The sequence below is a fragment of the Harmonia axyridis genome, chromosome 7 (assembly GCF_914767665.1).
Source record: "Harmonia axyridis chromosome 7, icHarAxyr1.1, whole genome shotgun sequence".
Taxonomy (NCBI): Eukaryota; Metazoa; Arthropoda; class Insecta; order Coleoptera; family Coccinellidae; genus Harmonia; species Harmonia axyridis.
Window position 1 is genome coordinate 6,693,923 of NC_059507.1, and position 288,358 is coordinate 6,982,280.

Here is a 288,358-nt window from a genome sequence, read left to right on the forward strand (position 1 = left end):
GCATCTTCGAAAACCTTCTCTCTTCCACCGCCATGCTGTCAAAATTACCGTTCTTGAATCGTTGAAAGCACTCTGGGCACGTTCTTTCACTTATAGCGGCCTCACCATAGAAATTTGAGAGCATTCGATGGGCCTCAGCTGCAGATTTCTTCATATTGAATCAGAAAATTGAAATCTCCCACAAATGACGAGAATTTGGCTCGTTCGTTCATAATGAAGGATTCTGATGCTTCTAATACGGTTCTGTTGTACTTCAAAACGCTGAAGCGAAATGCCTGCAAACCGTACAATGACAAGCGGCAAATGACGATTAATTTCAGATAATTTCACCAGAAGATGAAAGCAACTTTTTCCGCCTCCCATCTCATTCTATCTTCGTTCAGTAAGAATTAATGAATAATTCTATTCCTGAACAAATCCTGAATGTACGAGTTACAGAAATGCAACGATATCCTAATTTATTTGTGAAACTATTTTTCTCTCAACATCTGTTTCAGACAGTTGGACCTAGAAATTAATTATTCATTTGCTTTCATACCAACGCTCGATTTCATTCTGGACAGGAGAGGTATGGATGAAGTTGACGCTTTGATACAGAAGGCAGATCAGGAGATTCAAGACTGAGTGGTGAAAAAGGGGTTCACGAAGCGAGATTTGTAGAGATTCATTGATTGATATCAGACAGAGTCGAAAACTGTTGGTCTATGAAATGTGATGTTGAGGTAATGGTGCCTCAGGGCTCTGTCCTTGGGCCGCAATTTTTTTTGACTTTAAAGATTATATAATCCTTGGTTTAATAATTAGTTTGGACGATAATGATTCCATAGCAGTAATTTCATTTTTATACAGAGTCTCTCAAGTTTGAGTGGGACGTTTGGTCTATTTTGAAACTGGAAATTGGGATTATGATATCATTCGATATTCTGCTGCTAAGCTGAAACATTTTTGGAACCTAAATAACTCCATTTATGCAGGAGATAATAATAATTCGTTTGAAAATATTTATTTTACCAGAAATATAGAAAATAAAAATCCAAGGAGGAAAAGAAAAACCTAATTTAAAGTGTAGTAGAAAGAAATCCATTTCTTTTCATGAAAAACAAAGCTCTACTTATTATAGTTAGAATGGTACAATTTGGGTCAAAAATGCACCGTTTTGTTCCATAACTTGCCATCGCACCTATTAGCAAAACAAACTAACAGTCGATTTTCACTAGCCTCTGTTGAAGCGAATTTTTCGCCAGCAGCGTTGTTCGCAATGAACAGAAACATGATAATCACTTGGTGTCAGGTCCGGACTATAATATGGATGCATAAGAACTTCCCAACTAAGCTTCCGGAGCTTCTGGCGAGTTACTATCTATGTATGTGGCCTGGAATTGTCCTGATGGTACACAATTCCTCTTCTATTGGCCAAAGCTGGCCGCTTCTGGGCGATTGCTCCCTTCAGACGGTCCAATTATTGACAGTACAGTTCCGAGTCAACAGCTCATAGTAGATAATTCCCTGACAATCCGACCAAACACACAGCAAAACCTTCCTGGCCTTCAATCCTACCTTGACTACCGTTTCCGCCGGCTCACCACGGTTCTACCACGACCGTTTTCGCTTGACGTTGTCGTAAGTGATCCACTTCTCATCAGCAGCCAACAACCGCTCCAAAAATGGGTCGATTTTGTTCCGATTCAGCCACGATTCACATAATGAAGTTTTCCATGAAGTTTTTTGCGTTAACTCGTGTGTACCCATACATCGAACTTCTTCTTGAGACCATCCTTACACTCTTACACAGATAGTTCTATAAAGTTTTTGGTGCAATCTTCAGCATTTAGGCAATTGAAACAGGGCTTACATGACGGTCAGACTCGACAATGTCCATTATTTTCGACAATTGGTCTTCCAGTGCCTGATCTTTAACATCCAAATTACCCTGAATCGACGAAACAAGAATTTCGTGTGATTTGCCGTTGCAATATTAGGACTTTGAACACTTATTAAATTTTCAGACACCTGGCTTGCATTTTAGCCTTTATAGAAGATAAACTGTAAAATATATATTTACGCTTTACTTGTCTCCATCTTTGACGCGCGATCGAACTAAACTTAGTCAACTTAACATAAAGCTGTCAGGAAAGTTTTTGTAGTACGTAATATCATCTTCCTAACGCCTTCTAGTGGAGTCCGATCGGACTTATAAAGGGTGATTTTTTTAGAGCTATAGAACTTTAAATTGCAATAAAACAACGATGGATTATTCGATTGACATGAATTTTATTTATCCGCAAGATAATCTTGTGGCATTACATATTAAATATGATTTCTGGCATATGACCGCCACGGCTGGCTCGGATGTAGTCCAATCTGGACGTCCAATTTTCGATGACTTTTTCCAACATTTGTGGTCGTATATCGGCAATAACACGGCGAATGTTGTCTTCCAAATGGTCAAGAATTTGTGGCTTATCCGCATAGACCAATGACTTTACATAGCCCCACAGAAAGTAGTCTAGAGGTGTTAAATCACAAGATCTTGGAGGCCAATTCACAGGTCCAAAACGTGAAATTAGACGGTCACCAAACGTGTCTTTCAATAAATCGATTGTGGCACGAGCTGTGTGACATGTTGCGCCGTCTTGTTGGAACCACAGCTCCTGGACATCATGGTTGTTCAATTCAGGAATGAAAAAGTTAGTAATCATGGCTCTATACCGATCACCATTGACTGTAACGTTCTGGCCATCATCGTTTTTGAAGAAGTACGGACCAATGATTCCACCAGCCCATAAAGCGCACCAAACAGTCAGTTTTTCTGGATGTAACGGTGTTTCGACATACACTTGAGGATTAGCTTCACTCCAAATGCGGCAGTTCTGTTTGTTGACGTAGTCATTCAACCAGCAGTGCGCTTCATCGCTAAACAAAATGAAACGGACGTAGTGCGCGATACGTATTCCGCACAGAACCATTATTTTCGAAATGAAATTGCACTATTTGCAAGCGTTGTTCAGGCGTGAGTCTATTCATGATGAATTGCCAAACCAAAGTGAGAATAAATCACTTGACAGCTGTTAAATCGGTGGCCATCTTGAACAGTAATGTCAACTTATATACCTCGAAAAAAACACCCGTTATTACGCGAGATACAGATAACTAAAGCCAACTATTGGAAAATTAATTTTACTATACCTCATACTATTTTCGAAAGAGAACACCCAAACAATCTACATTTCAGTCTCAATTCCTCTATAAGTCTTTCACACTAATGGAATGTTTTCAAGAAACACCATCCATCTAATAACTGCATCCTATTTCACCGCACAAGAGCATCCAGTGTGAATCGAAGCAGAAACTTAAATGAATCGCATAACTGATTCTCCGTTTAATGCCTAGTCTTCAAAATCGAACGACATCTCCAACGAAACAAAGTACAATACTTCAGAAGCCACCAAAGAAATTCCTCCAGACTCTCGCGAACTGAATATCAATTTTTTTCTCTCTCTCAAGCTGAAAACCGCAGATGGGCTTTTCTCACGGAGTTTGTAGCCCTCACAAGCCAGGGTTTTTATTTTCAGCGTGAGCTATTCCGCTATGTAAGTAAATGAAAAATGGAATGCGGAAAAATAAGTCTTTTCGAAACCGTAAATAATGGCAACGAAGAGTTATGTGTTTATCTGGGAAAATTTCGCTGGGAAATCGTGTAGGAAATTCCTGTTGGGAATAATTTAATTTTAAACATGTGGATCTATGTCGAAAATGGCTGAATGTTTCACTAAACGGTGGTTAAATATTAGTGCCTTTTGTGGCGTTTGACCACGTATTGTTTTAGAATTATTGTAGTCCAGTCAATATGTGCTCACAAAGGGGGTAGTTTTGACTTTTACGATCATATGTTATGTTTTTTGGAATGCTGAATCCCAATCTGTAGTTTTCTACCAGAAAAGTACGGAAAATAAGGTATATTTGGACGAATAGACAAAATTCCAGGACGAGCGTAAGCGAGTCTTGGAATTCTGTGAGTCAAAAAAAAACATTTTCGGTCGTGTTGCGTACAATATTTTTTCGACAACCGTATAGAATAACACTATCACTGCTGCTTTCTGCTTTATTGCGATTGCGATCAAAAAACATGCAAATTTTTGACAACTAATTTCATATGAACTGCCAGCCGTTATCTCGGTTGCTATGGTAATGATCAACTGCATTTATTAAAAATATACCTACCAAGATTTTCATATTCACAATGAAACGAACGACGTGATTCTTTTCCGGCCTAGTCCGGAAAGTACGTACTTTCCGGACAAGGCAGGGAAATGCTACTTTCTCAGAGAAAAAGCGTCCGGGAAGTGATCACTTCCCGGACGGTTGCCGAAAAAAATTTTTTTTGGCGGTTTTTTGCTTATAACTCGGAAAATATCAATTTTGAATCTGATATTTTTCACCAAAATTTGTGCTGGAACATTGAACGAATTCAAAAAAAATTTAAACTATTATGTTATTATATTTTCGAAAAGGGACAAAAGAGATTTCATTTAGATCGCGAGATTTGTATGGATTGTGGTGTCAAGGATCTTATGTTCTATACTTGAAACTCACTCTGCAGAATAATAAAATACAATACATGCACTGTGTCCGTAAAGTATGGAACAAATTCATTTTTAGCTAAACAGACCATTTTAAGAAATAATCCTGAAACACGTTGAATTTTATTTTAATTAACCGTATTTTAGAATAATAATCTAATATACAGGATGAATAACCTTCGAGTAATGACGTCACCGTAATTTTTTTCAAATGGAACACCCCCATTTTGTCTCAATTTTCCGATTACTCTAGCTGAGCTGATTCCAAAAATGTATCACATGTTGATTCCAATTGGTACAAGTGGACAAAAATCTCGACAAAAATACAATAGTTTTGTGTGTGCTCATAAAGTAACGCGTAACATTCTTTATTAGTTCAATTAGCAATATTAGCAAAAAAACTTATTGTCTAGCTGCAATTGGTTTGAATGTGACACCCTGTAGTTCGTTATATTTTTAGATTAATAAAAATGTGCTGTTTCCAAACATGTTTGGTACTTGAAGTCTAGCAGACAGAATATGGAAGAAAATATTTCTTATTTTTATACATATTTATTGATCTAAAAATGTAACAAACTACAGGGTGTTACATTCAAACCAACTGCCGCTAGACAATAAGAATTTTTGATAATATTGTTTATAAAACTAATGAATAATGTTAGGCGTTACTTTATAAGCACACACAAAACTATTGTATTTTTGTCCACCTTGTAGCAATTGGAATCAACATGTGATACATTTTTGGAATCAGCTCAGCTAGAGTAATCGGAAAATTGAGACAAAATGTGGGTGTTCCATTGAAGAAAATGACGGTGACGTCATTACTCGAAAGTAATTCACCCTGTATATTAGATTATTATTTTAAAATACGATCAATTAAAATAAAAAATTGACGTGTTTCAGTATTATTTCTTAAAATGGTCTGTTTAGCTAAAAATGAATTTGTTGCGTACTTTACGGACACAATGTATAATTGTAAATAGGTGAATTCAACATGTGATTCGATTCTAGGGAGAAAACCACAACGCACTATATCAAATAAAGAATGAAGCAATGTCAGAAAGGTCACACATCGAATTCAATTCATATTATTCAATAGGAAAACCAAGAGTTCCCAAAATTGGACGTCAACATAGAAAGATAGGGTAGTCAAAGAAGAGCCTATGAGGTTTTATTCATGTCAGTCCAGAGATTCGGAATATTATACAGATTTCCGTCATCCGCTGCGTATGACAGACATGGTCAAATTGGGTGGAGAACAGGCATAAATCAGTGTCTCACGGGAAATGGAAGAAACGTGTGAGAAAAGATAAGATTTATCATATCAAAAACAGGGTTGAACCTCAGCTGCTTCCTTAGAGAAACTTCCAGGATGGTTATTGGCAAACATTATTCTGTTTGGAGTTCTCGAATCATCGTGGCACCTAAAGTAAACAAATCTTCACCTTATACAGGGTATTTCGTGAATAAATGTGCATGCTTCTGGTGTGAATTATTTGGATCATCTGAATCAGGCTTGAAAATTGCTCTGAGTCTATTCGTTTATCAGCTACATAGAATTTTATCTATTTTGTAAAAAACTTTCAACTGCAGATAACTTTTCGAAACTTTCTTATAGGTACAAAATATCAACGAAGGTTGTAATTCTTTAGTGGCTCACAAAACATAGTTCTGGAGGAAAGAAGCGGGCACCCTTCCAGAAACAATTCACCCAGTAGATTTGCATTCTAAGTAAGTATATCACATGATGAAAACTTTAAATTGGAATATTTATGCCAATTCAAGTTAATTCCCTTGTGGAGGAATAGTGCTATGAGAGAAAAACTTGAACTTTAACACCTGTATCTCAAAAACAAAGCGTTTGCGGACTCATGTTAAGGGACTTTATTTCTTGAAATGAACCGAGGAATTTCTCATTTTCATTTGTACCTCCAATTTAGGAACACCCTGTAAATATTGTCAATTCGAAACAGATGTCTTCACAAATAAATTGCAATTTGAATGAGATACAATAAATTGTAGAACACATCCCAGACAATTTTTCGATGCGAATTACTTTGTTCAGTTCTTTGATAACAGCAGTATTGTAATTTTGTGACGAGTATGATACAAAAAACCTAAAACAACAGGTAAGTGTATACCGATGACCAATGCAAATATCACAGATGGAAAATAAGGAGCGATGCCGAGAAAGCGGATAGATAACGGAAAATCCTAAACCTCAGACAAAGACGAGCTAGTGGTGCAATAAAATAATCATCTTGAAAGCGATAATAAACTCATAAACCGTAAAGGGGTCCGATTTTTTACAGACGTGTCGATTTCAAAGGAAGGTGAAATGATTATTGGTTCATTTTATGAAAAAATTCTCGTTCTTCGTCTTTGCGAGATTTCTAAAATTTTATATTTTGTAATTACCCCAGTACCCACACCATTTCTACGCCCTTGTGGAATCCCCTCACTAGACAACGAAGTATTTTTAAAAGAGAACAACTAATTTATTATTTGCAATCAAAAATGCATTCGGAGTAATTACCTATGTATTATGTATCAATCGAAACTGAATTATTCAACTGAAAATTATTAATTCGAATATTTGGCAGCAATTGAACAGCTGCAAAACGAAATGAATCAGAGCAAATGCATTATTTTCTCTGGGGCAATGGATTGTCGGTAAATTTCGCGGTTTATTTTTTTTTACTGGAATTTCCATTAGTGAAAAACCAGAATTCATTATTTCGATACCTCATGAAAAGTTCGTTATTTGTAGGCTGGATCCATCTCAGGTTTCATTTAACCTCAGATTTTAGTTCCATTATTTCAAACATGGTAATTAATGAATTTTTGTTGTCGAATCTCCAAATATTATGATCTGTAATTCAAAACCTTCGTTACGTGAATACACCATTTAACATCAATATACACCAATTTCATCGAAAATTCAAAGCTATCATTATTATTATTTTAATTGGGGTCGTTGTGGCTCGGTAAGCCTTCCGGGAACTGCGACCATGTAGATCCTTTGTTTTCTACCCTACACATTCATGGAAATCCAAAGAGGTCGTCAATGGCTTTGATACAACTGACAACCTCTTTAGGGGCCTTGGCCGTTACCTAACGGGTATCCAGGACCGGCTTCCCCATATGAATGGTTCTTAGGCCAGCCAGCTCTGGACACTTGCATACCATGTGTACAGCTGTTTCTGCTTCTGATCCACAGAGCCTTCTAATCACATCTGCTGACTTTCCCATACGGTACAAATGATGTTTGTACCGACAGTGCCTCCTCAGCAGCTCCACCATCACCCGAAGCTCAGCTCTTGACAGTTTCAAGAGCTTTCTGGCATAGGTAGGCGAAATCATCACGAATTTCTTGGCCTGAGTAAGTCTAGCAGTATTTGTCTAGTGGGTAATCCTGTTATTCAACTCCCATTACTGGACCGCTGCCTCATATTTGTCTTTTCCTAGCCCATAGAAAGGCTCAGGTCCAGCAAGTGTTAACCTTGATGCACTTTTTGCAAGTTCATCAGTTTTTTCGTTTCCTTCAACACCACAGTGCCCTGGTACCCATAATAGAGTCACTTTATTGCCTCTGGCCAGTTGATTAAGGTATTACGGCACTTCCAGGCCAACCGAGACCCCTGGCAGCACGATTCTAGGGATCTCAGCGTGGTTTGGCTTTCCGTGGTTATGTAGACATGCGCCCTCTTGAGGTTCATTTTAAGACACTCTTGAGCACATTCGTAAACAGCCAGTATCTCGGTCTGTAAAATAGAGGACTCACTTCCTAGGGCTTTAGAGATCCTCAGTTTAGGTCCATACACCCCAATGCCAGTACCTCTCTTTGATTTTGATCCATCGATGAACCATATGGATGACTTTTTGTCCAAACGATTTATGAAACTTATTGCACTAGGACGGTCAGTTTTTACCGTTTCGAAATCGAAGATTTTTGGCACCTTAGGGATTAGAAAAAAAGGATTGCTTTATTCTTCATCTTTTCGTTGTTTTCTTCTAAGCAATTAGATAATTTAGGCTGAGTCGTCGAGAATTATGATTGAGACCTATCCTTAAATATCAGATTGGACAACATGCGTAAAAATGAATCGCCCATTTATCAGACGTATCCCTATATCGTTTAAATTGGAAATCGCCATAATATCGAAAAACCCAGCAAACTGCAATAATTCCATATTGAAAAGTAATCCTCTCCCCGAACAATTGGATTCGAACGATCTAGGTTATTTTTTGCGGGGACCAACTATGCAGGTTCAACATGTGATATGGGAAAATCGAGGATGAACAACATACGAAACTTATCACTTCAGGACTGTGATTGATTCATTGAATTCTTTGAATAGAGGATGTTAAATACACGGTGGCCATTTGAAAACGAAACAGACGAGATTACAGACGAAATGAAGTTTTTCGATAGAAATGCTTGGACAGGTCGATTTCTGTTTCGAGGGGGACAACTTAAGATGTAGGTTACGGACGCATAGCGCTTCAACCCTTGCTACTACAACCCTCACCCCCAAACTTTGAATAGGGAAGATGGGGTGAGTGATATCTCATTTGAAAGGTATTTTTATACTGATTTCAGCACAGTAATTGTTTTTTCATTTTATGCATTAGTTCTCGAAATATTCTTAACTAAATATTTGAAAATGAAGTGGTGTTTTCATGGCACTTGTAGTGTTTTGTGAAAAATCGACATTTTGAGCTTCAAAACAACCATGACTGTGGCTTCCTTCCTAACTAACTAACGCATGAATATTTCGAGAACTAATGCATAAAATGAAAAAACAATTACTGTGCTGAAATCAGTATAAAAATACCTTTAAATTGAGGTATCACTCACCCCATCTTCCCTATTCAAAAATTGGGGGTGGGGGTTGTAGCAGCAAGGGTTGAAGCGCTATGCGTCCGTAACCTACATCTTAAGTTGTCCCCCTCGAAACAGAAATCGACCTGTCCGAGCATTTCTATCGAAAAACTTTATTTCGTCTGTAATCTCGTCTGTTTCGTTTTCAAATGGCCACCCTGTATACAGGATGTTTCACGCATAACGAACTGTACTGGCTTTCACAGCAGATGCCAGACATTTCGGGAAGTCTGAATCAGTGTTCGATATATGTTTCGAAAATACAGGCTGTTTCATGAATTGTTCATAGCGTCAGTAAGTAATGAGAAAGTTATGAAAAGTTTTCTTTTCACGCCATTTTCCAATTTCCTCTTATAGCTTGAAGACAGCTGAACTTTTCGTTTCGTCAAATCAGTTCTTTCAAAAATGGAGCCCAAAAATGTGCCAAAAGAGGGAGTCATAGATCCCCTCACTACACTATGAATTTGAGACACCCAATACATCGACAACACAGCAAAGGGTTAACAACACAATCTTTAGAAATTCCCCTGTTTTGCATGCGTTTTCGAGCTGGATACAGCTGGCATACCCAATACGTCATACGTGACGTCATGTCATTGCCAACATAAATACCCTATAGAAACGTAAGATGTATTTTCCCCCGGAAAACACACTTTACCACGTGAATTTCCAAAACGACACACCGACTGAATAAAGAATTCGGCTTACAGAATTCTGGAAGCTGTAATTTCATTGGGAGTGAATGTCGAACCACCCAACCGAATATAGGCGATATATCGGCCAACTTTCTAGCCGTTTTATCCCATAACAAATGGCTACACTGCTTACAAGCGGGGCAGAGTTGTTCGATATGTTTTTCGATTTCAGAGAGGAGGCCAGATTAAATTATGTGGCATGAATTCGAATAATTAATCGGGTACTCAGCTATTTGTTTCATGACTGAATTTGTATACCCATTGAATTGCAAGGGGGTTTGTCTATACACTATGTCCGTAAAGTATGGAACAAATTCATTTTTAGCTTAACAGACCATTTTAAGAAATAATCCTGAAACACGTCGATTTTTGATTTTAATTTACCGTATTTTAAAATAATAATCTGATATACAGGGTGTATTACTTTCGAGTAATGACGTCACCGCCATTTTTTTAAATGGAACACTCCCATTTTGTTGCCATTTTCCGATTACTCTAGTTGAGCTGATTCCAAAAATGTATCACATGTTGATTCCAATTGGCACAGGCTGAACAAAAATACAATAGATTTGTGTGTGCTCATAAAGTAACGCGTAACATTCTTTATCAGTTAAATTAACAATATTATTAAAAATACTTATTGTCTAGCGGCGATTGGTTTGAATGTAACACCTTATAGTTTATTATATTTTTAGATTGATAAAAATGAGCTGTTTCCAAACATGTTTGGTACTTGTGGTCTAGCAGACAGAATATGAAAGAAATTATTTCTTATTGTTATACATTTTTATTAATCTAAAAATGTAACAATCTGCAGGGTAATACATTAAAAACAATTGCCGCTGGTCAATAAGTATTTTAGATATTGTTAATTTAACTAATGAAGAATATTACGCGTTACTTTATGAGCAAACACAAAACTATTGTATTTTTGTCCACCCTGTACCAATTGGAATCAACATTTTTGGAATCAGCCCAGCTAGAGTAATCGGAAAAATGAGACAAAATGGTGGTGTTTTATTTAAAAAAAATACGGTGACGTCATTACTCGAAAGTAATTCACCCTGTATATTAGATTATTATTTTAAAATACGGTAAACTAAAATAAAAAATCGACGTGTTTCAGAATTATTTCTTAAAATGGTCTGTTCAGCTGAAAATGAATTTGTTCCATGCTTTACGCACACAGTGTATACCTATAGAATTGCAAGGTGGTTTGTCTATATAATTATTTCCCGGAATACGGCAGGATTCTTCCGTCAAATGATCAAAGAGTTTTGATGATACATCGGAATCCAAATATTGGATATATGCCGGCTTTGCTAGTAGGATATGTAGTTTAGTAATTGCTTTGATTCATTAGGTAAACATAGCAAGCCGTGAATACGTCTCCGATCGTTGCTCCAATAATTTCATCCTATATAGAGATATACGTTGTTATACGTACCTATGAAAATAAATTCCATTTTTTTATGCGTTCATAAAATGATAAAGATATCATTCATCAAACAAGCCTATTAAAAATACTGCCATACTTCGTATTCACATTTTATGCAGCATAAAATACCGAATATACATAACTCAAATTATTCCTAAGCAACAATATTACTTTTCCAGCCTTCATCAAGATTCATCGAATTGGACTATCCAAATGATGGTAAAATGATTTTCAAATATAATTGAATTCAGTTTTTGTACATTAAACTATTTTATTAGCAGAATAATACTCAAAATATTTTGATAGTCTGATCTATTAACTTTATGGGTAATGCTGAGGAATAATTTGAGTTATAGTCGATATTCAATGCTACGTAAAATGTGAATATGAAGTATGCAGGATTTTTAATAGGCTTGTTTGATAAAATTTTCATTGTATACATAGGCGTACAACTTTGCTACCGCAATTTTTTCTGAAATTCGAGGCTTTATTGTGAAAAATTGGTTAAACCTTTAGGATTCAAAATATTGGCAGCATACGAATCCCGCGTTGAAAAAACTGGTCATATTTTCAAGCGATCCACGAATCGATACAATTTTAAACTTCTTCATAAGACCGAAAGTGCTGGTCAGAAAAGCCGTGTGCCATTTCAACGTTTCCAAGTAGTCTTGACCATTTTCGCAACATGGGGTCGAGCATTGTAATGCTGTAAAATAACTTTATCTACTCCTATTGAATTATATATTCATTATTCAACTGCTTTTGTGCATTTAATAATATCTATTAACAAACATCGTGAGTTATAATAACTCACTGCTATAACTCACTATAATAAATCGAAAATATGGATCTGTGCTTCTATACTTCTTTGCTTCTATTCGATTGGCCGAAAGGGAACATTCCATTATTGTTATTGAGGGGTGGAATGTCCGCGGGAATGTCACTTTAATAATTTTGACGTTTTCAAATTAAGTTGATATCTAATTATTGTGAATGTTTTGCTGAAAACGATTAATTCAGATAGTGAAGATGAAATATTATATAGGTATACATTTCCAAAAGACAAACAGCTAATGTTACCATACAGAATTACTTGCCCGAAAAAAATATAAAGGAGTTTGTAGCAGTAAGGTCATTAAGTCGTCGTTTACAGGGAATGTTTTTTGGTATATTTTAATGCATTTTTATAGGCAACTATTAAGGGTTTTCAATATAGTTCTATGTCTGTACTCTGTACTGGACTCGAGCTAGCCGAAGCTAGTACGATTGTGATTAGTGACACTAAGTTTCCATCTCTCTTGTAGTCGGGATCGAGCACATATGTTTATTTCCCGTTCCTTCTGTCTATATTCTAAGTCTGTATTTTTTTCTTGGTATTTATTGATATAGTCGTAGATAAAGTATAGTATTCAACTTGCGGTAATGGTCATAACTCACTTGATGAATTACAGCACTCGCCTGCGGCTCGTGCTGCAAACTTCATCTGCGTGAGTTATGACCTACATTACCGCTCGTTGAATAATATACTATTATCATGTATCTCGTTGTATCGCGGCCGTTTTTCTTTCAATGCTAGGGTCAACTGCATTAATTGCATTCGATAACGATCGAATGTGATTGTTTCAGTCGGTTTCAACAACTACGCCGAGCTGGTCCCACCAAATACTGAGCATGACATTGGAACCTTGAATATTCGGTATGGCCGTCGACGTGAAAGCATGGCCAGGATAACCTTCTTTCTGGACTTGCGATTATCGTTATGAACCAATTTTTTGTCTTCAGTCACAATGCGATGCAGAAACTCTTCAGGCTTTGCCCTGCCAGCAGCTGTTCACAAGAAAACAACTGCCGTTCAACATATCTCGCAATTCCCTTATTTCTGAATCATTCCCATGACTTTCAGTCGCTTTGAAATGGCTTCTTGCGTAAGTCCCAATGATCCTGCCAATTGTTGTTGCGTTTGACATGAAGTAATGCCTCCAATACTGCATCTTCGAAAACCTTCTATCCTCCGCCACCTGGTCTTCGACGTCAAAACACCGTTCTTGAAGCGTTGAAACCACTCTCAACACGTTTTTTCGTTGATGAGTATTTGAGAGCATTCGATGAGCTTCAGCCGCAGATACCTTCATATCAAAGCAGAAAATTCAAACCTCCCGCAAATATCGGGAATTTGGCTGACATGTTCAATGGAGAATAACTTTATGATACAGACACAAATTGACTAATATTTCGATGGCGTTATGTTTACAAATACCTAAGTTTATTGTATGATATCTACGATCAATTTATTTCGACTACCATTTACCGCTACAGCCATCTATTGGAAAACGGTGGAAGCAAAGTTTCAATTACGAGAGTATCTTGAAAATCTGTTAAAGCGTTCAAAAGTTATACTGATAGAATATTTGTGATGAAATATATTAAACGCCCTGTGTCTCATAAATGAAAAGACTTGAAATAATTTTCAACAATGATCGTCAACATCAAAACAATTATTCAGGAAACATCCTGTATATTTTGCTGGAATACCATTTGGCTATCTATCGGGTACCGAATCAATAAAGAAGTTTTTTCGTTTAATTAACATTCCCTGTGGAGCTTTCGATAGTTTATTTGAGCATGATAAATTTAAAGGGTTATTAAATTAATTCACTCTACAGATTTGCATTATATAGTCAGTTATGTAAAGAAATTGCTTACACTAATCACATCATCGAAGTTAGTGATGTTAGGTCGAGCGTACCTCTACCCCGAGTTTATGTCAATATTAATTGTAGAATATTAAATATATACGATCGAACATTTCTCTAATGAAACGATAGCTATTAATTGAGTCTGATAATAAATACATATACAGCGAAACCATTCAAGTGGCCACCGTATTCATGAGAAAATATTATTTCTCCTGAAAAGTTGCATGGCCTAGAATATATTATTGTCTTTAAAGTGTCACGCAACTTTATGTCTTGTCACAAACTTGGAAGTGATTTCTGTTCAGAAAACCGAATTTACTATAGTTATATTTGCAAAAATCAACGAGACAAAAAAATGATATCAGATTGTTGTCTCTGATATCAATCATTAATAATCACGAGAAAGATAATAATGTGTCCAATAGGCTTCATAAACATTTTTCGACTCAATATCACTTAGGCGATTTGTAACTATTTCAATATAATTGAATACAAAAAATTGTAAGTAGCTGGTGTATATTGAATAATTGACCAAATGTAACACCAAAGAACAATGCTTCTAATAGTATCTCACATCTTGATTACTCAGAGTTGTGGTGATTATAACGGATAACGTTTTGTATAGTTTGACAATGGAGAATAAATGAGAGTTTTCAGTGGCCTATATCGTCAAAACTAGTCTATAGAAAAACTTTTGCCTATTGAATTTTTTGGTTGAAATGACCTTGATAAAGTATGCGGTTTCCTCTCCATCGACCTCAGCTTGAATAACCAATACAAAATCACATTTTTCCCCACTAAAATGTTATTTCGATCATTTCTAAACGATTCACAAGAGAAAACATACGAATAACATTTGTTATTCGAATGTAGGTCGGCTCGAATGCATTCCACAAATTGGATACTCCGTAAAAATAATAGAAACGCAGCCACCATGAATAAATAAAATAGCAATTGATTTTCCTAAAGCAATTATGGTGATGGAATAGCAAAATAACTATTCATTCAGTAGAACAACAATCAGTTTCGAAAATGTATTGTAGTTGAATCTTGGATAATTGTACCCTATAGCTCAACAGCTTCTACTACATACCTATGGCAGGTAACTATGGACAATTGAAATTCAGTTGATGAGAAATATAGGTACAACCAATTTTGCAGATATTCTTTCTTGGGTTTCTTTGATTCTCTCTTGAGCTTATTCTCCTTTAATTCATCTAAAGTGTTTTTCAAGAAAATGTTTAATTTTGATATTAAAAAAAGAGAGGATGGTATGACATTAACTATGTGAAATGATATTAGTTATATAGCAAAAACTCATGAAATTTTCCATGACTAATTCGCAAATTTGCAGATGAATATCCTTGATACCTTCACGAATTCCATCTTCGAGGCCTCAAATCAATTGTGAAGCCCTGGCATAAACCTTGTCTTTCACGTGACTCCAAAGAAAAAAATCTAAAAGTGTTGAATCCAACGAAAACGGTGGCTAATTGGGACTTTTCTTGCAAAATTGTCGAATGAAGAAAATACAAAAAGAAAAAGAAGTACGATTTCCAAGTGTGTAATATCATACGATATTAATCAACTATCTGGTTAATGTATCAACAAAAATGCCATCACCATAACCATTGTCAAACAGAAGATTTCAATGCTATTTCATAGGGATCACAATCGAAAGTGAACCAAGGAGAATGCATGTCATCAAGGGAGAGTAGCGATATACCGGTATACTTTCGATTGTGATTTCTATGAAATAGCGTGGAAATCTACTGTTTGACAATGGTTATGTTGATGGCATTTTTGTTGATATATTAACCAGATAGTTAATCGATATCGTATGATATTACACACTTGGAAATCGTACTTCTTTTTCTTTTTGTATTTTCTTCATTCATTACCAAGTGCAGGTGTTAGCCAATTATATATTATTTATTAAATTGCCAAATGTCAAAAGATGACAGCTCCCCAGATAGCGGCCTATTCGAAATTAATCCTCTTATGGGACACCCCTATACTTTACTTTATCGAAACGATATCAACGGTAACTGTCGATTCCTATCTTTACAACTCATTGATTGTATGTTTGAATAACACCAACTTCGTGAACCTGAGTTAGGATCTCGATTGCAATATTGGCAAACCCCCATTGAAACTTTTTTATTTCTTTTCGCTACTAGAGGGGCTAGTAAACTTCTTTTCCTGAGCCTGAAGTGTTTGATATATTATTGAGATGGAGACAACTTCCGGCTTTAGTGGCAATTGAAGGAAATTGACCTGAAATATAGGGAAACATGGTTAAGGATGAAACTCTATTTTTGTTTTCTACCAGATGATTTTGTGATTGCATTTATAAGTTCAAGTTTGGACTGAAGTGATGTACATTTCATTTATTTTATTCAGTGAGAAAAATCAGCGTCCATTGAAATTCATTTTTGTCTGAAAGTAGTTGAAACCGATCAAAAAATATGAAAACTATTCCCTGGAGATATTTCAGAAGAATAAATTATTATACTGCAATACAAAGGGCTTGAATAGTAGTTACATTTAGAATATTCGAATAAATAATGGTTTATCGTTGGTATATAACGGGTGTTCGAGGTATATAACTTTAAATTCGCATTACTATTCAAGATGGTCACCGATTCAACAGCTGTCAAGTGATTTATTCTCAGTTTGGTTTGGCAATTCATCATGAATAGACTCACGCCTGAACAACGCTTGCAAATAGTGCAATTTTATTTTGAAAATAATGGTTCTGTGCGGAATACGTATCAAGCACTACGTCCATTTTATTTTGTTTAGCGATGAAGCGCACTTCTGGTTGAATGCCTATGTGAACAAACAAAACAGCCGCATTTGAAGTGAAGCTAATCCTCAAGTGTATGTCGAAACACCGTTACATCCAGAAAAACTGCCTGTTTGGTGCGCATTATGGACTGGTGGAATCATTGGTCCGTACTTCTTCAAAAACGATGATGGCCAGAACGTTACAGTCAATGGTGATCGGTATAGAGCCATGATTACTAACTTTTTCATTCCTGAATTGAACAACCATGATGTCCAGGAGCTGTGGTTCCAACAAGACGGCGCAACATGTCACACAGCTCGTGCCACAATCGATTTATTGAAAGACACGTTTGGTGACCGCCTAATTTCACGGTTTGGACCTGTGAATTGGCCTCCAAGATCTTGTGATTTAACACCGCTAGACTACTTTCTGTGGGGCTATGTAAAGTCATTGGTCTATGCGGATAAGCCACAAACCCTTTACCATTTGGAAGACAAATTCGCCGTGTTATTGCCGATATACGGCCACAAAAGTTGGAAAAAGTCATCGAAAATTGGAAGTCCAGATTGGACTACGTCCGAGTCAGCCGTGGCGGTCATATGCCAGAAATCATTTTTGAAATGTAATGCCACAAGATTATCTTGCGGATAAATGAAATTCATGTCAATCCATCATTGTTTTATTTCATTTGAAGTTCTATAGCTCTAAAAAACAACCTTTATTTATATATCAAATTAATCTCACGGCATTCAGACAATTATTCGATTCTGGAAAAAGTACCTCCCTGAGCAGGACTCGAACTCCCAAAGGCAAGAGTGTCGGACTAGTAATTCGGAGGTTGTGGGTTCGAGTCCCGCTCGGGGAAGTACTTTCTTCAGAATTGAAAAATTGTCTGAATGACGTGAGATGAATTCAATATTTAGAATATTGAAGGAAAAATTAACTAATATAAATGCGAAAATTTCAGTTCAAAAAAAAATTGCTTCTAGAGATAGGACCTTCTCTTTTTTTTTTTTAAGTTCCTTCATTAGCAGCTACACTGGAGAGTTGACGAGAGCTCCTTCAGAAAATGTCAATCCAAAATCGATACCCCCTATGTGACAATCAGTCCAGAAAATGCAAAATCAATACATCAAAGTTCCCGATGGCCTGGTCGGGTTCACGTAAAGCGATACTATTTCAAGCTGAAAGGTTCTATCCGGCACAAATGACCCGAGAGTTCAGAGTTAGGAAAGAAAGCTAAACAGCGTACCGTATATATTACTTACGAGCTCACGTATAAAAACTCCATCTGTTCTTGTTCTGCAAGAAATAAAATACTGCAGGGCATTATTTCCCTCTGCCCAGAGCATACAAATAAGTGCTCCGCTGAAAACAATGGTGATCTATTGCAGAATTTCAGACGGATCTGAGGGAGGGTATTAAGTACCTACTGAAATGGCTAATGTTCTCGAATTATCTCCGTGATTACAGAACATGCGTCACAATGGATGCTCAAACTGGATATTCTGTATATAATGATACAATATGAGAGAAAATTTGCTATTTAAAACAGCTGCATATACATTCAAAATGATGATATAATGATAATATTCACTTGAATTGATAACAGCAGCATTCTCTTTCTGTAAAGTCAATTTCTATTGATATGGTCTTAGAAGTTCCCTTCTGAATGTATTATTAAAACTATAACATTAATACCGAAGAGAATAAAAGAAGAGTATAGAACATCTGGAGAAGAAATTTTTGTCCAAAAAGTAGAATAGGAATTGCTTAATTCCATAATACTTCACTCTGCAAGTATTAAATAACAAAATTGAAATAATAATTCACGGAATAAAGAATCAATTATATTCCAACCGTTAAGGCACTTATTTGAATTATTAGAAGGATAGAGCTCGCTATTGTCTGATCCTATTATTTGAGATTCTGGAGAGTTTAGGGATAGGAATAGATAGCAATTCATAAAACACCATAAACATACATGAAGGAGTTCGACAGGGTTGTGTTCTGTCCCCAATGTTGTTCAATGTTTATTCTGAGTATATTTTGTTCGTTTGGTGGATAGAGTTGAGCAGTTTATAATGAAAGGACGAGTAGAGGTAAAATGATCAATCAGCAGAAATCAATTGTCTTGGTTGAGAAATATCAGAACATGGAGGGGCTAAATTTTGAAGAACTACCCAAAACCATCTAAACAGGTGATTATTAGAAGTTATCGAACTGCTATCCACCACGAACCGAGTACATTCTCTGTTTTTGTATATGGGTTTTCATACTCTCTTTATTTGGAATTTTATTATTTTATTCTATTCCAAACAAGGGTTCTTCTTCCAGTTTCTTCGAATTTAATGTTTCTTCCTTTGATATTCTTGTAGCTTTTATCAATTTGATCCTATAGTGTTTATTCCATGTTTGTTGGACAAGCTATGATTTTCCTGTGTCTCCTAATTTAGCTTGTTTCAGGTCCGCTTTCATGTTCAATTCAAATATCCAGTCTGGTTTTTTAATCATTTCAGACGAATGAAGTCAATATAAAAGCTCCATTCATTACTTTCTGTTTCAATTCGTACACAATTATTCGAATTATGTACAATCAGTTGGTCTGTAACGAACTATACACAGAACAATACCTAAATCTATTATGATTTCTATATAGATATACATAAACATGAGCAGAGTACATCGAAATGCTCACAATACATAATCAGATTTCTGATAAAATGGTTCATTCAAATCAACTTGAAATTGTGTTCTCGTATATATTACTGTGCTAATTCAGTTATTCAACTGCTACTTTAGCCACTGCTGTACAAATATACCTAATGATCGAATGCAACATGATAACTGGATACATACATATATAGATATCCAAATGCGTTCCGCTAAGGGGTTTAGGTAATGCATTTATATTATTGACAGTCATTACTGGTTATAATGGGAGGTTATTGAATTAAGATGTTTCTGCGAGAATTATGGTATTCTGCTTATGAAATATAGAATCATGAATATGGCTGAAACGTGGGGTAATTATTCGATAATGAATTTAGAAAATTTCAGATATTCCCGTTGTAAAACATAGTTTCGGAATTTCTCTTCGAATAGAGATTCCAATACGAAAATTTGTATACCTCATCATGATTAAGCCCCTTTCCAACCTACTGAACCCACTGGTTGGGTATAGAGTAGGAAGTTTTGAGAGGTGGTAACCAACATATCGAATCTCTGACTTGAGTTGCCTGTGTATAAACTAACCTTCAAGAGACAATGATATTGCTGTCACCATTCCCAGTTATTTTTGTTGTCACAACATCACGATACAGACACAGAATGTGAATATTCCTTATTAAGATTTTCAATATACGATATCAAGAAATTTTATAATTTAATAATTGCATAAACAACAATTCTGTTAACTGTACCAATATTTGTTAATTGCTCACACTTGTATCGCCAAACCTCTATCTTCTAAAAGGTGAATATCATATCTTCTTTGTATCTTTATGGTTGAATTTTTTGTAGTGGTTGAAGATGGACATTTTTTTGGATTGCATTTCATTTTGAGCTAATTTGACCAGGATGAATTCGATTCTATTGAGGAAACACTAGAGTCCTTCAATGCTTCTCTAACTTTCCAATAACTCCTCTGTAGAAAGATTTCTCTTTGCTTTCGGAATAGACTTCAACCTGGGCAATGACTTCTTTATTAAAGTCAAATTTCTTTCCCTGAAGCATTCTTTCGAGGCTGTAAAAAGCCAGTAATGACTGGGAGCCAGATCTGGAGAAACAAATTCCTAAAACTCTCAACCTTCTTTTTTTGTATGCCTATGATTGTTATTAGGATCTTTTCCAAGCTGAAATGGTTCATTGCGAATCAATCTTGTCTATTTTGCACAATGTTCTTAGACAAAAAAGCTGCATTGGGCTTTATTTCGAAGTTTTTGGAGATTATCAATTCAATCGGCGAAATGAATATCTTTTTATATCATGAGGCAGATACCCCTTTGCAGATAGCTGTTTACTTCTTGGAGCAGTAACCTCAATCTTCACGAATGAAGTCACTTCCAACCTTCAATAGTTTCTGTACAGACTCAACTCCATATTCCAAAAATTTGGCACGCATGTTTTGAAGATTGGTACTAACGAGAAAAGGAAATGGTTTGGGAGTGGCGGTGTCATCTGTGAGACTTATTATTCAGCTTCTCATTGATGACATCGATACTGAATACTTGGGATTCTTTTTCTCGAGACAAAAGTCTCTTCTGCTTGGAGAGCAAATAAGAAGAAGACTTTCTCATCGTTGAATTTGTTTTTACGGTTCAAAACAACACTTTAGAATGATTTTTGTGAGACAAATTGAATAAGCAGGCTCAGAAGTACAAGAGATAGTCTTAATAAGGTTGAATGATTACGCTTAAAGCTTCCGCAGCTTCTTGTTTTGGAGAAATTTCTTCCAATCAGTAGGTTTCAGTAAGCTGTTTCATGCAATTCGCTTCTAAAATGAACGAAATTAATCGAATTAATTTTCCATTGAAGGATTGAAAATGATTTCGTACAGTTTATGACGCGAGAAATATGTGTTCCAAATTGAAAATCCCGAGTTCTGAACAGTAAAGAATAACAGAAAACAAGAAATTTCACTTTCTCCACCAATAATAACCCTAAGCAATAATTCCCCTACATTTCCTTGTTCCCTTCAGAGCCAACTCCCAGTAACTCAATCAGTGTGAAGGTTACTTCTTCTGCGATCAATGGCGTCGAGAGGAAGGAACATCTGGATGTGGAAAATTCGAATGGTGCAAAGCTCCACGCGCTTGCTGATTGCCGCCAATAAAGCGCATTTTCAATTTCGATCTCGGTGTGAACTCCGTGATGGAAACATCCGGAATACTTCTTTTTGGCCCCAGACCATAGACGCAGGTGTTGTCCCAACTCAACTCGAGGCTATTTCGGAGCTGTTATTTGTTTTTCGCCGGAGTTCCTGCCGAAACTAATGCCTGCTTCATAAATACCAACCGAAAATCCGCTCTCCACGTGCCAATATGAGAGCTGCTCGGCAGTTTGACAGGCGATTATTGCTACTCGGATTTTATGCTACTCTTCCCTAATAAATAAGCTGTGCTAGAAAGGAATTATGAGGATTTGTTGGGAGTTTGATTGGTTTTCGAGCGACGCCAGTTCATTCCTGTTGATTTCTATTTTGATTCATGTACGTTCGATATAGTGGAAAATTTGTTTTAGCAAATATTAATTTTGCAGACACATATCAATCAGCAATGTATTACTTTTCCTGCCTAGGCAGCAAAATGATTATTTTCAATGGTGATAAAACATTCGACAATATCTGAAAATCAATAAGAGTAAGTACTTTTAAGTCGCTATCTCTGTCCATAATATGAATTTATCCAATATTTTTCCAAAAAACTGTCAGCTATTTCATAAGTTGTCAAACTATGATTATTATAGACATATACAGTTCCATAGCAACTAAGATGTCTAAAAACCTGGAGAATGGACTGATTAGATTTTGTTTTGCCGATTTTGAGAATATAAGTTAAGTTTCGTTATGTCCACTGTAGGTAGCGCTGTTAACAATTGATGATAGATTCTTTTTATTTATTCTTTATGAGTTTTGTGACATTCTGTACCTATGTATCTTTCATTATCTATAGTTGTGACCTGTGCAAGCAATTCTTGAGATCAATAAACTCAATCTATATTTCAAATATTTGAATTCATTTTAGTAAACGTTTCGTGTTTTGTTTCACGACTTTGCACGATCATACTCGATTACACATCGCTTTTGAATGGCCAGGATCGATTTTAATTAATGTATGACATTGCGGCGCCGCCACGAAAAGAACTAATATTCTCAATTTGGTCGAATGTCATTGCATTCAAAAATTGACGAGTGCATACACCATGTTTTTTGGACATCTTAATAGCAACCAACCAAACTGTCATTTGATATCAATTTGAATGAATTTTCAAGACGTAAAGACCGAGCATAGAGTAATAAACATAGATAGGGTAAGTATACGCAAGTTTTACATGTCTCTAACATGGTTAGATTACCTACATTGTCAGATTGTGATATATTTTCATATCCACAATTTCACTATATCATTATAAATGTTTATTATATTGAATGAAAAATATTTGTTCGGGTGATTCCCGATTAAATATACAAATTTGAAGATTTAGAATCCAATATTTTCCTAATTGTCGAATTTATAACGAGCAGAAGATTTAATATTTTCTGTATCTACCTGCTGAAATCCAAGGTTTGGCAACTTTTGCTCTCCTAGTGTTATCGGTTGACTCACGTCGTTTAGCTCGCTTGAAGTTTGTTTTCTGAATTTCTGATATATTTAGGTATTTATTTCAATATATTTTGCGTTAATATGAAACGTTGATTCCTTATGGGACATAAGAATTGCGTTCTTTGTGGAGAAACTCGCGAATTTAATGAAATTTCATATCACTGATATGTTTTCATTTCCGCTCGCCTCATGTCAAATTTGATAGTTCATATTGGGGACAAATTTGCTTACTGAAAGTTACGTATGCTCCTCTATCTAAGTTTATTACTCTGAGAAACCGAGTCAAAGCAATATTCAAACGATCATTATCATTACTTATTGAAAAACAAAAATAACAGGTAATCCCCGAAAAATAAGGTGCCCAATTTATGGCTGGAATCCACAGTATGTAAATCGTTCATAGTAAATTGCCAATTTCCAGTTAAAAATTCCATCGGTGCCAGAGAAGCCCAGGATAGCTTCGGATGCTCAACATACGGCCTTTAAAAATCATTATGAGGGAACTCGAGGCTTTGAGGCCATCGATGGGGAACTGAGGTGGAGGGGGTTGCTTGACTGCCACTAACAGAACCCAGCTTTGGAAATGGTAATTTATGGAAGATTGAAGGCATATCGAAACCTCATCAAGAGCCTCTGGAATCTGGATAGAACCCGGGAATATTTTCCACGATAAAACTGATTCATTGTTACCTGATAGACTGTGCGGTCGATTGGTGTTGATGACTCATTCCATAGATACAGGGTGTCCGATGATCATTTGAAAATTCATTAAATATTAGTTGCATAATAAAAAAAATCTTTTATTTTCGGATGAAAAACAAGGCTCTAATTACCATAGTTACAATGATTCGATTCAGCTCAAATATCGGGTGTTTTTTTCGAGGTATATAACTTTAAGTTGGCATTACTGTTCAAGATGGCGATTGATTCAACAGCTGTCAAGTGATTTATTCTCAGTTTGGTTTGGCAATTCATCATGAATAGATTCACGCTTGAACAACACTTGCAAATAGTGAAATTTTATTTCGAAAATAATGGTTCTGTGCGGAATAAGTATCGCGCGAATTTTGTTTAGCGATGAAGCGCAATTCTGGTTGAATGGCTACGTCAACAAACAAAACTGCTGCATTTAGAGTGAAGCTAATCCTCAAGTGAATGTCAAAACACCGTTACATAAAAAAAAATGACTGGTGCGCTTTATGGGCTGGTGGAATCATTGGTCCGTACTTCTTCAAAAACGATGATGGCCAGAACGTTACAGTCAATGGTGATCGGTATAGAGCCATGATTACAAACTTTTTCATTCCTGAATTGAACAACCATGATGTCCAGGAGCTGTGGTTCCAACAAGACAGCGCAACATGTCACACAGCTCGTGCCACAATCGATTTATTGAAAGACACATTTGGTGACCGCCTAATTTCACGTTTTGGACCTGTGAATTGGCCTCCAAGATCTTGTGATTTAACACCGTTAGACTACTTTCTGTGGGGCTATGAAGAGTCATTGGTCTATGCGGATAAGCCACAAACCCTTGACCATTTGGAAGACAACATTCGCCGTGTTATTGCCGATATACGGCCTCGAATGTTGGAAAAAGTCATCGAAAATTGGACGTCCAGATTGGACTACATCCGAGCCAGCCGTGCCGGTCGCATGCCAGAAATCATATTTAAAATGTAATGCCACAAGATTATCTTGCGGATAAATAAAATTCATGTCAATCGAATAATCCATCGTTGTTTTATTGCAATTTAAAGTTTTTTAGCTCTAAAAAAAACACCCTTTACTTGATCTTTTCGCCATTTTCGACAATTGCCCTTTCAGTGCGTAGTGCACCTTTGACATCGAAATTACCTGAATCGACGAGAACAAAATTGCGCGTGATTGGCTGTTACAGTAACAGAACCACAAACACTTTTTGCATTTTCAGCCGTATTGTCTGCATCAAAAAAACTGTGAAATATAACGTTTTTTCTATTTGACGCGCGCTCAAACTGAACTGAGTTCACTAATCACAAAACTATCAGAAAAGTTTTTTGTACTAGGAAATCTGATCTTTCTAACGCAATCTAGTGAAAACTCATCGGACTTATACAACGCGATATACAGATTAATTGAAGCCTTCTATTGGGGAAATAATGGTTTCATTTCGACTACACCTAATTCAAAATATTTCAATGTTAGGGTCGGTGCCCCTGAATACATCGTATTCAGAGACACGACACGTGTAACCTGAAATTATCTTGGTTGCAGGATATGCATTATCAGTGTAAATATACTTTCTCAGCAAAGTTATCACCTCTAAACGTGTCCCCACTGCAGTGGTAGAATCTGATAAAGGTTCTAGGGATAAGAATGGTGATGAAAAAATCAATAAGTATCGTTTTTGATAATTCGTGTCAGTAAACAAGTTGAACAGTTTCGGCTCCCAGCTGAGGTACGAGACTTCGACGGCTGAGACTTTGAAAATATAAAATGGCAAAAATTTAACGAACGATTAAATTGAGGGTGGAATTCTGGTCAACTTTTAGGTGGACTTGAGATGAGCCAAACGCTTATAGTGGAGTGAGTTCGTAGTAGACTTAGAGTATTGCTTAGGGACTCAGATTGAGAGCATAAAGAACTTTTACATCTGCCGGAAACGATTTTGTTTGTTCGTTTTATTTTTAGTGTTGGATAGAAACCTTTCAGAATATCGAAAAGTTCATAATGGAGTTATGAAGTTCGAAAGAACTCAAATCACTATAATCGAATCATAGAATTAACACATCCATTCATTTTGTTAACCTCGTTTTCAATGATTTGAGATATTCTAGAGAAAATAATAATGTAGTGTTTTTTTAAGATACCCTCAAACCCTCACCTAGAGAACTTCAACGTATTCATTTCCTCCATATACTGGACACTCACTATTTCTCTAAAATTCATCACATCCTTAATGGCAGTTACAAACCAATCCAAGGGCCAACTACGCAGATCATCCATTCAAATTTGCTTACGTCTATCTGATCTCTTATCGAAAAGACAGATGATATACGAGCAGAAAAAACGTGAAGTGACTCAAAATCTCTATGGGAAGAAGAATGAGCGATAGATAATTCCAAGTGCAACCTTCACAAAAGAATAATCTCTCCGAATGTTGTATTAAAATGTATGAGATTTGATATATTGCGGTAGATATCTGTGTAGAAACAAAAGCCGGATTCAGCGTTCCTCAGTAGTTAGAAAACGATTTACCCTCAGGATGCTCCAAAAAACACACGCCTGGATAAGGCTTTGTGTAATGGCGTTTCAATATCCCTGACTATGCTAGTTTTATGTGTTTGTTTTGTCCCTACGCTAGTGGCTAGGCTGGACGAACCTTGAAAGCTGTTCAGATGCATCAATGTTGCTTCCGTATACAACCGTATGTAGTTTCATATACTTCCAAGAATATTTTCATATTAGGATACGTTGTTCGGAATAAAGTTTGACCATATCAGGAGACATCAATATCTATCTACACGTATTTTATTATTTTTACGTCAACTACTCATAGCCAACATATTTGGACATATTCTCCTTCAGAACGATAGTTTTTTAACGCGATTCACACTTCTTTAACACTGCAAATTGTAACGAGTGTTTTTTTCGGGGTCCAAAACGTGAAATTAGGCGGTCACTAAACGTGTCTTTCAATAAATCGATTGTGACACGAGCTGTGTGACATGTTGCGCCGTCTTGTTGGAATCACAGCTCCTGGACATCATGGTTGTTCAATTCAGGAATGAAAAAGTTAGTAATCATAGCTCTATACCGATCACCATTGACTGTAACGTTCTGGTCATCATCGTTTTTGGAGAAGTACGGACCAATGATTCCACCAGCCCATAAAGCGCACCAAACAGTCAGTTTTTCTGGATGTAACGGTGTTTCGACATACACTTGAAGATGAGTTCACTCCAAATGCGGTAGTTTTGTTCGTTGACGTAGCCATTCAACATTTAGCGCTTCATCGCTAAACAGAATAAAATGGACGTAGTTCGCGATACTTATTCCGCACAGAATCATTATTTTCGAAATAAAATTGCACTATTTGCAAGCGTTGTTCAGGCGTGAGTCTACTCATGATGAATTGCCAAACCAAACTGAGAATAAATCACTTGACAGCTGTTGAATCGGTAGCCATCTTGAACAGTAATGCCAACTTAAAGTTATATACCTCGAAAAAAAACTCCCGTTATAAATACTTTATATTATGATTTCAGCCGCCTTGCCTGCATTATCGCTTTTATCAAGAAAAAAACTGTGAAATATAATGTATTTTCTTTTTGACGCACTCTCAATCTGAAGCGAGTCCACTAATCACAAAACTATCAGATGAGTTTTTGTAGTACGAAATCCAATCTTTCTAACGCAATCTAGTGAAACACTACCGGACTTATACAACGCGAGGTACAGATAATTGAAGCCATCTATTGGAAAAATAATGGATTCATTCAGACAACTCAAAGGTTCTTCTCCCGAATTTATAATTCAACTCTCCGAAATGTGATTGTTCGAATAGAAAAACCATTTCTCCAAAGAACAGAAATAATTTTACCTTATTCATTTCAATATAGGTCTGTCTATGTTACTAATATTTACGTGTATTATAATTCAATTTCATTATAGTTCGAAGTATGAGAGAAGCTATTCGACATACTGTACAAATATACCATATATAAACTCGATGAAGAAAGAATAATATTTCTCCAGGGAATAATGTTCCGGTAACAGAGCACTGCCGATCGATAATGCTTGAGTTGCAGAAAAAATTCATGAAACAGCTTTTGAATTATTCAGCTGAATTTTTCATAGTAGGATTTAACCGGTACAAAGGAAACAAGTAGTTAAATATTGGGATAGGAAGAATACCTCCTAGGTTCTCTACATTTTTGTTGAAGGTTGTTTAAATATCATTCACATAAAATACGATAATTCCTCAAAACGATTCATTCAACTTTTACGCTGATGTAAACTGCTTATATGATGATATTTCTGGAATGAAAATTTCAAAGCATTATATCTAATAGATAGAAACTGATTTTATGAATGCAATCGATTCGATAGAGTAACTACCTCCATAAATAAAATAGATTGTAGTCATTATTGAAGGATACTTATTAATTTTTCAGTTGAATGGGCCACTTGATCTATGCATATATTCCGAATGAACTGAATATATATTCCAATGGAATGCAAGCTAAAAGTATTGGCCATCAAATCGAAGTATCAAACGGAGTGATCATTACAAATCAGTCAGAATTGAAAGATTAATAATAAATACTACTATGTATGTGTTGGATTATTGTTTTTTGAGGATAATCATGTTGTAAGTAACTTCAAGGAAGATTTTGTGAAACAGAATAATGCTGCCGATGATTTCATTCACTTTATTACCCCCAAAGACATTATTGAATTTCTTTTCAAATAGGATGGAAATTATTTTATTGTCTTGAGTTATTTTCCTGAATTATCTTAAGTACTTACTTCATATTCTTTACTGTTGTACATTTTCATCGTGTTGTAAACTTAACTTATTCTTCGAATTGACTTTTTTCTCCTTATATGGTTATGCTCATTAGTTCATATTTCAACTATTCTGGGCTCCTATGAGAACTTTCAGAACCTGAGTTATGTGTTATGTTATTTCTTCTTCGAGCATAGTTTGTTGACTCAACATGAAATAATGGTGAAGTCTTGCAACTAACGTCATTTCTAATACGATGATCTACAGCTGAATTCTGAGTTTCCTAAAAGAGTAGTACCATATTGTACACTTCAGCGCTATCAAGTGAGTATAATAACTGTGAAATAACTGTTAATAAGTTAACAATTTCTTTATGTTCGAATTGTATCATTTCTGGGAACAAATGTATATGAGAGCGTTGTGACTGAATATGAATCTTCAGGAACCTTTCAGAAATATTCTTTCTTATGCGCTTCTCGTACCAATATTATTTCAGGGTTAAACATTATCCTCAACTAGATTATTGAACTGATTATATATAAAATACGACACAAAGAAAACTCTTTCAAAATTCCCTGCTAGTATTAATCTTTCTGAATACAAAAATTCCAGTCTTTGTCATTACTGCTCTTCCATCAAGAAGTTGTCCCAAAAATTCCAATAGTAATTCCTAATTTTTTACGAGTGTTTGTGAAAGACGATAAGATGTCCCAGAGAGTAAACCACCCTCATTGCACAAGTTTCTGGAGACTGGGAGCCAGAATTAAACGGCAGAAAGTGTTCCACGAGAGGCAAAAAAGGGGGAATCATGTGACAATGCATCTAAGTTGAGGGTAGATAAGGAGGTTTTAAGGTTTAGAGCGAAGCTGGGACCATAACGTCCGTAGGGCAATATATTCAACATCTCCGGAGCTGCAATTTCTCTTCCTTGCGGCTTTCGAGATAATGGTAATGTAATCTTGGGACAAATATAATTCTCAACATAAATCTAGGACATGTTCGTTGTTAGTCTACTTGTTTTCGGTTATTATATCCGAATGGCAATGCATACGGAAGTGGTAAATCAATTTGGGGTCTGGATGTCACCTTATCTTCATACGAGTTATGATACAGTGAAAGTTATTGGTGTACTTACATATGCATATACAACAGCAGCTTCTGCGAAATAGGTGGGAGGATGCTACTGGCAATTAATGAGAAGTAGAACTTTTTTTTTATAATTATATATAACCTTCCCCTAAGCACTATGACGAACCTATGTAGGTAACTGTAGCAAGCGGAAGGGATCGATTATTATTATCAATCGATAATAAGTTAGTAGGATTCCACTACAAATTGGGTTAATATGAAGTATGGAACAAATTCATTTTTAGCTAAACAGACCATTTTAAGAAATAATCCTGAAACACGTCGATTTTTTATTCAATTTACCGTACCGTGTAGGTATTACTTTCGAGTAATTTTTTCATTTTTTTTAAATGATACACCTCCATTTTGTCTCAATTTTCCTATTACCCTAGCTGAGCTAGATTCCAATTGGTACAGGGTGGACAATAAAATAGTTTTGTGCGTGCTCATAAAGTAACGCGTAACATTCTTTATTCATTAAATTAATAATATTATCAAAAATATTTATTGCCTAGCGGCAATTTACATTTTTAGATTAATAAAAATGTATAAAAATAAGAAATAATTTCTTTCATATTCTGTTTGCTAGACCACAAGTTACAAATATGTTTGGAAACGGCTCATTTTTATTAATCCAAAAATGTAACAAACAACAGGGTGTTACATTCAAACTTATTGCCGCTAGACAATAAGTATTTTTGATAATATTGTTGATTTAACTAGTAGAGAATGTTACGCGTTATTTATGGGCTCACACAAAACTATTGTATTTTTGTCCACCCTGTACCAATTGGAATCAACATGTGATACATTTTTGGAATCAGCTCAGCTCGAGTAATCGGAAAATTGAGACAAAATGGGGGTGTTCTATGAAAAAATGACGGTGACGTCATTATTCGAAAGTAATTCACCCTATATATTAGATTATTATTTCAAAATACGCTAAATTGAAATAAAAAATCGACGTGTTTCAGGATTATTTCTCAAAATGGTCAGTTTAGCTGAAAATGAATTTGTTCCATACTTCACGGACACAGTGTAAATCTGTGTAAATCTGGATCATTACTATAATTTGTTGTTTCCTGAGGATTACTAGAGAATTATATGAATTTTTTTTGAGATCGGTAGATATGTAGATTTACTTTGGAAATTATTATATCATATGATGAAAACTAGGTATTTGAATATTTATGCCAAACTTCAGTTGAAGGTGATATGTGAAAAATACCTAAAAAAATCACACTTTAACACCCTGTGTATCGAATATACAGTGTTTGCTTGACCATATTTAAGGGAATTTTTTTATTGAAATGAACCGCGAATCACTTCCATTTGTATCTCCAATGTAGGAGGAATGTATGAAAAACTCCTCACATAAAGTATTTGCTGTTCAAGTAGAAAATGTGAAAATTCGGGAAAATATTGGCTCGGCGTCAGGAGCACTCTATAAACCCTACTTAGTATTCTCATTTGACATCTTACTGCAAATATTTCATTTCGAACGAATTCATATTTTTTAAATGGTCATGAAAACAAAAATTGAAAAGGTTGGTAGTTTGTTTCCAATTTTTTTGTCTCGTGAACTATTTTCCCTTAAAAATCAACAGAGCAGAAAGAATTCATCAATACACCCCGTCCCTCATGGGTCAAAAGCATTCAAATAATAGGATAGATTCCGTACATCCCTATTTGAAAAGCTGAATAATAGAGCTCTTCCTTGCTTACCTAACATCTTCAGTATCCTCATTAATCTTCCCTGTAATACAATTGGAATATTTTTATCTCCCTTCCGCTTCTTTCTCGACCGATATATGTTTCCGCATTACTTTTCCTTTCTCGAGGCCTGAATTCTTTATCACCGATCTCCAGGCCTGGAGAAGGATACGTTCATCAATCTAGTTGATGACTTCAGTTTAATGAGATACAAAAGAAGAAATATCTCAGTCTCTACTATTTCATCAGTGTTTTATATTGTTTCATATCGAGAATGAATGAATGAGTGTCTGCTAGGAAGTCAGAACTGTTCACTGAAATATATATGGAGGAAAATATTATGGTCAAGCAGTTGAAAGCGCAATTCATCCAATGTGACCATGGCTTCCATCGATTTGTGAAAAGGGGCATTGTCTTGGTGGAAGGAAATTTTTTTTTTTTTTTAATATGAGGCCATTTTCACTTGATTTATGCTCTTGATACATCGAATAACGTTTGGTAATATTCACTCTAGAGGAAGCTAACTTTATCAAGATATTCAATGGATAATATACCATGCACGTCCCAAAATCATTACATATGCCATAATTTTGTCATCTGATATATGAGATTTTTGTAGCTTTCACCAATTGCTTTACATTCAGCTGACGAGATCTTTGACTCAAGAGTTTAGTAATGAATAAATTTTCCATCCACCACCACACATCGACGCAAGGAATCATATACACTGCGCAGAAAAATTAACGCACATTCCGAAAATCTCAATTTTAATGAAAGTTAACTCTACATTGACTTTATAACTTATTTTTTATGTTCTCTCGGGAAGGTTTTGAACGAAACAAGACACGTTAAATGGAAGAAAAATTCAAGATTTCACCGAATCTTATGTGAAAGAAGAGAAATAAACAATTTTCAGAATACTGGAATGCTGATAAGTGATTTAATACTTGGTATTTCCACCCCTTGCGTTAATTACAGCTCGGCAACGACGGTTCATACTCAAAATGAGTGATCTTGAAATGTTCTGATCTAATCCTTCCCAGATTTCTCTGAGTTGGATTCCTAAGTCATTAAGAGTAGTTGGATGATTTTCTGAACTTCTCAGCCTTCTATTGAGGTTGTTCCAAACCTGCTCAATCTGATTGAGATCTGGACTTCTTGCTGGCCATTCCATTCGAGAGACTTCAACCTCTTCAAGGTACTCCTGAACGATGCGCGCACAATGGGGTCTGGCATTATCGTCCATAAAAATAAAATTTTCACCAATGTATGGAAAAAATGGCACTACATGCTCTTCAAGAATATTCCTTATATACCTATCAGCATTCATAGCTCCATTATCAACGATCACTCTCGCAAAATCTAAACGCGCCCTTCGATGGGCTGTGGTAAGAGCTGGGCCTCTTGCCGCGACACGAGGCCTTAAATCATATTCTCTGAGGCGATTTCTTATTGTCTCAGTGCTAATTTGCACCCCATGAGTTTGCTCAAGCTGATTTTGAAGGAGACGAGCGGTTGCAAACGAAGAAACTCTCAAGTAACGTTCTTGAATGGCAGTTGTTACCCGTGGTCTACCCTGTCTTGGTCTTCGGACAGTCATACTTGTCTCCCTGAATCGCTGCAACATTCTGGACACACTTGTATGGGAAACTCCAAACCTTTCTGCAATTCTTGTGTATGTCCACCCTTCTTCTCGCAAAACTACCGCTTGGGCACATTCCTCTTGGGTCAAATTGCGTGTTTCGCGTTGCATAGCGATCGAGTGTAGAAAATCAAACGAAAGAAAAACTATTGATCACTAAAATTGATCGAGAACAACTGATTTCAGAATGGAGCCAATGCATTCAAAATCTGATAATCTCATCTTTTTTTATTCCTGCTGAGAAAAAACATCTGTATTGAAGAAAAACGTTGAAAGTGGATAACATATGCATGCATAATTCTGATAAAAATGATTATTATTGAGAACACCTTCAGCTGTAGAATAAATTTGAGATTTCCATAATGTGTGATAATTATTTTGCGCAGTATATACTCCAGCTCTAAACAATTTATGGAATTCAAGAATTTCTAAACGTTGTTGAAGCAATGTTTATGTATATTGGAAAATCTCACATAAACAAAGTATTAACGACACAAACTATATAAATTGCAAGGTTATGTGAGCGTTCTCAAAATGGATACAGTTGGCTTCTGGAATTCGTCATCATTGACGTCATGCAATTTCTGAAATGAATAAACTATGGGTAGGATCAACTTTCTTTTCCTTTATTTCTCTGCAATAAAGAATATAATAGTAATTCCTATATATAAGCTGTAGTGTGCAATTTTTCCGAATAAATCCCTTCAATTTTTTCCATAGAAGAATGGAGAGGACCCTATTCACAGAAGAAACTGATCGTCTGAAGGTGGTCTTAGGGTGAGCACCTTTCATTTCCCAACGGCCGTTCTAGAACCCTGGGTATCCTAACCCTATTAAAGTGAGATTTCCTCTGGAATGGAACACATGAAGTAGACTAAGGGAATGGAATGACCTCCACACTACTCATCCAAGATATTAAATCAATACCTACCAAGAAGGACGTTCCAGAACATTTTTTATGGAATTTCTTATTGTGGATGAGATGCAGAATCTATATTGAGAGATATTTACGACTAAGAAATGAAAATTCATTGTGTATTTCACCTATATTTTTTTTGAGATCGGTGAATGATTACTGAGTTAAATTGATATTCATTTTTGAATTTATATGAGATTTCTAAAATTTTGAATAGAACATATATATTCTTCTTCTTTATGTGCCGTCTCCTTTAAGAAGGTTGGCTATCATCATGGCGATTTTTATCTTCATAGACATATACATAGAACGTATAAATAAAAAAAGACATGACAATAGTTTTCACTTGGTTGAAATGAGAAATGGTTTTTGTGTAGAATTCAATTTATTCTTTAAAATTACATGGTACTACACAACTTTTCTACTCAGTTACAATTGGCACTACAATAGTTAACATTGTGTCTGTTGGGAGATACCTACTTAAATGATGATTCACATTTTATATTTACACGTAATTTTTACGAACCTATTTTATGTCCACTATTTCCGATTGGACAATTGAGTAGGTCTTTGGATGTAGTGCTGCTAATATTCACTATAATCAACAACCTTATTGTTCTATTCTAATTGATAGAACGCTATAAAATGACACTAGATGACGCTACAGATGTGTAGAATGCAATATCTACTACTGAGTACTTTTCCCGGAGAAAAGTATATTATATTTGAAATGAAAACATTTCAATTTTTGTATGTACACACTCAAAAACACTTTTGACTTTTTACATCTCAATTTCATATGAAATAAATTGAATGAGTTCATTACGTACCTTTTCCTATAATGGAATGTTATTAATGTGTTAAAAAAATTGTGATCTAATTCTCATTTCGTTCTTATTCTCAGTTTGTTCATTTATCTCTCTGAAATACATTATTCCAGTGGCAAATACAAAACCAATAGATATTTACATATTTACAACGACACCACACATTTGCAAAAAAAATGTTTGAGAACAGGAAACGTGCAAAGTGGCATGGTGATAGTGTACCTCTACACCTATAACTGTACATAAATTCTTAGTAGTTATATAACAGACTTATAAAATATATTAGCCATTGATACAATGACGTTGAAAATTAGGGTGACCTAATTGCTAATTTATATTCTTATGTTATGTTTATGAATTTATTTGAAATTCATCGAAACACTCTCCATATATATGATTTTAAACTACAAATAATTATTTTTGATATCTTTTGAGCTTTCAAAGAAATATGAAGATTATAAATTCACCATCGAGGTATCACTCTCTTTTACATGGAATCTTTTTTCCTTTCAACCATTTAGGTAAAAGTGTTGTCAGTTTCATAAATATTTAATCTTGGAATTGACAAAATCTTCTTCCAAACAGTGTTAAACACAACAAAAAGGTGGGCTAATATGTATCCTCATCCTCTAATATTATTTCCAATCTAACACAATTATGTGCCTTCGAGAGGGAACATCACCACGTGACATTCTCGTGATTTGTCAATATTTCCAGAACGATTCAATGATCAGTAGAAGTTAGGAATATTGCAATAATTCCTACGTTCGTAAAAAGGTAATATTTTACGAGTATTTTTGTATATTTGCACGAAATAAGTGTTTTGCCAAATTAATTTTTTTCATTCGCAAATTAAAAATATTAAAATGTAGATAATCTTCAAAAAAATTATGCAAATACCCATCAGTGTGATTTGTGAGAAGAAATATCTCTAATTTCGTTTTGAACTGAGCAGTCACTTGGTGGTGTTCCTCTTTAAGATTCAATTCTTATGGAAGCATAAACAGCCTTAACAGAACCACATTCAGTTAAAATCGGATTAAAATGGCAGATGGCTTTTAAAAGTGTTTGAGGACGCACAGATCAACCTAAAGCAATTTTTGAATTGGTGAGCAACAATTTTTTTCAAACTGAAAGTTTTCACAAACCTTCCTCTACTTTAACTAGATTTGAAAGCAATGAAGATTTTATGGACAAAATTGTAGTGACCCCAACCCTAAGCACATTCTAGAGAGAATTTCAGATCAGTCAATTGAAACTCTAATACTTCTCCAGAATCAATCAAAATTAATTGTTTCTTTCCCTTTTCAAGTTCAAATTGGCGCTTATCATAATCAAAATGGCATAAATCGAAATCAAATTGGCAACTTCAATGCCAAACTTGAAAAGCAACTGTCAATAGTCAATGTCATATTCACACTAGTCGACTTCGAATTGAAATTGAACTGTTTATCAATTGAGACTATTAACGAGTGTTAAATCATCATTCAAAAAATTATATCTTGCATATCAAATGCAGCAGGAATAAATCTTTGGGTATGTGCAATGAATTTCGAAGAATTAGCTATTTTGCCATTATACACAACATGTCTCTTAAAATTTGCAGTAGCACTATTCTTTGAAGCGTCTTTTTCGAATAATGTATTGTGTTTTCTTGAGAATTATCATCTTGCTAGTGACAAATCAATTTTATAAATCAATAAAGTTTATTGTCATTTTGAAGTCGTCTGGTGTGATAACTGTCAGTTTGCTTCTGATTGTTACCAGTTTGAAACTGTCATTTTGATTATGATCAGAGCCAATTCGAACTTGAAAAAAGTTTCAGATTCTCGACTGTTCAAGAGTCCCATGAAAACCTTCAAGATTTGGCACACACCGATCTCCGCGACAGATGTTAAACGGCGGTAGGTTCACCGCCGTAACCCTCATCCGGACTGGGAGTAAGAACATTTCCACCCTCATTTCCCAAGGAAGCATCCCCTTCCCCCTTATCGTTCCCCAAATCAACCTCTTCATCAGTCTGAGCACTGGCACAACGTTTTTCCACCTTCGCCATCACCACATGCACATCGTCCGTACGACAACAAGATTCCATCTTGGGCGGCACAGCCGACTCGCTCCTAAAGCTCTCCGGCGGCGAAGACGAAGATAACGAGTCGTATTTATCAATCCGTACCGGATATCCGTCGGCCGTGTACCGAATGTCCGCGTGGAAGTGATCGTAAGACGTCGCCTGAGTCGATCGCGATAAAAACTCAGCCTCGCGCGAGTACCGCGCCGCTGGATTAGCCGCCGAGTGGTACTTGATCCTGCTGTTGGGCAGGGTGCGATAAAAATTCTCGTTAACCCTGCGTGGCATCCTCGGCAGCCCGAAATCGCTGGGATATCCGTCTGAATCGAGCGCGTGACGATTCGCCTCTTCGCCAAAGTCCTCGGCGGGATCCGCCGAACGCAGGTTAAGACTGGCGTGATCGCTCCCGGAGAACCTGCGGATATGGCCGTCTTCCCCGTCCCCGTTCTCCCTGTATCCCATCATCTGGGCCCCGTTTATAACGTCGGGGTTCTGTTTCAGCTGGTACCTTACGGGGAACGGCGGGCTGTGCACGGGTTGCAGCGGTATCTGCCGATGTATCGGCTTACGCTGTGCGTGTATTGTTACGTTATCGGCTGCACGTATTGTACAAGGCGTATTATTTACCGTCGCCGAGTACATCGTCGATATCTCCATGGGATCGGGTATGGTTTTCACCGTATTATTCGGATCGACCGGGCTGCTGTGAGTCTCCGTCTTCACCTTCTGTCTCCGTCGGCGCTTTCGCAAACACTTCAGTATCAGCAGTAAGGCGATTAAGACGACCAGAGATACGGCGGCAGCGATGCCGATCACGATCGCCATCAGATATTCGAACTTCAACGACACGATTATCACTATCGGTTCCTTCTTCAGTATCACCCTGATCGTGAAGTTGGCCTGCGATCTACCGGCCGCGTTTTCAGCGTTGCATATAAACGTACCGTTATCATTCACGTTAGTGTTGAACAAATACAACTCGCTCTTTTTATTCTCGACGCCTTCTTCCACGAAGTACACCAGGTGGAGTCCCGGCGCCACCAAAGAATTATTCTGCAAGATTTGACCATGAAACCACCAGGAAACCTTAGCCTCAGGTATCGCCTTGATGTTGCACACCAACGACACATTCTTCCCTTCGCTCAGCTCCAGGAAAAAAGTAGTTGGGGAGATATCAGGGAGACACGCCAAATCAGAACTCTTCACAGTTTTTATAACACGTCCTTCCAATCTAGGCGGGCCGTTACAAACGGGTTCAACAGACAGCGGCACTCTGAGTCTCTCCAACCACGTGTGAAAATCAGCGATATGGCAGTCGCATTCCCAGGGGTTGTTGTACAGATCGACGCCTTTAAGAGTGTCTGGCAGCGTTCGTTCTCCCTTCAAATGCGTCAGCTTATTCCCGTCTAAATGCAGCCATTCGAGACTGTGAAGTCCGTCGAACGCTCTCTCGTGTATGTCTTCCAGGCCGCAGTCGCTGAGCTCCAGAGTGGTCAGATAAGACAATTGGCTGAAAGCGTGACTCTCCAATTTTCCTATACGGTTCAGTTTCATACTCAATCGCATCAAAGACGGGATGTCTTCGAATATGGCGGTTGGAATAGCCCCGAGTTGGTTTTCCGACAAGTCCAATTCGACCAGATTCGTTAAATCTTTGAACGCGTGGTCCTCTATTGTCGAGATGGAGCAGCGGGACAGATATATGCGCTGGAGATTCACCATTTTCTTGCTAACGAACAGTTCGGCTTTGAGTTGTACGAGTTTATTGCCGGAAAAATCCAAGACTTGAGTGGCGGGGTCCAGATGGTCCGGAACTTCTTCGAGACCTCTGGAGATGCACTCGACCGTCTGTTTGCCATTTTTCCATTTGCATGTGCAGAATTTCGGACAGTCCGGGTCGCAGTTTATTCTGTTGAAGTGGGTCGTTAGTATTATCGGTAGGAACAAGAGGCGAAGGAGGTCCATCGTATGTTGTCTCTTATATAGATTTGCAGGTCAGGTTAGGATATTCCCTGTAACAAAGAAAGCAGTATTAATGACAAGAAAAATTGTGAAGAAGATTTCACGAATTGTTAGGCTTCAAGGGTGCAATTAAAGGGTTAATATAAAAAAAAATCAAGCTTTATTTGAAAGTTTATGTTGACCGCGTCATAAAAAAAAAGGTGAATGACTAATTTTTTGGTCCAATTTTTTTATCCATTTTGATGAATCGATTGAAGCAAGAGTAGAGTGGTAAGGAAATGGTAAGTTCTGGCTATGTTCAATATGCACGTGCAAAGATACACGTAATAGTTCAAACTAAGTTATACAAGGAGTTTGGAGAGTTCCCTAATTGGATAATCCAGAAGATGGCGTATTTTGGATTAAGTATAGGGAGTTCGAATTTACCAGCCATGTAATGCCGCTATACGATTAATCTTAAATCCTTGTTATGGTTTTCAAGACGCTACAATCTCATCGAATTTTGTCGCAAAGTATTCGAGTACACATGCTTTCAAAATAATACAATAATACACTCGCAAAGACAAGATTTAGAATTGTTTTTCGTAGACCAAGATCTATGATGTCATTGTTTGAGCAAAATGAGAACAAATGCTACGAAATGAAAATCGGGGTTCAGAAATGACTAAGTCATCTTTACAAAAATAGAAGTGACAATAAGCTACCTTCCATAGCATGTGAAACACACCTCAACTTTCCTAACATGTCATTCAATAAGCCTGATACATATGTCACAGCTAGTACCCTACCACTTTATTTTCTTAGGAGAGGGCTTCAAAAGATGCATGTCTCAATTGAATTGAATATGTCATTCACATTGATAATAGTAATATGAAACCCATAATCAATGTGGATTTCGTGTATCATTAGAAACCAAAGGGATAAATGCTACAGATATTGAACAGATATTTTATTCGTAGTTTCATGTTTGGAATCAAAAGAATAGTGAATATTTCGGGTTGCAGTCGCTCCTCTCTCTTTTACAATACATTTCAACGAAACAATGCGTGAATCGTATCTTGAACAATAGAACGAGAACAATTCTTCATCGAAATACATTTCTCCTGATTGTTACAGAACAATATACCAATATTCTCATCATAATAATTACGGGTTGCTTTGATAAAACGTAGACACATGGCAGAATTTGAATGAGCCACATTTTGGAATTCTATCAAGCAAGTACCAGTTTTGTTTACTGGTTCTGGAGATGGAGCCATTCTTCGTTAATCCCCAAACTTATTCAAGAACTTCCCAATCTTGTAGAACATTCAAGTCCCAGAACTCGTTCTCCTGAATGAGCTCGAAGCGGAACAACTTCGAAATTACATTTCACGAGGTGAAAATTTGCATATTCATCAATATCGATTAATTATAAAAGTTTGGTTGTAGACGGGAGTCGACTCGATTGATTCTTGGGGAACTTGGGATTAGTTGTTGACTGCTCTTATGACACCACAATATCTATGAGTAAATGTTACTATCCACTATCAATAAAGTCAAGAATATCCAGTGAAAGAGTTCTCCTTGGAATCGATCATACAGAAAAGTTTACATTTAATTTCTAGTCTGTTTATTACTCTATGAATCAGACTGAATTATGTATTTCTTCATGTCAATAACGATATTCCTTCAAAACGTGTAGAAAATATAGATTTCTAAGCCTAAAGGAAAGAACTCAATAATCTGAGTACTCACTGCCTTTAAAATGTTTAAACTAAAGGGTGTTTTTTCAGAGCTATATAACTTTAAATTGCAATAAAACAACGATGAATTATTCGAATGACTTGAATTTTATTTATCCGCAAGATAATCTTGTGGCATAACATTTTAAATATGATTTCTGGCATATGACCGCCACGGCTGGCTCGGATGTAGTCCAATCTGGTCGTCCAATTTTCTATTACTTTTTCCAACATATATCGACAATAACACGGTGAATGTTGTCTTCCAAATGGTCAAGGGTTTGTGGCTTATCCGCATAGACCAATTAGTTTACATAGCCCCACAGAAAGTAGTCTAGCGGTGTTAAATCACAAGATCTTGGAGGCCAATTCACAGGTCCAAAACGTGAAATTAGGCGGTCACCAAACGTGTCTTTCAATAAATCTATTGTGGCACGAGCTGTGTGACATGTTGCGCCATCTTGTTGAAACCACAGCTCATGGACATCATGGTTGTTCAATTCAGGAATGAAAAAGTTAGTAATCATGGCTCTATACCGATCACCATTGACTGTAACGTTCTGAACATCATCGTTTTTGAAGAAGTACGGATCAATGATTCCACCAGCCCATAAAGCGCACCAAACAGTCAGTTTTTCTGGATGTAACGGTGTTTTGACATACACTTGAGGATTAGCTTTACTCCAAATGCGTCAGTTTTGTTTGTTGACGTAGCCATTCAACCATAAGTGCGCTTCATCTCTAAACAAAATAAAATGGACGTAGTGCGCGATACGTATTCCGCACAAAATCATTATTTTCGAAATGAAATTGCACTATTTGCAAGCGTTGTTCAGGATTGAGTCTATTCATGATAAATTGCCAAACCAAACTGAGAATAAATCACTTTACAGCTGTTAAATCGGTCGCCATTCCGAACAGTAATGCCAAATTAAAGTTATATACCTCGAAAAAAAAAACACCCTATATATAAAACGCTTTGAAGGGTTATATGAAGTGACAACCTATAAAATTTGAACGAAATCAGACTACTGATTTTCAAGTAATGGATATCAGAATTCAAGTCAATTGCCAAGAATCACTTCGTATCTCCGAAACTAACAATCTTAGGATACCTAATAAGCTACTCTTCTGAAAGGTCTGGACAACCTGCATTCACCACCTAGCTCATGTTACACTCTGCATAACCCGATAATCCAAAATGCCTTCGTCCTCCAATATCTCCGAGGATTATCGACCTAAATGAGTGTTTATGAATTCAGAAATCGTCTCCGAAGTATGAGGGTATATTCCGAAATGCAAGTCCTCAACGATTCCAAAAATTCACCGAACATTTCCGTCCGTTCCTCGAATGTAAAAAAAGAAAACTCGGGTAGGCTGTTCAAACAGCAGCAGCAGCCTTTGACTTTTGCATATTCAGTTGACGTAACGTTGAACGTGCTCTGGTTCCTCATAAACAATAAAAATATCTATTTGCAGACTCCATGACTCCCGGTGGAAATGCTGGGAATCGGAGTCGGTCCTAGCTCAGATGAAATGCTGAAAAAGTTCTGGTCTTGTTTGCATTCCGAAGTGGACCCCTACCCTTCCCTCGAGACTGCTCTGATTCACAAATAAAATGAATTTTGCGAAAAATTTCCCAGCATTCTGCTTGAATCTTTCGACGCCTTAAACGAACCCTTGCCATGAATTCTGCTGCATTGTTTCCGACTTCCTGCTATATCCTTATTGCGACTAAGCATTCTCGTTCCTGCCTCGTATCGATTTGTCCGTTTCTGGAGAGAAAATACGCAAGAAGTTTTCACTGAATCGCAATCCGTAATTTGGATAGTTTTCATACCTAAATTACATCGCGAAATCTGTTAATTTTTTCAATTTCTCTCTAGTGTTTATTACTGCTTTTGAGCCTTGTTTATGTGTTCAGTCTTAGTTGTGAAGCTGGTGAAAATCTTTTAAGAGGTCTGCCAGGAGGTCTTTCTGAGTTTGGTTCTTGATATTTACCTCATTTTGTCCATATGTTCTCACTCATTCTGTCTACGTGGACTTTCCAACATCGTCTCCTCATTCTACCAATTCTGCGTCACATCCTGTATCTGGAGTTCTTCTCTTATGGCCTCCCTCCTAATCTGATCTCTTAATGTCACCCCTCAATGGATCTCAGTATTCTCATTTCAGTTTGTTTTATGTTTCTTTGTGTCTGCTCTTGTTCCTACAGCATATGTTAGTATAGGTCTCACCACTCTCTTATATATTCTGACTTTACTTTCAATTCTTCGCATATGTATCATAGCGAGTAGACGTATACATCTCACCGCTCCGATAAGTTTTAATTAATGTTTAAAAAATCTGTGAAAAAACTTTTGAAAACAAACAGAAAAATTGTTCTTTCTAGAGAGACTAGAGCTGAAATAAAAGACGTCGTCAAAGAAACTATTATGGCCGTATTAGATAGTTATTTGGAGAAATTAACAGAAAAAGTTCTGGAGAAAATCAGGGAAAATATGCAGAGTGAATCTGAGGAAATTAAATTGAAACTGGAAGAAACTGAAACCAAATTGGAACAGCTGCAACAGGAAAATAAGAAGGCGAATGTAATAGTTTTTGGAGTTCCTGAAATACAAAATTCGAATCCGACAGAGAATATCACTACAATATGTAAAGATAAGAATATAAACATCGCAGAACGTGCAATATTAACATGCCATCGTCTAGGAAAAAAAAACTGAAAACAAAACAAGACCCATACTAATTAAATTCACGGATGAATTTTATCGTAACCAATTTATATATTCCCGTAAACAATTCCTAGGTACAAATATTGTAGTGAAGGAGGATTTAACGAAAAAACGAATCGAATTGCTCAAGTATGCTACTATGAAAGTTGGAAACAAAAACGTTTGGACAATTGGCGGTGTCATAAAGGCAAAGACTAAAAGTGGTATAATATCAGTGAATAAAAAAGAGGTTATCGATAATATTACTCAGAGTGTTCTGCCCAGAGGGTAATTAACAATATTGGTTTATTTTTCATGAAACTTAAAAGTACAGTTTGTATTGTAGCTTGTCGGAGGGTAAATTATTTGATTCCCAATCGCATATTTATATAATTAATTAATTGATACTTTTCCTTTTGTTTTACTTTATAATTATATTTTGAATATCATTCATTTCAATACACATAGTGAGAGAAAAGAATTACATTGATAAGAAGATTTTTTCATCATAAAAGCAGTTTCTCCTCCTCCTTGGTTTTTTTTGTTGTTGTTGTTTTTTCTCTGTAGTATAGGAAAAAATCTTTTGTTTTGAGAAAGAAGAATAGTTCATCATGAGTAATGGTAGGTTATGGCAGTATACAAGCTATTTGCTTAGACTGCTAAACCTGCTTATTCTTGTATTTATTTCGATATGTATGTATTTTTGGATGAATAAATTGAAATTGAAATTGAAATTGAATGGACATATTGTAGTAGTTCCTTCAGACTATGTTTGTCAGATATCCGGTAATTCTTGAGGCTTTTTTGACTTGCACTCGGATTCCTCTTTGACTAGTTAATTCTACATCCAAATAACTGCTGCTGTATGAGTTTTAATTTGCAAATCGTTTTCAATTTCTTTACTTTCATTGTTCTCTGTCCTCCTTGCATCTCTTTAAGGCTTTGTATGATCTTGTCTATGTTCAGGTGGGGCTCAGACTGTTTATTCTTGTAATTTTTGGGATTTCTGCTGTGCATCTTTGTTGTGTTCTCATTCTTGTTTTTTTGTTCTTGTTAATTCCTACTATGGCCTGTATATTATCTTCTGGAATGGACTTCCCTCGCAGTATCTCTATGATATTACCGAGACGTACTCTATCAAATGCTTTTCCTTAGATCCACCTCACCGATAAACAGTGCTTTATCGAAATCGATTGACTTTTTAGTCATCTACCTGAGGATGAAAATTGCATCAACGGTCGATCTATCCTCCTGAAGCCCTGATCTTCCTCGCTTATATCAACTTCATCTATTTTTTTTTGTTGTCAAGATTTTAGTGAATAGTTTGCTGGCACTGTTCAGCACTGAATTAATTCAGCAATTTCTTGTGTCGTTCCTGTTTCCGTTTTTGTAGATTAGTATGGTAATGCTGTTTTTCCAATGTTCCGCCGTGTTATATCGGTTCCTTAAAATATTCCTCTTATTTTGAGGCGAATCCTTTCATTCTGTCATACCTTGCGTAACTAAATCGTGTAGGAATATTGATAACTATTTCAGCGCTATATACAGGGTGCTCCACGAAGAACGTTGATTGAAATATTTCAAACAACAACTTGGGATTAACACTTGAAACAGTTTTCCCAAAAAAAAAGGTTTCTGGAAAAGCTGAAATTTCCACTCTCGACGAGTTAGGATGAAAATCGTCTGGATGCTAGCATGGCAAATATGCTTAATATGTATCCATATTTACAGCTCCTAGACAACCCCCATCTATCTCCGCAGAACCTTTGAAATACCAAAGATTTATGTGCTGCACATTGTTCACTTCTCAGGCCCAGATGTTTCGGTTTCAGTCAACACAAATTAACATTCTGCTGATGTAGGAATGAGGATAATGACTTTAGTCGGTTTGGAGGGAAATTCCCGGTTGAAATATTTCAATTATCGTCACAAATTATGCTTCCGTTCGAAAAGAATTTTCTCAACTGGAATTGAGGGTCTGGTCTGGTGTTTTAATCTTGAGACTGGCATCCGGGAAATTTTTATCTTTCTGTATTGATATTACAAAGTGTGTAACTGTGGTTCTTTTTTTCACTCTCTATAAATATTTATTCATTTGTTGATGGGGCACTCATAATTTGATCCTTATTTAGTTCAGAAAAAATAATTCAATTTTACCGAAAATATTGACCGATCTCGTTAATATGTTGATAAAAATGAAATGATATGCATTTTCCTGCTCAATAACGAATAGAGGATATCAGAATTTCAAGAATATCATAATGACTCAAGCATCGATAATGAATACAGGGTGTCCCAAATTCAATGCTCACTGCAAACATCTCGAGAACTAGGCTTAGGACTTCTTTCGAAAAAACAAGATATCAGAAAGCATTTATTTGAAAGTTTGATTCGTTCTCGAAATACAGGGCGTTTCCAAAAAATAATTTCGCTATATTTTGGTTTCTGTTCGAGATTCGAGAAATTCTAAAACATTTTTTCAAGAAGTTTTATGATTTAAATGATACTCATAACGAATAATGAAAAAATAATTACTGTTTCAGAAATATAGAGGAAAGTTGTCATTTTTCAAATAAAAAAATTTAACAGTGTTTAATTCGGAGACCTTGGTGTCCACAAAATATTTTGATTTCCTAGGTTATCGTAGATAGGTACCTGGTTGATTTACCATTTGAAACTAAGACTCTTGTTGATGTTCATAGTTTGACGAGGAATTCATTTATAATGTTATTATATTTTTGAAAAAGGAAAAAAAAAGGATTTTATTTGTTACTGGAACTTTTATCGTTTACATTTAAAAAAACAAAAGTTTGTGTTATAACTTCAGAACTAATTGCAATAAAAATGATTATACTAATGGATCATACTGAAGAAAGTGCCTTTGGAATATATTTGGTTCAAGTTTATAGCACCAGTAATAAAAAAGTTATGGGAACTTTCAATTTCACGTCATTTTCCAATTTTCTCTAATAGCATGGAAACAGTTGAATTTATGAGGTTGCGGTTCCCACCAAATTAATTCTCTCAAAGATTGAGCCCGAAAATGAGCCAACCATTTTTTCTAGCTCAAAGAGAATCTGAGATCTCCTCACTAACCAACGAATTTGGGACACCAGATACAATAATTATTTCAAAAACTTCCCTCTAAATGGATCCCTCAGTATTTTTCATGAGAACAACTAATTTAATATGTGCAATCCAAAATTCATCGGCAGTAATAATCTATATTTTTCAATCTAGACTGAATAATTCACTCGAAAATCATTAATTTGAATATTTGGTAGCAATTAAAAAGCTACAAAATGAATTGAATAGAATGAATAGAAAATAAAGGCCCTAGGTGTGAACCTTGAGGCACCCCGGGATTACTGTAAAATGTGTGAACACCACTGATTGTCACAACTTGAGACCTTTTAGTAATTCAACAGGAGAGCAATCTTAGTGGCTACAGATGACATCAACTTGAGTTTATTGGTTTATATCTAGTTGAAGATACATAAAATTGAGAGATCAATTCCAACGTTTCTTCCGTACAGTGCATCCCATTTTGGGTGAGACAGCCAGGTTTCTCGCTTGTTATTTAAGATAGAGCCTTGCGGTTTTCACGTTCCTGTCCTACTTTTTCGTGAAACTCAAGTTGGTCTAATCAGATTCTGCATAACTGTTTCCGTTCAAAAGATACAGGGTGATTTTGGAAATTGATACTTTTCGGACCCCTTCTTTATCTCCGAAGTTATTAGAAATAACGCTGAGGTAAAAACTACGTCTGAATCAGAATTCTGCGTAGAATCCAGTGGCGTACTCAATATTTTTTTTCGGGGTATGGTTTTGAAGATTCAACACAAACTTATGTTTTTTTAATGGAACACCATGTGTATCATTACTTCGTTGAATTCGCTATTTTTTTCCCTTCAAAATGATATATGACACTATGTAGGTAGGATGTTCAGAAATGTTAAAAAAACACTAAAACATCAAATAATGATGATTTTTTGTTAATGGGCAATGGATTTCCCATAGAAAAGAAGAATCAATAATGATAACAATAATTTATAGCGATGACAGCTAGATCAGATTGGTTTTTTCCCTCCAATGCCTACTTGATAAAACAATGCTCCCAAATGCATAGTAGCCATAATAACAACAAGGATGTTTGTGTCATCAATGACCTACTCCTTTTAAAAATCGAAAGTAATAATCCTCTTATTGGAACATAGAAAATGCATGGCCCATTTACAAAAAATCATCATTATTTGACGTTTTAGTGTTTTTTTAATATTTCTGAACATCCTACCTACATAGTATCATATATCATTTTGAAGGGAAAAAAATTACGAATTCAACGAAGTAATGATATATAGGGTGTTCCATTAAAAAAACTATAGGTTTGTGTTGAATCTTCAAAACCATACCCCGAAAAAAATATTGAGTACGCCACTGGATTCTACGCAGAATTCTGATTCAGACGTAGTTTTCAGCTCAGCATTATTTCTAATAATTTCGGAGATAAAGGAGGGGTCCGAAAAGTATCAATTTCCAAAATCACCCTGTATCTTTTGAACGGAAACAGTTATGCAGAATCTGATTAGACCAACTTGAGTTTCACGAAAAAGTAGGACAGGAACGTGAAAACCGCAAGGCTCTATCTTAAATAACAAGCGAGAAACCTGGCTGTCTCACCCAAAATGGGATGCACTGTACAAAAAACCGTGTTGTTGCTCGATGTCAACGTATGATGGAAACGAATAATACACAAAGAACAAAAGCAATCCACGTCGTCCGTTCCTTTATCGGGAAAGCAGTTTTCAGCGTCTGACTCCGAAAGCGCTCCCTCTATCAATCAATCAGCATAACTGGAAACGCAACCAATCCCCTAAAATGAACCTTCAAAATTTTCAGCCTGCCTCACCGCAAGAAGAAGAAGGGTCCAGAGTCCAGATATATCCAATCATTCGAGTGTTTCCAAATTCCGAGAGGCATTTCGCTTATATCCCCCCCCCGCAACGAATTGATCCGAAGGATTCGAGTAGAAAACATCTCCCCGGGTGCGCAAAAACGAATGAGAAGAGTATGTGTTTATCATGCGTAAAAGTCCGATCGCAATGGGGCAAGATAAATCTGAATAAAGATGAGGCGGAAGAGAGGCCGTCCGACAAAATGGAAAGGGCGTGAAAGCTTTCTCCCACCGTAACTTTCGATTATTGTCGGTTTTTTCAATGAGACCTAACAAGAAACGGATGTTACCGATAATAAGGGTTTTTATCAATCGGGAGGAAGCTGGAATGTTAGGAATAAGAATGGTGTATTCGGGGGTTTTCCTTTTCAGGTTGCCAATGTGTTTAGGTAGAAGACTTTTGAAAAAGTTTTGTCATTTATTGTTTCGGAGTCATGAATGAATCTTTATTTTATATATCAAGTAATGATTTTTCGAATGAACATAATTAAGATAAATATTGAAATGACAAACAATTTTCCATTCCGGAAAAATTACTTCCTTGATCGAGAATCGAACCCGCAACCTCTGAATCACTATTCCAGCGCTCTCCAAATGAGCTACCGAGAAAGCTTAGAGTTCCGAAACACCTTCTTGGACAAAAGAAGAATAGATTCTTGATGTGAATGTGAATTAGATTCCTTCCAACATTACCTTCCCACTTACATTTGATTCTAGCGATTCATCAAGACAAGTAGCTTCACATTTCAACCAACTACTTGACTTGAAAATCAAGCTCGTGAAAAATTACATACTTGAGATTGACTTGACTGGATTTTAGATATTTATTGCTTGACTTGATATCAAGCTACTCAATATTATATGAGCTTGATATGCAGGCGTCGCACGGCATATATTTCTGCAATCTAGTGCGCGCTTAGACTGAATAAGGGGATTCCTCGAGCGCCGAGAAACTGAAGCATTCGCCAGTGTGACTTCATTAGTAGTTTTCTCACATTTCTATGAAATCTATTGGTAGATTCTGGTAATTTCAGGAATATCTTTTCAAACTTGGCCAAAATGACCAAGGATTTTTTATCAACGCCAGCATTTTCAGCTCCTGTTGAGAGACAATTTTCCAGTGCTGCTCTTACAGTTACAAAAACCCGCACTAGGTTTGGCGACAAATCTATAAGATGCCTCATGTGTCTTATATCCTGGATGGAGAATTGACCATATTCACCGTCGCCATATTGTTGTGCGACAATACCAACTACCCAGTGTTCCCAACGGAGAAATATTGAGTTTACTAGAAAAATACCGCTAATATAAAAAATACTATCAGCCATAGAGATTATTCTTCCACTGACTACTTCCAAAAATGGAACGAAGCCTTCATGTATACACTCGGCCGCAGTTAATTTGTTCATAAAACCACCTTTCACTAATGTTTTTATTTCCAAAAGGTGAAATTTTTGCGAAATATTGTCCCAAACAAGCCTATCTGGCGTAGCACCCAGAAAAGGTACACATAAACTTCACTTATAAACTTTATATTGTGGAATTTTTCTAGTAAACTCAATATTTCATTGTTGGGAACACTGGGTGGTTGGTATTGTCGCACAACAATATGGCGACGGTGAATATGGTCAATTATGAAATCAAACAAAGCCTGCAGTATTAAGAAACTTAATTTTTTTATTTTTCATTTAATTTATGTTTTATTTCGAAAAACTTGATTTTTTCGTTTCTTTCATACAATGAGTTCAATAAATGAAAGTGTTTTTTGCAAGGTTCCTTCTCATCTCATCATTCTATTATTGTTGTAACACTACACAATGAAACTATTGAAAATCAAGTAGCTTAATATGATTCAAGTACTTGATAAATAATTACTTGACTTGAGATTGAAAAACTATTTGACTTAACCATGACTTGCAGTCAAGTCAAGTTCAAGCCAAGTATCTTGAAAATCAAGCCAAGCCGTGAATCCCCAGTTGGAACATTTAGCTTCCTCGGTAGATTATTGGTGAAAGCGCTGGACTAGTGATTAGGAGGTTGCGGGTTCAATTCTCGCTCGAGATCTTTTTTCCGGAATCAAAAATTGTCTGTCATGCCATTTTATATATTTTCTTTATTATATATTCAATTGTCCTGAGAGATCACCATAATAACGGAAATTTCTAATGAAAATCGAGCGTTCCGGGTTTTTCGTACAGATCCAATTATTTTTTCGTAATTTTTTTAATCGCTCTTTTCAGTGATAAATAGTATTATAATTTTTTCTGCTGGGACGTGAAAACCCATAAAGTTTTGGATTATACTGCTTCTCCTCGAAACCATTCTTCTCTGGCTTTTATTGACATCAATCCCTTGATGGTTGGAGAGAAACTGCGGTCTCTGAATGTTTCGTCGTCACCTGGTCCGGATGGTTTTTCTGCCAGGTTGCTCAAAGAGTGTTCTCAGTCTCTTAGTCTACCCATATCCAAAATTTTCTCAGTATCTTTGACCTCTGGTATACTGCCGAAATCATGGAAGAGTGCACTTGTATCACCGATACATAAAAAAGGCGACAAGCAAGATCCGAATAATTTCAGGCCAATAAGCCTCACTTCCATTCTATGTAAGATTCTGGAAAGGTTAATATACGACAGGATGCTTTCGTTTTTTTTGGAACATAACATCATACCAGATACCCAGCATGGTTGCATCAGGGGAAGATCAGTTATCACCTGCCTCCTCAACTGTCTCAACAAGTGGACCCATTCTTTGGATAATAGACTTCCGGTAGATGTTGTCTATCTGGATTTCGCAAAGGCCTTCGATAGGGTACCAATAAATAGGCTTCTGTACAAGCTGGAGCACTTTGGAATCCGGGGATTGATCTTGAAGTGGATTGAGAGCTTCTTGACTGACAGATCGTTTGTGGTAAAAGTTGGTGCGGCCAGATCGGAACCAAGATGCGTGCTCAGTGGCGTTCCTCAGGGCTCAGTTCTGGGACCGTTGCTGTTTCTGGTGTATGTGAGCGATCTAGCTGTTGAGTTCAAGTCGGACAGTGCTTCATTTGCCGATGATATTAAGTTTTTCAATTGCCCTCTCAACAACTATAAAACCCTGCAGGAAGACATGGACAGGGTCGTTTGTTGGTGCGACAAATGGTTGATTCCCCTAAACCCTTCAAAGTGTCGAATACTACATTTGGGTAAAAACAATCCAGGTTTGACTTATTTCATTGACGGCGTTGAAGTTGTTGGATGTTCATCTCATGTGGACCTGGGTGTGGTGATTTCAAGTGATCTTTCGTGGACTGAACATGTATTGCACATCACAAAGAAGGTCAAACGTCTTATATATGTTGTCCAGAACGTTTTTCGTGGCAATAATGTGGCGGCTATCTCCCAGATATATAAAAGTTATATTCGACCAATACTTGAATTTGCCGGTCCGGTTTGGCATCCGTGGTTGACGGGTGATGCTGCATTGCTGGAGAACTTACAGCGTCGTGTCACACGCATTCCCTTTGGATGGAATCGCCCTTGTTATCAGGAACGGCTACGGATGATGGGTCTTTCTTCCTTTGCTGATCGTCGTTTGAGGGGAGACCTGATAGTTACATATCGAGCATTGCACGGCTTATTCGGCGTCGATATGTCCCACCTGTATGAATTGAATTCGAATCAACTTCGTGGACATGGATACAAGTTGAATAGAGAAGTATTTCGAACGAGGTGCCGAGAGAATTTCCTTTGTAATCGGGTGTTTAACCATTGGAACGGCCTGCCCAGTGAAATTGTAGAAGCAGTATCAGTCAATGCGTTCAAGAATAAATTTGACATCTGGAAAAGTAATTGAAGTGTATACATTGTTAGGTTTTTGGTTGTTGATAATATCATTTTTGAAGCCTTTTGTAAATTTCACTTATCTCTGTTTTTTTTTCTCTTTCTCTACAGTTGTATTATGGATAATTTTCAGTTAGAGTTTATAGGTTGAATGTACCTCAACTCTGTAATTTTGTTTAATAATAATAATAATACACATATTTATCTTTTCCTTGACCGATTTCATTCAAAGGTTCATTTATTATTCAATATAATAAATTACATTATGTATGAGTGGATATATTCATTGTCACCTGTGCGTTGAATGACATTTATGAATACATCGGAGCCAATATTGTATGAGATTGCTAACAATTTCGCGTGGAAGTTTGTGTGATGTGCGTGATATAACGAGGTATCTGTCATGAATTCCTTCCATACTATATCGATTTCCTCTCAAACTGACCAGAAACGGTTCATTGAATTTCCCGAGGCCTATGGAACGCACAATTCCCATCATTCAGCATCTCCTCGCCAATCGGAATGAATGACAGCTGACTGTATCATTCGGAGGGGCTTAAAGAAGAATTTAAACGAACTGGAAATTCCATTTCGGAATTTTTGTTCGGTACTAGGGCTTTTCCATGTTTTTCCGACTGTCAATCGATCAATCACGGCCCAAATGTTAACCAATAATTCTGTGGTCATGGGAATCGCTTAGCCTATTGAACCCGGACAAACTGAGGAAAACACTTCAAATTTTACACGACTACTGTTTCTAATGGCTCTTTGGGTAGCGTTTCCAATACAATAGAAAATGCAATAAGAATATCGACAAAAAAAAGTACCCAATAAATCCAATGAACAAAACCGACGCAGTTGAAGTTTTAGAGGAACGTGCTGCTCAGAACCATAGGAAATAAAACAATACATTGAACAGAAATATGGGAAAAGAACATCAGTGATTACAGATTCAATCGGGTTGAGAATTCGCGTATAAAGAATAGGCATCCCAAGCTTCATGAATGATTCAATGAAATGTCTAGAACAATGAAAAATTCAAGATAGAAAAACAAAAACAATAGATCCAACAATAGATTGAAATTTTATTTTGTGTTTATAGGAGCATCCAGTAGTTTTTTGTGTTGATAGAGGAGTCATCTCCATTGAAAATTCAACAGAAATATCGATGAAACTCTGACTTCTAGTCTCTTGGGTTGGCCGGTGAGGTCAAGTAGCGATATCTACTCGGTCTCTGCTGAATTGTTTCTGTACAATATTAGGCCAATTGTCTCCGATCTGATGCACAGATGGCGGTACTAGTATTATATCCATATGATTTTTAGTTAGTACCAACCTTCAAACAATACGTAATTTGACAGCAGTCGGACTATTAGTTTGTAAGATATTGCTACTCTTGTTATTTGAAAAAATATGGGAAAAAAAGAATTTCGTGTGCTCACAAAATATTGCTTTCTGAAGGGAAAAAACAGATGAAGCAAAATCTTGACTTGATGAAGAGTTTTCGGGATCTGCACCAGGAAAATCAATCAACAATGATTGGTATGCTAAGTTTAAACGTGGTGAAATGAGCACCAAAGACAGCAAGCGCAGTGGACGCCCAATAGAGGCTGTCACTGAAGAAAAAATAAAAAAAGTTCACTAAATAATTTTGAATGACCTTAAAGTGAAGTTGATCGAGATAGCAAACATTGTGAAGATATCATCTGAACGTGTAGGTACGTCATATCATTTACGAATATTTGTACATGAGAAAGCTGTGTGCAAAATGGGTAACGCGCGAGCTCACAACCGATCAAAAGCAATAACGTGTTAATGATTCTGAGCAGTGTTTGAAGCTCTTTAAGTGCAATAAACCTGAATCTTTGCGTCGATATGTGACAATGGATGAAACATGGCTCCATCCACTCCGGAGTCCAATCGACAGTCAGTTGAGTGTACTGCACACGTTGAACAAAGCGAGGAACAACACAACAGTCAGCTGACAAGGTTACGGGATGCGCAAGGTATAATATTCAATGATTACCTCCAAGAGGGTCAGATCATCAACAGCGATTGTTATGTAGCGTATGAAGGATGAAATCGTTAAAAAACAGCCCCATTTGAGAAAAAAAATGTACTGTTTCATTAAGACAATGCGCCGTGTCACAAATCAATGAAAACAATGGCAAAATTGCATAAATTGGGTTTCGAATTGCTTCTGCATCCACCGTATTCTCCAGATCTGGCCCCCAGCGACTTTTTCCTGATCTCAGACCTCAAAAGAATGCTCAATGAAAAGAATTTCAGCACCAATGAAGAAGTAATCGCCGGAACTGAGGCCTATTCTGAAGCGAAAGACAAATCGCACTACAAAAATGTTATCGAAAAGTTGGAAGATCGCTATAATCTCTCTATCGCCCTCGAAAGCAACTATGTTGGATAATAAAATCGAATTTTTCCAAAAAAATGTGTTTTACTATGGTAGACCGGGGACTTTTCAATTGGCCTGTTATATAAATGATTTCACTCAAATGTAATACGATATTATTCTGCTACAATAAATGGAATTATATACCAGAAAAATAAGAGACAACTAACAAGAACTCAGCAGTATTTGAATGTTTGTTTATACCTCAATTGCGCTATTGAAGAGCCCTGAATATTGAAAAATTCGTTACTTCAAATCTGAATGATTTAAAACTTTGGAATGAAAAACATTAAATTCATTTTAACAAAAGCATCACATTGATTCTTTGAAGACAAATCTTTCAAATATGAATTTTTCATGATTGGAGTTTTGGCCCCAAAAATATCATGGATCGCTATCAAGATATCAAAAGCGCTCATACCCTACTAGAAAAGCTCTGGATGGCAGGCGATGGACTGACAGATTTTTTTTATTCGATTTCTGGATTCTATATATTGAGAAACTTTATTCTTTGGAATCTTCAGAAGAAAAGTTTTTCTTCTGAAGATCAATATATCAAACTTGAAGAATGTTGACTCTTCCTAACCTTGAGCGCAGCACCGACTCCGTCCCTGACAGCTCAGTCTCTGCCTTACCCAAACTCCCGGCATAATGAATTGGATCGTTTCGGCCCTGTCAAGCGCACTGTTTAACACCAAACACGGTCGCCAACCGAAATTTTCAACAATGGGCCGAAATTATTAGGGCATGTTCGATTGACTATCGCGCCAGCCATACGACGTGAGTTATGGCCAGAAGGTCCGCCGTTTCGACGACTTTCACGAAGTCAGGAAGTCCATATTCAATTTGGCGAATGGATTTTAACGTTCGATATGCCGGGCCGCCCGGAATAATGGAATTTGTTTTGGGGAAGGGGTTGCGAGTCGGTCAGAGATTAATTGTATTGGTGAAGAGGGTGGTGTTGGGCATATAAATAAGGCGCCCATTAAGGGAGCGTTTATGCGGAATGGTGATGACCGGTATTTAGAGGCGACGGACTGATCACCATAATTTTCGTCGCTGACCAGCCAACGTCTAGTGGTTGAAGGAGGCTTGGAGGGCAGTTTTGCCCGTTTGAGTTGAGTTTACTTATTTCTGTGTCGGTTTGAGTTGAGAGGTTTTCATTCAGAAACATACTCAGTTTCATTCCATCCTTTTTATTCATATATTCTAAATTATTCATTTCTTCATCTAGTTATCTATTCATTTATTCATTTTTTATTCGTTGATTAATTATATATAATTATTCATTCCTTTATATATTCATCCATTTACTTTTTATATAAAAATCAATTCATTTATTCATTCATTTATTGAGTTAATCAATTCAATCATTCATTCATCCATTCATTCATTTATTTACCTATTCATCAATTCATTTATGCATTCATTCAAAAAATTTCATTGCTTAATTTTTCTTCATTTATTTATTTATATATTCATTTAATGATTCATTTATTTCTTGTTTGTTCATTCATACAGTTATAAAATAATTATTCAATCAGTTATTCATTTATTCAATCATTATTTATCTATTCATTCATTCATTTTTCAATTTATTCATCCATTCATTCAATGATTCATTCAGTCATTTATTTATTAATTAATGTTATCATTGATTTTTTCAATCATTCATTTATTTCATCGATCATTGATGTATGCATTCATTCGTTTATATATTTATGTATTATTCACTAATCAATTATATTTTTCTACTCAATTACTTTTTTTATATGAATTGATTCATTCATTCGTTCATTCATTCATTGATTTCATTGATTCAATTATTTATTATTCATTCGTTTATTTATTCACCAATTCATTCATTTATTCATTCAAATATATCCATTCCTTTTGTTTGCATTTATTCATTCAATAATTTTTGAGTGATAAATTTTTGATCATTCATTCATTTCTTGTTTGTTTATTCATTCATTCATTCAGTTATCTACTCATTATTCAATCGGTTATGCATTTATCTATTCATTATTCATTTATTGATTCATCCTTTCATTAAATCATTCATTTATGCAATTATCCAAGTATGCATTCATTTATTCATACATTTATGTATTCTCTGATTAATTACGTTTTTTCTCTCATATTTATTTATTCAGGTTTTTCATGAATCGATTCATTCATCTATTCACTGATTTATTTTCATTCATTTATCTATTCATCCAGTTATTCCCTCTCTTATTTAAATGGGCGCAAACTCCAATTGTTTTTTGGGCTTTGTTTCGGAGTTCATGAAAAAAGATAGCTATGAGGTATTGCATTACTCTCACGGAAGCCTTGCTGAACCTTTACGAAAATTTGTAGCTGAAATTTTCGCAGTCATATCCCCGGTTTTTAGATATGTAATTCGAGGTTTCATAGGAAGTTTCTAACACCAACGTCTCGTTCTCTTACGCATAGGTTGTTTTTGAATATCACATCAACCTTTATTAGAAGTGAATGCACAAGTACTTTTTTATCTTCAACTTCAGTTCTTTCAAATCATTACACTAGCCAAGAACCGTATAGTTTCTACCTACTGTCTTAAGACTGAATATCTATTTTCAAATGAACAGCATAACCAAAATGTAATAATCAATTTTTCAATATGGATATAATTTTGCGAGTCCAATGCTCACATACACAGTTCTGAAGCAAATCCAATACTAAAATAATTTTTTTTCCAAACACCAGAGTTTAAACCCCTCCCATGTGTATTTTTGTACTTTTAAATTCGAACAAATAGCTATTCTAAACCTTCATTTCAAACTGACAACTGTACTGACATAAAATGGAATGATGGAGTAGAATGCTGGTGATGGTGTTCGAAATGCAACGTTGATTTTCACCGATTCAATTTGATGTAACGTTGCTTCACACCACTCCATTTGGAACAATGCTATTAAATGTCCAGCATGAAAAGTAGGAATATTCGAAGAGCAGCAGGGCTTTCACCAGTACAGATCTACCCTTGCAATATATATGTGTCTGGTAGACTAGACAAGCATTTAAAAGAACAAGGCTAAAAGACATTAGGAAAACACCCTGAACCACCATAACTTGGAAGAAAGACATTAAAATATCAAGACAACAACGAAAATAAAGTTGAACAGATCAAATAACAATTAACAAGAGAGATAAAGTTCGGATCTGGAAAACGTCAGGATGAACAAGATAAATTGAAACGAATAATTCTTGGATACGGGATACAACAACGATTAAGAGGTGCCAAGAGAATTCCGTAAATGCAGTATAAAATGAACGGCGACCATCATTTTATGAAATCCGGAACATTCCAGAACAGTGCAAATCATCCCCAATCGAGGATAAGAGAAATGAATATGGCCATATTCGAAACTCCATACTAAAACCCTTCCGACCCAATTGTCAACGAAAGGAACGGTTGAAATGAACAGAGCTAATGTAATTCGACAACAACAAACTGTTTGCGTTCTATTGCTTAATTGGGAGAGAGTCTGCTTCTCATTATCAATCATATCACGTACTTCGGATATTGTCAACAGCAGCAAGATTTGTCCTGTTGTGTGTGCTGTAGAGATGATTAAATGTTGAAACACCATTCATATCTAGTTGCCCAGGTACAATAGGCTAGATGACAGTATTGAAGAATCGAAGAACTATAATGGCTCTAGAGACTATTATATATTGTGAATGGATTCTAAAAAATGATATGAGGTGTAGTAAAAAATCCATTAATTTTGCATGAAAAACAAAGCTTTAATTACCATAGTTAAAATTATCCGATTTAGGTCAAATATGCGCCGTTTCGTTCGATAACTTGTTGCCATTTTGAAGGTTCTAATAATTAAGTCTCTCCTATAGAAGCCCTGATCCCTATTGACAAAACTTGACACAGTTGATTTTCACAAGCCTCTGTTGAAGCGAACTTTTCACCATCCAAATTGTTCGCCATGTACAGGAACATATGGTAATCAATTGGTGCCAGGTCCGGACTGTAAGGTGGATGCATAAAAACTTCCAAACCAAGCTCCTGGAACTTATGGCGAATCACTATTGAAGTGTGTGCCATAGCGTTATCCTGATAGAACACAATTCCTCTCCTCTTGGCTAAAGCTGGCCACTTCTAGCCGATTGCTTTCTTCAGTCGGTCCAATTGTTGACAGCACAGTTTCGAGTCAACAGTTGTGCTATAGGGAAGCAGCTCATAGCAGATAGTGATCCACTTTTCATAACCAGGCTTGTATTTTTGCCTTCATCGAAGAAAAACTGTAAAATGTAGCGTATTTTCTCTTTGATTCTCTAGATTCATATTTGACATGTGCTCAATCTGAACTGAGTCAACTAATCACAAAACTGCTACATTAGTTTTTATAGTACGAAACCTCATCTTTATGCATATTGATTGATATCCTGACGCCATATAGTGGAACCCGATCGGACTTATACAACTCAAAATACAGATAACTAAAGACATCTAGGCATTGGAAAAATAATGGATTTCTTTCTACTACACCTAATAATTGTTTCCATTGAAACTTGGAGAAAAATTAGATTCTCAATAAAATAAAATTGAAAAATACAACAATCTGCTATGTTATCTGAAACACCAATCAACCTCTTCAGTTTTCAATCGAAAATTCAAGTTCAATCCTGAATGACCTCTAATGAAATTTTTTTAGCTATCCCAGAGAAGATACGGCCGTTGAGAAATTCCAGCAAACCGAAGAATGTTCCAACCCTGCTTTCAAACTCAATTAATTCTACAATAGCAGTAAACAGTTAACATTTGGTGGAATGAAACATTGGACGCTACAAGGCTGCTTGATGTTAGTTGAACTGAATTGCGAATTTCAATGAGTAAATGTTAACTAATTTGAATAAACGCTCACATCATGGAGAAATATACGATGTAGGTTCCCATTAGTTTTCTAGTTTTTAATTCATTTGCATAACCTGGACCCAAGTCGGCACTGTAAATTGCTTGGTCATTTGTAGAGAATTAAATGGAGAGAGGACAAATAGTAATGAGACTGCGTTTGTTAAATACGTATTTACGCAATTCCGATGATCTAAAAAATATAGAGCAACCTAGAGTGGATGATATAAGCAACGAAATTATGAGATACGGATGAAAAGACAGTGCTATGGAGATAAAGAAAGTATTTTATGACATTTTACAGAAACTTCTTTAGGCGCTCGTTCATTCCTGCGCCAACTGCTCCCTTGGAGACCACCGTTCTTTATATAAAGATATGTTGTCTTCAAGAGCACTATTGGTGCATATATGACGAGAACAGAATCATTATTTTCTATATTCTGCTCGAATATTCTTTGTTTGTGTTGACACTATCAACATCCAGCAAGCTATGCAAACAATCCAAACAGCTGCAATAAAGGTTATATTGGAAGAGTCTCCCTTACATCTACATGCGAAAGAATGAAGCCTGCTGGAAACAATAAAAATATCTAGTAACAAGAACCTCAGACCTGAAAACTGGATTGGACATACGAGGATTAACCTCTTGGCAAAACCATCGGACGTGATGCCAACTATCTTTCATTTCTTTGAAACAGTCATTGGTGATCGTTTCATTGCAATAAATTTCGTAAATAGTCTGGATGAAGACCTCCATATGGTATACAGATGGAACGAAATCAGAGAGAAGCACAGGCATTGGGGTATACTGTCTATACGTGCGCTCAAGGGCGTCTGAAAAGGAACCTCATGGAGGTGCATATTTTAATCACTACAGGCCACGCTGAGATCTTGGTATCACAGTCAGTAAAGCAACTGGCCAGAGGGAATAAAGTAACCGCTATGGGGACAAGAGAATTGTGTCTTAAAGAAAATGAAAGAGCCGACGAACTTACAAAAAATGCATCAAGGTTAACACTTTGACCCTCAGCCTTTTTCTGCTTGGAAGGACCAATATAAGGCAGCTTTCTAACAAAGGAAGTTTGACAATAGAATGAGCTAAGAAATTTGTGGTGCTTCACAAACCTATACCAAAAAGCTCTTGCAGCTGCCACTAGCTGAACTTCAGGTAATGAGGAGGCAGGACTGCTGGTAGGCCACTTCGTTGCAAAAATCTTTTGTACCTCATGGGGAGTTAGCAGATGAGATTTGCAGGCCCAGTGGAACAGCAGGTAGAGACAGCTGAACACATTGTGTGCAAATGTCCGATGTTGACTAGTCTAGGAACCATTAATATGCGAAAGTCAGTCCTAGATAAGATATAACAGCTACTGCTCCTAAGGAGTTTGTTGGTTTCGTTAACATTATTGATGGTTTGTATGAATGGGTAGGGTCATGAACTGTCATGTGGTCGCAGTGCCCGGAAGGCTGAGTGAGCCACAAAGAGCCTACAAGACCTGCTTCATGCATATTCGCACCTTTGCCGGAGCTAAAACATTACAACTTACGATAAATACTGAGAAGCAGAACACCAGGAGGAGATCAAACGTGCAGCAGTAGTAAAACTCTATGACAGATGGATAGGATCAAGAAGAAGACATTGGAGCATAATGGACCGAATACCAGAAGACCTCCGAGTTGGCCGCCTAAGAGATGGTACTAAAGTTGGGCGGCAAGTTCAACTAAGCATCGATAGCACCGATGACAAGCCCTAACTAAAGAAGAAGACGAACGATAAACCGCATGAAATTCTCTACCTAATAAAACCGTTTTACATCAGATCCACAAAATAATACGGGTGTTTCATTTCCATTTCAAATGGGATCCTCTTATTGGCCAAACCCGTTATAAACACGCAATATTTGGAGTCGAACGTGTATGCAAATTGAAATATTCAAATATGTCCTTTGATCCGAACCGCTACGTTCCGCATGTACGGTCCTTCAGGACCTTCCTTCCAATTTTTCCGGTCGGATTGGAAAATGCGAAATGGTTGTTTACAGAGTCCAGACAAAAGCTGCCCGATAAGTTAATAGTGCGGGATACGCCGTATATACGGCCATGGCCGGATCAATACGATACCTATCGGACCGTGTGTACTCCTCCACTGGCACTGAGATGTTTATTCAACGCGGAGGGAGGGACATCCCAAATTATTGTGTTGGAGGATTGGACCCGGAATCTCTTTTCCGCATTTCAGACGTCTTCGGCCAACTCAATTTCCCGACCTGAGTGGATTTTTTCGCGACAAGGTCTTTGGATGCGGAAAAAAGGTGCAGAGGTGCTGTAATAAAAAAAATGCTGTAATAAGAAAAAAAAAAGCAGAGGTGCTGTAATAAGAGGTGTCTTCGAAGCATTCCTCCGGTGACCGGAAAAATTCTCATTGAGATGGGTGAGGCTAGAATTTTTCTCCTTGGATGATTTCAGGAGGATCTGTTTGAATTTTTTTTCGCTAAAACATAGATCGTATAGCAAGGAATAAATGATTGAAATTTGGAGAAAAAAACGAAGGGTTTACAATTCTTTTTAATGAATTTGTTAATAATGTCTTTGTCCTCCACGATTATCTACACACTCCCCAACACACTCTTCTGATGCAATAAGATGGTCTATTTCTTCTTGAGGGATACTATCCCAAGCTACCTGTACTTCATGTCTCAGAGCTGCCAAAGTCCGTGGCGGCTGGGGTAAATTTCCAAGCCTTCTAACCATGATGTCCCAAATATGCACTGTGGGCGAAAGATCGGGGGATCTGGGCGCTCATGGCAAAAGATCCACATAGATCGCTTCGAAAAACTTCAAACTAACTCTGGCAACATGAGGTGGGGCATTATCTTGCTGAAATATTGAATTCTCGAGCCGGTTAAAGTAAGGGAGAACATATGGCTTCACTATTTCTTGAAGGTAACGCAGCGCTGTAATGTGATTTTGAATAACAACTAAAGGTGACCTACTTGCATGTGCAAAAGCACCCCATACTATAACGCTTACTGTCCAGTGTACATGACGCTCAACATCAGACTGAGGTTCGCATCTTTCTCCCCGACGTCATCTAACCCTTCTACGGCCATCATGTGCACCCAAAGAGAATTGAGATTGATGAGAAAAAATGACCTGATGTCATTTCACATTCCAATGTTGACGTTCTCTGCACCACTGTAACCGTTGCCGGCGATGCTCAACCGTCGAAGGTAACACAGGATGGGGTCGATAATGCTGCAGTCCAAAAGACCTTATCCGGCGGTAAACCGTTCGGACAGTTACAGGATGGTCTTGTTCTCCTAACCACTCATCAGCCAAAGATCGAGTTGTCGCAAATCGATCTCTAATGGCCATAAGTCTTAGACGTCGATTTTAAACTTCATTTGTGCCCCTTCGACGTCCGGTGCCTACTCTTCTTCGATTTTGGGCATTATCAAAACACGCTTGACAACATCCCATAACAGAAGTTGGATTTCTGTTCGTACGGTTAGCGATTTTTCGAAATGACAACCCCGCCTCCCGTAGACCAATAATTCGACCTCTTTCAAAGTCACTTAGCTGTCGATAAATTCCGCATACACTAGCTCTAGGCGTTTTAAAAATAACTTCACATCGACTTTGGATATCCTCGAACTGCTGGTTTGTTGAAATATTAAAAAAACCTGCAAAAATCTTCTACAATATATAAGTAACAAAAATTGTTCACATGAAAAGACCTTCACGATATTTTTCTCAAAATTCAGTAATTTACTCCTTACTATACTAAGTTTCTTGGTGTTGCTGTTTCGTGGCCAGTTAGTATGTTTGATGTCTAACAGACAATTTTTTCAATTCCGGAAAAAGTACCTCCTCGAGCGGGACTCGAACCCGCCACCTCCGAATTACTTGTCCAGTGCTCTAACCAACTGAGCCACCGAGGAAGTTGAAAATACAATTCAGAAATAATCTTGAACTTGGAACGATCAGGTAGGCTTTACTAAAAAATTCAATTAACGGAATCAAATCTATATATATTGAGTTATTGGGTATAGGTGACCAAATATATTCCAGTAAATTACTCTTTATTTCTATTCAGTAATGACGACGTTTCGGCTATTGTTTGTAGCCATTCTCAAGTCATTATGAAACAAGTATTTCTAAAACAGAGTAAGCATAATGACTTGAGAATGGCTACAAACAATAGCCGAAACGTCGTCATTACTGAATAGAAATAAAGAGTAATTTACTGGAATATATTTGGTCACTTATACCCAATAACTCAATATATATTATCCTAAATAAGGTGCAGAACTTGCTCAAGGAATCAAATCTACTCTATTCAATATCAATTTAAAAAAACCTCTACCAAAACATCTTTTCCTTAATGGGGTAACTCCAGTATTCGAAATTATCCCATATCGACTTAACTTATACGATTGCCAGAAGTTTCCAGACCCATAGAGGGTCATTTAGCGGTAGTATATCCTGAATTGGTATCAGAAACGGAATCTTCGTTTAACCCTCCTTAAATCATCATAATATTGGCAGCTTCCGTTTCTTAATACTGCCAACTATAACCTCACTTCGGATATACCGAATATATAATATAATTTCAGTATGTGGACTTTCCTGGGGTCAATTCTACGCAATCTCCAAGTTATATCGGCTCTATTTATGGAACCTTCCTGCCTCAAATTTTGTTTAATAACTAATATCACGAGTCCTAATGGTCTATTACTTTAGTGAAAAATAGTGTGGGACATAATTGTGTTTGAGCTTGGAATATTAATAAACGAGCAGAACCTTAACAGTTCAAACCCTTTCGGATTCAAAATTCGATAAATACAGAAATCCAGACGAATTGGTATAGCGATCTATTCGGAGAATGAGCCCTCAAAAACAGGAATCTGAAACGAAGAGAATATCGATATTTCCGCAGAATATCTATTGACATCTCGTTTCTCAGCATAGCGATACCGCCAGATTCTACGAAGATCGGTTTCTGTATAAATGATAGGGATGAAGTGTATCCATTCAAGTGGAATTAGATAAGCCAGTCCTCTTTAATTAAAAGGATGGAGAAACTGAGTCTCGTATCGTCTGTGAGTGTGATGTTCATTGGAAAAACATCTTCGAGGAAGATCTTGCTTTTATATAATTAGAATATATAATTCTGGATACTTGCTTTGTGCATTTGTTATTATAGATTTCTGAGGATTTTTCAGTGGAAATTTCTTTTCAACGGTTTCTTGGATCCCTTCAAAAGAGGAATATGCTGACTTGAAATTTTGCTCTAATGAAGAAGTGATTGCTGAAGTTGAAGAAAAGACAAATCTTCTACAAGTATTTCTCCAATTCTGTGGTTATTCCGTTCATTCTTCCACATCTTGTAGAACAAAATCGTGCGAGAATATATCAGAAACGCACAGTTTTCATGGTTATATTTTATTATTCTATGTTGGTACTCCGAACTTTCCGCCACGGCTTTATCTGTCAATTCATCAATTTGCCTTAAAGAAATCAGTTCTGCCCACCAACATTTTTCAATGCAAAAATCACTAAATTATATTTATGGAAATATTTCATTAATTTCAATGAAAATGCAATGAAAATAATGTATAATACTCGTACAGAAGGCTCATTCTACCACTCGTTCATTCGAAAACTCACCACTTCGTGGCTCGTTTTTGAATTTTGAACTCGTGGAAGAATATCAATGCCTTCTGCACTTGTATTATAAATAACTATTCTAGTATCACTCTTGAAGGTAACGAATTCAAAAAAAAGTATTGTGACTGATTAGGTTAGTATTTTCACTGGTTACTTAGGCTCGAGGATTATAGAGTTAAGTGTTTTATTGGATTGTTTCGTTTGTTAGACACCCATATCATATCAGCAACGATGCTTTATGATATTTGTAGTATTTTCTCGTTGAGATTATTCGATCGTGGATAACTAAGAGAAAATTTCCTTTTCCGGATAAATTTAACCTGATGTTATCCTATAGTTAGATGCTGCAATGTCAACATGCGCCAGGTTTATTTATCTGCTATCAAATGTTTTCTATGCGGATTCTTTTCCCCATATTTTTCCAGTTTTTCTTGTCTGGCATTGAATATGATCTTAATGCAGTTGTAGAGGTGAAGATTCGCAACACAATGTTTGTTATATCTCTGAGTTACTTGGTTTTTGAAGTATGTTCGTAGGCTTTCTTTTTATCCATGAACAAGTTCAATGATGTTCTGCCTCCTTTATTCCTAGGCAGTGTTGTCTTCTCAATGTTAATTGGAGCTTATTCGTTCTTGTTATCGAAGTTCTCATTTTGCATTCCAGGTTTTCGGTATCTGTTCTGCTTCATGGAAATAAACAGAAAGAGCATGTTTGGATTGGCAAGCATATGTATGATCGCGCTTGTTATGATCTTGCTGTTGAAGTTTGTACCTGAAACTATTCGACTAGACTGACATGTAGACAACAGAAATTGTGAATTCCATCAGGGCCTGAGGGAATTTCCAATTAGTTCTTCAGACAGAACTGCATTGTGTGGCATTTTTTCTCTCTCACGCTTCAACTTTCTTCGTATCCAGTTCGCTTGGGAATACAGCATCAGCATCATACTAGTTTAGTGATGTTGATAATACTATATTTGACACGACAGAATTAAAATATAGAGCAAAACTGATAAATCAGTGAAAAAATTTTGAAAATCCATCAATAAATGACTGAGAAATAGATTATTTAAATTTACGTATTTTAGCGCGGAACGTTTTTGGTCTGTGACGTCACGGCTCTTGCCTGTGATCGTTACACCATAAATTACGTTCAAATACTTAGCCGCGCCAAGGCTCTCGCGCCGTTTGTAGTTGTACAGTGTAGTTTCAACTCGAGTTTTGTTTTTATCTCACCATAATGGAAGAAGGCTTCGTGAAAGGACAAAAAGACAATTTGCCTAAAAAAGACATATTCGCAGTGATGGAGTTTTTTTCTTCAAATCCATCTTATGTCAGTGCAGAAATAAAAGGAGTTAAACTTTTCAAGTAACTATCTACTTTTGAGTTTGCTTCATCATGGTTCAACTTATAACGATGATTTATTTAAAAAACGTTTCATAAACAGTTTGTAGTTGAGTACTGGTTGTTGAAGTCTATCAATGGCAAAACATATTTATGTGAGGAGTAAAAAGTAAAAAGAGAAAAAAGTAATTTATATGTATGTATATAGTAAGTTATTTCAGCCATCGTGTAACGAACAAAACACGACACGAACGGCACGAGTGATTGTACACCAATGAATTTGTAAGCACTCTGCGAATACCAGTCGTCTAGTGTGTGACGTCACGACACTTACACGTACTATGAAATTATTCTTCCAAGCGCAACTTCAAAGTCCCATAACTTTTTCATTTCTAGAGATATTTCAATGATTCTTCCACATTTTTGTTTCATTTAACTTTCCTTAACAAAAAAATTAAAACTAGTCCATTGATCTGTTCATTTTCAGTATCTTCGGCGCCAGGATAACTAGATTTAGCTGATATTAGATCATTCATAATTCTTCAAAATTTTTATTCGGAGTTTGCAAAAACCATAATATAATAATCATCATTCATATTTTATGAACTCTACCTTCTAAGAGTGAGCTCAAGAAATTTTCAAGGACAGAAATGCGGAGAGATCCTTTCACTCTAGCTATGACGCAGGAACACAGCTTTCTCACACGCTTAAACCCTCCCTCAGCCTCATTATGCCCTAGATCTATCCTTAGCATGTTTCCCCTGTCTAATGACCGTAGAATTGCATGACCTACTACGGTTCAATCTCTAGCAACGCCTCCTGCATCGAATCCAAGCACAAAATTCAGGTCTTCCAATTTTGCAGCCCTCTCTTCAGCTTTTATCGATGTGGGGGGTGAATTGAAATCCTTCTCCCCCTTTCGCACCAGGTGGAATTGGCATTTCATTCCTTCAAATGCGTATTCAACAAGTATTCATTTTTTTCTAGTGGCGTCATAATCTGATATCTATCTCGAGGATGCTTTTTTCGAGATTGAATACTTGAGACGTAGGAAATGTTTTACGGATTTGGGAGTTGAAATAATTGAATAAATAATTTTAGCGCTCGTTCAATGAACGAGGAATGGGAATAGTCTCAAACAAGCTACTTGACTCAAGCTTAAGTAGCTTGAGCTTGACTTGAAATCAACTCAAGTTCAAGTCAATTAGTAATTTTTCAATGTCAAGTCAAGTATTTTTAAGTACTCGATTTTACATTGAAAAAATACTGATTGACTTGAACTTGAGTTGATTTCAAGTCAAACTCAAGCTACTTGAGTCAAGTAGCTCGAATATCAAGCCAAGTCGTGAATCCTAAACATTCAAAGTGTTTTTGAATTGAAGTTACAGGAAATGAGAGAATAGAGATTACTGATTTTAAGAAAAAAAGTTCTAAGACGCTTGGTTTTCAATATACGGGATGTTTCTTGTAGTCCTTCTTTTTTGTGATGATTGTTTATCGAATCTATGTTAATCTTCGCTACTGATTGGGTGAATGAGTATCAAAACTCAAAATTAATTTATTCCTCATGGTTTACTAACTGGATCTTTGTAATAAGTAGGATTCTTTCTTGAAATCGTTAGCAGATACAAAAACTACAAAAAAAGAAAAGGTGTAGTACTGGACCAGTGGTCCACCAAAAAAAAGTTCTGAAGGAAAGAAGCGGGCACTGTTTCAGAAGAAATATCACCCTGTAGAATTGCATTCAAGATTTTCACATTACATGATGAGAACTTCAAATTGGTATATCTATGATTCAAGTTGAAAATCTTGAGGAGGGAAGGCGCTAAAGGAATAAAACTAAAAAAAATTGAAATTCAATACCTTGTATCTCGAAAACAAAGCGTTTGCAGAGCCATGTTTATGGGACTATTTTCTCAAACTTGATGGCACATTATTGAGCTGTTTTTTCGACAAAGAACGAAACTGATAACCAATGGAGAATATAGATGTAGGATCCAGTCATTGTTCCCTGCAAATAATTGACATGGTCAACAGGATGCTTGGAGACCTATTAGTTTCTTCAAATGTCGATGGCATGACGGTTTCAATAAATTTTCAGGGAACGAATGGCTATTGTATATAACATAGAAAGGAAGTGTTAATTCTTCGGGGTGTCGAAGATTTGTCATGTCGGTTGTAAATCTTAAAAGATTTACTGGGGATTGGGTACCGGATGTCACATCTGCGTATCGAGTGCCAGCCCTTCGAGAATATTCGATTTCCAGGAATCCGCGAAGAGCTTTGCGGGCGAGACGGCAAAACTTTTATTGGAGTAGGGATTGGTACTTGGTACTTTCCCCCGATATCGGAGTGGCGCTAAGGGTGTGGCCAAGCCGGAAGAAGGGAAGTCGATAGCCAGGAAGGTCAGTATGTTCCATTAGGTAGACAGTTCAAGGTAAGTCCAAGTCGAGTCAAGAATAAGTTCGGTCGGCAACTTAAGACGTACGACGTAAAGACGGTTCGCGGACTAGAATAAGACGAGTCGCGAATGAGTTAAAGACGAAGACGTGATATACGAAGACGTTTCGAGTAATAAACACTCTAATTGAAGACGAAATTCAGTACCATAGTGAGAAACTTGTAATTAAGACGTAATTGAGATCTTCTCAATACTGAGTTTGTACTGTAAGTGTGGCTTTGTAAATATATGTAAATAATTAAAAGTGTCTAATTATTACAAACCCGAACAAAGTCACGGAGAAGAAGTGGAAAGGCCAGGTAATCGAATCATACCTCTAAATGATCGATTAACCAAGCCTTAATAGATATTTCATAAATTTGTATCTACAATGTAGGAACCCTTTGAACTTTCAAGGGGGTGGCATAGAATGAAAATTAAAGCATTCCTGACTGAAATATGCTTTACTCACACCTGAGGAAAATTCACATTGTGAACAAATCCAAATTCTCAATTCAGTCGATAAAATTCCAGATGGAATTTGGCTTCTTCATGGACCCAGACTATCTCATATTTACGATTCTGCTGAACAATGAGCGACTGGCAACTGTTGAGACTTGATACGTGTAGAAAATATAATCAATATCCCAATTTACGATACAGCCAGACCGAAACCTCTCGCAAAATATTCCAAGGAAATTCTCACGCCAACAATATGGCCAACACCTTCAAACTCTCTGGAGTGAATGCCGGTCGGCATACCAAAATTTCCAGTCATGGAGGTGGTGTATCGTCGAAATGAAGCAACTCCACACGAGGAGATTTAATTCCCAAGACGCCCCCAATCTCCAGTGTGTTTGTTATCGAGTCTTTCAGTGGATATTTCCAACTCTGCTTTAAATTCTCATCGAAGAGAGAACGTATCTACTGACAACAAATTTCAATTTGTCCCAGCTTCTGCCCTCACAGCGGCTTTGGAGTTCGGTGGAGCTAGAGCTGCACTTCAATTGAGGAATATATAAAGTTTTTTTTCGGAGGAGTGTACAGTGAACGTTGATTAGGTAACAAGTACAGAATCATGAGTGAAACGTGATATGCCTGTGGGATAGAGTGTGTATGCATGTGGATTATCCAATTGGGTTTTTCATTTATTCATTTTGAATTTAATCAGGTACAAAAGTTCAATATGTACAGGGTCCTTTGAATCCGATGTTTGATGATGCGATCTCCAGAATTACAGAAGTTAGAGAAGAATTTTAGCACACTTTCGAGCTTTTTTTCGATTTCGAAGAAATTAACTGAAAATCACATGTGGATGTTTGCTATCATTTTCGAGATGTTTTTTTTTCGAGGTATATAACTTTAAGTTGGCTTCTCTATTCAAGATGGATATCGATTTAACAGCTGTCAAGTGATTTATTCTCAGTTTGGTTTGGCAATTCTTCATGAATAGACTCACGCCTAAACAACGCTTGCAAATAGTGCAATTTTATTTCGAAAATAATGGTTCTGTGCGGAATACGTATCGTGCACTACGTCCATTATTTTGTTCAACGATGAAGCGCACTTCTGGTTGAATGGCTACGTCAACAAACAAAACTGCCGCATTTGGAGTGAAGCTAATCCTCAAGTGTATGTCAAAAAATAGTATATATGTATAGAAAAACTGACTGTTTGGTGCGCTTTATGGGCTGGTGGAATCATTGGTCCGTACTTTTTCAAAAACGATGATGGCCAGAACGTTACAGTCAATGGTGATCGGTATAGAGCCATGATCACTAAATTTTTCATTCCTGAATTGAAAAACCATGATGTCCAGGAGCTGTGGTTCCAACAAGACGGCGCAGCATGTCACACAGCTCGTGCCACAATCGATTTATTGAAAGACACGTTTGGTGACCGCCTAATTTCACGTTTTGTACCTGTGAATTGGCCTCCAAGATCTTGTGATTTAACACCGCTAGACTACTTTCTGTGGGGCTATGTAAAGTCATTGGTCTATGCGGATGAGCCACAAACCATTGACCATTTGGAAGACAACAATCGCCGTGTTATTGCCGATATACGGCCACAAATGTTGGAAAAAGTCATCGAAAATTGGACGTCCAGATTGGACTACATCCGAGCCAGCCGTGGCGGTCATATACCAGAAATCATATTCAAAATGTAATGCCACAAGATTATCTTGCGGATCAAAGAAATTCATGTCAATCGAATAATCCATCGTTGTTTTATTGCAATTTAAAGTTCTATAGCTCTAAAAAAACACCCTTAAGTTATTGATGAAGTATAAGTGAAGTATATGAATAAAGTAAAAACCGAGTCAACAAAACCTTCGACAATTTCAGTCAATTCCATCCCAGCAGAACTGAGAACATCAATATTTCAGCTCGAAAACCATAAGCTTCATCTCATCCAATCCGCAAAGTAGTCAGTCCTCTCGAACCTGATCCTCAAGATCGGATCAATCCTAAGAGGAGTGTATTCCAATATCCACAAATAATGCAGAGCATCATCATTAGCTCCGTATTCGACTGTTGTTCCCTGATGCGTCTATCCCTCTAAAACAACAATAGAGACGACTCAATACACGAGCATCGTCGTTATAGTCCGGAAATAAAAACGAAGACAATGAATCACAGCTTGATGCTTTTTATCTGAAGACCGCATGGCCGCTAATGAATATTACTTTGAACCGGGGCCATTCGGGAGTCAGAAGAGAGATTGGAAGTCAGATGAATATTCCCCCTCTCTGTTCTCTATGAGCGCCGCACTGTCTGCATGATTCGGTTACGTCCAACTGAGCTCGTCCATTTGAATAAACATCGGCTGGCCCAGTTTCTGGGCTATAAAAATTGCACTTTACAATCTGTATGGTGGTATCTAAATGTTCTCGAATAGATCTACGATTTTACGTATGCGCCATTGCCTCGAGGTATGGAGTGTTTCGGGTGACAAACAGTAGTAGGCGATGCATATTTCTGATAACTCCCCAGTGAGAATTTTGGAAAGATTCAAGACTGTAATAGGGTGAGATTAATCTTGAATTATGGGTCTGGACGGCTCTGAATCATACTAAGTTTTTGACTTTGAATTGAAGGAAGGAATTGAGGAAGGGGCACTAAGGCACCTTCTGTTCAACTCTGCAAAGCAGTGTCAATGGTTGAATATGTAATATTTGTAGGAATACTTTGCCTTTTGATCAGCATTTCATAAAAATTTCGATACACACAGATCTAATAGTTCAAAATGCGAGTGACGAAGGAGTATGCTTACAAGCCCTTATCCTAACTACCAAGAGAAAGTTGTTTGAAGCATTTTTGTATCATCGAAAAATATTGAGGGTTTCAAATTTGTAGACTTCATCATGTCTCTAGTTGTATTGCCACTTGTATTGTATGGTCGGCTCAAACGCATTATCTGCATTCGATAACAATAGCCTGTAATTGTCCCAGTTGCTTTCAACAACTCATAATTCACTACTCCGAATTGGTCCCACCAAATACTGAGCATGACCTTGGAAGCGAGAATATTCGGTTTGACCGTCGACGTAGAAGCATGGCCGGGATATCCCCATGATTTTCTGCGCTTGGGATTATCGTAATGAACCCATTTTCCGTCCAGTCACAATGCGATGTAGATATCCTTTCCGTCTTTGCCTAGCAAGCAGCTGTTCACAGGCAAACAAACGCCGTTCAACATCTTTCGACCTCAACTCGTACGACACCCAATTTCCTTGTTTCTGAATCTTTCCCATGCATTTCAGGCGTTTTGAAATGGCGTTGTCGAAATGTTGCGTCACTCCCAATGATCCTGTCAATTCTTGTTGGGTTTGACAAGAGTCTTGATGAAGTATGCCACCAATTCTGCATCTCCGAGGACCTTCGCAGAAAATTAAAACCGTCTGCAATTGAGGAAAATTTGACTCGTAAGCTAACATGTTGAATCGAGAATAACTTCATGATGCAGACATATCGACTAATATTTCGATGGCGTTATGTTTACAAATACCTAAGCTTATTGTATGACTTCTATGATCTATTTATTTCGATTACTACGTACTGCTACAGTCATCTATTGCAAAACGACGGAAGCAAAGTTGTACAGCTAATATATTGAAATAGGACCTCAGGATTTCTATCATCCATGATTCTTTATTGAATATTGAGCAGGATAATGATTCAAGTAGCCTATTCGTATAAATAACCTACGTAGTGTTCCAAGACTTTCTTCCCATTTTTTCCATTTCTGCCTAATCCAAAGGAATACGATGGGAATGTCCAAAATTTTCAGCTCCAGAATTAGCCAAGAGAGAAGGTAATCTTCAACCTGCTACTTAAAGCAGTTTTCAATATCCCTCTTGGCTGATTCTGGAACAGAAATATCTGGACGTGAAAAGTCATGGAGGCTGGAAATTTACTTCCGTCGCTTTATTGAAACTTCTAGTGAAAACAAAAGATGAAAGATTTAAACGATTCTAGGAGATAACAAGAATATCTTCTTAATAATTGGAAATTTTGCTGCAATATCTGAAGGTTTTTTTTGTAGGTAATTTCATGAACACTATACTATACCATTGTTGAAAGAGTGAAGCATACAATATCAGATCCACAAACAGAAAGCCACAATTTCTCTAAATTCAACAAGGAAGGACCTACTCGTCATTTTAACATTTGTGACAAAAAATCTCAATGAAATGAATACAGAGTAAAAAAGTACAAAAATATATTCTTCGGATAGGGAAGCAATCTTGTGGATACGAATAGAGTCGTAAATAAGATTAGACATTATCAGCTTTGAAGAAATGCTGGATCAACAGTCCAGGACGCAAAATCAGAATAGACGGAGGGACGCCAACTCAAGAAGGAAAGGGGAGGAAGTCGATCCGCAAGGAAATAATGGTTACAAAAGGGTATTCAGAGGAATTCGCGGAAGCAGTTATACTATTTCCATATGATCGCTTGGATGCCTTAAAGTCTCCCCGGTGCATGATTTCTTATTCTCATTGGCGAATCATACCCCTTATATCTCATTTTCCAGGAACTCCACAATACACCAAAAGCATAAACCGATATTTTTTTATTTTTCAGCCGATTCCAAGGATCCTATTATACCCATTCACGGAGACATCCAGAACGTCTTCAATGCCTTCCCACCGGCCTCTCGCAGATTGAATATACAAAACAAAACAATGCACAGGAATCCGTATTGTTCCCGACTGCTAGAATATCGATGGGGAGAGCTTTCAGCGGTCGATTCCTTCCCACTCTCCGAGCAGTTCTGAAAGCTTCCGCAGTTTTCGAAAAGTGGAAATCCCAGCTGACAAAAGAGTCCTCCCGAAGAATGACGAAGTGCAGGATGCCATCAGGTTTTCAAAAGCGGTAAACCGAGTCGTTGACCCCGAATATGGGCGTGCTTTGCTGTAATTAAAGTCTCTCTCTGAATATGTAGCCGAAGAGCTTTCGAGCTAGGCCGCAGATGTCTGGTTAGAGCGATAAGAGTTGCACTACAGACCTTAATTGCTCCTACTCCTATTATTATTCTTTGCCCCCAATGTTTTCAACCGAACTTCACTGCGCCAACTTGGAGATACAAAATGTTCGAGTATGTCCCCGAATTGGGATAAAAAATCCTTGAAAAGTTTTTTTGCTGCAGCTCTATACGAGATTATGAATTTACTAATTTCAATTACGGAATCCTTTCCTCTGTTACTTCGTGAGTTAGACGCTCATTGTGTTATAATTTATACAGTGAATATTGTCAATATGACTAGATGATTAATATTCCATTTCTTTCACAAATAAGTTTATAATTCCTCTTCCGATTTTTGTGATAGAATCAACGTGAAATGAGCATCTGAATGGTGTTTTTTAGAGCTTAAGAACTTTAAGTTGCAATAAAACAAACGATGCGATGGATTATTCGATTGACATGAATTTTAATTATCCGCAAGATAATCTTGTGGCATTACATTTTAAATATGATTTCTGGCATATGACCGCCACGGCTGGCTCGGGTATAGTCCAATCTGGACGTCCAATTTTCGATGACTTTTTCCAACATTTGTGGACGTATATCGGCAATAACACGGCGAATGTTGTCTTCCAAATGGTCAAGGGTTTGTGGCTTATCCGCATAGACCAATGACTTCACATAGCCCCACAGAAAGTAGTCTAGCGGTGTTAAATCACAAGATCTTGGAGGCCAATTCACAGGTCCAAAACGTGAAATTAGGCGGTCACCAAACGTGTCTTTCAATAAATCGATTGTGGCACGAGCTGTGTGACATGTTGCGCCGTCTTGTTGAAACCACAGCTCCTGGACATCATGGTTGTTCAATTCAGGAATGAAAAAGTTAGCAATCATGGCTCTATAGCGATCACCAATGACTGTAACGTTCTAACGTTATTTGAAGAAGTAGGGACCAATGATTCCACCAGCCCATAAAGCGCACCAAACAGTCAGTTTTTCTGGATGTAACGGTGTATCGACATACACTTGAGGATTAGCTTCACTCCAAATGCGACAGTTCCGTTTGTTGACGTAGCCATTCAACCAGAAGTGCGCTTCATCGCTAAACAAAATAAAATGGACGTAGTGCGCGATACGTATTCCGCACAGAACCAATATTTTCGAAATAAAATTGCACTATTTGCAAGCGTTTTTCAGGCGTAAGTCTATTCAAGATAAATTGCCAAACCAAATTTAGAATAAATCACTTGACATCTGTTAAATCGGTCACCATCTTGAACAGTAATCCCAATTTAAAGTAATATACCTCGAAAAAAACACCCGTTATAAATTGTGCATAACTGTGCTCGCATATTTTTCCGGGTCTACTGGATGTAGAAGATACATTAGGCATCAAATAAGTATCAGAAACCTTAAGCATATTCCACCTTTCAAGACAATTGCTTGGAGCAAAGAAATGACGACTTCAGTTGTCTGAGATCGATAGTTATTAACTCTCAGGATGATTAAAACGTATTTTGCATTTTCCCGTTATTTTTCCTGATTTGGATGAATGATCAACCTAATAATGATGAAAAAGTGGTCAAATTCAAGACTCTTTATCCAACCGAAGATGCTCAAATCAACGTCAACCTCTTGGTGGGATCTCAGGATCTACAAGATGATCTCGACGGTATTGAAGTTTGATTTTAGATATTTATTGCTTGACTTGATATCAAGCTACTTGATATTACTTGAGCTTGATATGCACGCGTCGCACGGCATATAATTCTGCAATCTCGTGCGCGCTTAGACTTAATAAGGGGATTCCTGAGCGCCGAAAAACTGAAGCATTCGCCATTGTGACTTTATTAGTAGTTTTCTCCCATTTCTTTGAATCTATTTTGGTAGTTTCAGAATAGTTATTTATAATACAAGTGCAGAAGGCATTGATATTCTTCCACGAGTTCAAAATTCAAGAACGAGCCACGAAGTGGCGAGTTTTGGAATGAACGAGTGGTAGAAGGAGCCTTCTGTACGAGTATTATACATTATTTTCTCTAATTCATTGCATTTTCATTGAAATTAATGAAATATTTCCATAAATATAATTTAGTGATTTTTGCATTGAAAAATGTTGGTTGGCAGAACTGATTTCTTTAAGGCAAATTGATGAATTGACAGATAAAGCCGTAGCGGAAAGTTCGGAGTGCCAACATAGAATAATAAAATGTAACCATGAAAACTGTGCGTTTCTGATATATTCTCGCACGATTTTGTTCTACAAGATGTGGAAGAATGAACGAAATAACCACAGAATTAGAGAAATATCTTTCCAAACATGGCCAAAACGCTCAAGGATTTTGTATCAACGCCAGCATGTTCAGCTCCTGTTGAAGGACAATTTTCCAGAGCTGGTCTTACAGTTAAAAAAACCACAAATGGATTAGGCGACAAATCTATAAGATGCCTCATGTGTCTTAGATCCTGAATGGACAATTATGAAATCAAACAAAGCCTGGAGGTTTCTCAATATTGAGAAACTCCATTTTTGTAATATTGTTCATTTTGTTACAATTTTTTCAATGAATAAAATTGTTTTTTGCAAGATTCCTTCTCATTTATTCATTTTTTTATTGATGTGGCACTACACAATAGAATTGCTAAAAATCAAGTAACTTGATATGATTCAAATACTTGATAAATAAATACTCGACTTGACTCAAGATTGAAAAACTACTACTTGACTTGAGCTCGACTTGAAATCAAGTCAAGCTCAAACCAAGTAGCTTAAAAACAAGCCAAGCCGTGAATCTTCAGGTGCAATAGGCTTATAAATCAATAAGAGCTCAATAGCTTCTGCTTTTCTCCTCAATATTTAAGTTTTTGAATTACATAAGAATTAAATATTAAATGATCATTTAATCATCTCTTGGAAATTAAAATTTCACTTTTCATCTGGGTACTCCGCTTGTTCATTGAATTATTTCTTAGTCCTGGCGTGAGTTTTTCCTCATTATCGCCGGTTCCTAGAAGAAGTTCGAAATTTAACAACAATGCGATGCCTCCTTCATCACTGAAGTGCATAAATGCCCTCTAATTACATCCTGGCGGAAATTAAAGATATAAATTTTAATGGCCGAGTTCGCTCCACTTTATATTTCTTCACATAAGTAGGAGACGCGTCTCGTTCTAGCAAAAAGATTATAATCGCAAAGTTGGGGTTTTTAATTAAATTTATCCCACTGGCTCCGTAATAATTTTAATAAGTGGAAATTTGCGTTGTTATGCAAACCATGTGATATGCAGAGGTTGCTGCTGCTGGTATTCAATTTCCATTGTGGCACATTCCGTTGTGGTGGTGATGCCAATATTAACAACTTAGCGTTCCGACTGTTTGCTGTTCCTAGATGAAAGTGGAAAATAGTTATGAAATATTTTTCAGTATTTTTTTTGTCAAGCAAAGTTACATGGCCTTTCATTATTTGATACCTGAGGTTGTATTTGATGGTCAGGGAATATTTGCTCTGTGACATGGAACAATGAGGATATTACTGACGTGACCCTTGGATATCGCAGAATTGTATATATCCATGGGAGCAATTAACACATGAATGAAGAAGTAACTACTAAAAACCGGACTTCACGTTTATTTTTTTTTTCGATAATCTGCTTGAATTTTGTATAATCCTGAATACTCAAAAATTCTTTGAATTTTTGCAGTTTTAGTTAGCCTTCAACTGCGTCCTCTCAATGTTATTCTTCTCTGGTGAAGTGACGTGTCTTTCTCTTCTTCTTCTTATTCAGGTGTCATCTTCTTTCAGACGGTTGGTTATCAAAATGGCTACCTTCATCTTCGGCACTGCAGCCCTAAACAACTCAACAGAAGTGCACTTGTGCCATTGTCTCAAGTTGTTTAACCAGGAGATTCTCCTTTATTCGATGTTCCTTCTTCGCAATATCTTTCCCTGTATAACTATCTTTAATGAGGTTTATTTCTCCCCTCTCAGCACATGACTCAGATACTGCAACTTTCCAATCCTTACCTTGTTCAGTATTTCCCTCTCTTTACCCATTCTCTTGAGCGCTCTGTATTTGGCACTTTGTCTCCTCCAGGTGATTACTCATATCCTGCTTCATTGTCCAAGCTTCCATTCAATAGAGGAGCACAGGGATTACATGAAATTTTCAACAACCTGATCCTTATTGAGTCCTTCTCTAGGGGGTAGCAATATGACAATAAAAAGTACTTGTGTAACTTCTAATTACTGCACAGTCTCTGTGCCAGGCGATATTCGACTTAAAACGCTCTTCGCAAGAAAGAATCATCTCAAGACCAAATGAAAATACTGGTGTCGCAGCCTGTATTGTTGAAGAAAACCCAGGTCTATTGATTCTCGGTCGATCTTGGAGATAAGGCATTCCACAAATGATATTACACTTTATTTTACAGAAACATTAAGGTCTTGAGGCTCATGTTTCCTGGCCGTGTCATTTTTCGAATAGGTGATCACAATTGGCTTCCAAGATCTTGTGATTTTCAGGTGTGTGAATAAGTCTTTCCCGTTTTTTTTCAAATTTTGAGCCTTTATTGTGAAAAACTGGTTACAAATGAATTATTGAAAGTATTGGCCTTCGCTAGCTACAACTTTTACCCATCTTTCTGGCAACATACGAATCCCGTTGCGAAAAAATTCGACCGGTTTGGCCTCTATCCAGTCATCCACCCATTTTTTGGCTTCCTCGTAGGAATGGAAGTGCTGGTCAGCCAGGCCATGCGTCATCGATCTGAAGAGATGGTAATCAGACGGAGCAATGTCTGGACTATACGGCGGGTGGGGTAGGACTTCCCATTTGAGCGTTTCTAAGTATGTTTTCACCGGCTGTGCAACATGTGGGCGAGCATTGTCATGTTGCAAAATAACTTTGTCGTGCCTGTCGGAGTATTGTGGCCGTTTTTCTCGCAGTGCGCGGCTCAAACGCATCAACTGTCGTCGATAGACCTCGCCTGTGATCCTTTCATTCGGTTTCAGAAGCTCATAGTAAACCACACCTAGCTGGTCCCACCATATACAGAGCATGAGCTTGGCGCCATGAATATTTGGCTTGGCCGTCGATGATGATGCATGGCCGGGTAGTCCCCATGATTTTCTTCGCTTCTGATTATCGTAACGGATCCACTTTTCATCGCCAGTCACGATACGATGCAGAAAACCCTTTCTTTTATGTCGCTGAAGCAGCTGTTCGCAAGTGAAAAAACGCCGTTCGACGTCTCTCAGCTTCAGTTCGTACGGCACCCAATTTCCTTGCTTTTGGATCATTCCCATGGCTTTCAAACGCTTGGAAATGGTTGTTCGGTCAACTCCCAATGCATATCATCAAGCAAAGTCGCCAATTCTTGATCTTCAAAGATTTGCGGCCGCCCGGAACGCTCCTTGTCTTCCACGTCGAAATCGCCACTTTTGAAGCGTCGAAACCATCCGCGAACACTTGACTCATCGACACAACCTTCTCCATAAGCTTCCTGAAGCAACCGATGCGCCTCGGCAGCAGATTTCTTCAAATTGAACCAATAAAGTGAAACTTCCCGCAAATGACGTCGACTCGGCTCAAATTTCGACATTTTCACGATTTCAAAAATTTATGATGCGAAAAATTTCAACTAATGTGTTAGTGTGGAATTGTTGACAGATGAATAAGCTTTGATTATGACATATGTAACCATTAAATACTCGCACAGTATTGGTGGCGCCATCTCTTACAAAAAACGGGAAAGACTTATTCACACACCTTATAAGTCTAATTCTTTGGGGCCTTGTGAAAGATAGGGTCTCTGCCAAGGCTCCACAATCGATTTAAGACCTCAAATATGGAATTCGTGAAGTTATCGAGGAAAAACAATTATGAAATGTCAAAACTTTTTCTATGAAAAAATCTAAACTTTTATTGGAAACTCTCAAACTATTCCTTAATTAATATTGGACGTTATTCTCATTATGCCTACCAACTGGCTCATTCCAAATTGCTGGGAATTTAATCGGAACGAATGAAAAAAAAATCTCGATAGAAAACACGAAAAAAAAATTCTCAATTTTCCACAGAAATTAAAACGTGTTCTACGTCCCACAATGAACTTCCTGTCGTTGATAGTGAATTCACTGAATTGGAAAAGTGAATCGGGTTCGGGACTCAAGTTGATATATCCCCAAACGAACCTATTTAACTAGAAACAATTCGACGTTAACCTAACAGAGCCTCCACCGTTGAGCACGTGTCTTTGACAACTAGGTTATTACGTTTCTGATTTAAGTGCAGGGCTAGCAGCAGGTTACCGGCTCAGAACAAACAATAAATTCCAGTGCAAAATCCGCGCTTTGTGCTTTGTGGCTCTCAAGCCTGCTCCCGTATAATAAACTCTGTTACAAGAATATGTCCAGCGGTTAACAATCCAATAGCTACTGCCTATTAGGAGGACCTCGAGATGTCAACAGCTGTATAATTAGCAGGGGGAGATTTATATACTACTTGTTACGTTTAGCCGTTGCCGTATAGTCTCAACAAACTCCAAACTTTAACCTATATGCTTTATTATTCCATATTTCAACGCAAAATATCATGAAAACAACTATAAAGAAAAAGTAGAGTTTGATGGATATACAGTGAATACATTTGTTCCGAAATTTTAATAAAAATTTCAAAAATATTGAAAATATTTACTAGTGACGCGAGCTTCAGTCCGTTCATACGCCAATTTCGTCCTTGAAGACCACAGAACAGTATATATGTATATGTGGTCTACAGGGGTTCAATTGGGGCTCCGAAGCTCCCGACTCCAGCCGAGTGTTCTCATTTTTTTTATATTGCATCCAAATCAGTGGAAACTGTGTGATTGATTTTGGGATGAAACAAATTTTTGTTTCACGATTTCAAAACTTTCACTCGCAAAATGCTATTGAGATTTTGCTGAACAACTTTGTTTTCCTGTCTATTTGTCTGTCTATCTAGTGTCTATATATCTATCAGTTGATATATCAGTCTATCTATTAAGTCTATCTATCAATAAATCTGTGTGTCAGTATTTCTGTCTGTGGGTCTATATGTCTGTCTGTGTGTTCGCACATAATTATAACAGCCACAACTCCTAGAATTCTAATACTTTAATGAAATTTGGTATGACCGTAGATAGTCCAACACAGATTTCAGCAAGAAGCATAGTACAACACTTATTTGTAAGATTTTTTTAGTCTGTTGACTTATTTTGCTCTGAAGGTATGAAATTTGCAGTGTTTATTTGGAAATAATTACCCAGCTGCTACGACACTTACCTAATAATCTGTCAAAATTAGCCAACTTTGTGGGATATTGAGATATCCTTTCCGAAATAGACAAGGAACTTCCACTGTAGAGACGTTTTGCATGATGACTCGAAGGAGTTGAAATTTCTTTGTCAGAAACTGAAAAAGAAAATCAGTATTTCAATAAAAAGTCTTGATATAGGTTTTCATTAGGTAATGAAAACCTATATTTAAGTGAGTGTTTATGTCGAGTAGTCAAAACAAAGAAAGGTCTGAAGTGAAATTAACAGATTTTGACCTTTCACCCATTCATACTCCAACGGCAACCCATATAGAGTTTTTGTAATCTCCAAAGTTGGATTTGGGGAATGAAGTAGCGCTTAAAAACTCCTGACATCTCGTCAGTGTTTTCCTACTTTTTTTTCAGATATCCTGCTTGAATATCATATGGTCTTTATGACGCTATCAACACCAAATTCTGTAGAAAGGCTGGAATTGTCTTTTTATATTATCATATACAAAGATCATACAAATTATCAACTCGTTAGGATCCATTGTCATAATATTGCTTAAGTGTTTTTTATATTATTATTTATTTATCGAATTATCTACAAATACCGTATAGACCATAATGACATATGAAGTTAGAACTACAGACAAAATAATGAATGAAAAAACAAAAACATGAATTTTCTACATTGGGTTGAACACGAATTTTGTGTTTCTGATGGGGCGGTTCTGCATACCGAAAGGTGGCGTTGCTGGCTTCTCTTCACCCTCTACCGAGGCATCGATGGGTTCATAAAGAATCCTTGAATTTGTGCAGAGTCACCTCTTCAAGATGGTGTGAGAGGGTGTGTCTTGGGCAGAGATTGCTGGATAGCCCAATTGAAGAGTCCACCAGCGATCTTGGGACGAGTAATCTCTAGAGAGTGGGTGCATCTACGTTATGTGGCTCCAGAAAGCCTCGCCAAAAACGCAATGTGATCATTTTAATATTTTGCAATGAGCTTGTTATTGGTATCTGTTAATTAGCATTCCGTTTGAGATAATTTCTGTCCCAGAATTATAAAATATAGAAAATGTGATGAAATCTTTCATTCTGTTTGGAAAAGAAGCGCCCAAAAAGCATAAAACCAAACATTACATTTCACAATTACCTATAAGTACGCAACAACCTCAAAACGCCGTAGTTTTAATCCCGATACCATTAAAATCCGCCACAAAACACCAAACCTAAAAAAACCGAATCCCATTCGAGAAATTTTAATCCCAATACGCAGAGTCGTTAAAGTCGATTGCAGCTTGAAAAACCCCGAACAAATCCCAACTCCCCAGACTGGCATATTCCTCGTTCGAAAACATCTCAATTGTCGTCGAGCCAGCACAGCACACTGCGAAATATCAGAAAATTATGCAATACCTTCGGTTTTTTTCTCTCCCCGTTAGTTTCACACACAACAAGCCGTTCAGTATTCGTGACAACATCTCCATTCCGGCAAGAGTCTGTGCTCCACCCCCTCATCCCCTCCTCCGACAAGGGGATGCAGCTTGGAGGGCTATTTAAATGCAGTTCGACGCCGTTATGAATACAGATATACCATTATCGAGTTACAGTGGGAAGTTTCAGATGTGAAAATGGGGAATAAAACTGGTAGTTGAATAGATTTGGTTGGAAATGTGTTCATTTGAGGGGGGAGTATTCGGAAAATATCCGTGTGTGAATTCGAAACCAGCCAGAACATGTCTCTTCCGGATTTGCTATGCGGGAATATTTTAAATTATGCTCTGGTGAATTGATGAATGATAGATAATAACACCTGACTTACACCTATTACATAATTTACCGAATTTTGCTTTTGGAGCTATTTGACCATCGAATTTGATACATTTGCATTACGTTATTAAACTCACTACAAAACTCAAAACTCATTAAGTAGGAAACGCATATATGAGATATACCCTTATCGAGCTAATCAGAGATTGAATTTGCCTCTAAAAATCGTTATATATCCTGAATTATTCGTCACAGACACCTCAAATGCAAACGTTTTTCAAACTTCAAGTTAATCTCTAGAACATACTGAGGTTTTAAGGGCGTTGCTCACGTCCAGGAGGAGTAGCAGCCTCGGGAATATTATTCAATTTTTTTTGAAAATTTCAGATTTTTACCTATAATTTTTGTAATAATGTACTGATCGCCAAACTGCAAGCATTTTCCTGGACTACATAGTCCAATCAATCAATAAAATGATATAATATTTCATTTTTCCAATTTTCTAAGGTATGGAAAATTTTACAAAAATTTTTCAGGTGAGACCGAAATTCAGTTAATTGGAGATCGTCAATTCTGGCACCGCTCACCGATTCTCCGTAAAGCTCATGGTTTCGAGGAAATTTGAATTCGAAATTTGTGAAAAAATTCCCTGCAAAAATCTCCTGAATTATTCATTACAGACTCCTCTACTCGATATGTACCGATTCTAACAACTAAAAAAAAAAGCTCTTGGTACTAAAATTACAGACGTTGTGATGAAATCATCAGACAACGACCACCCAAAAAGTTTGGATAATATCTGAAGAAGACTTTTTAATTTCTCAACCCAAATTCCTACATCAAACAAACAATATAAGAACTTCGAAAGTATAAAATCTTCTCGTTGGCAAGCTCGTTTAACTCGAGCTCGAATTACAGTTGGAATACTACACAAGTTTCCCTTAACTCTCGAGGGTACGTTATATCAGATACAAATCTACGAAATTGACTTAGGTCACGAAAGGAGTCTCCTAATTCCCTTATAAGATTACTAAGCTGCAGTGAACCGTTTGATCCAACATGAATATCTTCATGGCAAAGTCTCTTCTGGAATTTTAATCCACTTTTCAGTTTCATTGGGTTCTAATGTTTTGTGAAGGAGAACTTTCAATTTTATCTGATATTTTTGGTGATGAATCATGAGATTCTCATGATAAAATGCTGCCTTGTTGAGAATTCAAGAAGTCTGATGTTGCACCATATGTTCGTAGTCTCCGTCCCTCCAAAATCATATCTGTTGCAATTGTGACTATTCCAGACAAAAAACCCACAGGAAAAGATAATTTGCGGTTACATCTAATATTGATATTAAGCTTGTGACATTATTTGAGGAATATTCAACCTTGCGGCCATATCATACTGCTAACTGAAAACTCTTTATATCCTACAAAAAAGTAATTGGACAGTTAGGACTTTTGGTTTTCACTTCCTTTCCGAAATACCTAAGAATATTGCTAGATATATTAATCTCGAAATTCCAAGCTAGAACATTGGCTCGTTAGCAACATTTCTTGTCATGACTATTGGAAATTTCGTAGATCTGCAAGAACTGATATTGAAGTAAGGTGTTCAGACGACAAAAATTGCAATGGCGCAGTAGGTCCTCAGAGTAATAAACATAGATATAAGCAGCATATGTCATCTTCAGTAAGCAAATTTTGTCCCCAACATGAACTATCAAATTTAACATGAACTATCAAATTTGACATGAAGAACGCGGAAATGAAAACATATGAGTGATACGATATTTCACCAAATTCGCGAGTTTCTCCACAAAGAACGCACTTCCTATGTCCCATAGTGAATCAACGTCTCATATTAACTCAAGTTTATATTGAGATGTATTCCTAAATATATCAGAAATTCAGAAAACAAACTTCAAGCGCGTAAAACGACGTGAAAAAACGGATGACACTAGGAGAGCAATTGTTGCCAAACCTTGGATTTCAGATGGCAGATGCAGAAAATAATAAATATTCCGCGTACTATAAATTCGACAATTAGGAAAAATATCGGATTCCAAATATTCAAATTTGCATATTTAATTGAGAATCACTCAAATTAATTTATTTCATTCAATATAATATACATTCATAATGATATAGTAAAATTGTGGATTTCAAAATATATCACAATCTGACAACGTAATATAACCAAGTTGGGGACATGTAGAAATTGCGTATACTCCTTCTACCTATGTTTATTACTCTATTAAGTCATCACATTGTAGGGAAATTATCGGTTCCCTCGAAAATATTCGAGTTAAGTTAAATTTCGATCCAAAATGCTAAAAACGGTGTAAAAATTTGGAATGATCAAAGCCACACCCCTAAGGAGCCTGTAGAAAGGCTTTGCTAACGCTCGAATGGAAAACGGCCTGAATGCCCATAAAAATCGGCATTTCAGGGCGAATAATTTCATTTGAGTTCAATCCAGTGTACAACTACAAAATATGTGCAACACTTGCACCGACAACGAGAAGAGTAAAGATTTTCACATCTGTTCCCGAGACCAGCGAAAAAGTACCTACGACAGAGCCCGCAACGACCCAAGTGTCCAGCGTCCCTCAAAACGATTAGATCTAATTATCATCTTCTTCACACATTTTTAGTTGGTTGAAAATAAATTGAATAAGTGTTTTTATCCCGTTCTTTTATTTCCTCAATTTGTCCTTGGTCGTGAACTACTTTAGTCACAGTATAAGGACCACAACCCCCAACATAATATACAGATAGTAACAATTTTTTTCATTTCTTGTAATCAATAGGGGGGTCATGTTCCCAATAACACCCCCTCGTTACGCCTATGTAAGCATTTTGTCTTTCTGAAAACACATTTCGATGACGAAAAGAAATTCCATAAAAATGCTATTGAAATTTTGATCACCTCGAAAGGAAATGAGGTTTGGTAATCGGATGAATAATTGAAATTCCACCAGAACTGTAACACAGATATCTGAAAACTCTAATACAGATATCATCATATTATTCCACATCATGAAATTCAGCAGACCGAATTTATTGCCGGGAGCAGGCCAATTTCGGCTCACTTTCTTCCCAGGCTACAGGGTAAATTGCTGTAATAATTTCGGTATCAAAGAAATTGTGGAAATAATGAGTTCATCGTGCTTTGTGACTGAAAATCTAAGTTCCGCCAATTTGCTGTTATATGAAGTAATCCTCAATTGCAAGTGGAATGCAGGGAAGGGAGAATTCGTGCTAGAGTGATTGCTCCATGAGATATTCTGGCACGAATTATCTAGAAACTATTCGCAATCGTAGAGTTTGAAGCTTATACAGGGTGATCTAACGGGTGTTTTTTTTTTCGAGGTATATAACTTTGAGTTGGCATTACTGTTCAAGATGGCGACCGATTTAACAGCTGTCAAGTGATTTATTCTCAGTTTGGTTTGGCAATTCATCATAAATAGTCTCACGCTTGAACAACGCTTGCAAATAGTGCAATTTTATTTCGAAAATAATGGTTCTGTGCTGAATACTTATCGCGCACTACGTCCATTTTATTTTGTTTAGCGATGAAGCGCACTTCTGGTTGAATGGCTACCTCGACAAACAAAACTGCCGCATTTGGAGTGAAGCTAATCCTCAAGTGTATGTCGAAACACCGTTACATCCAGAAAAACTGACTGTTTGGTGCGCCTTATGGGCTGGTGGAATCATTGGTCCGTACTTCTTCAAAAACGATGATGGCCAGAACGTTACAGTCAATGGTGATTGGTATAGAGCCATGATTATTAACTTTTTCATTCCTGAATTGAACAACCATGATATCCAGGAGCTGATGTCCAACAAGACGGCGCAACATGTCACACAGCTCGTGCCACAATTGATTTATTGAAAGACACGTTTGGTGACCGCCTAATTTCACGTTTTGGACCTGTGAATTGGCCTTCAATTGGCCGCTAGACTACTTGATGTGGGGCTATGTAAAGTCATTGGTCTATGCGGATAAGCCACAAACCCTTGACCATTTGGAAGACTACATTTGCCGTGTTATTGGCGATATACGGCCACAAATGTTGGAAAGAGTAATCGAAAATTGGACGTTCAGATTGGACTACATCCGAGCCAGCCGTGGCGGTCATATGCCAGAAATCATATTCTAAATGTAATGCCACAAGATTATCTTGCAGGTAAATAAAATTCATGTCAATCGAAGAATCCATCGTTGTTTTATTGCAATTTAAAGTTCTATAGCCCAAAAAAAAACCCTTCACAAGCACAATGCAGGCACCTGAATTGTTGGAAAATTATTACAAATTGATTTAAAATGTACGGGTTTTTTGTAAACCTCTATATCCTCAATAAGAAGATATGATCAGATTACTGATATACAAGTTATAGTGTGTTCAAATTATAGATAGCCATAAAAGCTATTAGATGTTTCTTCCGTCGTTTTGCAATAGATCGTAGATGTCATAAAGCTATTCTCGATTGAACATGTCATCTTACGAGCCAAATTCTCGTAATTTGTGGGAGGTTTTAATTTTCTGCTTCAATAAGAAGATATCTGCGGCTGACGCTCATCGAATGCTCCCAAACACCTATAGTGAGGTCGCTATTACAGAAAGTACTTGCTGAGAGTGGTTTCAACGCTTCGAGAATGGTGATTTCAATGTCGAAGACCAAGTGGAATAGAGAAAGTTATCGAAAATGCAGAATTGAAGGCATTACTAGATCAAGACTCGTGTCAAACGCAACAAGAATTGGCAGGATCATAGGGAGTGACGCAACAAGCCATTTCAAAACGCCTGGAAGTTATGGGAATGATTCAGAAACAAGAAAATTGGGTGTCGTACGAGTTGAAGCCGAGATATATTGAACGGCATTTGTTTGCTTGTGAACAGCTGCTTGCAAGGCAAAGACGGAAGGGATTTTTGCATCGCAATGTGACTGAAGTCGAAAAATGGGTTCATTACGTTAATCCCAAGCCTAAAAAATCGTGGAGATATCCCGGCCATGCTTCCACGACGACGGCCAAACCGAATATTCACGGCTTCAAGGTCATGTTCAGTATTTGGTGGGACCAGCTCGGCGTAGTGTATTATTAGTTGTTAGAACCGACTGAGACAATCACTGGAGATCATTATTGAACGCAATTAATGCGGTTGAGCTGGGCATTGAGAAATAAACGGCTGCAATACAACGAGAGACATGATAAAGTGATTTTACAACTGACAATGCTCGACGCCATGTTGCGAAAGTGGTCCAGACATTTATTTTTAACATCAAAGGCGAAATAATATAATAACAACATTCTTGAATGGCACTCTATCCAACAAGTCTCTCTGCTTTAAAGCGACATTAAGCCAAGTATCGTCAGCGACAAAGTTGATATGGGTAACTTTGTTCCTTTTTGATCATTTATTATTGCCACGGTGTTTCGTGAGGTGATCTCTTGAACATTTTCTAGAAAAGCTGTGCTAGGATAAATGATCAAAAAGGAAGTTACCCATATCAACTTTGTGTAGCCGACGATCCTGCTCCAAAGCAGAGACTTGGCGATATTCAAGACTACTGTCATTATGTTCTTTTGTCTTCAATTTTCCAGTTTTTTCTTATTTAGCAGGCAAGAAAATAGTATATTGTGCAACAAGTGGGGAAAGTCCAACTTTTCTCGCGAGCGTGGAAGTTTGTGGCACGAGCCTGAAAGGCGAGTGCCGCAAACACACGAGCGAGAAAAGGACTTTCTCCACATGTTGCACACCATACTTTTCCTACAACTGCACAAATTTCAAGAATTCAAGTAATGGACTTGATTCAAACCAAAATGGCCTTCGTTGACAGTATGTGCTAATTTATTGCGTTTCCGTAGAAACGACTCAAAAGCCCAATTTCATTGGTCTACCATGCTAGGTGTGGAAAAAATGCCGTGGGGAATAATATTTCTCTAATTCTGTGGTTATTCCGTTCATTCTTCCACATCTTGTAGAACAAAATCGTGCGAGAATATATCAGAAACGCACAGTTTTCATAGTTATATTTTATTATTCTATGTTGGTACTCCGAACTTTCCGCTACGGCTTTATCTGTCAATTCATCAAATTGTCTTAAAGAAATCAGTTCTGCCAAGCAACATTTTTCAATGCAAAAATCACTAAATTATATTTATGGAAATATTTCATTAATTTCAATGAAAATGCAATGAATTAGAGAATAGTTATTTATAATACAAGTGCAGAAGGCATTGATATTCTTCCACGAGTTCAAAATTCAAAAACGAGCCACGAAGTGGCGAGTTTTGGAATGAACGAGTGGTAGAATGAGCCTTCTGTACGAGTATTATACATTATTTTCTCTAATTCATTGCATTTTCATTGAAATTAATGAAATATTTCCATAAATATATTTTAGTGATTTTTGCATTGAAAAATGTTGGTTGGCGGAACTGATTTCTTTAAGGCAAATTGATGAATTGACAGATAAAGCCGTGGCGGAAAGTTCAGAGTACCAACATAGAATAATAAAATATAACCATGAAAACTGTGCGTTTCTGATATATTCTCGCACGATTTTGTTCTACAAGATGTGGAAGAATGAACGGAATAACCACAGAATTAGAGAAAATAATGTATAATACTCGTACAGAAGGCTCATTCTACCACTCGTTCATTCCAAAACTCGCCACTTCGTGGCTCGTTTTTGAATTTTGAACTCGTGGAAGAATATCAATGCCTTCTGCACTTGTATTATAAATAACTATTCCCACAGTATGAGCAATACATAGTTTTGAAATTGAGTGAGCTATGAAGTAATCGCTTCTTTCCATAGCAGTTGTAGGAAAACATGTTTTCTTTTTCGTTTTTGTGAAAATTCGGGATTCTTATCACAGTTGTTTTGTCCTATTGAAGCAATCTTGTGTTTTGCTATACTCATATATCCCGAAGAACTGCATATCAATGGTTTCGCTTAGATACTCTTGGTAAAACTCATTACATGCAAATTTCATCGAAGATATTAACATACCATAACAATAATATAGATAATGAACGTAGTCAGCAGCAATGTTATTTCCCATAACGTGTTATTATATCTTTGTAATAACTCTAGGCGTAACGCAACACACCATGCTAATTTCCTTCTACAACTCCTGTGGTAGTTAAACGAAGAACTGAACTGTGAACTAATCGAGCCAGCACTGAATATTTCAGCACCGAGACTTAATGTGAATAGGAAAGAGTCTGATTAAATTTAAAAGAATCCGTTCAAAGCCATGTTTTACTGTTCGGTTTTGATTCTCCGTATTTCATAAACATAAAAGCTCTATAAACGTTTGATGGAGCAGTTTATTTTGGTATAGGTTTTCTTTCCAGGGAAATAAGTCCGTTTTCTTCCCTCCATGAAAGAAGTTCTGGTGGTTTCGATATAAGAAAGAACCACGCTACGCATCAAAGGAAAATTAGCTTTCGATGAATTTGCTCGAATTTTTAATCTTTTATAACTCGTGTAGCTGCTCAAATATCTTTATTGCATCACCGTTCTAAAGTTAGATTATTCACGGCGTTGAAAATGAATTTTCTAAAATTTCAAATGGCAATTCTGAAGAAACTTTTCATAAAGCTGATTTAAGTCTACTATAGAGAAAAATTATTTTTGCAAGGACAAAAGATATACAGGATGAATTTTTCCAATAAATTGAGCGTTAGAATTTCATTCATTCTCAGGTATTTCGTGGGTGTATTTTTTGAGACTCAGTTCATCAATTGCGATTGTTGATGTTAACATCTCTTGACTTAAGCTGACTTATCTATTATGTATCTATGTATCAAACTTCGTGCCTCAATTCCAGAATAGTCGATTACCAATTCTATATGTGGCGAAAAAAAGCAATTAGACAATATTGTCTGTGTCTAGACGAAATTGTCGTCACAATACTTTAATAATTGTACCTGCATTAGAGCAACAATGGTCTTTAGTGGTACTTGTGCATAAAATTTTCTCAATCATAGGATTCTCAGAAAGATATTTGGCGAGTCTGTCTCGAGCCAATATTTAGGTGCGCCCTCTCCCGGGGGTATTGTGTTTCGTCCCGAGATCGCTGGTGGACTCATCGGTTAGGCTATCCAGCGATCTCTGCCTAAGACACACCTTCCCACACCATTGGGTGAGAAGTGAATCAGTTGCTTCGCGTCGACCCCTTTAAATACGCCGGGGCCGATGTTTTGTGGCGCATTACCACCATAGCGCCATCTCTGAGCAAACCGAGTCACTACACACCCCCTCACCAGTAACGAAGACCCTCCTGAGGAGGAGGTACGTAGGTGGTCCCAGGGGGGAGAGAGCGCTTGCGTGCTGTGATGACGAAAAAACGAGGCTCGGCGTGCCATCGGCTCTAGTGTCCGATGGACACCCCAGTAGCCGTATCGTTGAGCGGGGCAGTGAGTCGCCTCTGCGCTCCAACGCCGCAGCTTTCCGTCATCACGTCGGGGTCACCAATTTGGCGAGTCTGTCTCGAGCCAATATTTAGGAGCGCCCTCTCCCGGGGGTATTGTGTTTCGTCCCGAGATCGCTGGTGGACTCATCGGTTAGGCTATCCAGCGATCTCTGCCTAAGACACACCTTCCCACACCATTGGGTGAGAAGGGAATCAGTTGCTTCGCGTCGACCCCTTTAAATACGCCGGGGCCGATGTTTTGTGGCGCATTACCACCATAGCGCCATCTCTGAGCAAACCGAGTCACTACAGATACAATATAGCATATCTTTCCTATACTCTAATTAGTATACAAGCACCATGATATCTACCATTGCTCAGGCATACAACTTAGAGAATAAGAAAAGGAAGAAGAAATTCACGGTGTACAATATGATTTTATGATTTAACCCAGGTATGAAACTGGGAAAAGGAGAGTTCAGTGGAGTAAGTTACGGGCTGATGACCAGTTGAGTTAGTAGAGTATTCAAAGATGTTTCCAAGTGCTGAATCACAATAAAGTTCTCGTCTATCGTCCGTCAGTGTTTTAATAATCCCCGCGAGAACGCTATAACCTAAAAATCGTTCACAGTGAAAGATCACTTGGCAATTAAGTACAGGGTGGGCAAATTTCGATGTTTTAGCACTACAACTTTTGAACCAGAGAAGATAGACAAAATCTGATACCCACTTCTCGATCTCTTTTTCTGAGAAACTAACAAGGGTAGTATTCATTTTTGGCCACCTTCTTTTGTTTTCGAGTTATAAGCGAAAATTGGAAAAATGGCGATATCGAAAAACATTTATATCTCCGCTAATACTGATGATAGAGCTCTGAAATTAAAACATTATACAGGCACTTTTTTACGTAAAATCCAGTGGCGTGCTCTATTTTCAAAAGGGTTTTTAATTACGAAGCTATGACCCAAAGTTATGTTTTTTCAAATGGGAACACTAGATTTTTGTGTCATTTTCTGAAAGCTTGATTTTTCCTGATTTCAAAAATATATAACATCGTATGGTTCGGATCAATATGAATAATAGAAAATGGCCAAAAACCTCTTTTCACCCAAGAGTCTCAATATTTCTATGGTTTCAACTGTTGATGAACACAGAAAAATTGATCTTTCTATAACAAGAGCAGTGTCCTTCCGTCAATATGATTATTTCTATGCTTTCCACTTATTTCTACAAAATTCGAATCTAGATATGTGTTCTGAATTTTTTATCTAAAAATTGATTTGGAAATAACGGAGAAACCACAAGATCGAATTTTTCAATCGAAAGAGTTGTAGTAAGATGCATGTATCAGGAGATTATTTACATAGGTCTCCAGAATCAATACGCACAAGTCCAATCCATTTTAAACAGCATATGAAACAATGCATATACGATTGAACTCAACATTTTAATTACGAAGGGACAAACAAGAAATAATATTTAACCTAATAATGACAATAATTGCACAATGCACAGTCGACACCTCTTCTCGAAATTTCAATAGATGAATATTCGAAACTGTGTTCAAGCTACCTAGGAAACTTTTTCCAAGTTCGTTTATCTTTTCGAAACTATTTGTATGAAATAAATATAGATTCGAATTTTGTAGAAATAAGTGAAAAGCATAGAAATAATCAGATTGACGGAAGGACACTGCTCTTGTTATAGAAAGGCTCATCAACAGTTGAAAGCATAGAAATATTGAGACTCTTGATTAAAAAAAGGTTTTTGACCATTTTCTGTTATTTATTTTGATACGAATCATACGATATTATATATTTTTGAAATCAGGAAAAATTAAGCTTTCAGAAAATGGCACAAAAATCTAGTGTTCCCATTTGAAAAAACATAACTTTGGGTCATAGCTTCGTAATTAAAAACCCTTTTGAAAATTCGAGCACGCCACTGGATTTTACGTAAATTAGTGCCTGTATACTGTTTTAATTTCAGAGCTCTATCATCAGTATTAGCGGAGATATAAATGTTTTTCGATATCGCCATTTTTCCAATTTTCGCTTATAACTCGAAAACAAAAGAAGGTGGCGAAAAATGAATACTACCCTTGTTAGTTTCTCAGAAAAAGAGATCGAGAAGTGGGTATCAGATTTTGTCTATCTCCTCTGGTTCAAAAGTTGTAGTGCTAAAACATCGAAATTTGCCCACCCTGTACATAAAATATACAGGGTGAATTAGAAAATAGTTTTCTTTACTGATGATCTCCTCGAAGTCATTACGTCGAAAACATATTTGCGACAAAGTTTCAATAAAATTGGAATCAAACGTAAGTACTTCGACGAAACTCACAGTAAAGGAACACATAAAGGCCGAGTGATCTTTCACCTTCAACGATCGAATCGAAGTAGTTAGGGCATCTAGGGACATTTCAATGTTGACAGCAGCAGTTTTGTTCGTAATTGACCTGCTAGAATTGATGTTGGTCCAATACCAAGCTTATCCAAACGAAATTCTCTCTATCTTCAAATTTTACTAATGAGAAATTATAGCCACAAAGGTGTTAGTTAGCTCAAGCGGACCAATTGCGGGATTATTTCAAACCTGGACACTTCCCAGAATTCGGTCCTAGCAGATTCAAACTTTTGCAACAGACAACCGCAAGGACTCTCATTCCATGGATAATTAATGCTGCCACTATATTGGGTTATAATACGATTTCAGTTTCTGGCACTGCTCGCTTCAGAAAATTATTCCTCCACAGTGTATAATTCGCAATTTATGACGATAGTTTCAGTCGGTACGGATCGAGAGCATCCATTAGAGAAGTGAAAGAACCAACTCGAGAACGCAGGCAATTGCATAGTTGAAAGTTTAAGGTTAAAACTCTGGAGTAATAATTAACGAAAAAATTAGGAGAGCACTGGCGTGAAGTCGTGAAATTTTATAAGCTTGTTCGAATTCGTATCAATTTAATTATTTCACAACCTAGAAGTAGATTTCCATTTAATCGTGTTTACGATATAACTTTTACTCTCATTATAGAATTTCAGTGATGATCTACATTTTGATCCACATTTCGATCCACATTTCAATCCACATTTTGATCCACATATTGTAGATTTCAGCTTTAATATAGTCAACTCGGTCTTTTGAACACAATTTGAAAATCTATATTTGCTGCTCTCTCAATTTTCAGAATATGTACAGGGTGGGCAAATTTCGATGTTTTAGCACTACAACTTTTGAACCAGAGGAGATAGACAAAATCTGATACCCACTTCTCGATCTCTTTTTCTGAGAAACTTACAAGGGTAGTATTCATTTTTGGCCACCTTCTTTTGTTTTCGAGTTATAAGCGAAAATGGGAAAAATGGCGATATCGAAAAACATTTATATCTCCGCTAATACTGATGATAGAGCTCTGAAATTAAAACCTTATGCAGGCACTTTTTTACGTAGAATCCAGTGGCGTGCTCGTTTTTTCAAAAGTGTTTTTAATTACGAAGCTATGACTCAAAGTTATGTTTTTTCAAATGGGAACACTAGATTTTTGTGCCATTTTCTGAAAGCTTAATTTTTCCTGATTTCAAAAATATATAACATCGTATGATTCGTATCAAAATAAATAACAGAAAATGATCAAAAACCTTTTTTTACTTAAGAGTCTCAATATTTCTATGGTTTCAACTGTTGATGAGCCTTTCTATAACAAGAGCAGTGTCCTTCCGTCAATCTGATTATTTCTATGCTTTTCACTCATTTCTACAAAATTCGAATCTATATTTATTTTATACAAATATTTTCGAAAAGATAAACGAACTTGGAAAAAGTTTCCTAGGTAGCTTGAACACAGTTTCAAATATTCATCTATGGAAATATCGAGAAGAGGTGTCGACTGTGCATTGTGCAATTGTTGTCATTATTAGGTTAAAAATTATTTCTTGTTTGTCCCTTCGTAATTAAAATGTTGAGTTCAATCATATATGCATTGTTTCATATGCTGTTTAAAATGGATTGGTACTTGTGCGTATTGATTCTGGAGACCTATGTAAATAATCTCGTGATACATGCATCTCAATACAACTCTTTCGATTGAAAAATTCGATTTTGTGGTTTCTCCGTTATTTCCAAATCAATTTTTAAATAAAAAATTTATAAAACATATCTAGATTCGAATTTTGTAGAAATAAGTGAAAAGCATAAAAATAATCAGATTGACGGAAGGACACTGCTCTTGTTACAGAAAGCTCAATTTTTCTGTGTTCATCAACAGTTGAAACCATAGAAATATTGAGACTCTTAGGTGAAAAGAGGTTTTTGGCCATTTTCTATTATTTATATTGATCCGAATCATACGATATTATATATTTTTGAAATCAGAAAAAATCAAGCTTTCAGAAAATGACACAAAAATCTAGTCTTCCCATTTGAAAAAACATAACTTTGGGTCATAGCTTCGTAATTAAAAACCCTTTTGAAAATACGAGCACGCCACTGGATTCTACGTAAAAAACCTGTATAATGTTTTAATTTCAGAGCTCTATCATCAGTATTAGCAGAGATATAAATGTTTTTCGATATCGCCATTTTTCCAATTTTCGCTTATAACTCGAAAACAAAAGAAGGTGGCCAAAAATGAATACTACCCTTGTTAGTTTCTCAGAAAAAGAGATCGAGAAGTGGGTATCAGATTTTGTCTATCTCCTCTGGTTCAAAAGTTGTAGTGCTAAAACATCGAAATTTGCCCACCCTGTACCTCCAAATTCCAATCATTATAGAATGCAACAGTTTATCATCGAATGAAGAAGTTTCATTATGTTTTCATTGCCTCCTCAATGGGTCTCACATTTAATTCAGCGAAGTTTAATTTTATTCAGCTGTGATCCCAATTTTATGATTCATCGTACTAAAAGTATTATAGTTTATGGTGCTATTGCTTACAGCTTTAGGTAACCTTTGGGGTTCATTGGGGGTAGCATAACCACTTACATACAAAAACTATTTGATACCATATCTTAGGACTCTATAAGACTCAAATTTCCAAGAGAATAATGGAGAGCAAGAGTAACATTCGACTACTTTGAGCATACCAAAATTAACTTGTGGTAATGGCCACCACGGTCTCCGGATTTATCTAAAATTAAATGTGGGCAATTATAGATAGAAGACTCAACAATTTACAACAGTAGGCTCGAATTCTGGGTGTGCTTCGTCATGAGATTGAAGTGGCCTGGAATGAGAAACCTAATCAGAAGTTTAACTAGACATATTAATCAATCTGTACGACACAGTGGCGCATCAACATATTATTAAGCATAAATTGAATGAAATTTGAGAGATATATATGACATATATGTTTTCAGATATCAAGAAACAAACTTCGTTAGGCTTTGGATTCGACGATAATTAACTGAATTACATAACTTTCATTGAATTGAATACCTAATATCCTTAGTTATCAAAATGCTCTCTTAGGATTATTAGAATCCCTCTGGAAATCTTCTTGTTACAACAGAATAGCGTGTGAAATGGTTCTTGTAACTGATAGTCATATAGTTAAGTAAACACAAGTCCACTATTCCGTATGCAATACCTGATTTTGTGAAACGAGTTTTAGCCCTTTACACTTTCACCAAGCTACGACTCCTTGAAACAAGTGAACGAACTTCATTCTCATTAACATTGTTTATTCGGTGATTACAGTTGAGTAATCATTTGGGTTCAGCACGAAACTTTATACTACCAGTTTCTATCTGCTTAATCTGTAACACCTGAAAGTTCATCGTTGTTGGTAGATATAAGCGTTGATAAACAAGAAGTTTGATGAAAGCTTGCCTGAAGTCATTCATATATTATACACTCACACTGAATAGGTGTAACAGAAAGAATTGGGATAACAGAAAGTTTATCGGAGACCAAAATCAGAGGATAATATTGTCTTATTGAAGGTCAGCAGGGATTAAGCGAGAAGTTGTTTGAAACTTGGTATATTTGCCCACCTATAGCCAAAACATTTAGTGTTGTATGGAGTTTATGCTATATCACGAAGTAATAACAGGTGTTTTCTTTCGAGGTATATAACTTTAAGTTGGCATTACAGTTCAAGATGGCGACCGATTTAACAGCTGTCAAGTGATTTATTCTCAGTTTGGTTTGGCAATGCATCATGAATAGATAAACGATCATCAAGTAAGGAGTCGAATGGGTCCAAAGTAAGATTGTTGTTCTTCCCGATTTTCATAACCGAATTTTGTTTAGCGATGAAGCGCACTTCTGATTGAATGGCTACGTCAACAAACAAAACTGCCGCATTTGGAGTGAAGCTAATCCTCAAGTGTATGTCGAAACACCGTAACATCCAGAAAAACTGACTGTTTGGTGCGCTTTATGGGCTGGTGGAATCATTGGTCTTCAAAAACGATGATGGCCAGAACGTTACAGTCAATGGTGATCGGTATAGAGCCATGATTACTAACTTTTTCATTCCTGAATTGAACAACCATGATGTCCAGGAGCTGTGGTTCCAACAAGACGGCGCAACATGTCCCACAGCTCGTGCCACAATCGATTTATTGAAAGACACGTTTGGTGACCGCCTAATTTCACGTTTTGGACCTGTGAATTAGCCCCCAAGATCTTGTGATTTAACACCGCTAGACTACTTTCTGTGGGGCTATGTGAATTCATTGGTCTATGCGGATAAGCCACAAACCCTTGACCATTTGGAAGACAACATTCGCCGTGTTATTGCCGATATACGGCCACAAATGTTGGAGAAAGTCATCGAAAATTGTACTTCCAGATTGGACTACATCCGAGCCAACCGTGGCGGTCATATGCCAGAAATCATATTTAAAATGTAATGCCACAAGATTATCTTGCGGATAAATAAAATTCATGTCAATCGAATAATCCATCGTTGTTTTATTGCAATTTAAAGTTCGATAGCTCCTTTATTAACATTAATCTGTGTTTCAAATTCAATCGATAAGTAGGTACAGAACAATGGCAAGACATAATTGCTTATGAAGCGCCGTAAGAGATGACATCTTGCTGCATTTGAGAGACAGGAAGGAAATCAGAGGTCACATCGTTATGGAGCTATGTCGTTACCACATGCCCCTAAGGCAGTATCATCATTTTTGTATCGATTTTGAACCTCTTCTACATAGAGAGCCTTGGGCGACTGTCGCAATATTCCCGATATGGTGACAGGATATTACTCCTTATGCTCGGAATATAGAATCATTTTCAGCTCTGATCCAGAAATATTTTCAGAGCGACATATTTATATATATGAGAGAAGGAGAAATGTTTCAATCGGATTCTCTAGGGTTGATTTTGTTCAGAATTCTGTTAATTGGTTCATTACATCATTACATCATTTACAAACAAAAAATGTATTTTTTTTCAGTGATTAGGTTCTAAGTGAACATGTACAGTGCATCCCATTTTGGGTGAGACAGCCAGGTTTCTCGCTTGTTATTTAAGATAGAGCCTTGCGGTTTTCACGTTCCTGTCCTACTTTTTCGTGAAACTCAAGTTGGTCTAATCAGATTTTGCATAACTGTTTCCGTTCAAGAGATACAGGGTGATTTTGGAAATTGATACTTTTCGGACACCTCCTTTATCTCCGAAGTTAGTAGAAATAATGCTGAGATAAAAACTACATCTGAATCAGAATTCTGCGTAGAATCCAGTGGCGTACTCAATTTTTTTTTTCGGGGTATGGTTTTGAAGATTCAACACAAACCTATATTTTTTTTAATGGAACACCCTGTATATTATTACTTCGTTGGATTTGTAATTTTTTTTCCTTCAAAATGATGTATGATACTATGTAGGTAGGATGTTCAGAAATGTTGAAAAAAAACTAAAACAACAAATAATGATGGTTTTTTTGTTAATGGGCAATGGATTTCTCATAAAAAAAGAATCAATAATAATAATAATAATTCATTGCGATGACAGCTGGATCAGATTGGTTTTTTCTTCCCAATCTTGCTTGATGAAACAATGCTGCCAAATGCATAGTAGCCATAATAACAACAAGAATGTTTGTATCATCAATGACCTACTACTTTTTAAATATCAAAAGTAATAATCCTCTTATTGAAACTTGGGAAATTCATGACCCATTAACAAAAAAACCATCATTATTTGATGTTTTAGTGTTTTTTTATATTTCTGAAAGTCCTACCTACATAGTATCATACATCATTTTGAAGGAAAAAAATACGAATCCAACGAAGTAATAATATACAGGGTGTTTCATTTAAAAAAATATAGGTTTGTGTTGAATCTTCAAAACCATACCCCGAAAAAAAAAATTGAGTACGCCACTGGATTCTACGCAGAATTCTGATTCAGATGTAGTTTTTACCTCAGCATTATTTCTACTAACTTCGGAGATAAAGGAGGTGTCCGAAAAGTATCAATTTCCAAAATCACCCTGTATCTCTTGAACGGAAACAGTTATGCAAAATCTGATTAGACCAACTTGAGTTTCACGAAAAAGTAGGACAGGAACGTGAAAACCGCAAGGCTCTATCTTAAATAACAAGCGAGAAACCTGGCTGTCTCACCCAAAATGGGATGCACTGTACATTTAAAGAAAAATATTTTCATAATATTATCGATCTCTTCCAGCGTAGAAACGACTGAAAATTTTATACTTTGGTTTATTACTTTCGGTATGACCGCTGCATATTCTAAAGGACTTTCAGTTGTAGAAATGGCTTTCCGTTAATTTTGCTGGATTTTCGTTATGTTGTAATTCTTGTAGGACTGATCGAAAATGAATATAGCCACAAAGCTCAAAAATGTATTTGTAAATTTTGATGCATATTCATTGATACACATAGTATTCTTATGAATTTGAGGTTGAATATGGAAGTTTCGTTCATAGTTTTCCCCCAACAACTAGGCTTCCTCATTCTACATAGAAAGTACTATACAATAGCACTCCACACCATAACGCCTACTGTCCGACGCTGAACTGAGGTTCACGTCTTTCTCCCCGATGTCGTCTAACCCTCCTTCGACCATCATGTGCACCCAAGGAGAATCGAGATTCATCAGAAAAGACGGCTCGATGCCATTCCACATTCCAAAGTTGACGTTCTCTGCACCACTGTAATCGTTGCCGGCGATGCTCAACCGTCAGTGGTAACTCAAAATGGGGTCGATAATGCTGCAGTCCAAAAAACCTTATCCGGCGGTAAACCGTTCGGACAGTTACAGGATGGCCTTGTTCTCCTAACCACTCATCAGCCAAAGATCGAGTTGTCGCAAAACGGTCTCTAATGGCCATAAGTCTTAGACGTCGATCTTTAACTTCATTTGTGCCCCTTCGACATCCGGTGCCTACACTTCTTCGATTTTGGACATTATCAAACCACGCTTGACAACATCTCATAACAGCAGTTGGATTTCTGTTCGTACGGTTAGCAATTTCTCGAAATGACAACCCCGCCTCCTGTAGACCAATAATTTGACCTCTTTAAAATTTACTTAGCTGGCGACAAATTCCGCGTACACGTGTTCTAGTCATTTTAACAACCTTCTGGGTGTTCCTTTATCAGTTAGTATATTTTGAATTTCATGCTTTCTTGTTTGTTTGCTTTGATGATTTAAAGATCGTATTCTCCTGCTATGAGGATCAATGTAGTATAACAACCTATTTTTCTAACTCCATGAAACTCGCTGCAACTAAACTTTTTCGGTGAGTTATTCCAAAGCCAGTTTCGACTGCGGTATACAACAAATGTCCGACCCAACAATAAGAATTCTGAGTGATACTCAGTCCAGTTGGGCCAGATTGATTTTTGGTTCGAATAAGAAGTCAGCAAACAATGGGAGAATCTCCGCTAGGCTGGCAACAACTGGACAACATGTTAGTTTCCCCACTGAAGCGGAACATCCTGAAATAAACCACGAAACTGAAACTTTCAAGTGTTTGAAGTTAACATTGTTCGCTTCTCTGGAGCGAATTATCCCCAGCATTTCTTTCTGAGTGAGTGGTCTGACGTGATAACGTTACAAACTGATGCTTCCCAACTAGGTCTTCATCGTTTTCTCGAGCTAGGGTCTGTTGGAAATGTTTTTTCGAAGTGTGTTTTTTCGTTCTGGAGGTTTTCATGAGGGATCCGGCTAGGATTGCCCACTCTGAGGAATTTCACGTATTCCACGCAGTTCCGAGCACGTTGGAAATGAGTTCTAGTCTGATGCATAATTGAGGACGTGAGTATTTGCACAACCCTAAGGATTCAATTTGTAGATGTTGCCAACAAATGAAGTTGAAGGTTTTATGACCGGCGATTATTGGTTTATTTATGTTGCTTTGTATATGCGTCTTGTCCACAAACAATACAATGCATACTATGTGAAGTTGACATCATTATCATTTGTCAGGAGATACTAATTCAAAATTTTCAACATGGGTGTTTTGAGGTGGTAGACCTTTGGCATGAAACCATGCCAGTCGAAATTGAGTGGTAGTTTTGAGACATTGAATTAAGATGCATAAGTTGTTCGTTGGAGATCATTCATTCCTATACCGCCTACCGATTGTTTGTAGACCTCACAGTTTATGAATATTTGAACTCGAAATTTGAGAAAAAAAAAACGAAAATTGAGTCTATCCACAATAATCCTTATATCTCCTGAGATATTGGTCGCAGCCCCCTCAAATGAAAACTTTTTTAAGTTTTAAGTTCGTATCTTGCCACAGAAATAGTTGCTAGACCTCACAGTTCATGAAAATTTGATTTCAAAATTTGGAAAAAATACCGTTGAAATTGATTCTCTACATAATAATCGTTATATCTCCTCAAATTTTGGGGAGAGCCTCCTCAAATGAGAACGTTTTTAATGAATCAAGCTGTGATCAAGAACATATTGGGGTTTTAAGTACGTATCTTGCTTCAGGAAGAGTTGGTTGACCTCACAGTTTGTGAAAATTTAAACTCGAAATTTGGAAAAAACGTTGAAATTGCTTGAGTTATAATAACTCACTATAATAAATAGGAAAAGATGGCTCTGTGCTGATATACTTCTGTGCTTCTATTCGGTTGACCGAAACGGAACATTCCATTATTGTTATTGAGGGGAAGAATGTCACTTTGATAATTTTGACATTTATAGGTAACTTTTGGGGTTTGTCAATAAAGTTCATTCTCATTTCTTGTATTTTAGTATTTATTGTTATAGTTATTGAATGAGTCATAAGTATGCCTATTGATTAATCTAGGAATCCTAGAGTTGAATTATTTGGTTTTATCTACTCCTATTGAATTATATATTCATTATTTAACTGCTTTTGAGCAATTAATAGTATCTATTAACAAACAGCGCGAGTTATAATATAACTCACTTCTATAACTCACTATAATAAATCGTAAAATATGGATCTGTGCTTCTATACTACTCTGCTTCTATTTGATTGGCCGAAAGGGAACATTCCATTATTGTTATTGAGGGGAGGAATGTCCGAGGGAATGTCACTTTTGACGTTTTCAAACTAAGTTGATATCTAATTATTGTGAATGTTTTGCTGAAAACGATTAATTCAGATAGTTCAGATGAAATATTATATAGGTTTACATTTCCAAAGGATAAACAGCTAATGTTACCATATAGAATTAATTGCCCGAAAATATATAAAGGAGTTTGAAAAAATTTTCAAGATTGGTGTAGCAGTAAGATCATTAAGTCATCGTTTACAAGGAATATTTTTTGGTATATTTTAATGCATTTTTATAGGCAGCTATTAAGGTTTTTCAATAAAGTGTCTGTACTCAGTACTGGATTCGAGCTAGCCGAAGCTAGTTCGATTGTGGTTGGTGGCACTAAGTTTCCATCTCTCTTGTACGGGATCGAGCACATATGTTTATTTCCCGTTCCTTCTGTCTATATTCTGAGTCTGTATTTTTTTTCTTAGTATTTATTTATATAGTCGTAGATAAAGTATAGTATTCAACTTGCGGTAATGGTCATAACTCACTTGATAAATTACAGAACTCGCCTGCGGCTCGTGCTGCAAACATCATCTGCGTGAGTTATGACCTACATTACCGCTCGTTGAATAATATACTATTATTTGATTCGATAATGAATTTTCATCAAGTAAAGACCAAATTGTTATTATATTTGAATCATTACATAAATCATTTCATATAATCTGATAAAATATTTCATACACATAATTTTGAGGAGGTTTCGGGTGTAGAATGACAATAATAGGCGAATGAGGTTAAATTGCACTAGTTCGGTTATTTACTTTTCAATTAAAGTGTGTTAGCATTCAGTTGAGGAGTCCCCATTAGCTGTGGAAAGACTAGAAATTGCAATGTTGATTCTTACGTTTTCAAACCGCAATACGGCTTGCACACGCTTGCGGTGAGCTCGGGATAAACTAGAACAGCCAAGCTCAATCGATATGAAGAGGGAGGATGAAAAGCTGAAAGGGGAATCTCACGTTGTGATATTGGACGAGGTCAGTTCGAAGAAAGAACCGAAATGAGCGAGGAAAGAACTGACGTGAAGTTGAGAGCTTTGTTCCTACGTCTCTGAACTGATTGTTCTATTATTTTGAGGTACAAGATCCGTTTTCAGGAATTTTGAACTGGAAATGGTCTCAAACGATGAAGTTCGAGGCACTGAGTCTCGAATTTAAAACAGTTGAAATATTGATAGCAAAACGAAAAAAATTCAAATTTTTGGTTATTTACACAAAATAATAATTTCAAGCTACATGCAAACTTTCAAGCTGATCAGATAATAAAAACCTCAGGAAATAGGACATGCAAATATACTAACTCACAAAGAAACTGCAACACCCAGAAGGAGCTGTTTAATTTTTAATTTTTTATATAGAAAGTATAGCAAGGAGTAAATGATCAAATTTGGAGAAAAAAATATTGAAGGTTTTTTATGTAATTTTTGTTAGTTAAACAATGTAGTCGTTATTGCAAGTTTTTTCAATTTTACAACAAACCATCAGCTGTTCGAGGAGATCCGAAGTCGGTGTTTAGTTGTTGTTGAAAAGCCCTGAGCTCGTGTACGCGGAATTTATCGCCAGCTAAGTGAACTCGAAAGAGGTCGAATTATTGGTCTACGGGAGGCGGGGTTGCCATTTCGAGAAATCGCTAACCATACGAACAGCAATCCAACTACTGTTATGAGATGTTGTCAAGCGTGGATTGATAATGTCCAAATCGAAGAATAGTAGGCACCGGACTCCGAAAGGGCACAAATGAAATTCAAGATCAACGTCTAAAACTTATGACCATTAGAGACCGAGTTGCGACAACTCGATCTTTGGCTGATGAGTGGTTAGGAGAACAAGTCCATCCTGTAACTGTCCGAATGGTTTACCGCCGGATAAGGTCTTTTGGACTGCAGCATTATCGACCCCATTTTGAGTTACCACTGACAGTTGAGCATCGCAGGCAACGATTACAGTGGTGCAGGGAACGTCATCATTGAAATGTGGAATGGCATCAGGTCTTCTTTTCTGATGAATCTCGATTTTCTTTGGATGCACATGATGACCGAAGATGGGTTAGACCACGTCGGGGAAAAAGACGTGAACCTCAGTTTGATATTGAGCGTCATGTACACAGGACAGTACGCGTTATAGTATGGGGTGATATTGCACATGCAAGTAGGTCACCTTCAGTCTTCATTCGAGATAACATGACAGCGCTGCGTTACCTTCAAGATATAGTGTAGCCTTATGTTCTCCCTTACCTTAACCGACTCGATAATCCAATATTTCAGCAATAGAATGACCGACCTCATGTAGTCAGAGTTAGTTTAAACTTTTTCGAAGCGACCCATATGAATTTTTTTGCCTTGACCGCCCAGATCCACCGATCTTTCGCCCATAGAGCATTGTTGGGACATCATGGGTAGAAGGCTTGGAAATTTTCCCTAGCACCCACGGAATATGGCGACTCTGAGACATGAAGTACAGGTAGCTTGGGATAGTATCCCCGAAGAAGGAATAGACCATCTTATTGCATCAATTCCGAGACGTGTTGGGGAGTGTATAGATAATCGCGGTGGACAAACACATTATCAACAAATTTATGAAAAAAAAAAATGTAAACCCTTCTTTTTTCCCCAAATTTCAATCATTTATTTCTTGCTGTACTATCCATGTTTCCCCAAAAACAAAATTTTGAATTTAAACAGCTCCTTCTGGGGGATTTATCCTTTTTTCTATTCAAAATTCTTCCAACAAAGTGATAAATGACATTGTGTTGAAAATTGGTAGTCTAATTCTACTTTTTCATGACATGTCATTTCGCAGATTGATTAGGTAATTGTATTTCATAATGATTAAACTTCGAGGACACATATTTTGGCAATTAAGAGAACTTGAAGTTTAGTCTTGAAGAAACATTAAATGGAAACAGGAAATATCTTTTTAATTTGGATCAGGGCATAAACGCCACTCAGGAAAATAATGATATATTGATGTACTTAATTTTTGAGTGAATAAAGAATATATCTCTCCGATGAATGACTCTGTGAGAAAGTAAACATTCCAAAAGCTGAATAAAGCACCCAAAGTTTCAAAAGGATTCTTCAGCATCTCTCGCTTCCGCCAAGAAATTGGAACTGCTCACACCGTAGGGACGATATAATCTTCCAGAATTTCCCCTACATGTAAACAAGGCACAGGGCCCTTGCCTAGCATATACTCTGATTAAATCTATTCAGCATGCGTAGTATTTGTCATCGTAAACTTCAGTCTCTACACGTGCCGTCTCGAAAATTTGAATTCGCATTATCTACCGCTCCTCGTAGTCCTGTTGTCGAAAACAAGGCTCTTGAAACGACAGTTCCGTATAATTCGTGTTTTAATCTTGGGTATTTCACGTCTACTTCTGACTGAAACGCCCGGGGTAAGTTGGGAAATAAAAAAATTCAATTTTGTCAACTCGCACATTTTGCTGTTTTTAATTCCGCCGGACTCACATTAAGTGATGAATAAAAAGTTAGGTTTCTTGTTAATAAGTTATGTGTACCAACTGGGATTAAGCCCATTGTGAAAGTGAAATATGTTGAAGATACAAATTTTTGTGCTTGATTAAGTAAAACATACTTTTTTAAAAAAGTAAAGCATATTTATTTTTAATTTTTTTCAAATGCAGGATATATTATACAGTGTAATATTGTAAAAATATATATTTTTTTATTATATTCTTATACATAAATATATTATATTATACAAAGAAATATTGAAAACATGAATATATAGTATTCTTTTCTCTAATTCTGTGGTTATTCCGTTCATTCTTCCACATCATTGTAGAACAAAATCGTGCGAGAATAGATCAGAAACGCACAGTTTTCATGGTTATATTTTATTATTATGTGTTGGTACTCCGAACTTTCCGCCACGGCTTTATCTGTCAAATCATCAATTTGCCTTAAAGAAATCAGTTCTGCCAACCAATATTTTTCAATGCGAAAATCACTAAATGATATTTATGGAAATATTTCATTAATTTCAATGAAAATGCAATGAATTAGAAAAAATAATAAGGCTCATTCTACCACTCGTTGATTCAAAAACTCGCCACTTCGTGGCTCGTTTCTGAATTTTGAACTCGTGGAAAAATATCAATGCCTTCTGTACAGGGTGGGCAAATTTCGATGTTTTAGCACTACAACTTTTGAACCAGAGGAGATAGACAAAATCTGATACCCACTTCTCGATCTCTTTTTCTGAGAAACTAAAAAGGGTAGTTTTCGTTTTTGGCCACCTTCTTTTGTTTTCGAGTTATAAGCGAAAATTGGAAAAATGGCGAAATCGAAAAACAGTTATATCTCCGCTAATACTCATGATAGAGCTCTGAAATTAAAACATTATACAGGCACTTTTTTTACGTAGAATCCAGTGGCGTGCTTGTATTTTCAGAAGGGTTTTTAATTACGAAGCTATGACCCAAAGTTATGTTTTTTTAAATAGGAACACTAGAGTTTTGTGCCATTTTCTGAAAGCTTAATTTTTCCTGATTTCAAAAATATATAACATCGTATGATTCGGATCAATATAAATAATAGAAAATGGCCAAAAACCTCTTTTCACCTAAGAGTCTCAATATTTCTATGGTTTCAACTGTTGATGAACACAGAAAACTTGAGCTTTCTATAACAAGAGCAGTATCCTTCCGTCAATCTGATTATTTCTATGCTTTTCACTTATTTCTACAAAATTCGAATCTAGATATGTTTTATAAATTTTTTATCTAAAAATTGATTTGGAAATAACGGAGAAACCACAAGATCGAATTTTTCAATCGACAGAGTTGTAATGAGATGCATGTATCAGGAGATTATTTACATAGGTCTCCAGAATCAATACGCACAAGTACCAATCCATTTTAAACAGCATATGAAACAATGCATATCTGATTGAACTCAACATTTTAATTACGAAGGGACAAACAAGAAATAATATTTTACCTAATAATGACAAAAATTGCACAATGCACAGTCGACACCTCTTCTCGATATTTCAATAGATGAATATTTGAAACTGTGTTCAAGCTACCTAGGAACCTTTTTCCAAGTTCGTTTATCTTTTCGAAACTATTTGTATAAAATGAATATAGATTCGAATTTTGTAGAAATAAGTGAAAAGCATAGAAATAATCAGATTGACGGAAGGACACTGCTCTTGTTATAGGAAGGCTCATTAACAGTTGAAACCATAGAAATATTGAGACTCTTAAGGAAAAAAAGGTTTTTGACCATTTTCTGTTATTCATTTTGATACGAATCATACGATGTTATATATTTTTGAAATCAGGAAAAATTAAGCTTTCAGAAAATGGCACAAAAATCTAGTGTTCCCATTTAAAAAAACATAACTTTGGGTCATAGCTTCGTAATTAAAAACCCTTTTGAAAATACAAGCACTCCACTGGATTCTACGTAAAAAAGTGCCTGTATAATGTTTTAATTTCAGAGCTCTATCATCAGTATTAGCGGAGATATAAATGTTTTTCGATATCGCCATTTTTCCAATTTTCGCTTATAACTCGAAAACAAAAGAAGGTGGCCAAAAATGAATACTACCCTTGTTAGTTTCTCAGAAAAAGAGATCGAGAAGTGGGTATCAGATTTTGTCTATCTCCTCTGGTTCAAAAGTTGTAGTGCTAAAACATCGAAATTTGCCCACCCTGTACACTATTTTGATATTCTTAATTGTCATTTCACATCCAAAAGTAAACTTTCATCTCGATCGAATCTGTAGTTTTAAAAACTAAAAGGAACAGAATATCAAAAACAGGTATTAGATGAAAAAACCCCAGTGTTTTTATCAGTTCTCTTTGCTCTCTTCCAGCACTGAGAAATCCAGTTTTTCTTAAAAATAAAAGTGTGTCCGATGAAAAAGCTTGATGCTTTCAAATATAAAAAACTTTCTCGATACTCGAAAATGAATTGCTGATACACAAAATTCGATGTACCGGGTAGATGTGATCCATTATCTTCCAATGAAATTCACCCATTTATGGTAATGAAAGCTATGCACTAACTAATAATCCTTATTCTTCATCCTAAGCCTGCCTTGTCGTATATAAAAAGGAAGGGGAATAGAAAATATTTCCTCTCCAGAAGAAATCAATTGTCTCCTCTCGTCAATTTCCTAGTTTGAGACTAACCAAACGCTTGATAAATGTAACCGAGGACAGAACTCATAAATTTCGTTTCTCTCTTGTAGCACTGGTTACTGTCGAGCTCAGAGCCGTTTGAAAATTTAGATTCGAAGCAGATTGGTAACATTATCCAAATTGCGTTTTGCAATGAAATATTTGAGTATTAGCGTACATACGTACAATATTAAAGGATGACATGAATCAGGTTACCTCTATAAATTCAATTAGAAAGTTATCTGGATCTCCGAAATTCTACAGGGTGATTCACCGGGATAGCCTATTAGACGTTTATGCAAAATTAATCATAATTTTGAGCTGAGGTTTGAGACAATGATCTTTCTCCCTAAAATATTTTCAGATCTCTACAACTTCCGGTTATACCGAAAACAGACTTCTACTTCCTTATTTCAAATGGCACACACAGTATATTATTGCATCATTAGATAGCTTTTTTGATGGCAATTTCGGCAATATGCTATATCTTGGGAAAAACTCAACGGTTCATGAGTTATTGGGATTCTTATGAAAAAAATGGTGGCGATGAGGACTCACATTTTTTTTGATATTACCGCAGAAAGAGCTTTTTCCAAAAAATTTTTTTTCTTTTTCAATTCCGCAAATACGTAGTATTATAAGACTGTTTGCCGTTTGGGCCAAAAATGTACAGGGTGTTTATAAGAGGATCATGAACTTCGACAACTCAAATTCATCAAAACTCAAGATATTCAAATTAGAACCTATATTTTTTATTATTTCAGTCGATACTACGTCCAAAAATAGTGGGGGTTACTTAAGCAAACCCTATCCCTAAAATTAATTCTTTAAGTTAGTTATCGAGGAAGAACTTTAAATGAGGAAAAACCGCTATTTATAACTGTTTGGAGTAGTCTGTGATTTCCGAAAAACACAAAAAATAACTGAAATACGATGTTTTCATAACTAAATTTGACATATCAAGAATTGAAATGAATTATTCGTAATTGAAAATTGTATTGGTTTATGGATTTCTCAAAAATCCCAACGAAAAATCAATTAAAATTCATGAAATGTGAAATTTAGTTATTCAAACATCGAATTTTAGTTTCTTTCTGTGTTATTAACACAGTTATAAATAGCGGTTTTTCCTCATTTGAAGTTCTTCCCCGATAACTCTTGAAGTATTCATTTTAGGTATAGGGTTTGCTTGAGTAACCCCCACTATTTTTGTACGTAGAATCGACTGAAATAATAAAAAAATATAGGTTCTAATTTGAAAATCTTGAGTTTTGATGAATTTGAGTTGTCCAAGTTCATGATCCTCTTATAAACACCCTGTTAATTTTTGGTCCAAGCCGAAAACAATGTTATAATACTACGTATTTGCGGAATCGAAAAAGAAAATTTTTTTTTCGAAAAAAGCTTTTTTCTGCTGAAATATTCAAAAAATGTGAGTCCTCATCGTCACCTTTTTTTTTCATAAGAATCCCAATAACTCATGAACCGTTGAATTTTTACCCAAAGTATGGCATATTGTCGAAATTGTCATCAAAAAAGCTATCTAATGATGCAATAATATACTGGGTATGCCATTTGAAATGAGGAAGTAGTAGTCTGTTTCCAGTATAACCGGAAGTTGTAGAGATCTGAAAATATTTTACAGGGAAAAAGATCATTGTCTCAAACCTCAATATGAAAATTTTCAGCTCAAAATTATGATTAGTTTTCCATAAACGTCTAATAGGCCATCCCGGTGAATCACCCTGTATAATTAGGATTTTTCAATAAGAGTTTTCATTTTGAATAGCCTGCTATCTAAGCAGCTGTCTCTTTTGAAGATGTCAGCTTTCAACATTTGACAGGTTAAAATTGAAATTATTGTAAATCGCTACAAAAATGGTGAAAATTTCAAAGTTCGCAAAACTAAAGCACTAATGGGTTGTTGTGAAGCAGTTTCTCTGCCGGCAATAGTGAAACTTGTGGAAAAATTTGAGCTGTTTGGACAACTTAGTGACGTGAAAAATAGAAACCTTGTGTGTCGCTCAACAACAGATGAAAATATTGCTGATAAAGCCCTTAGTGTTGTTTGGGAATTAGGCATTCCAAAAACGACATTGCACCGTGTTTTTCTTAGGAGTTGAGGATTTAGGAGTTAAGTTAAATATTGGAATTTTATGAATTTTTTTTTTGTGACGGATTTTTTTCCGGTCTTTGGATTCTGTACATTAAAAGAATATTGTTTTTCTTGACCGAGATTCGAAAGATTGGTTATTAGAAATAATGTATTAAAATTCTGAAAAACTTCCGCACGCCACTGATAAATGGAAGTTAACGCTTGGCGATAATATAAGATTTAATTCAAAATTAGAGTGGCACTTCTGAATCGTACTGCGAATAGGAACGAATGAACACATCTGTTGCGGAGTTAACTAATTTCTCATCTCTGTTCAGGAAACGCCTTAGTAGCAGCAGGGTGATCTGACTGATGCAAAGTGTTTTCAGAATAAATAAGCGTCTGTTCGGACGGAGGACTATTATAAACTTATTTTCGACGGATACAGAGTAGTACTTGGAGAATTTACAATAGAGGAATTTGAAATTTAATCAAACGACCGTTATTATATTTGAACTTTTCATCGTGTAAATAACAATTAATTTCACTACATAGTAAAGGGATCCGTCATTATGAAGTAACAAGCATGAAAAATCGTTTCGAATCAAGGGTTAATGGAAAAACTTCGGAAAATTCCACGGACGAGCTTTTCTATAATAGGGTGAATTATGAACTGAACGAATTTCATTTTGAATAATATTGACTCACCCCTTATCTAACAGTATGTCTCTGCATGGTGATATTGTCATATGTATGTGTTAACGATATTATTATGATCTTGAAGAGAAAAGGTTTTTATTTTATTAAGCGAAAAACGTGAATCGGATTGAAAAAAGTCAAGTAATCAACTATGGTAAGAAATTATTAGGGATTTCACTTGCAGTACTATCAATTATTCGTTTTAACCATTGTAGAAATTGGAACAAAATGATAATATCCTGAACAATGAGGTATATAGATCATTTATGAACGTATGAAATTTATTGAGAATATCAACCACCTTCTTATTCTCTTATGAAAAAGATTCGTAATCAAAATAACGAAGGAATGAGTGATTTCGACGTGAAATTAAACAACTCACCAAACAACACATATTCAGATTCATGGTATCATTATTATTATCAACAAAATTCAATTCGCAAACAGGTAATTTCAACAAGATCAATAATTTTTGAGAATGGATGGGTTAATTCTTGAATTAATTTCCAATATCAAATAGTTGAATATTGAACTAATTGAGAGCAATCAAGCAAATATTTCTCTCCAAAGCTCAGTGTCGAATACTCTGTGAATTATAGAACGCCTGGAATTGTTTTGAAACATTCGCATTCTGTCGTAATTTTCAAATAATCAATTTAATTATTGTGGTCTTTTCGGGAGAACAATGGAATTCCATTGATTGGAATATGCTATTCTTTCATAAGCACTTCAAAATTGCACATCTTGTTCAGTTTGTTTGTTGAATGAGCTTTATATGAGTAGAAGTTGTGAAATTGATGTAATGTTTGTTCGCTCAATGTTGTGTATCCCGAAAAAAAAATCTGTTGTATGAATAAATCAAATTCTTCATGTTCAATATTTCCTCTATCTGTCGGTTCTGTGGAAAGCAATTGAAAACATTCATTCCATTATTGTAGTTATATTTTTTTTTGGTTGAGTTGAACAGAAGATGTACTTAGGTGCATCACTGGACTCCGCCTATTCTCACATTTTCGAGGTTATTTTTTTTCTTTGTAAAATTATTTGTATTGATCTTGTATTGTGGGAATAAAGTCAATTATTGTTATTATTATTATTATTTATCCGTAACATAAAAAACAAAGGGCTTTCATACTTTGACTCGTGAAATTTATCACAATTTCATTATTTTATAAGTTTCTGTAGCACCAGAAAACAATAATGTATTTGAAGTTAGCAGAGGGTGCTGAGGTCTATTATATCTAATCATACTAACTATTGAGTCTACACCTTCACATTGGTTACCAGTGTTTTCATATATGTATACCTACTGCCGCCTCATATTCGTAGTGAGGTTGCACTTGAGAAATCTTGATGGGATAAATTTCATTTCTACCCAAACTTATTTCCAATGGACTAGTTTAGTAATGTTGATAATACTATATTTGACACGATAGAATTAAAATATAGAGCAAAACTGATAAATCAGTGAAAAAATTTTGAAAATCCATCAATAAATGACTGAGAAATAGATTATTTAAATTTACGTATTTTAGCGCGGAACGTCTTTGGTCTGTGACGTCACGGCTTTTGCCTGTGATCGCTACACCACAAATTACGTTTAAATACTTAGCCGCGCCAAGGCTCTCGCGCCGTTTGTAGTTGTACAGTGTTGTTTTAACTCGAGTTTTGTTTTTATGTCACCATAATGGAAGAAGGCTTCGTGAAAGGACCAAGTGACAATTTGCCAAAAATAGATATATTCGCAGTAATGGAGATTTTTCTTCAAATCCATCTTATGTCAGTGCAGAAATAAAAGGAGTTGAACTTTTCAAGTAAATATCTACTTTTGAGTTTGCTTCATCATGGTTCAACTTATAACGAAGATTTATTTAAAAAACGTTTCATAAACAGTTTGTAGTTGAGTACTGGTTGTTGAAGTCTATCAATGGCAAAACATATTTATAGGAGGAGTAAAAAGTAAAAAGAGAAAAAAGTAATTTATATGTATGTATATAGTAAGTTATTGCAGCCATCGTGTAACGAACAAAACACGACACGAACGGCACAAGTGATTGTACACCAATGAATTTGTAAGCACTCTGTGAGTGACGTCACGACACTTACACGTACTATGAAATTATTCTTCCAAGCGCAACTTCAAAGTCCCATAACTTTTTCATTTCTAGAGATATTTCAATGATTCTTCCACATTTCTGTTTCATTTTACTTAAATTTTTAGAATTAATCCTTAACAAAAAAATGAAAACTAGTCCATTGTATCCTACCTCCTAGATATTTGAACTGTCAGATTAAAGTCACGCAAATCTTCATGGATTACTACTTTCCTCAACCCAATGAAAGTGATAAGGAAAATTGGCGTTCGGAATGGAGTTCTTGTAATATCTTCAACGAAGGTCTAATCTTTGATCCTTCAGAGAGTCCTAGGTTTCAATTATCTTAGGAAAATTTGGGTATTTTAAATTGACTTAGGACTGGTCATGGTCGTTGCAATAGTATGCTCTTCAAATAGAATTCTAATGAAAGCAAACTATGTGAGTAGAAGAAACCATTGACCACTTGGAGAACACTTGTCCAATTTATAAATTTTATGGTGCTTTCCAAGCTATCCATCCAGTTTAAGATTCTTTTTCAGAATGGGTCGCTAACTATCGATTTAATGGAAACTATTACATTTATTACTCCTTTCTGGTTCTTTTATTTTTTGATAACAGATTTAATGCTTATGTCGCCAACTTGTGGTGAAGAGAAAAGATTTTGTTTGGATGAAGAGAAAAATCTTCAATTTGAAAATATTAACTCATTCTATAAGCAAATTTACAAACCAATCAATACAGGGCGACAGAGTTTTTGCTGAGGTTTTTATCTGTGCTCTTCATCATAAGTAGAAATGTATGATGCCCCGTTCACATTTCCTCTGCATTAGCAGGTTCATTGTTTGAAGTCAACAATTCTTTGTATGACTCTTCCTCGAAAGATTATACACATACTAACGAGGAAAAACGAGCGGTATGGCACTTGTGGTGTCGCTTATGCGCCAGGTCCAGGAATTAAAATCATCTTTCCATTTCCCCCTCGGGAAATCCAGTGATTAAATTCCCACCCTCTTCTGTAGAGTCTGCAGCTAAGCTCTCCTAATTCCTGCCGATACGTCTCTGACCCAGACGACTCACATCCATTTTATGCCCGGCGTGCTTTGTGATTAATAAATTGAATTCATTTGTGAAAGTCGCGTCGACGTTTGGGGTGTATACCAGAATTTATGAGGGAGACTTTCTTTTCGAATTTGAATTGGTAATTCGGATAAATAGCGAAGGTCGAGGAGACGTGTGCATCAGTTAATTGGAGGGTAATTGGGGTGTAGTATTCATTATGCAACGCTGAAATACATTTCGTCTTTAAGAGCTGCTCTTGCGATCGGGCAGTCAGTCTGATTGCTAGGACTTTCTGAAATAATAATCAGTTTTTTCGATCGGGTCACATATGATGTATATATTCTTCTGAGATTCTACAAAGCATGTGTAGATGAAATCTCAGTGTTAGCAATGGAAATGTAAACGGGGCATCATTATTATTATTATTATTTGATCTGGGGTCGTTTTGCTTCGGTAAGCCTTCCGGGAACTGCGACCATGCAGATATTTTGTTCACTACCCTACTCATTCATAGAAACCCAGGGAGGTCGTCAACGACGTTAATAAAATTGACAACCTCCCTAGGGGCCTTGGCCGTTACCTCTCTGGTATCCAGGACCGGCTTGCCCATGTGAATGGTTCTTAGGCCAGCCAGCTCTGGACACTTGCATATCAAGTGTTCAGCCGTTTCTACTTCCGATCCACAGAGCCTGCAAATCTCGTCTGCTGACTATCCCATACGGTACAAGTGATGTTTGTACCGACAGTGTCCCGTCAGCAGTCCCACCATCACTCGAAGCTCTGCTCGCGACAGCTTCAGGAGCTTTTTGGCGTAGGTAGGTGAAATCTTCACGAATTTCTTTGCCTGAGCAAGTCTAGGAGTGTTAGTCCAGTGGGTTGTCCTACTGTTCAATTCCCATAGCTGGACCGCAGCTTTGTATTGTTCTTTTCCTATCCCACAGAAAGGCTCAGGTCCAGCAGGTCTTAACCTTGATGCACTTTTTGCAAGTTCATCCGCTCTTTCAAACGGGGCATCATACATTTCAACGAACATATGATACTCTGTCTCCCCATATAGATGTAGTGATTGGTTTGTGTATTTGTTTACAGAATAAGCTGACACATTTACATTGAAGGGCTTCCTCTTCATTCAACAAAATCTTCTCAATCCTTTCTCTTCACCAATGGTTGACGACTTTATAATTAAATCTGAAAACAAGAAAGAAAAGAACCAGAAAGCAGTTTCATATTTTAGTTTCCATTATATTGATTTGAAGTTAGCGACCCATTCTAGAAAAGAGTCTGAAACTGAATGGATAGCTTGGAAACCGCCATGAAATGTTTAAATTGGACAAATATTCACCAAGTGGTCAATGGTTTCTTCTACACCACACTCACATAGAGGGCTAATAATAGAATGCCATTTGAAGAGCATACTATTGCAACGACCATAGCCAGTCCTAAGTCGATTCAAAATACACCAAATTTTCCTAAGAAGATTGAAACAAGAACTTTCTCCGAAGGATCAACGATTAGATCTTTGTTGAAGATATACAAGAACGCCAAATTTCCTTGTCACTTTTATTAGATCGGAGGATGGTATCAATCCACAAAGGTTTCCGTTACTTTAATCTGGCAGTTCTAGTATCTGGGAGATAAAATACAATTGGAAATGAGTTTGAGTAGAAATGAAAATTTTTCCAAGATATGATGAAAACCATGTTATGGATTTTAATCAGTTGATCTTGCAACAAGCCACCAGAACATGTACAAACAATATCAAATTCGGAATTGCTACTCTCACCACTGCTCCACCAGCTTCTCAGCTTCAGTATCTGGGATGACTTCAAGGATGTTATATCCTCACTTCTCTGAGGATCTCTAAAGCCCTGGGAAGTGATCCCTCGATTCTACAGACCGAGATAATGGCTGTTTATGTATGCGCCCAGGAGTGTCTCAAAATGAACCTCAAAGGGGCGCATATCTACATCACCACAGACAGCCAAACCACGCTGAGATCCCTGGAATCGTGCTGTCAGGGGTCTCTGCTGACTTGGGAGTGCCGTAACACCATAAAGCAACTGGCCAGAGGAAATAAGGTGACTCTACTATGGGTACCAGGGCACTGTGGGGTTGAAGGAAATGAGAGAGTGGACGAGCTTGCAAAAATTGCATCAAGGTTAAGACCTGTTGGACCTGAGCCTTTCTGTGGGATAGGAAAAGACCAATACAAAGCTGCGGTCCAGCTATGGGAGTTGAACAGTAGGACAATCCACTGGACTAACACTCCTAGACTTGCTCAGGCAAAGAAATTCGTGAAGATTTCACCTACTTACACCAGAAAACTCCTGAAGCTGTCACGAGCGGAGCTTCGGGTGATGGTGGGACTGCTGACGGGGCACTGTCGGTACAAACATCATTTGTACCGTATGGGTAAGTCAGCAGACGAGATTTGCAGACTCTGTGGATCGAAAGAAGCCGGTCCTGGATACCAGAGAGGTAATGGCCAAGGCCCCTAGGGAGGTTGTCAATTTTATTAACGTCGTTGACGACCTCCCTGGGTTACTATGAATGAGTAGGGTAGTGAACAAAAGATCTGCATGGTCGCAGTTCCCGGAAGGCTTACCGAAGCAAAACGACCCCAGTTCAAATAATAATAATAATAACTGCAACGCAAAATGAGAACCTTGATGACGAAAGCACATAAGCACCATCCGAAAAGTAGCATTGAGAGGACAACACTGCCGAGGAATAAAGGAGGCAGAGGTCTACTAGACATCATGGAACTTGCCCATGGTCAAATTGAATGCCTACGAACATACTTCAAAGACAAATCAGGCACGTCAGAGATCTACAAAGTACTGTGTGAAGCAGACGAATGAACACCTTTACAACTGCACAAGGAGCAATTGTCATACAACCACCAGACAATCCAAGAAAAACTGCAAAGATGGAGAGGAAAGCCCCTACATGGACGACATTTCAACGAGGTGAACCAGGATCATGTCGACATTGAAGCGTCGAACTATTGGCTCACATCAGGTGCGATGTATCCCGAAACGGAAGGATTTTTTTTAGCCATCCAAGATCAAGTGATCTCAACAAAAAATTACTGCAAACATATCATAAAGGATCGAACTATTACTGACGATCGATGCCGTTATGGGTGTCCAACGAACGAGACAATCTAACATATCACGGGAGGATGTCAAATGTTTGCAGGAAATGAATATAAAGAGAGACACGATGCAGTAGGAAAGATACTACACCAAGAAATGGCAACTAAATTAACACTAATTAATTCTGAAAAAGTGCCATACTACAAGTACCGACCGGAAACCATCCTGGAAAACGAACGCTGTAAACTGTACTGGGATCGTACAGTTTTGACTGATAAAACAGTCCCTCACAACAGGCCAGATATATTGCTAGTTGATAAACATCAAAAGGCAGCAATACTCATCGACGTAGCAATACCTAATAACAACAACATGCGTCAAAAAGAGGTCGAAAAAATTTCAAAATATAGGGACCTCGAATTTCAGATAAAGCGCCAGTGGGGAATGATATCAACGAGAACTATTCCAATTATCATCTCAACAACAGGAATAGTACCCAAAAATCTCAAGAGAAATATCAAGCAACTAGGACTTAGTGAGTATATATGTAATATAATGCGAAAAGCTGTTCTTTTAGGTACAGCAAGGACGGTGAGAAAATTCCTAGGAAGCGAAGGACAGGTCCAAGGATCGCATGTAAGAGGACCAGAAGTTCGACGAGAACCAGGGGGACCACAAGGAGCGGACACGACCGAGCTCTGCCCTTCTGATATTTTAAATATCTGGGATTGAGTGAATGTTCCTCTTAGCGAGGAGTGAGAAGCCGACGGCGAGGAGAAACCCTACGCGTATAGGCAAAAGTCGGATGTATAATAATAATATCCTCACTCCTACAAGTTTCTTTTATAAAGAAGTTTTGCTTCGGTTTGAAGTATAACAATCTGTGATCAGGTAGTCAGGTGTTTCTTCTTGCACTCGTCACTACTATATCCATCAGGTACTTCGCACGGAAGCTAGAGAGGAAGTGTAGCATGTTTTCTGAAATCAAGGCATTTTTCTGATCTTGTAGTGTCAAAGTTCCAAACAAAATGTTTGCAGTGATCCAACCCTGGAAGATTCAGCCAGAGAATTTTTTTCTGATTTCCTACCTCTCTCGGAACTATTTCTTATAGATGTATTTTTCCATGCCACAGAAAGGTTCCTGGCCAGGAAAAGACGTCCGAGCTTCCTTTATGACGAGTGTATTAGCCTTTACGTTTCCTTTGATTCCCCAATGATCGGAAACTCATACTATACAGACCTAATTAATCTTGCCTAATTCTTTGAGTTACCTTCGAGACTTTCATATCACTTTGAACAGATGAAATGGGAATTCAATGCTTAGATAAAAGTTTCACTTTTGGTATGAATTGCTATTTCACATTTCTGATAAGGTTCATTTCCACGCATCTTCAGATTGTAAGTATGACTTCCAGAAAGACATTTGAATAGGCAACACTTGGTGTATGGACAAGATCTTATAGAGACTTCTCTGTGTATTATTCAATATTATTCATTTTGATCTTGCATCTTGGATGCCTTTCCAATGTTTTCTTCCTCATCAGTATAGTAGTGAAAACTAGAAAAAGGGAAAAGGCTCTCTGACTTTCATGACGTTCTTACCTAGACCTCTAAATATACTTCTCGGTTCAGTCTGATATTGTCAGTTGATCTCATTCCAATATTTTTGGAAATGAAATGAAATGAATTATGATCCACAAAAGAATGTGGAATAACGTCCATCAATGTCACTGGTGAAAAATTGGATGTGGCATATGCTTCCTGAATTCATGCTGAATAACAAATTATCAGTACGGAGAAACGTTCCCTAAGGACAAACGTAGAATTGTTTTTCACGTGTTTAGCTCCTTAGTATTTCGCGAAATGTCACAAGCAATATTCAGGAAAATTTCGCTAATTTACATGTAAAATTCACGAGCGTCATGGTGGCTCCAAGCTGACATAATTCTGTTATTAATCTCATAAATTTCGAGCTTGCCACTCCACTGAAACATTTAATACCTTGTTGCTATTTTTTTTCGGGGAAGATTTGTTTTTCCCTATGGGCAGATGTATCATTCTCGGTTATCTGGATGTGTATTCCAATAGGAGGCACTGGTAATGGATTCTGAAATAATCTCGGGATGATATGGGAGAATGTTTGTCTCTCGCGGACGACATAATTAATTGATTCATGAGAAGCAGTCAAGGATTCGAAATTCAAGCTAGCAAAATTGTGATATTCTAATGGAAATGTACTTCGCTCCAAGTGTATCATTAATAGACGACTTGAATGGTACAACGACGAAGTTGTTCGATATCTACTTGCCATTGAATTTTTTAGCCCTTGTTCCTCGAACAAAGTCTGTTATTTTCAAACTTAAGACACTCTCAAACTTTCGAACTAAAAGACCTTAAATGCCTCATTTGAGTACCTGAGGTTGATCAATCTAAAATTTTTTTTTAAACTTTAATACTGCGGAATTTAAGGAGGATCTGAATCTTACCAAAAATATGTTACAAGTCCTCACTGGATTCCTTAAAGGATGTCACAGAATGCACCTTATAATAATAATAATAATAAATGAGTCTAGCAGAGTGCAGATTCTATTGGCAAGAGGAAAAAACACTGGATGGCTTGATGACGGAATGTCTCGCCATTCCTAGCCATCGCAAAAAAAGTTTGGACAAGAGACTTGTAGAAGTGACTAAGTAACCTTCTTGAAGACATACCAGATTCTGGAGTTCATTAGAACTCTGGAACTGGATGGCGAGCTATAGACTACCTCTACTGATGGCGATAACATATCTGATGGAGGACACAATAGACCATAAGGTCTAAATTAGAGGTGGTTGTAATGTGATTGTACCGTCCTATTCTAAAGATCTCATGAACCAATGAAGACGTTTTCAGGAGATTCAGCAAGAGGAATCAGATCTTGTACCATGTGAAAAAGCTGATACTTGAATACTTTGAAACTACATGGAAAAATAAGCATGGGATGATAAAGAATATAGTGGTTGGAAAATTTGCGAGTTTGGTTTAATTCAACAACCACAAAGCTTTTTCGAACAGCAATTGTTAGCCAACATCCGAGGTGAATAGGCACCAAAAGAAGAAGAAGTGGACCCTACTTATCAACCCTCTTGATTATCTGCATTGCCTGCAATATGTAGAATGTTAGACTAGGATAGCAACGTGCTTTTGAATTTATGAAATATAGAAAATAATTAGTAGAATGGTTTATTCCCTCGCTGTCACGTAGGAGTGTTTTTCACGTTTTTCGCACCTTCACCTCCAAGCTGAATGTCGCAAACGTCACAAGCAATAAACACAAAAATTCCCCTAATTTACATACAAAATTTACGACCAGCGGCGTCCAATGCCAAGCCGACATAATTCAGTTATTAATATCATAAATTCGGAACTTGGCAGTACACTAAAACGTTTAATTCCTTGTCCCTATTCTTCAGGGGAAATTGTTTTTACCCCACGGGCCGATATATCAACCCCCTCGGTTATCTGGATACGCATACCAACAGGACCACTGATAATGGATTCGGAAGTAATCCGCGTTTCTGTCAAAATTATGGAAATTACGGGGAATGAACTGAGAGAATGTTTGTCTTCGTGGGCGGCTTGTGCACGACGTACTCCCATGTGTGTCATGTAGGTGTAATCCTTCTTTCCGGAAATAGCGATCAGATTTTATCAGGGACGTATTAATGGATCTCTTGGCGACTCCTAATAACACGGTGCTGAGTTCACAACATTCTAGTTTTGTGTGGTTATTCTCGGATGAGACGTTCGGAAGATTTTGAGTAATCGCATTGGATTGTTGTTGCTAAGAAATTGTGTACGCTTTGGTGCTGAGGAACGTTTTTGATACCCGATTTTGTCATTTCCGTTAGCAATAGGTAAGGGAGTAGAACTTCACTTGTAAAGGTTGATAGCTCTTCCTCGAAAGAAGAGAATATCAATTTAGGCGTGCCTCACGGGTCTGTACTGAGGCCACTTTTTTTCTATTGTTCATTAACGACTTACCTCTCAATTTGCAGAACATGCTCTTCTTATCACATTCATCTCCTTATGAACATTCGAAACTAATCAACTGCATAAATAAATGTATGTATATACAACATGTTTATTAATAAGGTACGTAGGTGCCCCAAAGCACCATCTGACAGAATAAATAACAACGAAAATAATCAACATTTTCCAATAGAAAATGTGAATGTAATTATGGGAGTCCATGGGGGACAAATTGTTGTTTGTTTTTCCAAAATCTATTATAGATTTCGGAAAACAAATCAATAATTAATTTCGGGAAAACAATTAGTATGTTATTGTCACGATAAGTAGGTATAATTGTTATGATGACCACTAGTGAAATAGGAATTTCTGTAGCAAAGCATAACGATATTTATTGGATTATAAATTGGATTTATGTTATCCACGACTGCTATAGAATATAGCTCTTCCTATTTCATTTTTGATTACAACATGATAGTATTCCATCACTTGATATGTAATTATAATTCAACAACACCTGGTTTCGTGAGCATTTTGACTGAATTTCATTACATCAGTTATTATGGAATATTACGCAACTATTTCGAAAACAGATAATAATATTTATCTGTCATACGAAGTGATTATCATATTTATTGCAGTCTTCAAAACGTCATACCTGAGCATTTTTGAATTACATGGTTCAATATTTAGCGTCAGATTTTTATTCTAAGCTTATCACATAAATTATTTATTAATATAGCAATGTATTTGCTGAATTAGTTTTGACATTTCTTCGCACTTTTTCGGGAGAAAATTTCGTTTTACATTTACTATTTCATCGGGTTACAAATATTTATATGAATAATTCTTCTTCTTACCATGAACTTGATCTACTCAGTTTTTCGATCCTTTCGAAATAAATTAGTGCATCTCAGTAAGAGGGTTTTCAGATCAGAAAGAATGGATTTTTGTTCTTGTTGAACTCAGCTGAATTTTGGCATAACTGTATTTATGGAATTCTAAATCCCAGAAAAATATAGTCGTCTTCGGCAAAAACACTTTTAACAATTATTTTGACAAGTTAATTACCGGCTTTAGTTGTCACCTCCCTTTTCACAAACATCCATTCATTAGCATACCACGAAAGTTCCATAATAAGCTTTCACAATCACTGGATGTGCCAGAAAAAGTTCATCGGAAGGGTTTTGTCCCCTTGCCCTTCTGTAGCAGCTGTCACTGCATCCGAGCCCTTTAAGTTCCTCTCCACTTCCGAATTCGATTGGAAGAATGCACACTTTCGCGTTTGTTCTTTCAGTCCAACCCCAAACGGTCGGATGGTTTTGATATTTCTGATTGTTGGGGTCCCCAACTTGGCGTAATTCCGTTATCCACGACTGGATGGACTCATCTCTGGAGGAAAGATGAATGCGTGCTCACAATTCAATTATGCCCCTTCGTTTTCTGTGTACCCCCTGGGGGATGGGGTATCTAAATGATTCCTTGTTTCAACTTCCTTGTTACAGCATTGATATGGACATGAAATATTACACCGCTCAATAATATCCGGGTCTAACCTACAGATCAACTTTAGGCAAAATTCTGCTTTATTCTTCGGAATATAATACTTCAAAACTTGCTGCGTTGATTCCGAAGAAAATAGATTAAATCGATCTTGGATGTTGTACGTTTGAAGGGTTGTGGCTTCTTCGACAAACATTTTTCGAAAAACAATGCTGTGTTATCCCAAAATATTCAACGCTTTCAGATGATTCTAGAGACTTGCACAATCGTCAAAAATGTTTACGTCTTTTTACCAGATTTTATAGCCCTTTGGTTTTTCTTAACGCTTTTTTCGTACGTTAGTTTATATGAGAAAATCATCTTTATGAACGAAAAAAGTGTAACTATACAACAACAAAGGTTGTTCAAGTTTCCAGAAATTCATTTGAGGCCAGGGAATTTATTGCCTAACAGTACTTAGCGAAGCTTCTGTGGAATCAGTATCGAATTGGTTGTTTCTATTGGCTAAAAAAGTCCACGTTCGTCCGCTTGCTGATTTGGTTACTTTCATTAGCTGCAGCTACGCACATATATCACTTCTTAATTATCTTCCTTATGTTACGCATAGATCAGTGCGATCCGTAGGGGAATTAACGAAAGATCAGTTTTACTAGATTTCAGTTCGTTCGGTGATAGATTTTTCAATTTTTTTTTTTTGGATAGAGTATAGATATTCAAACTCATTTGAAGTGTGCCAGAATATTTCTAATGAACAAAAAGTTCCCTAGTTCCCAGAAATGAATTATGGAGCAGGGACAGTTTTTTTGAATGAATTTCATTATGCTTAGGGATTCACGGCTTGGCTTGATTTTGAAGCTAATCGGCTTAAGCTTGACTTGAACTCAAGTCAAGTCAAGTATTTATTTATCAAGTACTTGAATCATATCATATTGATTTTTATCAGTTTTATTGTGTAGTGTTACATCAATAAAAAAAATGATGAAATGAGAAGGAATCTTGCAAAAAACAACATAATTTATAGAACTCATTGTATAAACGAACCGAAAATATAAACTCTTTTGAACTAGACACATAAATTGAATAACTTCTAATCATAACGAAATACAAAATAATAATGAAATAAAGTTTCTTAATATTGAGAAACCTCCAGGCTTTGTTTGATTTCATAATTTTTCATCCAGGATCTGAGACACATGAGGCATCTCATAGATTTGTCGCCTAACCTATTGCGGGTTTTTATAACTGTAAGAGCAGCTCTGGAAAACTGTCTTTCAACAGGAGCTGAATATGCTGGCGTTGATAAAAAATCCTTGGTCATTTTAACCAAGTTTGGAATAGTATATTCTAAAATAAGTTGCAGAATGCGAAATTCGAAAACGAGCGACGAAGGAGCGAGTTTTGGAACGCATGAGTGTTGGAATTGCCTTCTGCAACGAGTATTAGACGATATTTTCTCTATTTCAGTCAAGTTTTGCGAAATATTGTCGAAATTCAATGAAAAATTCGGATTATATATCCTAGTGACTTTTGTATTGTATCTTGGCAGTTGGTGTGACTGTTACGAAAATTGACATATTACGGAATATGAATATGAATCGTATGTTTCGAATTTAGACATAATTTACAATTACACATTAAATTCGTGAATTATGTCTGACGAAATCGATTGAACACTACCAGAATTATGAGAATTTACGAATATGTAGCAAATCATTTCTTTATATTCCCAAATTATATTATATTGACAATTATTGACGTTTGTTGAAATTTGATAGGATTGGAAGTCAGTATAGACAACCACAAAACGAAAAATATATCTGAAAACGATGCTGTAATGAGTTCATTACAGCACTGTTTTTTAGAACTGTAATGAACTCATTACGATACAGAAATAGAGAAAGATATTTCTGGAACTACCAAAATCTAACAATAGATTTCATAGAAATATGAGACAATTACTAATAAAGTCACACTGGAAAATGGTTCAGTCTCTCCGCGCTCAAGCTCTCAAGCTCGAGTAATATGAAGTCAAACAATAAATATCTAAAATCAAGTCAAGTCAAGCTCAAGTATGTAATTTTTCACGAGCTTGATTTTCGAGCCAAGTAGTTAGTTAAAATTTCAAGCTTCTTGGCTTGATGAATCCCTAAGTATGCTAGTTGATTGTCTATCGAAGTAGTATGTGTCGATTTAGTCACTTTCATTGCTCGAAATAGTACACGTGGCAATTTGGTCGCTCTTATTGATGAGAGTTTAGACGCTTTTATTGGTGAGAATTGTGCTCATCTTCCATATCTCATATAGTAAAATAACTTAGTCACATTAATGATGCGACAACAAGAGCTATTAACGTCGCGACTTATCGAAAAAAATCGACATCAGAGTTGAATACAATCGCGTAAATATTTTCAACTGTAGGATTCGAAAAGCGTACGTCCATGCGCCTTATGACAGTTGCGGCATGTCATCAAACGAACATCTGGATAAGCGTTTTTATTTAGCAGTTCAATTAATATCGGCAGTAACTGTTCAAATTGACAAACTATATGTGTACCCTGTCCGCCACTGGCTGGAAGCGATGGCAAGATGAATTCCGCCAATCGAACTCGGCGAGTGGGGGACGAGCGCCGTACGGACGGACGAGCTCGCCAGAATTTGTCGGATGGCATAATGACGCGAGCTGGATCCGTGTATTGGGGAGGACGCACTTCCCATTCGATTTGGGGGTTTGAGGGAAATGTCATCAATTCGCGACGGTGGAGACGGGGATTAACGCAATTATCGGGATGTCGCAGGTGGGAATGGTATGTTCTTGAATCCTGTGCAATTTAAAATGGAGTGGGATTTGCCCATTCAATTTCCGAGTCTTTTGATGTTTTAGATTGCAGATCGTAATAATTTGTTCATCCCTTTCGGGTCATCGAACATAGAGGAGGCCTTGCGATAATTTTCGGAGAAAACACTCGTCAATTTTTGATGATTATACACTTTGGATGGCTTAAGACAGACGAATCAGTCATCAGATAATGAAGGAAGACTTATTTCATATGACTTCCTCGAGAAAATCAGTAGAATCTTGAGAAAACCTCAACATTCAGAGCACTCTTTCTTTCTAATGATAATACACTTTGGATGGCTTGAAACAGACGAATCAGTCATCAGATAATGAAGGTTGATTTATCTTAAATGACTTCCTCGACAAAATCAGTAGAATCTTGAAAACAACTCAACATTCAGAGCACTTCTCCTTTCTAATGATACTACACTTTGGATGGCTTGAAACAGACGAATCAACCATCAGATAATGAAGGAAGATTTATCAACTGACTTACTCGACAACATCAGTAAAATCCTGAAAAAATTTCAACATTAAGAGCACGACAAGAGCATGTTCTGTCATAATATAATCTTTTCCTAATGTTCTATAGAGCACCAGCATTTTATCATCATATTCTGAAGATCTCATGAACCAATGAAGATGTTCTCAGGAGATTCAACAAGAACAAGGAAAAAAGATCTTGTACCAGGTGAAAAAGTAGAAACTTGAAAATCTTGGCCATGTTATGAGGAACTATAATAGATATCGACTTCTACAACATATATATACTTCAGGGAAAACGACATGGAAAAAGAAGCATTGGATGATGAATGAAATCGTGGTTGAAGAATTTGCGAGCTTGGTTCAACTCAATCTACATTGTCTGCAATATGTAGAACACTATGTTAGCTGTATTTTGTCAAGGTGTCAATCTAATCATCATCATCAAATAATGAAGGAAAAAAAAATCCTAATAAAAACCTCAACATTCAGAGCAGGACAAGAGCATGTTAAATCATAGTATAATACCTCGCTAAAGTTCCATAGATCATCAGCGGTTTAGGGCAGTTCTTTATAGTGGTAAGGTGTCAACCTCTAGATATGTGAAGATATAGGTACCGCATGGTTCCATTTTGAGACCCATTCTTTTCATCATCTATATGTTCCAGTTTCAAAATTCGCTACTTCAATGGTTGGTTTCAAAAATATTTTATTGCTCGATCAACTACTCGATAATTGTGATTTGTGTCGAGATAATGGAAAACAAGACAAGACACGCATTCCATGCGTAAAAACTCACAGTAAAGGTATTTTGCATCTTATAGTGACTTTGACTCTTTGATATCATGTACATTGACGTATCTCACATATAAGACTCTTTTTATATTCTACATAAAAGATAAATCTGAAGAATCCAAGCTTGTACACTGGCCATTGTAAAGAGTGGGCAAATAAGCGAGGTAAGCGGCTATATCTCAGGATCCACTCATCGTAGAGACTTGCGGTAAAAAAATTCACCACTAAAGTGTACAAGAGAACCCACTGGAAATTGTTTTGAAGTTCAGACCTCTACCGCTAGGGGGCGTAATAGCTACCGTCGAGTAGAAAAATGAATTTTACTCGAAAATGTTTCATATGAAGTTGAAGAAAAAATATCATCACTGTAATCCTTGGAAAATTCTCTATCTTTTTGAATTGTCTCTTTCAGTTTAACGACATCAAATAAGGGTAGGTGAAAGGGAGAAATCTGACTGATTGAAACTCCTGTAACTTCAGTTTGGTTCAACATTTTTGAGCAAATCAGATCTCGTCTGAAAGATAATATCTTGTTGATTGAAGACAAAATATAGTCATGATAAATTTGTTTTTGCTGCTTTCGATAGGGGGCGCTAAGTCAGAAGTTCATTGTTTTGTTCATTTTACTCCGAAATTTCAAATGTAATGATAGGATTTTTTTAACAGAAACAGAAGTTCCATCAAATTTGCATGAAAAAACCTGAAGGTCGCAAAGCGATAATTTCATGGGTTTTGAAGTTATGGCCGAAAGAAGATATTGTTCAACTGATGCACTGCGAAAAATCAAATTGTGTTTTAAGTTCTGACAGAAACAGAAATCCCATTTCCAGTGTGTTCTCTTGTACACTTTAGAGGAAAAATTTTTTACCGCAAGTCTCTACGATGAGTGGATCCTGAGATATAGCCGCTTACCTCGCTTATTTGCCCACCCTGTACAAGTAGATCGTTACTAGTGGAGATATCATTAGATCTACAGAAGCTGAGTGGATGGGAGTCAATTATTCTCAATATCCAAAGGATAATTAGAAGAAAATATGACGAAAAAAATTGCAATCGCGCAGAAGATCCAGATTGGATACGTTTCGATACGTCCTTTGATCTTTCACATTTGAACTATGTTTATTCTGTCTAGGACCTTCATTTCAATTCCACTGATGAAAGAAGGGTTCAATAATTCAACACTCCTACTTAAGCATCATTTTCAGTATTATAAAATACTTCTTTGGTAGGTATAATAAATCGGCTTGATATCGAAAATTCTGCTGCACTTTTCGTTCTTCAATATTATGAATACAAAGACTTCTCCGTACCTTTATAATAAAATTACCTACCGATCTAATGTCCATAATCTGAATATTCACTTCAAAGGAACTCTAACTACACCTATGCATGCAACTCGACTTTTCCGGCGTACATTTTCATTTTACGGAACACTTTGCATTAATAACTTATCTAGGAACATCAGGAGGGTGATAAACATAAGTCGTTTCAGAAAATTGATGTTTAGAAAAATTTTAGTGAACAGAGTGGAGCTTTTTAAGGCTATTGAGTTCGAGTTGATTATTTGATTCGAATAATGTAGGAGGGGTTTTGCATTTCTTTATAATATCAAAATGAATCTTCATACTGAAAAACCCTTTAAAATATAGATCCTAATTGAGCGCTCGTTCCCTCAACAGAGAGCTACATCACATCTAGAATGTTTTCTCAAATTAAACTATTCATAATTTTCCAAAACTAAAATACGAGGAATGAAACACAAAAAATAAATATTGCTGGCGACTGTCCATCACAGAACTCTTCTCAAATAATTGTCAGTTTTACACATCATCAACCGATCATAAAGTTATGGAAAACACCGATATGTCGATCAGCAAGTCAAAACTGTCCTAATCCGATTAGTGGACCATGCAAATCCCAACTTTTTTCAAATCCTCTTTCTCTGATAATCGAATGAACGATCGCACATTTGGATTTTCCAGTTCAATCGAAGCTTCACCGATGCGAAAATTAAACCTACTGTGGATGATTCGCCACCTATCTGAAAGTGTTAATAGCCTAAACCTTTTATCAATTTTTTTTACCTTTCGAGTTTGTTCGGAAAGTATTTGCATAAAAATTGAAGGGAATATTTGAATTCATTTGAGAATTGAGGAAAGTATCGACTGAGGTCTGGAACTTTTGAGCGCCAATTCAAACCACATAGTGATGTGATTAACGCAATTAGCTCATGGATGCAAGGGCGATCAGAAGCTCCTGACTTTAAGTCAGAGTCATCAGCAAATCGACCTTATCGTTTGAGACCATTTCCGGCTCAACATTCTAAAATTATAGGAATCGTGACGAAATGATACAGCGAACTGTTCGGGGAACAAGCACTTTTTTTTCAGATTTTCTTAACACTAAAGATGTGGGTGTGATAACTCTATATATAAGGTGAGTAGCTTAATTGATCTTTAGTAGAAATGGGTTTTCCAATATATCGGTAATGAAAAATGAAAAATTTAATTATTCAGAAATATTTTTTTTTTTGTTTTATTATTTTGAATACATATAAACTCGCCATGAAAAGTTACACTTTTCCTCCTTATGGACTGATACACTATTTTCTCTTTCTGCTATCAAATTTTTTAATTTTGTTTTGATGCGTCCATTTTTTCGTCGTAACTATACTTTGTATCGTGTATATAAAATTCACTTTCAAATTAATCTTCAATACGCGAATAGTGATTCGATTGAGTGAATGATGTTGTTCATGAACTTTTTCAAATTTCTCTCAGTATGAATTTGATAAAACAATTTCTGAAAGCCTGTATGTTTCCATGATCCAGTGGCATAACCTATTTAATGTCAGAAAATAATATACATTATGACCATATTAACTTGTGTCACTCCTCTAGGAAAACGCTATGGGAGATAAACATTTGAATGCTGAAGTTCAAGGGCACAATGAGCGCATTAATGAAGTGCATTCAAACGCCAAGTAAGTGCTCTTCAATCAAAAATTCAGAAGATAAAATGATACAATTTTTCAATAAAATCAATCATCTCGTTATTACAACGTTTGCTTTACCAGACTGGAAAATCTTCAACATACCTAAAAAACTTTTATTATCGGAAATGAGATATTAAATCTGAACTCACCTTAATCCCTAGACCGAAGGTTTAACCGATTTTCATTTGCCCTTTTTGTGTAATGGAAATCTCTAAACTAAATCCTTCTTAATTAGAAAATTCATTTATTAAATTCGGTTTCCTGTAGGATAATTGGGTTTTCGTCTATAATTCATACGCAGATGAGTGGAGGCGATGCGGAGAGCAAGACACAAAAAAGTTGATAATTCCTAGAGGATGTGGGTGGATTACGGTTTTTGTGACTCCCCGGTGCTGATGGGAAACCAGTATTATATAGAAGAGCGCACATTTCGACGGTATTCGATACCACTGACAGACACGTAGACTTCTGAACGTTTCAAATAATATGGCAGGGTTTGTTGTTGTCATTTCTCCGAGTAACTGCGTCATTTCTTGTTGTTGGAGCCGTTCTTATTTCCTCTGATTTGATGGTAAATCGATAAGGACCATTTGGGGGGCCGAAATACGCTCCGTTTGTGTGAAAATGGGAAATGTTACTTGGTTTGCTACACCTTTGCTCACTGGACTGGCTCTTATATATTGTTTTTCATTTGTCCGAGTCAGTGATATATTGTAGCGAATGTGAAGCCAAATATATCCATATTTTCCAAATGACAGCGAAATGGAACATTGGGTTTATCGATGACGTGCATGCAGTTTCAGTTAAAGGCGTTTTTATCTAAATTCCAGGATATTATCCGATAACAGATCACTCTACCTTCTACTAACTTTGGTTGATACTTTTTCTTTAGGATATTGATGTTAGAATGGTGGCTTTGAAGACTGAGTTTCCAAGGAATATTATAATGAGTTAGGCGTTCCCCAGGGATCAGTCATTGGACCGCTACTTTTTATATTGTTGGTTTATGACTTGCCAGGGTGTTTAGTTGAGTGAACTGTAATGTTGTTTGCGGTTGGTACTTCATTGGCTGTTGAAGATGACAGTCTGGAATAATTGAATCAAAGTGTGGACTACTCACCCAGGTTTTGAATGACTGGTGTTGGAGAAATTTACTTGTACCGTTCATGGGTATGAGAACTTTTCGGCTTCAATTAGTAGTTTAGAAAGATGGTGTGCTGAATTTAAACATGGTCGTAGAAGCCTTGAAGATGATCCTCGTCGATGACGCTTAAAAACAGCAACAACACCAGAAATTGTAGAAAAAATACAAGATATCGCATTTGAAAATCGTTGACTGAAATCTTGGAATCTCATTGGGCAGTTCAAGCAATATTTTGGGTTTTAGAAAACTGTGTGCAAAATGGGTGGTGCACTCGATAATAATGGAACAAAAACACATTCGAATGCTACTTACAACATTCAGAGCGTTTTTGAGAGGATGAAGTGGATTTTGTGTGTCGATATATCACTAGAGAAGGCTTATATCTATCACTATGATATTGAATCATAGGTTGAAGATTGGTGTATGCCTGTTTCTTCTGCTCCAAAACAAGTTCTTGTCCATAAATCGACCACGAAGGTGTTAGCATCAGTTTTTTGGGTTGCGAAAGGAATTTTGTTTGTGTTTTAGTTGAAAATAGGTGACACAATGAATTCTGAATATTATTGTAACCTTTTCGACAAGCTGAAGGAGAAAAGTTCTGAAAAAGACTTGGTTTGAGGAAGAAAAATTCTTTTTCATCAGCACAATGCACCTTGTCACAAGGAAATTTTGATAATTGCTAAAATCCATTAATTAAAGTTCGAATTGTTGAAGCATCCATCGTATTCACCAGTTTTATCCCCAAGCAACTCCTATCTGTTTTCAAACCTCAAAAATTCATGCTTGGAAAACAATTTTCATCAAATGATGAGATCATAACAGCTGTAGAAATTCATGAATTGGAATCACGTATAAATATTCAAAGAGACTATACTGAATATCAAAGTATATTTCAAACCATAAAATCATGTTTTTCGTATTGATCTGCAAAACTTATCGAACAACCTTGTATATAGATGAAACTTTGGCTTGATCCAAATTGGTTGCCTGATTTCAATGCTCCTAACCCTGTAATTTGAAACTAAACATATACAAGAAACATCATGAATGAATCAAATATTCAACCTGTAGTGACTTACAACATAATGGAATGACTCAAAACGTACCATAAACGTGTAAAAAACGATATTAAAAAATATGAACTCCCTCTCCTCAGTAAAACATCGTTTTATCCTCGGAAACACTTTCAATCTTGGCGAATTATCGCACCTTTTTTTTGTATCCTTTCTTCTGATTCGCGCAGTGCTACCAACATTAAATATAAATGAAGCCAAATTACGGCATGATGAAAAAGGATGCTCATTTACATACTTTCACCTTTCGGGAAGAGTTAGGTTATTTTCGTTAGCGATTGAGTTTTTTCATCCGGAAGGAGAAGCGTACAAACTGAATTCATTATCCAGTCAATCAACGGAGGCGAGGGAGAAAGAAAAAGCCCTGATGCCGATTGTTTAGGAATTATTGATTCGGAAGATTCGCTCAATGTTCATTTTAATCAAGAAACACGATTTCCGAGAAGTGTGCTGCTGCAATCGGAATATTGCCGGCTGGGATGTTCGCTGAATTTTGGATCGGATGTGATTCGACTCGAGATGTTTTCTCAGAGGGTGGGCTGGACTTGTTCATCAGTTATTCATTTGAGTATCTTTTGAGGGCTTAGTTTCAATAAATGACAACTACCGGTACTCAATTGTGTATTTTCACCTTGCCAAATACTTAGGTGTAGTAAAAAGAAGTCCATCAATTCTCCTATAGATGACTTTAGTTATCTTTATCTCGCGTTGTATGAGTTCGATCCGATTCTACTAGATGGCGTTAGAAAAATGGGATTTCGTGCTACAAAAACTTCTCTGATAGTTTTGTGATTTCGTGTCCCAGTTTAGTTTGAGCGCGCGTCAAAGTAAATAATTACGCTATATTTTACAGTTTTTCTCCGATAAAGACAGAAATACAAGCCGATTTCGATTGCCAAAGAGCTGAAGATTGTATAAAAAATCCTTCAGAACCATTTGCATAAGGCTGGTCTCAAGAAGAATATCGATGTATGGGTACCACACGAGTAATAAACGAGCGTTCAAAAGCTCCTGATTGTCACTGCTTTTTTAATTTTTTCTCAAATACTTATCCCGTTAACCAGTAGCTCTAAAAAAAAAAGACAAATGCATAATTTCATACAAAATCTCAATATATTCATGATATTATCTAAGAAGCGTCATTTGATATTTTCGACTAATAATAAAACAAATATTACTTTCAACTATAGCTTCTCAAACTTATTACAATCGAATTAATTGGTTGAAAAAGAGGTGTGAACTGACGAATATGATAGTAATTTGCATACTGCTAGGAACACCAATATTATTTCAAAAGTCCTTTATTATCTTCATCTGCAAGTAGGTATCCTTCTTACGGAATATTTGACATTAATTTTCATCAACTTTTGTTCATTTTCAGGAACCATTTAATATACAATTATTGAATAATATTGTCATTGTTCTGATCATCAGGACAAACAGATCGAAAGCAAATTATGATTTGCAAAATGGCGGAGGCGTTGGTTCTAACGTGGAATTCAGAATCGTCAAATTTGGTAATTCTCGCACAGGTATATTTCCCTTTGGTCTCTGATGAAAAATAAAATTGTGTAAATTTGAATTTTTCGAAATTTTGTAAGAAATTCATTTTATCTTCCCTTTACTTTCGAATCGTGTTTTTGAAAGTTTCTTTAAACTATTTCTTACTTTATCAATTTTTATATTTGGCACAACGAAGGGCTTTAGAATTTTCAGGATACTATTATTGTTTAACTACGTAAATTGAATTTAACTCGAAACAATTATGGTATATTTCAAAACAAGTTGCAGAATGGGCTTCTATTCCAACACGAATACGAATCGCTCCTTCGTCGTTCGTTTTCGAACGTATGAGTGTTGCAATTGCCTTCTGCAAAGAGTATAAGACGATATTTTCTCTATTTCAATCAAGTTTTGTGAAATATTGTCGAAATTCAATGAAAAATTCAGATTATATTATATCGTAGTGACTTTTGTATTGTATCTTGGCAGTTGGTGTGACTGTTACGAAAATTGATAGATTACGGAATTTGAATATGAATCGTACGTTTCGAATTTTGAAATAACTTACAATTACGCATTAAATAATACTTCAGTAATAACAAATGCGATAGAGTTAAAACTTTGGTTGTATATGTGAAATATCAAGTTCAAACTAAATAATGTCATCCATGAATCTTTTTGTAATTTCTCCCTGTATATATCCCAGTATATATTCGGTAGGATAGTATACTCAACGTTATTCCAGAGAACACTCAGGATTCGGATAAAGAGTACAACAATCGAAACATCTGCTTGATACGGTATGAAATAATCGGGTGTTTGCTTTCAATGGCAAAGTGGGGATGGTCGCAGTTGCATTCTTCTCTGCGACTTGAATATTAGTTGCTCTTCAACTGTGGGATGATTGTATGCGAGGAGTTTCTAAATAAATTGAATTTTACGAAAGTAAGCAATATAAGATAAAAACAAAGGGTGAATGAATTCATTAATCTCGATACGTGGGTGTATGGATATATGAACGTTGTCGGGGAAATTCAAATGTTACTTTTTCCAGGAATTAAGAACATTGTATGTAGCGAATATAGGGAGACGAACAAGCAGTTTTACAAACTTCCATCGAAAATTCTTTTTTTTTATGTTTCCATGGTCAACATTACGTCCTCAATATCGACAGGGACATTCATTGAGAGTCCCGTCAGAAATTGTTTCGACCAAAATAACGTCGCTTTGCTCCAGGACTAGGAATTCAATGCCTATCATTCGATTTTTTGCCCGAAACATTGCACACGAGCATTTCCGCATGAATAGGCTTCGTTTTCGAAGCCTGCATCCATCAGGCCCACGTTAATTCTGGACGCAAGTGCTCTATGGACTCAAAAATAGAGAACGAAGTCTCGGCTCACTTTTTATTTATGGCCGAATTGCGGAGTTTGAAATGAATGCCACAAATCAAATATGCGATAAACGCGACATCAGATATATCGCATTTTTCAGGGTTGGGTCGAATGGAAACCGGGAACTCTCAATTCCAACTTGATTATATATTTCTGGCCGCATTGTGCGTAATGAATGCAAGAGTTCAGAGGCCAAAAGGGTTATTGTTGATTCGGAAATATTACAAAACAAGGTTTCTGGATGTTTTTTGTTCCAGAACAATTAATACACATTTCAACAAGAATCATTCTCGCAAATTTTTTTGACGTTTATTCAAAGTACAGGGTGGGCAAATTTCGATGTTTTAGCACTACAACTTTTAAACCAGAGGAGATAGACAAAATCTGATACCCTATTCTCGGTCTCTTTTTCTGAAAAACTAACAAGGGTAGTATTCATTTTGGGCCACCTTCTTTGGTTTTCGAGTTATACGCGAAAATTGGAAAAATGGCGATATCGAAAAACATTTATATCTCCGCTAATACTGAGGATAGAGCTCTGAAATTAAAACATTATACAGGCACTTTTTTACGTAGAATCCAGTGGCGTGCTTCTCTTTTCAAAAGGGTCTTCAAATACGAAGCTATGGTCCAAAGTTATGTTTTTTCAAATGGGAACACTATATTTCTGTACCATTTTTTGAAAGCTTAATTTTTTCTGATTTCAAAAATATATAACATCGTATGGTTTGTACTAAAATAAATAACAGAAAATGGTCAAAAACAAGAAATAATATTTAACCTAATAATGACAACAATTGCAAAATGCACAGTCGACACATTTTCTCGATATTTGGCACTGAATTCAATAGATGAATATTTGAAACTGTGTTCATGCAACCTAGGAAATTTTCTCCAAGTTAATTTATTTTTTGGAAACTATTTTTATAAAATATATCTAGATTCGAATTTTGTAGAAATTAGTAAAAAGCATAGAAATAATCAGATTGACGGAAGGACACTGTTCTTATAGAAAGCTCAATTTTTCTGTGCTCATCAACAGTTGAAACCATAGAAATATTGAGACTCTTAGGTAGAAAAAGGTTTTTGACCATTTTCTGTTATTTATTTTGATACAAACCATACGATATTATATATTTTTGAAATAAGAAAAATTCAAGCTTTCAGAAAATGGTAGAGAAATCTAGTGCTCCCATTTGAAAAAACATAACTTTGGGTCATAGCTTCGTAATTAAAAACCCTTTTGAAAAGACAAGCACGTCACTCGATTCTACGTTAAAAAGTGCCTGTATAATGTCTTAATTTCAGAGCTCTATCATCAGTATTAGCGGAGATATAAATGTTTTTCGATATTCCATTTTTCCAATTTTCACTTATAACTCGAAAACCCAAGAAGGTGGCCCAAAATGAATACTACCCCTGTTAGTTTCTCAGGAAAAGAGACAGAGAATAGGGTATCAGATTTTGTCTATCTCCTCTGGTTTAAAAGTTGTAGTGCTAAAACATCGAAATTTGCCCACCCTGTACACTGATGCGAAATTAATTCACAGAAATGAGATAATTTATTTCCCCACTCTACAAGGTGTTCCTAAATTGGAAGTAGAAAGGAAAGTGAAAGATTCCTTGAATAATTTGAAGAAAAAAGCCCTCAAACGGTTCATTTTCAGGGTGTTTCTTGTAGTCCTAATTTTTGTGTTAAGTATACCAGTTTATCGATTCTTCATGAATCTTGGCTATATGCTGGGTAAATGAGTACCAAAACTCATTAATAATTCATTCACCACAGCATACTAACTGGCTCTTTATAATGATTTGGATTTTCTTGAGGATTACTAAAGAATTTTTTTCAAGGTCGGTAGCAGTTACGACAAAACTACAAGAAACCAAAGAATGAAGTATTGAACTAAAGTTTCTTTCCATAATTTTCAGAACCTTTGTTTAGTAACGAAGGTTCTAGAAGAAATAATCAGGCACTGTTCAAGAAAAAAATATCACTCTTTAGATTTTCATTCAAAATCACTGTGAATTGGAATATCTATGCCAAATTGAGTTGAATATCTGGTGAAGAAAAGGTGCTACGAGAAAAACCCATGAGAAAAAATCTAAGATTAATACCTTGTAGGAATCCAGAAAACAAAGAGGTTGCGGGCACATGTTTATAGGACTTTATTTTACTTAGATTGATCTGTATCTGTCATTTACGTTTGTACATTCAATTTAGGAACAATGCATTCATGTCAATTCACGTTCCTAAAAGAGAAATCATTCGATTTTCAAGAGCCTTGAAATGTCTCTGGCTGCATTTGCAAATGAACGTAGGGTTTCGATATTCTTGTGGGAAATACAATTCTCAGAAGGCGCTGAAGCTTGCGTTCGACTATTCCAGATAAATACAATATTCGCATTGTACCGTAAATTTATGATACCGTAGAAAATATGGCTTTCGTTTGGCATGATCTTCTACTCGAAAACTTCGACTACAATTCAAAAGTTCAAAACTTTGAGTTGTGCTTTCAGTCTCTGGAGTAATTCCAAGCTTGGAAACTCGAATTCTAAATCATCGATATTCATATCAGAAGTGCGAATATTGGGGAATTCCCTACAATTAATGGACAATAAGTAACAAGTAGCTTGAGAAACAAAATTCAAAAGTGTAAATTTCAAAGTGAGCATATTGTTCATACCATTACATGCATTATTGAAATATTATTTCATTGATAGATAGATTTCCCTACATGTTATAAGGTGTATCATTGTAGTTTTTGGAAATTGAATGAATTCTGATTAAAATTATTTCAATCAACAGAATTGAACTGAGTTAAAAAGAATAATGATATCCAGTTATGGAAAATCAAATAAATGTTATAACTTAAAATCCCCATAAATCTAATTTCGAGTTATAATTGAAAAAGAGCTAATATTTTGGTGAATCTACCGATGAATTTACACTTGAATGAACTCAATATATTCATGAATTTATTACTTCCTTCGGTACAAGAAATCTGATACCTGGAAGAAGCATCTAACCCTTTTTTCATCAAAAGCATGGAATTCGAAGTAGAAAAAAAACTAAATAAAACTTTTCCCAATCAAATCTACCAAGAGGCTTGTCGTCTGAGCTTTTACGTTCCATCTGAAAATCTGGACATGAGAGTATTCTTGCTGTTTGGTTTGAGAGCAAAGTTAGCCACTTCTCGAACGGAAAACTCTGGAATCGATGTGGCGTTGAGATTTTAATTTCCTCCAAATACTGCAGCGATACATTGCCGATTCGTTTTATAATTTTTATTTTGGGATACATAAATTGTACCCATGGATCTGCAGATGCGAATATAACCGAAATAGTAGGTAATTTATTCATCAAGAACAGATTAAACATTTTCACAAAATAATTTGGAATGACCGTAAAGTGAAGTTGATCGAGATAGCCGACATTGTGAAGGTATCATCTGAACGTGGACATCATATCATTCACGAATATTTGTACATGAGAAAGCTGTGTGCAAAATGGGTGCCGCGCGAGCCCACAATCGATCAAAAGCAACAACGTGTTAATTATTCTGAGCAGCGTTTGAAGCTGTTCAAGTGCAATAAACCTGAATTTTTGCTTCGATATGTGATAGGAGTCCAATCGACAGTCAGCTGAGTGGACTGCACACGATGAACCGAATCCAGAGCGAGGAAAAACAGTCAGCTGGCAAGGTTATGACAGCAGTATTCTGAGATGTGCAAGGTATAATATTCATTTATTAAATCTAAAAGGGACAGACCGTCAACAGCGATTATTATATAGCGTTATTGGATCGTTTAAATGATTGAATCGTTTAAAAACGGCTTCATTTGAAGAAAAAAAAATCGTTAAAAACGGCCGCATTCTAAGAACAAAAAGGTGCTGTTTCATCAAGACAATGCGCCGTCTCATAAATCAATGAAAACTATGGCATAATTGTATGAATTGGGCTTCGAATTGCTTCTGCATCCACCGTATTCGCCAGATCTGGCCCCCAGCGACTTTTTTCTGTTCTCAGACCTCGAAAGAATGCTCGCTGGAAAGAAATTTAGCGCCAATGAAGAAGTAATCGCCGAAACTGAGGCCTATTTTGAAGCGAAAGACAAATCGTACTACGAAAATGGTATCAAAAATTTGGAAGATCGCTATAATCGCTGTATCGCCCTCGAAGGCAACTATATGTTGAATAATAAAATCGAATTTTGCCCAAAAAAATGTGTTTTACTATGGTAGGCCGGAGACTTTCGAATTGGTCCGTTATAATACGCTGGCCCATTTTTAACCACTAATTCTGGGTCATCCTGTATAAAATTTCAGTGTAGGCCGACAATGTGTGCAAATATAACTCGATATTTTCCATCCCTTTTAGGGTTATTCCCTCATATACGGTTTCGTTGCTAACAAAACGGTTTTGTCCTGGCCCTTCGAGTCGGATATCCTGAATACGGCAGATTTAAACAAATTTTCCCCCACGTAATAAATCTACCCTGTAAACAATCATTTCCACCGACGATTTTCCCCAGATAATGACGGTAGACGAAACTTCCTCTCTCCCTAAAATAAGAATCGTATCGAATTCCCGGAATCTCCGGCAACTTCCCAGCTTACCGAACTCCCTCAATCAAACGAGAATTACGATTTGGCTAGATTGCGAAAAAATTATTCCACAGTTAAACCCGCGTGAGAGATAATGGCTGATAATTACTGATCATCCGGTAATCACTCGAAAAAGCGAACCTGGCACCTGAAATTAGGGACATCGACAACAGCTCTTCAGCGTTGACAAATTGCTGTAATCAATTTTCGAGCGGTTTCCGGGATGAAAGTTGCAAAAAATAAATCGAATGATTTCATTTCAACCTGGTGGTATCGATTCCGTCGAATCTGGGTCGTATTGAAATCGAAAATGGAGATTTGTTCTTGTTTTTGAGCGCTCATTCCTCGAACAGTTATATAGACATCGGCAAATTGGGGAAAAAAAACAAGTTTGTAGTTGTATGTTTCTTGGACCATTTTGCCAATTCAAGTAATTATTTTTCGAATTGTAGCCTGATTTTTCAGAAAAATAACGGTTCAAATGACGTCCTCAGTTACTTCGTCTTTTGTTATATACAGAGTGGACAAAAAAAAATAAAAAGTAGGCTTTTATTCAGAACACCCTGTTTTGTGAATAGTTGAAATATGAGGATATTCATGAGGCCCCTTTAATTCTGAACATTTCCCTTTTTTATTTATAGCGATATCTTTTGGAGGCATACAACTTTGCTTCCGCCGTTTTTTCCCGAAATTCGAGGACTTATTGAAAGAAAACTGCGTAAATCTTGCAGTTTTGAGGAAATTTGGGAAAAAATTTAATTTCCATCCAAAAACCGTTATATCTCCTAAATTATTCGTCACAGACCCCTCAAACACAAAAGTTTTTTGAACATCGAGTTCCGAACTGAAACATACTGAGGTTTCAAGGGTGTAGCTCACGTTCAGGAGAAATTGCAGCCTCTGGAATTTCATCCATTTTTTTTCGAAAATTTCAGATTTTTACCTATAATTTCTGAAATAATGTACTAATCGCGAAACTGCAAGCATTTTAGTGATCTACATAGTCGAATCAATCAATGAAATGGTACAATAGTCCCATGAAGAAAGTTTCGATTTTTTTCAATTTTCTAAGGAATGGAAAATTTTACGAAAATTTTTCAACAAAAAATTTTTCAGGTGAGATCGAAATAAGGCTAATCAGGGATCGTCAATTCTAGCATCGCTCACCGATTTTGTGTAGACCTCACACTTTTGAGGAAATTCGAACTCGAAATTTGAGAAATAATTGAATTTCCACCCAAAAACCGTTATATCTCCTAAATTATTCGTCACAGACCACTGAAATAAAAACATTTTTTGAACATCGGGTTCTGATCTGAAACATAGTGAGGTTTAAAGGGATTAGTTTCCGTCCAGAAGAAGTTGCAGCGTCGGGAATTGTATCCATTTTTTTTCGAAAATTTCAGATTTTTACCTATAATTTCTGAAATAATGTACAAATCGCCAAACTGCAAGCATTTTCGTGATCTACATAGTCGAATCAATCAATGAAATGGCACTTATCTATGATCATTACTGTGCTATTGAGTTTTTGTTGATTTTTATATTTTTATTGAAATATGTTAAAAGAATTTGATCTTGATTTGTGAATTTATTTGAATACTGGCTACTGCATTATATTTTGTTTATTTAGAAGTCACGTACAGGCTCACGCCTCTGTGACTATATGTTTATACCCTGTAGCTTACAGAATAAACCATTTTATTATTATTATTATTATTAATTGTCCCATGAAGGAAGTTTCAATTTTTTTCAATTTTCTAAGGGTTAAGTATGGAAAATTTTTCGAAAAAAAATTTTTCCGGTGAGATCAAAATGGGGCTAATCAGGGATCGTCAATTCTGGCACCGGTCTCCGATTTTGCGGAGACCTCACAATTCTGAGGAAATTCGAACTCGAAATTTGGGAAATAATAGAAGTTCCATCCAAAAATCGTTATATCTCCTAAATTATTCGTCACACACCACCCAAATAAAATCGTTTTTTGAACATCGGGTTCTGATCTGAAACATAGTGAGGTTTAAAGGGAGTAGCTTACGTCCAGAGGAAGTTGCAGCGCTGGGAATTTCCTCCATTTTTTTTTCGAAAATTTCAAATTTTTCCCTATAATTTCTGAAATAGTGTACTAATCGCCAAACTGCAAGCATTTTCGTGATCTACACAGTCGCAAAAATTTTTTCAGGTGAGACCGAAATTGGGCTAATCAGGGATCGTCAATTCTTTAAAGGGTTTAAAGGGCGTAGTTTACGTCCAGAAGAAGTTGCAGCGTCGGGAATTGAATTTCAGATTTTTACCTATAATTTCTGAAATAATGTACAAATCGCCAAACTGCAAGCATTTTCGTGATTTACATAGTCGAATCAATCAATGAAATGGTACAATTGTCCCATGAAGGAAGTTTTAATTTTTTTCAATTTTCTGAGGGTTAAGTATGGAAAATTTCACGAAAATTTTTCGACAAAAAATTTTTCAGGTGAGATCGAAATTGGGCTAATCAGTGATCGTCAATTTTGGCACCGCTCACCGATTTTGCGTAGACCTCACAGTTTTGAGGAAATTCGAATTCGAAATTTAGGAAAACATTTGAATTTCCCTCTAAAAATTGTTATATCTCCTAAATTTTTCGTCACAGACCCCTCAAATACAAAAGTTTTTTGAACATCGAGTTCCGAACTGAAACATACTGAGGTTTCAAGGGCGTAGCTTACGTCCAGGAGAAGTTGCAGCCTCGGGAATTTCATCAATTTTTTTTTCGAAAATTTCAGATTTCAACCTATTATTTTTGAAATAAGGTACCAATCTTCAAACTGCAAGCATTTTTGTGATCTGCATAGTCGAATCAATCAATAAAATGGTACAATAGTCACATGAAGGAACTATTTTTTTCTTCAATTTTCTAAGGGTTAGTTATGGAAAAGTTCATGGAAATTTTTCGACAAAAAATTTTTCAGGTGAGATTGAAATTCGTCTAATCAGGGATTGTCAATTCCACCACTGCTCACCGATTTTACGTAGACCTCACAGAAGAATAATTAATCATGTGTTCAGAAGCGAGACTCAAATGTGGTGTTGTGGAAATAAAAATAGTAAAAAACTGAAATGAACAGTCCCATCCCAATTTTTCGAGCTCATTCAGGCTGGAACTGGTCATCGACAAAAATATGGAAATCGAAATTCCATAGGTACCTATGCTATGATTCAGCTTGCGTATATGAATCGACGAGTCTGAGGTTAACTGTGTGGTCTCGAAAATAGAATCGTTTCGATGAAGTTTCGACATTCTGTGGATATTTACAGATCGGAGTTTCATGTGTCATACCGACCGACAATTCAGAATGATAGGTCTAAAATTGAAATGATGGTTTTTTCATATTTCAAACTGGAACAAATGTTGACACTACTTTTGGCATAAAATAATCTTAAAATGAATGACCAGTGAAATTTTAACTATTTTTTTCAATCTTATCAAGTAAGAGTAATGAAGTCCATGAGAATTATTGATGATAATTCTTCTTCTTCTTCTTCAGCCCTCTTTCATCCAGTGTCGGACATAAGCCTCTTCCAGTTTTTTCCATGCTTCTCTGTCTTTTGCTATTCTCATCCATTGCTTGCCGGCTACATCGACTATGTCGTCTATCCATCTTTTTCTCGGTCTTCCTATGCTTTTTTTTGTTTCTCGAGCTGTCCAAAAAGTCACTTTGTGTGACCATCTCTCCACGCTCTGCCTTGTTACATGTGCCACCCAATGCCACTTAAGTTTCGCTATTCTACTCATGATGTCAGTTACCCTGATCTTTTTTTGTACTTCGGTGTTCGGAATTCTGTCCCTCAAGCTTATACCCAGCATAATCCTTTCCATGGCCCTTTTAGTTACTTTCAGTTGTTCTGCCACTTTTTTCGTTATTGCCATAGTTTCTAGACCATAAGTTGCCACTGGTAATATACAGCTGTCTTAGGTTTTGCGTTTTAAGTGTAGAGGAATATTTTGGTCCTCAAAGATGAAACTCAGTTTGCCGAAGGCTGCCCATGCTAAGCGTATTCTTCTCCCAATTTCCAATATTCGATTTTCTTTTCCATTTTTAATCATATGCCCCAAATATACATATTGTTCCACCTTCTCTATGTTTATGTTATCTATAGTGATATCTTCCTGACTATGGCTCATTATCTTCGTTTTGTCAAGATTCATCTTTAGTCCTATTTCCTCTGACTTTTCATTCAGGTCGTGTGGCATCGATTTCAATTCATGGATGTCTGTGCTTATCAGTACTATGTCGTCCGCGATTCTCAAATGATTGAGATACGCCCCATCGGTTTTCAGTCCTTTCCGATCACAAGCTAGCTTTTTTATAAAATTTTCCAAGGCATATTAAATGGAAGAAAAATTCAGGATTTCACCCATTCTCATGTGAAAGAAGAGAAATTAACAATTTTCAAATTACTTGAATGCTGATAAGTGATTTAATACTTGGTATTTCCACCCCTTGCGTTAGTTACAGCTCGGCAACGACGGTTCATACTCGAAATGTTCTGATCTAATCCTTCCCAGATTTCTCTGAGTTGGATTCCTAAGTCATCAAGAGTAGCTGGATGATTTTCTGAACTTCTCATAAATCATTATATCTGAGGCGATTTCTTATTGTCTGAGTGCTAATTTGCACCCCATGAGTTTGCTCAAGCTGATTTTGAAGGAGGCGAGCGGTTGCAAACCGTTGTCTCAACGAAGAAACTCTCAAGTAACGTTCTTGAATGGCAGTTGTTACCCGTGGTCTACCCTGTCCTGGTCTTCGGACATTCATACCTGTCTCCCTGAATCGCTGCAACATTCTGGACACACTTGAATGGGAAACTCCAAACCTTTCTGCAATTCTTGTGTATGTCCACCCTTCTTCTCGCAAAACTACCGCTTGGGCACATTCCTCTTGGGTCAAATTGCGTGTTTCGCGTTGCATAGCGATCGAGTGTAGAAAATGAAACGAAAGAAAAACTATTGATCACTAGAATTAATCGAGAACAACTGATTTCAGAATGGAGCCAATACATTCAAAATCTGATAATCTCATCTTTTTTTATTCCTGCTGGGAAAAAACATCTGTATTGAAGAAAAACGTTGAAAGTGGATAACATATGCATGCATAATTCTGATAAAAATAATTATCATTGAGAACACCTTGTAACGTTACAATTGCCCATGAGACTCTAAGGACTAATTTCTAGGGGTGGTTTGGCTTATTTGGCAACAAAACTCCTACCCAGGTTTTTACAAATTTAATAAAATCAAAATATATAATGATCGATCCTTTTCACTCCAAACAAATAATAAAATAGAAACTTAACTTAAAACGATTTTAAATGAGCCAGTCTGCCACTAGGATGGAACCTCTTCTGTATATTATCTTCAGCCTTCTGAACACCAATTCTTATCAGGAAGCTATAGCACTCCAGACCTCATTCAACGAAGTTGGTGTGATAATGCCAGGTATTTCGCAGGAATTCTTTCAGATTCAGAGAGTAAAGTGGTCTAACATACGTTCTATCCCAAATTCTGTATCTCAAGGAAGTAGTTCTTGATAATTTTCAATCCCAAGAAAGGTTCCTGTTCTAATCCCACGGGAGGTTTCTTCGTTCTAATCCCACGGGAGGTTTTCTTCGTTCTAATCCCACGGGAGGTTTTCTTCGTTCTAATCCCACGGGAGGTGCTTTGAGAAAATGAACAAAAATGATATCAGAATATGTTAACTGAATTTACAACTCCTTCTCGGATTTCTAACCAAGAAATTACAAAGAAATCATTACATTTATTATCAAATAAACCTGAGAAGGAGTTTTGCTGACATTATTTGACACAAAAAGAATTCTACCAAACCTGAAATACGTTTCGACAAGATGGATGACTCTAAAAAAAAACTACTGTTTCAAATTAAATTGATTCATTCTGGTGAGATTATTACTTGTTGAATACTAATATTCATGTTAACACTTACCGAGAATCCCGACACAATTCTCGCCGATAAATAAGATTCCGAGTCTCAAATTAAATTAATAATGACTGAAATCTAAATCTACTACTAAATCTACTTATTCTTGCTGGAGTCTCAATCATCATTGAAAATCCTTCAGAAAATTCTCTCCAGGAACGCGCATCTGCGATCCCACCGATAGTACCCGATTTGATACGATTAATTGACAAATTACCGCGTCTTCAAAAATTCCAGTAGCGTAACATGGAATGAAGCGTGCAAAATCGTTGCACACACCTCTCACCAGGAAAAAGAAAAAAAAATTTTTTTTTTCTTTATGTATGAATATCTCAAAAACAAAAATACTCGATGGCATCAGATCAAGCACAGCACGTCAAAAGAAAACATACTCCGACTTGTCAACTGGAGCAAATGATAAAAGTTATAATTAGTGTGATATATTACAAGGGAAAATTCCGCAAACGTACCATGTCTTACCCAAAACCTATCGAATGTAACTAATTTGAAATATGAAATGCCAAATATTATGACCAATTGCTGAAGGCAAGTTGAAAAAAATATATATCGAACAAATAGTCAACCAAATTTAGAAACGACCTGAGCACTAAGGAAAAAGGAAATGAGGGAAACAGTGAAACAGACTTCAGTTGCCTAAGGCTTCTCTCTAAAAAACGAAAGAGAGATGAGTGTAAAGGAGCTCAATGAGAACTTCTTTACACCCTAAATATTTAAATTACTCAGAGTTGAGTGAAAAGGTGAAACAGAAGTCGGTTGCTGAAGGCCTCTCTCTAAAAAACGAAAGAGGGATGAGGATACTTCACACTGATGTGAAATACCATCATCCTACCGATTCTGGAAAGTCATGCCCAAACGACCTATCGTCAAAAATCTCAATATTAATTTCAGCCACTGCTACTAGGAAGTAAACAGTGCTGCAGTTATATAAATGAAAACTAAAAAAACCGTCTCAACTAAACAAAAGTGAATGAATTTAAAAGGTGCCGTCGCACAACAAGAAAAATCTTCCTGGCACCCGAGACGAAGGTGAACCAGAAAAGGGGGGCATGGAAGATTTTTAGTTTGAGTCCAAAATTTTCAAAAATGACTCCATCATTCTATGTTTCTTGCATAGAACGATGTCAAATCCGATAATGAAACTAAATTGAGGTAAATCCAAAATTAGCAAATATAACGTCAAATCCGGTAATGAAACTAAATTGAGGTAAATCCAAAATTAGCAAATATAACGTCAAATCCGGTAATGAAACTAAATTGAGGTAAATCCAAAATTAGCAAATATAACGTCAAATCCGGTAATGAAAAGGTAAGGTAAAATCGATATTTATCGACCACGAAAAAATGCGATAACATTCGACAAAGTAGGTAAAAGATAATTAACGCCGTCTGTGAAAAATCAGCCATAAATGGCTCAAAATAGTCAAATAATGTGTACAAAGATGTTCTGTACTGACGTGTATATGAATCAACTGAGCTCAAGGATTCACTTCCCTACCTCCCTCTCCATTGAAGTGATATAACTGAAAGTTCACAGCAACGTTAAGTTGGGCGCCAGCAAGTATATAACCTGCAACGATAACGATAAGATAAATGAAAATTGAAGGAAAAATAGGGAAACGGGAAATTGCAACAGTACACAGAAAATAAGAAAAAAACTGAATCTTTACAGACCCAAAATAATAAATTACTCCAAAGTATGCTCTCAGCTACGCCAAAATTAATTTGCTCTGCATATCTAAAAGACACTTCAGTCAGATTAACAACAACTTTAAAGGTAAATATAAGTAGTATCCATACTACAACGATAAGATAAATAGTAGCCACCATAAACTAATAGTGGTACAACGATAAGCGATAATAGTAGCTATGCTACAAAGATACGATAATAGTAGCCACGCTACAAAAATACGATAATAGTAGCCACGCTACAAAGATACGATAATAGTAGCTATGCTACAAAGATACGATAATAGTAGCTATGCTACAAAGATACGATAAAAGTAGCTATGCTACAAAGATACGATAATAGTAGCCATGCTACAAAGATACGATAATAATTGTCAAAAAATAAATGAAGTAAATAAATAATAAATCTAAAAAGAAAAACATATAATCTGTGCATCTGGAGCAAATTTAGGAAGTAAAGGTTAAAGGAAAAAAGGAATTATTCATCATCGTCATCAGTTTTGTCTAAGTCGGTAGAAACATAACCACGGGTCAGATCTAGTTTTATATATTTGACATGGGAATTGCCAAGGTCAGTCCCGTTCAAGAAATCTGGATTATTCATTTTATCAGACAAAATAAACAAGAAAAACAATTATATGTAAATATATAGCTACGAAAAAATATATCACGACACGTGTGGTCAATCTGATACCAACGAAAAATATCAAAGACGAGACAAAAGAAAGAGAAAAAGTTAAACAAAGATAAATTTTCACTTTAGAACTGAAAAGGTCGAAATGATAGGAGCAGTTGCCAAAATTTTCGGGCCTCACGTTGTTGCGCCAAAATGTGTAACGTTACAATTGCCCATGAGACTCTAAGGACTAATTTCTAGGGGTGGTTTGGCTTATTTGGCAACAAAACTCCTACCCAGGTTTTTACAAATTTAATAAAATCAAAATATATAATGATCGATCCTTTTCACTCCAAACAAATAATAAAATAGAAACTTAACTTAAAACGATTTTAAATGAGCCAGTCTGCCACTAGGATGGAACCTCTTCTGTATATTATCTTCAGCCTTCTGAACACCAATTCTTATCAGGAAGCTATAGCACTCCAGACCTCATTCAACGAAGTTGGTGTGATAATGCCAGGTATTTCGCAGGAATTCTTTCAGATTCAGAGAGTAAAGTGGTCTAACATACGTACTATCCCAAATTCTGTATCTCAAGGAAGTAGTTCTTGATAATTTTCAATCCCAAGAAAGGTTCCTGTTCTAATCCCACGGGAGGTTTCTTCGTTCTAATCCCACGGGAGGTTTTCTTCGTTCTAATCCCACGGGAGGTTTTCTTCGTTCTAATCCCACGGGAGGTGCTTTGAGAAAATGAACAAAAATGATATCAGAATATGTTAACTGAATTTACAACTCCTTCTCGGATTTCTAACCAAGAAATTACAAAGAAATCATTACATTTATTATCAAATAAACCTGAGAAGGAGTTTTGCTGACATTATTTGACACAAAAAGAATTCTACCAAACCTGAAATACGTTTCGACAAGATGGATGACTCTAAAAAAAAACTACTGTTTCAAATTAAATTGATTCATTCTGGTGAGATTATTACTTGTTGAATACTAATATTCATGTTAACACTTACCGAGAATCCCGACACAATTCTCGCCGATAAATAAGATTCCGAGTCTCAAATTAAATTAATAATGACTGAAATCTAAATCTACTACTAAATCTACTTATTCTTGCTGGAGTCTCAATCATCATTGAAAATCCTTCAGAAAATTCTCTCCAGGAACGCGCATCTGCGATCCCACCGATAGTACCCGATTTGATACGATTAATTGACAAATTACCGCGTCTTCAAAAATTCCAGTAGCGTAACATGGAATGAAGCGTGCAAAATCGTTGCAACCTTCAGTTGTAGAATAAATTTGAGATTTCCATAATGTGCGTTAATTTTTTTGCGCAGTGTATTTAGGATCTTTGCTTCTCAATATCGCAAGATGAGATGAGAAATTTTAAACGTGTTGAAAAAAATTATTTTCTCTAATTCTGTGGTTATTCCGTTCATTCTTCCACATCTTGTAGAACAAAATCGTGCGAGAATATATCAGAAACGCACAGTTTTCATGGTTATATTTCATTATTGTATGTTGGTACTCCGAACTTTCCGCTACGGCTTTATCTGTCAATTCATCAATTTGCCTTAAAGAAATCAGTTCTGCCAACCAACATTTTTCATTGCAAAAATCACTAAATTATATTTATGGAAATATTTCATCAATTTCAATGAAAATGCAATGAATTGGAGAAAAGTTATTTATAATACAAGTGCTGAAGGCATTGATATTCTTCCACGAGTTCAAAATTCAAAAACGAGCCACGAAGTGGCGAGTTTTTGAATGAACGAGTGGTAGAATGAGCCTTCTGTACGAGTATTATACATTATTTTCTCTAATTCATTGCATTCTTATTGAAATTAATCAAATATTTCCATAAATATCATTCAGTGATTTCTGCATTGAAAAATGTTGGTTGGCAGAACTGATTTCTTTAAAGCAAATTGATGAATTGACAGATAAAGCCGTGGCGGAAAGTTCGGAGTACCAACATATAATAATAAAATATAACTATGAAAACTGTGCGTTTCTGATATATTCTCGCACGATTTTGTTCTACAAGATGTGGAAGAATGAACGGAATAACCACAGAATTAGAGAAAATAATGTATAATACTCGTACAGAAGGCTCATTCTACCACTCGTTCATTCCAAAACTCGCCACTTCGTGGCTCGTTTTTGAATTTTGAACTCGTGGAAGAATATCAATGCCTTCTGCACTTGTATTATAAATAACTATTAATTCTTCTATCGTCATGATAGGACTTTCGACACTCATTGATCTAGGTCAGAGTGAAGACTGACTTCCGCTATATACTTCTACGATAATTGTTTCGCCATATCATGACTTCTTCAGGCGAATATCACTGGTTTCAGTAAATATACCTTTTCAATTTCCCACATCCTCCTCCAACACTCCAACTGTATGACAAACTAACATCAAATTCATGACAGTCTCTATTTTCCATATCTCCGAGCCCTACACCCGGAAACTAAAAGTTTTCGATGACAAAGTTGGCCTCACGTTCTTGATCCAAAGTTCTAATTTACTCGCTCTCTCGTTGTGGCCTCCTTCAAAAATGTAAATTCGCGGTGCAGTTATAAATCAGTTCGTGGCCAACCATGATGAGTTTTCCGAAGTAATTTCAAGTGCAATCGCTGGGTTCGCGAAATGTCGGTTTTAGATCTGGAAACAAATTAAAATTTATTCTGCAGCGCCTTTGTTGCTTTTCACCGATTCGAGTACAGATCGTCGCAGGATGATTTTCTGCGGTTATTACGGTCCAGGAAACTTCAAGTTATCAGTCCGCGTAGAAAACTTTTTACCTATGAGACCGGGAAATGTCTCGTCGTGGAGAGATGAATTGGACTAGAGCTCGCGAAATTGAAGTGCTTTTGGATTATCTTCACATTTTTTAATTCGATTCACTCCACATACTCTTCAATTTTTGATGATTTTGATTTAGTTCATAACATTTCAGCTGCATGTGTGTTTTGTGCATGGATAATATAATCAGTTATAATGTCACGAGAGCATAGACTATATTCGATTATACACCGATTCACGAGACGTGTTTCGCGAACTACGTCGAGTGAAGAGGTTTGTATAATCAAAATATACTGATCAACAATTGCTAGGGATCACTTATGAACTTCTCTTCATTTGTATTTTTTTCAAGTTATCTGTACATTATATGTTCTCTAAGGAAAAAGTAAGATGTTTTGAGTTGATTATATCAAAGCCTTCCTCACTTCATCGGCTCTTGTTCACAAAATCGATTATTATCTGTAGGCTGTTACAGGTGGAGTGAAAAGCAATGTGGTATTTGTTATTAAATCTGTTTTTTTCTCTCGTTCAAACACATAAGGTGACAATAATTGAAGAAATGAGAACAATATCAGCTTATCAGTCATGCCGAGAAGACGTTTGGCTCCTGTGCAACTGGACCAAATCATACGGTGGATACAGGAAGGTTTGTCCCAGCGAGAAGTGTCCCGGCGGTTGAATGTTTCGCAAAGTGTCGTGAGTCGGGCTTGGAATAGGTTCATCCAAAACGACTGAGTAGCTTATGTTCATGGGGGAGGTCGGCAGCGCAGTACAACAGCTGCCCAAGATCGTCTTTTGATCCTCAATGCTAGGAGAAATCCCACTTACCCGGCGTCGCGGCTCAATAGATCACTGAGAGTTGCAACAGGAGTTCTAATTTCGAACCAGACTGTAAGACGACGACTACATGTTCGTGGTTTGAGAGCACGTAGGAGGGTACAACATCCCCGTTTGAATAGGGAACACCGGGTTCATCGACGGCAATGGGCTGAGGAGCACCGCAATTGGACACTTGAAGATTGGAGCCGATGTTTATTTACGGATGAGTCTAGATTTCGTTTGGTCAACTCCGAAGGACGTATTCTTGCTTGGAGGGAAAGAGGTCGAAGGTATGCAGAACAGTTTATGGTACCCACAACAGCTTTTGGCGGAGGTTCTATATGTGTATGGGGAGGCATTTGTTTGAACCAACGCACAGAGTTGGTTGTTCTGCAGAACACCACCATGACCAGCCAGAGATATCACGATATGATTATTGAACCCATAATTGTTCCGTTTGCGGCTGCCGTGGGCGAGAATTTCATTTTAATTGACGATAATGCCCGTCCACACCGTAGTCGTCTCGTTAATGAAGCGCTAGAAACTCATGCTATTGATAGGATGGACTGGCCAGCTCGCTCTCCAGACATGAATCGCATCGAACATGTCTGGTCTGAGAATTCTAGACAATTGTCAACCTTAGAACAACCGATCAATAACCTGGAGGACCTTTCTAACGCTTTAAGGGATATTTGGACGAATTTGCCCCAAAATTTTATAAATCGTTATTACAATACGATACAGCACCAAATAGCGCTGAATTCAAGTTCTCAGTAGAGGAAAGACGACAGAGATTTCATTTTTCATCTCTATAAAAATAGCCAATATTTTAAATCGAAAAAACATTGTCTGTATCGGCGACGTTACTGGTTTCTTCATTTTTCGCCATTTTCTCGTGAATGTTGCTTCTGAAGATGGAGAGATTTGAAGAAACTCATCATTATTCGAGCTAGCGATTTCATCTTCGAATTCATATACTGGATGTTACGAGGAAAAAAGTGAAACGTTGGTCTCTATCTTCGTTTTTGAACACTCTGTATGTATGAAAATAATTATAAATTTCGCTTCTTACTACCCTATATACATCACAGGGAAATATTTTCAAAATATCTTCATTTACTCCCACTTCTGAGATGAGCCAACCGGTATATATAGATTTAAATATTAAGATGTATAAGAACTAATTATTGAAGGGTCAAGTAGAAAGTATCCGTTCTCTTTCCCCCTTTTTGTTTTCTTGATTCACAATAACTAGCCGACGAAAAAATATATTTGGTGATGCAAAAAAGGTATCAGACAATCAAATTACCAGGTGTCTTTTTTCTGTTTGTTTTTCTCTGGATTATAAGGGTGGAGATCCTACCCCTCAGATCTAGCTGGTCCTTTTTTGTAAGCGGGATTTATTCGATTATTGAATTTTGCCATTCAATCCGTTAGAAGCTCATATCTAAAGGTTCATTCATTTTAGGAGCGAATATGATACTCAAAACTGGTTGGTCATTTCAGTAAGATACCTGAATATTGCTCAAAGACAAATGAATTATGCGTTCTGTCAAAATCAAATGAAATGATGCAATTTTGCAATTGATCAATGCCAGTTTGAAAGTTATTTTCAATATATTATGTCATTATAATTCAATTCAAACTTCAGAAGTTAGGTATTATCGAACAAAGTTAAACGTGAGAAAGTTCTGTTGAAGTTCCTTTGTAGTTGACCTTTTCATTTATAGCTGCAAAGTTTCATTGAATGAAATTATTGAATATTACAGCTCATTTCACACATAATCAAATGAAAAATTGTTTTAAATTTTGATGGCGTTTAAAAATGATCTTCGCAGGGTTTTCCAATGAAAAAGTAACCTCGTGGCTTATATAATAGGTAGAGCTCAAGAAAATAAGTTCGGTTTGGTCAGTACAATATTTTCGTAACGGATTTTTTATTGAAGATACAGGGTGGTCAAAGCAAAATTAAAAGACAGATTTTTCGCGATAACGTCGAAACAACTGGCAACATCGTGATGAAATTTAGTATGGATATGTTTTTGAAGTATCAGCTTCCACATTGAATTATTTTTATATCTAACTGTGATGCAGGGCGTTAGTAAAAAGGTCCATACCGAGTTGTATTGCACTGATCAAAATTTCTCATGAGAACATCAAAAGCATTTAATTCTCCAAGAAAAAGCAAGTACTGGTAAAAGTCAGGTAGGTATGTAAGGTTTTCGGAATATTAGTAAGTTTCATATCATGCATTCACATTACATAAACCTATTAACTGATGAACGATAACATCAATTTAATGCTGAATTGAAAATGAAACGAAGAATCGCAAGAACAAAAAAGTAAAAAAAAAATGAAACTAGAATAAAAAATATCTCAGTTGCCTTAGAACACGAATTGACTGTTTTACTCAAACCCATCTTATTTTATTTTGAAGTGTTCTACCCATCCTAGCAACGATGTCACCTCTTTTTGAAACACCCTGTATAGTCATCGATTCCACTACAACAAAATTCAAGTGTTCATTCATCAAACATATCCTCACGTAAGTTTTTCCGATTTATCCCTACACTTCTAGTTGTTCCACTAAAAATCGGAATATTTCCGGCAAACCATAGAGCAAGGTCATATTCATTGAAAATCATTAACTGTGGTCATGGTCCACCCGTACTACTCACCACAAAAGACGGCGAAATCCTAAACGACCCCCTCGTCCAAATTCGAATTTCGTCAAACGACCTTCACTTCATTAGCAACTAACTGCGGGCTGTCAAACGTCAAAATTTGACGTTTAAACCTCGACGCACACGTCTAATTCGATTTGTGCGATATCGTATCGTGTGATTCGCATGGCGCGCTTGATGACGTATCGGTCGCGAAGCCGAGCGTCGGGATACTGACGACGCTCTCGAATATAATCGCGGAGACGACGCCAACCGACGCCCTTTAGGATTAAACTCGGGCAAAACTACGGCGCCGGTTCAGTTCGGACTTAAACATCGAGAGTTTTTCCTCACGCTCCGACGATAGGGGTCGGGCTGGCTAGTCGGGAGGGATCAAGCCTGTATGAAAAAGTGGAAAGATGTCTGGTAATAACTCACCGGTCTATCTCGATCTGGACCGAGCCGGGGGACATCTGATTAGATATTATCGCGAGAAGTGTGAGAACTGCGAGGCGTTTGGGTATTTTGTGATTTTGTGGTGGTCAATGTCAACCCTGTAGCGTACACCTACGTTTATTCATCTTTTCGTTATCCCGCTTAACGCTATTTTTCTTAAGGAGATTAGTCAAATCGTTCAGCTATGTCTAAATATAAGTACTCAAGGAATCCCATGCAGAGTTCTGACGAGTCCTGAATAATAGTGCTTTGAGTACTAAGCTCTTCCAGAAAATTATTCCTTAGAAACGAGCACTAAGCACCAGTTTCCACAAAAGACTCGCGAATACTAAGCACTCTGTATAAGTAATTCGACATTTCTAGCACCAAATACTTTAAAAGAATTTCATCCTTCCACAAAAGACTCGCAAAGACTAAACACTTTGTAAGAGTTCGGTATTTCGAGCACTTAGCAATAATAACTTGAAAAATATGACTTCCAAGTCAAAAGCACTCAGCACCAATTTCCATAGAAGAGTCCCGAATACTAAGCACTTTGTAGAAGAAATTCGATATTTGAAGCACTAAGCGCTTGGAAGACATTGATCCCGAGTCATTGACACTAAGCACCAATTTAAACAAAAGACTTTCTAATACTAAGTACTTTGTAGAAGTAATTCGATATTTCGAGCGCTAAGCACTAAACGCTAGAAATAAAATGACCCTCGAGTCGAGACCACTAAGCGTCATTTTCGACAGAACAGTGGCGAATACTAAGCACTTTATAGAAGTTATTCGATATTTGGGAGCACAAAGCGCTTGAATGAAATTGCACCCGACTTATTGGACTAAGCACCAATTTGTATAAAAGACTCGCGAATACTAAGTACTTTGTAGAAGTAATTCGATATTTCCAGCGCTAAGCACTAAGCGCTAGAAATAAAATGACTCCCGAGTCAAGACCACTAAGCACTATTTTCGACAGAACAGTGGCAAATACTAAGCAGCTTTGTAGAAGTTATTCGATATTTGGGAGCACAAAGCTCTTGAATGAAATTGCACCCGAGTCATGGGCACTAAGCACCAATTTGTATAAAAGACTCGCGAATACTAAGCACTTTGTAGAAGTAATCCGATATTTCGAGTACTAAGCACTTCATTAGGAACTGTTGAAAGCGATTTTTTTTTTTAATAACCATAAATATTGTACCTATTCAACAGATTAGGCCAATTGAAAAGTTCCCAGTCTGACGCACACATGGCGGTGGTAGTAATAAATCCATATGATTGTTAGTTAGTACTAACCTTCAAACGATACGTGTCAAAATTTGACAGCAGTCCGACCATTCGTTTGTGAGATATTGCATTGTGAGTGTAGCTTCTTTTGTTATTTGAAAAAAGATGGGAAAAAAAATTCAGGTGCTGATAAAATATAGCTTTTTGAAGGGAAAAATACAGTTGAAGAAAAATCTTGAATTGATGAAGACTTTCCGGGGTCTGCACCAGAAAAATCTACCATCAATGATTGGTATGCTAAGTTTAAACGTGGTGAAATGAGCACCAAAGACAGCGAATGCAGTGGACGCCCAAAAAGAGGCTGTCACCGACGAAAAAATCAAATAACTTTACAAAATAATTTTGAATGAGCTTAAAGTGAAGTTGATCAAGATAATCGACATTGTGAAGATATGATCTGAAAGTCTACATCATATCATTCACGAATATTTGTACATGAGAAAGCTGTGTGCAAAATGGGTCCGCGCGAGCTCACAATCGATCAAAAGCAACAACGTGTTAATGATTCTGAGCAGTGTTTGAAGCTGTTTAAGTGCAATAAAGCTGAATTTTTGAGTCGATATGTGACAATGGATGAAACATGGCTCCATCATTTCACTTCGGAATCCCATCGAAAGTCAGCTGAGTGGACTGCACACGATGAACCGAATCCAAAGCGAGGAAAAACACAACAGTCAGCTGTCAAGGTTATGGCATGAGTATTGCATCAGTATTCAAATCGAATCGATCAACACTGGGATATCTCTATGAAATTAAACATTCAATGGTTAACACGAACAAGCTGAAATCTACTACTTTGTTGTCAGATAATAATTTGATAGTTCATAGCATACTTTTTGGAAGAAGCAATAATATGAATTGAAACAAGCGCACCAGAGCTTCAAATCAATGTTTTTTTTAAATTGGTATATATTATATGATTTCCTTATGAGTTACATAGGTAGTAGTAGTAGTAGTAGTAGTAGTAGATATTATTTATTGGTCCTAAACAAATGGCCATCGACCTAGGGTCCTTCATATTCTACTGCCTATGACCGAGGAACAAATAAATCATAAAAATTAGAAAAGCAGCAAACATTTCACGTCAGTGCTTTTCTAATTTCTCAACGTGTCCGACTGCTGAACTTTTCATCAAATACTCCTAGGATCACTTCATCAGATAGCATGCAACGATGGGAGAAAAGGATCGTACGGATAAAGAGTGGCTGTGAAAAAAGAAATTTTGGATATTTCTCATCGTTAGACCTCCAACAAAACCTCCGCCGATTCTGCCATCAATTTTGTTGTTTGTATCTCACGCACGGTTCGCTTAATGTTCCCCTGAATAAGGAATGAATAGCAAACAGAAATCTTTGATATCTTATTGACAGAACATTTTGAACCGATGCCAGCCGAATTCTACAGGGATATTTGAACGGGAACCTCCATAACAATCGGGTTCTATAACGGAATAACGACCCAAGTCTCAGACAATGTTAAATTCGTAATGACAAGGCGTCGTTTTTTGTGCTCCTGTTCAGAGAAACTGCGGGTTATCGTTTTGTCTAGATGTCTGTCTGTGTATTGACTCAAACATTTACATGTGATTTTTCATGAAAGAATTACATGAATACCGCATAGGCGTACAACTTAACTTTGCTTCCGCCGTTCTTCTTTCGAAATTCGAGGATTTATTGTAAAAAACTGGTTATACAGGGTGTCCGGGAAAATGTGGGAAATCTCTCAAATTCAGATAAAACATAAAAAAAGGTGACAAGCTGCCATTATTTTTTTCTAGTGGCCTTCTGAGATACGGACTAGGTTGTACATTTTAATGCTTACATTTTCAACACCCTGTATGATATGGAGTAGAAAAAAACAAATTTGGATAACTTGAACTTGTATTGGGAAACAATACAATTTCCCTCTAAAAATCGTTAAACCCCCTAAATTGTTCGTCACAGACTCCTCAAATATAAACGTTTTTCAAACATCCAGTTCCGATCTATAACATACTGAGGTTTCAAGGGCGTAGCTTACGTCCAGGAGAAGTTGCAGCCTCGGGAATATTATTAATTTTTTTTTCGAAAATTTCAGACTTTTACCTATAATTACTGAAATAATGTACTGATCGCCAAACTTCAAGCATTTTCCTGATCTACATAGTCGAATCAATCAACAAAATGATACAATATTCCCATGAAGGAACTTTTATTTTCTTTTCAATTTTCTAAGGGTCAGGTATGGAAATTTTTACGAAAATTTTTGGACAAAAAATTTTTCAGGTGAGATCGAAATTCGGCTAATCAGAGATCGTCAATTCTGGCACCGCTCACCGATTCTTCGTTAAGCTCACGGTTTTGAGGAAATTCGAACTCGAAATTTGGGAAAAAATTGAATTTGCCTCCAAAAATCGTTATATCTCCTGAATTATTCGTCACAGACCCCTCAAATACAGATGTTTTTCAAACTTCAGGTTACGCTCTAAAATATACAAAGGTTTCAAGTGCGTAGCTTGCGTCCAGAAGAAGTGGCAGCCTCGGGAATATTATTAATTTTTTTTTCGAAAATTTCAGATTTTTACCTATAATTTCTGAAATAATGTACTGATCGCCAAACTGCAAGCATTTTCCTCATCTACATAGTCGAATCAATCAATAAAATGATACAATATTCCCATGAAGGAACTTATATTTTTTTTCAATTTTCTAAGGGTTAGGTATGGAAAATTTTACGAAAATTTTTGGACAAAAAATTTTTCAGGTGAGATGGAAATTCGGCGAACCAGAGATCGTCAATTCTGGAACCGCTCACCGATTCTCCGTAGAGCTCACGGTTTCGAGGAAATTCGAACTCGAAATTTGGGAAAAAATTGAATTTGCCTCTAAAAATCGTTATATCTCCTGAACTATTCGTCACAGACCCCTCAAATATAAATGTTTTTCAATCTTCAAGTTACGCTCTAAAACATACTGAGGTTTCAAGGGCGTAGCTCACGTCCAGAAGAAGTTACAGCCTCAGGAATATTATTCATTTTTTTTTTCGAAAATTTCAGATTTTTACCTATAATTTCTGAAATAATTTACTGATCGACAAACTGCAAGCATTTTCCTGATCTACATAGTCGAATCAATCAATAAAACGATACCATATTTCCATGAAGGAACCTTTATTTTTTTTTCAATTTTCTAAGGGTTATGTATGGAAAATTTTACTAAAATTTTTCGACAAACAATTTTTCAGGACAGATCGAAATTCGGCCACTCAGAGATCGTCAATTCTGGCACCGCTCACCGATTCTTCGTAGAGCATACGGTTCTGAGGAAATTTGAACTCGAAATTTGGGAAAAAATACGATTTCCTCCCAAAAATCATTATATCTCCTGACTTGTTCGTCACGGACCCCTCAAATAAAAACGTTTTTCAAGTTCCGATCTGAAACATACTGAGGTTTCAAGGGCGTAGCTTACGTCCAGGTGAAGTTGCAGCCTCGGGAATATTATCAATTTTTTTCTCGAAAATTACAGATTTTTATCTATAATTTCTGAAGTAATGTACTGATCGCCCAATTGCAAACGTTTTCGTGATCTACATAGTCGACTTCCACTTACCGATACAGTCATCAATTGGAAAACGACGAAAGCAAAGTTTTACATCTAATAATATTTGATATTACATGTTGGTAGCGGGTAAAGTCACTAAACAACGCCGTTGGCCTAGCAACGGGTAAACGAGCTGGATCGTGCAAAAAATTAATAGATATCATGAAGCCACATGAAATGATTTTTGTTCATTAGACAACTCATATCGTCTTCGTCAGCTCGACGAAATATAAACAGACGAAGCCCTATTAGTAGAGATGCTCTAATGAGGCTACACCACTATTCCCCAGTCTTGAAAATCATTTGTGTCGAACATAAAGGCAGCTTTTATTAACACGAAAGTTCCCTGAGCTCCAATCAAGCTCCCAACTTCTTTATTAAATTTCAGTGTTCCCAGCTATGCTCATATACAGGACATTTAGCTATAAAAAATCCGAGGTAATGAAAGCGAAAAAATTTGAATCCTGGACGAATTTTTATCGTTCATCAACTGCAAACTATTCGACTGATCAGGGATTAACCAGGTTGTAATGAAGAAAACTTTCCTGGACATCTTCAAGGATTATAAAATATGAGTTCATGTTGAAGAATGAATGGAATTTTCAGCTCTTATTACCAGAACAGGGGATATTCAGTCATATTTATGAATTATGAGTGAACAATAGTCTCAAATGGTAAGCTTTGATTCACTGATGTACTCAAATACAATGACAATTTACCTCTACATATTTGCGTTATTACTGCTAAATAAAAATGAATTATTATTGGTTTGATTCATACTTTTTCCGAATTACCCACAGAAACTATTGAAATTTAGTTTTATATGACAGCTTCAAAAGTGACAATTGCCAGATAGAGGGCATTCAAAATGAAACCTCTTATTGGAAAGCTGTATAATAATAGTATTTTCTAAAACAGGTTGTAGAATGGGCTAATATTCCAACACGACTGCGAAATTCGAAAACAAGTGACGAAGGAGCGAGTTTTCGATCTCATGAGTGCTGGAATGGCCTTCTGCAACGAGTATTAGACGATATTTTCTCTATTTCAGTCAAGATTTGTGAAATTCGATGAAAAACTTAGATTTTATATCCTAGTGACTTTTGTATTGTATCTTGGCAGTTGGTGTGACTGTTAGGAAAATTGACAGACGGAATTTGAATATGAATCGTACGTTTCAAATTTCGAAATAATTGACAATTGCGCATTTAATTCGTGAATTATGTCTGACGAAATTGATTTAACACCACCAGAATTAAGAGAAATTGCGAATAATGTTGCAAATCATTTCACTATATCCCAATTAGGTATATTATATTGACAATTATTGACGTTTGTGGGAATTTGCTAGGATTGGAAGTAAGTATAGACAACAAAAAACGAAAAATATAACTAAAAACGATGCAGTAATGAATTCATTACAGCACTGTTTTTAGAACTGTAATGAACTCATTACCATACTGAAATAGAGACACAGTTTCATGGTGTCCAGCGACATTTCAGGTATATAATTCGCCATCAAAATTTTGGTTCGATGAATTAATTTTCTGCAATATAGGTGTAATCAGTTCCGCAGTGAAAAATCTCTCCAATTCCAATTGCATCGATTCCAATTTCGTGGTCAAATGTCATTTACCAAATGGGATTAATGCATCGAATTCGACCACATAGGTACACTGTGTCCGTAAAGTATGGAACAAATTCATTTTTAGCTAAACAGACCATTTTAAGAAATAATCCTACACACGTTGATTTTTTATTTTAATTTACCGTATTTTAAAATAATAATCTAATATACAGGATGTATTACTTTTGAGTAATGACGTCACCGTCACCCCCATTTTGTCTCAATTTTCCTATTACTCTAGCTGAGCTGATGCCAAAAATGTATCACATGTTGATTCCAATTGGTACAGGGTTGACAAAAATACAATAGTTTTGTGTGTAGTCATAAAGTGACGCGTAACATTCTTTATTAGTGCAATCATCAACAATATTATCAAAAATACTTATTGTCTAGCGGCAATTGAATGTAACACCCTGTAGGTTGTTACATTTTTAGATTAATAAAAATGTATAAAAATAAAAAAGAATTTCTTTCATATTCTGTCTGCTAGACCACAAGTGCCAAACATGTTTGGAAACAGCTCATTTTTATTAATCTAAAAATATAATAAACTACAGGGTGTAACATTCAAACCAATTGCCGCTAGACAATAAGTATTTTGATAATATTGTTAATTCAACTAATAAAGAATGTTGCGCATTACTTTATGAGCACACACGAAACTATTGTATTTTTGTCCACCCTGTACCAATTGGAATCAACATGTGATACATTTTTGGAATCAGCTCAGCTAGAGTCATGAAACCTGGCAAAGCTGCTGGTCCCGATCAAATACCTATAGAACTCATTAAACTCTTCAACGACGATGTTATTGATGTTCTTTTGGACCTTTTCAATCGTATCTATGATACGGGAGAAATCCCTGAACAATGGTTGTCATCCACATTTGTGCTCATACCGAAGAAACCAAATCCAAGAGAATGCTCAGATTATCGAACCATCGCACTCATGAGCCACACCTTGAAGTTGTTCTTAAAAATCATCCACAAGAGAATTTACAGAAGACTCGAGGAAGACATAAGCAACACACAGTTTGGATTTCGCGAAGGACTTGGAACACGAGAAGCGCTATTTGGGATTAACGTTCTTTTTCAGCGCTGTCTTGATATAAATCAGGATGTGTATGCATGTTACATCGACTTCGAGAAGGCCTTTGACAGGGTGAAACATGATAGGTTGCACCAGCTGCTCCTCAACAAGAACATTGACTCTTGCGACATAAGAATAATAAGTAACCTATACTGGGGCCAGAGAGCTAATACATTGATAGACAACCAACCAACAGAAGAAATGGAGATTCGTCGTGGTGTGAGACAGGGATGCATTCTGTCGCCGCTTCTATTTAATCTCTATAGCGAAGCTATTTTTAGGGAAACCTTAGAACAAGAGTCGGCTGGAATAGTTATAAATGGAGAAGTTATAAATAATATGAGGTACGCTGACGACACCGTCTTGTTAACGGGTAGGCTTGAAGACACACAACATCTTCTGGAAAAATTAAACGATCGATGCATTGAATACGGTCTTAAGATCAATTTTAGGAAAACCAAGCTGATGATAGTAACAAAGTGCCCGCAGAAGCTCAATCATGTGAACCTGACGGAAGCGAACACCACAATAGAGAATGTGGCCACATATAAATATCTAGGAACTTGGATGGAACAGTCGGGTGACCAAACGAGAGAAATAAGAACGAGGATAGAGATGGCCAGATCGACATTTGTGAAGATGAACAAACTGTTTTCTAGTCGGGATTTGGGTCTGGATCTTAGGATGAGGATGCTGCGTTGTTACGTTTTCTCCACGCTTCTGTATGGGGTTGAAGCATGGACTCTCAAGAAAAATCACATGGACAAACTACAGGCCTTCGAAATGTGGTGCTACCGTAGAATGTGGCGTATCCCATGGACTGATAGAGTTACAAATGCCGAAGTCCTAAACCGGATGCAGAAGGACTGCGAAATAGTTAACACCATTAAAAAGCGAAAACTTCTGTACCTGGGCCATATAATGAGAGGCAGAAAGTACACACTTCTCCAACTGATAGTCCAGGGAAAAATCAGTGGACGAAGGAACATTGGTAGACCCCGTATGTCCTGGCTTAAGAACCTGAGGGACTGGTTTAACTGTAGTAGTGTTCAATTGTTCAGGGCTGCAGTCAACAGGGATTGCTGTGATCATAGCTAACCTCCGATAGGAGATGCACTGCAAGAAGAAGAAGAAGAGTCATCGGATAATTGAGACAAAATGGGGGTGTTCCATTTTAAAAAAATGACGGTAACGTCATTACTCGAAAGTTATTCAACCTGTATATTAGATAATTATTCTAAAATACGGTAAATTAAAATAAAATATCGACGTGTTTCAGGATTATTTCTTAAAATGGTATATTTAGCTAAAAATGAATTTGTTCCATACTTCACGGACACAGTGTATATCGAAAGAATTATTGTATGAATTATTATGAGTATCGAATGGCAAATGATCACGTATACAGAAATTTCTTCAGCAAAAAAATTTAACGAAATTAACGCTTTCAGAGATGGATTCGGAATTTCCGGAGATGAATGAAAACACGTGATTGTCACAGGCTTCCTTTCAAAAATCGTCCGCTACAAATGACGTAGGAATGAAGGAATGTCTCCTGAATGACGAGCATTTTCGTCACATTCAATAATGCTGTTTGTTATTTCCCCTTGCCGTTCGGATTACATTTCTCCGACAGAAGATAGCGCCACCGCATTCGTACAGAAAATTCAATAGACACGTCTTTGGCAACCGCTTGTTATTTTGGTCCAAAGGAGAGAACGCAGGCCAAGGTAATTCGATATATAACTCGCAGAAATCGAAAGGCCTAATTGAAAATTTGAACCCAGAATCTCGTTCTTGTTGAAGCGAATGCTGTCCATATTCAACGCAGGGTGGAAACAACTTCTTTTGTGAGTTGGTACGTAAAGAAGGTGCTTCGAAAAAAACGAGACCCCGTCTCTAGGATATGTATAGAAAACTGAAAAATAATTGGGGTTTGCTCAATGAAGAATTTTGCTAACGCCATTCATATTCAAGATATTCACACTTATTTTTTATTTTGCTGAAACTACTGGCAATATGGTAACAGGGCCGGCGTTAGGGGTTAAACAGTGAAGCGACTGTTTCAGGCGCCTCTTTCTGAGGGGCCGAAATTTAACCCTGTTTTTGGCCGCCTTTTCATATTTTAGAAAAAATATAGTCTTTATTCTTAAAAACAACATGAGGTTGGTCCGCTTTGCTGCGTTTATCAACATCCCCTACAATAAAAATCTCCAAACCGTCTTCACTAAGCCGTCTGTTCAATAAATAACATATGGCAACTCAACCAATATAAGCAGCATTGCCTATTTCCCTAATTGAATGAGGGATGGAATGTATTTCACATAGACGGAAAGCAACAATTCAAATTACGTGGAAGTTGTATACACATTCAAAATATGGAAAATTCCTACCATTCTGAATTCGAAACTAGTTACTGTTCTATATGTCTGGTGATGGTTAGGTTAGAGGCTAATGACCGCAGTAGTCGATGCCTTCAATAAAAAATAGAAAAAAAAATCTCTTAAAACAGATATGTTCAATACTACTTGCACCCTCTATAAAAGTCAGATATAAAAACAAATTCATCAGCTTCCAAAACATATTCATATAAAATCTACTTACAATAATGCCAGTAATTTCGGCAGAATCATGAAAAATCTGTCTTATTTTTTCCTTCAACAATATTCATCTTGAATACAGATGTCATTACGAAAATTTTCATATTCAGCAAAGGTTTGTAGGGAATCTATCAATTCCCTCGAAAATATTCGAGTTTAGTTAAATATCGAACCAAAATGCTAAAAACGGTGTAAAAACTTGGAATGATCAGAGCCACACCCCTAAGAGATCTGCAGAAAGGCTTTGCTAACGGTCTAATGGAAAACGGCCTGAATGCCCATAAAATTCAGAATTTCAGGGCGAATAATTCAAATTGAGTTCAGTCCAGTCTACAACTACAACATATGTACAACACTTGCACCGACAACGAGAAGAGTAAAGATTTTCACATCTGTTCCCGAGACCAGCGAAAAAGTACCTGCGACCGAGCTGCAACGACCCAAGTGTCCAGCGACCCTTAAAAACGATTAGATCCAAATATCATCTTCTTCGCACATTTTTAGTGGGTTGGAAATGAATTGAATAAGTGTTTTAATCCCGTTCTTTTATTTCCCTAATTTGTCCTTGACCATGAACTGCTAGTTAGTCACAGTATAAGGACCACAACCCACAGGTTCATCATCGAATATTGAAACTCCAATGCGAAACGAATCATTTTCACGTTAGTTGAAAAAATAAGCTAAAAGCACATTTTCGGAATAGTTAAAACTGTTTTTCCTACAACTGCTATCAAAAGTAGCGTATGCTTCATAGCCTACTCAATTTCAAAACTATGTATTGCTCATACTGTGGGAAATATTATTTCTCACGGCACTTTGCCCACACCTCGCTTGGTAGACCAATGAAATTGGGCTTTTGAGTCGTTTCTATGGAAACCCAATAAATTAGCACATACTGTCAAGGAAGGCCATTTTGATTTGAATCAAGTCCTTTACTTGAATTATTGAATTTATAGTTGTAGGAAAAGTATAGTGCGCAACATGTGGAGAAAGTCTTTTTCTCGCTCGTGTTTTTTCGGCACTCGCCTTTCAGGCTCGTGCCACAAACTTCAACACTCTCGAGAAAAGTTGGACTTTCCCCACTTGTTGCACAATATACAATTGTTACAACACCATATGAAAAATGTTTTTCCTCGAACGATTCCTAAAGTTCAATTTTGAGAATTAGAAACCATTACTTACGTCATAATTGAATTTCAAAGCGCTCTGACACAGGAAACGAACCTGCAAAAACCCTACCTTCTACTGGTTATTCCTTCCATAATCAAAAAGGCATTCCTGAATTCCTTTCGGAATTATTAAACACTCGAACTATCCGATGCTCAGAAATCTTCGGATATCCGTCCTTTCTGAAGTATTCCAATTAACGAGTTCTTGTGTCGATGGATCCTCCCCAATCATTATCTGGTTATATCAAGCAGGCATCAGCAGCTGCAAAAAAATACGTTATCAACAATCTGCTCTCCCGATTAATTAGATTCTGCGATTGTAATTTTGAAATTTTCTTTCATGGAAATTAATTGAGAATATGTCGGAGTTGGTGTTCGAAAATTAATTACGAAAGTTTCGGTCTGTTGACTTCGTCGATATGAAAAGAGTAGATTGTCAACTATCGGAAAAACGCGATAATAAGGAAACTTTGCCGAGGCCCCCGTAGGAAAGAATCTGTGAGTTTTACTTTGGCCCCTATCGTTATTACTTTCCAACAATTCGAGATACTGGTTCGAAGTTCTGTAATCCTTTGAAAAGTCAACTCGGAATTGTTGGTTCTAGTGAAGACCTTATTCCGATATTGCTGGCAGGAGGAAAATTTTTGGGATGCGCTAGAAATACGCATCATTTTCCGTTGAGGTTCTTCGAGCTCAAAGTTTGTTAATTTTGTAAGTTTTCTTTCTTTTTAGGACAAAATTAAAAATTTATTTTTTCCACAACATTTTAGTACATTTTTGATGGTACTCAGAAATCGTCTGTTTCATCGTGGTGGGGTCATTCATACGCCTTCCAAAGAACTGCCATTTTGGTTTTCAGTCACAATAGAGCAGTGGTCGGGGGAGTAACACTCGATACACATACGATATGTATGTTAGAAACGGTGACCCAATGGTAGCAGCTCAAGGAGCATTTCAACATCAGCTGGAGCAATCCCTAGTCGACCTATCATTACGAATTGGTTTGAAAGCACTACGGGCAACATAATGAAGAAACTTTAATGTTACTAAAAGCAGCGATACATACAAAGGTGGCGTTGATCACTGAGGAGACACCGGACTGAATATGGAGGAGTTTCTTAGAGAAAATAGAAAATTGATGAAGGACTTCAGCTTCCTGGCATCATTTTTTCTTAGTAAAGTATAAAAAACTATACACACAATCTTATTGTTTTATGATTGCTAAAATGTGAATGTTTCTTGTCGACACTCTGTACTTTTCCGCATTAGTTTCGTCTCGAAATGTGCCACTTTTGGCTCGTTGACACGGTGCGAGCTCGAACGCGTGAAACCACGTGCGTGAAGAGCATTCGTGACTCGCATCTCGAAAGTACATTCGTGAAATTGGTTGACACGATTCGAGCTTTCAGTTGCAAGAATGAATTCGGTACTACAAGGTGTGTGTGTTGTTAGTGAAATTTTGGCTGTAATAATAGCAAAAAAAATAAAAACTAAGAAGAAAAAAGTGTCAAATAGAAGAGAATGGGTGCGAAGGTGGGTGAGCAGACGAAAAAAATTCTCTTCCACGATATTCTCTAGAGCCAGCTGACGTTTGTCGCGATTTTGAATGAGTTTCATATAAATGAATAAAGTTTGACATTTGTTGTTCACTCCACTTTGCCATAATTTAAAAAAACACTGTTTAATTTAGCAATCAACAACGTCCTACCACGAATCTCGAACGCCAACTAATAAACCTGCATAATACCCGTTCGAGCACGCACGTGGTGACACTGACCACGCGCGTGGTTGGTATACACGGTTCGAGCTCGAATGCGAATACGATTCGAGGCCTTCACGCACGTGGTTTCTCGCACCGTGTCAACGAGCCATTTCTCACACTAGCATGGGAATAGTTATTTATAATACAAACACAGAAGGTATTCTCCCATAAGTTAAAAATTCAAAAAGTTTTTCGAATGAACGAGTGTTAAAATGAGCCTTCTGTACGAGTATTTCAGATTATTTTCTATAATTCCCTAAATTTTCATTGAAATTTATGAAATATTTCTATAAATGGTGATTGGCAGAACAAATTCGACAGATAATAATAGATGAATCCGTGACAGGAGACTTCAGAGTACCAATTGACATGAAATTAAAAAAAATACCTAACCATTAAATATATTTAAAAGTGGGGTATTTCCACAGGATTTTGTTTTACATGGCATGGTACAATGAATTGATTTTCCACAGATCTACTTTTCTACAATAGTGTGATGAGGAAGTACCTACATATTCATTCAATTACATATGAGATCAGTTAATCTACTTACTAACTCGCTTACTTATCATCATTTTCATAGTCCAAACATCGTTCAACGTGTTCAATTTGAAGTCATCAACTGTTGTCATCAAGCTGATCAACTACCTACTCTTCTTAAGGTTCTTTGCCAGTATCCTCTGCCTTGGGCCAGTCTACTTGCAGATTCTATACTCGTATTGAGCAGTTATACAATACTTGCTTATGTCTTCATTTGAATATTTTTCATATTATGCAATTCCATCCATTTTGATGCAATTTTATCCATTTTAACCCAATCTTCCATTTGAAAACCATGGTATATTTTCGTAGAGAACTTAAAATTCTTCAGAAATTATAACTGAGTAATGACAGCCATGTATCAGAGTTTTCATTTCTATGTCATTCTATGATTTTCCACAGCAACCAATAAATGAGTCAAAACAAATACTCGTCAAATTTTTATGTTCATTTAATTGTTTTTTAATACTTATTCTTGCAAACAAAATCTGCAATGTAGGTATTAATCTGAGGAGAAACTACCACACCACAAGATATTCGTAAAGCATCTTATTCAGCCTGTATGGATTTATTACCTACCTGAAAAATCTACTACTTGACTACTGGCTTAATCTTCATGTTGTAATGGATCATAGATAAATGGAAATATTTAATCACTTCATATGTGAATGCATTTCTTGAGGAAATATATTTATTCCTATTAAATTCACTTAGAACTACCTTGAAAATAGTAGGTACATCAGTTGAACAAGTTCTTTCAATTGGTAACGATTTGTGAATACGTGAAAAATTATGATAACATGTTATTGATATATAGGTGAGTACCTACCTCCTTACTTTTTATAAATCCCGTACACAATCGATTCAACAACGTTATGTATTACTCACTGTTGAAGTTTTACCTCTATTAAGATTGATAATCATGCATTTCCTAAAATACAGATGCCACAACCTTTCCATCTTTCACTGGCTACTCTCCACTCAGCTGGCTCTTTCTTTGACTCATAATGTTTGACTCCTGTTTATTTCGCTCAAACAGCTGCAAATTGCATTTGGAATGCAGTATTGTTGCTTTTGATCAGAGGTGAGCAAGTGATAAAAAAAGGCATAACTCTGGTTGTGCCATCTTACATCTGTGAACCTGACTCTGGACTGTTTTAAATAATACCGTATCCATTAGATATTTATATTAATTATAACCTTCATCAAGTAGAACCCTTTGATCTTGCTAACATCATAGTAGATTACGTCTCAATGCTTTTATTTTCTTCTTCTTCTTTCTGATATATGAGAATTTGTGACTTCAATCGCATGCTTCATTTCCAATATCGAGAACTCTCCTCCTATTGTCATGAAAATTCTGCCTTCAATAAATCCAAAAATAAACTATGAATTTTCATTTCGGATTCATTCTGCGGAATTCCTTCGTTCTCCATCAAAGACACAAAGGGTCCTGGATCCAAGCCGGCGAACGTAAATATACTGGAGGAGAAGAAGAAATGGCCGGATTTATCTTCATTTTATTGTTAAGTTTATCGCTACAGACGTGGCAAACTCGGAGGACCCTCAGAATCCTTGGGAACATTTGTAACCACAAAAACCTTTTATCAAAATATACAGCGGTCATAGCGTAGACCATCCCCCTCTGTGAAATTATATATTTTGCCGTAATACTGACAGCTGACAGAGGGGATTTCTATTTCGATAAATAGTGGTCGTGAATCAATGTAAAGTTGTGAATTTGTCAAACAGATAAGGGAAATTGAAACGTTCATAGTGATGCATTACTTGAATCTTGTTCCAGGTGGAGGTTTAGACTTTCCTGGAGCTGAATACGAAGGTTCTTCAGCAGAGTCTTGTTCTGATTCATTTTGGGTAGGTTGGTACCATAGCGTAATAAACATAAATAGAGCAATTTTTACTTGTCCCCAACATGGTAAGATTACGTTGTCGGATTGTGATATTTTTTCGAATCCACAATTTTACTATATCGTTATGAATATATATTATATTGAATGGAATATATTTATTTGAGTGATTCCCGATTAAATATTCAAATTTGAATATATGGAATCCGATATTTTTCCTAATTGTCGAATTTAAAATGAGCAGAATATTTATTATTTTCTGTATCTACCTGCAGAAATCCAAGGTTTGGCAACTTTTGCTCTCCTAGTGTCATCAGTGGTTTCACGTCGTTTGGCGCCTGAATTTCTGATATATTTTGGTATTTATTTCGATATATTTTGAGATGATATGTAACGTTGATTCGCTATGGGACATAAGAAGTGTGGAGAAACTCGCGAATTGAGTGAAATATCGTATCACTGATATATTTTCATTTCCGCGCGCTTCATGTCAAATTTTATATTACATGTTGGGGACAAAATTTGCTTACTGAAAGTGACATATGCTCCCTCTATCCAGGCCCCCCGCAAGGGACATCAACGCACGCGTGCGGAACATATTTTGGCGCCCCTTAAAGGGGGAGGTGGAGAAAAGCACTGCTGGATAATCGGGAAAAATTTTTATAAGTTTCGTTAAGAATTTAGTGTAGAATGGAAATCTATCAGCAACCTTCATTGCCTTAAGAACTTCGTGGTGGCTATAAATCATTCATAAAAGCATAAACATTTAATAAGGATCAATCCAGAAATTGAATGGATGTTTTTCTAGATTTGGCTGCTGCAAATTTTTTTATATTATCAATCAATCAATTTCATCGAGTATCTCTTGCTCTATATCTAAGATTGCCAAACCATAAAATCTTTCTTATGACATGGTAAACTTCGAATAGTTTTTAATTATTTTTAATTTAGTGAATGATCTCTCACCAGAAGCAACAGACACAGGTAAAGTGAGAAGGATTCTTAAGGCAATACTAAGATTCGGTAGAGAAGAAGTTAGATTATTTTCAAAAATATATTGTAGAATTTCAGATGGATTTGATGCTTCAGATAATGAATACAATCTTAGGGCTTTTATCTCGTTGAATAAATAATTTTATTTCACGTCAGCCTCTTTTTTTCCTGATAAGTTAGCTCTTGTTGGAGAGCATGCGAGCATTTTAATAGATATTTGTCATTCAATTTAAGAATATCACAAATAAAACAATTAATTAGATATCATATCAAACCTACTATTTAAGTAACTTAGTGCTTGATCAATTATTTTCAAAAAGAGATTTATTTTAAAAGCGATTTTTGGATCATGAGGTGCCTCATCCGTGTGTTCATAATCGAACAATTTTGGTTTATATTTTCGTCTTACAGTATATAATGGAGAAAAACCTTGATCTATCTCAAGAACAGCCGCTAGTTTTCCAGCTCCCGCAAGTTTTTCCTCGAGAACATTATCATCCCTATAATTTTGGAAATGATCAACTAAATTCTTCAAATAGTTTTGGCACACTTTAATGTCAATCGCTACACTTTGCATCATTTTGCTTACAATAATAATCTGGAATGAAACATCATACCAAATTATTATACCTACCTCAAATAAATTTAAAAGAATGAATATTTAATAAAAAAGAACTTGCCTTATGTCTACTTTCTATGTTGAAAATATCATTTTCTGCTATTTCTAAAAGGCTATCACATGTTTGAATAAAATGAAACTTTAGCATCAATTCTACTTGACCATCTAGTATCACTTAGGGGTTTTAGATGTAACTGAGGATCATGCTTTTTTATAACATTCCAATCTTTTTGTGGATGAAGAGTAATATATATAAAGTTCTTGTGCAATATCAAAAGAGTCCAGTGTTTCATTTGAAACCTTAGCAGAATCATTTTCAGTTAAATTCAAGTTGTGTACAGCACATGGCGCAAAAAATGCCCTAGGATTAGCATCGAGTATGCGTTTTTGTGAACCAATATGTTTTCCGCACATATTTGCCCCATTATCAGACCCTTGAGTTTTGCTCTCGACTAATGTCGATCACAGGATCAAAAGACGAAATCATCTGAGACACTTTCGAAAAAGTTCCCATTATCATATTCAAAAAGTATTTTAGAAGAACCTTGAAAAGGTACTTACCATTTCATAAAATTTAATTTAAAAAAATTAAATCGAATTAAATTAAAAAAACTGGAAAGAATTTTTTTCGAAAACCTTTGGTCCATCGGTTCTTCATGCGGTCTATAAGAGATTTTGGCGTTCTTTTAGAGTGGCGCCCGCGTGCGGTGCACACGTTGAACGCGCGGTTGCGGGGGCCCTGCCTCTATCCATGTTTATTACTCTGATGGTTGTACGAATTGAACTCTCTTTAAGTCTTCGAAGTCTAAATATTTGGAATCCGATATTCTTCCTAATTGTCGAATTTATAGTAAGCGGAATATTTTATTATCTTCTGTATCTACCTGATAAAATTCATGCTTTGGCAACTTTTGCTCTCCTAGTGTCATCAGTTGTTACACGTCGTTTGGCGCGCTTGAAGTTTGTTTTCTGAATTTATGATATATTTAGGTATTTATTTCAATATAATTTGAGTTAATATGAAATGTTGGTTCACTATGGGACATAAGGAGTGCGTTCTTTGTGGATAAACTCGCGAATTGAGTGATATGTTCTGATTTCCGCGCGCTTCATGTCAAATTTTATAGTTCATGTTGGGGACAAAATTTGCTTACTGAAAATGACATATGCTCCCTCTATGTTTATTACTCTGAGGGTTGTACGAATTGATCACTCTTTAACCCTTTGAAGTCAAAAATGAAAAAAGAGGTTTTCTGCTGATTTCTTTTGAAAATTGTTTCAAGATCTGATTCCCACTTTTTCATGGGAAATTTTAATAATAGAATATGGAGTTATTAAGTCCATCAGAGGGATAATTGAAAAGCCTGTTGAAAAGACTTGCAAGAAACTTAATTCTACGTGGAAAAATGGCTGTATAATGTTTTGATTTCAGAGCTCTATCATGAGTATTAGCGAAAATACAATTGTTTTTCGATATCGCCATTTTTCCAATTTTCGCCTATAAGTCGGAAACAAAAGAGGTTGGCCAAAATAGTTCCTCAGCAAGAAAGAACGAGAATGGGGTATCAGATTTTGTCTATTTCCTCTGGATTAAAAATTGTAGCACTAAAACATCGAAATTTGCCCACCCTGTACATTACATTATCGTTTGAGTCCATTCCTACACGAAATTCTAAAATTATAGACATTGTAACGAAATGATAAAGTATCTGTTGGGAGAGTAACTCGAAAAGTTACTTTCAATCCACTAATTCAACCTCTTCTTTCCCCCTGAGTATATTCGGCATTTATTAGTACTCGAGATCTATGAGGACTGGCCAAAGAGGAGGTTGATTGTTCTGAGAACTAATTATTGGGTTCAAACGTTGATAATTACAGTTGGGATAAATGCTTACTTGATCATGAAACAAGTAATTTGCGCTTTACCCACAACTAGCTGAATTTGCTACTTCACAATTAGTTCCGAGGACCATCAGAGTTTCGTCTGCTTGTCCTGTAGTAAATTGGTCCGTTGAACTTAGCCAAATAACAGACGGGAAATTTAACTTTCTGGAACTGCATGTAGATGAGGATTGATTTAGAACATGACATGAATGAGCAATTCAAAAAGGAAGATTTGGTATTAATGATAATTTCGACCATTTATTTCAGGGATTTCTGAGGAGGATAGTTTCTTCAAAAGTCCTTAGCGAAAAATGAGATTCTTGTCTTGCCGAAAGTTGATAGAAAGAATTTTGATAGAAGAAAACTGAAGTGGAAGGAAATACCTACTATGGCGGGATCATACCGGGAAGAATCACCTCAAAAAGGTTTCCTTTGAAACTTCAACACCGCATGATCCAAAAAGCAGAAAAGATACCAAGTTAGAATCAGAATAGGCTGAAGAAGAATAATGTTTTCTTCGAAATGCATATAATCGTTCAGATCAGATGCAGCCACTCTTCTTGGAGGAATCTACTGACCTTCGGCACCAGATAATATTTTACTAAATGGAACACCTTATTGTAAGTAGGAATGGGTTTTGTATTAACTTACCTATATCTTAATTAAAATCTCAAATTCCAGGAAAACCTCACTTGAAGATTCAAAATTTTTAATTGTAAGAAAACGAGACCAGAATTGTTGAAAGATTTTGGAGAATTATCATTAAAACCAAATCAAAGAGATGCCAACATTCTCCAGGAATGATATGGTGAGTCGTGTGGTAATAATAACTGCAAAAATTTGAATACTTGCTTTTCATTTGAAAGTTTATTTGTACTCAAAAATCAAGAATATGCAAATCATAACGACTTCTACATAATAGGGAAACACAATAAGCTATAAGTGTTTTATCTTCATTTTCACACCACCATTTAAGAGATAAAGATTTGATTTGTCAGACCAGAAAGATTCTGCACCACTAGGTACTATTGCATTCCGACAAATTTACTGAATTAACTTGAGCCTATTCTTTATTTACATTTTTCAATAAAAGGTTCTTTGCCAGTTGATGCGCCATCTATTCCTAATTCATCCAACTCAATTTCGCCATCTTTAAATATCTCTTGAACGAAATTCTAGTTCGGAACCCAATTTGTAGATGTCCATACATGGTCAAATTCAATACAGTGATCTACTTATCTATGACAGTAACTTAAAACCACAGTGGCGACAAACGTGGTCTCGTTTTTGATTGGCTGAGCCTAAATATGGCGGCTTTTTGTTTATATCCTCCGTTTTCCTGATGTTTGGGATTCATTTGAAATGTAAAGCACATTTTATTCAGTCACTGGTATTCTTTAGTTGAATAAATTGGTTCTATAAACAATCGATTAATATCAGGCCCAATAATTTGGATTTGACGTGTGCCAGTTCAGTCAATTGAATTCTTAAGTTCTATCCGCCATTCTTAGGACTCAATTGAACATAGCAGTGACAATTCTTTCAAATTGAACCTAAAAATAGCGCATGGGGACATAGAGCCATAGAACTCAAGAATATAATTGACTGAACTGAACTGACACACGTCAAAATCAAAATTAATCGACCTTATAGTATTTGATTGTATATAGAACGAATATATTCAACTGTAGAATACTACAGTGACTCAATAAAATAAGCCTTACATTTTGAATAAATCTTAAAAATCAGGTAAATGGAGAATGTAAACAAAAAGCCGCCATATTTAGGCTAGCCAATCAAAAACGAGACCACGCTTGTTGCATGTTAGTAGGTATATGGATAAAAACAATTATAAATTTTATATTAGGTTCATCGCGTCAACAGAACCATAAAAATTTAAGCAAAATATTGAAAAAATTACTCAATATTCTCACTACCTCAGATTTCACTAGGCCGAACTTGATTTCATTTGTCTAATAACCACATTCATGCCTAGTTTCATGAGAATATATTATATCCAATGAACGAGCCCTCGAAAAGCCTTGTTCAAGAACAATAATAATTTTTTTTTAAGATTTGTCTCAAATAAAATCTTACTGTAAATACTAAGACATAATATTAACATGTTGCGTTACTATTAATATTTAACAAATTTGAAAATCAAATCGATATTTCGGAATGAGTAGTGACATCTAGAAACACAACTGAGAACTAAAAGTTACAGTCCACTATCTATAGATGAAGAAACCATAGACCTATAATAATGTTATTATAGGTCTATGGAAGGAACCTATTTAATATAGTATTCTATACGAAACTAAGCCAAATAATTTAGTATGAGAAACTGCAGACAGATGGCTACGATTAGTTCAGTCCAATGAGGATAGGTAGCGACAATGTCACATTTTTCAAATTGAAATGAATACTGGTTTCTCCCGAACAAAATCGAATTTCATGCTCACTTAGAGCAATTCGAGAATTACAAAAGGAATTCAAGGACCCCCGGACTCTTTTTTTGAAATTATAAGATATCAGGCCGTGAATATCTTGCTAGGTTCTCGAGATACAGGGTGTTTCTGGAAAATGACTGATTCTAATAGCTCGCTATATCTTGGTTTTTGTTCGAGATAACCGAAAAATTCTTAAACGTTTCTTTTCTGTAATCTTCATGCTTTATATGTATATGTATGAGACTCATAGCACAACATAGAAATTTGTTATACCGTTTTAGAGATATATAGAAAAGAATTTGTGGTTTTTTTTCAATATATAGGAACCTATGTTTTTTAAGCATGTATTCGGAGCATGTAAGATCGAGCGCTCAAAAATTCCAAGCAGATTATCATAGTTGAAATAGGTGCTCACTTGTTTTTTCAACAACTGATAGTTTTTGCGTTCATTATTTTGAATTCAATGCATAGTCCGTTGCAATCTGGTCCTCAAATGCCTAATAATCCTCTTAAATATTCGATGTAGTACATGATAAATAGGATGTAAATGTGTATGTCGATCGCACGATGTAAACGATTACTTTCGATGTATAAATCCTCTTTCCAATTCTATTGGACGAATTCAATATATGAATTTCAATACAAAACCTCTCCATCAGAATTCCATCATGATAAGGTGATTATTGTTCTGAATCGATGTCAGTATTTGTTTCTGACAGGTCCTTCTGCTGCAGAAGTGGTACTCGATCGACATTGACGTACAGCATCCGAACAAACCACATTATAGATTTCTCCAATATCGCACGTCAATTAATTCAATTTGAAAATCGAACTTCATGGAAATTAATTTGGATTTCCTTTGTGATCATGAGAGTTTGTGAAGTTTCGCAGCTGAACAACAAAATCTGTTCTAGATATTTTTTTATGGGTCAAACTGGATTTTTTCGAAACTACTATTGATAATGTCGATGAAAAATAGGCTATCTACGATACAGATTATGTGAATGTAGCTTCTAAACTTCTGAAGAAGTAGAAGTATGGCATATTGGTATTGAGAACATTTAATAACAAATATTCAGTATAGAACATAGAGTAATGAACATAGATAGAGGAAGTATACACAATTTTCACATGTCCCCAACATGTTTAGATTACTTTGTCGGATTGTGATATATTTTCAACTCCACAATTTTACTATATAGTTATAAATGTATATTATATTGAATGCATTATATTTATTTGAGAGATACCTGATTAAATATGCAAATTCGAATCCGATATTTTTCACAATTGTCGAATTTATAATAAGCAGAATATTTTTTATTTTCTGTATCTACTTTCTGAAATCCAAGGTTTGACAACTTTGGCTCTCCTAGTGTCATAGGTGGTTTCACGTCGTTTGGCGCGCTTGAAGTTTGTTTTCTGAATTTGTGATATATTTAGGTATTTATTCAAATATATTTTAAGTCAATATGAAACGTTGATTCACTATAGGACATAAGACGTGCATTCTTTGTGGAGAAACTCGCGAATTGAGTGAAATATCGTTTCACTGATATTAAGTTTTCATTTCCGCGCGCTTCTTGTCAAATTTGATAGTTCATGTTGGGGATAAAATTCGCTTACTGAAAATAACATATGCTCCCTCTCTCTATGTTTATTACTCTGAGGTACCTATAAAGAATAAAAATTTCCAGCTTCTTGGAAAATTGCTTCACTGACAGCAAATTCAAGCAGAACAGTACGCTTTAGACTCGATGCTGCCTTGAGATGTGTAGTGTTCTAAGAAGATTTGAGGAAAGGAATTTACACTGCCGTACTCTGTACATACAGGCTGTCCCAAATTCGACGCTCACTGAAAGCATCTCGAGAATTAAAAGAGAGAAACTAAGAGCAGATCATAGATATCTTGATTCGTTCTTGAGTTACAGCGAGGTCATTGAAGATTTTTTTCTCTCTAAGCGTTATATTTCTCGGGATGCTTTCATTGAACATCGAATTTTAGACACCCTGTACAAGGCAAGAACGTGAAGCCTCAAAAATTTTTAAGCATGGTACTCCCAATCTTTGGTGTTAATCACAATTCAAAATAAAAATCATATTAACGACAAACTGATATCCATAAAAACGTCATTCATCGCCTTCATTGTCAATATTAACGTGACTTTCTCCTGAATGAATGGATAAATGACTGATTTCAGTTCGTATATGACGGCTTGTTTCAATATTGTTAATCCGAAAATAAGTACATATAAGCACATAGATATCCCAATAATGACTGGATCGATCATACTAAATTGTCAACCCAAGTGGAATTTATGTTTCAGATAATGGAAATCAAAAGAAATTTATTATTATTTCATGACGATGATTGTTCAGGTGGTTTCATTCCTAATAGGATTGAGCGATTTGATACATTGATTTGTCTATACACTTTTTGTATGTTTCATTTTGTGAAAGAATTCGATAGGAAATATCATTTCATTTTCTAATTTTTGTTTTAAATTCAGTGAAGAAGTATACAGAGTTTTCCTGAATTGGAGGTACTAAGAAAAATGAGAGATTTATTGCATAATTTGAAAAAAAAAGATGTTTCTCGAACATGGGCTCGCAAACGCTTTCGTTTCAAAATACTGGGTGTTTCTTGTAGCCCGCTTTTTTGCTGTTTCATTTATCTTCGCTAGAGATTGGGTAAATAAGTACCAAAACTTATAAATTCATTCATTCATCACAGCTTACTAACTGGATCTTTATAATAAGTATAGAAAATTTGACGAAAATTTATGGACAAAAAATTTTTCAGGTGATATCGAAATTTGTAAAGGGAAATTTTTTAGAGCTATAGAACTTTAAATTGCAATAAAACAACGATGGATTATTCGATTGACATGAATTTTATTTATCCCCAAGATAATCTTGTGGTATTACATTCCAAATATGATTTCTGGCATATGACCGCCACGGCTGGCTCGGATGTAGTCCAATCTGGACGTCCAATTTTCGATAACTTTTTCCAACATTTGTGGCCGTATATCGGCGAATGTTGTCTTCCAAATGGTCAAGGGTTTGGGGCTTATCCGCATAGACCAATGACTTTACATAGCCCCACAGAAAGTAGTCTGGCGGTGTTAAATCACAAGATCTTGGAGGCCAATTCACAGGTCCAAAACGTGAAATTAGGCGGTCACCAAACGTGTCTTTCAATAAGTCGATTGTGGCACGAGCTGTGTGACATGTTGCGCCGTCTTGTTGGAACCACAGCTCCTGATCATCATGGTTGTTCAATTCAGGAATGAAAAAGCTAGTAATCATGGCTCTATACCGATCACTATTGACTGTAACGTTCTGGCCATCATCGTTTTTGAAGAAGTACGGAGCAATGATTCCACCAGCCCATAAAGCGCACCAAACAGTCAGTTTTTCTGGATGTAACGGTGTTTCGACATACACTTGAGGATTAGCTTCACTCCAAATGCGGCAGTTTTGTTTGTTGACGTAGCCATTCGACCAGAAGTGCGCTTCATCGCTAAACAAAATTCGCCTATGAAAATCAGAACCATTATTTTCGAAATAAAATTGCACTATTTGCAAGCGTTGTTCAGGCGTGAGTCTATTCATGATGAATTGCCAAATCGAACTGAGAATAAATTACTTGACAGCTGTTAAATCGGTCGCCATATTGAACGGTAATGCCAACTTAAAGTTATATACCTCGAAAAAAAACACCCGTTTCATATCGTCAGTTCTTTTGTGGAAAATAAAAAGTTACCAATTTTTTTTCATTCGCAAATCAAAAGCAATTTTCTTTCCGCAATATAGATTTTTGTGGAAGGAAATTATGTGAAAACCCTATAAAAATCGGTGATTTCTAAAAAGAAATATCCCTAATTTCGTTTCAAACTGAGTAGCCACGTGAAGGTGTTCCCTCTCGACCAAAAATTCGAAAATTGCACAATGACAACCCCGAAACAAGCTCTCAAAAACGTAGCTACACAGTAACTGCGACTTAACGACATCCCAAATCTCAGGAACGGCTCAAGCAACACCCTCTAGAACTCCTGGGGAAGTGATAAAAGTATACGCGGAAATGGCGACGAAGACGCTCTACTTTTCACGTGGGTTTTCCCATTTATACCTCGAGCTCGCTACGGGCCACGGGCCCATTCAGACCTCGGCCATTACTCCAGAATAATTTCCGCAAGGAGCAGATTGAGATTGCTTTATTTGGCCCTGTACACATTTGTTTGTACTGGCGCAAAAAGGCCAGTCTCCACGCTCGGCTCCTGGGTCGGCATTAGTATGCTATGGGCGTTACATATTTTATATCTTAGGTGGGGCATTTCGGGACGCGAGGGGCTTTATTTGACCACCCTGAATGAGTCAGCATCAACCGGGCCACTCATTCGGGTTGACCATCGTGTTATTGCTTTCCGGTTAACGGAATAGATGGCGATTGTTAGTTTTCGGATTCGGTTCACACAGGTCTTCGGAAGATGGGGTCAGTGGCGTGCGGCGGTCGGAAAATGCTTAGGGTTTGGTGACTGGAACTGTTGTGAGTTTGTATTAGGTGTATAGTAAAAAAAATCCATTTTTTTTCAGGTATCTGTATCTCGCCGTTTATAAGTCCGATCGAGTTTGACTAGATGGCGTTAGAAAGATGAGACTTCGTACTACAAAAACTTTTCCGACAGTTTAGTGATTACTTGATTCAGTTTAGTTTGAGCGCGCGTCGAAGATGGACTCTAGCAAAGAGAAAATACGCTGTATTCTATCAGGTGTGTGAATAAGTCTTTCCTGTTTTTTGTGAGAGATGGCGCCACCAATACTGTGCGAGTATTTAATGGTTAGATATGTCATAATCAAAGCTTATTCATCTGTCGAAAATTCCACACTAACACATTAGTTGAAATTTTTTCGCATCATAAATTTTTGAAATCGTGAAAATGTCGAAATTTGAGCCGAGTCGACGTCATTTGCGGGAAGTTTCACTTAATTGGTTCAATTTGAAGATATCTGCTGCCGAGGCGCATCGGTTGCTTCAGGAAGCTTATGGAGAAGGTTGTGTCGATGATTCAAGTGTTCGCGGATGGTTTCGACGCTTCAAAAGTGGCGATTTCGACGTGGACGACAAGGAGCGTTTCGGGCGGCCGCAAATCTTTGAAGATCAAGAATTGGCGACTTTGCTTGATGAAGATTCGTGTCAAACGCAAGAAGAACTTGCTGAAGCATTGGGAGTTGACCGAACAACCATTTCCAAGCGTTTGAAAGCCATGGGAATGATCCAAAAGCAAGGAAATTGGGTGCCGTACGAACTGAAGCTGAGAGACGTCGAACGGCGTTTTTTCTCTTGCGAACAGCTGCTTCAGCGACATAAAAGAAAGGGTTTTCTGCATCGTATCGTGACTGGCGATGAAAAGTGGATCCGTTACGATAATCCGAAGCGAAGAAAATCATGGGGACTACCCGGCCATGCATCATCATCGACGGCCAAGCCAAATATTCATGGCGCCAAGCTCATGCTCTGTATATGGTGGGACCAGCTAGGTGTGGTTTACTATGAGCTTCTGAAACCGAATGAAAGGATCACAGGCGAGGTCTATCGACGACAATTGATGCGTTTGAGCAGCGCACTGCGAGAAAAACGGCCACAATACTCCGACAGGCACGACAAAGTTATTTTGCAACATGACAATGCTCGCCCACATGTTGCACAGCCGGTGAAAACATACTTAGAAACGCTCAAATGGGAAGTCCTACCCCACCCGCCGTATAGTCCAGACATTGTTCCGTCTGATTACCATCTCTTCAGATCGATGACGCATGGCCTGGCTGACCAGCACTTCCATTCCTACGAGGAAGCCAAAAATGGGTGGATGACTGGATAGAGGCCAAACCGGTCGAATTTTTTCGCAACGGGATTCGTATGTTGCCAGAAAGATGGGGAAAAGTTGTAGATAGCGATGGCCAATACTTTCAATAATTCATTTGTAACCATTTTTTCACAATAAAAGCTCAAAATTTGAAAAAAAAACGGGAAAGACTTATTCACACACCTGATACAGTTTTTTTTGATAAGACGAAAATGCAAGCCAGGTGGTTAAAAATGTGAAGAATGTTTACGGTCATGATACTATAACAGCCAAGCACCCGTAATTTTGGTTTTTTCGATTCCTTTTCGGTAATTTCGATGTCAAGGATGCATCACGCACTGGAAGGCTAATTGTCGAAAATGTCGATAAAACCATGGACATTGTAGAGTCCAACCATCATGTAAGCACTGTTTCGATAGGTCAACAGCTGAAGATTGCACAAAAAACCATTTGCATAACGTTGATCTCAAGAAGAAGCTCGATGTAAGAGTACCCCACGAGTTAACGCAAAAAACCTCATGGCCCGAATTTCCATCTTCGAATCGTAGCTGAATAGCAACAAAATCGACCCATTTTTGAAGAGGTTGGTGACTGATGGTGAAGATTGGATCACGTACGACAACGTCAAGCTGAAACGGTCGTGGTCAAAATGCAGTGAGCCGACGGAAACGGTGGCTAAGCTAGAATTGACGGCCAGGAAGGTTTTGCTGGGATTGGCAGATAATTATTCACTATGAGCTGCTCCTCTCCGGAACAACTGTTAACTCGGAACTGTACTGTCAATAATTGAACCGTCTGAAGGAAGCAATCTGCACCTAGAATCACCTAGAAGCTGCCAGCTCTGGCCAATAGGATAAGAGTTGTGTTCCATCAGGACAATGCCAGGCCACACACATCGACAGTGACTCGCCAGTAGCTCTGGGAGCTTGGTTGGCAGGCTCTTATGCATCCACCTTATAGTCCGGACCTAGCACCAAGTGATAACCATCTGTTCTTGTCCATGGCGAACAATTTTGCTGGTGAAAAACTCACTTCAACAGAGGCTTGTGAAAATCGACATTCACAAATTTTTGCCAATAGGAAAGAGATATTCTCTGAGAGAGGCATAATGATATTACCTTCAAGATGCCAAAAAGTTATTGAACTAACTGGTACATATTTGACCCACATCGGATCGTTCCTATTATAGCCTTGTTTTTCATGTTGAAATAATGGATTTATTTTACTAGGCGAGATTCAATTCATTTTGTGTTCATTGTATAGTTGTAATCAAGTCATACAGAGTGTGTCCCATTCAAAAAATACCAAGTCTCCTCTAATTAAATGAGACACCCTATTTATGACTTCATTTCAATTATACAATGGACACAAAATGAATTAAATCTCCAAATAAATCAAAAATCCCAAAACCTCGGACCCCACTTCATCATTAGAGCTTTATGCCAAGTTGCACTACTGTGTGTCTTGCGCCATCCACAGCAAAGTAGTAAGAAATAGGTCTAAGAAAGATAGGAGGATCAGAACACCCCCACAGAGGAACTTCCCTGGTAGATACCAGAGAACCCAACCTCAGAGGAAATGAGCATTTTTCTGTATTGAATAAAAAATGTAGTTAAAAACAAAACAAAAAAATAAATAAAGTCAGCATATAACGTTTTTACCGATGTTGTCAATGAAACAGTCTCCATAACAATTGTCTAGCCATTGCTTCTTTTGCATAGTATTTTTACCTTAAAAACATTGTTTCAGCAATACAAGAAACTGGTACAAAAATGGTTAATTTAAATGCTTCCCATAGCACGAGCAACACTTTGGGCTCTTCAAGATTCCGATACATATATGTTGCCTCTCAAGCCTACCAAGTGCAGACATCGCTCAAAAACGACTTTTTTTTTCGGAGAAGGCTGTGCTGCGCCTATGTGATCATTTATTGGCCATCCTTCGGACCAATTCAGCACTCCGTCTGAAAACACTTCAATACTGACCAAGAAATTGTTAGCGATTTCAAAAGGGCCAACACCAGCCCTCTGCTGTCTAGTGTGAACGTGTTTGTCACATTTGCACCGTAAAAGTTTTCAGCTATGAAGTTTTCTCCATCCCCTACGTGCCCCGCAAACCCAATCATTCACGAGATTGCCTTTGAACGCAAATTATAGTCTTTTCCTTATTGCGTTCTTCACCTGAAACTCGTTTTTGGCTGGAGTGACGCAATAAAAAGGACCAGAGGAGGCGAGAATTTTATTTCATGCTTTAATTGCTGAAGAGACAGGGAAAAAGAGGCCAAGTGTGTATTGGAAAACGATCAATCTAGGTACTTTTCCTTTCAGCAGGAACAACAACAGTTGATGTTGATTGAATCTGTGTATTGAAGAATGATTGATAAATTCTTTTTCCAGATTTTGAAAGTTATGATACTTTTGAGCGTTCTTCCACCAAACAGATCGACTTGTCATTGAGTAGGAACTTCTGGACACTAGACATAGTGTGATGTACCCAGCTAGGGTAGGTTCGGTCAATCGTTATACAGTTGAAGGAATGGTTAATGAATACTCTCCAGACTCATCAAAGGGTATTTATTTCTTACTGCACACTGTACTGATCACAGATGAAAACTCACATGATGTAATTCAAGAATGTGAGCATCAAAATGAATGAATTACAGACTACTATGAATTAGATCATTCTTACTACTTTATGTATCTAGCGACATGATATAAATATATTTACTATTTATATTGTATATTCACAACAACCTTGCGAGTTGATAAATACAACACGATCGACAAGGATAAACATAGTAAATATATTTATATTTTAAGATGGTGTTTGGTTATACGGACCTTGTCGTCTCAAGTATGAAAATATACAGGTTCTTCATACTGATACATACTACACCTTCCCTCTTTGAGAGAAAAAAATTTTCTATACAAATATAAATATTTTTTTTTTTGACTTATTTATAGCTCAATATCTATATATACATAATAGGTTACATAATCTCAATGGATCTTACATCTAAAAGGATTAATACAGTATTTTCCTAATTAAATATTCACATCAGTCTCTTAATTCTAGCACTGTTTAGTAATTATTACTTGCTATGAGAAATACGGTTTCACTCTGTTCTTGTGTACTTCTTTGAGTTTGTTCTTGTCCGTTTTCACAATAATGTTCGGGTTTCGCACTTCAACTATTTCGTAGGGACCGTTAAATAGGGGGTCAAGTTTATTGTCAATGTTCTTATTATTCAAGAGCACCTTATCTCCTACTTTATAGTTTATTTCATTACATTTTTTGTCGAAAATCTCTTTTCTTTTCAATTTTGCCTTCACCAAGTTTTCTCTAGCATCTTTCCATGCCGTTTGCAACCTATATTTTAGTTCAAGAGAATACTTATCGAAATTGTAGATTGGATCTACTTGGCTGTTTAAATTTTGTGGAAATCTACTAGGTTTTCCGAAAACTAATTCGTAAGAAGTATAGAAATATATTTGCCTTAATTCTCTGTCTTCGATTCGCGTTACATTTTTTTTTTTTTTTTTAATCTTGAGGGATGTTCCTAGAATTTCATTCTCATAATTTGTCAACATATTCAAAAAATTTTTTATTACTAGCTAGCTTTATGAGGTAAAATTCTAATATATTATTTTCTGCGCATAATTTTTCCAGTTTCCTCAACGATGTACCTAAGTCGTACGCTGATCGGATGTCCTGGTTAATGAAAATAATTTGTGAATTCACATTATATATTTAATTCTCATTGTAATCCTCTAAATGTTGATTTTTCAAATTATGAAATTCCTTTTCTGAAAGTGGTATCAACTCAACACTTTTTGTTGGACGTTTTAAAACTTCGACAACAACAGGGTGATCAATCCTTTTGCCATCGGAGGCATTCGTCTCATGTTATGTAGAACCTACTTCATTTTGACGTTCTTCCGAATCTATTTTAATACGCGATAAGGCAACTGCTGTAAAATTTTCTGAATATTTTACATAATGAACCGTGAAGTCATATTCTTCTAAAACCAAAAGGATTTTGGTTAATCTACTAGAAGGATTAGTCATATTGAAGAGATATTATTATTGTTTTATTGATTTTGTTATTGTTTTTTGAAATGATTGATGAACTGGCGACCGCGACCTTGCCCGTGATTATTTTTCGCTGCATTGTAATTCTGCTTGCTGCGGTCACGACCTCGATTTGAAAGGTCAAAATTTCTTTTCGCTAAGCATTTTCCGAGATTTTGAAAGTGAATTTTTTTTTTAGGCTTGTTTGGTGAGGTTTGCTTTGAGAAAATTTGGATCCGACTTGACAATTCCATATAATTCTTTAAATTTATCTGTATTTTAACTTGACTAAAAATTTTTTTTTTTTTATTAATTGATTCTATCGGCCCGTTCCCTATGTTCACCACGTAACTCGGCAAATAGTTCATCACTATCCATGGAGAATCAGACATAACAAGGAGGAAGCTACATTTTTCTTACGGTTTCATACCAAATCCTAATGGCTTCTCCTGATCTTCTCGATGGCCCATTCGACTTTCCAATATGCATACAGGAAGGCTCCATCTCCCAGGATGTCTGGTACTGACAGGAACGTGGCGTCAATCTCTGAAGATCCCATCTTGGATTGGCGGTGGAACTAGGATCTTCTACTGGAGTCACATACCCAAATGTTGATAAGAACCATAGTCCTTTAACTGTATAGGACTGGCAGGATCGCCATGTGATGTACCCAGCTAGGGTAGGTTCGGTCAATCGTTATACAGTTGAAGGAATGGTTAATGAATACTCTCCAGACTCATCAAAGGGTATTTATTTCTTACTGCACACTGTACTGATCACAGATGAAAACTCACATGATGTAATTCAAGAATGTGAGCATCAAAATGAATGAATTACAGACTACTATGAATAAGATCATTCTTACTACTTTATGTATCTAGCGACATGATATAAATATATTTACTATTTATATTGTATATTCACAACAACCTTGCGAGTTGATAAATACAACACGATCGACAAGGGTAAACATAGTAAATATACTTATATTTTAAGATGGTGTTTGGTTATACGGACCTTGTCGTCTCAAGTATGAAAATATACAGGTTCTTCATACTGATACATACTACAATAGTTTAAAAGCTGAAAGTTTCTGTACAAAATGTCCCTCATAGGGTCAAGTAGGAATGATCACTGAAAATTTTAGATAATGGTGACTTTTTCAGGTAGCGGATGTTGAAGTTGCAAAAAAATGGTATCCAATTAAGTAGGTACGACAAAAATATAAAATTATTGTTATCTGGACAACTATCAGAAGATGGTTTTCCAAATGGCAGACACTTGCTTAGTGGAAACCTCCTCAATGTTAGGTCCAATTCATGTTGAAGTATAAAACTGAAATTCATATATTATGTTACTTGCAAAACTATCAAAATTATACCAATAAAAAATTCTTACTTTCATAATGATATATCAATGATGATTAGTGCTTTCTAATATTACCGATTTTTGCTTCAATCAATTATTCCTACTGTCTTCTGAACAAAATGAGGTAGTCTGAACTTTATGTTGTTAATTTTGTTCTCTTAAAGTTCAATTATCATCGGAAAAAAATTGCTCCATCAATTTGAGAAGTGAAATGCCACGAAAAAAGGAATAAGAGAACCTTCTTTCGAAAAATTGACACTTTTCCGATTTTGTAGGAGAAATAAACAACTTTCAGAAGTATTTCGGTCATCTCGTATTATCTCTACTCATTTTTGACACAACCATCACATATTCCAAGATAAATCATCTCTCTAACTATCATGGTTCACATTTTGTATAGGAGCATTTGAGCCAAGGCTGGGGAGGACATCGCTACTTGAGCCAGCTGATCCGAATCAACGGTTTGTGAATTATGCCTGAATTTTCTATAGTTCTGGCCCCGTTTAGCACAGAATAATTGGGTGTTTGTTCCTTAATATTCTTATTGAATTTTCTAAAGTTTCTAAAGCTATAGAACTTTAAATTGCAATAAAACAACGATGGATTATTCGATTGACATGAACTTTATTTATCCGCAAGATAATCTTGTGGCATTACATTTTAAATATGATTTCTGGCATATGACCGCCACGGCTGGCTCGGATGAAGTCCAATCTGATGACTTTTTCCAACATTTGTGGCCGTATATCGGCAATAACACGGCGAATGTTGTCTTCCAAATGGTCAAGGGTTTGTGGCTTATCCGCATAGACCAATGACTTTACATAGCCCCACAGAAAGTAGTCTAGCGGTGTTAAATCACAATATCTTGAAGATCTCACAGATTCACAGGTCCAAAACGTGAAATAAGGCGGTCACCAAACGTGTCTTTCGATAAATCGATTGTGGCACGAGCTGTGTGACATGTTGCGCAGTCTTGTTGGAACCACAGCTCTTGGACATCATGGTTGTTCAATTCAGGAATGAAAAAGTTAGTAATCATGGCTCTATACCGATCACCATTGACTGTAACGTTCTGGCCATCATTGTTTTTGAAGAAGTACGGACCAATGATTCCACCAGCCCATAAAGCGCACCAAACAGTCAGTTTTTCTGGATGTAACGGTGTTTCGACATACACTTGAGGATTAGCTTCACTCCAAATGCGGCAGTTTTGTTTGTTGACGTAGCCATTCAACCAGAAGTGCGCTTCATCGCTAAACAAAATAAAATGGATGTAGTGCGCGATACGTATTCCACACAGAACCATTATTTTCGAAATAAAATTGCACTATTTGCAAGCGTTTTTCAGGCGTGAGTCTAGTCATGATGAATTGCCAAACCAAACTGAGAATAAATCACTTGACAGCTGTTAAATCGGTCGCCATCTTGAACAGTAATGCCAACTTAAAGTTATATACCTCGAAAAAAAAACACCCGTTATAATTAAGAAATTTACGGAACCCCTAGTGGGATTTTACCCATTAACGAAATCAACGGTGGCATTCGAGATTCGAACCTACCCTAGTCCTTCCGTTGGGAAGATATTGTGTATAAGGCCGGATGGACAGAATCGAATTTGAGTACAGATTCTTACCTTATCATTTGAGACCATCCTCGGCTCAAAATTCGAAAATTACAGACATTGCGACGAAACGATAGAGCTATTGGTTCGTTGACGAGCGTTCAAAAACGACAGAATCGTTTCAAAGCCAGAAATGGCGAATTTCCTTCGAAATTCTCTCACTTCTCAATTAGGAGGCACGTTGAAGAGCCCTCGGGTCTTCAATCCAATAAAGTTGGTAGAAGGGTGTTGCGACAGTGCAAATACGGGGTTAATCCACCCCCGGGCATTATTAGTCTCTGTTTTCTATTGCACACAAGAGCAGTTTTCTGTTTCTTCGCAGTTGCATGAGGTATGCGGGTATAGTAAGGATTTTCGTTTATTTTCCAGGAAAGGGCAATGGCTCGATCTTCAAGTTGAAATCAATGAAGCTAACTCGGGAATATTCCATATATTAAATTTTGTATTTATAGTTATTTCTCGAGATTATTTGGTTTGCGAAAACCGTTTATTTGACTGTTTCGAAAATGCAACAATTTTCATTGTGAGGTTCTCTATTGTAAATGTACACTTCATCAAACAATCCTATTGTTGCGAGTGCTATGAAGGTTAACTTATTCAATATTATATTATTTCATGTGGATTCGATATTTGAAAACATTATTCAACCCATAGAAACAAGGGAAATATAAGGTTCCTCCACTTAATCAATTGGAATTTTTGATAGAATGAAAATATCATTATTATTATTTGAACTGGGGTCGTTGTGGCTCGGTAAGCCTTCCAGGAACTGCGACCATGTAGATCTTTTGTTCTCTACCCTACTCATTCATGGAAACCCAAGGAGGTCGTCAATGACGTGGATAAAACTGAAAACCTTCTTAGGGGCCTTGGCCGTTACCTCTCTGGTATCCAGAACCGGCTTACCCATATGAATGGTTCTTAGGCCAGCCAGCTCTGGACACTCGCATACCATGTGTTCGGCTGTTTCTGTTTCTGATTTACAGAGCCTGCATATCTCATCTGCTAACTTTCCCATACGGTACAAATGATGCTTGCACCAACAGTGCCCCATCAGGAGTCCCACCATCACCCAAAGCTAGTCTCGTGACAGTTTGAAGAGCTTTCTGGTATAGGTAGGGGAAATCATCACGAATTTCTTGGCCTGAGTAAGTCCAGGAGAGTGTGTGGAGTTGGTTATCCTGTTATTCAACTCCCATTGCTGGACCGCTGTTAAAGATCTTCATTCAAGTAAACAGTGTGAATTACAAATAGTGCAAGTGTATATAGGACACAATTCATAGGTACATATAAGTGTATATCACAAGGTAACAAATAGAATGCAGGCAGTGAACAATGGTAAAAGTGAAAATCAAAAATTGTCTCTGATAACGCTCAACCGTTCACTCTCGCACACTTAGAGCGGAAAAGGCCATAATCCTGAACACGAACACATGCAACACGCACAAAAGATCGATTACGCTCTGTGGATCTTGCCAGAGGTAGCAAAAAATAAAATGCTAATCCCACGCTCTGCGACTGACATCTTCATGGATGGACCATCCTCCTCGTAGAGTTGTCATCACGAGGTCCCTTCTAATTTGCGTGGTGTCTATTGAGAGGGCTTGCAGAAGGGCGCTGCTTTCTCGGCACCAGAACCCCCTTGCTCCGATGATGAAGGGGAGAACTCGCCGCCACCACCTCCAACAGCTCTGGCTGATCATATATTGGTCTTTTTCTAGCCCACAGAAAGGCTCAGGTCCAACAGGTGTAAATCTTGATGCACTTTGTGTAAGTTCATCGACTTTATCGTTTTCTTCAACATCACAATGACCTTGTACCCATAGTAGAGTCACTTTATTGCCTCTGGCCTGTTGTTTTATGGTGTTACGGCACTCCCAGATCAACAGAGACCCCTGGCAGTACGATTCCAGGGATCTCAGCGTGGTCTTGCTCTCTGTGGTGATGTGGACATGCGCCCCTTGAGGTTCATTTCAAGACACTTCTGAGCGCATACGTAAACAGCCACTATCTTTGAACCCTTTATGGTTCTGCTTGGCGCTGAACACCTTCTGCAAACAACTGAATGCTACTTGAAAAAGTTTCAATATCAGAGGCTACAGTAATCAGTAATATTATCACCCACAAGCATCTACCTGTAAATTATATAATAATAATAATAAATAATAAAAACGTTTATTCACTTGTGAAGAAAAAAAAAAAATACATTTTTGTACCATCACAGATTGAATAAACACAAACCATCGAAAAGTGTTGAACACTTGTTTCGAGATAAGTAAAATAAGACAAAAAAAAAAGAAATATACAAATGAAAGTTAGGCAACATTAAGTAATTGTATATACATCCAAAATCAACAACAATGGAAAAGTCCACGCACACAATGCAAAACTATGACACACAATGCATAAAAGATCTAAAATCGCACACAAACAACATCAACTCCGCAGTTCAACCAGATCGGCAAACACTCCCCGACGCTGGGTCATGATGAATTCTCTCAACCTGCTTCTGAATCTCGATAATCCAGTGATGTGCTGAATCTCTTGAGGTATAAAATTGTATAACCTTGGGGCAGTATAAGAAAACGATCGCTGTCCAACACATTTTTGCACCCTAGGTAAAATGAAAAGCTTTCTTCCTCGGGTCTCATAGGAATGTACGGGCAACGAAGAACTATTTTCGCCGCAACGGTATTTCATGGTGACACTGAAGTAGTACAACTGTCGAATATCAAAAACATGTGCTTCCAAAAACAAACTATCCGATGGGTATCTAGGATCTTTACCAAGAATCGTCTTCAAAAACCGTTTCTGCAAGACTTCAAGTTTGAGGATATGAGTCTTCAAAGCATTCCCCCAACAAACTATACCATAACGCAGATGACTCTCGACCAGAGCATGATATAGGATCTTCAACTGATGAACAGTAAGTAGACTCTTCAAGTATTTGAATTTATGTAGAATAGTTCTTAACTTGTTACATACAAATTGTATATGCTCATTCCATTTCAAATTGCAGTCCACCATCACACCCAGGTACTTCACTTTTTCTTCGGGCAGTATTGTACACTGTTCTCCTATTGTGGTAATATTGATAGATCTAAAAGATGGCGTCCCAGATCTATTACAGCTGAATGGCAGGTAAGATGTTTTCTTCAAGTTGACCGTGAGTAATTTATGTTCAAGCCAATTTTTCAGCTGAGGGAAACCTGTCTCTACAATGGTCCTGAGATTCTCCCAAGTATCTGCTTTATAAAAAACTACAATGTCGTCCGCAAATCCCAGAACTTCTCCCCCACATCTCACATTGAACAAACCATTTATGTAAATACTAAAAAGTAACGGTCCCAAAACCGTACCTTGTGGGATCCCGAACTCTACTCCTCTCCTGTCACTCATCACGCTGTCCACCCTCACAGATTGAGATCTACCTGTCAGGTAACTTTTAAATAAGCTAAGTGAACCACTTCTAATACCGACATCTTCCAGGGTCTGCAAGAGTAAATCATGGCTAACGGTGTCAAATGCCTTCGACAGGTCGACAAACATACAAAGACTAGGCTTGCCTTCATCCAACGCAGTGGACACCATCGATGTCATAGACAACAGGGCATCCTCCGTGGAAACTCCCTCTCTGAAGCCGAATTGTTTATCGGACAATTTATGGCCATATTTACATATTCTCTAGTTGGATTTTATCCATAATCGAACTCAAGCCTAAGTCCTTCCTTTCGAGAGTTATCGTGTTCACGTCCGGCCGGACAGAATTGAATTTGATCACGAATTCCTCATCAGTAGGTTGCACCGAACGAAAACTAATTCTTTTACTTTTTAATCATGAAAACTAACTAGTTTTCGTTCGTTACAACAAGTAAACTCAATTCGTCACATTTCAATTACCGATGTTAATTAAGTCCATTGCCAATATCGAAACTGCCATGTATCCCTGAATAGTATTATGCGTGAAAACATGTCAGTAACTAGCCGATAGTACGAATCAGCCCTGCCTCTATTCAATTAGCACCCCAATTTCACCCACTACGAGATAAAATATATGTTATGGGATTGAATGTTTGACTTAGTCTATTCCCACCATCCGATCGGGATCGGCTACATGGCATGCAAATCCCTCGTTCAATTTAGCTGTTAAAGCCAGAATTTTCCTTGGTGTGCAAACTTTATGCAGAAACTTCTTACGTGAAATATTTTATCGGCGGAAAGTCGCTGCCGTTAGCAAAATAATAAAACGGCTATATGTTATTTTCTTGTCTCTTTATGATCTGGAATGATATGTCGCCTTCATTGATTCGGCCATAGATGCCATGACCCGAATTTATCGGACATTTATGTCTTCAATATGGCGGGTTAGTCCGACCGTCAAAGGAGGTATTTATAGAAAAGCGAGACTTGAGGGTGAGCACACATTGGGATCGGGATGTGCTTGTAGATGACGTTTATTTCAACAAGTGATATCGTTCTTTATCGAAACTTGAGGGAGGACGTTTCAGTTTAACGTTTGAATGGGAACATTTTATGATATAGAAACTATGGGTCCGTTTAGTTGACGTTTGAAATTATACTTGAATTTAAGTTGATGTGTCCATTTCGCAACAACGTCTTCACGTTGTTGAAATGTATTAAATTGACATAATGTAGGAATACGTTTGAATTTTTCTTGAAAAAACTCGTTTCGGCAATAAACTCAAGTTTTAAGGGAAGTTATGGCATTATTTTTATGTTATTAGATGTGGAAGTAGATGGTTTTAGTTCTCTGTATCTCTCGTTATAACAGTCCAATCGGATTCCACCAGATGGCGTTAGAAAGAAGAGATTTCGTACTATAAAAACCTTCTTGACAATTTTGTGATTGGTTGACTCAATTTAGCTAGAGCGTGCGCCAAAAATGTGTACTGGCAGAGAGAAAATACGCTTTATTTCACAGTTTTTCTTCGATAAAGGCGAAAATGTAAGCCAGGTGGCTGAAAATTTAAATAGTATTTATGGTCCTGACACTGTTACAGCCAATCATGCGCAAATTTTGGTTTCATTGATTCCGTTCCAGTAATTTCGATGTCAAAGATGCACCTCGCACTGGAAGGCCAATTGTCGAAAATTTCGATAATATTATGGACATTGTCGAGTCCAACCGTCATGTAAGCACAGCAAAAAATTACACAAAAAAACAATTTAAAACCATTTTCATAAGGCTGGTCTCAAGAAGAAGCTCCATGTTTGGGTACCACACAAGGTAATGCAAAAAAACCTCATGGACCAAATTTCCATCTGCGAATTGCTGCTGAATCGCAACAAAATCGACCTATTTCTGGAGCGGTTGTTGACTGGTGGTGAAAAGTAGACCACGTACGACTACGTCAAGCGAAAACAGTCTTGGTTGAAACGCGGTGAGTCGGCGGAAACGATGGTCAAGCTAGGATTGACTGCCAGAAAGCTTTTGCTGTGTGTTCGGTGGTATTGGCAGGTAATTATCTACTATGAGCTACTCATCTACTGACAACTGTTAACTCGGAACTCTACTGTCAACAATTGGACCGTGTGAAGGAAGCAATCGCCCAGAAGCGGCCAGTTTTGGCTAATAGAAAAGAAATTGTACTCCATCAGGACAACGCCAGGCCACACACATTTTTGTGACTCGCCAGAAGCTCCGGGAGCTTTGTTGGGAGGTTCTTATGCATCAACCTCAAAGTCCGGACCTAGCACCAAATGATCACCACCTGTTTCTATCCATGGCGAAAAATTCGCTTCAACAGAGGCTCGTTAAAATCGACACTCTCAAATTTTTGCCAATAGGGACGAGGGTTTTGAGAGAGGCATAATGATATTACCTTCAAGATGGCAACAAGTTATCGAACAAAACGGCACATATTTGACCTAAATAGAATCATTCTAAATATGGTAACTGTAGCCTTGTTTTTCATGCGAATATAATGGATTTCTTTTTACTATACCTTAGAATTGTTGACCTATTCTTTGTACTGTTGGATATAAGCTTATTGCCAGATTGTGTAGGGTAGAGTTTGAATAGCATTCCTCCGACTGCTAGGGATGTGTTCATATGTATGTCTGTAGGATCCAATTATTGTTCCCTGTAAATAATTGAGATGGTCAACAGGATGCTTGATGCTATTAGTTTCTTCAAGTGTCGAGGGCATGACTGTTCCAATGAATTTACAGGGAACGAATTGTTATTGTACATATAATGTAAAAAGGATGTGGAATTCTTCGGGGTGTCGAAGATGTGTCATGCCGGTTGTAAAACTTGAGAGATTTACTGGGGTTAGGAAAGATCGAAGACAAGACGGTTGTACCAGATGTATCACATCTGGGTATCAGGTTCTAATCCGCGAAGATCTTTGTGGACGGTACGGCAAAGCTCTTATTGGACTAGGGGATGGTACTTTTCCTAAGAGTGTGGTCAAGCCGGAAGGAGGGAAGGATATTCAGAGTGGACGGGGTAAGTTGCGGTCAGGGGACGAAGTAAGTTCGAGTCGAGAGTCAGTTCAAATTGAGTCGAAGACGGGTAAAGTTTAGGTTCGGTCTAAGTCGAAGTAAGAGTAAGTTCAGTCGGTTGAAACTCAAGACGTAAGAAGAAAAGACGGTTCGCGGACTAAATTAAGACGAGACGACCGAAACTTGTAATAAGACGAAGACGTGATATATCGAAGACGACTCGAGTAATTAACATTAGAGTTAAAGACGAAATTCAGTACCGTAGTGAGAAACTTGTAATTAAGACGTAATTAGGAACTTCTCAATACTGAGTTTGTACTGTATAATTGTGACTTTGTAAATAGATGTAAATAATTAAAAAGAGTTTAATTATAACAAATCTAACAAAGTCACGGAGAAAAAGAAGGCCAGGTAATCGAATCATACCTCTAGACGATCGATTAACCAAGCCTACATGTCTATGCTTTTTTTGTTGAATAAAGAATTTATTTATTTATAAAATTATGTTTGAACTCTAATACTGATTATACCAATGTAAACCAGGCTCGAATTTTGGTTTCGGACGGTCCGAAAAAACGATGCTAAAAAACGCGGAATACTCAATGATTCGATAATCAAAATGTTAGATCTGCCCTAATTAAATGGACCTGATGTACCCGCCACGAGTCAGTCAGTAAAAAAAATCACAGGACAAAGCGTGTACAGTCCATACCGTTCAGACTTCGCAATCGGCGTAATCGGCATAACAAGGCGTAAAAACTCAGATTGTGGACCAATTAACTTGAATGCAACCAATTCTATTTTCCCGTCAGAGGGCCAGTCGGAAGCCCGAGCCTTCGGAACCATTGACGGGCCAATTTTTTCCATACTGTTTCCATTTATTCATTGGAAATAATTTAAGGGCACGCCGGATCGTTCGGAAAATCTGGCGTCGCACATCCGAAAAGGGCCAATAAAAAGTTCGCGAATAAGGGTTGACGTCTGCGTCCGATTCGTAAATTCGTTTTAAGCCAATGGAATTGTACGGGAAATTCGGCCGTTTTGTCGATTATAAATATATTTCCGCCGTTCGGAGCCGGTGTTAACGGCTTCCGATCGTTGTAGCATGTGTCCGTCGGGAGAACGTAAAATTTTACGTATGAATTACTCTTGTTTTTACGGCTTCTTGAAATACTTTAGCGAACATGGCTCTTAATATACCTCTTTTCTGGCGTTAAATTAGAGGAAATGGATAACACATACTGGTATATATATAGTTCTGCGGTATCCAAGGGCGCAATTAGCGCATGAATCAAAGAGCACCCAAATGTTTTTAACTTCATGCAAGTATATTTCCAATTTTTCTTTAATGTAGTAGAATATTCTGTTTGGTACCTACTAGTATAAAAGCAATCATATAATGAACACCAACACTAGAGATATAGAGGATAACATCTTGTGTGTTTTGAGTTGAAGAACGTGCCGTGGTTGGTTCTGATGCTTCAAAGATTGTGATTTCAATATTGAGGATCGTTCGCGTGAAGAAATACCAAAGACCTCTAAACGAGCTGAATTGAAGGTATTGTTCGATGAGGATTCTTGTCAAAGAGTTTTCTTAAGTATTAGAAGTTACCCACCAAGACATTTCCAAGCGTTCAGAATGATTCGAAAACAGAGAACTTGGGTTCCTTACGAATTGAAAACAAAGGACGTTGAACAAAGTTTTTTCGCCTGTTAACAACAACTGCTTAAGTGGCAAAAAAGGAAAAAAATGGTGTGGTGAAAACGGTCACTTCGTATAATTTCTCCTCTTTCGTTAGACTATTAAATCATTCTCCTAGCCTTGCTCAGGCAGCAAAGAAATTTGAGGTGCTTTAACCGACCTATACCAGGAAACTCCTGAAGCTACCACGAGCTGAGCTTCGGGTAATGTTATGACTGCTGACTGGACTGTGTCGGTACACAGAACCAGAGGTGAATCAGCAGATGAGATCTGCAGGCTTTGTGCAAAGGAAGTAGAAACAGCCAATCACATAGTGTGCAAATGTCCGTAGCTGACTGGCCTAAGAATCACTCACATGGGAAATTCAGTTCTGGATACTCACAGAGCAAAAGCCAAGGCTTTCAAGGATGTCGTTGGTTTCGTTAACCGTATCGACGGCGTCCCTGGGTTTGTATGAATAGGTAGGGTTAAGAAAGAAACTGATTAGGTGCTCAACTCAAAACGGAGTGATGAGGACAGACATCTAACAAGATGGAAAACAGCAAAAGCTGTTTTCAATAGGCAAGGAAAAGAAAACAAATTCCTACAAAACTATGGGCTAATAAGTCAGCACTGCCACTTGGAAATATAGTTGGAATAGTTGAACTCAAATCTATAGATATATGGAGAAGAGGTGAAATGAGAGGATGAAGTCATCTATTTATAGTCTAAGAGCTAGCAACGTTTTCGAGAGAGAATTTCAGGTAGGCCAGCTTTTAGATATGCTATCTCTCTCACTCCCCCGGACATCATACGGGCTATCTGGCTGGCGGTAGTGGTTGCGTTCATCAGTGCGCATCCTACCTGTACAGGTAAAATATCGATTTTTCAAATCATTTTAAGAAGTTTTTTTTTTTTTTTATTATTTTTATTGAATTTTTCGCAACATGAATATATTATTGCCAGATATTTTTATCGTTGTTTAAATTGTGCCAGACGCTAATTTTGAATTGAAAACAAAATTTTTTTCAAAATATTTCAGTATGGCTGAAATTTTTGTATGATGTTATTTAAGTATCTAAAAACCTAAAATTAATTTGCCAAACAATAATTCGATTGTTAAACCTTCAGCCAGACCGATCTAAAAGTGAAAAGTGATTGGGCATGTTGGAAGAGTACAGACAATCACGTGTTAGTTGCGCAAGCGAGATAGACGACAGCAGCTGTTTGTAATCAAGATGGCGTCAGTTTAGTCACATTGGTGTATTCGTTGCTGTTATTTTTAATGTTTTTAACAAAATTGCGTTACAATGGCTAGCGAAAAATTAAAATGTGTTTTTTGTAAAGACAGAAATGGAAAAATAATAACTTTTGTTGAAGATAAATTAAAAAAGTGTAAAGAAGTTCTACAAATACGTGTAAATTTTAAACTGAAATATAATAGTGTACTAAGTGTACAGTTACCGGAGCAAGTTAATGACACTGATGGATATCACAGGAATTGTTACAGCAGTTTTACAGCTCTAATGACAAAATATCGTAATTTATCTGAAATTAATTTCTCGTCAACAGTAGATCTTTCCAGCACATCTAGTTCAACTTCGTTATCAAATACGGCAGTAGATGTTAGCAAAATCCTGCCAGATAATACGTCTCAGAATTCACAAACAGAAGTTGTTATCCAAGAAATTGACACTTCTAATGCAATTATTGAGCCTGACAGTGTGGTAAATATAGAAACAAATTCAGGTGTTAAACGAGTTTGTTTTTTTTGTGGAAAAGATCGCAAGCAAGGTAAACAACAAACTTTACACTCCTCAAATGATGCAAATATTTATAAAAAAATAGCAGAGTGGATGACAAAATTAAGTAATCAAGAGTTGTTAGACAAAATAGAAAATTTACAGTCAAAAAGTGAAATTATTTTTTATCATCATTCGTGTGAATTGGGATATTTAAATGATTATAATAAAGTTATTGCTGATAATCCACAAACTCCCTGGCATGACAATCGGAGTATCCACCAGTGCATTTTCAACCAAATTGTATTATTAATAGAGGAAGAAGTTATCAACAATAAAAATTGTGTGTTGTTATCTTCTCTTTGTGATACATACAATAATGAATTAAAGCTTCAGTCTCAGTCAGATGTAAATTTAATGACAAATCATTATCTTGAGGAAAATATATTCAAACAATTTAAAAAATCAATTGAAATTATTTCAAAAAATAGAAAAAAAGTTATCATGCACAAAGATTGTAGTTTATTAGAAGATAATGATTTGACGAGACTCGAGGAAAATGAACTTATTGATAAAGTAGCTTTAGTCCTGCGGAACACCATTTTAAAAATGGACAAATTAAAATTACCTTAAAAAATCAAGCCAAATGATTTGATCAATGGTGAATGTACCATTTATCTGGTTTGTTGGAGAGCAGTTACCATCATTAGTTGCCGACATTATCATTGAAGGTAAAAATTGAAAATAAAATACTAATAAATTTCTTTGCCGAAAGATTATAAAATTTTTCATTCTTTTACAGATAATAGCTTATTACAAGACGATGATAATCCAAAAGACGACGATGGCAATGAAAATGACAGTAGTGATGAAGATGATGATAATTATCAAGATGCCTCCGTTTTTTGTGACACAATTATGGATTAAAAAATATAATTTTTGTTTACTTTCATCCTTGAGATAGATTATTACCTTAATTTTGCACAAAAATAAATAATTATTTTAATGCTATCTTAATCCACAATTAATTCAATAGTTTTTAATTCTTTCTCTGTAATTTATTCGACAACTATTCCTATACCAAGCAAAATGGTACCACATCACTTTTTACTTTTAGATCGGTCTGGCTGAAGGTTTAACAATCGAATTATTGTTTGGCAAATTAATTTAAGGTTTTTAGATACTTAAATAACATCATATAAAAATTTCAGCCATACTGAAATATTTTGAAAAAAAATTTTTTTTCAATTCAAAATTAGCGTCTGGCACAATTTAAACAACGATAAAAATATCTGGCAATAATATATTCATGTTGCGAAAAATTCAATAAAAATAATAAAAAAAAAAAAAAACTTCTTAAAATGATTTGAAAAATCGATATTTTACCTGTACAGGTAGGATGCGCACTGATGAACGCAACCACTACCGCCAGCCAGATAGCCCGTATGACGTCCGGGGGAGTGAGAGAGATAGCATATCTAAAAACTAGCCTACCTGAAATGCTTGTTTTCCCGACGTTGCTAGCTCTCGTACTATTAGGTGTAACACTGTAACTTCAATGAGCAGACTTCATACATCATAAAAAGCCAAATGAATCAAAATGAGAAATTGAAAATGATTGCGTCTAATGCAAGTCCTCAACTAACATATGGATCGGCAGCATGGGGCAAAACGCCATATTAAGAAGATATGGACAATAAAAAATAAACGGTTGAGAGCTTCAATGGATAAACCATGGTTCGTAAGAAACCAACAAATCCATCGAGACTTGAAAACTGTCACCGAAAATAAGATATTTGAAAGAGAAAGTGAACATCCAAATGACGAACTGAAAGACTAATTGACTACAAACCTGTCTATGATGTGATTGGGAGCAAACCTATCATAAAGTCCTACGTTGGGTAGAAAGTTGAGTAAATGCAATTTCAAAAATCAAAAAGAAGAAACCCCCTCTAAAAGACATAAAATAACACCCAACTACATAACAGTGAACGTGAAAGGAGAGTAAAGAAATTAATAGGTAAATAGAGGCCCGAAACATAAAAACCTTTGGGTACTTCATCCATGAGGATTCCCCCTGCTCAACAAATATTGAGGAATAGAGCAAATCATAGTGCCATACCTATTAGTATAGGTTTTATTATCTTCATGACGAACTAGCACGTAGGATAGAAGAACCTTGGCAACGTCTGACTATGACCATGAGAAGATGTGATTGGGAGCTAACCTATCAAGATAGTCCTACGTAGGGTGAGGAGTTTGGTAAATGCAATTTCAAATATCAAAAAGAAGAAACTCACCTCTGATAGACATAAGTTAACACCCACCTACATAACAGAGATCGTAAAAGAGATACAAAGAAAAAAAAGAAAAGAAGTAAATAGGCAAATAAAGGCCAGGAACATAAAAAAAAAACCGAGGGAAGCATAGTGCCACACCCATTGGTATAGTTTTTATTATCTTCATGGCGAACTAGCACGTACGAGAGAAGAACCGTGGCAACTTCAGTCTGTGACCATGAGCAACCATACATCCTTGGAGAATACAGCTAACTGGATACAACGGAAAATTAATTTTCCTTCCCGAGCCGACCGCCAATTTCACTTCCAAAGTTATGCGCCGACAATGCAATATTATGTACAATATACACGGTGGTGATTCATCATGGGGCCTTATTTGCTTAATAAATGCCTCTTGTCGCAAGGCCCAAAAGTGAAACTCCAGATCTGGAAGTTAATCGGGACGGCCAAGTTACAAACCCGAGTTAGAATTCGCTACACTTAACCGTTGGAGAGCAGAATCCGGTCTGAAGTGACCAGAATTTAATCAAATCTGATGTTTTGGACGGTTGATCTGATTATTTCATTTTGGATTATTATTATCAAAACTGAACATTTGAAGGTAAAAATTAATACACCCAGAAATATTCATAATTTAGCTTATAATAAGAAAGATATCCGTCGGTCAGTCGTTAAGTCAACTTTTTTCCAGAGAAGAAGGGACAAAAATAATGTGCGGTGTTGCCAGAATGATTGAATAATCAGTAGAAGTTAGGAATATTAAAATAGTTCAAACTATCATCTTACTCAATGGTCTTTATGAATTTTCACAAAATAAGAGTTTCGCCTCTTTCATTATGATTCTTTGTAGGATTTTTTTTAAGAACATCAGTACTTTGTAGAGATACCATATATTTGGCCAATTGAAATGTCCCTCTTCTGATGCACAGATGACGGTGCTAGTATTAAATCCATAGATTTTTAGTTCGTACCAACCTTCAAACGATACGAGTCAAAATTTGACAGCAGTCCGACCATTAGTTTGTGAGATATTGCGTTGTGAGTGTAGCTACTTTTGTTATTCAAGAAAAGATGAAAAAATTTCGTGTGCTGATAAAATATTGCCTTTTGAGGGGAAAAATGGAGTTGAAGCAAAATCTTGGACTGATGAAGAGTTTCCGGGGTTTGTATCAGGAGAATCAATCATCATTGATTGGTATGCTTAAATATGGTGAAATGAGCACCGAAGAAGGCGAACGCAGTGGATGCCGAAAAGAGGCTGTCACTGACGAAAAAATCGAAAAAGTTCACAAAATAATTTTGAATGACCGTAAAGTGCAATTGATCGAGATAGCAGACATTGTGAAGATATCATCTGAACGTGTACTTCATATCATTCACGAATATTTGTACATGAGAAAACTGTGTACAAAAAGGGTGCCACGCGAGCTCACAATCGATCAAAAGCAACAACGTGTTAATGATTATGAGCAGTGTTTAAAGCTTTTTAAGTGCAATACACCTGAATTTTTGCGTTGATATGTGACAATGGATGAAACATGGCTCCATCATTTCACTCCGGAGTCCAATCGATAGTCAGCTGAGTGGACTGGACACGATGAACCGAATCCTAAGCGAGGAAAAACACAACAGTCAGCTGGCAAGGTTATGGCATCAATATTCGGGGATGCGCAAAGTATAATATTCATTGAATACCTCCAAAAGGGCCAGACCATCAACAGAGATCATTTTATAGCGGTATTGGATCGTTTAAAGGATGAAATCGTTGAAAAACGGCCCCATTTGAAGAAACAAAAGGTGCTGCTTCATCAAGGCAATGTGCCGTGTCACAAATCAATGAAAACAATGGCAAAATTGCATGAATTTGGCATCGAATTCCTTCTGCATCCACCGTATTCACCAGTTCTGGCCCCCAGTGACTTTTTCCTTCTCTCAGACCTCAAAAGAATACTCTCTGGAATGATATTTAGCGCCAATGAAGAAGTAATCGCCGAAACTGAGGCCTATTTTGAAGTGAAAGAGAAATCGTACTATAAAAATGGTATCGAAAGTTTGAAGATCGCTATAATCGCTGTATTGCCCTCGAAGGCAACTATGTTGAATAACAAAATCGAATTTTGCTAAAAAAAATGTGTTACTACTATGGTAGACCAGGGACTATTCAATTTTTCCTGCTTCAGCGTTAATTCATCCAAAATTGGTATTTCATCAATAAATTCCACAAGTCGTGGTGAACGCAAAAAGTGAAACTCCAGATCTTGAAGTTATTCATTCCGTTGGACCAAGTTACAGACCGAATTAAATTTTGTTACACTCGACCGTCATCGTATCACAGAATCCAGTCTGCAGTGACCAGCGTTTAATTAGATCTGATGTCCACAGTCGGTTTGATCGGCCTACTTGACTCGTGCGCTTCTGAATTTCGTGACTTACTAATTGTCAACGTCGAAGGGTCGAACCACAGCGTTGTAGGGGGTTGATCGTTGGGGTTGCTCGCTGCGCCTCAGTGGCGGTGCTGAACGTCAGTGGCGTCAGTAGCGACCGTCGAAAGCCTCGCAGAAAAGTTTGGTTATTCGTATTTTTTCGGTCAATTAAATCGGTAATTCTCACTAACACTAATTTATTTCAGGTGAACAACCACGAACAACTATTTACAGATAATTACATTAATTTATTTCCACTACTACATTTCCACTTATTTATATCTACTTGAGTGTACGGCACTGACTGCCGTTTACGTCGACACTGCTCTCCTCTACTTCTCCATTGATTTATATACTGCTGGCATCTCTCTCTAGAAGGGACTTGATTTTTCTAGCAAGCTCTCGGTACGTCCGGTACTTTCTAGAAAAATGCAGTGCTGTAGGGCTGCTAGTCCTGCTATAGCAGGACTAGCAGCCCTACAGCACTGCATTTGGAAACTAAGAAAGTTTTGCCAGAAGATTGTTCTATGTTCGATCCAAGTAGTGTTATTCTTATTCGAAGTTTTTGCTAGGTTTACTCGAAGAAAGTTCTATACTCATTTCAAGAAGCCTTATTCTTATTTGGAAACTAAGGAAGTTTCGTCAGAAGATTGTTCTATGTTCGATCCAAGAAGTCTTATTCTTATTCGAAGTTTTGGGTAGGTTTACTCGAAGAATGTTCTATACTCATTCCAAGAAGCCTTATTCTTAATCGGAAACTAAGAAAGTTTTGCCAGAAGATTGTTTCATGTTCGATCCAAGTGGGCTTATTCTTGGTTAAAGTAATCCTTCATCTTGATATAAAAGTTATTATACTATTCTCAAGTTTACTTTTCCTCATATGAAGTGTAGTGAACATTTACGTTTAAGAATAACGTGCATCTTGCATTGACTCAAGTTATGCTTGCGGATATATGAGTCTAATATTGCTTCCAGTCAAGACTACTAGTCTTGGATATAGCATATATTTTTTTCAGTGTAGCGCTTGACTCCACATAAGTTTAGCCAAAGTTAGTATGGGAATTTAAAACTTCTCTCAAAGTACTCGAGATCGCTGGTGGACTCTTCAGTTAGGCAATCCAAATGAAATAATTCAGTAAATCCCAGAATATAATTATGAAAATATATATTATCCAAATGCCTATACATGTAGCAATCAGGAATATGCTCTCAATTTCAGTCAGTAGGTGCAGCTTCTGCTAAGAAAAGTTTTTTCTAGTAAAAATTGTTAAAGACCTACTTGGCAAACTCAATGAGTCAAGAGAATTCATCAAATTCGTTTATTGCTGCTGATTATATTTCTGATGTAATTTTGAATGATTTATAAATATGCAATTGTAATTTAAATCAAAATGAAATTCATATACCTTCCTATTCCAAATTCAGTCTCATGCTATCTATAATTCTCTTTCTAACTGGGAAATTGAAGAGGCTTTCAGAATTGATATCGCCGACCCCTAGATTTGGTAAGCACCGCCACTGTTTTGCTGTGTATACGTGGGGTTCGTGCATGATCTTTGGAGCATGATTCAGATATTCTTTCGTTCATTCGTACATGAATACTTGTTTTACTTATTTGCAAGGCATGGAGAACTCTACAGAGTTTGTTTGAGTTCTTATTCGAGCATTATAAAACAGGTTTTTGTTTGAGAAACGGCGATTTTTGAGTTTTGTTTATTTTGGCGTGAGTTTGGCTTTTATTAATGGGGAAAAATGTGAACTGTCGTCTAGAGAATGGTGTTTTCTTCCGTATACAATTTCAGATGAATGTCGGAAATAAGTACATGAGTATTTTTGCTTTGATGGTTGGGATTCGGGAACTTGGATATTTCTTGAGAAAAAACATTGCTGACTCTCTCTTTCACTCAGGAACTGATTTTACTGATTGGGTATCGTTCATTCTAACTCCACTTACCGATTGTCGTAGATCTTACAGTTTATTTTTCGACAAAAAATTTTTCAGGTGAAATCGGAATTCGGGTAATCAGGGATCGTCAATTCTGACACCGCTCTCCGATTCTTCGTAGAGCTCACGGTTTTTAGGAAATTTGAACTCGAAATTTGGGAAAAAATTGAATTTCCCCTCAAAAATCGTTATATCTCCTGAATTATTCGTCACAGACCTCACAAATAAAGACGTTTTCCAAACATCAAGTTCCGATCAAAAACATACTGAGGTTTCAAGGGCGTAGCTTACGTCAAGGAGAAGTTGCAGCCTCGGAAATATTATCAATTTTTTTTTAATATGAAATTGTCAATGGGAAGAATAAAACCTTGTCTGTGAATCAATGAATCTATCAAATCTATTCAGTCAGTCAGTAGACTCTTCGGTTACTCCAGCAATTGAAATTCCGACTCTAATAGATCTACCACTCTACTTTACCAATTATGTAAATCTACGATATACTTAATAGCTCTACATTCTATTTTCTACCAAATCCCGGAGATAAGCTAGTCTCATAATCCCCAAATTAATTCATCATAGGTCAGCTTATCCGTCATTCATTAACGAAGCTTCACACCCGGAATGTACACACAAAGAAGTTATGAAAGCTGCCGCAAATTGAATCAAGTCTGCCGCCACTAATTAAGCTTTTTTTTCATTTGAAATTACGAGAGGGAGATTTCAGAAATGATGGACTAATCGCTGAACTGCAAGCATTTTGTCTGTGAATCTATGAATCTATCAGCTCTATTGGTATATTCATTTTGCAGATCTCACGCAATTGATCTACTGACTCTGTGTATACTCCAGCATTTGAACTTCAGACTATAATAGATCTACCACTCATTGATCTACCGACTATGTAAATCTACGATATACTTAATAGATCTACATTTCATTCCGTACCAAATCCCGGAGATAAGCTAGTCTCATAATCCCAAAATTAATTCATCATAGAGGTCATCCGATGGTGAGAATTATTAAAACCCAGAAACGAATTGAAGCTTATCCATCATTCATTAACAAAGCTTTACACCCGGAATGTACACACAAAGAAGTTATGAAAGCTGCCGCAAATTGAATCAAGTCTGCCGCCACTAATTCAGCTTTTTTTTACCCGAAATTACGAGAGGGAGAGAGAGTGTGAATAGCATCGCAGCATCCCCTTCACTACCCTCTCTCGTCCGGGGTCGGGAATATGAAATAAACTTGAAGCGTCAAAATTAAAACTCCGAATCGCCGTGGCACTTTCCATTCCGCAAATTGAATTCTCACCGTCAAAGTACACGCACGAATTTCATCATCTGCCACTGGCATACCAGGGGCGTAGAAATGGGAGGGTACTGGGGGTAATAACCCCCATCAAGATTTCCAAAATATAACATTTCAGAATTCTCGTGAAGAAGAATCACCGTCAAAGTACAGAATTTCATCATCTGCCACTGGAATATCAAGGGCGTAGGGATGGGGAGGTACTGGGGGGTGATTAAACCCTCTCATAAGATTTCCAGAATATAAAATTTCAGGAAGGAAGGACTCTCTGAAGAAGTTCGAATCAATGCTGCTATTCTACAGGGAGACATTATATGCCCAACCCTATGCAATATGATATTTAGGGATTCAAGGCTTGGCTTGATTTTCAAGCTACTTGTCTTGAGCTTGACTTGATTTCAAGTCAAGCTCCTTTGTCTTCAAGTTTTTGCGTCTTGCCAGTTTCAGGCGAAATGTTATGGAATGGCTGCGTCTTTATTCTTCTCTTTCAGCTATTCACCATCTACTCCTGAATGAAAGCCTCCTCCATACTCTTCCACATTCGTCTATCTCTGGCCTGACTCAGCCAGTTTCTACCTGATATCGACACGGCAGTGAAAAAATGGACCCTTTGATGGTTTATCAGTTTATTATCACTTTCAAGATGATTACTTTTATTTTTATTATTTTTTCTGCAAGGGTGTCCGCATCGTTCCTTCAAAACTTCTCTTCAAACTTCGTTATCAAATCTCTTTTTCTCATATTACAGATATGAGTAAACGTAGTCGTCATCAAAAATGTTTTTCGATTACCCTCTCAACAATAAAAAAGATCTACGCCCTTGTGTCGTATCAGGGCCTTAATTGTACTTCGAGCCCCGGCCTACTCGATTTTGAACACGGGCGGCAATCCAAAAAGTGTCGCTTTGCGATTTGAAATTTAATATTTCGAGAGCAGGAGTTCACATTATGGAACCTTGTTATTGTTAGCTAAGGGAGGGGCAAGAAAGGACTTGGTAAAAGCTTGGGACGCTACCTGGGGTGATTTGGTGACGTGGATGATTCGAATTTTGAATATTTTGTCGTGGGAATTAAATTGATTATGAAACAAGTTTGGTTGGAAAAGGGAATGAAAACTGTTTCTTGAAAAATTCTGAACATGATTGATTGTAACGACAATGATTACAAAATATACAGGGTGGCCCATATAGGACTGAATAGTTGGATATTTCTGTAAGTATGAAGGTGCAAATTCGTGTACGATAATCCTCTCAACTGGGTTAGTGTTGTGTTGAATGCGTTCTGTTGTATGCACAGGGAGTTCCACAGGGGTTTATACTTGGAGCTCTGTTGTTTATCCTATATATTAATGAGTTGCCTTCTGTTATACCAGAGTCATTTACCACTCTTTATGCAGATGATTCAACATTTCTGTTCAGTGATGAAGACCCAAACATTTCAAAGGCCAAAATTATGAATGCCTTATTAAAATTTCCTGCCTGGTCTACTGATCAATATTTGTTATTTAATACAACTGAAACGAATTTCATTGCATTTCATCCTCGCCTGAGCTTCGAGTAGTGGTTGGTTAGAAGGCACTGTCGCTGAAAATATCTTTTGTACCGCATGGGTAAGTTAGCAGATAAGATATGCAGGCTCTTTGGAAAAGAGGTGGAAACATCCGAAAACATAGTGTGCAAATGGCCGGAGCAGACTGGCCTAAGAACCACTCATATGAGTAAGTCCATTCTGGATACTCACGAAGTAATAGCCAAGGCTTTTAAGGATGTTGTCGGTTTTGTTAACCGTATCGACGGCCTCCCTGGGTTTGTATGAAATGGTAGGGTTAAGAATAAAAGAAGAGCAGGAAACATGGTGCCACACTCACTGGCAGAGAATTTCAGTTCATTGTGTAATGTCAAATCTAACACAACGTATAACTGCAAAAATGTCAGAATTGTTCGGTTCCAACAAGGAATTACCCGAAAGAATAAACCAATTTTATTTCCAATATTCATCATTGTGGGGCCAACTCGGATAATTCCAAAGACAAGCAATATATTATTAAATTAGGCGTTTCGCAAAAGTTAGATGAGAATTCCGAAACTTTTAAAACTGAACACATAATATGAATACGATTACCTGAAAGCGCGGTCTACGGCATTTACCTAATCAATAAAACCTTTAGGTTCCATCGCCTCTCGGGCCTCACGTTCTCCAACCTCCCTGCCCCTTTGCTCACAATAACAAGGTCCCATAATGTGAACTCCTGCTTCTGAATTATTAAATTACAAATCGTAAAACGACACTTTTTGGAATTTACCTTCACCTATAATCGAGTTGATTGGATATAAGAAAAAGTTTCAACTTGCAGCCTAGTTCGATGGGCTGTTTTGAATATTTGCTGTTTAGATTTCGAATTTTATTTGTGTGAAGTTTCTGAGAAACATAATGAAAAATACAGTTGTTCATCAAGGCTTTAATTCTTGCACGAGCTGAATTTTATAGGCACGTAAGCCAAGATGCTTTCGTAAAATTATCAACGTAGTCAAAGTACAAAGACCAACAAGTTGAGAACGGCGACGTATCGACATATCGACGTCTTCTTCAACACTTCGCGCTGCAGCAATGATATTCACCACTTTTCTTTGTCTTATTGATGGTTTTCAATAGAGAAGACTAAAATAAATGCGAACATTATCGATAATTGCATGAATTTATTGCCCACTAGGCCGATTATGTTGACCGTTAAATGGACAAAGTGCTCTATGAACTTCGCAACAAGATTTAGTGTTCAATCTGCACACTATTTTGATCACTTTGGATCACTTTGGAGACCTGCAGAACATCTTTTTTCAAGGATTCGTTCATCCAACGAACAGCGAGGCTTTGGATTACATTGCCTAGAGAAGTGTTCCCAGAGGCATCTAATCTCCAGAAAATCAAGAAGAACCTTCGTTCCCTTGGTTTTCACGACGTTCTCTGAGCATTACACAGAAGATATTTCGTTTCAGGAGAATCAGTATAATAAAAAACTGGTGAAAGACCATTTTTCTCACGAGTGTGGTAGTTTGTGAAAAACACGAGTGAGAAAAGAACTGCACAAATTTAATTCAAGTAATTTACCCAATTCAATTCAAAATAGCCTTCGTTGACAGTATCTGATTATGTCTTGCGTTTCCATAAAAACAATTCCTCAAAAGCACAATTTCACCAAGCGAGGTGTGGGCAAAGTGCTGAGTGGAATAATATTTTCCTACAACTGCTATGAAAAGTAGCGTATTCTTCATAGCTTACTCAATTTCAAAACTATGTATTGATCATACTGTGAAAAATATTATTCCCCACGTCACTTTGCCCACACCTCGCTTGGTAGACTAATGAAATTGGGCTTTTGAGTCGTTTCTATGGAAACGCAATAAATTAGCACACTCTGTCAACGAAGGCCATTTTGATTTGAATCAATTATTATTGAATTATTGAAATTTGTGCAGTTGTAGGAAAAGTATAGTGTGCAGTATGTGGAGAGAGTCATTTTCTCGCTCGTGTGTTTGCGGCACTCGCCTTTCATGCTCGTGCCACAAACTTCACACTCGCGAGAAAAGTTGGACTTTCCCCACTTGGTGCACAATATACTATTTCCTACAACTGCTATGGAAAGTAGCGTATTCTTCCTAGCTTACTAAATTTCAAAACTTCTTGCTCATACTGTGAGAAATAGTATTACACTCGGCACTCTCCCCCACCTCACTTGGTAGACCAATGAAATTGGTCTTTGGAGAAGTCGTTTCTACGGAAACGCAAGCAATGATAGGTTAACGAAGGACATTTTGAATTGAATTAGATACATTACTTGAATCATTTCAATTTGTGAAGTTGTAAGAAAAGTATAATGCGCAACGTGTAGTCCTTTTCTCACTCGTGAGAAAAATTGGACTTTCTCCACTTGTTGCCCAATATACTTTTCTCATAGTATGAGGAATTTATAGTTTTGAAATTCAGTAAGCTATGAAGAATACGCTACTTCCTATAGCAGTCGTAGGAGAAAACTAGTTTGTAAGGCTGCCACAGCAATACATAGACATTTGTTCAGAAGCTTCAAGTTTAAGTTATTCATTTGAAGTATTCGTCTGAGCTCCATCCATTCGGAAGTTGCCTTTTCAAATCCGTATAGCCAGAAACGACCAACAGAAATATTACAGTGCTAGATTTGCGGCGATATGTAAAACACACTCGTATATCCACATTCTGACAGGCGTTCCCCTCAAATAAATAACGTAGTATCTGCAATAACCCCAGAGGGAGGGCCCCCTTTTCGGGTCTGGTTCCGTCCTAATCTTTCGGAACAACCAGACATTCGTACTTTCAATTTCTATTTGTATCAAGCGGATCCAGCAGGCTTCGTTCGACTACTCTATCGAATTTATTTAAATCCACCACCAGAGCCAACCTCGATATCGGAAGCACGATATCTATTTCGGTGGATTCATGAGACTTGGGGCTTGATTTTCGAATTGGACAGGTTTTCTTTGCCGTTTACGGTTGAATTTCTATGAGGAATTTAGAACCGTCAACGTCGCACGGGGAAATAGAAGACGTATCTAGGAGTCTGGGACGTAGGGAAGTCAGTCCGGTTATTGGTCGAGCTGAAACTTTCTAGGCGTGAGCTGTTGGATTGAGCTCTTTGAAATCTGATCTGTGAGGCTGGATTTTACGATTCCGAAGGAGCTTTATCATTGACATTCCAAGACGTATGGAGAATTTTAATGGGTTTTGTACCTTTTGTTGTTTTACAATGATTATTGAGGCATTCTGTACGGAATGCATACACTGAGAAAGCGATATAGTAGAATAACAGTGAATATTTCCCTCCTGTCAAAAATTCTATGTATATGGAGAACAATTATCGAAAATTACAGCGATAATTGCATTGTAGGGAGCGAAACTGCACTGCGATAATTGTTCTGTTCATAGATGCATAGTTTCTATGCATCTTACACAGTTCGAATCTATGGCAATTCCATTCTAAATCAGTTTGACAAGTAATGTAACAGTTTATTCGGGAAATATTCCCCCGAATTACACTCGTGCATCAAAATGACCGGATAATTTTGCATTCCAGCGTGTTTTCTTTGAAAAACTGCATTCGGTCATTTTCATTTTTGGAGAAAGAGCCCTCCACCTTCGGTGTCGGGCTCTTTCTCCAAAAATGAAAATGAACTCATGCAGTTTTCATGACAACACGCTGTCATGCAAAATTATCGGTAATTTTGATGCACTTGTGCAATTACTTATGAATATTTCCCTCCTGTCAAAAATTCTATGTATATGGAGAACAATTATCGAAAATTACAGCGATAATTGCATTGTAGGAAGCAAAACTGCACTGCGATAATTGTTCTGTTCATAGATGCATAGTTTCTATGCTTCTTACACAGTTCGAATCTATGGCAATTCCATTCTACATCAGTTTGACAAGTGATGTAATGGTTTATTCGGGAAATATTCCCCCGAATTACACTCGTGCATCAAAATGACCGGATAATTTCGCATTCCAGCGTGTTTTCTTTGAAAAACTGCATTCGGAAATATTCATAAGTAATTGCACAAGTACATCAAAATTACCGATAATTTTGATGTACTTGTGCAATTACTTATGAATATTTCCTTCTTATGTAGATATTCTCATGGAAAAATACAGCAGTAATTGCACTACAGAACGAAAATAACCTCCTGTTGAAAATGACATCCCAAATTCCTTTCATTGGTATAGAACCTTTATACGTACGTGTTAAATGTACGTATAAGGAAGAATTTCGGAAGAAGAAGAAACCCGCAAGAAAAACACTCTTTCTGGGTTGGATTATTCCAAAAAGTTTCTTCGAACAGTTGATACTGTGAGGTCTGAAGAGTATCTTGTTCTTAGCAAGAGTATACTACACCTACACCTCCTCACTGGCTTCATCACAGAGCTTGGTAGCCTCAGTAAGAACTACATGAGAATGAGTCTGAAAGAAAACGGAGAGTGCAAATTCTGCGGGGAGGAGGAAGAAACTTCGGATCACCTGGTGATGAAAGCCTCCCCATCTTCAGTCAACGCATAAAATGCTTTTGACAAGAGAAAATAAACTGCCATCATCAGATCTTTGAAACTAGAGGACGAGCTGTAGACTTTCACAATGACACCACAAACAATAGTGAAAATGTCTGATAAACTTCGAAAAGTCAACAAATATCATATTTTGGTAGATCTTCTTCTTCGTCTTGTTATAGGCTTTCAGCCTGTTTTTTCTATCCTAGTCGCAACTTTATTGGATGTTGATATCCACTACTCTCTCCTTCTTTTAGGTGTTCTACCCAATGGTTTTGGTGAATGATTAGTACAATTGATTGATGAAAATATAGTTGAAAATAAACCAGAAAACATCAAACTTATGGCGACAATTCAATACATGGATTGTTGTAAGGACAAAGGATATATTATCCTGGAAAAAGAGGCGTCCAAAAACGTTCTGGCTCATATTAACGAACTTCACAATGAAGAAGTACTGATGAAAAAGTATAACAGCTTTATATCTTCTTCTTCTTTCCCAGCCTCCATTCTTCGACTCCTGGTCATAGGCTTTTCCCAATTCCCTCATACTAGTAGAGTAAGTTTGGCAATGGGACACAGTAACAAAGCCTACACAGAACACAATTGGTTCTCCTAACTTACACAAGCTCTAAACAACAAACAAAGAAACAGTTATAAAATAAAGAATTAATTTGAAATCCCCTTTTCTGAGAAACAATACAAAGTGAGGAAATCCACTACTTCCATTGAAAAGGTACTAATGAAAACTTCAGAAATTTCAACGAGAAGAGATGTGATGCCTAACGAATTTTCTAGCCTCAAAACCGCGCTCTGCTTTGTAAAGATCTAATTCTAATCAAACTAAATCAACACTTTACATTGTTCAGTAGGTCTGTATTTGTAAAAGTTCAACAGAATATAGAGAAGTATAAAAAAAAGAACACAGCCAAAAACCAACGGACAAAAAGCGTGTTTGCCCTGCACTGGAGTAAGTTCATAACATGAAATTAACCAGATATTCCATAGACGGTTCCTGCAATAATTAATCAAGAATACCCTCGTCAGTTCTCTGGAAGATAATCTATGATATTACCCCACTATGCATCATTCAAGATTCCGAATGAATGAACAGAGTAAAATGAGAATTTAGCGAAGGAATTCACAGTTTGAGGAGATAATGAACAAAGCTTATATCATTTGGCGACACATCTGAAGGGTTGGGCCTATTTTAGGCTTTTGTGTAGATTACGCATGGTAAAATTATACTGCCATCATATACGAAATAATTAAACTTACCCAATTTTGGTATATCATTTCGAAAAATAAACCTTTGAATTTCTTCAAGAGAAAAAGTTAAATCCACTAGAAATTTGGCAGTTTATGTTTTGAATGGTGTGGATTCCGAAAATCGAAAAAAAAATTGTTTTCACACAATGATTCATCATTTACTCCTATATTTCAAATACAATGATTTTTCACTAGCAAAAGACTTACAAGTTTAGCTAATTTTGAATTTTTTAAAACCTCAGTTCTGCTTGAAGTGGCAATGGGATACAGTAGCATAGCCTACACAAATCACAAACAGTGCTTCTTTCTCATATAAGCACTATAGTTCGTTCAATTATGAGACAGAGCAATAAAAACTAACTAAATCGCATAGTTGGCACACTATTATTGATTGAACAGTCAATAGTATATAACATTACTAGCAAGGTAAGAGGGTTTTTACTGGCGAATGGAGGATATAATTGACGAGCCGCAGGCGAGTCAGTTACCTCCTTGAGCCTGTAAAACCCGTTACCTTGCGTGTATTGTTTTATATTTTATTTGTTTCTCATTTGTAAAAAGATTAGATAAATTCCAAAAATATCTCAATAATTTGTCTCAAATGTCGTAAGCTATCATAGACATAAGTCTATGTAAGCTATGGAAGCGTTGCCATGAACATGTCTGTTTATTTTTCTTTACATTTGTTTTGGCGAAAACGAGAATGAATGTACCAAAAGAAATTATTGAGGCAGCCAGTAGTGTAGCTTCAAGTTTATTACCTGCAAAATCAGCTTCAAGGTACGAGCGAGAATACGACGACTTCAAAAAGTGGCAAAACAAAAATAGTGTGATTGGGGTAACTGAAGATGTTTTGTTGGTCTACTTGAATCAACTATCAGCTAGATTCAGCCCTAATGCTTTTTGGGCGAAATGGTCTATGCTGAAAAGCTGCTTCGAAATGAAAGAAAATGCCCCTGTTCGCAGGTTTGTTTTCCTTAAAAAATTTATTGAAAAATATGACATTTAGTTGTCATTTGCAGATTTCAAAAGGTAATAGCGTTTCTGAAACGAAAAAATGAGCGTTATACGCCAAAAAAGGCCAAGGTATTAAGTAAAGAAGAGGCTGAACAATTTCTTTTACATGCTCCTGATGACCAGTGGTTGCTGGCAAAAATTATAACAATATTTGTGATTTTTGGATGTTGTCGATGTGACGAAATTCTCTCCTTAAACATGAATGATGTAGAAGAAATGGGAAAATACATTATTGTGACATTGCGGCAAACAAAACAACAAGAAGATTCACCATAACCGATGATGGCTGCAGCTGCATGTTATACAGAAAATATGTAAATCTTCGGCCTCCTGGAACAGAAAGCTTAAGATTTTTTTTGACATACCGACATGGAAAGTGCATTTCCCTTAATGCTGGCCAGCACACTATTGGTGGTATCCCAAAGCAAATAGCGAAATATTTAGGTTTAAAAGACCCAGAGTTATACACCGGCCACTCTTTTCGCAGAACTGGAGTCACTATGGTTGCGGATTCGGGTGGAGATATTTTAGCACTAAAGCGTGCAGGAGGGTGGAAGAGCACCGAAATTGCGATGAGTTATGTAGATGATTCGGTCAACAAAAAAATCGAAATGTCTAGCAAATTATTTGGTAGTAAGGAGAGTACAAATGTTCTGCAGTCCTCGAGTTCAGCAGTTTCTGAGTCAACAGATGGTTCATCATCTTCAGTATCAACTCTTTCATCATCAAAAATCTGTGTTACTGGAAATAACAATTGTACCATGATTTTCAACATATATGACGATAAAACAAAATTTTCTAATGTAAATAATACTAACTTGTAAAAATTTTGCAAGTCAACTGTCAGTTTTACAAGTTAGTGACTTGATAAAATAAACTTTCTTGATTAATATTGTGTTTTTGGAAACTGACGTTTACAAATGAGAAACAAATAAAAATACTATCCCTACCTAACATAATATCAGGATCGTATTCACTGCGGAATGTATCAATTGTAAATTGGTGATTTGTTCATCCATTTCACAAAGTAGTGTATATCTTTGGATCAACTTGTTGAGATATATTTTGTGTTGACATGTTTTGTATACTTGGAGTAAAAACTGTATGATTATGAATTATCCTTAGTTATTTATAGTGCTCTGTATTATTTCTTAACAGATTATAGGTAGGCTTCTGAAAGATATCACAGAGAGCTAGGAGAGTCAGGATAGATAACCAGGAACTTTAAACAATTGATCGTTCCTTGTAATCACCTTGGTCAATTTAGGAATAACTACCATTTTCAATGGGCGAACCAAATTTCAATTCATATCGGAGCTATAATAAGTTGGTATCAGTAAAATTAATTATCGGATATAATTCCCATAATTTCTAAAGTATCATGGGTGATATCGCTTCAATTCAAGAGAATAATTTCAATCCCTGCGATCTATAATCATAAACGTACGTCAAATTCCTAATGGTTGAATCAGCTGTAATAAATAATATTGATTTTCAGTAATCATGAATTATTAATGTCTCAAACATCAATCAATAACGAAATATGTAAACAACTAGGTGTGGTTAATATGTTGACGACCTTCATATAATGTTTATCGGCAAACAAATCAGAACTTTATAATTATTTATCGTTCTGTTAGTTGAAATTTTCACGTTAGATGGCCCTCGATATTCATAGCCCCGAAAATTCCCTTTTACAATATTCATGATCTCATGTCTACTCTCCGTTAGTGTTTCTCTTTGCACAGCTCTCATTTCAAAACAAGTCACCCCATAACAAATTATATGAGGGTGTAGAATTTCTCAGGAAAATATATTTATTTGAACACTGTTAGGGCATTCGGGGATAATTATTGTTTATACAACTTTCAAACCTGTTTAAAACATGGTTGAATTTACATTCATACCTCTTTTCCGAGAAATGAAGAAAGGAAAATGAGAGACCCATTTATATTTTTGAATATTCCTATCATAATAGAGCGCTCTTCCATTTCTTTACTTTTAGAATTTTGAGACACTGATTTGATCTGTCCTACAATTTAAATCCGTTCCTCCGTAAACACGATAACGTTTGAATGAAAATACCTTTTGAAACCTGAAATTTTCAGGGTATGCTGTTGCTTTTAGACGGGCGCATATTGGGACTCAGGCAGATACCAGACATTGCTAGGTACTGCACTTAGTATTAGGCCTATTGAAAAGTCCCTGGTCTGATGCACAGATGGCGGTGCTAATATTAAATCCATAGGATTTTTAGTTAGTACCAACCTTCAAATGATACGTGTCGAAATTTGACAGCATTCCTACCATTAGTTTTTGAGGTATTGCGTTGTGAATGTAGCAACTTCGGTTATTTGAAAAATGATGGAAAAAAAGAATTTCGTGTGCTGATAAAATATTGCCTTTTGGAGGGAAAAAATACAGTTGAAGCAAAATCTTGGCTTGATGAAGAGTTTCCGGGGTCTGCTCCAGGAAAATCAACCATCATTGATTGGTATGCTAAGTTTAAACGTGGTGAGATGAGCACCGAAGACGGCGAATGCAGTGGACGCCCAAAAGAGGCTATCACCGACGAAAAAATCAAAAAAGTTCACAAAATAATTTTGAATGACCATAAAGTGAGGTTGGTCGAGATAGCAGACATTGTGAAAATATCATCTGAACGTGTACATCATATAATTCACGAATATTTGTGCATTAGAAAGCTGCTTGCAAAATGGGTGCCGCGCGAGCCCACAATCAATCAAAAGCAACAACGTGTTAATGATTCTGAGCAGTGTTTGAAGCTGTCTAAGTGCAATTAACCTGAATTTTTGGGTCGATATGTGACAATGGATGAAACATGGCTCCATTGTTTCACTCCGGAGCCAATCGACAGTCAGCTGAGTGGACTGCACACTATGAACTGAATCCAAAGCGAGAAAAAACACAACAGTCAGCTGGCAAGGTTATGGCGTCAGTATTCTGGGACGCGCAAGGTATAATATTCATTGATTACCTTCAAAAGGGTCAAACCATCAACAGTTATTATTATATAGCGTTATTGGTTCGTTTGAAGCAAGAAATCGTTGAAAAACGACCCTATTTGACGAAAACAAAAAGGTGCTGTTTCATCAAGAGAATGCGCCGTGTCAAAAATCAATAGAAACAATGGCAAAATTGCATGAATTGGGCTTTGAATTGCTTCTGCATCCACCGTATTCGCCAGATCTGGCCCCCAGCGATTTTTTCCTGTTCTTAGACCTAAAAAGCAGGCTCGCTGGAGAGAAATTTAGCGCCAATGAAAAAGTAATCGCCGAAACTGAGGCCATTTTGTTATCCTGATGCATTTGAAACGGATTATTCTATTGAGATTATTTTTCATTTTTGAACGATTCCAGAAAAACTTTACATTAATAACTCCATTTGCGTATTATTGATCCCTCCTGATACTTTCTGCTCATCATCAGAGCATCTCTTCTTTATATTCCCATTAAAAGTTCTATCAGCGCAAAAAATCCATTATCCATCGAAAATATCAGACTGGTAGATACTTTTTTGTCAAAACTAATCGTATCCTCCTGGAACTATAATCAGAATAAAATGGTATCCAACGACTCTCCTTCAAACCTTTCAATAAGCCGAGCAGTATTAACTACATCAAAAATTCTCTCAGCGCAGAAAAAACACAACCTGCAATTCTGCGTGGTCGTGCCTCGTAAGTGTACACAAAGATATCATCAGTCCACAGATTAAAGATATGAATAATTTCCGAACCACAAATGAGGTATGTCTGTTGCTAAAACGCCGTAAAAGCCCCGTATGAAACACTCCACATTGCATATTACCTCTAAATCTTCTCTATTATCGTTTCCACTGTGTGGATTCATTGACGTTCCAATATGCATACATACACATGATAGGGGTTGTATATCTTGCGTGAGTGTTATGCAAATTTGCTCTCGTAGATTACTATCTTTGTTGTTTTCCGTTTTCATCAATGCTTTTTATTAGGCTCTGAAAAGCTCATTTTTGCCGTGCTTAGGGACGATGATCAATGGCTTCGAGAATAATGCTTTGTGAAGTGCTTTGCATTTCCGATTCGGAAATAGCTTCATAATCTCTGTGCAGAGTAGCAAAATGGGAATACGGAGAAATGTTTCGGAGTTTGGGATGAAGTTCGACAAAGAATAATTTATGATTACGCGTAGGTTTGTTGGTTGTATGTATCGGGTGTTCCAGATTTGTTGTCTGGTGAGGGGATTGCAGAATCCCTTTGAGCTAAAACAATATGAATAACACATATCCGGCTTAGATTTTTGAATGAATTAATTTGGTGGAAATCGCAACCTAATAAATTCAACTGTTTCCAAATTATAAGAGAAAATTGGAAAATGGCGTGAAATGAAAAATTCTCATATACTAACTGACAAAGAAACTGCAACACCCAGAAGGAGCCGTTTAAATTTTATATTTTTTTGGTAAAACAGAGATAGTATAGGAAGTATATAGGAGTGAATGATTTTGGAAGAATTTGAAGAAAAAATTCGTGAAGATTTTTTCATGTAAACAATTTTTGTTACTCAGATGTTTTAGACAATTTTTGCAAGTTTTTTAAATTTACAACAAATCAGCTATTCGAGGAGATCCAAAGTCGATATTATGTTGTTGTTGAAATGCCTAGAGCAGGTGTACGTAGAATTTATCGCCAGCAGAGTGAATTTGAAAGAGGTCGAATTATTGGTCTACGGGAGGCGAGGTTGTCATTTCGAGAAATCGCTAACCGTACCAACAGAAATCCAACTTCTGTTATGAGATGTTGTCTAGCGTGGTTTGATAACCAAAATCGAAGAAGTATAGCACTGGACGTCAAATCCGCACAAATGAAGTTCGAGATCGACGTCTAAAACTAATGGCTATTAGAGACCGATTTGCGACAATTCGATCTTTGGCTGATGAGTGGTTAGGAGAACAAGGCCATCCTGTAACTGTCCGAACGGTTTACCGACGGATAAGGTCTTTTGGACTACAGCATCATCGACTTCATTTTTTGTTACCTCTGACGGTTGAGCATCGTCGCGAAGATTACAGTGTGGAAGGGCATCAGGTCGCCTTTTCTGATGAATCAGGATTCTCCTTGGGTGTACAGTGCATCCCATTTTGGGTGAGACAGCCAGGTTTCTCGCTTGTTATTTAAGATAGAGCCTTGCGGTTTTCACGTTCCTGTCCTACTTTTTCGTGAAACTCAAGTTGATCTAATCAGATTCTGCATAACTGTTTCCGTTCAAAAGATACAGGGTGATTTTGGAAATTCATACTTTTCGGACCCCTCCTTTATCTCCGAAGTTATTAGAAATAATGCTGAGGTAAAAACTACGTCTGAATCAGAATTCTGCGTAGAATCCAGTGGCGTACTCAATATTTTTTTTCGGGATATGGTTTTGAAGATTCAACACAAACCTATATTTTTTTTAATAGAACACCCTATATATCATTACTTCGTTGAATTCGTTATTTTTTTCCCTTCAAAATGATGTATGATACTATATAGTTAGAATGGTTAGAAATGTTAAAAAAACACTAAAACATCAAATAATGATGATTTTTTGTTAATGAGCAATGGATTTCCCATATGAAATAAAGGTTCAATTAGATAATTTTGATTTGTGATTTTAATAAATAGTAGAGTAAGCAAACAAAGATAATACACTCATCACTAACATAAAAAACAAAACGTAGGTACCTGCCTAATAGCAACAAATGAATAATAAAAACATTCATAAACATTGCATAATATCTTACAGATTAAACTGTTCAAATTGCTGTCCATTTTCCCTAATACATATAATATACTACAGTAAAAGACATAAGAGTCTCGAAGAACGTGCATCAAGAGAGGCAGTTTTCCAGGATTTACAAAACCGCCCTTTTATAATATTAAATGCACTCAGGCGTATTGAAAAGTTTTGTTAATAATGTATTAGAGGAAAAAGGACAGTAATTTGAACATTTTAAGCTGTAAGATATCATGCAATGTTTATGAATTTTTGTATTATTTATTTGTTGCTATTAGGTAGGTACCTACGATTTGTTTTTCATGTTAGTGATGAGTGTATTATCTTTGTTTGCTTACTCTACTATTTATAAAAATCACAAAATTATCCAATTGAACCATTTTTTCATATGGGAAATCCATTGCTCATTAACAGAAAATCATAATTATTTGATGTTTTATTGTTTTTTTAACATTTCTGACCATTCTACCTATATAGTATCATACATCATTTTGAAGGAAAAAAAATAACGAATTCAACGAAGTAATGATATATAGGGTGTTCCATTAAAAAAAATATAGGTTTGTGTTGAATCTTCAAAACCATACCCCGAAAAAAAAAATTGAGTACGCCACTGGAATCTACGCAGAATTCTGATTCAGACGTAGTTTTCACCTCAGCATTATTGCTAATAACTTCGGAGATAAAGGAGGGGCCCGAAAAGTATCAATTTCCAAAATCACCCTGTATCTTTTGAACGGAAACAGTTATGCAAAATCTGATTAGACCAACTTGAGTTTCACGAAAAAGTAGGACAGGAACGTGAAAACCGCAAGGCTCTATCTTAAATAACAAGCGAGAAACCTGGCAGTCTCACCCAAAATGGGATGCACTGTACATGATGGCCGAAGAAGGGTGAGACGACGTCGGGTAGAAAGACGTGAACCTCAGTTTGATGTTGAGCGTCATGTACACCGGACAGTAGGCGTTATGGTATGGCGTGCTATTGCACATGCAAGTAGGTCGCCTTTAGTTTTTATTCGAGGTGACATGATAGCGCTGCATTACCTTCAAGAAAGAGTGAAGCCATATGTTCTCCCTCACCTTAATCGGTTCGAGAATTCAATATTCCAGCAAGATTATGTCTGATCTGATGTTGCCAGAGTTTAAACTTTTTTGAAGCTACCCAGTGAATATTTTGCAATGGCCACCCAGAATCCCCGATCTTTCGTCCATAGAGCATGTTTAGGACATCATGGGTAGAAGGCTTGGAAATTTATCCCAGCCCCCATGGATTTTAGCGGCTCTGAGACATGAAGTGCAGGTAGCTTGAAAAAGTATTTCTCAATTAGCTAGGAAAATTAATATTGATTATTAGATTCTAACAGTATTAGAAGATACTGAGAACCATATCTGGGTAGACGCTGAGAAATAGGAAGAGGAACACAGCCATCCGAGAGGAATGCCAGACTCAGGACATTGTCAAATGGGGAAGAAAACGACGACGATATTGGAACGACCACGTCAGCAGAATGGACGCAGGCAGAATTGCTAGGATAGCCCGAGACGGAATCCCAGGTACCAGAAGACCAGTCGGCAGACCCCCTAAGCGCTGGAAATACTCCTGGATATCTACATCCACCGAGGACTAAAGTGGAATATACAAGCCCTAGGCTTAAATAAAGACGAAGAAGAAGAAGATTCTAACATAAAATGGGGTTTGAACATTTCTTCTCCGAATTCCAACGATTATTATCGAAAATGTAAATGATAAATAGAAAGAATCTAAGGAAAGGCCTGATCATTGCATTCTGTTAGAGACGAAATTGAGTTCAAAGTCAAACTGAATAGCATTCGAGTTGAAATCCTGCTAGGTATGAATTGTCAACTTCTGGTTCAACAATGATTGCAGATGTATTCATCAACTGCAAGTCCACAGTACGATAAATAACGGAAAACATAAATTTCTTATCATTCATAATAAATAATGAAGACACTGGAATTATTTCGCAAATATGTAAATTCCTGAACGTTGCGATATTTTATATCTTCATTCCTGAAGCAAGACTAACTTAATTACTAAAATATGTAAATGGACGTCAGCCGAATATGAAATTATTTCAGGAATTCATGAAATAACCGGTACACCTGAAACGTCTCCCGGCTGGTTGCACATATGATGTGCCTCGTGGAGCCAGTTTTGGTCCTTTGAACGAGATTGCGGCAGTATTTGTTATTTGTTTTCTGCTTTTATGAACACGAATTGCATGAATGTCCGCAAAGTCACAAATACCTACCTGATTCCGTGTCAGTTGTTCTATTTTGAACATTTTAATATGTGGAGATTGTTTACTTCAACGTGAATTGAAACAATTATACACCACCATTCACAGAATGTATTCTAAGATGAGGTAATATGGCTTAAGATCTTTTTCTTTATACACTGGTAACTAAGATTTTACACAGTTGTTTCCAATAGACTCAAATTGATTTAATAATATTTTGGTCTTCATCTATTTTCCAATAAAAAGTCAAATGAATATGCGCAAAATGTAGACATATGGGCTAAGAATTCATTACCTACCTGATTCCGTGTCAGTTGTTCTATTTTGAACATTTTAATATGTGAAGATTGTTTACTCCATCGTGAATTGAACCAATTATATACCACCATTCACTGTATTCTGAGATAAGGTAATAAGTATGGCACAGGATCTTTTTCTTTATACACTGATAACTAAGATTTTACACAGTTGTTTCCAATAGACTCGAATTGATTCAATAATATTTTGGTCTTCATCTATATCTTCCAATAAAAAATCAAATGAATATGCGCAAAATGTAGACATATGGGCTAAGAATTCTATAAAAAAATAATTCTGCACGATAATTTCATCGTTTATCAGTTGCGATTAACATTGGTCATTGAAAAGTTTGTTTTCCACTCTCTCAAAAGAAATTTTCAGAAAATTAGTTTACCAATAATCAAAGATTGTGCGAGAATAGTGACATTCATTAAAATTAGGCTCAGCCAGAGATCTGTTGCTAGAAGCATGACTGTTAGCCTGTCTACTAAAGAATATTAAGAAGGCATCAGGAGGCAGGCAGCCTGACCAGAAGACCTGGATGTGGAAGAAGACAGTGCACATGATAGAGGATTTTAACAAGCTTGACTTGAAATCTAGTCAAGCTCAAGCCAAGTAGTTCAAAAATCAAGCCAAGCCGTGAATTTCTAGACCATACATCCTGCCACAGGTCCAGAACTTCTCAGAGAGCATCGAATTGCGCGTCTTCAATTTGCACGAGATCACATAAACTGTTTAAAAGCTCAGTGAGCCCAGGTACTTTTTTCTGATGAATCCAGTTTAAGCATTCGAGGAGCTGATGCCTCTCAGACGCTTTTATAGGCACCCAGGGGACACAAACGCCAATACCTGTATAGAAAAGCGAGTTCCATTCTGTAGAGGATCTGCTATGGCCTGGGAGGTGTGTCTTTATGAAGCCGCATAGTTGATTTCTATAAATGAATCTTCAGAAGCAGTAAGATACATAGGGGGAAATTCTTATAGACCATGTTGTACCTCATATACCATTTCTGGGAGAGCAGGGAATTTTCATGCTTGACAATACATGCCCACATACGGCACATCTTTTACTTCTAGATTTCTCATTCGATATTGATAATACCAAGGGTTTGCGAACACACAGACGGTCCAATCGAAAGACAGACATAAACCAAAGTTGTCCAGAATGATCTGAAATGGATTTTGAGAACTGAAATTGGAGACCGAACAATTCTTTCATCACAAGAGTGTTCACAAATCTTTATCTACCTGTGCTAGACTCTGGAGCAATAGGAAAAATTTGGGATTTTAATCTGTGTGGTTTAGGAATGTGTGCTTCGACATCCATAGGATGTATGCAATCCTTAACTAGAGCAAATTATACATGTTAATTTTCTGTTCGAAACCACGTATTACAGTATATCATTGAGGTATAGGAAGTGACAGGAATCCAATGTTTCAATGAACTAACAATGGATACATTTCAATTCCAACTGTCAGTTATACAGACTTGTCAGATGCGTTCATAATTGAATACAAATCGTTCCAGTATCTGCTCGATGTAATTCCCAATGCAGTTCAAGTCTACAACTGTTGTACCTGATATCTCTCGGGATTGGAGCTAAGAAATAATAAATGGAAATTGTGGAAGAATTCTGACATTGTCTTATGAGAATAGTTGAACAGCGCATGTTTGGACGATGATCTTCACTCCCTGAGCGTTCCCATCCAATTGCTTGGAATGTTCATTTGGATTAATTTCCCATTTTCATTGCCCATTATGGGACCTGTTTGAACGGGTCCTTATAGAATTGAAGTCTTCCCCAAATGCAATAAGAATGAGAAATGTTTATACGAGGGTTACTATTTATGTATTGAGAACACAAAAAATGAACAAGTGATTTTGATGCAAAATATTTTTACTGCTTTTCAAAATAATCGCATTTAAGATCTATATACTTATACATGTGATTGAACCATCATTTGAATTTTTTTTCCTGTCAGAAGATGGTGGTTCTAAATCATGCGTTTTGAAGGCCTCAAGCGCTTCTTCGGGCTATGAATATCGTTTTCCACGAAGTTTATTTTTAAAATCTAGAATGAGGAAGAAGTCATTCTGTGCCAAGTCGAGGCTGTAAGGCGGATGACCCATTAATTTGATTTTGTGTGCCCAAATACTCATGCGTTGCATTCAATGTTTGTGAGCTCGCATTGTCATGATGCAAGGTGGTTCATCGTTCTCTCAATTTACTTTACAAGCAAACAAATGGTTTCATACAACTCTGAATAAATGATCTTTTGATTTTCAACAGCCACAATTGCCACAGAACCAATTTTCGTGAAGAAACACGCCACCATTTGCTTCTTAACGCTTCGAGAACGAACAATATTTGATATAGCTTTGCTTTATATTGAAACACCCAAATTGACGACTGGCCTTACGATATATTTTCAATTTTTCACAATTTTACTGTATCATCATGAATGTTTACCAAATTGAATGAAAGGTTTTTATTTGAGTGATTCCTGATTAAATATACAAATTTGAGTATTTGGATTCCGATTTTTTCCTAATTGTCGAATTGGTAATAAGTGGAATATTTATTACTTTCTGTGTCTACCTGTTGAAACTTGTGCTCTTCTAGTGTCATCGGTTGTTTCACGTCGTTTGGCGCGCTTGAAGTTTGTTTTCTGAATTTTTGATATATTTAGGAATTTATTTCGATATATTTTGACTTAATATGAAACGTTGATTCACTATGGAACATAAAAAGTGCGTTCTTTGCGGAGAAACTCGCTAATTGAGTGAAATATCGTATCACTGATATGTTTTCATTTCCACGCTCTTCATGCCGAATTTGTTTACTGAAAATGACATATGTTTCCTCTATCCATGTTCAGTACTCTGAAACACCAAAATCTACAAAAATCGTGCGATATGTTTCCGAGATAAAACTCACCCAGTATAGCAGGGAACGAGCGCTCAAGAACAATATCGATAACGTCACCTCATTTACACCGATGTTCAATTTACTTCCAATTATTATTTGAAGCTGGGTCATACAGAGCAAAAATTAACCTTTCTCAAAAATTTTTTTGAACTATGTTTATATAGGTGTATGACAGTGTTCCACTACATGGATTCAAGTTGTCATCTAATTAACCTTTCACGTGATAAGAAAAGCCACCCGTTCAATCAAACATCCCACATTGAAACTTCCATTTCCTACAACACAAATTCAATTACAATTACAATAAGCCTTTATGCAGGTACCAACCAGTATAACGTCAGAGAGCAGGCATTCGAATCGAGGTTGGCCAAGATTATTCCATTCAAACAATTCTATCACCCTGAAACACCAGCCTGAATAAAGATGGTCCTTTGGTCCTTCGTCCTTCCCGCATCGGAGCCGATCGTGAATTGGTTCTTATCTGGCGAATCCCACACTGAAAGGTCCACAAATCTATCAGTTCTTAGTTAATAACGGAGTTATCATTCCAGATAAGGTTGCATGTAATGAAACTGTCCTACTTAAAAGGCCGCCACAATATAAAGTGCTACATTATTCTCATGCAGATTTGGAGATTAGAGTTTGACTCTGCTCTAATTTATTGGACGTGCATGAATACCGTAATGGTCGTTCAATTTAGTGAATGAGTCGATGCCTTTCAGTTTGGTGATTCATCCTGATGTGCTTGCAAGAATAACTCACTTTTGAAGCCCAACATCAGTGAAGCAATGCTTGTCAAGTCAATTTGCCGAGTTATCAGAAAAGTTACGTTTGTAGTAGGTGAAGTCTTGTTTAGACATTTTAAAGTTGAATAAAATAATTTCGTGTCTTAACCTATACCGATTCATAAAAATCAAACGAGTCTACTTGATGATGAAGGCAATCTGTTAGAAATAGCGAAATTGCATCAAAATCTATTCTATCTGATATATCTTTAGATATTCATTCACTTTTTTTACCTAGAAATAAAATAATTCCAACTGACAAAATATTGAAATAAATTAAAAGAAAAATAACAATATCCAAATTGTACAAATTGAATCAACAGTCAATGAATTGAATAATTAGATACATTAACATAAAGACAGACGTACGTTTCGAAATGTTGCATTTTTCAATACAATTTTTCCTTTTCAGAGTCTTATACTATCATAATATCATATTATAATATCACTAACTCGCTTTTGACGACACTGTAGGGTGACTGAAAGGAACACTTCCTCTGATTGCAATTTAAAGAGATAGCATATGAACAGGATAACTTCACTCTTACTCTTCTGTGAAATGGATATGCAAATCAATATGTAAAATTGAAATAACAATTTCAAATAATTTGTTTTTATCTTTCGATGGATGTTGAATTCTCTACTTGTTTTGGATAATTTTTTCTTCTGTTGTTTGGTTTTGATGTTTTGTTAGTAGGAATTGTATATGAAAAAGGATATCAGGTAGTTAAAGTTTGGGCACAATTATTCATTTGGTATAATGATGACATAATTTTGATATTTATATAACATTGCACATGATTGAAAGAAATGTAGGAATATTACAGGTGTATCATTAATTGGAAAACGTTTCAATCTGCTGATCCCAGTTCAGCAGATTCAGATGAACCATATTTGGAAAAATTGAAGAAAACATTGCGATTCAATGAGAACTGTTAAGACGTTACATTACACTCTGACCTCAAGCTTCATTATCAGAGCTGTTCTTACCATTGCATCTTCTACAACTTCTAGTTTCAAAATTCTGATGAATTACATGGGCGCCCGCAGACATTTTTCTCAGGGGGGGCAAAATGAAAATTATTGAAAAACGAGGCGTCCAACTAAGGCGTCCATGATTGTCATTGAGAACCGGAGAATTGTTGTGAATCCATTACTTTTCTTTTTCCTTGCCCTTTGGATTGAGAAAGTTATTTGAGGGTGTTGTGCTGAAAAATGAGACAATCAAAATCTCAGGGCGGGCCATGGCCCCCCCTGCGGGCGCCAATGATGAATTACAATATCTGGGATAGCTTCAAGGAGGTGATATCCTCACTCCTAAGATGTAATTGGTTCATACTTTGAACCACTTTTGTTTTGGCTTGCAATTTGTGGAGAATTTCTGTGATCAGGTGATCAGCAATTTTGTCCTTCATCGAGTAAGTGAAAAGATTCTAGGAAGACGTGTATTCTAATTTTACATTCACTCAGGATCATATAAGTAACCTTGTTTTATTGAACAATTATACATTACATGTTGTTTTTTCAATTTCGACATACATGTTGTACATTCAAAAGCAATCCAAAAGTCCAAATCACCCTTCCAGGGTTTCTCTTCCAACAATTCCGTAAGCTTTCGAGATTCGTTTCGGAATATCAATTCAATTCAATTCAATTTTATTCATCAATATATACAATAGATTAAAAGTTAAAACTGGATTGCCAATTTGTAGAGTATGCATTCTAAGCCAGGCTTGTATACTGCCAATACTCTCGCAAAAACAAGTGATGAACATTCCCTGCATACTAACCACTAATATTCAAATAAACAACTGATATGTAGAAAAAAAATTCAAGCCTGCATACATAATTTACAGGCTCACGCCTCTGTGACTATATGTTTATACCCTGTAGCTTACAGAATAAACCATTTTATTATTATTATTATTATTATAATCAAGAACAAAACAAAAAAAGATAATACTATGAAAAAAAAAACAAAACAATTTAAACCAAGTTATGATGAAAGAACTTCCTCGAATCTACTAGAATTCACTATAATATATGAACGGAGCGTATTTCTGAATGACTTTCTCTTTACATTAGCTGATGACTTCAGCTCATAGGGAAGAATTTGAGGCCATGATAACAGAGGCTTTTCTGCGAATGTTTTTCATTGAACTTCGGAACGAAAAGGTCTCCACGTAAAATCTGTCGTGTCTGAAATATGTGATTAATGAATTTCTTTTCTGATTTCATTTGATACAAAATCACTTCATATATGTATAGCAGTTTGATACTCAATTGTCCAGATTCCACGTAAAGTTTCTCCGTTCTAAACCTTCTACCCAATTTTAATATTATCTTCAGTATGGTTTTATGGACAACATCAAGGCAACCCATATTATTTGTACACATACTACCCCAAACAACAACTCCATACCTCAAGATTGAAAGAACAATCAATTCAAGTTTATCAGAAAATGTGAATTTAATGGAAAAAACCATTATATGAGAGTTTTCTTTTCAATCGTGAAAATTGTGGAATTTCATTTTTCAGTGTGCCTATAATTCATCCATTTGCTGAAGATATAAACACTTTTTCCTTCAGGCAGGTACATATCCTCAGGATGTGTACCAGTGTAGCCAGATTCCCATTACCGGCTCAAAATTTTAAAAAACAAACGTCATGACTAAATTATATATCATCACTAAATTATATTCATCGGATATTTTTCAATATACTCAAAATTTTCGGTTGAAGGGTCGCCCTGTATCTTGAGTTCATGGTGAACAGTTTATAAACACCTCATAATAACCTCAAAATAATGAAGATTGATGCATACATTCCATTTAAACGGAGAAAAAGACACGGATAACGATGAAAATTTTCGTTCACTTGGGCCCTTATCTCACTTCTGCACCTTCAAATCTACCGCTTAACATTCCCCATAAAAATTTCCACTTATTTCGTGAATTTCAAGATATAACGCCACGAGACCGATATACGGCCCATTGAATATGAAAAGGATACACCAGAAAATATCGACTCCTCCCTTCCCCCGGCTGGTATCCGAATGGAAATAAATTTCGTGAAAATCCAAGGGATTATGCCCGGCAGATTAGGGCAATGCCCGAAAGAATTATGCACCTGACGGGTTTCCACATCCATTCTGATAAGTGAATCATCCTCTAAACTGCCAACCTCTTCAGGAAAACCTCGCAGGGGGACACAGGGGGTCTCGGATGGGATGTTCGAACGCAAATAACGTGATGAAAATATTATCCTGTTACGGAATTCGATTTCCATAGTGATGTTTTCCTTTCGTCCTGATAAAACATTCGATGAATAAGAAATTATGAGGGATATCCATCTGTCGTATTGCTCTACTGAACCAGCTGCGTGGACGTAGTTTTGGAAGAGATGGAAGACCTTTTGGAGAAGTGTTTTCAACCAATGTCCTCTTGGATGAACTTTTTGAAGAACACGACCTATCCACTAAACTTCAACCTTCTCTTCTTAGGTTCCAGGCTTCTGTTCACTAAGTAATATTTTGAATCTTTAATTTTGTATCTCTTTCACGTTTTCGGTCTCTGAGTGTTTCATAATGCCCGAAAGAATGATGCACCTGACAGGTTTCCACATCCATTCTGATAAGTGAATCATCCTCTAAACTGCCAACCTCTTCAGGAAAACCTCGCAGGGGGACACAGGGGGTCTCGGATGGGATGTTTGAACGCAAATAACGTGATGAAAATATTATCCTGTTACGGAATTCGATTTCCATATTGATGTTTTCCTTTCGTCCTGATAAAACATTCGATGAATAAGAAATTATGAGGGATATCCATCTGTCGTATTGCTCTACTGAACCAGCTGCGTGGACGTAGTTTTGGAAGAGATGGAAGACCTTTTGGAGAAGTGTTTTCAACCAATGTCCTCTTGGATGAACTTTTTGAAGAACACGACCTATCCACTAAACTTCAACCTTCTCTTCTTAGGTTCCAGGCTTCTGTTCACTAAGTAATATTTTGAATCTTTAATTTTGTATCTCTTTCACGTTTTCTGTCTCTGAGTGTTTCATAATGCCCGAAAGAATGATGCACCTGACAGGTTTCCACATCCATTCTGATAAGTGAATCATCCTCTAAACTGCCAACCTCTTCAGGAAAACCTCGCAGGGGGACACAGGGGGTCTCGGATGGGATGTTCGAACGCAAATAACGTGATGAAAATATTATCCTGTTACGGAATTCGATTTCCATAGTGATGTTTTCCTTTCGTCCTGATAAAACATTCGATGAATAAGAAATTATGAGGGATATCCATCTGTCGTATTGCTCTACTGAACCAGCTGCGTGGACGTAGTTTTAGAGAAGATGGAAGACCTTTTGGAGAAGTGTTTTCAACCAATGTGCTCTTGGATGAACTTTTTGAAGAACACGACCTATCCACTAAACTTCAACCTTCTCTTCTTGTGTTCCAGCCTTCTGTTCACTTAGTAACATTTTGAATCTTTAATTTTGTATCTCTTTCACGTTTTCGGTCTCTGAGTGTTTCATAATGCCCGAAAGAATGATGCACCTAACAGGTTTCCACATCCATTCTGATAAGTGAATCATCCTCTAAACTGCCAACCTCTTCAGGAAAACCTCGCAGGGGGACACAGGGGGTCTCGGAAAGGATGTTTGAACGCAAATAACGTGATGAAAATATTATCCTGTTACGGAATTCGATTTCCATATTGATGTTTTCCTTTCGTCCTGATAAAACATTCGATGAATAAGAAATTATGAGGGATATCCGTCTGTCGTATTGCTGCGTGGACGTAGTTTTAGAGGAGATGGAAGACCTTTTGGCGAAGTGTTTTCAACCAATGTCCTCTTGAATGAACTTCCTTTAAGAAGTGTTTGAAGAACACGACCTACCCACTAAACCTAACCTTCTGATCTTAGGTTCCAGGTTTCTGTTTACCTAGTAACATTTTGAATCTTTTTGTTTGTATCTCTTTCACTATTCCGGTCGTGTAGTCCTGTCTTTCATAGAAGAGTCTCTCCTTTTAAATATTAAAACAGTATATTATTCAACGAGCGGTAATGTAGGTCATAACTCACGCAGATGATGTTTGCGGCACGAGCCGCAGGCGAGTGCTGTAATTCATCAAGTGAGTTATGACCATTACCGCAAGTTGAATACTATACTTTATCTACGACTATATCAATAAATACTAAGAAAAAAATTCAGACTAAGAATAAAGACAGAAGGAACGGGAAATAAACATAATATGCTCGATCCCGTACAAGAGAGATGGAAACTTAGTGCTACCAATCACAATCGAACTATAATAGCTTCGGCTAGCTCGAATCCAGTAGAGAGTACAGACATAGAAATTTATTGAAAAACCTTAAGAAATGCCTATAAAAATGCATTAAAATATACCAAAAAATATTCCCTGTAAACGATGACTTAATGATCTTACTGCTACACCAATCTTGAAAATTTTTTCAAATTCCTTTATATTTTTTCGGGCAGTTAATTCTGTATGGTAACATCAGCTGTTTGTCTTTTGGAAATGTATACCTTTATAATATTTCATCTTCACTATCTGACTTAATCGTTTTCAGCAAAACATTCACAATAATTAGATATCAACTTAATTTGAAAACGTGAAAAGTGACATTCCCTCGGACATTCCTCCCCTCAATAACAATAATGGAATGTTCTCTTTCGGCCAATCGAATAGAAGCAGAGAAGTATAGAAGCACAGATCCATATTTTCCGATTTATAATAGTGAGTTATAGCAGTGAGTTATTATAAATCACGCTGTTTGTTAATAGATACTATTAATTGCTCAAAAGCAGTTGAATAATGAGTTTATAATTCAATAGGAGTAGATAAAATAAGTTTAATTCTATTTCTGTTCCTACGTAGTTGATCTTTGGGTCTCTCATAATTGGTTAGCATCCTAACCATAAATTTGAAAGGTTGTAGTCAACTGGTCTTTTCATTTGGAAGATCTTCAAACACTTCTGTAATTGCTCAATAAAGTTTGCAAAACATCAGATATAACAATAGCAGCCAAAACTGAATGTATGACTACATCTAAAACACCGTCAAGATGTAAACTGATGGTTGACGACATTATAAACTATCAGGAAATGAAATGTACCTAACTGGGTATGGAAATATCAAGCTATGGTGACCTGAAGTCAGAAGTGTGAAAACAAACAATAAAATCAACAAGAAGAGATACTCAATTGGACGATATATTTTGGAATAGAAATACAAGCCAGTATTTATAAAACTGAAATGAAACCACTTTTCACTTATTCAATGGAAACCAAGCCTGAGATCTCAAAACCAAGGCAAATAATGGGAAAACAGAGATATAAATAGTTTGAAGGATAGCAGGCAAATCTAGGGATTCACGGCTTGGCTTTATACTCAAACTACTTGGCTTGAGCTCAACTAGATATCAACTCAAGTTCAAGTCAAGTAGTAGTTTTTCAATGTCAACCCAAGTTTTTATTTAATAAGTACTTGACTTAACATTGACAAACTACTACTTGACTTGAATTGATTTCAAGTCAATCTCAAGTCAAGTAGCTCGGATATCAAGCCAAGTAACTTGATTATCAAGCAAAGCCGTAAATCCCTAAGGCCCAGTTTCACCAAACAGCACTTGATCCCAGATTGATTAAACTCCGCTTGTTACTAAAGCAGGCTTAACAGTGTTTTCTGTTTCACCATGCATCAACCCGTCCGAAGATGATCACGATTAACCAAATCGCGATTAAATAGTCAAACCATTTGGCAACGTTGTGAACAAAAAGTTATATAGTGTTCTGTATCGTATTAGCAGTGATGACCACCATTGGCGCTAGGTGTCAGGTGTCATTCATTCATAACTCATAACATTTCAAATCATTTGTCATCTTGTAAACAAAAAACAAAGTTAATTTTTGCCGAAAATGTCGAGTGATGTGCTTCGAAATGTCGGAAACTTGCAGAAGTCAAAAAGAAATTATCCCATTTCACAAAACCACACATTCTGGAAAAAAAACTATATAAGTAATTTTATTAACTTATTTATTTTTATTAACAAGTTTAACTGCTTCTCAAATAATATTTCAATCAAACATATCAATAAATTATTCTTTGCAATAAATTTCATAGAACACAAAAACAAAGTTTACGTGTATTTTAAATGAGAAATATTGAGCCTATACATATAGTCATATTTTGATAAAATTGACCCAAAAATTAAAAATTTCCGGAAAAATAATTACATAGACAAGAGTTCCATACTGATAAATAATCATTAATCTCAACTTGAAAGGTTATAATCCTCCAAAAATGGCCGATTAGTGCTAAATCGCGATTGGTCGATTAAATGGCGCTTTGAAGTGTGGTGAAACGCTACATTACATTAATCGTGATCTAAGGCCTCACTTAAGAGCAAAGTCAAGATTAAATCATTTGGTGAAACTGGGCCTAAGCATATCACATGAGACGAACATACAATTCGCATCTTCATAGCGGAGCGTGGTGACTTTGCAGTAAATCGACTTAGATTATGTTTCAAGCGGTGACGTTCTTATGAGAATTACGCAGCCTTCCACGCCATCTCTCGGGCTGGTAAAGAGCAGCTACGTAATTAAAAAACCAAGTATGCATAAGCTTATCATTGATTCTAGTTATCGGGAGAAATTAGCTATATCATGAATTAGAAGCATTTGCCCATGATGAACTGAGTGGATGATATTTTCGAAGATAATGAGTAACTAATAATCCCTGTGAAATAATCAAGTTAGCATCAATTTGCCTGCTTGAAACGAATAAACCAGATACATGACTCATCAAGTTTTCCCTTCAAGCCTTAATTCCTCATGAATGTTCTGATAAATGGCTAGTGATAAAGGGTGTGCGCCTATGGGATTGCGAGAATTTCTAATCGTTCACTCCCAACCTGCCTCTAAGCTGATTTAATCTGGTTTCCTCGATAAAGTTTAGGGGATAACCGCTGAATACTTCATTCAGAGAACATCAATATTATTCATATATAATACTCACACCATTAACAAGTTAATACGAATCTTCGTGTCAATATTTTGGATGATAAAATTTCGATTCTAGTCGAAAAAAAATTTGATCTAATGAACAATAATTTTATATCTGTTTGAAATGTAATGTGGCACTAAAAATGAATTGCTTCAAAACCATATTTATTTCAAATATGGGAGTTTTCAATTCCGACAATTAAAATAATGATAGTAATAAGAAAAAACGTCACAATTAATTTTTTAGATATAATAATTTCCAGAATTTGTAATTCTCTTACTCTCTTAGTCAGTATCTTCAGGAAATCTAAACATACCGATACTTCAATTAATTTTACTTCTTATCACCCTTTAAATCAGAAAATTGCTGCTTAAACTGTATAATTCATAAATTAATCAATATATCTATGAATCATGTAAGGAACCAAATTTAATCAAACAAATCGTAGTGCATAATAGTTGTGATCCATTTGATATTGAAAAGATTTTGATTAGAGGTGACTCTCAAGAAATTGATGAGTTGAGGAATCGAGCAACCGAGGTATATTAAGAAGAGAGGAGAAATATAATATGCGGGCTATATAATGTTATCTCTATTGAACATCTCGGAAGAGTAAATTGAAACAAGAAGAAAAGAGAATGTACAAACGAAATCTGAAATAAAAAAGAAAGGAAATCTGAAGTAAAGAAGAAAGGTAACCAACATTTTCTCCAAATATTAGGATATGTTCTTGCACAAATGAAGTGGGATTACTTCGCTCTTGAAACATAGCTACATCCCACCCTGTATTGCATCAGGATATGCCATCGAAGTCCAAAAACATCTCATCCTAATTCCACCCTGAGCTCAAAATATAAAGCTCACAGGATGCATTGGCAGCTTCAACGAGAGCGTTGCGCAAGATAGAAAAATGCATGAATAGGGATAGGGCATAAAATATAATGGAACTAGGACATATCAGGGAGTATCTTTCAACTAGCATGAGCGATGGAGTTAACCTCTCTCCACCATAACATATGATATATCCTTGGTGAAGTGCTGTGAGAGGAAAGTTGTGTTCGTGACATGATATCACTCTTGAGAGTTGCACTCACGCGATGATTAAACAATTATATCTATTTTGACGCTTCCGCACACTCTGATATTTGCAGCATCAGAGAAGTGGCTCAGCTGATGGCACTAGACAATCCAATTTCGCAAACAAGCGGATTCAATTTAACATAACGGTCGTCAAAATGGAGTTTGATGTTACGGTATCCCATTCAGAAACGATTACATTCTTTTCAATCTTGAAATGGTTGATATAGCTAAAAGTGGAGGTGATATTCACACATGTGTGATTCAAAATTGACTATATACTTTTGTCAGGTATGATAGAAGCTGATAAAACAATTTTTATGCTGAGGCTTGGTTCCATTCGAAATATATTCACATCATAGTTTTCTAGATTTATAATATTTCAGAATCGTCTTGGAAGACATTTCATAACGCCCTCTGCAATTTCCACTGTTCATTACTGAGACAGTTCCCAATCCAGAAAAATATTTATTCACATCCCTTAAACAGGTTCTAACTCTACTTTATTATTATGAAAAATCACAAAATAATGGATGTAAAATATTCATGGCATGGCTTCGTCCAATCTCATAGCCCTGTATTAAATTTTTCTATATTTACACAAAATCGCTAAACCTACTCAAGAAAATAGGTTGAGGTAGTCTACACTGACATCAACAAGGCCTTCGATCGTTCCTCTCATAAGAAACCACTCACAAGCTATCTTGATAAGGTTTACCTGGTATTCTTATATCTCTCTTGGAGCCCTTCCTAACTATTAGAGAGCACTATGTTGAATATGAAGGGTTCCCCAAGGATCTGATTTGGGTCTACTTCTATTTGTACTCTTTATCATTAACTTAATAACTTGGATGTGATGAGAGTAATCAAGTCGAGAGAAATTTCCTTTGAACAGAAACGGACGTTTTCATCTCCTTCCAGTGTCATGAGAAGTCTGAGTTTTGTGGTAGGCAATTGTGAGGAGATTCCTCCTGTAAGTTTACATTGCAATGTAGCATAGCTTCCTTGTCATGAAAAATAAGTCGATTTCAAAGGAAGGTTACTTTTCCTGAATAAACATGGTTCTCATCCACATTTATCCCTTCTGAATGAATTTGTGCTCACTTCAATTAAAAAATCTTCAAACCAATTTCATATGCATTCATAGAATCGTGCACAATCAGGTAGATTCAATGACTTTGCTCTCATCATTGCAATTTTGGGTTCCTCTCCTCAATTCGAGATCGCATACAACATTTGACATCGAGGTACCTAATTCCTGCCAACACTTTTTCTGCTCGCTATGGGCAGGAGTATGAAGAACCATGCTCTTCAATCTCAGAGTAATAAACATAGATAGAGGAAGCATATGTCATTTTCAGTAAGTAAATTTTGTCCCCAACATGAACTATCAAATTTAGCATGAAGCGAGCGGTAATAAAAACATTGGTGGAATCATTGGTCCGTACTTCTTCAAAAACGATGATGGCCAGAACGTTACAGTCAATGGTGATCGGTATAGAGCCATGATTACTAACTCTTTCATTTCTGAATTGAACAACCATGATGTCCAGGAGCTGTGGTTCCAACAAGACGGCGCAACATGTCACACAGCTCGTGCCACAATCCATTTATTGAAAGACACGTTTGGTGACCGCCTAATTTCACGTTTTGGACCTGTGAATTGGCCTCCAAGATCTTGTGATTTAACACCGCTAGACTACTTTCTGTGGGGCTATGTAGAGTCATTGGTCTATGCGGATAAGCCACAAACCCTTGACCATTTGGAAGACAACATTCGCCGTGTTATTGCCGATATACGGCCACAAATGTTGGAAAAAGTCAACGAAAATTGGACGTCCAGATTGAACTACATCTGAGCCAGCCGTGGCGGTCGTATGCCAGAAATCATATTTAAAATGTAATGCCACAAGATTATCTTGCGGATAAATAAAATTCATGTCAATCGAATAATCCATCGTTGTTTCATTGCAATTTAAAGTTCTCTAGCTCTCAAAAAAACACCCTTTATATTTCATTCAATATAATATAAATTCTTAATGATAAAGTAATATTATGGATTTGAAAATAAATCACAATCCGACAACGTAATCTAACTATGTTGGGGACATGTAAAAATTGCGTATACTTCCTCTGTCAATGTTTATTACTCTATGATTTCAATGTTTCAGTTTTTTATTGGATGCACCTTTAATTGTGCCTTGGCCTGTTGTATTAATTCTGAATAAATGAATAAAGGAATCACCTGTATACGAAAACAGTTTTCATCTTTCATCTTCGAGAATAAAAAGGAATTCAGTTCAATCTCGAAATTAATCTCATCCAACTTTTCAATATTTTCCGAGAAGTCGGCAGAATTCGAGCCCTTAAACTAACTGGTCCTCTACGAATAACCCAAAGTAAACCTAATTATGAATTGTGCCAGGTCATTAGAATTAGGCCCGCTCAAACAGAGGAAGCAATAGAAAGGAATAGGGCGACCGATGAAATTATCATTGGAGACGGAAAAGCGACCTCAATTTTCCAGCTCGTTGTGTACCTAAGTGATGACGGGCTAGAGCCTCGACTTCCACGTCCTGAAGCCCTTTGCGGGGATAGAGAGTTCACCCACAAGTGGATAGGAAACCTGGAAGATATAAGTGCAGAGGCGTAACAAAGAGTATTATTCCCGCCAAAATGAATGCTGTGGGTGCTGGTCTTATAATATGGATGGAAAATGGGTTCACTTTTATTTAAGGGTTTGATGAGTATTTCACTATTATGTCAACTACAATCTTCTCGAAATTTACAGGGTGATTCAAATTCAATGTCTACTGCTAGGATGTCAGAAACTCTAGAGTTAGAGAAAAATTGATGGCAGATTGTTGAGTTCCTTTCTGGGAAAAAAGAGACTGGAACTCACGTGTCAATAACAGGCTAATTGAAAAGTCCCCGGTCTACCATAGTAGAACACATTCAACATAGTTGCCTTCGAGGGCGATACAGCGATCTTACAACTTTTCGATATCATTTTTGTAGTTCGATTCGTCTTTCCGAGGCTTGTTTAAGTCTGTGAGCATATGAAGTTTCCACCGGTAGGTTGCTGGCCTGACCTTATGACCCTCCTCCTAACAGGCAGACGCCTACCTATATGAACTAACAGCTCATATAAGCAAGAAGAAGAAGAAGAAGAAGAAGATTTGTTTTTCACTTTGAAATAGGCCTCAGTTTCGGCGATTACTTCTTCATTGGCGCTAAATTCCTTTCCAGCGAGCATTCTTTTGAGGTCTGAGAACAGGAAAAAGTTGCTGGGGGTCAGATTTGGCGAAAACGGTGGATGTAGAAGCAATTCGAAACCCAATTCATGCAATTTTGCCATTGTTTTCATTGATTTGTGACACGGCGCATTGTCTTGATGAAACAGCATCTTTTTTTCTTCAAATGGGGTGGTTTTTTAACGATTTCATTCTTTAAACGATCCAATAACGCTTTACAATATTCGCTGTTGATGGTCTGGTCCTTTTGGAGGTAATCAATGAATATTATACCTTGTACATCCCAGAATACTCATGCCATAACCTTGCCAGCTGACTGTTGTGTTTTTCCTCGCTTTGGATCCGGTTCATCGAGTGTAGTCCCCTCAGCTGACTGTCGATTGGACTCCGGAGTGAACTGATGGAGCCATGTTTCATCCATTGTCATATATCGACGCAGAAATTAAGGTTTATTGCACTTAAGCAGCTTCAAACACTGCTCAGAATCATTAACACGTTGTTGCTTTTGATCAGGGCCCCCGCAAGGGCCATCAACGCCCGCGTGCCGAAAATATTTTGGCACCCCTTAAAGGGGGGAAGTGGAGAAAAACGTCGCAGGATAATCGGCAAAAAATGTTTCAGTTTTTGTTAGGAATTTATTTGTAGAAGGGTTGAAAAAACTATCAGCAACCTTTATTGGATGCTTTAAGAACTTTATGCTGCAGAGTTTTCAAAACCTGAGCTTTATTCTTCTTTAATCTATTCATAAATATATAACCAAACAATATATAAAACCAAACAATAAACAAATAACAAATAAAATATTCAATTAAAGGATAAAATTGAATGGATGTTTTTCTAGATTTGGCTGCTGCGAATTCTTTTATTATATCATCAAAATCAATTTTATCGAGTATCTCTTGCTCTATAGCTAAGATGGCCAAACCAGATAATCTTTCTTGTGACAATCGTCAAAAGTGTCGCTTGTAGTCGTAGTTGTTAGGATGGCCGACTCTACAGAGGCTAGATTTTCAATACTTGTTAATGTCGATGGTTCACATGTTGCAGATGATGGCGATGGCGCCGCTTTAGAAACTGTAATTTCTTCTCCCTCTATCGTTTCAGTATTAGAACATACTCCCAGCCATCTTCTCCCTTTGTTGAAGTCTAGCTTTTTTTTGCTGTCGAAATTTTGCACCAGAAGGTCGTTTTCTCTTGTATGGCTCCTAGAATTTAAGAAAAACTTGATCCAAAATTGGTAAGGACATTCACCCATGATTTACTTTGCGCCATCTCTTTGAGAATAACCCGTATGTTTTCATTTTTATGAATTTAAACCTTAAATCCGAGCCTTTAAACCTAAACGGAGTTAATATTAATAATAATAATAAGTTAAGACCGATCTGAAGCACATACCCTGTTCCTGTTATAATAATTAATTTTTGGCAAAGGTGAAATATAATTTTTTTAGAATGTCAAACGGCTACGAACATCAAATAAATAATACAGATCCATGGTGCATATTAAAAAAAAAATTAAGTATAATATGATGGTGGCCCCAGGTAACAAATTCAAAATATCCAAAGTCGATTCAATTTTTTCACGATTACAAACAATACTTCCCTATTTGAAGCAAATAAAAATAATATTATAGTATATAGGTATGGGCTAATTTAGGATGTGCACCATTTTAAACAGAAAAAAAAATCGAATTTTATAGACTAATAGAAATGCTAATACTGTATGTGGATAGGTACTTACCATTTCATAAAATTTAATTGAATCACAACAAGAAACAGTAAAACAAACCACAATTACACAAAATACAAATCATTTTAATTATCTGAGTATTTTAATTTTTTGCGTCTTGACCTCAACCCCTAAATGTTTCGAAACAAAATAACTATTCTTTGGATAGGTTTCTGCTGTTATAGCATAGCAAGCAGATTTTGGTAGTGTCAGAAATTCTCTGTAACCTGTAGTATTTTTCCTACAAATGGTGGCAAAAGTTTCAGTAATTCCCCTGGCTAAAAGCTATTGCTTCGGTATTTATGATTGTTTATGTGCACCATATGCGTTTTAGTGAAGATCGAAGAAATGGTGCCCGCCGTCCGATGCAGGTGGTCCATAAAAAAATCCCGTACCGACAAAGGGATGATTATTTATGATTTGTTTACTCGAAAAGAATCGTATAATTGCAATCTGTGGCCGAGGTTATTTTATGGGGATTGCGACGTTCGGGTTCGGGAACTTGTTTGGATGTGTAAAAGATGTCTTTGCACGTTGGAAATTGTTGAAAAAATAAAAAAAAAACCTTTTTCAAAAACCTTCGGTCTTTCGGTTTTTCATGCGGTCTATAAGAGATTTTGGCGCCCCTTCAGAGTGGCGCCCGCGTGCGGTGCACGCGTTGAACGCGCGGTTGCGGGGGCCCTGCTTTTGATAGATTGTGGGCTTGCGCGGCACCTATTTTGTACACAGCTTTCTCATTCACAAATATTCGTGAATGATATGATGTACACGTTCAGACGATATCTTCACAATGTCTGCTATCTCGATCAACTTCACTGTAGGGTCATTCAAAATTAATTTGTGAACTTTCTCGATTTTTTCATCGCTGACAGCCTCTTTTGAAAGTCCATTACGTTCGCCGTCTTCGGTGCTGATTTAACCACGTTTGAACTTAGCATACCAATCAATGATGGTTGATTTTCCTGGTGCAGACCCCGGAAACTCTTCTTCAAGCGAAGATTTGGCTTCAACTGTAATTTTTCCCTCCAAAAAGCAATATTTTATCAGCTCACGAAATTTTTTTTTTTTTCCATCTTTTTTTCCCATCTTTTTTCAAATAACACAAGTAGCCACACCACGCGATCTCTCATAAACTAATGGACTGCTGTCAAATTTTGACACGTATCGTTTGAAGGTCGGTACTAACTAAAAATCATATGGATTTAATACTAACGGCCCCATCTGTGCATCAGACCGAGGACTTTTCAATTGACCTAATATCATATTTTTCCAACTGAAAGATCAATTACATTTCCATGTAATACAAAGTTCTCTTCAGAACTCGAAGTCTCCATTATTTTTCAATTGTGATTGATTTAAAAATCCATAATTTTTTCCTCAGCACTCATGTACCTAACTATGTACCTGATACCACATGTTTCCTCCATTTTAATAACGGCAATTTCCTGCATTGAATATTCAGAGCAGATTTTTTCAGCAGTAAAACGTCGTCTGATAAGGGAAATGGTTTGATATTTTCCTAACGGAATGGAAAATGGAAAATGAATATTCGCAATTCTCTCCAAGCTCTGTTCTAATCTGTTTAATTGAGGATGCTGTGCCATTGACACAGAATGGAATTCCATTTTCTATTCGATATACACTTCCATAGTATAAACATCCAACCCTGTTGTTTTTTTGTTAATGGTACAGTAAAAGGAAAATTATTACACTTATACGTGGGGCGATAAGGAAAATTCTTATTTGGGTAAACATTATTTTATGATCAGAAACTAAATGTTATCTTACTTCAGTTTTTCATTTCAGAAACTAGAATTTGAAATTTCATGTTTGCCTATTGAGGTAGATTATTGAGTTAATTAAAATTCAGAAAGAATAGCATTTGTAGATCTCAAATAATTCCGGAGTCCGTTATGAAATTTTTTGAGTTAGGTATCTCTTTACAGTTCCTCAATAAAACTATGAAAATTGATAACAAAATTATCACATGTCACTATGCGTGAGGGTGTATCTCAGGAGTCTATTCAAGGCTCACTTTCATTGATCATTTAGCTTCTAAGAGGATCTGGTAAGTGCCGCTAAATTTATGTTCATTTCAATAATCTGAATTCATATTATTCGGTAGGTACCTATATTGTGAATTATTTTCTTTGAAATGTTCTAATATTTCCGAGCTTTCAATAGAAAAAATTCCTTCCACACCAAATTTCGATGGAGTATCCGAAAGAAACTCTAGAAGAAGAGTAATATTTTTCGATTTGAAATTCTCATCCTTTCCAAACCTCAACTTAACATATTGAAATAACTTCCATATAACAAAGTAAATAGGAATTATTCATTGAATATAAAAAGATGAATTTAAACGCCTGAAAATTTTAATGAACACAGAAGATTTTATGCCTTGGTTACTCATAATCTTCAACTCATTATGCAAGGTACACCAGAATATGATGAGAAATCCAATAAAATTTTCCAGTTAGATAGGCAATCATCCGAAAACCGCTTCTCAACTTATATTCTTCTTAATAATGTTACCACTGGTGTTCACAGAGGTGATTCAGGAAATTGTTATGAAAAAACTTCGAAGATTTGCGTGATTGACGGTTATTCTTTATGATTTCCCCGCTTTAATGGTCTTTCTTGGAAGGGAAATTCGCTGGAATTATCTCTACTTGCATGGTAGTTTTGTTTTGAGAATTTGAGTCGATATCGAATCATTTGAAATCATAATGTAGAATTAAGCTGCGAATTCTAATATTTTCTCTTCTATCAATAACTGAATGACTTTATTTTGATCATTGAAGAAAGATCGAACATTTAAGGGTCAGGAATTCGAATTTTTTCCATTAACCTTCAAATAACGATGTTGTAAAGATTTACGATTTAATGGACTGTATAAATTTATAAATAAAATAATATAATTCCTGCGCTGGTTAAATGGTTTTATTTTGAACACTTAAAACTAACAACAGTTAGAACTAAAAACGTGAGCCTGTTAACATAGACTCACGAACACACGTGTTTAACACGAAACAGTTAACGACACTGTTAACTATACAAGAGCTAAAACAGATAGCTCTAAAAACGAAAGCCTTTTAACACTTTAAGACTTTACCAGCACGTGTTAAACACGAGACAGTTAACGACACTGTTAACTATATACCTTACAACTAGCTTAACTTAACTAGAGAGAAGAGAGAAGTTACAATAATCTCATGCTTCCAGAACATAGACTTTTACCATAGAATATTACGCACAGAATTCATGAATTTACAATGAAGAAAACTTATCTAAAATTATACAATAAAATACAAATTATATAATTTACATTAGAAAACCTCATCAGAGGAAGAAATACAACAGAGAATATAATTTAATAATTAAATTGAATCAAATATATAAAAGAGAACTGACGCTGGCGCCATCTATGGGATTTCCCTTCAAGTCTATGATTCATAAGCACTGCAATTTCTCCAGATGTCAAATAGTTTTATTTTCATTGTTGATAAATTAATGAAATAAGTTTGTTCAAAATTTGGTCATTTGAGTTAGGTTCGCTCCAGAGTGTCTTAAGAGGAACCTCAAAGTGGTGCATATTCATATCACTACTGACAGCCAGGCCAAGCTGAGGTCCCTCGAATGACATAAGCAGGGATGTCTGCTGACATGGAAGTGTAGGTTGTGGTCCTCATACTGTGACTAAAGTAGTTCACGCCCAAGGATAATTCAGGGAAATAAAAGAGCAGGAAATAACACTTATTCAATTCATTTCCAACTCACTAAAAATGTGTGAAGAAGATAATAATTTGTCTAATCGATTCTTAGGGTCGCTGGTCACTTGGGTCGTTGCAGGTACTTTTTCATCAGTTTCGGGAACATGCGAAGATCTTTAATCTCCTCATTGTCGGTGCAAGTGTTGAACATCTGTTGTAGTTGTAGACTGGTCTGAACTCAATTGAGTTATTCGCCCTGAACTGCCGAGTTTTATGGGCATTCAGGCCGTTTTCCATTCGACCGTTAGCAAAGCCTTTCTACGGATCCCTTAGGGCTGTGGCTTTGATCGTTTCAAGTTTTTACACCGTTTTTAGCATTTTAGTTCGAAATTTAACTTCAAAATATATGTAACGGGTGTTTTTTTCGAGGTATATAACTTTAAGTTGGCATTTCTGTTCAAGATGGCAACCGATTTAACTGCTGTTAAGTGATTTATTCTCAGTTTGGTTTGGCAATTCATCACGAATAGACTCACGCCTGACCAACGCTTGCAAATAGTGTAATTTCATTTCGAAAATAATGGTACTGTGCGGAATACGTATCGCGCACAACGTCCATTTTATTTTGTTTAGCGATGAAGCGCACTTCTGGTTGAATGGCTTCGTCAACAAACAGAACTGCCGCATTTGGAGTGAAGCTAATCCTCAAGTGTATGTCGAAACACCGTTACATCCAGAAAAACTGACTGTTTGGTGCGCTTTATGGGCTGATGGAATCATTGGTCCGTACTTCTTCAAAAACGATGATGGCCAGAACGTTACAGTCAATGGTGAACGGTATAGATCCATGATTACTAACTTTATCATTCCTGAATTGAACAACCATGATGTCCAGGAGCTGTGGTTTCAACAAGACGGCGCAACATGTCACCCAGCTCGTGCCACAATCGATTTATTGAAAGACACGTTTGGTGACCGCCTAATTTCACGTTTTGGACCTGTGAATTGGTCTCCAAGATCTTGGGATTTAACACCGCTAGACTACTTTCTGGGGGCTATGTAAAGTCATTGGTCTATGCGGATAAGCCACAAACCCTTGACCATTTGGAAGACAACATTCGCCGTGTTATTGCCGATATACGGCCACAAATGTTGGAAAAAGTCATCGAAAATTGGACGTCCAGATTGGACTACATCTGAGCCAGCCGTGGCGGTCATATGCCAGAAATCATATTTAAAATGTAATGCCACAAGATTATCTTGCGGATAAATAAAATTCATGTCAATCGGATAATCCATCGTTGTTTTATTGCAATTTAAAGTTCTATAGCTCTGAAATAAACACCCCTTTTATATAGAATATTTTCGAAGGAATCGATAGATTCCCTACAGAAGTATCAAGGTCGCGTCAATGGTAGGACACCCTGTATACAGTTAATTAACGTTGAGTCACCAAGAAAAACACAAAGTATTATTTAAAATTTCACAAATTTGAATAGTTTTTAAAAAATCAGCAACAACTTTTGAAGGATCAAAATCGATCAAAATTCGATGCGAGTCCATTCCTGTAATACTTGAAGGTGCAAACACTGCGTGAACAGGGCTGAAGTGAAACACCCCGAATTTACGAACAGCTAAGTATGGCCTAGGCAAGAAAAGGAGATTGATTGTGCGTTGTCGTGAAGTATTATTATTGACCGTCTGTTGATGAACACAGAGTAGCGTTTCTCACGCGAACAAAACGCTACTCCACTACTTCTTTCCACCACTCAAAAGGAGATTCATCACGGAATATAATTCGGTTTTCGGTGAGGAAAAGTTCCTTACTTTACGTATTAAGGGAAGTGCTTTTTGTTTTGCAGTTTGAAAAGTTAGACACTGGTTTTCGGCAGAATCATTTTATGCGAATCCGAAATCTGCGTTCGACAATGAGGTTGGAGTTGGGGCTTCATCAAGAACGTGAATGGCATTCTGCTTAGCATTCTACTTCCAATTTTCTTCTACCGTGAAAGATGAATGGCTTTCATCTTCGTTTTATTCCCCGGTAGAAAAGTTCATCTCGTGGAAATTATGGGAACCATGAAACTGAGGGAATATAATGGGTCTCCCACTTGAAAACTCCTTCCTTATTGACTTTCGTTCCACCTACAGGTAATGTAAGCGAATTAGGCCCCTTTTTGTCCATCTCGTTAAACTAAAAAACAGAAGAGATAATATTTTTCTTTTTAATGCTTTGAATTCAAATTACAGCGTTTGAATTATTGAAATCAGGCGACCAATCTGACTGTTCGTCTGAATATTCATTCTTTATCAAGGCTACAGAGAGTACAGTGCATCCCATTTTGGGTGAGACTGCCAGGTTTCTCGCTTGTTATTTAAGATAGAGCCTTGCGGTTTTCACGTTCCTGTCCTACTTTTTTGTGAAACTCAAGTTGGTCTAATCAGATTGTGCATAACTGTTTCCGTTCAAAAGATACAGGGTGATTTTGGAAACTGATACTTTTCGGACCCCTCCTTTATCTCCGAAATTATTAGGAATAATGCTGAGCTGAAAACTACGTCTGAATCGGAATTCTGCGTAGAATCCAGTGGCGTACTCAATTTTTTTTTTCGGGGTATGGTTTAGAAGATTCAACACAAACTTATGTTTTTTCAAATGGAACACTATGTGTATCATTACTTCGTTGAATTCGTTATTTTTTTCCCTTCAAAATGATATATGATACTATGTAGGTAGGATGTTCAGAATTGTTGAGAAAAACACTAAAACGTCAAATAATGATGATTTTTTTGTAAATGGGCCATGAATTTTCTATGTTTCAATAAGAGGATTATTACTTTCGATTTTCAAAAGTAGTAGGTCATTGATGACACAAACATTCTTGTTGTTATTATGGCTACTATGCATTTGGGAGCATTTTTTTATCGAGTAGGCATTGGAGGAAAAAAACCAATCTGATCTAGCTGTCATCGCTATAAATTATTGTTTTCATTATTGATTCTTCTTTTCTATGGGAAATCCATTGCCCATTAACAAAAAATCATCATTATTTGACGTTTTAGTGTTTTTTCAACATTTCTGAACATCCTACCTACATACTGTCATATATCATTTTGAAGGGAAAAAAATAACGAATTCAACGAAGTAATGATACACATGGTGTTCCATTAAAAATAACATAAGTTTGTGTTGAATCTTCAAAACCATACCCCGAAAAAAAATATTGAGTACGCCACTGGATTCTACGCAGAATTCTGATTCAGACGTAGTTTTTACCTCAGCATTATTTCTAATAACTTCGGAGATAAAGAAGGGGTCCGAGAAGTATCAATTTCCAAAATCACCCTGTATCTTTTGAACGGAAACAGTTATGCACAATCTGATTAGACCAACTTGAGTTTCACAAAAAAGTAGGACAGGAACGTGAAAACCGCAAGGCTCTATCTTAAATAACAAGCGAGAAACCTGGCAGTCTCACCCAAAATGGGATGCACTGTACAAACAGAATAGGTATACCGGATGTCCAAAGTTATCGTATACATGCAATATCTAGCTTATTCGACCAGATAATAAAAACACTTCTTTGAATAACAAAAGTACATTCCCAATGATGTATAAAAATGGTTCTTACATTTGACAGCTCTGTGGTAGCTTTCCCTCACTTTTCGTTTTCAAATGGCACCTCCTGTATATTGTCAGTGAAAATTGTGTGTCATTCTATTTGGAGTACATCAAAATATCAATCTCGCAAATCTGCGGGATAAAAATTATTAATCCCGAGGATCCGCAAGGATGCGGGATTGTTAATAATATAATTATGTTTTCCGTATCTTAAAGTCTGTTTTTAAACAGGATTTATTCTATTTTGAATTAAGAATTACAACACTTGGATAAATAATTAATAATTCTACAGATTAAGATTTGGGAAAAACGTGAGTTACAAAACGAAGCTTGATGTTCTAAGTCTGATTCATAACTAACTAAAGTCTGTCCTGAAATCTAAAAAGAAAGCTTTATGAGTTCACAGAGAGAATTTGCACTTCTGCACTATCGCGCACATTTCCAAGAACGGCGTTGGCCGAGCTTCTTCTATTATGTTGACTTGTGCTGTTTCGGTCGATGTGGATCTCATAATAATATATATACTCTTTGTACTCAACCTATTAAACATAAAAAAGTCTTATGCTACCAAAAACATACTATAGTAAAAAATTGTTCATTTCGTTTTGCCGCAGTCAAATTAGAAAAACCTGCCGACAAGTGCTGTCTCACAGTTTTTCCAAATAGAAACTCTTTGTTATTCAAAATTGAGCGTTTGTGATTGGTGAAATTGAGTCGAGGGTCGGAGTTGTAAACTGCTTCCGAGTATGTACCCGTACCCCTATTTCGTCTGCATTCAAAAAGTGTTATTTCATGTTTTAATAACTGGTCAAGTGTTGTTTGTACTCGTGCCATAAAAGGAGCCTTTGATTCTGGTACCCACGCAGTACGAATACTATGATTCGATTCCTCTTCTAAATTTAAAGGCAATGGTTCACGTTTTGTTGCTGGATTAGATAAAGGTACTTTATTCTCATCTGCATAAGTGAAATGATATTAGGTTTCAGATTGTGTTTTGTCTTCTAAAGACGCCTCTTTTTGTAGCCTGTCATTCAAACTCTCAATTTAATTTCGTAATGTTGATTTGCCATGAAGTACAAATGTATCTTCTCGGCCATTTGTAGACCTTGATCAGAATTTCCAGGTATTTGCCTGGGTTTTCTGAATACGGTATCATACTTGTCAATAATGAACGGTGCTCTTTTATCCTACAAAATAAGGCTTTAACCATTTCTTCACTCAATGTCGAGTTATAATGACTTTTCCATTTGCTCATCATGACTCGTAGTCTAGTTTCAGCAGTAACTAGTGTTGCATCTTCGTCCGTAACTTATGAGTGGTTTATTGCGTTCTGAGATGTTTCAAAAGACATTTGCTCTCTTATTGTCTAATATACAATGTGAGTATTGAATCCCGCAGATCCCACATGGAAAATCCTCAAATTTTGACCCCGCAGAATTTCAGGGAGATCCCGCATTTGCGGGATTGGATGCCCTAATTTCAATCCATCTCACAGTTGGAGAGCGACCAATAGACTCAAGTCACAGCGCAGTACTGAGACCATCCCCACTTCGCCATTGAAAGAGAACACTCGTTCATTTGATATCGAATCGCATAGATATTTTGACGGTTGCACTGTTCCACTGGACCATGAGTATTCTCTGGAATAACATTGAATATCCATCTTTCCTCCTCCACCAGGGTGTGGAGATCAGATTTAGATCTCAAATTCATCTAATGCACTATTGCATTTTTCATTTTATATAACAAGTCCCCATATGGCATTTGATCGAGAAGACACGAACGAACCCATATGTCATAAATAGCTCAGACAACATATCAATTGGAAATGTCGAAATACACATAGGCAGAAAATTGGAAAAATTTCATCTCCCATTTATCAGGTCCAGCTCTCGACTGAGGATTATCGATTATCATAGCAGTCGACGTCGACACATTCCTCCTCGCATCTGTAAATATGAAGAATGGTCTCGATAACTTTCCCGAAGTATAACATGTATTGGAACTTCTTCTCTGCCGTCTGGTCTCCTACTCTTCTTCTCTCTGTCTTTCTCGCAATTTCCCTGAATATATTTCCAGCCGTCAACCTCAGAGTTGACTTCCCAACAATTTATTTTGCACCCCCCGAGTGTTTTCCTTATAGTTTTCCTTTCAATATTTCACATAAAATTCCGTTTCAACGCCTTGCCCGGAAATCTGAAAAGTTCCGATTTTTCAGGGATGATATGTGTTACAATTCTTCGCCCGAATAAATCGTATTTTTTACGATGACGAAAGTTTTTTTCGTTTCGACTGAGACATTGATTGATATTGCTTCTCGGAAGATAAATTTGCGTTCTCAATTCCTTTTTCTACAGGATTTTTATTACTGATAAATTATAATAATTATACATCGATTAAACAATCCCACAAATCAGTTTAATTATTATTATTATTTAATTTGTGTTCGTTAGGTCATACCATTTGATCCTGAAAAGATACATACTTCAAAACATTAAAAATTTGTTAAATTGTTTCATTAAAATCATTGCTAATTTGTGAATACTGAGAGACATTTGCAAAATTGAAATTGAATATTTTTATCTACTCCTATTGAATTATATATTCATTATTCAACTGCTTTTGAGCAATTAATAGTATCTATTAACAAACAGCCGTGAGTTATAATAACTCACTGCTACAACTCACTATAATAAATCGGAAAATATGGATCTGTGCTTCCATACTTCTCTGCTTCTATTCGATTGGGCGAAAGGGAACATTCCATTATTGTTATTGAGGGGATGAATGTCCGAGGGAATGTCACTCTTGACGTTTTCAAATTAAGTTGATATCTAATTATTGTGAATGTTTTGCTGAAAACGATTAATTCAGACAATGAAGATGAAATATTATATAGGTTTACATTTCCAAAAGACAAACAGCTAATGTTACCATATAGAATTAATTGTCCGAAAAAATATGAAGGAGTTTGAAAAAATTTTCAAGATTGGTGTAGCAGTAAGATCATTAAGTCATCGTTTACAGGGAATATTTTTAGGTATATTTTAATGCATTTTTATAGGCAACTATTGAGGTTTTTCAATAAAGTTCTATATTTGTAATCAATACTGGATTCGAGCTAGCCGAAGCTAGTTCGATTGTGATTGGTGGCACTAAGTTTCCATCTCTCTTGTACGGGATCGAGCACATAATATGTTTATTTCCCGTTCCTTCTGTCTATATTCAAAGTCTGTATTTTTTTCTTAGTATTTATTGATTTAGTCGTAGATAAAGTATAGTATTCAACTTGCGGTAATGGTCATAACTCACTTGATGAATTACAGCACTCGCCTGCGGCTCGTGCTGCAAACATCATCTGCGTGAGTTATGACCTACATTACCGCTCGTTGAATAATATACTATTACATGAGGAACAAGGTTTTCGTTAATATTCTCAGGATTGGATGGCATAACCTACTGCACAAATGATAATGATTGCCATTAAAATCATTTCAAATTGTTCAATTCTTTGTGGAAAAACCCTTTAGTTCACATCCAAACAAATCAATCTTCATTCGAATGACAATAACACACTCTTCTGAAACAAGTGAGCTTGATATAATTGAGAAGAACAGAAACAAACTCAAAAACATCAAGTAGTTAATTATTATTTATCGATTAGAGTCGCCATCAACCTAAAGATAGAATTGAATTCTATAAAATTTCTTTCAACTGTAAGTAATGAATTGCATATTTATTTCACAGAAGAGTAAGAAAAGAGATCTTCAACTCAACCTCTTGAGGTTGTCGATATGATACATCAAATTATGAAGGTTTGGGCACAATGCTGTCGTAATTTTAATATTTAGTAATAAACTTTATTTTCATACCTAAGTACAGTGTGGTTTAAATTCAATGTCTAATGCTGGGATCTCCAGAACAATGGAAATTAAAGAATAATGAATAGTACGTTTTTGAGCTCTCTTTCCAAGAGAAAAAGCAACTAAAAACGCATGTTAATATTCCCTGAAATACAAATAAACCATATAAACTACCACAGTTCTGATGTTATCGTCCAACAAAATTAGTTATACCTGTTTTCTATAGAATATGATGGTCATGCGACGACCAATTTTTCAGATATTATAAAAGTTCTTTCTAATGAGAATCCATTACTTCGTTCTTGTTTAGAACTCAAAAACTTTTCAGTATAATAAGATCCCATCAGAGATTTCACTTCAATAATATTCTTGTTACACAACGATAGCATCAAGAATGTGGGAGTTGATGGTTTGATGAAAATGGAGAATTTAAATTTGGGTTCATATCTCTAAATTGAAAGGAAACATCGACATACGATTTTCAGTTTCTAACATTTTCTTTTTCCTCTTGCTGTAGTTCTGGAGATCCAATCGTTAGACAACGAATTTGAACCTGTAGTGCCTACCTATGTTCTTTGGGAACTGCGATTTTCGTGATCAGCAGTTCTATATAAAATGCGTGTTTGCGTGAGAATTTCTGTTTGGGTTCATCCGTGAATTGTGCATTCGATTCAACACTAAAGATAATGAATGTTATTTTTATGCAAATTTTTGTTATTCATTTTTAATAAACGTTTTCACTGATTGAATTGTCTGCATGGTGAATTAATGAGCTCACATGGTTGAATTTTGCGATTCTGATAGAAAAATACTATTGCTTTTAGGTATAGGGTGACACTAGATCGTTTCATAAGAAATTTATATTTTTTCATTTTGTCATATGAAGATGACACTTTTTTTAAATCACGATTAAAACGTTTCACTTTTCGTAACTGGTTACAGGGTAAATAAACCTAATTATATCCGTGTATTCTCTGCTCCTTACCAAAACAGAAATCGAGTTTGAAAAGTTATAACGACTAGCTAATGATGTAACCTACGAACTACGACAGAAATTTTTATCAATCATGAGCATTGTAATGACGAAGCGAAGCTTATTGCAACAAGTCCTCCAGTCCTATATACCATTTCAGCCTACGTCAAACTTAACACACCGATTCGATGTAAGCAATCCAACATTTTAACATGATAACGCAACTATTGTATTCTAATGCATTTATTTCAAATTAAAAAACATTTGAGGAAGATTGAGCTTTATTAACACTGATGATAGAGTTGAAGCACAACTAATGCAATACTTGAGGAAAACAACAGCCAAGGTCTTGGGTGCTTTGAAGGAGCTTCAGAAAGCCACAATTAGCCAGAAAAATGGAACTCTTTCAGATATGGAGGTCCCACATTCCAATCCAACCGACCAAAGATTTGGCAGTTGGGACATACCTCGACTAAGAAAATGAGATCCATACTCTTCTAGCAGCCAAGGCACCACATCCAGTTGCACATGTAAATAATTCACAGTTAGAGAAAGTCATAAATGAAGCAGGGTGAACGAAGCAGAAATTATTACAGTAATCACCATCTATTGGGTATTTCACAGACCATATTACTCTACTATGCACCCTAAATCAACCTGAAGGACCAGTTCTACCAGGAAGATGCCTTTCTCAAACTTGAGCATGTTGATAACGAATCCAAACCAGACATCCTTATAGCAGGTGTTTGATTCAATCTTTTGTTCCTTCGAAAGGATACCAGGGATTGGTATATTCTAAAAAGAGGACTTTTCATCAAATGGGATGACTGCAAGACTCAACTGAAGAACGCATTCCTTCAGTCATTTATGAGGGAAATCTGTTGGATGAATTCTCCTGCTATACGTTACCTGAATGCAAAATTCATTCCAGAAACTTAGGAGTAATAGACCCATGGAAGCTTAACAAAAAAGCCAATCGAACAGAGGATACTACTATCTATCTAGCAAGACTTAGCCTTTCAGGAGTCCACTGCCTATGATGAACTTCTGAAAAGAGGAGAGGGTTTCGAGTTAGTTCAATGGTGATTGTAGATTACTTATTGAGTGAAGTGCCAAAGTATGATAGGGTAAATGCACTGGTTAGCCGACCGGCAGTGGTTCTCGACCATTCCGTGATTTGAGATAAAATAATAGTAAAATTATATCATGTAGTGCAAAATATTTTCGCGGTACGTGTTCTCGACCATTCTACCCTTCCAAGATAGTTTGCATAGTAGTGGTATAGGTCAAAGTTTTCGCGCTAAAAATTAGTTTATAATCGTCTATCATAGAAAGGGGTTCTTTCTCGTCCTCTCTTAGAAAAGTGCTTTGTGATATATGACCAGAAAATAGTAATTATTTCTCATTTTGAATTATGTATGTGTATATTTTGTTCCATATCAACTATAAGATATATTTTTGAGGGTATTTCAATCAAGAAGCAAATAAATGTATATTTTTTTGTTCAATATTCGGCGGTCGCGAACTCGTATTGGAAAATTTGTATCTTTTATTTCTCGACCAAAGTGGTCGAGAACCAATATGTTACTTCAATAATTGTTTCTGTCAACCGATATATTTCTGTTTGGATTATTTTCGTTTTTTTTTTCGATACCCTGATTCATTTATATATCTACTTTCTGAATATTAGTTTGCGACCACCGAATTAACGTTGAAACACTTATTTCTACCCTTTATTTATTCGCGGTCGAGAACCAATTTGTATGTACTTAATTCTCGACCACTGGTGATCGGTGTTTTATATATTATTCACTCATTAGATCATTAATAGATATTAAGAGCAAAATAACCAAATAATGTTGTATGATTTGCGGTTTTGAAATATTTATAGAAAGTGGAAACTTTTGCAAAATAATTTTTTTTTATGTTCCGAGTATTTCTTACTTGATTACCTCATCTGAAACCCATCTGAGTGATAGGTAGTGATGTCGATTGTACGGTACGAAAGTAAGTACTAATCACTCATCTAGCTCTAAAGTTTTTTATAACATTTTTAAGTGGATCGGCCACTATTATTAGTGGTCGAAAACTAACACAAAAATGGTCGAGAACTCTGCGGCGTGGTCGAGAACCGAAGGTTATTGAGATTTTTTATATGTTTTCACATTTCAAAGGTTAAATGCGGAAAGAACGCTTAAAATTATATGACAAATCATTTAAAACTCGCCAAAGAATCGATGAACACCAACACCATTAAAATTTGATAAGTTTATGTATGAAAAAATCGTGCTCGAAATCGATGTTTCTGTTAACTGGTCGAGAACCAGTGCATTTACCCTGGATAAGACTGGAACCTAATTTGAAAGTTATAGGGGATCTAAAGCTGAATAATTTCACAGCGTCGAGTTCAGAAAACGCGAACAAGACAAATAACCAATAAAAAGAATATCATCTTCGCTGGAAACAACAAAATTCTGATGAATAAAACAAAACATTTCAATTTAACGTTATGGCGATACTGTACAGAATATTTTCGATACGTCGTAAAAATCAAACAAACTTCCATATGGAATTTCAATAGAAAACTGATGCCGGTATTTTATGATTTTATACTCATACAAGGGGAAACGGCATACTATTCACGTATTTGATGATATCGAAATTGGATGTTTACTGTTCTATCAGGTAATTCGTTTGTGAAATGGATTTTTACGGCCGTCATGCAACGTTTCGCTTGTCCAATTTTATTTGGGGGTCCTGTCGTGGTATTTGAAAAGGGCTGTACTTATAACCGGAACATATCGATGGTTTTGTGAATTTTTCCAGTGGATAGAAATATCATCAACTTTGATGCGGTGTTTCATTTCAATAATCAATTAACTCTGATTTGGTAGAGTGCGAAGTATTTCAACGTAATGTACATTTTATTTAAAAAATTGATTCGTCCTCGTCAAATGGACCAATCAGAGATGATCCATTTCAGAATAAATTTCGTTTACATGAGTAGAAAATTACCACAGTAGTTTTATCGTGATTTAATAATTCAAAATAATGGTTTTTATTTGATCATATATACAAACTGACAAAGAAACTGCAGAAATCTAAATACTGTTATGAGATGTTGTCAAGCGTGGTTTGATAATGCCTAAAATCGAAGAAGAGTAGGCACCGGACGTAGAAGGGGCACATATGAAGTTCAAGATCGACTTCTAAGACTTATGGCCATTACAGACCGATTTACGACAACTCGATCTTTGACTGATGAATGGTTAGGAGAACAAGGCCATTCTGTAACTGTCCGAACGGTTTACCGCCGGATAAGGTCTTTTGGACTGCAGCATTATCGACCCCATTTTGTGTTACCTCTGACGGTTGAGCTTCGCCGGCAACGATTACAGTGGTGCAGAGAACGTCAACATTTTAATGTGGAATGGCATCTGGTCGCCTTTTCTGATGAATCTCGATTCTTCTCGGGTGCACATGATGGCCGAAGAAGGGTTAGACGACGTCGGGGAGAAAGACGTGGACCTCAGTTTGATGTTGAGCGTCATGTACACCGGATAGTAGGCGTTATGGTATGGGGTGCTATTACACATGCAAGTAGGTCACCTTTAGTCTTCATTTGAGGTAACATGACAGCGCTGCCTTACCTTCAGGAAATAGTGGAGCCATATGTTTTCCCTTACCTTAACCGGCTCAAGAATCTAATATTTCAGCAAGATAATGCCCAACCTCATGTTGCCAGAATTAGTTTAAACTGTTTCGGAGTGAACCATGTGAATCTTTTGAATTGACTGCCCAGATCCCCCGATCTTTCGTCCATAGAGAATATTTTGGGACATCATGGGTAGAAGGCTTGGAATTTTACCCCAACCCTCACGGACTTTGGTGGCTCTGAGACATAAAGTACAAGTAGCTTGGGATAGTATCCCTCAAGAAGAAATAATAGAACAATAATAGCAACAAGTGGGGAAAGTCCAACTTTTCTCGCGAGTGTGGAAGTTTGTGGCACGAGCCTGAAAGGCGAGTGCCGCAAACACACAAGCGAGAAAAGAACTTTCTCCACATGTTGCACACTATACTTTTCCTACAACTGCACAAATTTCAATAATTCAAGTAATGGACTTGATTCATATCAAAATGACCTTCGTTGACAGTATGTGCTAATTTATTGCGTTTCCATAGAAACGACTCAAAAGCCCAATTTCATTGGTCTACCAAGGGAGGTGTGGACAAACTGCCGTGGGGAATAATATTTCCCACAGTATGCGCAATACATAGTTTTGCAATTGGGTAAACTATGCAGAAAACGCTACTTTTCATAGCAGTTGTAGGAAAACCATCTTATTGCATCAATGCCGAAACGTGGTGGGGAGTGTATAGATAATCGTGGTGGACAATCACATCATTAACAAATTGTGAAATTGTGAACCTTTCGTTTTTTCTCCAAATTTCAATCATTTACTCCTTGCTACACTATCTAAGTTTTACCAACTAATAAAATTGAAATTTAAACAGCTTCTTCTGGGTGTTGCAGTTTCTTTGTTAGTTAGTACATCTCAAAAACTGAAAGAACTATGAAGCAAAAACGAAAAAAATCTTGAAACATCAACGCTCTTCACTACGATAACGAAGCGTTTGCGAACACATGTTTCTGAACAGCAAAGTCTTATTTTGTCCTGAAAAATACGCCCCTGAAATCTTGGTACTGAATTATGAAACACATTATTTATAATATAGAATAATAAGAAAAAAGTGCTTCCTGTCACAAGTCTGATATGATATGTCTAACATACCCATTTGAATATCACAATGATTTTCGGCACAAAACCATATTTAATTCCTTAATCATTCAAAACATTTTCATCTAACTGATAACAGTTTTGAACGAAGCAACTCCTTGATCCCAAACTAAACCATTTATATTTTTCTCTTAACTGGGAAGGGTCCCTGAGATTCTTCCCGAAAGGAATATTTCATGCCTCCCATTGTCATTTCCGATGAAAACAACTCTAAAGAATCCTTCCAGAAAATAATCAGATGCATCATTAGCGAGCGACGCCGGTGAAATATAAATCCCTTCAGCTTAAATTGTTACTTCGGAGTAATATCCAATTACGTACCTTGTTTACTCCTGCGTTATCTCATTAGGACCCCCTTAGCTGCACATGTGTGTGCGCCCCTTTTCTATAACAATATCTGTCGACATTTCGTTATCAATCTCCATTGCCAGCTTAAGCTTTATCCCGAATTATCCTCCGTCCAGGTTCCAGGGAGTTTGGCCCCCAGTAGCTCTTTAGTTGAACTTCAACAGTTTTAATGGATTCTAGTAACGATTCATTAAATCGAGATTTTCGACTCTTTCTGTGGTCTTCTACTAATGCGATTAAATGTAGTTTCCAACATTTAAAATCTAACGGAGTTATTCTCCTTTGTTTTTCCTCTGGCGGAGGAAAAAGGATTTCCCGAAGATAATTAGTTGACGTTGATCACATATAATTTGTTGAAATGCAGTGCGTTCTGAAAAAAATCGCAAAAAACGAGATTCGTTATGGCGTTTCTGCGCTAATTGGGTACTAATGATGGAAGTTTTTTTGGTTGAGCAGGGGGAATCCTCATCAAGGACAAACTACCTTATAGAAGGTCAACATTTTGAGTCTTCCTAACTAAACAAAATCTGCTTTTTCATGGTTCCAAGCATCTATTTGCCTAAAAATCTTCTGACTTTTTTGGTTTTTTACTCTATCGCATTTTCTGTCGTGTGGTTTCGTGCACACCTAACAGGCCAATTGAAAAGTCCCCGATCTACCAAGTTAAAACACAATTTGTTGGCGAATTTCGATTTTATTATTCAACATAGTTGCCTTCGAAGGCGATACAGCGATTATAGCGATCTTCCAACTTTTCGATACCATTTTTGTAATACAATTTGTCTTTCGCTTCGAAATAGGCCTCAGTTTCGGCGATTACTTCTTCAATGGCGCTAAATTTCTTTACAGGGAGCATTCTCTTGAGGTCTGAGAACAGGAAAAAGTCGATGTGGGCCAGATCTGGCGAATACGGTGGATGCAGAAGCAATTCGAAGCCCAATTCATGCAATTTCGCCATTGTTTTCATTGATTTGTGACACGGCTCATTGTCTTGATGAAACAGCACTTTTTTTTCTTCAAATTAGGTCGTTTTTTAAAGATTTCTTCTTTTAAACGATCCAATATAATAATAATAATAATCACTGTTGATGGTCTGGGTCTTTTGGAGGTGATCAATGAATATCAAACCTTGCGCATCCCAGAATACTGATGTCAAAACCTTGCAAGCTGACTGTTGTGTTTTTCCCCGCTTTGGATTCGGTTCATCCTGTGCAGTCCACTCAGCTGACTGTCGATTGGAATCCGGAGTGAAATGATGGAGCCATGTTCCATCCATTGTCACATATCGATGCAAAAATTCAGGGTTTATTGCACTTAAACAGCTTCAAACACTGCTCAGAATCATTAACACGTTGTTGCTTTTGATCGATTGTGAGCTTGCGCGGGGCACCCATTGTGCACACAGCTTTCTCATGAACAAATATTTGTTAATGATATGATCTACACGTTCAGATGATACCTTCACAATGTCTCCTATCTCGATCAACTTCACTTTACGGTCCTTCAAAATTATTTTGTGGACTTTTTTGATTTTTTCGTCGGTGAAAGCCTCTTTTGGGCGTCTACTGCGTTCGCCTTCTTCGGTGCTTATTTCACCAAATCGAAAGACCTGCTTATTAACGTAACCTCCGAGGGGAAAATAGGTCTCACCACTGAAGATGATTTTTAGATGTGAATCCGGATCATTTCGATGCATTTCAAGGAAAAGCGAAGATACGACGTTGCTGGTGATAGACCATCTTGAGTTCTTTGAAAGCCTTATGATCTAAGTGTTTATGCAAAATACGGTGTTATGTCGTTTGTGAAATTCCAAAGATCGACGAGGAATCTAACAAAGCTGGGTTTCAGTCAATACTACGAGCTACAGCTGCAAGATTCTCATTTGCTCTTGAGTGGTCTATCGGATTTAATTCTTCACTAACTTGTTCCAACAGCCCAAATGTCTTTCACTATTCCCAGCTGAGAAGGTGCTTCACGACAACCCAGAAGTGCTTTAGTTTCGCGAACTGTGACTGCAAAATTTTGACCACATACAATTCTGTATTGTTCCATTTTTATTTATGGCGTTATTTTTACTAGTCAAGTATCAGACAACGACTGCTTTGAATGTGACAGGTACCTAGTTAGCGGCCTATTCAAAATCAAACCATTTTTAGGAAATCCCTTCATAACTACAATATGTGTATTAATTCCCAAAAACAAGTTGTCATAGAGTCTTCAATATCAACTTCTAATATAATTCTAGCATTCTGCATCTTCCTAGTTTTACCTAAAAGTGGAAGATGTATTTTTATTTAGAGTCTCTCTTGAATACGTCTCGATGAAGTTATATTAAAACAATAAGGAATAAAAACGTTTTATGCACTCATCATAAATTATTAGTACAGTAGTTCCGGCATGATGTGTTCGAAATAAAAATTTTATAGGGAAATTCACTGGATCAGCTGCAGGTGTATGTTCCAATACACTACAAGAAATGTTTCAAGGCTTTTGTCTCATGCACTATTCCATCCGTATATCATCCCCATATCTGCTTATCGATTATTCATTGTATTCTTCAGCGAATGAAAATGTTTCAATTTTTTACAAGATGTCATATCAAAGTTGCCTCCGCTATAACACCGAGAAATATAATAAGAAAACACCACTCACTGCTGTCAGTTTCTAAAGGTTATTCTCCAAAAATATAGGGTTCAACGTGAAAAATCCCATTAGAGGGCACCCTTGATGCGCAAGCTTCCGCAACTTGTCACAACCTATTTCTTTATAATGCCGACAATTTAATTTCGGGAGCTTTCATCATGTCTCGTTTTCTTCGTGAATTGAACCCTACCCTACTATCGAGATGGGGTAGGTCTGAAGGGCGGGAGGAATTCTATTCATGGTTTGTTGTATTTACCGTGAATGCAATATCCTTTCTACGAATACGGTTGAAAAGAAGCAACCGATTTCTCTCATATCAACAATGTATGCAGTTTGTATTCATACGATGCAATTTGAACTATAAGGGTGATCAAACCAATGGAATTAATTTTCTCCGCGATTGCTGTAGAATATAGTTTTTCTCAATTTAAATTTTACACAATTGCGTATAATGAATCCTAGACTATATGGCACTTTAAATTATACCTCTCATATGCAAAGAGTGCGTTAGTTTCTGATTGAAATTTTTCTATCGCCTCAGTTACTCTTCTCACTGACTTTCCTAAAAGATGGCGTTGCGGGTTTCACATCACTCTCTTATGCCCGCCACTCACGAAGCGTTTCTTCCAGCGTTTGGTAGCTATCGTCGAAGAGATTCCAGTCAGACAGCTCGGGACACGGCCGTACGACTGTAAGTCAGAGTATGAACTTGACTGCCCGACTGGAATCTCGTCGACGCTAGCTACCAAACGCTGGAAGAAACGCTTAGTGAGTGGCGGGCATTAAGCGGCATCGCTGGGTATATATGTATAACCCACCATACTACCCTTCGACAATGAAGAGGAAAGGTGAATTTGGCAGAGATAACTGTGTTCCATCTCGGGGTGAAACGCCGACATCCTCAGCGAGAGGGAGCGTCTTGGTAAGCAGAAGTGGCGGGAAAAATGTATTGGCGAAATATGAAAGTAAAAAATATATATGCAGTATGAGAATATTAAAGAAACATTGAATGCTATAAATAATTGAAAAAGATTTTTTCAACATTTTCAAATTGGCAAATAGAACCAAAGGTAAAAAAAAACGGTGTTAAATTCAGGGACCTTGGAAACCACCGAATATTTTAATTATCTGTTATAAATATACACAGATTATCATAAATAGGCACTTGGCTGATATGCCGAATGAAACTGAATCATTTGATGATTCTATAGTTTGATAGGGAGGGATATATTTTTTAAAAGGGAAAAAAAAGATTGTATTTTTTATAGAAATTTTTTTGTTCCACATTTGAAAAAACACAAGTTTGTCAAAATTAATTGCAATAAAAAACAAATTATTACACCAGTGGATTGCATATCACACCAGAGAACTGAATCACAACCCTGCCAGCAGATGGAAAGGACCAAAGGAAGCATATTTTCTATACGCCATATTGAAAATACGACCGACCCACTTTCCCCGACAACTTTCACATTTCACTGATGAAAACTGCGTGAAATTGAGCGTTGAGAAAACCGAAAAATTTCTGATGAATATCCAATAAAAATGACATTAATAGAGGTGTCCCAGGAAACAGCTGTGTTCCTACAGCGCCATCCATCAAAGCCATAAAGCGTCGGGTGACAAAGTGTGCAAACAGGGTTCGCAGCAAGCCCTGCCCAGCTTGCGCTATTCATCAAATACTCAATGCTCGACCGGTTCTCGCTTATCAGCCTGTCTGGTGTCTTGTATGGGCCTTGGTACAGCTCTTGTCTGATATGCTGCCTCGGTCGTTTATTAAAATTAAATAACCTATACGCCATTCGAGCAGGGATATAGGGTTTTAAATGGCACCAGGGCTGTAGCTGTACCGGTATCAAATTGATGGCCCCAAAAAGGTGAGCAAATAAACATGGTTATGTTTCACGGAAATCGAGAGCCACTCGAGATATGTTAGCTGTAATAGACGTTGTTATGGATGGTTTGAATCAGTTTACTTTGTGTTACGTTTGTTGCAACAACACACTCTAATCAATGGGGAGCGATAATTGGTACAATCAATTATAATAGTGTTGTTGTTTGGGGTTCTCAGATTGTTAACCGATTAGGTAATCACTCGTGGCAATAATGTTTTAATAAGCATATGGTTTTCCATTGAACAGTAATATACAGGGCAGAGCAGATAGAACAGTCCAGTTCAATAATAAATCTGTGAAATCGTTTAAGGAAAAACAACTTCCTGATTCTTTCACAGTTAAAGTTTTGGCTGATGTGCAATACAAAAATCGAATTGGAAAAAGCGTTCATCCATTGTCCAGTGCTTTCCTCAGATACTACAACAGCTCTCTCTGCTTATCAGCCTGTCTGGTGTCTTGTATGGGCCTTGGTACAGCTCTTGTCCGATATGCTGCTTCGGCTTTTTATTGAAATTAAACAACCTATCCACCATTCGAGCAGGGATATAGGGTTTTAAATGGCACCAGGGAAGCTGGAGCTGTACCGGTATCAAATTGATGGCTCCGAAAAGGTGAGCAAATAAACATGGTTATGTTTCACGGAAATCGAGAGCCACTCGAGATATGTTAGCTGTAATAGACGTTGTTATGGATGGTTTGAATCAGTTTACTTTGTGTTACGTTTGTTGCAACAACACACTCTAATCAATGGGGAGTGATAATTGGTACAATCAATTATAATAGTGTTGTTGTTTCGGGTTCTCAGATTGTTAACCGATTAAGTGATCACTCGTGGCAATTATGATTTAATAAGCATATGGTTCTTCATTGAACAGTAATATACAGGGTAGAGCAGATAGAACAGTCCAATTCAATAATAAATCTGTGAAATCGTTTGAGGAAAAACAACTCCCTGATTCTTTCACAGTTGAAGTTTTGGCAGATGTGCAATACAAAAATCGAATTGGAAAAAGCGTTCATCCATCGTCCAGTGCATTCCTCAGATACTACAACAGCTCTCTATGCTTATCAGCCTGTCTAGTGTCTTGTATACGCCTTGGTAGTGCTCTTGTCTAATATGCTGCCTTGGTAGTTTATTAATTTTAAATAACCTATCCGCTATTCGAGCCGGGATATAGGGTTTTAAATGGCACCAGGGAAGCTGGAGCTGTACCGGTTTCAAATTGATGGCCCCGAAAAGGTGAGCAAATAAACATGGTTATGTTTCACGGAAATCGAGAGCCACTCGAAATATGTTGGCGGTAATAGACGTTATTATGGATGGTTTGAATCAATTTACTTTGTGTTACGTTTGTTGCAACAACACACTCTAATCAATGGGGAGTGATAATTGGTACAATCAATTATAATAGTGTTGTTGTTTCGGGTTCTCAGATTGTTAATCGATTAAGTGATCACTCGTGGCAATTATGATTTAATAAGCATATGGTTCTTCATTGAACAGTAATATACAGGGTAGAGCAGATAGAACAGTCCAATTCAATAATAAATCTGTGAAATCGTTTGAGGAAAAACAACTGCCTGATTCTTTCACAGTTGAAGTTTTGGCAGATGTGCAATACAAAAATCGAATTGGAAAAAGCGTTCATCCATCGTCCAGTGCTTTCCTCAGATACTACAACAGCTCTCTCTGCTTATCAGCCTGTCTGGTGTCTTGTATGGGCCTTGGTACAGCTCTTGTCTGATATGCTGCTTCGGCCTTTTATTGAAATTAAACAACCTATCCGCCATTCGAGCAGGGATATAGGGTTTTAAATGGCACCAGGGAAGCTGGAGCTGTACCGGTATCAAATTGATGGCTCCGAAAAGGTGAGCAAATAAACATGGTTATGTTTCACAAAAATCGAGAGCCACTCGAGATATGTTGGCTGTAATAGACGTTGTTATGGATGGTTTGAATCAATTTACTTTGTGTTACGTTTGTTGCAACAACACACTCTAATCAATGGGGAGTGATAATTGGTTCAATCAATTATAATAGTGTTGTTGTTTCGGGTTCTCAGATTGTTAACCGATTAGGTAATCACTCGTGGCAATAATGTTTTGATAAGCATATGGTTTTCCATTGAACAGTAATATACAGGGCAGAGCAGATAGAACAGTCCAGTTCAATAATAAATCTGTGAAATCGTTTTAGGAAAAACAACTGCCTGATTCTTTCACAGTTGAAGTTTTGGCAGATGTGCAATACAAAAATCGAATTGGAAAAAGCGTTCATCCATCGTCCAGTGCTTTCCTCAGATACTACAACAGCTCTCTCTGCTTATCAGCCTGTCTGGTGTCTTGTATGGGCCTTGGTACAGCTCTTGTCTGATATGCTGCTTCGGCCTTTTATTGAAATTAAACAACCTATCCGCCATTCGAGCAGGGATATAGGGTTTTAAATGGCACCAGGGAAGCTGGAGCTGTACCGGTATCAAATTGATGGCTCCGAAAAGGTGAGCAAATAAACATGGTTATGTTTCACAAAAATCGAGAGCCACTCGAGATATGTTGGCTGTAATAGACGTTGTTATGGATGGTTTGAATCAATTTACTTTGTGTTACGTTTGTTGCAACAACACACTCTAATCAATGGGGAGCGATAATTGGTACAATCAATTATAATAGTGTTGTTGTTTCGGGTTCTCAGATTGTTAACCGATTAGGTAATCACTCGTGGCAATAATGTTTTGATAAGCATATGGTTTTCCATTGAACAGTAATATACAGGGCAGAGCAGATAGAACAGTCCAGTTCAATAATAAATCTGTGAAATCGTTTGAGGAAAAACAACTGCCTGATTCTTTCACAGTTGAAGTTTTGGCAGATGTGCAATACAAAAATCGAATTGGAAAAAGCGTTCATCCATCGTCCAGTGCTTTCCTCAGATACTCCAACAGCTCTCTCTGCTTATCAGCCTGTCTGGTGTCTTGTATGGGCCTTGGTACAGCTCTTGTCTGATATGCTGCTTCGGCCTTTTATTAAAATTAAACAACCTATCCGCCATTCGAGCAGGGATATAGGGTTTTAAATGGCACCAGAGAAGCTGTAGCTGTACCGGTATCAAATTGATGGCTCCGAAAAGGTGAGCAAATAAACATGGTTATGTTTCACGGAAATCGAGAGCCACTCGAGATATGTTAGCTGTAATAGACGTTGTTATGGATGGTTTGAATCAGTTTACTTTGTGTTACGTTTGTTGCAACAACACACTCTAATCAATGGGGAGTGATAATTGGTTCAATCAATTATAATAGTGTTGTTGTTTCGGGTTCTCAGATTGTTAACCGATTAAGTGATCACTCGTGGCAATTATGATTTAATAAGCATATGGTTCTTCATTGAACAGTAATATACAGGGTAGAGCAGATAGAACAGTCCAATTCATTAATAAATCTGTGAAATCGTTTGAGGAAAAACAACTCCCTGACTCTTTCACAGTTGAAGTTTTGGCAGATGTGCAATATGAAAATCGAATTGGAAAAAGCGTTCATCTATCGTCCAGTGCTTTCCTCAGATACTACAGCAGCTCTCTCTGCTTATCACCCTGTCTAGTGTCTTGTATGGGCCTTGGTACAGCTCTTGTCTGATATGCTGCTTCGGCCTTTTATTAAAATTAAACAACCTATCCGCCATTCGAGCAGGGATATAGGGTTTTAAATGGCACCATGGAAGCTGGAGCTGTTCCAGTATCAAATTGATGGCTCCGAAAAGGTGAGCAAATAAACATGGCTATGTTTCACGGAAATCGAGAGCCACTTAAGAGATGTTGGCTGTAATAGACGTTGTTATGGATGGTTTGAATCAATTTACTTTGTGTTACGTTTGTTGCAACAACACACTCTAATCAATGGGGAGTGATAATTGGTTCAATCAATTATAATAGTGTTGTTGCTTCGGGTTCTCAAATTGTTAACCGATTAGGTAATCACCATTGGCCATTATGTTCTCATGAGCAGATGGTTTTTCATCGTACAGCAATGTACAGTGTAGTCCACCTGAAAAAGTCCAGTTCAATTATTATACCTTTGGAATCGTTTGTCGAAAAAAATCCAATGACATTCTCAGAGTTGGAGTTTTGGAAGGAATGCAATATGAAAATTGTATTGAAAAATGCGATCAGCCTTCATCCAGTTCTTTCCTCAGATACAATAGGAGATTTTTAATTGCTTTGAATCGTTGCGTTCCCGAAATGAGTTCAACAAAAATAAAATTTATCTTGAGACACCTTGTATATATTGGTATAAAAAAAAACACACATTTGGATTTATTAAATTAGTATGAACCCAGATGCCACAAAAACATCCGAATCACATCTAAATCCCGAAATGAAAACACACACAACAGCGAGAATCGTATTGGACATTGAGGAAAACATTTTTCATCAAACAATCCACAGGAATATGAGTTTTCCGATCACCACGACTTTTCTTTCTACTCGAACCTTTTCGATAGCTTTCGATCGCTTCAGAAATTGCGTGTAAAAGCTTTCTCTACAAGTGGCATTTCGGACGGCAGATTCGGAAGCGGATGGTGCTCCATATATGGCCGACTCCTGCTGCTTCAATTTTCTGGTGAAATATTTCTTTTCAGATATCTGATCGATATTTTCGACCACCTGTTCTTATCGAATGGTAAGGATGGGGAAAATGAGATTTGAATGCAGTGGTCTTGAGATGTCTTCTGAATCGCATGAATTATTTTTCCATTTTCCAGAAAAATGCATAGGTCAGAGTAGATTTCAATCGGAAAATAGAGATGAATTTTAATAATCGTGGTGGTGAAACACATTATCAACAAATTTATTAAAAAGAATTCTAAACCCTTCGTTTTTTTCTCCAAATTTCAATCATTCATTCCTTGCTATACTATCTATGTTGTACCGAAAAAATTTTTATATTTAAACAGCTCCTTCTGGGCGTTTCAGTTTCTTTGTCAGTTAGTATATATTATGCTGGTGCTTTGATAAGCTTCCCTCTATATTTACTCCTCAGAAATTTCTGAAAGAATCCTTTTACGGAATATAACATGAAAATACGAGATATACACTGAAGTTTCTCTTCAGAACGATGAGATTACTAGCAGACTGCCTGCGATGCAGATTTGAATAAAAGACAAGTATTCAGCATAAATCTATTTATGCGATCTGCTTTCATGGATGGTTTCGTTGCATCAACCCAGCCTTCGAATATTAGGTTAACATTTTTTTATTTGACCCATATACAGTGCTGGCAAGTCGGTATCTCAGAATGTAATATGTGGTAGATATGAAGATATGCATAAAACCGAAATTTGAAGGAAGAATGTAGGCAATGATTTTCCCTCTTCACATCTACAAATAATCGAAGTCCAAATAGGTAGAAGAGGAGAGCTGTCCAATATCTCTGCAAATTTTCGTCTCTAGTGTCATCGTCATCTTCATGTTTCTTAAATAGTAGTTCAATTTACACTTAGCTTCTCGTGGGAGTATCATACAGAGTGAAAATTGTCGAAGACACTTTGTACTACCCATTCCTCAAATTCTTTATTCTTTTAGTCTTTATTATTATTGATGTTGGAAAGGAAATCGTTCACTAACCTCAACTACTATTTGTTAATGGAATTTCAGTTCTGTTCCTGACAATATCCAGACAGATCGTTTCCAATACTCTATTGTCTTTGATAAAATAATGAAAAAAGTAATTTCCACTAATATTTCAATGTTTGCCTTTATTGTTTCACCAATCAACTTCAGGTTACATTTCGACTGGACAATAATTATCGCAAACATTTAAAGATCAGTGGAAATGTCTTTGTTTCATTTTTTTATCCATAAAATGAATTTCCATCAGATAAAACCGAATTCATTGAATATTCTCCTTGATCATCATATCCAAAAAAATATTTATGATTCTAAATGAACTTTACTTCTGACTGATAGTGATTTACGCCCAATCATATTGAATACTTATCTTTTTTTGTTGACTGACAAATAATATTATATTTTTGTATCAGTAAGATGAATAATGGAAAAAATCGAATTTTCAGAGTTTACCATGAAATATAATACTAGATATAGTATTTATCACGTGGATTTGAATCAAAATATGAAGAGAATATAATCATATGAGCTCTCAATTTTTTTCATATTATTTTTCAAAATGTTGATACAGTCAAGAGGAAATAATATTAGTAAGAAGGTTTGATCCATTAATTATTCTTTCTTTTTTTCATAAATCTGTAACTTTATGTATACAATATCAGAAAATAAGCCTTTATTGATTTTTTATGCATTTCACCGAACTCAGATCACAAATACCTACTCATTAGCATACAAAGAATCTCTTCTCCGTCTAATATGTTGAAGCTGAAATATTCTATTCTTTGTGAATTTTCTTTGGTTCTGGCGACATTAAAGTTTGCATGTAGCTTGAAATAGATATTGAACATCTAAATTCAAAATTTCATTCCGAATTCCTTGTCAAAGTTTTTTATTTCTAGTGTTATCGTAAAGAGATTTATCTTGGAGTCCAGATTAAACATTATACAAAGTCTTGACTGAAATCTGGTAGTATAAAAAAATATACTGTCATAGTTCTCTTAACTGATGTTAAGAAAACTATGACAGTATGACAGTTGATGATCAATCTACTGATTGGAATCATATCAAACTCATCTCCAATTCTATAACTTTCGTCACCCTTATTTTCAGGATATACTGAAGACAGTTGTTATGAAGGGAGTGGACCTGAATAAATCGATAGAATATTTATTCCCTCCTAACAACAACTAGAAGAAACCATAAATCCATCGAAATGCCACCATATCCTTCCCTGGATTGAATTTCGGTGATTTATCCCCTACTAAAAATTCGGTGAGTGGAAGTAGAAGGGAACAATAAAGAATTCCCACGGATGAAAGTAAAACAAGAAAATATCGTCGTAAGATTGACGTGGTCATAATTTAACCAACCTGAGAAACCTCCTGGATGGTACAAATGGCAATAAAAGAACGAGAAAATTACTGACGTGTAGGCGGAGCTGCATACCTGAGTATTGGAGGATGCTTACCCTTCTTGATATTGTCTCTGATCTACCTTGGTCTTGTAGATGAAATAGGTCGAATTTTTCTGAATAAAATCCTCCTGGAAGAATTCTGGAAAAAATGAGCTGAGCACTGACGTGAAGTCAGGAACTTCTGGGCGCTCATTAACTCATGAGCCAATTGCTCCTTTGAAATTCACACATTTTTCCTAATCGTCTTTATTCGTCAACAGAATCACCTTCAAAAGTGATGCACGCACTCAAGGCTCCTCTAGCTTTGCAATAACTTTTTGTATAAAGATTCGTTTTAGCCTGGAGCATTTTTTTGAGGTCTGCAAACAGCCAGTTATCATTGAGCTCCAGATCTAGGGAACTAGCTGGGTGGTCTATTACAATTCGTTCGATTCGACCATAGCGTAGACCCTATCTTTCACGAGGCACTATTATTATTTGAACTGGGGTCGTTTTGCTTCGGTAAGCCTTCCGGGAACTGCGACCATGTCACGAGGCACTAAAGAAAAGTCTGACGGTATCAAGTAACAAGATCTCGGAGGCCCATTTGAGAAATAACACGGCCAGAAGACTCTTCCACCACAATTTCGATTGTTTCGTTGTTGTTTGTGCTCGCTTCAATTGAAAAAAATCTTGAAAGCAATGATTTGATATTCCTTCATAAAATCGTACATAATCAGGTAGATTCAATGGCTTTGGTCTCATCAATGCAATTTTGGGTTTCCTCTTTCACTTCGAGATCACATACAACATTTGATATCCAGGTACCTAATTTTTACCATAACTTTTTCTGCTCGCTATGGGCAGGAGTATGTGCATTCTCCAAAATTTTAACATTTTCTTTATTTCAGTTCAGGAGAACAATGCATTTCATTCTCAGAGTAATAAACGTATGTAGAGGGAGCATATGTCATTTTCAGTAAGCATATTTTGTCCGCAACATGAACTATCAAGTTTGACATGTAGCGCGCGGAAATGAAAACAAATCAGTGATACGATATTTCACTCAATTCGCGAGTTTCTACACAGAGAACGCACTTTTTATGTCCCATAGTGAATCAACGTTTCATATTGATTCAAAATTGAAATAAATACCTTAAAATATCAGAAATTCAGAAAACAAACTTCAAGCGCGCCAAACGATGTGAAACAACTGATGACAGTAGGAGAGCAGAAGTTGCCAAACCTAGGATTTCAGCAGGTGAATACAGAAAGTAATAAATATTCAGCTTATTATAAATTCGAAAATTAGGAAAAAATATCGTATTCCAAATATTCAAATTTGCATATTTAATCGCGAATCACCCAAATAAATATATATCATCCAATATAAAATACATTCATAATGATATAGTAAAATTGTGGATTTGAAAATATATCACAATCCGACAACGTAATCTAACCTTGTTGGGGACATGTAAAAATTGCGTATACATATGATATTCTTTTGAGAAAGAGCAATACAAATTATTAATTTCAAACAATCAAGCATATGTGGATGAATCTCGGTATTATGAAACTGCAAAACTAGAAAACACAACACAAACTATACAAAAATGCTAAAAATCGAAGCATATGGAGTACATTACATATTACACTGAAAGAGATTGTGACTTGCCTAAGATGTCTCGAGCTTTAAAAGCACTTCTGAGACAATTAATCAAATTGCCGATCTCTCGGGAACAAATACGATGCTCTAACTTTCCTTTCACGACAGTCTTAGAAGATCGTCGCAGTCGTCAATTCAATTTTGAAAGGAGAAAGGTCTTTCATTAATGTGCCCTCCTATACTAGAGGGAAATTGATATTGGGTAGTTGCATTACCTCCATGATTGAAGTGGAGGTTTTGGCTTCGACAGCAAATTTTTCCCCCCGAACCATTTGAGTTTTATGCATATCGATAACGCAATTAATCAACCAGGCAATCTGCCTTTGAAGCGGAACTGGTAACTTCCTGGTGGTTTTCGAAGAGGCAGCAGGGATTTTCGATGCTTATGCTGAGCTCAATCATCATGTTGCTGTATCATTTCCAATATTAAACCCGCGGAATCATTTTATAATACGAAAAATTAATTCCTCTCGAAATTTTCAATTTACGTTTTGTAATTTGTTGAAATCTCAAATAGAATTCGAAAAATTTGGATTTCTTAAATTCTATATTCCTATTTTCTATTATGGTGTGTGAATAAGTCTTTCCCGTTTTTTTTCAAATTTTGAGCCTTTATTGTGAAAAAATGGTTACAAATGAATTATTGAAAGTATTGGCCATCGCTAGCTACAACTTTTCCCCATCTTTCTGGCAACATACGAATCCCGTTGCGAAAAAATTCGACCGGTTTGGCATCTATCCAGTCATCCACCCATTTTTTGGCTTCCTCGTAGGAATGGAAGTGCTGGTCAGCCAGGCCATGCGTCATCGATCTGAAGAGATGGTAATCAGACGGAGCAATGTCTGGACTATACGGCGGGTGGGGTAGGACTTCCCATTTGAGCGTTTCTGAGTATGTTTTCACCGGCTGTGCAACATGTGGGCGAGCATTGTCATGTTGCAAAATAACTTTGTCGTGCCTGTCGGAGTATTGTGGCCATTTTTCTCGCAGTGCGCGGCTCAAACGCATCAATTGTCGTCGATAGACCTCGCCTGTGATCCTTTCATTCGGTTTCAGAAGCTCATAGTAAACCACACCTAGCTGGTCCCACCATATACAGAGCATGAGCTTTGCGCCATGAATATTTGGCTTGGCCGTCGATGATGATGCATGGCCGGGTAGTCCCCATGATTTTCTTCGCTTCGGATTATCGTAACGGATCCACTTTTCATCGCCAGTCACGATACGATGCAGAAAACCCTTTCTTTTATGTCGCTGAAGCAGCTGTTCGCAAGTGAAAAAACGCCGTTCGACGTCTCTCAGCTTCAGTTCGTACGGCACCCAATTTCTTTGCTTTTGGATCATTCCCATGGCTTTCAAACGCTTGGAAATGGTTGTTCAGTCAACTCCCAATGCTTCAGCAAGTTCTTCTTGCGTTTGACACGAATCTTCATCAAGCAAAGTCGCCAATTCTTGATCTTCAAAGATTTGCGGCCGCCCGGAACGCTCCTTGTCTTCCACGTCGAAATCGCCACTTTTGAAGCGTCGAAACCATCCGCGAACACTTGAATCATCGACACAACCTTCTCCATAAGCTTCCTGAAGCAACCGATGCGCCTCGGCAGCAGATTTCTTCAAATTGAACCAACAAAGTGAAACTTCCCGCAAATGACGTCGACTCGGCTCAAATTTCGACATTTTCACGATTTCAAAAATTTATGATGCGAAAAAATTTCAACTAATGTGTTAGTGTGGAATTGTTGACAGATGAATAAGCTTTGATTATGACATATGTAACCATTAAATACTCGCACAGTATTGGTGGCGCCATCTCTTACAAAAAACGGGAAAGACTTATTCACACACCTGATAGCTTTTCCTGGAAAATATAACAGCTATTGGTATGAAATTTGTTATATCGCATGATCATCCAAGTTCTAGCAACAATTCTTGAAGTTTTATGGGAAAAAATTTAGGAATCAAATGAAAAACCATTTTTCAAACTTGCCAACATAATAATTATTATATTGAAAACGTATATGTGGCTGTTTGTAACTGATTTCCACTAAAAACTCACCTTGGTCGGGTGTTCAACGCATTGGTTCGAATTCTTCAGTTTAAATAATTAGGATATTTTATGGAAAAGGAGAAATAATAAAGCATAAAGTGAAATTCACCGTGTTTTCCTGTAAAAAAAAACATAATCTAGACTTTAGAGAGTTGAGCCCCTAAATTCTTAATACCTGAACCTCATTCCAAGATGTCCAGGGATTAGGCAGGTAAGATGTTCTTTTTTTCGTTTTTTATAGTGCGGGACTTCAGGATTCGATGAATGCCCTTCTTCTTATTTGAGCTGCATTATTTTTTCAGCCAATTTAACTGGATTTCTCGAAATTCTTTATTTATATTCAGTAGAATGCTCTTGAAGATAATGTGGAAAATAAATGCTTGATCTAGTGTGTCTGGCACAAATTATTTACTTCTAGATTGGGATATCTGTTTTGAATATTTCGTGTCAAGGAAAACTGCCTTAGTATCTTTTTTATCATCTCAAAAGACAGATATTGTCACTATTACCGATCTGTTCGGTGGCTAGCTCTCAGAAATACAGACATCGTGGCGATTTGTTCAGTTCAGGGAACGAGCAATCAAAAACAGAGGTTCTTCACCGAACCAACCCAGTAATTCTTCTAGGACCAACACCCTGGAAAGGTCGAAATACTCAAACCCAGTAGACGATGGAAACAGCACCACAAAAAAAGTTTTATAAATTCCTTTCAGTTTCAGACAACGAACAGTAGTCTAGCCAGTGGCGTAGCGAGAATTGAACAACCCTGAAGCAGAATAAATAAAGGTTCCCCTTCTCAATGTTTTTTTTTTGAATTGATATTACACTATCAATAAAATTTCATCAAATAAAAAGCAAATTTCTTTCAAAGGAAAATATTCTTTAATAATTTACCCTATTTTGCCATAATGTACTTTTCTCAGTCGTTTCTCTGTTATTACAACTAGTTCATTTCAGATATAATATTGTGAAGGGAATGGACACAAAGCTGTCAATTTCTCGATATTTATATTTAAAATCCTTCATCAAGTAGACTCAATAAACTTTTATAATATAGGTGTTCAACTTTGCTTCCGCCGTTTTGCAATAGATTGCTGTAGCGGTAAGTGGCAGTCAAAATTAAAAGATATTAGATGTCATACAATTTGAAAACATAACGCCATCGAAATATTAGTCGATTTGTGTCTGCATCATTAAGTTATTCTCGATAAAACATGTCGGCTTACGAACCAAAGTCATTTGCGGGAGATTTTACTTTAATGCTTTTCAATGAAGAACTCTGCGGCTGAGGCACATCGAATACCTATCTCAAATACCTATGGTGAGGCCGCTTTTAGTGGAAAAACATGCCGAGAGTGGTTTCAACGCATCAAGAACAGTGATTTTGATGTCGAAGACCAGCATGGTGGTGCAAGAGGAGAGGGTATTGAAGATGCAGAATTGAAAGCATTATTTGATCGAGACCCATGTCGAATGCAAAAGATTGGCCGGATCATTGGAAGTGCGCAACAAGCTATTTCGAAACGCCTGAAAGTCATGGCAATGATTCAGAAACAAAGAAATTGAGTGCCGTACGAGTTGAAGCCGAGAAATGTTGAACGGCGTTTGTTTGCTTGTGAACAGCTGCTTGCAAGACAAAGAGGGAAGGGATTTCTGCAACGCATTGAGACTGGAGACGAAAAATAAGTTCATTACGATAATCCCAAGTGCAGAAAATCATGGGGATATCGCGGCCATGCTTACACGTCGACGGCCAAACCGAATATTCATGGTTCCAAGGTCATGCTCAGTATTTGTTGAGACCAGCTCGACGTAGTGTATTTTGAATTGTTGAAACCGACTGAAACAATCACAGGTGATCGTTATCGAATGCAATTGATGCGTTTGAGCCGAGCATTGATGGACAAACGGCCGCAATACAATGAGAGACATGATAAAGTGATGTTAAAGCATGATAATGCTCGACCCCATGTTGCGAGTGGTCAAGACTGACTTGGAAACGGGAAAACAGGATGTTCTACTCTACACACCGTATTTTCCAGACGTTGCTCTCTTGGACTATTACTTGCCAGGCCTGGCTGACCAGCACCAGAAGTAAAAAATTGGATCGCTTCAAAAGATGACCAGTTTTTTCAACGCGGGATTTGTACGCTTCCCGAAAGATGGGAAAATGTAATGGCCAGCGTTGGACAATACTTTGAGTCATAAATATATAACCAGTTTTTTATAATGAAGCCTTGAATTTCGGAAATAAAAATCAGTCATTTGGAAATAAGTGGAGTAGGTCTTATTTTTAGTTACTTTCTTCACCTGGTATCTGCCCAGGTGTTTCTGAGCGAACTCGACAAACTCGCAGATAAAGGGTGTTTTTTTTAGAGCTTTTTTTAGAACTTCAAATTGCAATAAAACAACGATGGATTATTCGATTGACATGCATTTTTTTATCCGCAAGATAACCTTGTGGCATTACATTTTAAATATGATTTCTGGCATATGACCGCCACGGCTGGCTCGGATGTAGTCCAATCTGGACGTCCACTTTTCGATTACTTTTTCCAACATTTGTGGCCGTATATCGGCAAAAACACGGCGAATGTTGTCTTCCAAATGATCAAGGGTTTGTGGCTTATCCGCATAGACCAATGACTTTACATAGCCCCACAGAAAGTAGTCTAGCGGTGTTAAATCACAAGATCTTGGAGGCCAATTCACAGGTCCAAAACGTGAAATTAGGCGGTCACCAAACGTGTCTTTCAATAAATCGATTGTGGCGCGAGCTGTGTGACATGTTGCACCGTCTTGTTGGAACCACAGCTCCTGGACATCATGGTTGTTCAATTCAGGAATGAAAAAGTTAGTAATCATGGTTCTATACCGATCACCATTGACTGTAACGTTCTGGCCATCATCGTTTTTGAAAGAGTACGGACCAATGATTCCACCAGCCCATAAAGCGCACCAAAAAGTCAGTTTTTCTGGATGTAACGGTGTTTCGACATACACTTGAGGATTAGCTTCACTCCAAATGCGGCAGTTTTGTTTGTTGACGTAGCCATTCAACCAGAAGTGCGCTTCATCGCTAATGGACGTAGTGCGCGATACGTATTCCGCACAGAACCATTATTTTCGAAATAAAATTGAACTATTTGCAAGCGTTGTTCAGGCGTGAGTCTATTCATGATGAATTGCCAAACCAAACTGAGAATAAATCACTTGACAGCTGTTAAATCGGTCGCCATCTTGAATAGTAATGCCCACTTAAAGTTATATACCTCGAAAAAAAACACTCTTCACAATATAAGGGACTCTGCTCAGAACTCAAGGTTTCATCCTTCAGCAAATAAGTTGTGGCTCTGGAGCTTCTGCTCCCTGGCCGCTACGCCACTGACTCCAGCCAATCAACCCGCCCCAGTCTTCGCCACATAATCTATAAATCGAAAACCATTCTCCCTTCCCCCATCCATAAAATCCAGCTTGTGATTAATTCCCGCAAAACCACAAATTAAAGCTACGAACTACATTCGAAATTAATCGTTAGTATTGGAGTCGATAACCAACCCAATTAATCGCAAAATTCAATGTACGATCCGGGTCTACCCGGTTCAGAAAATGACGGATTCGATTCTGTTGCCGGAACCGCAACATTGGGCCCGTTCATTCTATATATACATATACATATATATATCGCGTAATTGGTTTGAGTGACCGGTAATTATTGTATACTAATTGGGGGGAGGTTATAATTATTTTGGAATGTTATTCGCTGGATTCCCTCAGGATACGATACAAATTCGATGTTAGGGATGCGCGATGATACATGTTTTTCCGCATTACAGATTTTCACGGTCTGTCGGGGAATGCTTGTGATGCATGAATAACATGCATCGGTGGTATGGGGGAAAAAGAAACTTCGAATTAATGTGGTACGCAAATTTATTCAGGGGAGAAGTAACTTTTTCGTTTATGTATAAAATGGGGTTGGTTCGGTGAAGAGAACAGCGTACTCCTTAGCCCAAGATCGACAGCAATGCCCAAAATTTTTTCAGATATGCAGGATTCTAATTTCACTGGAAATACTCTCAATTTATTCAAATTCAATGGGACACCTTCTATTTTATTGCATATTTATAGGTATTTTTCAATTCATACAATCATTTGGTTTTCGAGTTATTTACCATTTCTTATGAAAAATAATTGAATGAGGTCTATGAGAAATTACGACAACGTTTCCTCTTTCAGAAACAGTTTAAGTCCAGTCAGAAAAAAAGTTTTCCTCCGATTGACAGCAAATATTTATTTCGCAGACACATATCAATCAGCAAAGTATTACTTTTCCTGCTAGGCAGCAAAGTGATTATTCTCAATGCAAATATCTTAAACATTCGACATTTTCTGACAATCAATATTTTTTGCCATCTTCCTTATTTCTGGAGGTGTGAGTACTTCTAAGTCGCTATCACTGTCCATAATATAAATATATCCGATATTTTCCCAAAAAACTGCCAGATATATCATAAGTTGTTAAACTATAATTATCATGGACATATACATTTCCATAACAACCAACCATTCCAAAAATTGCGATTCCAATAAAATTTCGTTTTAATTTATTACTGCTGGAAAAATAAAAAGAAAGTGGGAATTGTAATAATTTACAAACACAATATGTATCATTATAAACAATTAAAGAAAAAATTATATGTTCAACTCAGCAGCAAAGTAGATTGACTACCTTGACTGAATTCCTGGCCTCTCTATGTTCGGCTATGAACTATCAGCCGCGGCCGTCAATCTACTACTTTGTTGTCTAGTAAAACAAATAACTAATTTCTCTCCCTGCCAATCATATTCCATGTAAATCAGACAGAATAATTTCGAACACGTGTACCCACTTCCCGCAAAGCGCTGTTGGAAGGGGAATTTTTAAAAGTACCACCTCATGAAAAATTTTTTATTGAAGGCCGTCACAGTAGAAGAAATATCATACAGGTGGAGCAGTGTGACTTGCGTAGCTACTCCAATTGCCCTACTGTGCAACAAGTGCTCCTAGTGGTGGAATAAGTCACAGATGGATTCTAATGCAATCTAGGGACAGAGGCTATGTCTTGGACGTTTCCAAATCCTTTGATGAAGTATAACATGAAGTATTGCTTTATAAACTGCTTTAGAGCCCAGGTTTACGCGTTCGGTCTTCAGAGGTCATTTTCAGCCGGTGTCCCCCAGGGATCTCTTCAGTCACCGTTATTGTTTACATTATATGCATCCGCGATGCTGAAAACGAAGAAAACCTCCATGGCATTTTTTGCTGACGATACCGTAATTCTTGCCAGTCACGCAGGCAACAAAGTTCTTCCAAGAAGCCAAGTCAAGAATTCGATCATAGTTCGCTAGATGGAAAACCGGAATGAACCCTGAGAAGAGGGGCAATGTAGAAAATCTGTTATGTGAAATGTTTACACACTGTCAAAATGAGGAAAAGTGCTATGCCGAATTAAAAAAAAAAAGTTGCTTTACTAGTTTGGTCTAGTTGAGAGAGGTGTTATAACATGCGAATCAATATAAAATAGTTGAAGCATCCTACTTACAGATGAGCGATACCGTGATTTCTAGATCACGTTGAGAAACGTGAACGTTACTTTATGATATCAGTAGAATTAAAGCTTGACGTGATCACTGTTTAGGTTGCTTGTTATTAATATTTGTATGAATCACCCAAACCTTAATTCGTTTATCTTTGCAACTCGAATCGGTCAATCTTATCATTCAAAGCAAAGCAAAATTAATGAAAAATTATTACGAATATATCCATTTTTCTTACATTTTCAACTCTTTTCCTTGTTTCAGCTTTAGTTATGAACGTAACAGAAGGATATCGATTTTTCAAATGTTTCCTCAAATTTGAAGAGGCGATTCTGGGATTGTCATAAAAATATGAAATTATGTTAGTCGAAAAAGGTTCCAAAGCAATCAAAACATCAGGCTGCCTTCATAATTTACGATTGCAACGGACGATGAAGATGATATGCCCTGAAAAGATCTGTGAAATGTTCAAACTGTGATCCCGTCACGCTCTGTATTAGTTTTTCGGAACCGTGACTACCCGTGACATTCTGATATCAGTGATTAAATCACAGTTCTTGAAATATCGATCATCTCTAATCCTACTGTATGGAAAGAGATCGATATAAACTGAAAGCATGACGAAATTCATATCCTAATCTCACTAAGAATTTCACGGAAATATGCCTACCGCAGCCAGAAATATCGAGTAAAAAATTCAATATTCGGGATAGAGTCCGTTTTGTATCGTGGTATTTGCTGAAGGGGACAACGGACGATACCCTGAATCCTAATAGGGATTAAAATGGGGAAGCGAAGAATTCATGTCGCTGTGAATTCCACTAATGTGGGGAGCAGAGAGGGAAGAGAACACCCGCGCAAATTTTTAAGGAATTGCTTCCTCTCTTATATCGAATATTCTCGAATTTTCCAGCTGGAGTATTCCCTTCTGTGTTTGATTTATTCGATATTTTATTCCGTTCAATGATATAGTCTGGCAAAAATTTGCAATCTTGGGTTTTTCCCCACCGAAATATATTTCCATTTGTTACTTCAAGAAGTAAAGGCAATGGTGCAAGTTATTCGATTCGATGAAAAAAGAACTGCGTTGAAAATACTTTACTGGGTTTTACCAGATTTTTGGTTAATTAAATAGACTACTTTTCAATGAACTAATTCATTTTCCAATATATAATATATATTCAAGACTATCTACAGAGTAATTTTTCGACTGCAAATATCTAGACGAAGTCTATTTTACTTCACTTCACTAATCCTCAGACAGAAAATGAAAATGATCATTGATAAAAACACAAGATTGATTAACTTACTGAAATAATTGAATCAAACAGGAATAGTAAAGGGTGTTTTTTTTAGGGCTATAGAACTTTAAATTGCAATGAAACTACGATGGATTATTCGATTAACATGAATTTTATTTCTCCGCAAGATAATCTTGTGGCATTATATTTTAAATATGATTTCTGGCATATGACCGCCACGGCTGGCTCGGATGTAGTCCAATCTGGACGTCCAATTTTCGATGACTTTTTCCAACATTTGTGGCCGTATATCGGCAATAACACGGCGAATGTTGTCTTCCAAATGGTCAAGGGTTTGAGGCTTATCCGCATAGACCAATGACTTTACATAGCCCCACAGAAAGTAGTCTAGCGGTGTTAAATTACAAGATCTTGGAGGCCAATTCACAAGTCCCAAACGTGAAATTAGGCGATCACCAAACGTGTCTTTCAATAAATCGATTGTGGCACGAGCTGTGTGACATGTTGCGCAGTCTTGTTGGAACCACAGCTCCTGGACATCATGGTTGTTCAATTCAGGAATGAAAAAATTAGTAATCATGGCTCTATACCCATCACCATTGACTGTAACGTTCTGGCCATCATCGTTTTTGAAGAAGTACGGACCAATGATACCACCAGCGCATAAAGCGCACCAAACAGTCAGTTTTTCTGGATGTAACGGTGTTTCGACGTACACTTGAGGATTAGCTTCACTCCAAATGCGGCAGTTTTGCTTATGAAAATCGGGAACAACGGCAATCTCATTTTGGGCACATTCGACGAATCTACGCTTTACTTGAAGATCGTTTGTCTATCCATGATGAATTGCGAAACCAAACTGAGAATAAATCACTTGACAGCTGTTAAATCGGTCGCCATCTTGAACAGTAATGCCAACTTAAAGTTATTCATCTCGAAAAAAAATACCCGTTATATTATGCAACAACTGGGGAAGTTCCAACTTTTCTCACGAGTGTGGAAATTTGTGGTAAGAGCCTTAAAGGCGTGTGCAAGTGTTGTTCCTAATTCAATTCAAAATGGCCTTCGTTGTTACTATCTGTTCATTTCTCACGTTTCCATATAAACGACTTCAAAAGCCTAATTTCATTGGTCTACCAAGTGAGGTGTGGAATAATATTTCCCATAGTATGAAAAATACGAATTGAGTGAGCTATGAAGAGAACGCCACCGTTTCCGCCGGCTCATCGCATTTCGATCACTACCGTTTTCGCTTGACGTTGTCGTAAGTGATCCACTTTTCGTCATCAGTTACCAAACGCTTCAAAAATGGGTAGATTTTATTGCGATTCAGCAGCGATTGGCAGATGGATTTTAGGTATATGAGGTTTTTTTGCGTTAACTCGTGTGGTACCCATATATCGAGCTTCTTCTTGAAACCAGCCTTATGCAAATGGTTTCAAACGGATTTTTGTGCAATCTTTAGTTCATGGTCAACCGAAACAGTGGTTACATGACTTTCGGACCCGACAATGGGCATAGACGAAATCAAATTTGCGCTTGACTGGCTGTCACAGTATAAGGACCATGAACACTTTTCAAATTTTCAGTCGCCTGGCTTGCATTTTTGTCTTTATCGCAGAAACACTGTAAAATATAGCGTATTTTCTTCTTTGCTTTTGTCTATATTTGACGAGTGCTTGAACTAAACTGAGTCAACTAATCACAAAACTGTCAGAGAGGTTTTTGTAGAACGAAATTTCATCTTCCTAGTGCCATCTACTGGATCACGAATGCAGAATTATTTTATTATAAGTGCAAGTAAATAATAACATAGAAGCCATATTTCATAGAAGCCGTAGAAAAAAATTATTGTTTCAAAAATGAACCAACGACATTTTAGTTGCGAAGTGTATGATGTTTCTTCAAGAACATACTCTCTCTCTCGAGTAAACTGATATTGCGGAAACTGCATAGCTCCTCACTTCCACGCCACCACTTCAGTAAATCGGAACTTTCGTTCATTTGTAGAAATTCAATTCCTCTAACAGTTTTACTTTTCCAGTTTCGGAAGTACCGGAATGGATTCGCTCGAACAATCTCGCAATCAATTGCCTCCGTCTTACAAATGAAAGATTTTTCCTAATAACGTTTCCCTTAATTCACTTAACTTCATCGATCCAGGCTGGTCACCCCGACGGTCAACTGTTCAGAATGAAAATCACGTAGTATAGAAGTTAGTCCAACATATAATATAACATATAATGCCGTTACAGCCGTCACGTGAGAACTTCTTGATAGTTTGGGGAATTTGAAACGTTCCCAGAGTGGCCCGGAAGCGCGGTGAACAGAATTGATTTATCGGAAGATGATAAGGTTTTTGTTGAACATTCAATCTTCGGAGAGAAGTTGAAGGCGAGTCCTGCACTGATAGGCATGATGCTCTGCATCAGATGCGAATGCTCTATAGTCTAGAGTGATTTGCATTTATTATTCTTGTTGTGTAAGTGACCTCCCTGTAGAGGTCTACGAAAGCACTTTAAACTAATTGTTTTCTCTATTGTTTTTATACTCATCAGAATTTTGCATATCTATGTTGGTAATGAGAATCGATAAATTTTAATCAGTAATCAACAGGCCAATTAAAAAGTCCCCGGTCTACCATAGTAAAACACTTTTTTTTGCAAAATTTGATTTTATTATTCAACATAGTTGCCTTCGAAGGGGATACAGCAATTATAGCGAACTTTTCCATACCATTTTATAGTACGATTTGTCTTTCGCTTCAAAATAGGCCTCAGTTTCGGCGATTACTTCTTCATTGGAGCTAAATTCCTTTCCAGCGAGCATTCTTTTGAGGTCTGAGAATAGGAAAAGTCGCTGGGGGCTAGATCTGGTGAATACGGTGGATGCAGAAGCAATTCGAAGCCCAATTCATGCAATTTTGCCATTGTTTTATTGATTTGTGACGCGGCGTATTGACTTGAAGGAAGAGCAAATGGGGCCGTTTTTAACGATTTCTTCCTTCTAACGATTCACTAGTGCTATATAATAATCGCTGTTGATGGTCTTGCCCTTGTGGAGGTAATCAATGAATATTATACCTTGCGCATTCCAGAATACTGATGACATAACATTGCCAGCTGACTGTTGTATTTTTCCTCGCTTTGGATTCGGTGCATCGTGTGCAGTCCACTCAGCTGACTGTCGATTGGACTCCGGAGATGGAGCCATGTTTCATCCATTGTCATAATAATCTAATAGCGCAATATCTGAGGAATACGACGAGTGGGGTATTTGAGCATTTCCAGATAGCAGAGAGTTCCTCAAGGCGGCATTAAAGGCCCACTTTTATTCCTTGTATATTTGAATTACTTGACTTTTTCATATTTTTGGTTGTACAAGATTGCTTTACCCGATCTACTTCTATCACTTCTGCCATGAATGGTTCAACTGTTGTTATGAACTCAATATTTGACTGATTATCCAATCAAGATCAATTCATACTCTTCAGTAAAAATGACCATTACTCGACAAATTTCAAAAACACTAATAACTCCAGAAGAATGTATCCTCATTTATAAATAACTCCACATCATTACAGTCACCAGAGATTAATTTGTTGTTGTTAGACTCTGTTCAGAAAACAAGTGCTCAAAAACATAAATTCGAAAGTTTTGATATCAAAGCCGAAAAAAAATGTTCATCAGCAACTACTAGTGTGAATAGCGTTTATGAAACTAATATACACATGTCCCCTCTGTTTGTCGAGGAAGATTCTTTATATTTTCATATTATTCTTCGTTACTCTTCACGAAAGTGCATTAATTATTATCAATCACAATATTAATTCGCAAAATCCGATTATCTCTTATCTAGCCTGCCTGCAGCCTCTAAACTACTCCCTTTTTGTGAGAAAACAATCAACATCAACCCGAAGACCAAAAAATCATACGTGAGGTCTAGGAAAATCGTGCCTCTCACCCATATCAAATTATCTGGAGCACTTCAGAACGCAAAATGGCGTTGGCGCATTGCTACATCTCTCCTATTTCCATAATTCGCAGCCCTCAGAAAATATTTCATCATTTACAAAAGTCTTCTTGGATAAGCGAAAAACAACATATATTTGTTTTCTATCTCACGGGGAGCTTTTATCTTTTGCCTTAATAACTTTGTGCCGGAGACATCTGAAATTTGAAGTATGATGTCTTTGTTTAGGAGGTAAGGTTCCCATGTTTCGCAGTCTCGTTATAATTGAATGATAGTTTTAGGGCGCTTGTTCTTTGAACACAATGTTTGTAATTTTTAATTTAAAGCTGAGAGTGACATCAAACGATAAGGTTCAGTGACTGATGACGTCCGGTCGAAAAGACCAACTCTCGAACGAAAAAAGATTGACACTTGTGAATTTCAAGATTGGCCGTTGAAAATTTTGTTATCCTTTTAATTTCAAAACCATTAATTTAATTGAGATGAAAACCCTAATGTTGATTGTGTGGCTCTTGCAATACTTATGAGCTCCAAAAAAAAATTCGGTCTATCGCTTCTCACCTTCGATGGCAGCACGTTATCCTATAGTTTACTTTAAGCCCAGATCCTTCTAGACCAAGTTTCTTATTTATCATGATTGTCGTTTCATCATTGAAGTGTGATCTTGCTTTAGTTTTATAATTGCTCGCATTTCCTTCGGGTATGATCAGGATTTTTCGTATCCCACCAGTGAAAAGCATTGAATTCAATATACAGGGTGGCCATTTGAAAACGAAACAGACGAGATTACAGAAGAAATAAAGTTTTTCGATAGAAATGCTCGGACAGGTCGATTTCTGTTTCGAGGGGGACAACTTAAGATGTAGGTTACGGACGCATAGCGCTTCAACCCTTGCTGCTACAACCCCCACCCCCAATTTTTGAATAGGGAAGATGGGGTGAGTGATACCTCAATTTAAAGGTATTTTTATACTGATTTCAGCACAGTAATTGTTTTTTCATTTTATGCATTAGTTCTCGAAATATTCTTAACTAAGTATTTGAAAATGAAGTAGTGTTTTCATGGCACTTGTAGTGTTTTGTGAAAAATCGACATTTTGAGCTTCAAAACAACCATGACTGTGGCTTCCTTCCTAACTAACTAACGCATGAATATTTCGAGAACTAATGCATAAAATGAAAAAACAATTACTGTGCTGAAATCAGTATAAAAATACCTCTAAATTGAGGTATCACTCACCCCATCTTCCCTATTCAAAAATTGGGGGTGGGGGTTGTAGCAGCAAGGGTTGAAGCGCTATGCGTCCGTAACCTACATCTTAAGTTGTCCCCCTCGAAACAGAAATCGACCTGTCCGAGCATTTCTATCGAAAAACATTATTTCGTCTGTAATCTCGTCTGTTTCGTTTTCAAATGGCCACCCTGTATATATTTGCGACACACCACAAACAGGAAAAATTGTAAGCTAATATCTAATACGAAGATAAATCATCGAGAAGAAATATTAGGTATTCGAACGCCAAGTGTCCCATCAATGCATACAACATTGAATTCTTCTGCTAGCCTTCAATCTAATATTCTCTGTTTTCATTTAGTTGTAATCTATGTTAGATTCTACGATACTGATGGACAGCAAAACCGGACTATCGCCACTCACTTCAGATGGCAGCACGTTTTCCTTTGAACCGTTAACTTTTAACCCAGATTTTGCTAGTCCTATTTCCTTATTTATCATGAGCGTTGCTTCATCAATAAAGTGTAGTCCGTCATCAGTTTTATTTCTTGAAAATACGCCTAAATCAAAGAAAAGCCTGACCGTCCTTTGGGAAAGACCGCAGAAGAAAATCCCTAAGCCATAAAATCTGGAGATGCTGTTATCGTAAATTTAGTAGACTCTAAACCTATGTGTGGAGAAACCTCTTTCTATATGACATGAGAGAAACAGTTGCTGAAGGATTCATCAACGTTAT

The 288,358-nt window shown here is 36.7% G+C and overlaps 1 protein-coding gene and 2 long non-coding RNA genes across 5 annotated transcripts; 2 read left to right on the forward strand and 1 right to left on the reverse strand.

Moving 5' to 3' along the window:
- Nucleotides 1-34,919: 34,919 nt before the first annotated feature.
- On the reverse strand, nt 34,920-170,223 carry LOC123685092 (leucine-rich repeat-containing protein 24-like). 3 transcript variants are annotated; one of them, XM_045624673.1, is made up of 4 exons: nt 169,882-170,223; nt 167,625-167,816; nt 81,905-82,033; nt 34,920-39,211 (listed from the first exon to the last, which is right to left on the reverse strand). In XM_045624673.1, the coding sequence occupies exon 4, from the start codon at nt 39,162-39,164 to the stop codon at nt 37,023-37,025; it is 2,142 nt and encodes a 713-aa protein (XP_045480629.1). In that variant the 5' UTR covers nt 39,165-39,211; nt 81,905-82,033; nt 167,625-167,816; nt 169,882-170,223; the 3' UTR covers nt 34,920-37,022. The 3 variants fall into 3 exon arrangements, with proteins under 3 accessions (XP_045480629.1, XP_045480630.1, XP_045480628.1); XM_045624674.1 differs by having other exon boundaries at nt 169,870-170,223; XM_045624672.1 differs by lacking the exons at nt 167,625-167,816; nt 169,882-170,223 and adding an exon at nt 155,773-156,081.
- Nucleotides 170,224-171,456: 1,233 nt separating this feature from the next.
- LOC123685093 lies at nt 171,457-186,187 on the forward strand. The gene is made up of 5 exons (XR_006748256.1): nt 171,457-171,731; nt 175,488-175,840; nt 175,902-176,028; nt 185,290-185,851; nt 185,937-186,187. It is a non-coding gene; the product is annotated as an uncharacterized LOC123685093 (long non-coding RNA).
- Nucleotides 186,188-200,257: 14,070 nt separating this feature from the next.
- Nucleotides 200,258-201,505, forward strand: LOC123685094. Its single transcript, XR_006748257.1, has 2 exons — nt 200,258-201,225; nt 201,297-201,505. It is a non-coding gene; the product is annotated as an uncharacterized LOC123685094 (long non-coding RNA).
- The last annotated feature ends 86,853 nt before the right edge of the window (nt 201,506-288,358 follow it).

Coding starts and splice junctions, on each gene's coding strand:
- LOC123685092 (XM_045624673.1), bottom strand. CDS start 39,164: ATGGACCTCCTTCGCCTCTTGTTCCTACCGATAATACTAACGACCCAC.